Below are 288,358 nucleotides of genomic sequence, written 5' to 3'. Positions count from 1 at the left end.
TTAATGTTACTAGGACTTCACTGTACTTAGTTTCATATCAGTGCTACCATACAGGTGTTTATATCAGCATATTAAGGTGTGGTGTTAGTTAATACTGTTCTACAACATACAAAGAAAACAAGGGCTAGTTATAAGTTCACAGCAGTCCTGACACTTCATGTGGGAACTCCTACTGGTACTTGTGGTTTTTTCCCTCTGATTTTAGTAGTATCTTCAAAGGTTAATGTTTCCATTTAAAACTATTAGTGATTTACAATTTGATCTTGGTGAATGATTAACAAAAAATGAGTTAAGGTTTCAGAACAAATGTGTAGATAAATATTTAACTGCTAAGATTTCAGAATAGGGAATTGAGAAGCCAATGAGATGGACAATTTGTTCTGTAATGGGTCTTAGCAGAATTCTGTAGGTTTTAATTTCTTTACTGAAATGCTTCATAACGATACAGGCTGAAAATGCAGCTTCTGTTAATGACTCCTATTAATTCAAATGTATTTAGGAAGAAAGTAATGAGCACACGAAAGCTTCTGATGGCTGTTTCTAATATTCAAGTGATGTGATATGTGATAGGAGAAACTCACTCTGGACCTTGTGTAGCGTTGAAGTCCTGCCTGAGAAAGTGCAGAACTGTTTCATAGCTGTTAAAGAATTACAACATAGACAAAACCCTGTTGATATCATTGTGTAGCGTTCACACAGGGCCCATTTGAACTTTGCTGCAGCTAGATGAAAGTCCAGTTGTCAAACACAGAACTGGCTTTTCAGAAATGGCGCAGGGATGCGTGTTAAGGGAAAGTGTGTGCTTAAATGTCTGCACTCAAGAAGTTGGCTTATGCATAGGCTAAGAAATGCTGGTTTACATTTGCGTTCACTAAAGTGTATTAACAGCTCAGACTGACTTTAGTTTACTGTATTGTGACATTCAGAGGAAAATGAATAAAATGTATATTGCTTCAGCAGCTGAATCACTAAAGTTCTGCTCATGTTGCTGGTTGCGTTTGAATCCTTGATGTCTTGACAGGTTTACTTGTAAAGATGATGAATGTCCCTGTGCTGTGACTTCTGAGTTCTGGTGCTGTGACAAGCCTTTCTCTTAACTGATTGCTTTGCTTACAGTTTGATTACAAATTACTCACTTGAAAGTAGTTCAGTTTTGCATTCATGACTCTTCTCAGCCATCCCTGTGACCTGGTTTTACTTCTTGTGAGCCTAAAACGTAGCAGAGTATCTAGAAGTAGTTCTCAAACTCTGCTATTGGATTTCTGGCTACGTGGGTAAACGTAGGGCTCTGTAAACTAGATGGCTATTGTAAAACTTGAATTATTTCTAAGGTTTTATAAAGAAAACAAATCAGGAAGTATGGGTGATGCTAAACTAACACTGCCAAAACTTTGGGGTGTTTTACAGAGGTGGTAGCTGCGGAGATAGACTCTATGCAGAGCATTCCTATGGCACAGTGCTGCGTGAATTGCCTGTTGGCAAGTGGGCTGCTTTCCCAAATGCTCAGGAGAACAGAAAGATGGAGTTGGAAGGCAGCACAGTTCTGTCTGATAGCTATTACAGGACTAATAGGAGTTCGATGTGGGTTTGTACCCAAATTCAGAAGTAGTCTGGATTAGATGCTCCGTGGGAAGTGAAGCTTAAAACATCTTTTCCCAGTTGTTTGCTTGTTCTTGAGCAATGTTCTTCATGCTTCTGATATTTCTCTCTTGGCACTAGATACCCGTGTCCACTGTAATGTCTAAATCAAGCTTCATGTTCCCAGTTGTGTGGCCAACTTCCGAAACCACATGAATGCTGCATTAAAACTGTATCATGAAATAATCTGTTAATAGTATCTTTAAGATATGTGGGATATTTAAAGGGAGATGTTTCATAGTCATTTAAGAGTTTAGAATCATCGTGACATGCAAGAAGGTGAAAACTTGTGGTTTAAAATGTTCTTTTATTTGTTTCCCTGTGTAGCTATGTAGGAAACCTCTCCAGAGATGTGACTGAAGTTCTTATACTTCAGTTATTCAGCCAGATTGGACCATGCAAAAGCTGTAAAATGATAACAGAGGTAAGGCCGCTTCCAGGGGGGTAGCAAATATAATGTAACTTATCACAAGTTGTGCAACATAAATGGACTTGGGGGCTTCTTTTGCCATTCCTGGTAGTGGGTTTTTAAGTTTCTTGTGCTTGGCTTTGGGGATTACTTTTTGCAGAAGAGACCTGTTGTTGTGTAGAGTCCTGTATTTTTGCTTTAGCCCTGACATACCCTTCACCAGCTGATGATGAGATTCCACTTTATTTAGAAGGTTGTTACCCCCTCTTTTCAGAACCCCGTTCTGATGATCAGAAATGTTATTGTTTCAAATGTTACTCATGGCTATTTGGTACATTTTTTTACCTTATTTAAACATGAGCCTCAGTAATTCCTTTTCCTCTTGACTTAAATGCTGCTTCACTAGGGATGAAAAGTCCAAAATCCTTCCAAACAAGCTGTGCTCTTCCTGAGTCACTTCTGTGCCAGTGCAAATAGCTCTTGTCTGCATCGCTCTGTTCTTAAATCAATTTTTGCTTGAAACGAAGTGACAGAATTCCCATAGTATCCCAGGCAAGGTCTTTTGTACAAAGTGTTGGTAAGTGTTAATACTTCCTGCTCACCATCGCAAATGCTCTGATACCTTTAGGGTTGGTACAATTTCTTTGATCTTGTTGACACATCCCAAGCAACTTCTTTATCCCTAATATTTTTCCTTCCTTGTGCATTTATAACTGATAAACTTCAGGCAGGGACTAGTCAGAACTTTGGCTGGCTTCAATCTTTGGTTCTTCAGCTCTGGTTTGCTCTCCGCGCTTCCTACTTTTACTACTACTTATGCTTCTTACTAACCTGTAATTACAGATTTCCTGAGTACAGTCACATCACTTTTTTTGGCCAAGATTGTTAATGAAGGTATTAAAAGGCAAGTCTTGCAAGCAGACTTCTTTAAGAACACTACTAGTAACTCCTCTGTGGCCTTCTTTTCCTCTCAATATGACACACTACTTTTTGGGGGTATTTTTAGTGGCTTCTTATCCATCTGATGCTTGTTTAATCACTCTCTTCATCTTCACTCATAATTCGTCACTCATTAAAGTCTTCTAATGAAGATAAGAGCTCTGCCACATATTCTACAGGTTTATTGGAGAAAGATGACTAAACAGAAGGATAACAGAGCACAATCGTTAGTTTTGCTCTGAAGAAACAGTTCAGATTGTCATAGGCTCATCAGAAATAAGGTATTGCTGCTCCAGCCTTCAGCTGATGGAGAGACGTTAGCATCAGTTTGATTTCTTGAGAAGATGATGAGAAGTTCCAGCACTCCTTTTACTTGATTTAGGCTTTGTGGCTTTAGGGTTTTACATAACCATGGGAATAACAAGTGAGGCATCTTTCTGAACTAAGGAGCTAAACAAAAAGCCACTCACAGCTACATTCAGTCATCCGGAGGTGAATGCATTGGGCTGACCTTAGCCCCTGTCACTGAGCAGTCAGCAAGTGCAGCTTGGATTCTAGGCTGCAGCTGGCCTGCAGCTACAGCACTTCCAACTATCTGAGTACCTGTCCCTACTGTCCGTCCTCCCAATCAATGTTGTCACCTTTTCATAGGCACCGAGTTGTGTTTAAGTGGTTCTTACCTCTCTGTTGTTACTGGCACTATCAGTCAAGTTTGTACCAGAATGCTTTGAAAACTTCTGTGATTTTCTTTTTCCTTCCCCTCTTTCACCAGGAGTATCAACTGCTTGATCACACTCTCTTTAATTTGTACAATAGATGACATGAACATGTCAAGTGTTGAGAGATTTGAAGTGGTTATTTTGGGGGTATGTAATACTCGGGGGGTGGTGTAAGTAGCACTTACAGGTATCTCAAACTCCTCAAGGTCTGGGCATCTGCGAAAGTGGATCTTCTCATGTTCAGACAAGTTCTTAGTGCTAGAGAAGACCTCTCCACAGCCTAAAAGTAAATTGTACTTCAGTTGAAGCACAGACTGCACTGATCTGCTGAGTCCTTACCTTGTTTTCATTGTAGCAGGAAAGTAGTATGGGAAGAGGAGTGAATTAAGGCTCACTGTTTTGGGGCATCTGAGGTGAACGTGCTCGTAGAGCACTTTATTGCTGTTGTAACTTAAACTCTCTTTTTTTATGATCTCAGGTGTATTTTCTTTGTCTGTTCATTTGCATCAGTTAAAGACACCGATTACTGACTGTTTAGAAGGATGTCTTCACACTGCTTGATCATTTTAGGTATAAAAAGGCCTTGTGATCAGTTAGCTATGAGATCTAAATAGCTTCCCTTGTTCATGCTTAGACAGAAGTGTGTTAGAAGATGTGCAATCCAGTTTAACAGGGCAGAATTAGAATTTCTTTGTCCATATAAGCATGTATGAATTTCCAGAAGTTAAATAATGGAACTGGCAAAGGCCTGCTCTTAAGTCGAGTTAGGCCATGCTCTACCTGACACTGGGGGATGTTGATACACAAGAATGCTGGTGTCAAAGCAGTTTCTTTACATGCTAGACCCTTCTCTGTCCATGCAAGAAATAATTGGTTTAATTCAATATTAGTGTTTATTATCTCCTACTCTGCATGTACACAGACCAGTTAGTGTAGATATTTTGGTGTAAGGCTCTAGGTTTTGTACTCATTACATCCTTTAGGCAGAATAAATCCAATGGCATTCTAATCATCATTTCCACTTGATCAACTTTTCTATGTTCTTTGCACTGAATAGTTTGGTACATTTAATACTTCAGTGAGTTTTGTTTGTCTATTAGTATTGTTAAAGGTGTTTGTTAGGCCACCTTACAAAACCAGGTTATACCCAAGATTGAAGAGTAAGAATTAATATCTTTTTTTCCCCCAGTCAAACTGTTTGAGTTCTTTTAAAGGGGTATTTCCCAATTGCTGTGTGTAACATTTTTCACTTGAGACTGAGAAAATGCAACCTGTGATTTTTACTCAAATAAAAGGAAAGACTTCTTAAGTAGGAGGAGAGAGAAAATTGGCAATAATGTATCTGGGGAACAAACCTTTTAAGCTTTGAGTATATACGTGAGTCAGAAGACCATTTTTGTTCTTCTCTCCATTCTTCCCCTTTCCCCCCCTCCCTTCCATCCAGTCTGCAGATCACTTTTTCTGGTAGTTGAATTATTTTTGGTGTAGTAAACCTGAAGTACTGAGCCTTCACACAAAGTAAACTGTATTTCAGACATTACTAGACCTTTAATAAAAGTCCATCTTGATAAATCTTGCATTTAAGTGTAATGTCAAAGGCTATTTCATAAATCTAATGCAAATCACTCTTAAAGTTTCTAGCTATAAGTAATATATTTTCCTGGATTTTCTTCTCAGCAACCCGATAGCAGAAGGGTCAACTCTTCTGTTGGATTTTCTGTTTTGCAGCATACAAGCAATGACCCTTATTGCTTTGTGGAATTTTATGAACACAGAGATGCAGCTGCTGCATTAGCTGCTATGAATGGGAGAAAAATTTTGGGGAAGGTAAGTTGCTTACATTGGAATCTTAGATTTAAGGAATCTTAAATCTTAGATTTAAGGTTTGTGTAAAAACTATTAATAAAACTGTGGGATGTTCATTTTCTTGAAGGTGTTTATTGTAATATTTTAGAGTAAGACTTTTAAAATACTGAATGGAAAAGTCCTGTTTAGGAAACATACTGTTTGTGATGTTCTAACTATGACAGTGTTTTATATTGAGTGATGACTTGTAGACATTGACAGTTGTAACCCACCCTTGAATGAACTTATGAAATATAAGGATTTTGTGAATTTATACTAAATCTTATGCTTATTTTCAGGAGGTCAAAGTAAACTGGGCAACAACACCAAGTAGCCAGAAAAAAGATACATCCAGTAAGTAAAGTAATGCCACAGTATCACTTCTACACAAATCCTTCCCAACGTGGTAATAATTTGCCATAAATGCATTTAAACGTAACTTTTCTCCTTCCCATCTTGTGTTTAATAGAAGTTTGCAAACTAATTCTTCTGTTTCTGCTTTACACCTGGGGAAACTGGAGTGGACAGATTAAATTGCTGCTGCTCATCCAATGGAATCCCGGTTCCCTGCGCGGTGTGCAGAGCATCACTTTCTGAGGAGTTGACATTGTAGATAGCAGTTAAATATTTGATTAGTAAATTATTTATTTTCAGATCACTTCCATGTGTTCGTTGGGGATTTAAGTCCAGAAATAACAACAGAAGACATCAAGTCAGCATTTGCTCCCTTTGGTAAAATATCGTAAGTATCATCATAAACATTTCCAATATCGGTTAGAAAATGACAGTGAAAATATGTTGGAGTTTGAAATGTTAGTTCTTGTCTCTTTAGATGATTTTTTTCTGCTGTTGATTTCCTTATGTTGGGTGGGCAGTAAAGAGGGGTTATTGTTTCATCTTGATATCTCTCATGATTGCAAATACAGTAATGTAATTGTGCTCTGGGTTTGCTGAAAGCAATGTGCTTTTAACCTAATTTATATGCTAATGTCCTTCAGCTTCTTATTAAAAGTTAATTACTGTTCCTAAGTGTGACTTTTTGTTGTTTAGAATGTGTAGAAAGTAGTGACTTGATAACTGGTATATGTTGCATCCTTGGTGTATTGTGTATGCATTCATACTGCGTTTCATAGGCAGTAGAGAACACTGGGTAATTAGAATATAACTTTATGAAGCAGCTATTGAATAACTTGTGATGAACGTGTTGCAAAAAGCTAATACTTAATGAGATCTGCTTTTGGGGGATGATAACAGGGGGTGAATTAAGGTTATAGTATTAAGTGAAAACATGGTGGCTTTACAATATGTGCGCATTTCTGCCGGTTAAGAGAAGGTTACTTTAAACTTCTCATAGATAATTCAGGTGATCCTAAATCACCTGGTGTTTTAATGGAACACGTTAAACGTGACAAGCATCCTTGTGAATGCTAAAGTGTGTATGTCCTTAAGAGTACATGAAGTTGCACATGAAGGTTTGCAGGAATATAGCTCTAAGAGCAAAATGCTGAGTTTTCTCTTGTTCTGTACATTTTGAAATGAAATCATAAATCTTATTTCTTACCTCTTGCTATTTTGTTTACTTTGCTTTTTGTCTCTTAAATGTGGTAAGTAAGTACTGTTTTAAAAATGGGGTTTTAAAGAGAATAATTCAGGTTTCTGTTTTCTCAATCTATATTTATACCTGAGACCTGCAGTTTTTCTAAAGTCCAAGTCACAATTAAAAGTAATAGCATTCTGGTTATTTTGCAGAATTGCTCATAAGAATGGACAGGATCTTGAAGGCTAACTGCAAGGAACTGTGCACACTGGAACTCAGTTGTAGATTTTTTCTCATTTCTATTTATTCTTATTATACATTATTTATATATACATATTTTAGTATTTACATTTTAACATTCTATATTCAGTGCAGTTCTATATTTCCAATCATTTTAACTTACTCACTAAAATTTCTGTGTAAATTTGTTGTTTTCGTACTGGTGTGCTTAGCATTGTTGTTAGTTTTATTCTCCTTTTCTTAAATATCTGAAAATGTCAATTTTTCAAAATTTACAGCTCCCCAAACTCCAAAATGATGCTAGAGAATTGACCAAGAAAAATAAAGAAATCTGTTAACAGGCCATGTATGCCTTTTAATTCCTATTTTTTCCTCTTTTTCCATTTTTTTAATATTTCATATATTTGGTATCAGTAGGCAGAAGACATTTAACTATTTAGAGAATGCATGGTAACTTAGCTAGAATTGTTACAGTAATTTCTAGAACAGTAAAACCTTAGAGGACCCTAGCCAATAGAATATTAGCAAAGGAAACGTTGTCTCTCTTTATGCTGCCCAATTTGAGCATTCTAGTTGTAGCCAGCAGAGGTTATGTGCATAGGTTGCATGTTTATTACATGTTATTTTTTTTTGTCCTACTGCTTTTTTCTAACAGGTAAAGAAGCAATAGGGGAGAGTTCAGGAATGACTTGTAGTTGTAGGGCTAACTGAATTGATAAGACAAAATTATGCTCACGATACAGTGTGTGTGGTTCCTTTTAGTTTTTATTTTGCAGGGTATTAATATTGCCCTCATATAGCTGTGCTTCTCTTCACAGGGATGCACGGGTAGTTAAAGATATGGCAACTGGAAAGTCAAAAGGCTATGGTTTTGTATCTTTTTATAACAAACTGGTGAGTAAGCACGATGTCCATTGAAAATCATTGTCTGTTTTCCACTTGTAGCTTTGCCTCTTTGTTTATGTGTTCACTGCATGTCAGGCTTTCCCAAGGGAAATAAATTTGCATGTACGGGACAAATGCACTTCAATCAAAAGTATCTTTCGTTATCTGTGGTTAAGGGTTGAAACCATTTGGATGACAGGAATGCTGTGAGAACATTGTGTAAGAAGATCCCTCAACGTAGAAAGCTTGTTTTCCTGTGTTAGGGTAGTTCAGCTCAGTCTGTGGAACCATCTCCCCTCCGGCGAGCTGGGTGCCCGGTCTGATCAGCAGTGCTTTGGGTTTCTTAGCTGAGGCACCATGCCACGTCCCTGTGTTAAGGTAGGAGCCCCCCTGCAAAATGATGTCCTGGAGCCCTCAGCGGCGCAGTGCCACGCTGCATGGCAGGGTTTGGTCCTGTGAGGGTGCTGAGGCGCTGGCACAGGGTGCCCAGAGAAGCTGTGGCTGCCCCATCCCTGGCAGTGTTCAAGGCCAGGTTGGACACAGGGGCTTGGAGCAAGCTGCTCTAGTGGAAGGTGTCCCTGCCCGTGGCAGGGGGTTGGAACTGGATGAGCTTTCAGGTCCCTTCAACCCAAACCATTCTGTGATTTGCCAGGTTTAGGTTTGTGCCAAAGCTCAGTCTTTCTGGGGACCTAATGCAACCAAGCGTGTCAGACTCTGAAGTATAGCCAGATTTACTTGAGCTCTGCATCTTCATAAAGCTGTTGGTTGGTCCTTTGCTTTAGTTGTTATTTTGAACTCTAAGATGGTTCTTTGTATTCAGTAATTTTCAGCTAAGAGTTGCTTCTGTACTTCTAAAGCATTTTGCTTATGCATATTGTAAAACTGAAGGTTGTTCTTGGCTTTGTGTTGGATGGTCTTACATGATGGATGACTTATACATGCTCAGGAAAAAACGCTTTCAATAAGGGACTAGTATCCCTTTGATGCAGATGTTAAAGGTGTTATTTGTAGAGTTTAATCAGTGTAGTAGTGATAAAAATAGTGCTGTGCCCTATTATCTATAGCAATACAATTGACTCAACAAATAATCCGTAGTAATTTGGAAGTTAAATGTCAAACAGCATGAGAAATTTGTGACAATTGATAGAATTGAGCTGTACATTAGGGCAACATGAGGAAACTGTAAACCGTTTTCCTTAAATATTTAGCTTAGGAAAACCACACATAGCTAAGGATTTGGGGCACATAAGCCTGTTAGTATGGTCAGAAGTCCTATGTGTTAAGACTTCTGTGTTCTGTCACAGTTATCTGGAAATGAATCTTGATCAGAGGAAAAAGTTGGAATTTCTCATCTTCAGATTAGCAAATGCCAGAAGGCGTTACGACTGGATGCCTTGATTTAGTGTATTTTTCCACTTAGGCTTGGTTTATTTTGTGTTGCAGCTGGAATAGACAAGAGGAATCTTGTCTTGTTTTCTTATTCCTCTTCCCTTCTTGTATGGTTGTGTTTGGTTCCTGTGACTGTAGGGAAAATGTTGTAACAGTCATATGGAATGCAAGTTACTGGATTCTTTTAAGACTGAGCCATAAAACCTCCAAATTAAAATCTCTATTCATTCTGCAGAATTAATCATAGAATGGTTTGGGTTGGAAAGGACCTGAAGCTCATCCAGTTCCAACCCCCTGCCATGGGCAGGGACACCTCACTCTAGACCATGTCACCCAAGGCTCTGTCCAGCCTGGCCTTGAACACTGCCAGGGATGGAGCATTTATCTCTTCCTTGGGCAGCCTTTCCAGTGCCTCAGCACCCTCACAGTAAAGAACTTCTTCCTCATATCTCCCCTGAATGGCTAAATTCTAAATGTCATACTAAAAAGTACTTGTAAAACTGATTGCTGTTCGCTCATACCTCAGCCGCACCCCTGCTGTTGTGGCACGGCCACCCTGAGCTGGCAGTTGAAGGCCTATTTTTCAGACCTTATTGTTGTCCCGCTAGGTTTGGGGAAGTGGGATGTGTGCCCAGGTTGCAGGTCTCTAGCCTGAGGTCCTGATGCACACCACACTTGTGAGAAAATTAAAATCCTGCAGTGAACTGGAACAGTTACAGCACGGGCTCGTTCCATTTGTGTCACTGCGGTGATCCTCACGCCTGGCAGCAAGGTTCATTAGAGGTACTTGCCTTTCCTAGTCAGTTTGTAACTTACGTTTTGGGAGCGAGGGTGCTTGGGTGAGGTTTGGTTTTGTTTTATTGTCTGGTGGTTTGTTTAAGTCTTTTCTTATCAGACATCTCATCATTTCTTTACTGTATTTACGTATTGTCTTAAAAATGAGCACCCTGTGTAATTAATACTTAGGAGGATCAAGGGCCTGAGTGATTTAAGAGATGAATGCTATAGCTGGAAGCCTTCAGTGTGAGGCAGGACAGTGCTAGCTGCTCACTGTTACCTTGTCCGTGTGTTCTCTTTGTCCCATGTACTTGGCGTTTTCTTTCTTAAGCTTTGTGCCCTTGGGAGAGCATTTCAAACATCTGTACCATTTGCTCTGCCTCTTCTTTCAAAGCAAATGGAGAAAAAATAGCTACTTGCAGGTGTTAGCAAAGTTACCCCATGCTTACTAGATGTTTCTGCTTACAATGTGAACTTAAAAGATAGTCTTCTAATTCATGCTCGAGATCAAAGTTAAGCCACGTGGGCCCTGGACTCACTTTTACGTGTGTTCCTGCAATGACTTTACTATTCAGAGAATTGACAAAGCAGTCTGTGCTCAGACAAGTCTTGCGTGCCTCCAGAGGGCAGAAGAGAGGATGGGACAGGGGGAGTGTGTGCAAATAATAAATAAAAGCAATGTGCTCAATCTAGTTGTGTCTCAGCATTACAGTTTCTTAGTAACTGCCCTTCAGCCCTCCCAGAATTTGGGATTTTGGGCCTGGTTATGTTGAGTGCATATTAAGACTCTGAAAAACCCCATTCAGATTGTGCTGTACAATGTCTTTTGCAGACACATACTGCAGGGTGTAAACGTTACTTGGGCTCCAGCTGAGAAATTTTTCAGTGAGTGAGGGATTTTGATGGTTTTAAAAGTCTTCCCTGACTTTTCATCAGTAAATATACTTTTGTGTATTGTATTTTTAATAAAGTCATTGGCAAACAATTTGATTTTTCAATAGTTAAAATGACAGTAGTTTTATTTCAGTCATCACTTCTGGCATCTGTATGACCTTTGCACTTTTTGGGGGCAGCCTTCAGATATTCTAATACAGATGCTGGTTGTGTAAAATTAGTGTATGTATGACTGTAGTTGGCTTCTAACCTGGGTGTGGAAAATGGGGCTGGGAGGAAGGTTGGGGACCTTCTCTGTAACTGATGGGCCTCAAGTTACTTCGTTTTTGGCTACTTGTTGTGGTTGCTCAGAATTTCATGTACTTTTTAGTAGTTACTGTTGTCAACAGAATTAACTGTCAACCAAGTCTTTCTTAGAAGTAGAAAGACTTGTATATACTTCTTGTTTGGATGTGTTACAATCTCTATTTTCATCTCTTTAGGATGCAGAAAATGCTATTGTACACATGGGAGGCCAGTGGTTGGGAGGCCGTCAGATCAGAACTAACTGGGCAACACGGAAACCACCAGCCCCCAAAAACACACAAGAAAGTAAGACCTTCATATAATGCTTGGTTGTGTTTGCTCTCTTGCACGGCACTGTTCAGTGGAGGAATGAAACATACTGCTGCCAAAATCATGTCAATTATGTATCTAGTTTGACTTCCAGATCTTAAATGATAGATTTTTTTTTGTATATTAGAGTCATAGCACTGCTGATCTGTCATAAAATGCTGAATGTGTGTGCTAAATGTGTAATTCATCCTTGTGTATGAGGTAAGTATGTGGGACTCTCTGGTTACTGATAGCCTACTGCTTAAAACCAGTCTTCTCTCTTTATAGATAATACAAAACAGTTGAGATTTGAAGACGTAGTAAATCAGTCAAGTCCAAAAAATTGTACTGTGTACTGTGGAGGAATTGCCTCTGGGCTAACAGGTAGGATTTGTTCTGTTGCTTTTGGTATTACTGAAGCTTTTCGGCCAGCAGGATGGTTACTAACTCAAAAATGTTGTATGTTGTAGATCAACTTATGAGACAGACTTTTTCCCCATTTGGACAGATAATGGAAATAAGGGTGTTTCCAGAAAAAGGTTACTCATTTGTCAGGTATGGAGAGAAAAAAAACAAAAGCTGTTGTTTTGTTCATGTGGTAATGTTTCACCTTTGTGTAGTTTCGCTTGGTTGTGCTTCTGCTGGTACATTAAAAGCTGTCATGGAAAAATATGGAACTTAAAAATGTGGCCACCAATCTTGTTACCTGGAAAGATGAATATCTGCGAAAGCAGATCTTTTTCTCTGGATATCCTGGATGTATGGATGGAGTCACTGTTCTTTAACAAGCAGGTGAAGGTACTATGAAGCATAACATAGGTGCTGTGAAGCGTAACATGTGTTTGTTTTTACATCCTTTAGATTTTCAACCCATGAAAGTGCAGCACACGCTATTGTTTCAGTTAATGGAACCACAATTGAAGGACATGTTGTTAAATGTTATTGGGGTAAAGAATCCCCTGATATGACTAAAAACTTCCAACAGGTAACTGCACTTTTACCTTTTCATTGTATTGCAAAAGCAGTTGTGTATATACCTGTCATACCTTCCCAGTTACGATAGCTGAATTTTGTGCTGGAGTTCTTATGAAATCCCATGTTCTGTCTCAGTTATGTTCCAGTTGTTCATCAAATTGGGCTAGTGATTTTGATGGAATATCTGTTACTGTCTTCTGGATATGATTCAAGATAGGGAGAAACTTTGAGGTAATTCTGATTCTTGCTAGTTCCCTAACTGCAGACCAGGTGACTATCCATCCAAATATTCTTTGGTGTTTCAAACGCACACAGACATGCTTTTCAGTCATAGTGATGTCTTATTTGGCTGATCTCTTTATTGCTCCTTTTAGCCCTGTGATTGATAGAGCCCAAAATTTTGCCTTCAGCAGCATAAAAGGAACATAATCCATCTCTAGAACCTGTAATACTGTGATTTATTCTCTCTTTAGGTGGATTACAGTCAGTGGGGGCAATGGAGCCAAGTATATGGAAATCCACAGCAGTATGGGCAAATATATGGGCTAACGGGTGGCAAGTACCATCATATGGAATGTATGGCCAAGCATGGAATCAACAGGGTTTTGGAGTAGAGTGAGTAATTGTATTTAATTCTTTTAGACTCTTCCAAGAACGTTAGAGCTGAGTTTCAGGCTCAGTTGGTTCAAGGATTGAACAAGGTTTCAAGCCTTAGGTGGACTTGTACGTGCTTAAAGCTTATGTTTAATGATTTCCATGGAGCAAATCAAGGGGTGAGTCACTCTGACTTGTGCTCACTCACAGGCTTTATGTGTATGGGTGTTTCGAGACTGAAGGCAACAGAGACCTTCTCCAGTAGTTTCGGATGGTGGTCTTGTCTGGTGCCTAAACATTTACTCTGACTTGAGGTGGTGAATACTGGAGAGTCTGAGACAGGGAGCCCTGGTATTGCCTGAAGGGTTCACGGCCCTGGAGAGCAGCAGCTACCCATGGACATTTGAACTTCTGCAGGTTGAGAATTCGGGTGGGCTTTTAGTACTTGATCTCTTGAAGTCTTCACAGCAACTTTCTGTTTTAACTTACTTTTAAAATAACTTCTTTGTCCACATAGTTCTTCATTACCTCTTGCAAACTAAACCTATTAAGCCCTGATAGACCTATCCCTGATATTCATGCCGGTTAGGTTTGAGAATTCTTTGCATTTCTGCATCACTAATGTTGACTTACAGCCACCTGTGTATGTACATGCCTTTGGAGGCAGTTCTCCTATGCAGCTAGTACCCAAGGTTTGTGGGGCTTTTCCCCCACTCTTTGTTCTTAAAAAGCCTATGACATTTTCAAGACTTGCATGTTGTAGCACTTAACCTGCATTTTTCATTAAAGAGAAGAAGAAATTGGTCTGTTTTGGTATGAATAGTTTGTTCATTCATTCGTTCAATGGTATGAGTGTTCAGCCTGGAGAAGAGAAGGCTCCTGAAGGGGAGACCTTAGAGCAGCTCCAGTGCCTGAAGGGACTGACAAGAAACCTGGAGAGGGGCTTTGGGCAAGGGCCTGTAGGGACAGGACAAGGGGAATGGCTTGAACCTGCCAGAGGGGAGATTGAGATGGGCTCTGAGGCAGAAGCTCTTCCCTGTGAGGGTGCTGAGGCGCTGGCACAGGGTGCCCAGAGAAGCTGTGGCTGCCCCATCCCTGGCAGTGTTCAAGGCCAGGTTGGACACAGGGGCTTGGAGCAACCTGCTCTAGTGGAAGGTGTCCCTGCCCGTGGCAGGGGGTTGGAACTGGATGAGCTTTAAGGTCCCTTCCAACCCAAACCAGTCTGGGATTTGATGAATAGTAGTATAGGAAGTATGTTTTACGTTCCTTTTTTGGGTCTGTTTTCTTGTAAATAATAGCTTGTATGATGATTTTTTTTCTTTCTTCCTTTCCTTTTTTTAACCATCCTGTTTCTTTTTAAGCCAATCTCCATCTGCTGCCTGGATGGGTGGATTTGGTGCTCAGCCTGCCCAGGGACAAGGTGCTCCTGTAATACCTAACCAAGCTGGATATGGTATGGCAAGCTACCAAACACAGTGAGCTGGGACTCTGTTTAAAAGTGTGTATTTCATGATAGGCTGCAGTTTCCAGTGACATTCTGAAGACTGGAATGTAGACAATGAAAAAAAAAAAATGAAAAAAAAAAAAAGAAAATATTTATTTTAAAAATGGAAATGTTTGGAACCTTTAGCACAGCTTTGCTTTGGTGAAGGACACAAATGTCTTCTAGTTCTGCCTTTTAAAGTTTTTGTTCATGATGGAGATGAACATGTTTTTCTTTGTGTACAAAAATGAAAAATAAAGTCAATAAAGACAATTCTGACTACAAATTTTGATATAGTAGGAGAACTGGCTAATGGATTTGATCTTTAGGTTACCATTCCATTCTATTTTTTTTTTTTTCCTTGTGTGTGTTCTGTCTTCAGTGTTTTACATCACTGTGCTTTTAAAGAGAAAGGACGTTGCAAAACACCGAGTTGCTTCTGCTCGAACACGCCTCCTGAACTAAACTGTGGACCGATCATTCCAACCGAGAAGACAGTATTGATTTTCCCAGTCCCTCTGGGCAGAGCTCAGAAAGGATGTGTAGGGCTCGAAGGAATGTTTTTTTTAGAGATATATTTAATTTTTCTACATGCATCAAGAGTCTGATACAAAGAATAGGTCAGCCTCAAGTGAAAACCAGTACTGTCTGAGTAACGCCACATCACTCTTGCTGTCCACGTTCAGGCACACGTGAAACCTTTTCAGAGCTGGTTTGCTTATTAAGACTGTAGGAATTCGCATTTGATTTTGAGAAGTAAAGGGTTTTTGCAAGTATGTGGTTTGTACTCAAAGCAGACACTCATACTTGGGCTTTTCCATCAAGTTTGAAGGCTACACATTGTAAATATTTCATAATGACAGTGTTTCAAAAGCATGCTCAAACATAGAAGTAGCAATGTAATTATTCAAAGTAATACTTAATATACTCTACTGCTTTAAAGGCAGTAGATTGACAAGAATGTGCAAGACTGACATTTCCAAAGTTGGCTATTATGTAAAGTTACATAAAGAACTATAACAAAGAGCCTTAATTTTAATTTCATAAACCTTTAATGCATCACCTTTTTTGTCATTAGAAATACCAAGTTTTTTTTTTTTTTGCTTTACATTATTTGGTATGTAAATACCTTGGTTAACAACCTTGTAAACCTATTTCAAGGTTCTTCTAAGTTGTATAGTATCTTGAGTGTTTTGAAAAAATCTCGATGTTTTTTAAGTCTAGAAATATTTTGCCCAAGAATTTTTTAACAAGATTGTTAAAAACATCTTATTTTAGAGACTATTCAATGTGCCATTTGGTAAATGGAGATGCAGTTGAACCAGTACACTGAGTTGTGACTTATTTTTAATTCCAGTTTTTTGTCTTTCCGGGTGGTTTGCATGTGATGAACCTGTACAGAGGCTGGGTTGTTTGTGTACTGAGTGTGTAAATGGATAAATCATGAAGATGTTTCAATGGTATACTTGGGTTCTTTCTGAATTATTTTATGGATACATTGATATAAACTGCCTCAATAAATTTGAAGTTGAAAATGAACGTAAGTTAGATACAAGTACTGTGTCTTACCTGTGACAGCTAGGGGGTGCAGATGTTCCAGCTGTGTACCAGATGCACTGAGGCAGGCGCAGTTCAAGAAGCAACGGTAGGATTCGCAGTGGTAGTTCAGCGAAGCAAACCTCCATTGTAACAGGAGCAGGATGTGTTGTAAACGAGTGTCTGAGGAGCTGTACATTTGATCTTTTCTGTTTCCTACCATGCAGGTGGTAGAATAGCTTTTTGAAATGGAAACTTTTGCAGTTTTGTTAAACCCAGCCGGGTTGTGCAAATAACTACACTTGATGCTGTAGCATATCACATGAGGTTTGGTTTTTATTCTCTCCTCTTCTACTTGACATGTTAAATAGTACCTTGACTTTTAGTTCAGGTTGGAAGTGAGATATATTGAAAGAGTAATTTAGTTGGCTCCACTGTACCCAGAGATACATGTAACTCTGGGCATCTAATGCATGCAATAATGACTGAAGGTAGTGTGGAACCAGAAGTGCTTGTGATGGCAGAATTGGCCCTTTTTCTCTGTTTCTCCTTTATGGTATCTGTAGTGGTTTTCTGCCTAAGTTAGGAATCTTGCCTACAGGACCTTGGGTTTTCTATGGATTTTTGTATATATGTGTATATCTACGCGAGGATCGGCCTATACATTGTAGTTTGGGGGAAAAAAAAAATCACAAGCAAGTCTGCAGTTCTGTTACATTTATCAGGTTTAAAAAGAAATCACAAGTCAGTAGATCTATGAACTGCAAGTTACTGTAGGGTTTCTTAGGCTTCACTTGAAATCTGAGGTTTCTACATAATTCTAAGTGTTTAACATAACATATGCTGGTATATAAGCAGTGTGTTCTTTAGGCACTACTGAAGATCTAGATGATGCAAGTACCTTGCCATATAAATGCCCATATAAATGGGTGTAAGATTAAGGCAGTGATCTTTCAGGTCTCAATGTGTAGATCACCTTAAATCTGATTATTTAATATGCCTGCTGTAGAGCTGGCCTGTATTTCAGGATGAAAGATAGTATCTACTTTCTCATTGAAGTCTTTTGTCATTGATTTTTATACAGCTTTTCTTTCACGGTGATATTTCTTCGCAGACCACTCAAGATATGGGAGTCTCCAGTGTCCTTTAATGTTTCTCTAGCACTGCAGGGGAGAGTTGTAATTTGGATTGCTTTCTACTCAGTAGCGTTCAGAAATGCATCACTGACAGTGTTTTTTGGCACCAAAGAGCCTCTTGCACCACACTGCTTTTACGAGTGACTGTTACACCACTGTCATTTCTCTAACTACAGATATCAACCACTACCGACCCCTTTGCCACTACAAGGCTTTGGATTTCCAAACGTATTGATTTCTCATGGCTTGAGTCGATGCGTACAACCTGAAGCAAGGTTGGAATCTGCATTTGCAGCAAATGTTCAATAAAAGTGAAACATGATAAAGGGCTTATCCTGTATTGTCATCTGTCAACAAGCATTGTCCCTCCTTGCTGTAAACCTGACAACGGGCCGACAAGGATGAACTTGTAAACTATGCACTTGTGCTCGTGTAAAAGATGTTCAATTTAAAGCTTTTCATACGAAACCAGTTTGTATGTTTCAGAGTTGCAGTAGTAAGGCTGTAAATCGAAGGTTACGTGTAGCATTTCATCAGTCCTGCCTCCTTGTGTATATTTGTTAACAGTTTTCAGACAGACCCTTCCTGCAGAACCTTCCTCCTTCCTAAGATCACTTCATGGCATAGCTATTCACTGTAGCACAACCATTCCCTACATTTCACTCGCCTATAAAGGCTCACAGTGAGTAAGACTTAGTTTTGCAGAAAACTAGTGCTTTGTTTTTCTTGTGTTTGTACACAAGGAAGCAGACTGGAACTGTATGGACATGATTAGTGTCTGATACTACTTACTTGTCTGACTGTTTTTGAACAAGGGCACAAGTCTTTGTTTTTAATCATGTGGAAACTGTTTCCTGGTCAGCAATAAAAGATTTTGTTGCACTGTTCTTAACATTGCAAGATACAGGCAATCTTTTCTTCAGTATACTGCAAAAAAAAAGGGGATGGGGTTTGTAAAGAACTGTCTTGTTCCAGCTGGAATCTTCATATATAGATGTGGTTTGGGATCTGGATTGTTGCTGTAATAGCAAAAGGAAGTTGTTGTTCTTTTGAAACTGAGAATTGATTTGTTCTGATCATATGTTCTGTTCACCATTGGTAGATTTAAAGGTTTCACTGTGTAATAATGTTTCTGTTGATAAAAAGGCAACTGCAAGGCAAGAGCTGCTGGGAAGGTCTTTGTTGTGTTTCATTTCAACCAACTTTTGTGAATCTGGTTGACTTAAAAAATAATTAAAAGAGATTTGTGGGGGTTTTTTCAGTATCACATGGATGAAGTCCCTCCTTCCCCCTTTACCACCACTTCCAAGGAAAATGGTGAAGTGTTTATTGAATATTTTACTTTAAAAAGAAACAGGACATTATGTTGAGGAGAGAACACTGATTCTGTCATCTTTGACATCTTTACACTGACACGTAAAGGGCAATGACTCAAAGTTAATTTGACATCTAATGATTATTTGAATACAAGTTATTTTTGCTTAAATATACTGCCACTCGTTCTTTGATCAAAGCTGATCTGAATCTTACTGGTTAAAGTATTGCTGCTGTGTTGTGGGAAGAAACATTGCTTTACCTTGTGTTGTAGTTATTCAGGCTGTCAGCAAGAGCCAGGATTTGTTTTGTTTAGAAGAAAAAAGCACTTAATGGAGCTGTGCTGGGGAATCCAGGGTAAACTGACTGTGCTGTAGTGATAGGGGATAGCATTTGAGTATTTCCCTTGGAAAGCAAGGGATCAGTCGCTCTTCTTTGCATGAACCCAGGTACTCAGCAGCTGCTTGCAGGGAAGGGAGGAAGAGGAAAGGGAGAAAGAGGGAGACTGAGTGGTACACATGCACCAGCAGCATCAGTGCCAAGTTGTATTGTTAAACACACGTACAAATCACAGCAGGCTTACGCAGGTACCTTGGCAGTAGCCAGAGGATTGTGACTGCTCAGATACAAACTTGCTTTATCTCCTCACTTAAAATAATGTTGCTTTAAAATGACAGAAAACGCACAACCTCTGGCTGCTTTCTTTTTGGTTCCTGGGAAAATAATGCATGTTGAACAGCCAGGCTGGAATACTTAAGTTGACTAACCAAGTAAAGCAAACTTAAAGGAGCAAATTGCTTCAATAATCTGAATTTGTAGACCTCTGTTTAATGTAGACCTCTTAGCGTGGCATTCTCTTGTTTGCCTGTATTGACCCTTTTGTTTGTGTAGCTGAAGTAGTTTGGGATATGCACAGCTGCTTGTTGAATGTCTTCCCAGTCTTTAAATGTATAATTTCTGGAGCAGGGGTGGGCAGGAATTGAATAAGAATCACAAGCCTGCCACATGAAACAGTGAGTAACACGTTTCCTAGATGGGAATTGTCTTACTGGAGCCAGCCCTGTCGAAGTTTAAATACCACAGGTGATGATGGAAAGCTGCTCTCTTCCATTTGAGTAGCTCCTTCTTTGACCTTAAGAAATGGAGAATTACTACTGGGGTGCTGCTACATGAAAAATACTCTGTGTGGTTTCTTTGGTCCTTCCAGTGAAGGAGATCTTTTTACTCCACAGATGGTTTCCTTTAATGTTGGGTTATCACGTGTGATGGGAAAGACCAATTGATATAAGTATTGCTTAGTGCAAATCTTCAACACAAGATACTGACTGCGGGGAAAATAACCCTCTTAGGTATTAAAAAGGCCATTTAGTTTTTCAATATACCTTTGTAAAACCGTTTCTACTCGAGGTTTACTTGCACCTGAAAGCACGAGGAGGCAACACGAATACGCCTTGGACCGAAAGGACAGAAGCTCGAAGCTGCCATTGACACGCTACCGGATCCCTATTGTACAGTCCCAGGCTGGAGACATTAATCCCTCGCTGCCTGCTTTGTGTTCTGTAGAGAATAAATCTGTTCTGTGTGTTAGCAGATACTCGGAGAAGGCTGAGGTCCAACAGTATTTTCTGAACTCTTGATATCTTGCTATGAATTGGGGCTTCTTTCAGTTGCAGGTATATGCTGTGTGTTTGTAGGGGAAATTTCTGTTGTGTTTGTGGCTAATTTCAGACAGACTCGAAGAAAGATAAAATGAGTATTTCTGGAATGCTATTCTTAGATAAATGTTGCCTCCTACTCAGGTTTATGTATTCCATGCAATAAGGAAACAAAAGTCCATGAAACATCTCTCAAATCGCTCTAAAGGGGCATTTTCAGAAGTGAGCATGTGACTCTAAACTTGCAGTTTACAGGTACCAGGACCTTGTTCTAGAAGTATGACAACTGTTCATATGTATTGCTGATGTGTTTTGGAATGGGAAATACCTGAGGTCAGAGAACCAACGTATATTGCTGAGTGTACATTGCATTTTGTAGATTTAAGGCCAGTATAGAAGGTGATGCTGTGTGCTCATTGATTTCTAAGAGCATTCCTTCCAGCATCTTTTTGCTTTATGGCCTTTTAAGAAGCACTATAGAACCTGTTCTCCAAGATGTATATACGGAAAGTTGGCCAGGTGTGTGATATGAGGCTTTAAATACATTTTACAAGGTCACAGCATCTAGCAACAAGTGTCTGACAAGCTCCATAGGTTCGAAACTCATGTCCCATTGGAATGCTTGTAAAAGGTACTGCCGGAGTGTTTTGTGTCTGTGCCACTTCTAAATGAGAGGAAGGCAAGATGCAGCCTCCTCAGTGTCTTAGTACATCCCAATCTTGTTTTACCATGGCTGTAGAGACAAGCATTGCTTCATAACTATTTTCACTGTAGAAAACGGACATGGGGGTTGCAATATACATCAGTTGTGGTTGTGATTCAGTTACAGTCAAGGCTGTACATCTCTCAATTTTGTACCCTATTTGCTGTATTTCTCACTTTAATTATGTGTGTTTCTAGTTAACAGAGTTGTACTTGCTTTTCATGCACAAGAAGCGTTTGCGTCTGGTTCTTAGCAGAAACACACACTGACCTCAGGTATCGTTTTTAATATCCCTCTGTATTGAAAAAAGCCCTTTTGATTTCTGTACTCGAAGCATGTTTGAATATTTACATGTTGATGCATGTTGAAAGCATTTGTTAAGTACCTTTTTTGTTTTGTATCTTCAGGTTCATGCCAGCCTGGACATAATTCCTCAAACCTGAGATTTCTTTACTGCACCCCCCAATCAGTCCTAACTACCTGTGTGGTCCAGAGGGGCTTAGAATGATTTTAAGGTTTTGATGATGATTTCTCAATTCGTTTCTAGTTGAATACATGACTATTGTTTTACCAAGTCAAGTATTTTATTGCTGTGAATTTGGTTACTGAAAACCGTGTTTCTTTATCTCAAGTTTTAATTCATGGTGCTACTTTGTTTTCTGAAAGCTACAGATAATCCTGGTGGGTAAAAAAAAGAGACATTTGCCTTTTTCTTGCAATTTAAAGGCAATAGGAAAGGAAAATAAAAACTCCTTCACCTTAAATCTTTCTTTGTTATAGAACAAAGTTGAAGAAGCTTGAGAAGTAAGATTGCTTTAGCAATAAGGTTTCTATCCGACTTAAATATGCATTTAATAGTAACCTAATGAAACGTTTTTACTTCTTCCCATACGCAAAGAAGAACATAAAATCTTGTTTTAAAGACATTCACCCACTTAAATAGAAGCTTTGAAACACTTGTGTTTTGCTCAGTGAAATTCATGAAGGGGTCTGGGTGTAGCAGAAGGTAGGATCGCTATTGGAATTACTTGGCCTGAAACTCAGTTTCTACATGTTCAAATGTTGCTGCTGGAGTTTTGCAGTCGGTATTTTGGCAAGCGTAAGGCTGCTGGAATTGGAGGTATTGAGGAATGTTCCACAAGATGAGGGATAAAAGTTGACCCTGCGAACCTCCTCGTACTAGAAAGTATTACAAAGGGGTGAGTCAGAGCTTTCTCGGAGTTCAAAGTGAGGGGTGCTGGACAAACTCCCCTGGTTTATTTAGGCAAGCCTGAAATACAATATAGTTTTCTGTCAGAGCTCTCTTCAAAGCTGTTTTATGCTGTGCACCTCAGGGGGAGGGTATGTTTATGTTTTCTCTCTGTGTTATCTTATTCAAAGATTAAACCCGTGTTTTATTATCTGCTCTTGTACTCTGGTGTTTGCGAATCTTCAGATGGTAAATGCATTTAGCTAAGAGTTGCAAAACTGGATTTGAAACTAAAAATGGCTTTGCTGGTTTAAGGTTAATAGAACTCAAAAGCAGCTCTTGGCTTTGAACTGAAAAAACTCAAATAACCAGATCTTAACAACATCAAATCACGTTGCTTTCTCCAGAAGGAGTAGGCTTAACCACACTGAAATGTATTCTAGCAGCGAGCCTGTCACCGATTTCTTTGTGTTTAAACTGTGAAAACATAGAAGCTAAAATATTTAGATTTAAATATAAATACCTGAGTCTTGGTTCATGATACTAGAACCTAGAGCACTGGCTAATGTGGAAGGAAAAGCTTTAAAGCCGTGTTTGCCAACCCATCATGAACGCTAAAATGAATGTTCATGAAGTTTGAAACCTAGTTTTATTCATTGAACCTACGATGCTCTGAACAGTTGATTATTATGCACATATTCTTATGGCTTAACCTGTATTCTGGCTAGAATCCACTTTGCAGTGTGGCATCTAGTCTCACCTATAATGTCACATCAGATGAGGTTAGCTTTGCCCAGCTGCGGAATGTGTGTTAACAGATAACTCACTGTTTAAATCCATGTGAAAATGTATTTGGGCAAAATGCTGACCCATCAGCCATACTCAAAAAGTCCTTTGAAAGCTGTAAAATCATAGTAAGGTTTGGCTTTGCTTTCTGAATCTTACAGAAGTGAGGATGAAGTGGTTAGTCCTTGGATTTAAATGAAAACCAATTTTCCTAGAAATCTATCCAGCCAAAAGCACACTCGTTTACTTTAGAGATTTTTTTTTTGAGGAGACTTAAACATCTTGTTCTCTGTCTTTTCAGCTTGTAAATCCTCACTGCCAGTTAGAAGCCAAGATTGTTAGAAGTCAAAAATAAATAAGGCGTTTCTCACAAGGATGCTCTAGGTTTGGTAGTACAAGCAGTAGAAATCCCAGTGCATGGTCTTTTGCATCACATTGGTCTATTCAAGCTTCTCATGGGAGCTTTGTGTCTTCGTAGCGTCTGTTCTACCACATGCCCTGGCAAAGGAAGTGGTGCTGGGGCCAGCAGTGCTGCGAGTCTGGCACTGAGCTGAGGGAGCCAGGGGGCATGTCCGGGTGGGACAGGAGTGACAGGGTGGCTGCAGAACACACTGAAGCAGCCCCTCTGACTGCTTCAGCTCTGGTACGAGGTGAAGCTGTTCCTGGGGGACTGTCTGAAGGAAACTTGGTGGCAGAAACACCATTTAGTGGTGTGAACGCCACCTCCGGAACAGAGGCTGCAGCGGAACGTAAACCGAGGTGTGTGAATCTCCCTTCAGTGTATATCGTAACTCCTTCGCAGTGCCGTGTTCTTGGAGTACTTCGGAAATGTGCAGTATCACTGGAAAATAAACTTTGCAAGTCTAAAATCACATTCTAAAGGTGTTTCTGTGTAGCAGATGGGAGTTCCCTACTTTGAAGGCCTCTCCTCGCTGTTAACATCTCAGATTTGAAGTTTGTGTGTAAATAAGCAGTACTCTATTGAAATCAGTTGCATCATGTTGGTGTAAATGAAATCAGGGCCTTCAATCCCAAGTGAGGTTTCTCATAGTTTGTTGATTAGCTTTGAGTTCTTAGACTGCAATTTTGCACTGAAATGAACGACACATTTAGGAGTTTTCTGTGATGTTATTCATAGTTCAGTGTGTTCCAGAATAGATTCTTGCATTGGCAGCAGCTAAGCACGACTGCTTCCCTTGCTTTGCAAACCCTCCTGTTTAAATTTAAGTCCACCAGTTACTCTTCAGGATACAAGTAAATGTTTTAAATAGCATCTTTCTTATCCTTGCCTGCAATCACAGATTTAGCAAGTGTGTTCTGCCTTTCTGGGTGTCTTGCACATTCTCATTCCCCACTTGTTCCTTACCACTGTCAGTGGGAAATTTGCTGAACTTTATCGAAATTACTAAACCTACCCTCATTTAGGGTAATGAGCAGTCCAAGGTTTGCTGCCACACAACATGCTAACGAATCATGTATGTACAGAATGGAGCAGGAGATGTGAGGCTCTTTATGTTCAGTTTTAAGTGAACTTTACTATTTGGACATCATCGAGTATTGAAAGCAGAAATAAAAGCTGAACATAAAGTATAACCAGGTGGTGTGATTTCATTGACTCTGTATCTCTAAATTTCGGTACAGTTCAGTTTTAATGGTAGACAATTCATAAGGTGGAAGTGCAATGACTTGGTTAGTACACTGAGTGTATCTTCTGCTGTGTGTTACGGGGCACGGCGTGCCAACAAACTAGTGTTTGGCAGCTGAAGGTTATCAAACTTGTGGGTTATGTTAGCTTAATCATTTCAAGGGAAAGCTTTGCCCTGTGAAATGAAGGAAAAGCTGTTGTGATGCAAGGTCTAAAAATTAATGTAAGAAGGTATATTTGGCATGTGGGCACTGGCACGGTGTGAATTAAGTCATAAGTTGCATATGGCTGTATACAGGTATTATTTGTGGAAGGAGACAATTGAATCCCCAGCAGATGAGCCATGCCTGAGTATCTCCACCAAATTCACCTGGAAGGAAAATTCTTTCATGTCCTGGCTTCTACAGGTCCATCTGTGGCAGAGCTGAAGGTCAGGTTTAGCAGTGTATGAATGGAGCACAAGTGGACAGCTGGGATCCACGGGGATTCTTGGAGACAGCAGCAGAGGAGCATGTGCCGCGGGCAGAGCCCAGTATGCAAAGATCCTCACGTTTCTTATGTACTTCCAACTCTATATCCATGAAGTTAAGCTTTAAAACTACCCCAGTAACCTGTTGTGTCAGTACAGTAGCTTGAAGATCATGTAGCTGTTCTAGGGAGTGCTGGTTCTTAATATTTAAAATCAAAAGCTTTGGGCTTTGTGACACGATTCTTAAAGAACAATAAAACCTGGTGATAAGAACAATAAAACCTGGTGCTATCTGTGCTGCTTCAGTGTAAGCGTACTGCTCTGAACTACCTGACGTCAGTGGATATGGCTGAAACATCTTCTGGAGCTCATGTCCAAGCTGTCTTCTCCCAGACCTGACACCTTGTCCCTTTCCTCTCCCATGGTTTTACCTCCTGCTCTTTGGATGCTTGCACAGAAATGCCACTTGTGGTCCAGATACGTGCCTGTCCCACATATCTGCTCCGAAGTTCCACGTGCAGCTGTTGAGCAGTTCCCTCAGCAGCGTAGCAAACTTCTTTATAAACCCACACCAAGAGCCAAGAAACCTGCACCAGCTCGCGCAGCTTTTGGCCTTGGTACCACAGGCAGGAGTCCAGTGGTGCGCAGGCCAAAGCTCTTCAGCTGGGAGGCATTGTGCTGTTGTTTAGTTTGGAAGCACAGATGCAATTTATTCTTGTGTTCAGCATTCTGGTGTCACCAGTTCCCGGGAATGAAGCCTTGGCCTTGCGCATGTAAGTGGAAAATATCCATACGTGTCAGTGAGACAGGGAGCTCATCCAAGTTCCCTCTGTGAACAGAGCATCAATAAATAAATGCATTACCCTGGGTTCAGGGTGGGATTTGGCTTTAGGTGGAAATAACCATTGACTTGTCTGCTAGCAGCGATTGCTGTGACTTTTTAGGAATCGGCGCCATTTCCAGTGGGATTTAAGCACTCCCATTGCCACCCACCACTGTTCCTGAGATAATTGTCTGTCAATGGCTTACAATTTTGTCAGAATAACACAAATTTCTCACACTGGCTACATGCTGGCTTTTTTTTCTATGAAATATTTTGGTAAAAAAGTTGTTTCTGGAAGTGAAAACACCTTTGTTAAATGGTAATTGTGCTTTTCCTGTTATTTCCTATTGAGAAACAATTGTTCTTCCACCTCTTGGAAGAGCAAAGGAGTCCCTGCAGCACAAGAAAGTTGGTGCCTCTATTTTGGTTAGAAAGCGCACAAATTCATAAAGGCTGTCTCAGGAAGTGGGTTTGTTTCTTGCACCTGCTCAGCAAACACTCTGGTGTCTGAATGCTCAGTGGAGGAAGCTGCCTGGTGAACAGGAGAGTGATAAAAGGAGCAGATGGGGGAGCAGGAGGCTTGAGCCTGGGAAGAGAGAGGAGGAGGGAGAAATCACAGAATGGTTTGTGTTGGAAGGGACCTTAAAGCTCATCCAGTTCCAACCCCCTGCCACGGGCAGGGACACCTTCCACTAGAGCAGGTTGCTCCAAGCCCCTGGGTCCAACCTGGCCTTGAACACTGCCAGGGATGGGGCAGCCACAGCTTCTCTGGGCACCCTGTGCCAGCGCCTCAGCACCCTCACAGGGAAGAGCTTCTGCCTCAGAGCTCATCTCAATCTCCCCTCTGGCAGGTTAAAGCCATTCCCCTTGGCCTGTCCCCACAGGCCCTTGTCCAAAGCCCCTCTCCAGGTTTCTTGGAGCCCCTTTAGGCACTGGAGCTGCTCTAAGGTCTCCCCTTCAGGAGCCTTCTCTTCTCCAGACTGCCCCAGCCCAGCTCTCTCAGCCTGGCTCCAGAGCAGAGATGGACGTGGGTGAACCGAGATAACGGTGCTGTTACGGGCAGGGACGGGGGATGAAGGGCTGGAAGCGGTGCCGCTCCCCACGGGCACTGCAGACACCGAGACCCCACCGCTGCCACGTCCCGCTGGCGGCCCGGTGCCTCACGCTACCGTGTAAACGCCGCTGCTCCGCTCACCCCGGGGCGCGGCGCGGAGGGGCCGGGCCCCACCTCTAAACCCGGTCGCTGCCTTCCCACCAGCCCCCGGCGCTGCTCCCCCTCACGGCGGCGGGGCCCGGGGGGGGCGGGACGGGGCGGTGCGGGACCCGCCCGGCGGGGAGCGGGGAAGGCGCGGCTGCCCCCCTCCGGCTCCGGCCAGCGCGGGGCCGCGCCGAGATGTTCAACCGGGCCGTGAGCCGGCTCAGCAGGAAGCGGCCGCCGTCAGGTAACGGGGGGCGGCCGGCGGCGGCGCCCGCCTGAGGAGGCGCCGGGGCAGGGGTTAGGGCTGGAAAAGCGCGGGCGAGCCCGGTCCCGCCGGCGTGTCTCCCGCCCTTTCTCACTGAGGGGAGCCGGGCGAGCCCAGCCTCTCAGCGCGGCGGGCTCCGGTCCGCTGCCGGGGCCGCGCCGGCTCTCAGGTACCCGGTGGGGCTGGACCCAAACCGCGGAGCGGGTCCCTTCACGGGTCCCGTCGCCTTCTTGCGGTGCCGGGGATCACGGTGTGAGGGGGGACCGGCCGCGCCGGGGAAGGAGGCGCCGTTCTTCCCGCCCCGGCAGCTGCGCGGAAGAGGGAACTGGAGCCTGCTCGGGCTCATTATGCCTCATCAGCCGCGTTTTAATTGCGAGCTGCTGCCTGCCGCTGTTCCTGTTGGCGAGGCAACATCAGAGCGTGGTTGTTGGAGCTCTGGATTGACGTTGGGACAGTTTGCCTTTGGAGGGAGCGTCTTCAGCTGGAGTGGGACTTAGTGAGGAGCGATAAACGCGGGGCTGTACGGTTCACGCTGCTGACAGGCGTTCGAACGCGTTCGTGCTGTTCCAGGGCACCTCTTGGCGCGGTATCTGATGCCGTGTCTATTCAAAACGGTTAATACGTTATTACTAAAACAATCGGGGTAAGTTACAAACTCAGAATCCCGGAAAATAATCTATTTTATAGCGTGCAATAAGAAGTTACAGCCTTCCTAAGAAGAGCCAAATGTGTGTGTCTGGAGTTGGGTTTTTTTTTGGGGGGGGGTGATGTCTGGTGAACACTTCCAGAGGTGCTACAAAAGCGGAACGTCCCTTTGGTTTCCTTCCCTATAGTTAAAAGTGGAATCCAGTAGCCATCTGTTGTCAGAGACAGTCAGAAGAGGATGTTGAGGTTCATGCTTTGAGCAGCCAAAGCATGCTAAGGGCAGCCCTTGTATAGGGCTAAAACTCAGCTGCTCCTAGGAAAGAATTGGTGTGTGAGGATTCATCCAGTGGCGCTCGGATACATGGAAAGTAAGGGAATTTTCCCTTTTCAGCTGCTTACTGATGAAGCTTCCCACTATTTCATAACCTTGGATTTATTAATTCCAGACTGGTGATTGTTGCTGGATGGGCATTGCGGCGACTGTAGGGAAAGACAAGGTATTCAGAGTACTTCTAAAGTAATGATAAAGGTTTGTGGCTCGCAGGTGGCAAGGGGAAAACACAGGCGGTGTGATCAGAAGTTCTTCAGGAAGAAATCGATAAGGCTTCTCTTAACATCATATATTAATGCTTAGATATAGGATAAGGAATATGCTCATTACATGGTGCTTCTGTCATTTCTACTGCTTGTGTGCTGGTTGTGTTTTGTTAAGGAGCTTGTGGAGGCATCAAGGTGAGGGCTGCACTCAGTGGGATGTGGTGAAGGGTGTGAACCTGTGCTGGGTGATACAGAGCCACACAGCCTGTTCTATCAGCAGTTTGGGAATGGCAGCAGCTTGGGAAGCCGTTGTAGTGCACAGCCTTTCTGGAAGGCAGACGATGAGCATGTTGAACTCAATTAGCTGTGCCTCAATCTCTGAATGTCTGATGGGTTTCCACATTTTTGTGCTTGTTGAAAGCAAGAGCCAGAAGTGAGGTTTGACCTGCAAAGTTGTGTGTTTTGGTGGTGGTGTTTTGTGTGGTTTCAGTCCAAGGTCCTCTTTGGAGAATGCAAGTATTTGCCATTTTTGACACCAGACTTCAATTGATAATTACAATGTTCTTAGTGCTGCGCTTACATCGGCCCTGCTGAGGCCGCACCTCGAATCCTGTGTTCAGTTCTGGGCCCCTCACTGCAAGAGAGATGTTGAGGTGCTGTAGCAGGTCTAGAGAAGGGCACCGGAGCTGGTGCAGGGCCTGGAGCACAAGTGTGATGAGGAAAGGCTGAGGGACCTGGGGGGTTTAGTCTGGAGAAGAGAAGGCTCAGGGGGACCTTCTCGCTCTCTACAACGGCTTCAAAAGATGAGCAAAGAGGTGGCTGGTCTCTGCTCCCAACTAACAAGCAATAGGACAAGAAGAAATGGCCTCAAGCTGTGCCGGGGCAGGTTTAGATGGAGCTGAGGAACAATTCCTTCCCCAGAGGGTGCTCAGGCATCGGAACAGGCTGCCCAGGGCCGTGCTGGAGTGACCGTCCCTGCAAGTGTTCACACACCGTGTAGCCGAGGCCTCAGTGCCATGGGTTAGTGGTGGCCTTGGCAGTGCTGGGGAATGGTTGGACTTGATGAGCTTAAAGGTCTTTTCCAACCTGTTTGATTCTATGATCTATTGCTTGCAAAGAGCCTTCATCTCCAGTCTGCTGTGGCAGAACTATTGTGTGATGAGAGAAGGCAGCTTCTATATGATTCGTCTCTAAAACAATGCTCCAACTAATGCAACTACCTATTTGTTGGCTTAGTATAGGCTTCTTCTCTAAAGTAACAGTGCTGGTGAAGTAAGGACTTAATCATTTACTGTGCTTGTAGAAGCATCTGGCCACCACACATCATGTAAGAGCTGTGCTATGGTCGTACACTCAGTGTGAAGTTTGCTTCCAGCAGAGGCTCTGCAGCCGCGCTCTGGTGCTGCACCGTGCTTGCTTTGTTGGCTTTCCCTGCCCCTTGGTTTCTAACCTGCACAAAAGACAGCAGGAAATGGAGTTACAGTATTTATCATCTCTTGAACAGTCTGTGTGTTACTCTCACAGAAATACTGGTGGAAGAACTGCCATTTTGTAATTCCCTTTTTGACGCTCAAAACGATCTCCCAGTTTTCCCTAATAGCACGTGCTGCCTTCCTCGTTTAAATGATCATGCTAATGTGTGCATTTGGGTTGTTAAACATCAGTATTGAGCTAATTTCCAAGTGTGTATTAAGTAACTGTCACTAGATGATTTTAACAGGAGGAAGTTACCTTTATAAATAGCACACAGAGATAAATAGCTTTCAGGAGGGTCATTCATGTAATTACATTTACTGCAGCATTGCCTTCTAAAATAAATTGTTTCAGACTTTCATTAAATTCTGCCTCAGTGGAAGTATCATTTTTAAGGTAATTTAGTACCGTGTTATGGGATCTGGGTTTGGGGATTGGCTTCTGGAGCCATGTGTGGGGAAAGCCTCCTCCCTATCTTCTGAGCTCTTAAAATAGAAATCACACATCCAATCTGCTAAATGATTCCAGCATGTGGAGTGGGAAGTTATGCTCCTAATTGGGGGCCACTTTTGTAACAGAATATTTTTCTCTGATGGTGTATTTAATGGATTGTAATAAAAATACTCAGCAGTTTTAATATCCTCATAAAGTTTCAGGGTGTTTCCTGCTGTCATGTGTCATGTGCAGCCTATTTACATGTGTGCTGAAGTTTTAGGGAGGTTGCAAAGGAACACTGAGCACGGGGATTAATGGCAGGGGGGAGCCTGGGCAGTGCCATGCCCAGCACACAGACCTGAGCCCTCTGGAGCTGTTGGCATGTCCCTGGCATGGCTCTGGTCCATGGTGGTACCAGCCAGGCAATGTCCCCAACAGGCTGTTTGGGGACTGCTCAGGACACGAGCACTACCTCTGGGTCTGCCTCGTATTGCATTGGCTCATTGAAATACATGCTTTTCAAAGTAATCATTAATGTCCACTTCAAATTTGGCTGGAAAAGAAACCCTAGAAGTAAAATCTACATCATATCTAAATCATATATTAAATAGGGGAATGGCCTGGTTCTTCAGGCCATGAGCAGCTCTACACACAGAGCTGCCATTCTGCTTGCAGGTGGATGATCATAACAAGAGATTGAAGCCCCTCAGAGGTAACTGTGTTCTGCTCCAGTGTACTTGGCTATTCCCACTGAAGTCTCACAGGTTTTATGGCGATTTGATGCCCAGACTCAGGTTCCTAAAATAAATTTGCAAGTGATAATGAAGAACCACATCCTGTTGCATGAGGGAAGGGGAAACAGGCACAGTTAACTCGCTGTGCTCTTGTGTTACGTGTGAAGTCTGCAGCAGTGGGTTCAGACAGTCCTCAGGTTCTGACTCGACCTTTACCAGATGGTGTGTTTCTGATACAGAGCTTATACCTGCTTATACTTATCCAGAGCTTATATATATGTACTTATACAGAGCTCATACTTATGCAGAGATTATACTTGCTGCTTTGGAGACCAGTCTGTCACAGCCCTTACTCAAAGCGTATCCTGAAAGGTTTTGTGCAGGGACAGGGTCATGCATTCACAGGGTAAGAAACTTCAGGCTCCTGCTATATCTGCATCACATAGTGAGAGCAGGGCAGGCAGAGGAGGGACAGGATCTACATTTGCTCCATCATTTTAGATGCTTTCTCTTCTTTCACAGCTGTATTTGCTTAGGGCATGTGTAGATCTCTTGGCATTAGGCAGTGGGTATGGAATCCACAGCTCCAGAAAGTTTCTCTCTTTTCCAGCTCTGTAATTTCTCCCGTAATGAAGCCTCAATTCCCATCAAGGGAGAAGAGGAGATGTTAATTCATTTCCAACAGTGGCCATCTCACTGCTGGAAAAACACATAGGCTCTACAGGTCCCTACTAACCAAAACGCAGCAGGCTTTGATGTCGTGCCAGTATGTTGTAGGGCTTTAACCTTAGCATGTATCATTCTAGCTACCAGCTGAAAAGGGCATCTGATAGCTCTGCATAGATAGTTTTTGAGATACTTGCTGAAGTTGAGTTTCATGGTGGAGGAAGGGGTTTTAACAGAGCTTAAGCAGAAGATACTAAGATCCATATTTCCAATAAGTTGATAGGGAGAAATTAGTGTATTGTAGAATCCCAGACTGGTTCGTGTTGAAGGGACCTTAAAGCTCATTCAGTTCCAACCCCCTGCCACAGGCAGGGACACCTTCCACTAGAGCAGGTTGCTCCAAGCCCCTGTGTCCAACCTGGCCTTGAACACTGCCAGGGATGGGGCAGCCACAGCTTCTCTGGGCACCCTGTGCCAGCGCCTCAGCACCCTCACAGGGAAGAGCTTCTGCCTCAGAGCTCATCTCAATCTCCCCTCTGGCAGGTTCAAGCCATTCCCCTTGTCCTGTCCCTACAGGCCCTTGCCCAAAGCCCCTCTCCAGGTTTCCTGGAGCCCCTTTAGGCACTGGAGCTGCTCTAAGGTGTCCCCTTCAGGAGCCTTCTCTTCTCCAGGCTGCCCCAGCCCAGCTCTCTCAGCCTGGCTCCAGAGCAGAGCTGCTCCAGCCCTCGCAGCAGCTCCGGGGCCTCCTCTGGCCTCGCTCCAACAGCTCCACGTCCCTCTCATGCTGCTGCCCCAGAGCTGGATCAGGGCTGCAGGGGGGTATCATGAGAGCAGAGCAAAGTTTTATATTTTATGTTAACAATAAATAGAAGCTGTGTTGATCACAGAAGGAGTTTTGTTCACCTTTCCAGTGAGTAATGACCTGAAGTGGAACTCTTAGCCTGACTGCTCATGGCCTGCACTCCCTGGGCGTTTCATGTGTGAGAGGAAAGCAAGCCAAGTGCCTTATGTCTGTTTTAGAGTTTTATCAGATCAGCAGTAAAATTCCTGGAGTTTTCCCAAGTACCAGGTTTTGTGATGAGTAGCCAGCAAACCATTTTTTTGGCATCACCAGCCTTGGATGCAACATAATTCAACCAAAAACTCAAAGCATCCCCTCTGTCCTGTCAGTGAGAAGCCTGGCTGGCAGGTAAGGTGTGAGCATAGTCCAGTACACCTTATAAAAGCATTTCAGTGGACTTGAAAACAAGGAAACAGAAAACCCACCCAAATACCACTTGCCCAATAACAGGTCAGCTCAGCTGGACTGAGGCTCTCCTGCCATCCTTCCTCCCTTTAGACTGGGTTAACATCCAGGACTTGTTCTCCCACTAAACAAAGCAGTGTTTTTCTTTCTCTCTTTGCCTTTTCCCAACCTGCAGTGATGATCCTTTCCATCAGAATATATTTCATGTATGTGACTGCTCAGGATTTGCTTTATAGAAGCCAATGGCATTGCCAGTGCCAGAATAAAAGAAGCAAATGGTCCTTTCACCACGCAGGCTGCGGTCACTGTGTTCTGCATGCAAAAAAGGGTGCTTGAACTCCTATAAACCAGTGACAGCACCTACTTACGTGCTCATGAGTTATACCACTGCAATGCATTTTTGCCTCCTCACAGGCAAAGCAGGTTCAAGTATGTGTGTGTGTTTAATTTCAGGTTTATGGTGTTTCTTTTAAGGAGAGCAGCTGTAATCCAGGGGTGCAGAGGGCAGTGGGGGAGCCATGGATGTGACACACATCACTTCTAACTAAGATGCCTTTTCTTCCCCCATTTTTTCCAGAGATAAACGACAGCGAGGGGCACCCAAGCAGCAGCCACCAAACCTTGAAGGGAACCTCAAAATGGGCTACATCACTGGAGAGCCTCCTGGAAGATCCAGAAGGAGTGAAACGATTTAGGGTGGCTATATTAACTATGGATATTCATATAAACTGGAATTACGATTTAAAGCTGAATTAAGTCTCAGCATAAATAGTGCCAATGCTGTAAGCACATAGTGTGCATCCTTCCAGATATGTACCCTGAGCAGAGGGGCAGAGTTGGAGCTGTGGCACTTGCTGAGCTTCTGAGGTGGTGCCTTTTGCCCACTGCCACTGCAGCTTGCTCTCCAAAGGCACATGGAAGACTTTTGGTTGCATCTTTCTAATCAGACCTATCAGCTATTACAAGGATTAACAAGTTACTGTTGGATGAGCTACAGCCCTTGAGCCACTTTACAAAAAGATCTCTTTTTGCCAAGCATTATTTATCACTGAGGAGTGACCCTGCACTCTTTATTCTCATACATTGTCCTTACTTAAGCAATGAGTTACCACTGACAGCTCCTGAGCTTGGTAACTGTTTGGCTCTTACTCTGTGTTGCAGCAGCTGTACTGAAGAGAATTCCCTTTAAGTTTACTACAAAGTGTGGGTTTGTGCAACTCTACACACGGGCTTGAGGCTTAGTTGGGTGAGGGTGGTGAGCTGGGTTTTCAGGGCCTTCTTGCCTTGCTTAGATACAGGAATAGGAACTAACTACTTGAGTATGGTTTTGCCACACCGAGCACTGATAAAATGCACTGGGATAAAATGGTTTATTGCCAGACTGCTTTGAAAAGTGATCTAAAATAGAAGTACAAAAAACATTGATTTAGAATTCTGAAGTTAAAAAAAAAAAAGTCATATTGGTGCTATTTAATTCTTGGCTTTACTTATTCTCTATTTTCTAACACTTGAAAGAGAAAACTGATGATCTCAGAGCCATAAATATTTCAATCACGTTTTATAAAGAGATTTAATACAGATTTTTTTTCTCCTCATTTTAAAACATGCTTCACTTCTGGAGAAACGTGCTTTGTTTAAACACTGTCTAGAGAACACAAATACATCTTCTGCTTTAGTTTACTTAAATGAATTGCCACTGATGATTAGAAACACTTCTATTTGTAACGATTTTACTCATTAAAATCAGAAAGGCACTAGATGAGAGTCTCAAGTGATCTGTGACTCATTAAAATAGTTCATTATATTCACCTACTAATGAATTAATATATTTTTGGAGTTCCCTTTGAGTAATGACTGTAAAATCACTCGAGTTATTTAAGAGAGACTGAAGAAACTCTTCTTCTTAGTTACTGATGTGCTCTGAGGTTAAACATAGCTGCTCATTCTCCTGGAATGCACTTTCAGAGTGCTCATTGTATGACAGTTCATTTGTGCCTCGGTAGCGTGCGGATGCGCTAATGCAGTGGTTCTGTTCCACTGTACCATGGAAACTCATCCCCTGGTAAAGCTAAGCCCAGGGTCTAGTTTTAATAGCTGTAGTAGGAAGAGAGAAAAACAATTGAGAAGTTGGATCCTAACTTTTGTTTCTTTGTTTTTTTCTCTTCCCTAGGAGTTTTTAAAGAAGGAATTCAGTGAAGAAAACGTTTTGTTCTGGTTAGCATGTGAAGAGTTTAAGAAAACACAGGGGAAAAAACAGGTATGTTTCCTAAATAAACCATTACTTGTCACCAACTTCCAGAGCAGAGCTGAAGCTGTAACATTTCCGTTGCATAACACGCTTCATGTGAGCGTGAATAAATAGATCCGAAGGAATTGCACTGGGATCGTGGTGGTGGGATTGTTTGGAAACAAAATCAAAACAAAATGCTGCAATTGTCACGTTCCCCATGTTAGGAAAACTCTGAACTTTCTGTTGTTGCTTGGGAATAGCGAAAGGTTTCATTCAGGGATGTTGCATCATCTTGCTTGAAAATATAAAGAGGTTTCATTCAAGACTTTTATTTAAAGCATAGCAGCTACTCCAGGAAAATACACACCATTAGAATGTTTTAGTGGAACACAAAACCAGCAAAGTGTTGCACAATACCAACATGAAAAGTTCTGCTTTATCGAGTTACAAAACAAAAGACATTGAGGGTCCATTTAGGCTTTTTGGTTTAAATATGTATTCAAATTGATACGTATCTGCAGAGCACTTCATTTTCATGAAAGCTGATTTTTTCTAGTAGAAAATATCCTATTGGAATTTCTTCAACCAGCCACCTCCAGTAAGTTTCTTTTCTACTGCTTGGGTCTTGGTCTACATTTAGATCCATCAGGAGCACAGAATTCACTTTCACATTTAAGCTTTGGAGCCTATAGAGTCAGGCCTAAACCATTTGTAAAACGTGTTTGATTTGCTTCTTTCTGAACAGGTTTTTGTGATTTTTATTATTTTTGGAGAAGTTCCAAATTTATTTGACCTTTGAGATGAGGATTCTGTGAGTATGACATGAAGTAGTTTCAAAACTCCAACTGAGCACCATTCTCCCTGAGAGTCAGACTCCTCAATCCCATAAGCACTTTCTTTTGAAATCCCACCTTTATGCTTTCCACATGTGTGCAGCTCTTGTTGCCAAAGGGAGCATTTTACAAGGTTACAGGCACAAATGTACAGCCCCTTTTGCACTCTTCTGGCCAAAGTAAGTAGAGTACCATGAGGAGGTGAGGCTGGGAAGATGCCACTTAAACCTGCTTCAAATGGACCATACATGCTTTGAGTATCATTAGAACTGTCAGGAAGTAGGAATCGGGGGGGAACTGGGCTGCTGGGGGAAGAATTCTTCCCTGTGAGGGTGCTGAGGCGCTGGCACAGGGTGCCCAGAGAAGCTGTGGCTGCCCCATCCCTGGCAGTGTTCAAGGCCAGGTTGGACCCAGGGGCTTGGAGCAACCTGCTCTAGTGGAAGGTGTCCCTGCCCGTGGCAGGGGGTTGGAACTGGATGAGCTTTGAGGTCCCTTCCGACACAAACCAGTCTGGGATTCTATGATTCTAAAGTGCAGGCATAGGAGAGCTGTGTCCAGACTGCAGGATTCCTCTCTTAAGGTCACTCAAATATTGTCAGCTGAAACTGTTTCCCAGCAGATTTTGAACAACAACAAAAAATCCCTGCTTTTCAACAAAACCTGTTTTCGAGAGGGGACTCTACTTTCTGTGAATATTCTCTATTATGCACTGAAAAAGCATTCCCCTCAGAACAATCTGCTGGTTTCAGTTGTGAATATTTTCTTTGGTATTGATAAATACATTTAAAAAATACAAAAATAGTAGTTTTTGCAAGAAGAGGAACACATTCAGTTTGACTGTGTGCTTTGTAATGTTTAGCACTATTTCACCTTTGAGTGCTGCTTCCCTCCCTCATTAAGGTCCATGAATGCAGATAGGAAGAAGGCTTTGCTTTATATAGGGCAGATGGTTTTGCTTTGTAGGTTGTACAGGATCCTTGCCAAGGTCCTTGCCTTTTCTTGATACCCCTTGGACAAGTATGAAACTGCATTTTAAAATGGCAATGGAAGTGGGAATTCCTTCTTTAAGCTTCCCCAATTTGCAAAGGGATAATAATCATATTTTCTCTTACTGAATAATTTCCAACTTTTTAGCTATTTCAGGATTGCACATGCTAATACAGGAAATGGTAAAATGAAATATAGAGATAGTGGCTTAGTGATTCTTGAATGAACTGCCAAAGGAATGGACAGAGACTTAACTAGGTTCCATTTAGCTCAATTATTCAGTATCCATCATTGCACAGCATGGTCAATCTGGAGCCTAGAACTGCCAAAGCTATTGTAGCTGGTTACAATAAATGTGCTTCAGAATGACACAGACTTGCAGTAAGTTTTTACAGCTCCTTTTTGTGGATGGCTTTGTTTAGATACTTTACAAAACAAGAAAAGGCACTAAACCAGAAATCTTTTCAGTGCTTATGATAGCACGAAGCATGAATTTGTATTCTGAAAGTGTCTCTTGCAGAAAGCACATTGTATCTATCTGATGTGAGCAAGATATTCTAAAAACATCTTTTTATTTGTTTTACAACCTGCTTCTCATTAAAACTGGTTTACCACAGAAACTAGCTCAGAGACACTTAGACGTTTGGTCAGATGAGGCTGAGTTCAATTTAACCCAGATTGAATGGCAGTTGTTCCCCCTATTTTTAAAGTATAAAATAAACTTTTCAGTACTTGACATGAAATTGTGAGTGTGGGGTTTTTGTTGGTCAGTTTGAACTTGCACAAAGGTGGCCACCTGGCCAATGGATTAAGTATCCATAGTGTTTAGTAAAGTTATCCTCCCTTCTGTGTCAGCCTGCAGCAGCGTTTGGTTTTGGGTAGGCTGGTGTACCATGAGGGTGGTGGCCTCAGTAAATGTTCTGTCCTTCCCTCATGTCCTTTCTGGTCTTCACAGGTAGGTGCAGGTAGATTCAGGTCTTCACAGAAGCAGATGCTCTGCTCCTGCTTACTGTTGTTTGCAAACTGTGTTAGTGCTAAGAAAATATCCTGGGCCTTTCCTCAAGACTTACTAAATTTGGTTCAGTCCTTACTCTAACCATAGTCATGCAGGCTCTGCCTAGAAGCTGACTTTTATCAAGCCAACACAGGCAGATCTGATACAGATACATCTCTCTGTCCCCTTCCTCTTGAATGTGTATCACTCTGCACCTGGATCTTGGGACCACAGGGAGTGCTGGCAAGAAGAAGCCAGGCTCTTGACTGTTGTGTTGACCGTAGACTAGTGGTGGCAACACTTAGTCAGAAGGAGGGAATGGAGTTCAGACCAGACTGCTCCATGAGTTTGTGTTTGTTCTCCTGTTTGAGTGAGCCAATACAAAACTCATGCTCCTTTCAGGAAGGAGGGCAGGTTTTCAGCATCTGCATCAGGGCAGCAAGCAAACTACATCACTGGTCCAGGTAGGTTTTAGATTTAACCTATCTTCTTGCAGGAGGAAAACACAAACTCCTCCTTTCAGCTCAAGACACATCTCTGTAGTTTAATAAAAAGGATATTCCTTTAAAATTGAAGTTAAAATAGAAATGTTAGTGAAGATTGAGGAAGGAATTAGGTCAAGTCTACTTGTAGCAGTGAGCTCTGCTGCCACCCATATGGTCCTCATCTTGGGACACATTTAATTATTGAAATGGGAGTGGTGGGGCTACGGGAATAAAATTGAGCTTTAAATGTTTTATTGGAGTTAGTCATACGCTGTTGCGTTTGTGACTGTTGGTGAAATAAACAACATGTCCCTTGTGCTGCTTCCCGAGGTTTAAATGTTTCTTCTCTGGCAGCTGAGCTTTAAAAATGAATTATAGATTGTAATAAATGCTTCAAACAACAGGGAATCTTTACAGCTGTTGCTAAAACCCATCAAAGTACCCATGTCAAGAAGCTTTGTAGAGAACAATTTCAGAACAAACTATACCTATTCAAGAGTTTCTTCTGCCCCTTCCCATGTGGAATGTGGCAGTGGTTAAGCAGGCCTGGGTAATGCTGCACAGCTGCTAACTGCTGGAGCCTGTTCTGATGAGCATCTGGGACTTCCATTCACCTCATTTGGGAACGACACATGCTTCAGAGCTGAATTTGACCTTCGGAAAGGAAGTGGGAAAGAAGATTGTATCCACTTGAAATAGCGAGGGGGATTTCTGTAGGCAGAACTTTGTACTCCAAACGGGAATTTGGCACGGATGCTGGGGCGAGCACACAGATGTGAGTGAAAACTGCCAGAAATCCTTTAATAACCACCTGTGAACAAGATCCCAGTTTAAGTGTTGTTTAAATTGCAGAGCAGAGTCCCGTGTGCTGAGGCATTAGTTTCAGGCTGACACAGAACAAAGATTGCCACCCACTGACCGGGACCATTGCTGTCTCCTCTGCCTGAACCTGGCTCTCCCTGAATGTCATTTGGGGGCTGTCTAAACATACTGGTTTATAACATACATAGCTATAACTGTACTTTATTTAAAAACATAAGTAACTATAGTTAAACTGATGCTCTACTACTGAAGCACAGACACAGCAGTTGTTCCATGTGCAGCAGAACCTGTAATGTTTAGTTGTGCATTTCCATATTTCCCCATTACTGTAAGGTCAGGCCCCCTGTGTCTCTCCAACAACCCCCTGTCCCTACCACAGCTCTTTCACTTCCTTTCTTTAGCATTCTTCCCCATCAAATCCAGAGATCCTCCCCATTTCACCAGCCTCCCACACAATTCTCTTGTTCCCCCCATGTTCTTTAAACTTCCTCACAGTACTTCTAGTTTCATGTTTCTCCTCAAGCCTTCCACTACTTTTTCTCTGTAGTGCCCAGGTTGCTTCTCTGTTCCATGGGCAAGCAGCACCTTGTGTTGTGGCTGATGTGTGCACTGATTAGGCAGCAGCTAAGTATATGTTGGCAGTTCAGGTAGAGGAAATAACCTCTGAAGACATACTGCTGCCTTTCCCTTGGCGTATGTGCTGCTTTCCCTCTCCCTTTCCTTTTTCTCACTACTCTTTTCCATTGAACCAGTAGGAGGGTAATTATTTCTCAGTCTTTTGCCTCTCTCTTAAATATGGTTGGAATTGGACAGCAGGCTCAAAAGTTCTTTAGGTAGGACTGACAGTCAGTAGTGTGATAATAGCTAAAGGTACCTTTACTGTGTCTGCATCAAGGTATTAACTTTATCAGTTCAACTCAGTCTTATCGACTGGATTAACTGCCCATTTAGGACAGACATGGCTGACCCAGTCCTCCCTGATCCGTGACACTGGAAAGATTGGAACATCATCTTAAATGCTTCATTGTGACGCAGTGCACCTGGCACATGATCTACCCTTCAGCTGGATAATGTGTTTTAAAAAGGAGTACTCCTGGAAAATGTGTGTTCCCTTCAGCAGGGAGAGAGTTAACTCTTTAGGCCTTGGGAATTGTCAAACACATGTCGCTTTTCTTCTAATTGTCCCCAAATGTTGATTCTCAGCTGTAAAACATGAAAGACATTCTGACTCCTTCATGGACAAGGGTTTAAATGCTTCCTTCTTCAAGCCCACTTCCCATCAAAGACACAGCCCTTTAGTTGGTGCTGGTGTGGCAATGCGGTCGCTTATTAGATGTGCCATGGGGAATGGTGATGAGTACCCATGGCTCAGGATTGTACAGTGCCTTTCAGTGTGCAGCATTCAGATTGCAGCAGGGAGGCTTGGCTTTCTTCTCCCTCACTGCCTTTCTTATCCGACCTTCTGGTCAAGGGGGAGCTTGCACTAAATTTCAGAGGATTGTGACCACTCATTTACTGCTTTGAAGCTTAAAGATGCCAGGTTGGGTCAAAATGTTATCACTGTTACTGATTTATCAAGAGAATGCTGAAATCAGGGTCAACACTGACAAACAGCTTTATGCAAGTCACACCTACCCTTATTTATCAGCTTTCAGAGGCTCTTGAGAGTCTTATCTTTACCATTAACCAAGCTGTTGGGTTTCTTTAATCATGTATTCACTGTTACATGTGAGCTACCCTGAGGTAAAAACGTAGTTATGACAGAGCATATAGTATGACAAGTTATCTAGCAGTAGCTTTGTTTAGTTTTGCCTTGCAGTAAGTTTCCACAGTGTTTCTCCCTCTGGGTTCCTTGAGCATACTATCTGTTAGTAAAAACAGTCTTCTAAATACTGAAGACAAGGCCTGCTCTTTCACCAAAGTGCTGAACACTGGTGGCAGTGCAGGAATTGGCCTGCAGAGATGTTTTGCCTCCAGTACAAATGGATAGACACAACTAAGCTAATCTATGCGTGTTTGTTTTGTTAGTTGTTCTCTTTTGTGATTCAGACTATGTTTTGGTTTTAGGATGTGAAACTCAAGAAGTAAGTGACTTAGAGCAGTCTTCAACAAAAACACTAACAAATACAAAGAATGTTCCCCCAGCAAAGAATTCTTTAAATAAATATGTCCTTTTGCAGATGCAAGAAAAGGCTAAAGAAATTTACATGACTTTCCTGTCCAGTAAAGCTTCCTCCCAAGTCAATGTTGAAGGGCAGTCCCGTCTGAGTGAGACCATTTTGGAGACACCTCATCCTCTCATGTTTCAGAAGCTCCAGGACCAGGTAAAGTTATTTTCTTCAGTTTCATTTGGTTTTGTCTGCTTTTAATGGACTCTGTTCTTTAAGCTTAAGCTAGTGTTGGAAAGTTGGGAGTCTGCCTACTGCTGCCTGTGGCATGGAATGAATAGGTAGGCATGGAGCTGGGTTGCTTCCACGTTGGGGATATTAGTGCAGCTGCTCCAAGGATGGATGCACCATACCCAAGGTTCTTGGCTCCATCTAACCCAGATCAATTAGTTAAGAGTCTTGGCACAACCGTACTAATCCAGTTCAGGACTTTCCTGGAAAACTGGATGAAGTTTTCCCCCAGGTTCCTGTGCCAGTAGCTTGAGAATCACCCAGCTGACTAACTTTGTGCCTGCATTTTCCTGTGTATTCACTTGCGCTGAGTCACTGCTGATGTTTGTTTCCATAGTTGCCACTGGTTTCCTTGAGAGCTCAAGATTCTTCCCTTTGCTTTGTTTTGGTATTTATGTTGATATGAATATAATACAATTTCCTAAAAGCCTCTCATATAACACACAGAACTTAGGAGCTGGTATCTGCTTTGCTTTTTCCTATAGAGCTTGGGAGATCTGGTAGGAATTAGGTGACATTTTGCAGGCGTGTCTTTTGGTGGTAAATTTTCTTGATATTTAGCTTATTTTAATGCCTAAGTTAGGAAGTGAGTCACTCTTATCTGCAGCTTTCCAGCACTTGCAGTCTGTACTGCTTTTAATTTCTGTACCATCCTCAGGACTACCTGTATTTTCCATTTGGCTCTTTTCTTTTATGGAGAAACAGCACGCTGATTTAAATAGTGTTTTCAACCCATTTCCCATCAGGTATTGAATATGTTAGTTGGGCACTGGCTGAGTCAGTTGAAGTGGTCTGAGGAGCAAAGGCTCTGCTGTCTTTCAAGCAGGTTCCAAGTAATTAGCAGTGGAAATGTCTGAAACTCAAGTTCAATGTGAAGAAGCAAAGTTTTTCATGAACGAACTTCTGACTTGGGGGAAGGGAAAGAGAAAGTGCTGGTAGCTCAAAGCACAGCCCTTCAGCGTGGGTGATTATGAAAGTGAAGCTGAAGAAGAATATTGGAGCTCAAATAAATGAGCATGCACATGAACAGTCAGAAATCAGTAATACCTGAACTGGAAGCGTGCTAGACCAGTGGTAGAGGAATCCTACTGGTGTAGGAAGAAGGTTTGTGAACTTCTAAAGCCAAATGCAAAGCATTTATGGGTTGTCGCAGGTTTCCACTCCTTGAAGCTTCTGTTTATTGCTGGTTAGGTAATGATAGTTCAGGAAGAGTTATAGTCTTCCCTAGTTTTCAATCCTTATAAAGTTATGGAGAATGGTATAATTTGTTCTCTAAAGAACAGTGTTAACTACTCTTGGCACTGTGTGTCTGAAGTATAAAGCAGGTCCAGAGACCTGCTGATTAAAATGGGGCTACTTGTTGGGTGTGTTCGTGGGATGTGCTGTGGGATGGCCTCAAACAAATAGCTTGGAGGCAGTTGTTCATCCCGAATGGTGTTAGAATGATTCATAGAAATCTGTAGATTTCAAAATACTTACGAGCTTAAATGTTCCTGCTCCATAGAGGTGATGAGAGGAGAGGAGGGAAAAAGGGAATTCTGCTTTTGCAGGTGATCATGAAATCTGTCTGTTCTGTGCATTTGGTTGACCAGGCTCCTGAAGATTTTGACCTTAGTGCTCTTTCTCTCTGAGAGATGCTATAAATGACACCAGGAAAAAGAGGGGTCTAAATTTAGTAGTTAGCCAATGGCAGGAGGTGTAATTTGACTTTGCTTAACTGCACATTGATTTGGGTTTACATTGAGAGGGGTGTTTGGGGATTTTTAGTCTTCCAGTATGTAGCTTATAAAGCAAGATTTCCACTGTTTTAAACATGAACTTAACTATTTAAATATGTGAACAAATAGTGGTTAGTAAAATGCTTCATGTAATTTATTTGCCAGGAGGATATTTCAGCAAATGCATAGATAAGCACAGTCAAGTTTTGTGTGTTGGCCTTTATCTGCCCAGGTTCCTTGAGGGTGTGAAACGAAAAAGCAGTTGGAGATTATATTACCCTGGCAGTGTTCAAGGCCAGGTTGGACACAGGGGCTTGGAGCAACCTGCTCTAGTGGAAGGTGTCCCTGCCCGTGGCAGGGGCTTGGAACTGGATGAGCTTTAGGGTCTCTTCCAACACAAACCAGTCTGGGATTCTATGATTATCACTTCTTTTCCTCCTGACAGTTGTCTTACCCAGTTGTACTTTCAGTTAGAAATGAGGTCCGTAAAGGTAAAGCTCCAGTTATCCACACATGGATTATCCACTCATGCAGGTCACAATCCAGAAACAAGTCTTGGAAATTTAGTTACTCTGAGTGCCATAAAATGTAATCAGTCACGAAGCATGACTCACAGAGGCCCTGCCACTGAAATAATAGGCAGAGGATGATGTAGGCTTTGGTTTTCCTCAATTATAGTTTTGAGGTTTACTTTTTTCCTTCCCTTCTGTTTCAAGACCAAGCAAAATATAGTCCTGACCTTGACACCTGAACAGATTCCAGGCTTCTCTCCCAAGCCCTTTGTTTTCAGAGGACTCCAAATGAGTTCTAGGTTTTGGGTCTTTTTCTGTCTGAAATGGGTATAAATAGAACAGTAAACAGTTATATTGAGGGATGAGCCTAAACTCAAGAGAGAGAGAGTTTAGCCTGGGAGAGAAAAGCTATACTCAGGGCTGACTTCATGCTTCCGTGCTGGCTGTGCACTGGCTATGAGGAGAAGGGCAGGTCTTGGTACAAATTTAATCCATCATCAATTTTAAGCCACATTTTATCTAGCAAATTCCATCTGTACCAGATCAGCTCTTTGTGGCAGGTACCTGCAGCATTTCTGATCTGGCCTGAGAGCAGTCTTGGCCTTTTGTTGGGTAGCAGTCTAAAAAGGATGGGAAGATTAGCAAAAGCCTAAGAAACATGGGTTAAACCAGTTTCAGTCTAGATTCGGGTTGTAGTGTCAGTATTTGTGTAAATTATTTAGAGGCTGTTCTTAATTATCCAGTGCTGTGCAGGTATAATGAGCTGTTCTTTAATGCTCGAGAGTAACTGCAGTCAGAAGGGTGCCTAAAAGGTACCTCTTGTTCTTCAGCTCTGCTTCATCCCTCTGAATATCTTCCAACTGCCCTGCCAGAGGGACATCCTCGCTGGTTTTTGCTCCTGGTGGCTCTGCAGCCCTAAAGCTGCTGTGGGAGGGGACCAGGTAATGTCCTGGCTTGTCCACATGTGCAGTTACCTGATCATTGGCTGTAAAATCCTACCTGGTGAGCTGGTCTCCCACCTTCACTGTCAGGTTTTCAGAGCTGGCTATTGTAAAAACCATAACCTGGTTCTTACACTAATGTGGATGCTTTTGGCAAAAGAGTGTCTGTGGAACCTACAGTGTTGTTTGCTACATGCAGCCCCTTCTGAGAGATTGAAGTGTATTTTAATATCATGCTTTTGAGTAATGCTTTAGTACTAACACAACAAAAATAAATACAAACAAAAATCGGAATTCATATATTGTCCTCATTTAAGATCTAATGTTACTTAGGTCATTGTTTTTGTGTTTCTCCCCCCTCTTACCAGATATTCAATCTCATGAAATACGACAGCTACAGCCGCTTCTTGAAGTCAGACATATTCCTAAACCATAAGAAGTGTGAGGAGCAAGAGGAGAATTCAGCAGAGGCTCAGACTGCAGCTAAAAGAGCGTCAAGAATTTACAACACATGATACAACGAATCCCTTCAGGAGGAGCAATACAATGACTAAATTACACTCAGGAACAGTCTAGGTTTATAGCAGTTGCATTTAGGGCTTGAAAAGCTCAGAACCTTTTTAGGAGATACTTACCTTCTTAATTGCTTGAACGACTAATTGTTTTTGCATGATAGCTAATAACAAAGTGCTCATGGAAAGACTGTTTCCTAGCTAAAAGGCTGAGGTATTCCTCCATAGCATGAATTGCATTTCATATTTCACAAGCTAAAATGATGCTTTCAGTTTTCGTATTTTCTTTTGTGAGGCGTCATGATGATGAGAAATGGGAAATAGGGTGGCTGGATTTCTATTTTTGCCTTGTAATTTTTATCTGTGACTGGGTTTTACATCCTGAATTGCTGGGAGAAGCTGCTGAGGAGTACATTGCACGTTACTTTGTGGATGAGTCATTCGTAGCAAACTTAATCATGAAGGGACAGCATCTTTCAGGGTTAAGCTCAATAGAATCCAATCCCTTCCTATGTAACTTTGTTCTTTCAAGGTGATACCTGTTTTGCTTTGCCTTTATTTTTGAATCAAACACTTCTCTAGTAATGATTTCCTCAATATTTTTGCTGTAGACAATCACCTTCTTCAGAGGATGGAATAACCTGTATTCCTTTAGGGACAAAAGCACTGATTTGAGCATAGCTTGACCGGGGCACGTCCTGCATGTCAGCAGAACACCAGTGTCAGATGCCTGTATGGCGAAGCATCTGGTCTCTCCTATGTCTCCTGAACAATCCTGCTCTGTACAGCAAGAATACTTTGGCAAAGGACCAACCAACAAAGTCTGGCTTTGTTTTACTAAAATCTTTCTACTAAAATCACCTTGCCTAATTTTGTTTGCCCCAGAGAATTATTTCAGGGTTTCCTAATGGTAACTTTTGAGAGCTGCAATGGGACAGGGATTTGATGTTGTGGTTTAGCCATTCACACCGAGCTTGAGAGGAGGAGGAATTCACTTCTGCTCAGAGCAATGAAATGGTGGTAAAGGAAGACTCTCTCAATGAAGAGTCTCTCTTCCATGCTGTCCTGGGACTGTGTCAGAGCTGCAAAGCACATTTAGGCATACAATTTTTCATGTGTTCATATATTTTTGAGTTAATTCACTGCAGTGTTACTAAATTGCAGTTGAAGTTGGGAAAGCCTATTAGCTACATGCTCTATTTCCAAGCTTCGCAGTGTGTAGTGTAGCTGTTTCACATTCATTATTTACTCGGTCAGTTTTGCACTGCTTTTCTTGAACTTTAGTTGATGTGCCAGCTAATCTAAATGCCCAGTTAGCTTTTGATCATTTTATAGTTCTTTTGTGTCAGAAAGGCCAGATGTTTTGTATATTATTCTTGCTATCAACATTTTAAGTCTAGATTGCAATTTCTGAGGCCACAAACTCACTTGGCAGACTTGATTATTTCTTTTAACTCTTGCAGGTAATGCGTAAAGAAACTTGTTTCCATGGGCTTTTCCCTAGTTAGATGTTAAGAGTGGGATCAGGAGTTCTGATTCTTCCCTCAAAGCTAAATGGCCTGTTTGCTTTAGAAGATCAAAGAAGAGGTCAGTGCTCCGTACACGTGTTAAGGTATTATTCTTATGCACTTAATTTTCCCTTTGTGCTCTCAAAAGATTTAATGGTGAAGTCCTAATCTTGCTTCAGGCACTTTCAGTAGTATTTGACCTCGTGCTTAAGTTGTTTTTCAATGTTTTGGTGTATAGGAACGAGGTAAACCCATGCATGAATCCTTTTGTTGGGATGGGGCCTAGCAAATGGGACCATCCGGTTCTGGACCTGCCAACTACTTGTAATCTCAGGATTACCTCTTGAAAATTCACTGTAATAACAAACTCTTAACGCCTGCCACAGCAGAGGATGGAACTGCTGATACCATTGAAATCCTTGGGAGTAGGTAGCTTAAACACATTTAGGAGTTGGGATTTGTTTCTTCCCAGTAATTGCAGCAGAAGTCTTAGTGATACCGAAAAACACAGGATGGGGACCTTCATGGGGGAAACCACAGAATGAGCTCTTACCACATTCATCACATGGATGCACAGTAGATTCATTTTTAATCATATTGATTTTAAAACTGCATGAGTAAGGGAGAAGAGTCTTTGACTATCGTGTTTTAAAATAATAATAAAAACTAAACTGAGAAGCTGTAGGAACAATGGTGGGGCATTAAAGAGAGGAAATACTCGTAGCTGCTTATAAACACCATTTTCCTTATATGCTCCCTGTCAGGTACTGCCTTATTTGCTTGTAAGAGCAACTGCCCCATAGGAGTAGACACAAAGGTGCTTTACACTACTACCAACCAAAAGTTACTCAAATGAAAATGTATTTTTAGCAGCATCTCAATGCTTATGGTATTTATTTCAATACCTCTGGTGTTTCTAAGACAACATACCTAAATCCACAAAATTCTTAACCTTTGAATTGCTCTTTTGCAAAGTTCACTGCCCCATTGACGTATTTTATTTGTAGTGTCTGGTTTTGGTTTGGTTTTTAGAAGGAAACCAACGACTGGTCTTGTGAGGTGCAGGAATCAAAGGTTTTTTCCTGTCCTTTAGGTTATCTGTATTTTTCCAGTGAAAGAGCAATCAAAGGAAAACCAGGCAAGCAGATGGCTGTAGCTGCAGCATGTATGTATGTGAAGAAGGTTATTTTGCTCCTGTTGATATTCTCACTGATCAAACTTTGTGAAATACGTGGTGTTTTCTCTACGTGGCATAGAACAAATCACACAGGAAAAGAACTGAGTTTCCAGTAGGTAATTCCTGCATTCCAGGAACAACTGCAAACATTACATCGAACCTCAGGCTGTAAGCGCGTACTCAGAGTTGCTTGACGTAGAGATTAAAGGTAGGATCTACTCCTGTTCACAGAACTTACGCGGAAGGTCTGAGCACAGAAAGCAAGCAAGAGAAGTTTCGTGCCTGATTGCATGCCTTAAAATCTACCCTGTTGTGTGTTTCTCAGCTAAAAAATTAAAATATCCTACAAATACACCAAATCTGTGCACTGACAGTTGTTTTATGTTTTGAACACAGTTTGGGACAAGATCGCTTCGTATCCCAGTTATCCCATTTTCTGCTTTCAGTCCCTGTTAACACAGTTGCTTATATTCTGTCATAGCGTGTTTTTCTCTTGGAAGATGGGATGACACACACAGTGGGTTTCACTTCGGAGCGAGCTGTTGTCAGAACAAATTGCAGAAAGTCTCCTGAACAACAGAAGATGCTCCTTGTACCTTCTTCATCTCCTCCCATTTCTTTGTTCCTGTTGCATTTCTTACATTGTGCTTGCTTCAAGTTGATGTGGAGAAGAAGGGTTTGAAAAACCATAGGGAGGAAAAAAAATGGTTTGAATATTCATGTTTGGATAACAGCTTGGAATGTGCTTATGTTTTTACTGAAGACTCAGATTGGTTTTAAGTGGGTACTGTTTGCATCTGGGCTAAAAACTAATTAAGTCAATGATGCAGAGAGACATCCCAAATCGTTCTGTGATGCTATGGCTGTGGTTCAAAGCTGCAAAGGGATATATTCCCCTTTTATAAATTGTTTATAACTCTTTTCATCCTAAACCAGCATAGCAAGTCCTAGAGTCACCCAGTTTTGCCAAATGTCTGTCCCTGACCCACCAGAACGATTGTTTATGTGACTCTCTTCATTTCTCCATCCCAGAGGCAATCCCTCTTGTTGTAAATCCAACACAGCTCATGTCCAAGAGCTCTTTTGGCAGAGCCACCGCTAAAGCAAGCTGCTGGCCATCCTTTATCCAAAGGCTCTGTGTGACTGTACTGCGGTGCCATGCGAGTGACTTCTGATGGCTCCAGTTGAGGAGCTGGGCTATAATGAAGTGAAAGATGCTTTTCATCAGCGCTGTTATATCTTGGCTGATCAGTGTGACAGATCCATTTCAGTCAGGGGTTAAAAAGCAGCCGGCATGAAGGGATTTGGGATGGGGGAGTGGGAGAGACTGGGAAAGGTATTTTGCAGGATGTGGTTGCTCTCCGGATGAAGTGATTGCCAAATTTAACAGCACCCTCTCCTGGTTCTTGGCAGAATAACATGTAGGGATCTTGGAGTAAGGCTGCAAGTACAGGAAGGTCACAGCTGCATGTTTCCTCAAATGCAATGGACTTGGTGAAGTTTCTGTGAGCAATATATGCAGCTAAGTTAAAATACTGTGTTAAAATGCTAAAATGGCTCTGCTTTTCATTAAAGGCACTTGGTGTTGCTTTGATCAAAACTTGAGGGGATCACTGTGCATGAAGAAGCTGATAGAAGTTGCTTGGGAAGCTGGCACTATAGAGCAGGTAATGCTCTCTACCTCCTGAACGTTCTTCATGCTGCAAAACGCCAGAACAGGGCCGGCAGTTATCCCTTCCCCCTCTGCTGCTCCTGCCTTGGGCTCTGCTCCTCGGAATTGCTCAGACAGGACGTTTCCTTAAGGAAGCAGTGCCCAGCATGCTGAGTATCGTAACCCAGGCCTCAGGAACAGATGCTGTTACACTGTGTTTCTACAACAGTGTTCTATTGCTTTAGCTTTTTACCTAAAGTCAAAAGTGTTGCATTCCCGTGTTACTCTAAAGCTTGTTTCACTTCACACACAAATGTGTAAATCAGGAGAAAAAGGGTCTTCATGTCTTGAGCAAACACTGAAGCTACCGTCAGTGGGTGTCCTGAAGTGCATTCTCTTTGCAATGTACATTTCAAACAGAGTCTGGCAGGTTATTTCCTCACTGGAGTGTGGCTGCAACAGCCCCTCAGTGCGTGTTTTCCCAAAGAAATCCAGGTTTGTCGATGAGCTGTTCTGCCTGGGCAGACCCCTCGGCCCAGGAAGAATCATAGTGGTCAGTGGTGCTTCAGCAGATGGAGGTGCCAGTGCGTGGTTCAGCTGGCAGGAGCAAAGCAGCAGCTGTATCAGCGCTAACATGTGGTTTCTGTGTTTATCAGGCCTGTCTCTGCTGCCCCTGGGACATGACTGCTCGTGAGCCTTTGATTAGATAAGTTCCAAGTGTTTTTCCATGTCATTAATAAGAAGAGGTGGGAACTTGAAATATTTAAACAAGTTGCACTAACAATTGCAGCACTAAAGCTCTCTCAGTGTTACAAGCATTATATTAACCTGGAGGTAAGTTAAAACCTTTTGGGTTCTTTTTCAAGAGGAACAGCTTGACATAAATTGCTCTCAGTTCCTGTTCTGTATTTACTGGGTTGATAGTTTTTCCATGGTTTGAATAGTAGGTTTAGACATTCTTTCACTTCTACAGGACACACAACATAAAAATGTCCATTTGAAACCTGAAATGCTGCAGAGATGGATCTGACAGCAAAGAGCATGGAGGACAAGCTTGATGCCCCTCTTTTAGCCTGCAGAGAGGTACAGAATGACATGAAACCCCCAAAATGAAAGGACAAAAGGCAACACTGCTATGGGTATCGCTGACACTGGCTGCTTCAGCACATGACCAAATCAGAGAGACACAGTTTTGGTGTTTCCTGCAGGAGCAAGTCCCTCCCTCAATGAATGGGAGACCCATCCCAGCTGCTTTTCACGGACTGTTATGTTGGCCACTATTAAAAACCAGGATTCTCAACATCCTGGCCAGGCTACTTGGGAAATCCACAGAGAAGACCTCTTGGATTATAAATCACAATCTACCATGTAACGAAGATAATCGGGCTCAGGGAACACCTCCAACTGCTGCTCGCTCTACATCTTTGACACCATGTCTTGTTAAGGAAGTATGAAATTACCATTTCATTAGAGCAGAGCTTTCATCCTGAAGCCAGAGGAGTATGAGCTGCGTGTTTCATCCTTTCATCCCATCTCCCCACCCACTTCCTTTTCTACTGCAGAGGAATAAGTGAACTCTTTGTGATCTCTGCTTTTGGAAGGTTTCATCTCCCGTGCTGCTTAATAGATTACCAGCAGTGTCCCAGCTAACAGATGGCTGGAAGTGACAGCAGTGCTGCAAAGAATTAAGTAAATTGTTCCCATCTCGGGGTTGCTCTGTCATTCACTACGTTATGTAGCTTTAAAGCATTTTCCATCCACTCGGGTGAATATTTGTGTATCATTTACGGAACATGAACAAAATCTCTCTGAACCCAAATTTCCAACCTCAAGGCGACTTGTTATTTTTGGAGTCATCATTAGGCCTTGGGCAAAGGCTGAAGGGAAATCTTATCCTCTGTAGTTGGGCCAATAACACTGTAAACTTAAAGATGAACTGTCTTTTTGTGAGCTCAAGATTAGGCAATGGACCAACCTCTCCCTAAGCCACTTGAAGCAGTCAGAAAAACTACTGAGCGTGGCGATTTCTTGGTAATTGTTTGTGTTTGTGATTTGGACTCTTTGCTCTGGTTTGCTAAAAAAATCCCTTTCATGTGCAAGTGTGGAATGTTCTTCTGCGAGAGGAGAGCTGCCAAAACCTGAATCAGGCTTTTCTTCTTCTTCTTTCATTTCCCCCCATACACACTTCAGATGAGAGGCTACAAGTTAGGAAAACAGAACTTGGAAGTGATGAGGTTTCTTCAGGGCTCAGCATCTTCAAAGAGGGATGCCCAAGGAGATGGTGACCCCAGACAGACCCCAGCGGGGTGGATGGAAAGGGAAAGCTGCAGAGCTGAGTGCTGCCAAGAGGAGCTTGTGCTCAAGGTTACACCACTGAGGTTTAGCTATCCTCATGTATGTAATTGGTGTCACAGCAAAAGTGCTCAAACTGGACAGGAAAGGAGGGGAGGGGGGAGATATATGTACCAGAGGGGAGTCTACATTCCAAAAGGTCTTTATGGTGTGCTAAATAAAACTGAGATAGCCAAAGCAGTGACCAAAGTGACACAAATGAAGAAAAAGGGGTTTAGTCAGCGTTCAGCCTAGTTTCAGTTTTGGTCCCATGTGGAATGACTGTTAGAGCAGGGTTGCTGTAGCTACGCTATGAAAACCATTATTCACCTCACCATCATTTCTTCATTTGCCTGTGGATTTGTTCAGCTGGGAACTAAGGTCTCCAAGAGCATGATGTGGCTATGTCCTGCCAACTTCAATATTACTTATGTAGCAGAAACCTCCTATTAAGCAGCATTTTGCTTCAAGGCACGTCTTGCTTTACCAGGTTGGGAGATTAATGGGCATCTGGACTACAGCACCCACTTCCATGAGGATGTGCAGTCCTCACACCCACTTTGTCTTTGCTTTTCATGGTCTTTGCCCTGCTCCTTCCCCCTTTCAATTTTGCATAGGCATAAACCACTCCAGGATTATTACTTTCTTTCCTCCTTCATATTCGCCTTCAAAGCTCATAAACACAGTAGTGGGTTGTGATGGTTGTGCCTCTGGAGGGCTGATGGATCACAAACCCTCCTACTAGGCATCGGAACAGGCTGCCCAGGGCAGTGGTGGAGTCACTGTCTCTGCAAGTGTTCACACACCGTGTATATGAGGCCCTCAGTGACATGGGTTAGCGGTGGCCTTGGCAACGCTGAGGAACGGTTGGACTTCATGATCTTAAAGGTCTTTTCCAATATGAATGATTCTATGATTCTATATACCCTACAAAAATCACCAATTTTCATCAACAGGAAAAAAATCAGTGATGGGAAAAAGAAGTAATTGTTACTGAGCTTTCCAAAAATAAAGGAAAATCATGGCTCACAGTAGCGTGAGCATCACTGTTTTCACTGTAAAGCATGTTAACCTGTTACAACACGTAACCTATTCCATAACATGTTCCATGATTATTTTTTTCCCTAACAGTTGGATGTATTCCACAGTTCTGGTACGCACAGGCACCTCTGTAGGAGACAACAGTGGGGATTCTGCCAGCCATCCCCAGGCTCACTGAACACTTTGTGTTGGAAGGGACCTTAAAGCTCATCCAGTTCCAACCCCCTGCCACAGGCAGGGACACCTTCCACTAGAGCAGGTTGCTCCAAGCCCCAGAACATGCACATAACAACGTGAAGCATGAACAGGGGAGTGCAGGAGGAAGTTACAATGCCCTTCACCAGAGTATGGCTATTTTTTCTATTTTGCGATATATAGAAACCATATAGAAGAGTTGTTTGTACTAAACAGGCCTTCAGAGATCAATAAGAAGTTAGAACATGGTCACGGCAGGTGGGTCACTGGGCAGAGTGTTGGAACTGGATGACCTTTAAGGTCCCTTTCAACACAAACCATTCTGTGATTCTATGCTCTGAACAGCCAGCCATTTATATATTTTTATATGTATATATATATATCACTCTCTCAAATCATTGCTTATCAGGCTCTTTTAGCTCATCAAAGACATTTGGTTCAAACTGGGCTGTGCTGAACCTCAGTCATCACTGAGAAAAGCCACTGTTGAAGATGGAAGTCCCCAGCAGAGCCTCTCCAACCACAGCACTGTTAACTGGACCCCTGGTTGACCTCCAGCTTCCCATCACTGCACAAGAGGAACATTGTCCCACGAGCGGAAGATACTGGTCAGAGCCCCAACAATGTGTGAGGCTTTGCAGCAAGCGTGTAAATCACTGCTTGTGCTGGTGAGCATTGCAGCGATGAGCATGGGTCAGGCACTTGGGGCTGGCAAAGAGGCTGCTGCTTGAGAGGAGAGCTTTAAAAACAGAAGAGATTTTCCCTATGGGTGTTTTTTGTTTGGTTTTAGTTTATTCTTTGCCAACAAGACGAGAAATGAAGGTTTCAGCCTATCCCTGTTGTAGCTGCGCTGATAAGGATGGAGCAACAGCACAAGTACATTGGGCTGTACCTTGCAGCAAACCCTTTCTGGGAGCCTGGACACGCTGCAGGTTGGCCCTGAAATTTGCTAGGTGTGCTTTCCAAGTGCCTGTCCCACCAAGGCTGCAATCCCATTTAGTTCTACAGATAACAGCACTAATTTAAAGTGATTTAAAGTGGTTTAATCAGTAGACAGCTTCTACATCTGCTGCAGGTTTCATTACATTAACACCATTAATCAATATGATGTTGGGGCCCTGTCTTCAGTGCCTGCTGGAATTGATGGAGGCCAGAAATGCAATCCCCACCATTACATTAATCCTGGGATTTCCAGAGGATTTAACAGTACCTGGAACTGCCGCTGGAGCCAGGGAGGGATTTCAGTAAATGCTCTCCGGGCCCCGCTGCAGGATGGAAGCAGGGATCAGCCGCGTATTAGACATCTTGGAAAGTTAGTAAGAGAACACTGGGATCATGGAAGGAGGGTGACACTTACTGATGGTCAATGGGAAAAAGCAGGAATCCCGGAATCCCTCGCTCCTTCCCCACCTCAGCGCCGCCGGCAGGGGGCGCCCTGGTCCGCATCCTTTCCCTTGCGGGAAGGCAATTTGGGAGGTCGTGGGGAGGGACCAAAGGAGGGGAAATGGGGGGGGGATGTTGGTCACTTTGGGCAGGAACAAGTGTGGGGAAACAGAGGGATAAGGGGATGAAAAGGGGTGGTCTAATCTAACCATGCACTGATGGGGATCCTGTGAGGGTGGTGAGGCCCCAGCACAGGTTTCCCAGAGAAGCTGTGGCTGCCCCATCCCTGGCAGTATTCAAGGCCAGGTTGGACACAGGGGCTTGGAGCAACCTGCTCTAGTGGAAGGTGTCCCTGCCCGTGGCAGGGGGTTGGAACTGGATGAGGTTTAAGGTCCTTTCCAACCCAAACCAGTCTGGGATTCTGTGACCTGTACAGCCAGCCATTTATATATTGTTATACGCATATATGTATCCATATGGTGTATGTGTGTGTTCTGTGTACGTCTGCCCTCTGGGAGTACGTTTTCAGCCTTGCTCCTGGTTGGAGCTCAGGACATGGAGCTGTGGCAGCTCTGCCTGTCCCGGCTGTTGGAAGTGGAGACCAATTCCTCCCAACATGCAAACGCCAAGTGGGGTGCTGCATCCTTGCCTGCCTCTGCATCACAGCACTGCTGGTCAGCCTTGGGAGAATGAGGGGATGTCTTGCTTAGTGCTGGCTGTCAGCAGATGATGTCTGAAGGCGCTTTTAGCCCTGTGAGTTGCAGGCAGAGCTTCACCACAGACTGACCTGGACACCGAAGGATCCACAGAGGCTGCTTGTGCGGGGAAGGGGCTATAGCTCAGGCATGCCCGAGCTCCTCATCCCGCTTGAGATAGGAAACACGTCACCTTCCCTGTGCCCCCGTTACAAGGCTTGTAGCTGGTAGGACCCCACAGTGCCAGCTGAGGTCGCAAGAGACAAGGGAAGGTGATGCAGCAGCACAGGGGACAGCAGGAAGGGAAGCAGTACAGCCAGGCTGGGTGTTGCCTGTGTGCAGGTATTATCTATACAGCCTCACAGGCCTGAAACAGAACAGGATCCGCATGGATTTGAGGAGCTGCCTTATTTTTAACACTCCTTTGCTCACTTTAAATAGCCTTTTTATCGCTCCTTCTTTCCTGGATGATTTAGCACAGGGACCTTCCACTTCCCATGGAAAATTATCTGGAGGGTTTAGGATCTCCTGGGAAATGAAGAGAGGTAACAGCCCTGAGGGTCCTCTCTAAAACTGCCCTCCTGCCCGCTGACACAGAAAGCAGACACAACCTATACCTTCCTTAAAGGTCTTTTCCAACCTAGTTGATTCTATGATTCTATGGTTCTCTAGCAAGTTGCAGCAACATTGTCCCTGCAATGACATTTATTCTGGCCACCACGGGAGCGGTCCTATGGAAAACAACCTGGGCTTTCTAACGGTGCTTTCGGCTCTCCTCCTCTGCCTGTGATAGCTTTGGTAGCACTGATGAAAGCTGACATCATGGCTGAACTTATCATTGACTTGCAAATATCGTCCTAGTACTGGAGCTTGCCCTGTGTTAGCTTCTGTCTGAAAAGAGACGGGTTGCAGACAGAGCTGTTTCCAGAAAGTGCTGGTGATCAGAGCACCAGGCACTCACTGCATGGGGGCAAAGGACAACACTAGTTAGAATATTCAGCTGTTATCACTGATGGAACTTAAGCATCAACACTTATCTCCCTGCTTTCTTCTTCATACAAGCAATTTCCATGGCTGCGGTGGAGAGTTAAAGCTGAGCTCGTGTACTGTCCGCTTCTTTGCCACCATTTCTAGAGGTGCTTTGGCCAACTGTGGCAAAGATGCACTAGGCACAGTGGTTGTGAGAGCAGCACAGACTGAGGTGGGAAGAAGAGCAGTTTGTTTGTCTCTGTGTGAGGAGAGAGGAAATAGGAGGCAAGGTGGGGAGGGAGGATGGAGAAGTCCATGGGAAGAGAGTAGATGGGAGGAAGGAAGGTGATGTGTTCATGTCCGGACTTGTCAGCAAGCACAGCATGCGAGAGTCAGGGAAAATCAGGTAAATACCACTGAGAGAGGGAATCAGAACATCCGTGAGCTGGTAAGACAGAAATCACCCCTGTTTTGGGGGTTATTATGTACTTCCCCAAAAGAGGAGAAGTTACCCCAGCTGAAGACGCAGGATCCCTGGAGGTACAACTTCACCTTCTCCCCTCCTTTGCTCTGTATTGCTGATACCACTCGGTGCAGCTCATAAGCCTGTCAGCTCTTCATTGCTCTCATGCTTTTGCAGCTCATTTTGTCCCCAAGAAGCAAGAACTGGTGAAGGCAGAATGACAGAAATACAGTAGTCCTGAGCCTGTTGGGGTACCCAAATGGATGTGGGTGACAAAGTCACTGACACTGTGCTTCAGCATGGTTCATCACAGAATGGTTAGGGCTGGAAAGGACCTTGAGGTAACCTGCACGCAGTTTGTAGCTCAACACAGGTCTCCAGGTAACACCAACAAAATCAATGTATCTGTTGGGGGAGATCAGACCAGACCTGTATCTGTGACAAGCAGCCACCTTGTTTATGACTTCTAGTATGATTTATGCTCTATTTTCCCTCTACCCTGGGTGTTACTCAGCTGTAGGTTTACTAATGCCTCCTTGTGCTTTAGAAGTTGCCATGGGATGAAGGTGGGTAGATGAGGCACTTTGGGCTTGTGGAATAAGCACATTAGCTTAATGCATCTGAAACACATGGCAGTGTCAGCGCTGTTAAGTGTCTGCCTTTAGCTTCCAGAATTATCCCCTGCTGCTTTTATACCTTTTAGAGCACTTTTCTTGAAGATGTGCAACGTTGTAAATGTGCTACAAAACTGCCATGAGGGTCAACAGGTTCAGGTGAATTTGTTCTTTACACAGAGCAGAGACAAGGACATCCCATGCCCAACACTGCTGTCCCCGTGGGATCAGCGCTTTCCCTCTGCTTTCCCTGCCCGTGGCAGGGGGGTTGGAACTAGATGATCTTAACTAGATGATCCTTTCCAACCCAAACCATTCTATGATGTTATGATTCAGTCGCCCAGCCAGGAAGCTCAGAAACCTGTGTTCAAACACAGGAAAAGAAACAAAGGAAGAAAAGCCCCGAGAGCCTTATTCTGGGGAGCATGGTGTCAAACCTCACAGCCTCAGAGCTGCTTTATTCTGTGGCACAAAGGGTCCCACCTGCCTGCCCCACTTGAGATGCTCGCGTGGGATAGCGGAGGATAAATCAGAGCATTCATCACACACACCCACAGCATCGCTCCCGGGTCAGCTTCACATGTGCTGAGAAGTGGGTCTTCTGCTGTAGCTCTGCTCTGAGGTTGCACTTGCCCTCCTCAGAGTGCAGGAGTTGCATTTATTAAGTCCTTCTTTGCCTGGGAAGGAGGAGGAGGAGGTGATGTTTTTCTGATCCATTGGGAGCCGGGGAAGGAAGCTCTGCCTGCCAGAGTATGGCAAAGCCTTTTCCAGACAGTCCATGGTGATTATCTAACTGCTGGGTGATTTTTTCTTTGTGCGAATGTGATACCTACTGTTTCATGTTTTATGTTCTCTCTTCTAAAAAGACTTCCCCTGTTTTCCTCTATCCCATCCCATCCACTCCCACTGGTCTAACTCCACAACCACACTGGACCATCACAGATAAGACTTCCAAATGAAACTTCCATAAGACTTCCTTCCATAAGGCTGTAGAAATCAGGGTGATTATTTATCTGAGGAATATAATCATGATACAACACCCATACTTCCCAATTTTAAACAATGTCCTACAGATATCCCAGAAGTTTGAAGTGATTGTATCCCTAACGCTGATGGGTTTTAACAGCATCTAGATAAGACATTATCCTGCTCTAGTGGAAGGTGTCCCTGCCCATGGTAGGGGTTTGGAACCAGATGAGCTTTAAGGTCCCCTCCAACACAAACCAGTCTGGAATTCTATGATCCGTACAGCATTTACTTAACATCAACTTCTAACAAACACTCTTCTCCCTGAACTCTAAGCATCCCTAATCCCTTTCCTGTGCTCCAATCTACAGTCAATTTAAAAGAGAATCAGAAGCACTGAGAGATACAGATGTAATTATGGCTCAACCCAGTCAGTGAATGTTTGCTTCAGGCTTAAAGCTTGTGATTACAACAAAAGTATCACTGTCTGGGCCAGGATTCTCTGGTGAAAATCCAATAGCAAACACATTGCATAAGACAAGCATTTGACATCTGCAAATGGGTGCCATCTGCTGCTTCTTTAAGAGTATTAGCCACCTAAGAAAGGAAAAGAGATGCACGGAATTTGGTTTGAGTGAGATCAGGGGTTTGATTGCCAAGTAAAATAGTGTATAGATTCACACACACACACACACACACCACTGCTGCTATTTGCAAGTGGAGGGGAGATACTTGCAACAGACATAAAGTCATCGCATCCAGATTTGGGGGAAGTCTGGATGCAGAGGCAGTGATACAGCACAGGCTCATTTTTATGGCTAGACCAAAGTCGTTTGTAAATGAGGAACCGAGTAACCTCAGAAGCCAACGATTTTGACTCAACCTTTTGCAATTCTACTTCTGCTCCCACCCTGAATCACTCATCTCTGGGCAAGGAACAGCTCATCGCTTCTCTTTTCATGCCATGCTTTGCTCCCATAGTTACTGGGGAAGCCCGTTCATCTCCTTGGTCAGTAGGTAATGGGTTTGGTGTGCTCACCTCTTGTATTTCCCACCTCTTGCCATTGCTTCAGGCTCCTCGGTTGCCACAGGAGCTTCAGCACTGCTTGTTCCCCTGAAATCTCACCCAGCTCTGGCTTACTGAGGGTTTGGGACTACCTTCCCATCTCTGTTCTGAAGTGTTACCAACGAGCACTTTTCATGGTTTATAATTTAAAGGCTTTACTTTAATACCGGAGTATTACATGGAGTAGTACTGGAGTGCTCTTGGTGCAAGGTTGATGGCTTTACATGGCAGCTCAGAGAGGTTTGCTGAGCTGTGGGCTGTCACAGCAGGACTGTTGCTGGTTCTCAGGCAGATCTGGCATGTTTACAGTGCAGGATGGTGTGCTGCAGCAGCGACATCCCTTTAACTGCAAGGAAGAAGGGGTTTGCTGTGCAATTCTCTTTGCTCGGTGAGTTTGCTCATGCTCACAGTCTTACACGAGAGCATCTTCATGGATTCTGGTGCAGGTTGTAGCAGCTTTTAAAGCTGCACCTCCTGGAGTGAAGGAATTAGATGGAAACCTCCAGTTCCAATTAAAAATGAACAACAGCAAATGCCCCTTGACTGTGGTTAGCTCTAAAATAATGAATTAAACAATCACTAAATGCATCTAATCCACCTGGGATTTTTGCCAGACAAAGCAGCCCAAGCAACATTATACTTGTATAATGTTGTTACTACAATATTATACAAGTAAATACAAGGAAAAAGTAGTCTCAACTTAGTGGCAAATGTGCTCACAGATGAGAACGTGCCCGCAGTGACTATGGGGTGATGCAGTTAAGACCCAGAGGAGCCCAGAGTGAGCAGCAGGTTTAAGACTCTGACCATCAAGAGAGGGAAACCTACATTTGAGCAGCCCAAAAGCCTGCTCTGACAAAAGTACTCGTATGTGGATGAAGGACGTAACATACCTTGACTTCACTAAGAGCTCAGCAGATTACAGTCACAGAAATTACCTTGGGGTAGATGATAGTGAAGGAAGTTCTCGTTTGCTGCATAAAGCCTTCAAAGTGCTACAGCTTCATGAAGACAACACTCTGGGAATGAATCCATACTTTTATAGCACAAATTAGCTATCTTTAACTAGGGAAAATACCCACCACATTGATACAAATTATCATTCAATCAGCATAGCTTTCCTTTTTGTTGCAAGGCATTTAACAATTTTACATTAAAGTGTGACACTAACAGTTAGAATAGAAGGTGGGTAACTAATGAAGCCTACATGCTGCTTCTTTTCACTGGAGTATCAAAGGGTAATGTAAAGTTTAATGTTAAACAGGATAGAGAGCTTTGTTGAAGGGAGAATTACCTTGCCCCCACTGTACACAGTAATGATACGGCACAAGAAGGAAAATAGGATTGTAAAAGAACAGACTCCATGAGCTCTGATTTTAGGCTGCAGGAGTAGACTCAGAACCTCCCATCAAAACAGGAATGTGGCATTTTTTCTTAAGGCCCCATGCAAGTCACACCTTGAATGTAGCACTCACATATTCATTAAGCACAACGAGCAATTACAGATTGAAAGCTGCTGGTGTCTCACTTCAACCAGGCAAGTGCTTTCAGGGGAGAAGAGGGAATGGATGTTGGTAAATGAGAGGTTTCCAGGCTGCAAGTTTTAAATGGAAAGAGGGAGCTCTTTACCGTGTCGACAATCACGGTCCATCTGCAGGTGCCCTGCAAAGCCTCTCCACTTACAATAGAGCACATCTCCTAGAGAAACTGTGTCAGTGGTAGCTAATCTGCACCATTCTTATTTCTCTGGATTAGATGGCAGCTGTGGGCAGTACCATGAATACCTTCATCTCTGCAATAATAAATCTCTCTGTCGCCAGTGAAATTAGCTTGACTCCTGCTGTTGCTGTGATTTCTTTCTCCCCCTTTGCAGGGTAAGGGATGTTCTGCCACCTTGTCTCCGCGTGGGTGAAGCAATTTAGATCTGAACGTAGTGACTTGGCCTGAAGACTCACTGGCAAGACCTGCCTCGTGCCTCTCCACAGTGACTTATTGGTCCAAATTTGCCTGGAGCATATCTCCAAAACAGCTGTGGCTCAGAGAGTATCTGAGAGATCTGTGAAGGAGGAGTAGTAAAATTATATATATATGTGTGTATGTATATATATATATTTCTGCTAAATGGGGGCAGGAAAGTCTTTCGGGGGGAAATTTGGTGCCAAGAAGCCCTGTTAATGCTTTGTTAATTTTTCTCAGGTACTTCCAGCAAGGCCACACTGTGCTTATGTGTTAAGGTACCACTATGTATACAACAGCAATGCAAACAATCAGGGCTGCATCAGGGATGACTCACAGTTCTATTTGTCAGCATCGTGACATCTCTGCATGCAAACTGTAACCATCAGCCTCATATCTGAATCTGTGTGTGGTACTCAGAGCTGTGGACACAGACCCTGATCCATGATACGCTGGTGTGTGTGCAGCTGAAATGGTCACTCATACTGAGTGTTGCTATGTGTCTGGGAATTGTTTTGCTCCCAAATAAAGCAATGCCAGAGCCAGAGCTGGTAGAAACTGGTGTTGCACCTTTGCCTTTGGATAGTGTAGGGCTGGATTTAACTGTTTACGTGAGATCTTTACGTATGCCTGACGTGCTTTTGTCCCGTGGCCAGGTGAGTGTTGCTGTTGAGGCTTCTGCCCTGAGCCTGCCAAGCTGCCATCTGCCAGACAGTCTAAAGCACTAACCTGAATCCAGCTGATGGTCTCATGGATAAGATCCAAAGCTCTTTACAGCTCACAGTCATTGCTCTGAATACATGCACGGAGATATTTACAGATACTCTGGATGGATATGGATTTCCAGCTCATCCAGGACAGCCACAAATGTTTGCAAGCACATACTCAGAACGTGCAAATACTTATGGATATCTTGTATAAGCTAGAAGCCCTGGAGGGGGCTGTAAACACCCTCTGTCTACCTTCCATAAGCACCAGTGAGCATAGCAATTACTCCATGGATTAATCCATATGAGGGGGAAGAGGCAGTTCATCCCTCAGTGCCAATGCTCTGCATGCAAACAGGCAACAGTGGGGCAGTGGATGGAGGTGCTGCCCTCCAAATGGTGGGAGATGCCCACTGTCACTGTGGACTATAAGGAGCCCCATGCTGCCAACATTTATGATGTACCAACTATTGCAACATCGTACATTTGTCTGTTGCTATCAGATGATACCACTAATGTATCATCAAATCAAAACCATGGAGCTGTTCCGCTGACTACCCTTCGTCTATGATACGTAGGTTGAAGCTGCTCATGGCAGCTATTGCTTTTTCCTGTGAAGATTTTCACAGCTTTGCCTGAAAGGCCTCTTGCTTTCACCATGGCCTCTTGCCAAATCTGCACTGGTGCCAGGCTGTCTGAAGGCAGTTTGGATCTCCTCACTCTCCAGGGCTGTAGCCCGTATCCAACCACACTGAAGAAGCCTTTTGCCATAGGATTTCTTGGAAGGCTTTTTTATTACAGCTTTCTACACCGTCTTTCTTGACCTGTGGGTTAACTGTGTTGACTTAACCCTTTGCCTCGCTGAGCAACAGCCCTTAATGCTTTGCTTTCAGGGATCTCTAGTCAGGTCTGCTGCTCCGATATAAGCTGAATGACAGCTCCTGCATGAGGGTTCTTGATCTCCTTTAATTGCCACCGCGTCAGCAGCCACATTAAGCTGAGATGACCACACGAGACCTGCAAATTCCCCCCTCACCTGAGCCCTTTGCGTTCATGGTTTGGATTTACTGACTTTCTCTGAAGAGCTTTCAGAGGATAAAAGCAGCATCACTGCTGTGAGGGCTCCAGACCCCAGGGAAGGCACCGCTTGCCCATGATCTCTAAGAAGCCAGTTTAACAAGAGCCATACTGCTGTTGGACTGTCTGCTGTGTCTGCTGCACTACAGGTTGTCAAGGGGCACTCTGGTATGAGATTATGCACTAGAGGAGAACTAGAAGAGAGAATTCTCCTGCAATAAACATTGCTTCCAGACTCTTCTGGGTTGTGTCGAAATGGAGGGACCTGCCTCCAAGATGTGCCTGAGAACTTGCTATATAAAAGACTGTAAACCACTCCGTGTCATTGAAAATCCACCTGAGCGGGGACAATCCCATGTCTCCAGGAGCTGCTCTTGCAGGATGATGAAACAAAGGCGATCAAACAGTATTAGCATGTGTATCTTGCCCATCATCCCCGAATATCCAGGCTTCCAGGACATTAAGGTTTGTATGCAAAAACTCCCTTTGCAGTATATCGTAGCTACTACCTATTCTTCTATTAGAGTGATAATTCCCCAACTCCTGGTAAGTTGATATTTGATATGATAATAAGTTTTGGGCTGTGTTTTGGGATATAAAAGCTTGACATGAAAGACTTTTATTCTGCTACATTGACTGCTAAATTTTAACTTGTTTATATATATGTATTAATATCTGTTTTAAGTTATATATATATAATACTATTAATTTTTAAACCATTTAAAAAGGTTTGGGGTAGGAAGGAGAGACTACTTGTTAGCCAAGCTTTAGCGTTCTTCAATTGCCTACCTTATTCCAACCACTCTAGGCAGGGATATTAGATTTGCTGGGTCCCTTCCAGAATGAAGTGTGATGGAATAGTGAGAGATCAGAAACTTGATTACTTTTTCAGTTTACATGGCATGTTCAAACCCCTGTTTCTCCTTTGGGCTCAATGTTTTTCATTCATTACTAGGAGGCAACATGCCAAATGCTGATGATGGAGTGCCCTACTGAGACATTGCTGGGCTCTCAAACCAGATTTGTGGCTGGACCCTTTGCAAGTATCTAGACTTCATTAGTAATTGTCAAAAACTGCATGAATGATGGCTTTTTATTACACCAAAGGCATTGTCAGGCATAATAAATGATTGCAAAATTTTCCATGATCCCACTGTGGCTGTCATCTACATACAGTGGAGTCTTTCTTTTTATTGATTTGAAACAGCAAGTAATATAAAGCAGTTCTTCACTCAAGCTGAACTGCTAAGGCTTCTCAGAGAGAAAAGCCATGGTCCAGCCTAAGTTGGTGTACAGAAACCAGTGGAATATCTGTGAGAAAGGTGGAAATGGTCGAGCAGTAACTTTGAAAACCCAGGGGACGTTGAACTGTGGACATAGAAAGGCAATCTTTTACATCGTGAATTTCTAGCAATGTTTCCTCTTGCAGTCAATAAAAGGACTCAGAGCATGGACGTTCCCCTGAAATCAACCTGAAGACTCCGCTGATGTCAATGGGGGCTGAATCAGGCCTTTCTTTGACTATTTAAGCAGCTCAAGTATTAATTTGGTGGGTTAGAAAGGAGATAGGCATCATATGATGGGAAAGGAGGAGAAAACTCTATGCACATCTATGATATGCTGTGGGATATAAGGCAGAAGTTGTTCCCTGTGAGGGTGCTGAGGCATTGGCACAGGGTGCCCAGAGAAGCTGTGGCTGCCCCATCCCTGGCAGTGTTCAAGGCCAGGTTGGACACAGGGGCTTGGAGCAACCTGCTCTAGTGGAAGGTGTCCCTGCCCATGGCAGGGGGTTGGAACTGGATGAGCTTTAAGGTCTTTTCCAACACAAACCAGTCTGGGATTCTGTGATGATAATAACAATAAACTTCATAGTTTTAAGATGGAGAAATATATTTCATGTGAAAATTGAAATCCTTGTAATAATACACTGCAGTTCAGTGCAGAGTTACCTGGGAGTAAGGAAAAATCTCTTACAAGTGGGATCTGGCTTTACCATGGGAACAGCAACTCCGGGCTAATGAGATTTGAAAAGGATAAACCTGAAGTTCTGTTAATACAGGCAGGTGAGAGATTCTTTCAGAAAATAGGATTTTCAGAGAGGCCACACAAAACTGTGGCAGTCCATCAGAGCAGGTGGGAGGTAAAAACACTCAGCATTGTTTAAGCTCAACCCAGTAGACTTCTGTTCTGGACACGTATTGGTACCAAATTGCTGAATCTTCATGGAATTTGGATTAAAAACCTAAAACCTTCCTTAACAGCCTTTTACTGTATGGAACCATGAACTTAAAATCCTTATACTACTTTGTCAGCATATTGTAATTTAGATTTCATTCTCTGTTCTACCCCTAATTCTGCTTCTCCCTCCCCACCTATTTTAAATAGTTATCAAGAAATTATTCGGAAACTCCAGCCTTCAACTGGCTTTTCCAGGATTTGGAAAGAGGAAAAAGCTCCTCATCTCAGCTGAATAATATTCCAAACAGAGCTTTGCTAGTCCATTGCTTGGGGAGCTCTCCAAGAGGCTGCTTGAAAGGCCACCTGCCAACCAAAAGTGGCTTCCATGACAAACCATTGCAAGAGTATTTCAACGAGAGGCTAATGGAGCTCAGGAACTATGAAAGCAAGAGGTCTAACAGGAAGACAAAAGCATTTGCTGATGAGAACCAGAACCCCTTCCTCACCTGCAGAGGAAGCCGGCGCAGAAGCAGCTGCAGTGCTGTGGTAATGACAGGGCATGGGAAGGAGAGTGAAGAGTCTTGCAGCTCAGCAAGTCAAGACAACCAAAAAGTGATTGAGTGTAATGACCAAGAGGAAACCCAGAAAGTCCTGGACCTCTACAAGGGTGACTTCCTGGACGTTTTGACAATGCACATCACTGCTCCCCTGGAAGCATTTGTGCAAAAAAAGTGATATTGGTGCTGGTTACAGCTTTTTGTGCTATCTGGAAAGCCAAGAAGAATTGTTCCTGCTCAGAACCACTCTGACTGAAGTAGTTCATGTGTGTCAGTCTGCTCTAGCACAGAAATGTGCTTGTTTGTGCGTGAAAATGTTCTCTCATCTTGTGTTCTTGGTTAACATTGCATGTATTTGTTTTCAGTTATTTTCTGCAAAGAATCAGTATAATTGAGATATAGTTGAGACTTATTAGAGCAGCGTCCTAAATACATGCACACATTACTTGAATCCACAGAATCATAGAACCATAGAATGATTTGTGTTGGAAGGGACCTTAAAGATCATCCAGTTCCAACCCCCCTGCCACAGGCAGGGACACCTTCCACTAGAGCAGGTTGCTCCAAGCCCCTGTGTCCAACCTGGCCTTGAACACTTAAGTGTTCAAGAACTCTTAAATTGCCTTAAGAACCAGGCGATTTGTGTCAGAGTAGCAGCTTAGTTTCCTATTGTGCTGTTTGTATTAGTTAATCTGAAGAAAGACTGTTGTGTTCTGCCTAGTTACTTTGCTTGTTTTAAGCTTCTTGGGTTTTATCATGTCACTTTGACCTGACTCATTTGCACAGATGCAAATCGTTGATGAGAAATGATTGATTTTCAATCATTGCCACATGTAGTCACCAGGTGGATCATTGTAAGTATCTGATACATGACGAAGAAAACACAGACATTAAGTTTTACTTTTCAATATGATCGGCCATTCTGGTTTCATTTGCAGATTCAAAAACCTTTGACTTACATGCCACTATGAGGGCAAGAGCTAAAAATACCATATTTAAGTGAGAATGATGGAATTAAGAAGGCTTCTTCCCTCTTTCCTACTGTAAATATGAGAACAACATAGCAAATGCCTAATGTAATCTAACTTCAAATTGTTTATTATATTTCAGTGTTTATCATGGTCATCTAAGTAAACAATGTCAGCTGCAGCTGAATCTCTTTACTATGTGAAATGTCAATGTTTAATTCCACAGTACACTGACTCTTAGTCCCAAAGCAGGGCAATTGTTTTAAGCTTCCAGAAAGAACTACTACTGCCTGTGGTATCGTCAGCAATAAATTCTTCATTAGTGTTGGCTTGAGTTGCTCTTCTCTCTGTGCTTTCATACTTGTTATAATGAGAGTTAACAAGTAAGCCACCCTCCTGGCTAGACCTCATCCCTTCCAGTGCTCACTTCTCTCCATCACTTTTACCTCCTTGTTCCTCTCATTTCCCCAGCCCTGGTGAAACTTGCCCAAGGTGTGTCTTGTCCCTTCTGCAGTTCCTACTTTCCCTTTTCCCAGTACTTACTTCTTTGCAGAAATATTTCCTCTAGTGCTCCAGGCCTCGTAGTTCTCTCAGAGTGCATGAGTGAATATATGCAGAGGAGAGGGCAGATTGAGGAATCCATCACATCCCTCCTACCAGTCCCCTTAGGAAACAAACAAACAAACATTTCCTCCCAAAAAGGGCAGGAAAACAGTTAGGATTCGTTCCATATCCCTTCCCCAAACCCAGTATCAATGGGATCTAAGGGAACCGAGATGGGATACAGAGAGACCTGAGTCCTTTGTGTGTGAGAGAAAGCATTATATGCTGAAGCTAACTGACTTTTTCAGAACTCACAACTGCCAATGGAGGGAGCAGCCAATTGGGTGAGATTTTCCCTGAAGGGAAATACGTTTTTAGGTTTAAATGAAAGTCTGAAACACATCATGTATTAGCAGATGCCATAGAGGGGATGCATCTGGAGTTCATTGTAAATCTGCCAGAGGTTACTTTCTCCTCTAGGAGTGAATGCATAACATAGTATTATGTGAGGGCATAATACTAACAGTGCAAGGGAACATTATTAATGGAACACAGGCAACCTTCATTCTTTCTTTTCTTACACATGTGGCTTTATGCCCTTCAATGTGTGCTTTTGAAGTTTCGGTTTGCGAGTCCCTTCCTACCTACAAGCTCTGTACAAAAGGCAAATGCCTGTCTTCCTGCTCTTGACATTTTAATCATTATCACACTGCAATGACCCCAGATTACAGGTCTGGAGCATCCTGACCTCTCTGCAGACCCCTGCTTTGTAAGCTAACAGGTAAACGGAACCTTGATCTGTTAGGGTGCTAGTGTTAGTGCAGCAGAGAAACAAACGTTCCCTGGATTAAGAAAAAAATTAACATTGATAAATTGTAATTATAAAAAAAACCAAACAGAAAATCAAGTAAAATTTACCCAATGGGCTAAATGGGTAAATGGGCTATTCAAGCTGCTCAGCCTCTATGGCAGAGTTCCTCTTCTCCACTCCGGACAAGTCAGAGCACCAATTTTAATAGGCCCTATTTTATCTTTTCCTTTTACCGTACACCAAACACTAAACAGACTCACAAAACACATCAAATTAGACTCTGACTTGGCAGAAACTTGTATTGTCTCCTCCCCCAGAAGCACCCCATAGACCTGCAATTGCACAGTCAGGCCCATTTATGGCGTTTTTCATCTGCAAAGCACCCTCAAGGATTCAAAAAGTTTAAGTGTGTTTTTATTAATTGGATTGCCTTCAAAACAGTGTAATGACTTTCTGTGAGAAGCTGCACATCTCATGCCAGAGATAGTGGAAAAGTCTAAGGAAGATTACATCTCCCAGGAGGGAAAGTATCTAGATGTTGCTGTACAGAAAGGACATCAAGTTACAAAACCACCAAGAGCTGGTAGAGAAGGAATAAAATTTCATCTCACATCCTCTCAGATTGTTAAAATATTGTGAAAAATGGCTTGGCTTTGTTTGGAAAGTGATAATACGCATTGACCTGCACTTCTGTAGTCTATTACCTCAGGTTTTACTGAGTTTAGCTGTTGGATGTAGCTGCTGATTTCATGCAGATGATCTGTTTTCACAGTGTTCTTTCATGAAACTCGATGCAAACACTGTTTGCCATTAGCAGCCTCATAAAAATATGCGTTATGCCTCTTTGAAAAAGTATTCTTTCTCCTCTTAAAGAAAAAGCACTGCACCACTTCCCCTCCGGTGATTTTGCAGCTACTCTTTATCTTTGTTTTAGCTCTTTCTGTACGGAATACTCAAGAGTACACTTGGTTGCTGTTGTTGTTTCCTTCTCTAAACACTTTCTCTCTGCCTAATTGGAGCTTAGGTGAAGTCCTCTCTAGGGCCTCATAAATTGGGCTTAAAAACCAGTTCATGTCCTCTGAAGCCTGTGTCTCTACTAGTGATTACATCATTCTTTCCTCAAACTTACTTTTCAGGTCCTAAATGTTGTGTTGGCTGACAGTTTGCAGTGCAGAGGAAGGCTGAGAATGTGGGGATGGGAGGCAGAGGAGGAACATCTCAGGGGAAACACAACCTGCTTTCAGATGAGAACCTGAACCTCCACAAAGTGAGATACAACCTCAGCCTGGTTTTCAGTTCCCTCAATCTCTGCAAAGATGTGATGGGAGAGAACATACAAATGACTGTAATATTAAAAGGCATCTAGCAAGATACGGGCAGCATTCCACCTCACTGTAATCATCTTCAGGATCCCGAAGACTTGAGGAAGCTCTGTTTGGTTACATGCATCATTAAAGCAAAATGTATAGTTTTCATGTATTTAAATTAAGGAATTTATTAAAAAAAAAAAAAAAAGCCAAAAAACCAATCAAAACAGTGGTTTGATCTAGATACAGCAGCACTGTGACATTACTAGGACATTATGTACGAAGAATCCAAGCAGCCATAGAACACAGAAGCCTTTATCTTCAGTAACAATCTCAAAATGAAACTAGCTTCATCAAACAATGTTAAAGATCTCCCTGGAAAGAGAAACAAAACCAAACAGACCCTCCCCACCCCAAACCCTTTGGATACTAGGATGATTTGTTTTTGTACAATACCAACAGCCACTAGCTCTTCTAATTGAGAACACTTGCTTTGATTTATTACAAAAATGATCTGTTGACTCAGTTATGAAAGACGACTTTTAACATTGCTTCTGAAGTGTCTGCTCCTCTTATAGACTACAGTATTAGAAGTGCTTAAAAACATTTAATCCTGGATATTCTCTTGAATTCAATCAGAAGGATATTCCGTGTGTTTATATACCAAATATGATTTTTCCTTTTTAAAGCAGGTGAAAAGACTAACCCTAATATGAAACTGCAGTTTTACAATTCAATTATTAGTCAGATATGGGCAACCACATGATAGTTCATGAAATCTTTAGGTCTATCTACATTTGCTCAGAAACACAAAATAAAGTTTTTACAGCTTTCACCTTCAAAAGGCTAAAATGTTCAGTCTTTTAGAAGAGTGTCCAGTGTTTAAAAGAAACGCAATTGAGGGAGACCGCATTTGATACGCATGAAACATAACTCGTTTGAGCTTGCTATTAAACATATCTAACAGCCGCGTGTGGGGTGATGAGAAAGGAAAACACATTTGTCATCCAGCCACTACCTGAAATGTTTCTTCTCTGGGAGTGAATCTCTACAGGACCACTAATTCTCCACAAAGCCTGGAGTTTCCCTTTGGAGCGCGTTGATTCCAGGCATGTGGCTGCCTCTTTTGTTTCCATAGCTGGGCAGTGAGTTGACCCAAGGTTTGCCATGGATGCATCTTTGTGACTTCACACAGCATTTCACTTAATGAGTACCTAGGGATGTGTTTGCAGGCCTGGCCAAAACAATGTTATTTTGTTCCCTTCCTCATAACTATTGATTTCCAATATAAAGAAAGAGGAGGTGCTTGTGTGAATGCCACGATTACTAGCTAGCTCTTAAGTTAGAAATGAATACTTTAACATTGGCACTGTCACCTCATCTTCCGTTGGAGATGTCATACAGAAGGCAGTGCATTCTGTTTCAGTATCTCTAAGGAACTAAGACAAACCAATAACAAAAAAGAGCCGAATTTACAAGTTATCTCCCTAGCCATGTAAATAAGAGCAGCTATATTAAGCCTATTTCACTCGAATAATAATACAAAGAGTTGATATTGATCTGTTTTATGCACTGACTCCAAAGTGCTTTCTATTGACGGACAGAGAGCATCCCTTCGTGTTTAACAATGGGGAAACAAAATTGCACAGAGGTTTGCCCAGAGCAGTGAAGAAAAACATGGGCAGAATAGGAATACAAACCACCACGTCTGGCTCCAGTACATAAACCAAGGAGAATACATATGTGCCAGCAGTAATACTCATTTTAGTGAATAGGCAGCAATCTGTTTCAAACTGTTTCTTTCATAAGCCCATTTGTCAGTACACTGGCTTAGCTGATCCAACTGCAGCAGCTTGTATTTGTATTATCACAGAGACATTTGGGGGAGGTGAGCGTGTAATACTGTAGCATACTGTTGGCATTTGCCTTCTTTGGTGGTTTCCCCTAAAGAAAATAACTTGCAAAATTCTCTGAGCCAATTTATTTCTCTTTTCGCAGTTAAGGACAGAAAGTTATGACCAGCCAGCACTGAAATACTATTTAGTATAGAAGAGATTGTGTCCTGTCCAGCACACAAAAGAGAAGAATTGTTTTAAACTCATGCAGACTTTCAGCTCAGCATGCGGGTGTTGGTCACTATTATTCTTACTCTAAATAATTAGTACTATTTTAAATTGCAGGTCATATTTGTGAAAGGCTTGAGACAGACAACTCTAGAATCTTCTGTCTACCATGGAGTCATTGAACACACTCGTTCTCCCAAACTTCATTGCCAAATGTACTTCCCAACAGCCTGAGGCAGACTAGGACCATCCTTAGGCAGGAGAGCCTTTAAGTTTGGAGCTTCTGCAGGCTACTTTGTGCTTCATGCTACACAAATGAAGGAAGATGGTCTACATCCCCAGGACCAGACTAAACCAAAGATGTTCTATCAAAGTCCAGTCTTTCCAAAGATGGTATAGAAAATGCCTAGAAATGCCTGATGAATGATCTCCTCTTCACTGAGCGACTGTAAAAGTGAGTATTACAAATACAAGTCAGGAAAAAAAATCACAACTAACTGTGGAGCAGAGGTTAAAACACCCATATCTTGTCCACAATGAAGTCAGGTCCTGCAGGTACCTGTTCCATGGATGTCTGAAAGAAGAAGCAGCTGTGCTATAATGGTGTGCATTTATTGCTCTTCCAGAATAGCCTACATAGGGAATTCTGACTGAGGCTCAGATACATGGGAACAGAGACCTGTGTGATGGATGTTCATGCAGGCTAAGTGGATACCTACTTGCCTTGTCAGACTGTTCCATCTGACCCCCATAGAGACAATGCTGTCTTTGAGCCATGGGCCAGACCCTATGCTTAACAGGACCTTGTGTGTGCAATTTCCAGGTTACTCAAAAAAGCCTGTGAGCAATGTATGATGGACCAAGGAAGAATGTGCATCAATGTGTGATAACAACTGCCACTGGACATGTGCTGCTGACGATACACATATTATGGTAGTTTCACAATGTCCTTCAGAACTCATGGCTTGTCTTCCTTGTCCTGCCCATGGTTTTATTAGTATTACAGATTGGTTTCCTCGTTGTCTTTTTAGCTGAGGCATCTCTACTGAAAAAGATCAACATCAACTGGATTTGAAACATGAGGCTCTGACAGCTGAAGCAAAGAATTCAAGCTGGATCTTGAGGTCTGGTTGAATGACATTAAGAATCAGTATCTTCAAATCAGATGTTTTACTGGGTCAGCCAAGTTTAATTCCTAACTGCTGATGGCACTCTTAGCTGTAGTTTCTGGGGCAGGGGATGACTGCAAATTGAGATGGTATCACACTGTTTTTTACAGATAGCTGGTATTGTCCCTGAACTGCCAGTTACTGTTCAACCCTAATCAGCAGGGCCAGATGAACACTGTGATATTGAATTCTGCAGCTCCCTAACGCTCAGTTTGATCTTCAGTACCGGTTTGATTATCTTCACACCTTTCTGAGCTTCACAAGGAGGGTTTTGTTCAGAAACAACATCTAAGTCACAGCCATTCTTGTAAAAGAAATCTCTTTTTAGATAATCCAGGTCAAAAGTGCGCACCTAAGAGTTTGTTATTTTTTCCCTTCATTATCCCTTTGTTTAAAAAAAGTCTCTCATCCACCCAGAGAGAGGAAAAAATGCTACAAAACTTAAGTGAACCTTGAGACACTGTAGAAAATGAACAGCAAATATCTGAATCATCACAGCCTGTTAACTAATTAGTGTTCATCAGACCACTCAGTAACAATTTAAATAGAAAAACCATGCTTGCACAGTTCAGGATCAGATTGCAGAAGATTTCTGATTCTTAGAAAGAGCGAAGTGTTGCTCATCTGTTTATTTAAAACAAGCAACCAGATCAGAATGTAAGCATTTTTTGGAAAGAATTTGTATTGTAATTGGAAAGGAGATACAGAAAATGAATGAGTCTGGAAAGCTATTAAAGAATTACTCCTTTCTGCTCCTTTGTTATGTGCAAACCCACCTCAGAAACTATTCACTTGGCATCAGAATGCTAGAAATCCCAAATGCTCTCCAAGGTCGTATGATGAAACTATAAGGTGTTTTCTCTCAAAGTCCCTGAACACTCATGGCTCCCAGGGTTTTCTACATTTGGCTCCACAGAGGCAAATGCCAAGTGTCTGTGGAAGCCTGGCTGTGCAGGACTTCAGCCCTGAGTTCTGGGCTCAGATTGTGCCTGGTCACACAGTGGAAGGGAGAGGACTGTGGTCCTACACCAGTCTTGAGGGCAAGGTGAGCTGAATAATAATGAAAAAAAAAGGAGAAAGAAGCAATAAAAAAGAAAATTCTATGGGTTTTGTTGTTGTTGGCAAATTCTGACTAGAAGATTCCTAGGACTGTCCATTATCGCTAGTGATGTATGATATTGATTGAATCTTTCAGGGCTTGGAGACTGAAAGAGTACAACAGTTCTGTTGCCACAGCATCATAATACTGTTTTTCAGACAGGATAGCAACACGTTATGGATGCAGCATGAGATTTCCCTCAACTGGTCTTGTTTTCTGTCTCTCCCCTTACTCTCACTGCTCCCAAGGGCCTGGGATCCAGAGGGACTTCATTCCATGCTTGATGCTTCAGGTGCGCATAAGCATCCTTCTTCCATACCATCTTGAGGATTCAGGATATCTAACCCTAGCATAACGTCCTCCAAGTGTCAGGACTCAATGAATGCAGCTGTCATCATTCAAGGGCTTTGCATCTCCACTGCTAGAGCCCTGGAGGTGCTGAGTGAGGAACTGTCCCAGCTGAAAGGAGAGCAGGAGAAGGCACATACGCTATGATTCACTGTTGTCATAAAAAAGTCATCCACCGCTAGTTAAGGCTGACAGCATCCAAGAGTTATAAGGCCATCTGCAATCGATGTTTGCAATTAGTTCACCAGCTTTCAGTAAAGGGTTTGTTGTTATTAGGATTTTATTTCCCAAGTGGGAGATGGTAAAGAAAATTTTGTCTTCCTACACTAAATTGGTAACATGTAGGTGATTGGGCCAATAGCTGCAGTTTTATCAGATTTATCCAATGAAATATTAATGCCATCCCCCAACCATCTTTCCTTCCTCATGGTGGTAGGCAGATATTTTTAGCCATGGTTTTCTGATGGGGAATATACTTGTCTGTTGCTGCAAAGCAGTAGTGGAAAACAGAGCTTAGTCTTTCACTATACCCCCCATCCAGCACCCTCATCCCTTAGCACCAGTGTAGAGGATGAAATCAACTGAGGGTAAGCGATCATAGTGTATATCATACTGATAGTAGAAGGTGATGTCTTAGAGTGAGAGAAACAGATAGGAGTTGCAACACATTTGCAACTCTAAGAAGAAGTAAGATGTGTGTCTTGTCCCAGGTACACTGATACATGTCAGTTGTCTGGCTAAGATCTGTCACTCCACTTCTCACTTACATTTCTTGAAATCAGGTGAAATCCCACATGTCACTGAAGAAGGCCTGTGAAAACCTCCCAGAGCAAGTATGTCTTCAACCAGGGCGTGCTCAAGTGACTGATCAGATTCCTGTTGACTTAGGTAGCTTTATGTCAGGCCATGAGAACAGAACTGGAAGTATTAGCCCTATCTGTGCATAGTGGCTTTCGCCTCTACAGTATTTCATTCCCTTCCTGTCAAGAATCTGAAATCATTATAGATCTAGTTTATAGCTGATACAGAGAGATAAAATTGCTCCATATTCTCATTTATTACTGTGTCTCTAAAATCTTGCATCTTCCATAAGATCTGCAATGCCATCATCTGGCATGGGAGAGCGACTGAAGCTCTCCCTGAGCACCACCAATATAGGAAAAAGGCATTTCTGGACCACACTGATCTGAAGTAAAAAGAGGAACAACTTCTTGGTGATACTGTGGCACACTTACATAGCTTCACTACATGTTTACTAATGACCAGGAAAACTGGAAGTTTTTGGAATGACATGGACTTGCACCTTAACTTACTTTACTCCTGATAAAGGTACCAAAGCCTCATCTCCCTTTCTCGACTTTTCTCTGTCAGCTGTGTAACATAAATCCTGTCCCTGTTCTGTCTTTCTCCCTCATGACCTCAAGCTGTTTTAGCATGTAATTCCTGTGTCTTTCTCACTCAGAGATTTGCCACTACTAACCTGCATCTTTTTTCCCCTCTCCATTGGCCAGCTAGAACATATACATGATAGTCTAATGACTTTTGGCTATTAAAACTTCCACTGGAACAGTGCTTCCTTGTACCCTGGGATAGCTGCCCTACTAACTAAAAGGATTTTAGACACACCAAGCTGATCTTCGGATGTTCCTGATGACCCAAAGGTGGAGAATCATCAGTATAATCTAGACAACAATGTAAAGAGCACAATGCGCCAACATGTTTTACAGAAGATGTTGGGCTATAGAGATCCTGTCTGCACTTAGGGGGGACAAAGGTTTTCCAATTCCTGTTGAAGGGAAGTAGCCATATTTCTGATCTGGTGTTCTTAATAACTATAGATAGTGACATACTTTAGACGAACATGATTCTGATGCCCGAGGTACTGCTACTGATCCTGCCTGACCCTATTTGTATTACTGGGAACAATGTTTTCATCAATCGTTAAAAGATCCTGGACAAAGAATGATGGACCCAAAAGTGGGAGGTATTATTTCATGACGGACATTTTATTCAATTGAGTTGATAACCTAATTGAGGGGACGAGCCATGGTGTGTTTGGCATGACACGTGGAAGTGCAGATGCAACCTATAGGTTCTGCTACTGCTCAAAAGCAGATCAGATCCCACTCTGAACCTCCACAGCTCTAGAAAGCTGTCATGAACCTCTTGGTCAGAACAAACCAGACTAGCGAATTTCTCTCTTGCTACCTGTGTGATATGAGCAACTTTGGAAAAGCCTTGGACATTTGACTGCAGCATGGGGAACACTTAAGTTTTGCTCTCATTTCAGCAGGTGCAGATTCCAAGTCCTTGAAAAACAAATGGTCATTTGCTTTCCTGGTCACCTCTCACTCAGTTTTCTTCATGCTGTTGTTAGAAACAGCACAACAACTAGCGAAGCAAAAGGGCTTAAAATAGGCTTCCCTTTCTAACGAAACAGTTTCTGACGAGCTAACAACATAAGGAAGTGCAAATCTCAGCTGTGCTGGTCCCATGACATCCCAAACCTCAGGCGTAGCAAGTAGCATTCTTGAATGCATCAAAATCTTGTCTTTTAGCATTTAATGCGAGACGATACAAACTAATGAAGAGGAGAAATGTATGCAGTGTTGCTGTAAACCAAATATACAGATGTAAAATAACTAAGAATAAACTGTTCCATACAAATGCATGTCAATAAACCCCAGTCTGATAAAGTGATTTATGAATAATTCTCTAGAATTACTAAAAAGAATGATTTCTCATTTGAGGCTCTGGAAGTCTCGAGTCACATTGTTGTTTTTTTTTTTTCTCTTAAAAAAATGTCTTAAAACACATGGCTTTACAGCTGCTGCTTGGAAAATATACACCTCCAAAGTCTGACTTTCATTTAAATACAAATGTACAAAATGTAAACTGAGACAATAGAGAAATTTACAAAACTTTCCTTTAAAAATAATAAAGACAAAATTCAGTTCTAGTATGATGCTAGTTAAATACGTGCAAGTAGTCATGTTCATTGAATTTCTATTGCAATGTTCTAAAGAGACAAATTTGATTCACACAGTCTTGAGTGCCACCTCCAAAAACAGACCTGAGTGGAAAATTCTTCTTAAAATGCGAGGCTCCACTGGAAGGAATGGATAGAAAATCTCCTTTTTGGGAGATCCTTTTTATTTTCACTCAATGGTGGAGGCTCTCTCATCCATAGAAGCGCCATAGATTATAGTGGAAGGATGCAACATGTTGTTTCATAGAACTGAATTGGAACTAGCTGCTTCCAGTGGAGTTTGAACTTACGTGATTTGAATTTATGTGGTGATTTAAACTGGCCTTTGAATTTGAAGAACTCTTTGAATTGTTCTGGTGCTGTAGAAAGAGGAAGACAATGACAATTAAATTCCCCAAATATGCCATGCTTTCTTTTAGTCCAACACTGTTCATTTTATGGTGATTGATAACGTACTGACTGGACTGCAAGATTTTTGTTTGAAGATCTTTAGATGTAAAATATTCTTCACTTTCTTACCCATATTCTCTCTAGGTCAGGAGGACCATGGCAGTTCTTGAGGAATCCAGCCAAGAAGACTCACTAGAGCTCCAGGAGTCAAATCAATTCACTGCAAAACATCAGGACCTGCTAAATCTGACTAATGCAGAGGACACCTGCCAATGCTCAGGTATGGTTTTAACCGTACAGAAACAGACTGGTCTGAGAATGTTATTTAGATTTGCTAGTGGTGCCATGGTGCCTCGCGAAAGCTGTACATCATGTGGTATTCGGTCTGCTCTCTCCTCTTGTGTTTGGAGACTACTGCACTCAAAATTTGCCTTTTCTTTAAAAACACAAATCAAGGACTTTCACAAAGAACTTATTAAAACCATATAACCATAAAAGGCATTTCAGCATATGGCTGAAAAATAGGTTGGGTAAGAAGTTTTCAACTGCTGGAAACAAAGCTCATGAACAATAGTGGAACTTCTGCTGGTTAAAAAAACCCCAAGAGCTAGATGGGAAATCTGGGATATGCAGTATAAAGTACCACCAGCACATGGCTGTGAACTTGGCATCTATGGGATTTTCCATGTCTTAGTCATGAAAGATCTCACCTGTCGTTTAAATATTCTCTGTAGCAATCCTTTCTTGGGTGGCTCTGGGGGGTAGCTTTTGTTTAGGTCTGGTGAAATAGTACCATTTGGTCCAAATACATTCAGTTCTTTGAAACACTCTGTTTCTATCATCTAATGGGATACAATAAGAAAGAAAAAAAGAAATTATACATCTGCATTAAATATATTCCAGCAGGGCTGGGTTGTTCAAAGTCAACATCAGGACCACCAGCTTCAGCAGTATGTTAGGAGAGTTAACAGTTGAATTCCTGCTCTTGGCTATAGAAGACAAATAGGATGTATGAAAAAGGGAGGCTGAGTCTGCTTTGCATGTTTGCACATCAGCCTTATTAGAAGCTGCCCCATAAAGATTTCTGTTCTTTTCTTCAGGCCTGTAGAGAATATTGGGTAAAGACAGGCACACTCACAAAATCCCAGCTATTAGCACCCCTCTGCCTAAGTGGATCTGCTGTTTGATCCACAGTTGGATAGTGAAATCAACTGTTGGTTGTGTTTTGTATCAAACAGAAACAAAGACCCTGATCTGGAGCAGTTGAAGGTCCAGAGCCAACTGCTGCAGCTGGGATGTGCTGCAGGTACACGACAAAGGTGAGATCAGGATCGCCAATGGTGGAGCCTTCCATTAGGATTTCCAGCCAGCCCACAGAAGTTCCTGAGAGCTGCTGTTGAAATACCTCTGTAGAAATCCAGGAGAAGGAACTACAGTAGGATCCTTGCCAACTTACACAAATACGCAGAGCCAACAGATGCAGTCACCTGAACCTGCCATCTGTGGTACATTACAGATCTTGAAAGAGGCCATTTGTAACTTATGAAAGCATTAGAGTCTGGCAAGTTATCCAGTAGCTATATATTACTGGAAATATACAGCTCCTCTTAAACCATCTGTGTTCGGGGTTTTACTGGAGTAATTTTACTATGATACATCCTTACCTCATTTTGCCATGGAATAGACACTGATCCTGTGGAAAACTTGGAATAGAAATCATCATCTGTTTGGTCCAGGTTAACTCCTTTCACTGTGGAGAATTGCTCGATGTCTAACACATCCTTGCAGTATACTGCTCTGGGCTATCTCAGCAGAAAGAGAAAACACAGAAAGACAGCAAGAGAAAAGATATTTCTGAGTCTGACCATGTGTTTTCATTCACAGATTCAGCCAAGAGAGAATGCCCAACAACAAGTGACTATCTGTGTCCTGCTCCTCTAGACTCGCTCTGCCTGCATGGTTTCCATCAAAGACTGACTTCGCTTTAAGCATGTTAAGCTTCCCATTTGAAGTCCTTAAAGCACCAGCGCAGCCAAAGTGGGCTTTACTCATCCATGTAGCATATGGTTAAGAGGTGAGGGAAAAGGACAGAAAGAGCAAGAAAACAAAAATCAAATCCTTCTTTTCAAGTAGTAGTAGTCTTTTCTAGTAGTCAGTTCCCTCTCTGTTGAAGAGTAGAGACAGGAAAGCAGTATGTTTGTGAGTGACACTCTGGAGACAGCTCTGAAAAGGGACCTCAAATAGAAGTGCCCCTTCTGCTCAGATAGCTGTGGAATTTGCAGCTTAAAAGTTTAAAGGAATGTATACTAATTGCTAAAGAAAACAGAAGAGGTTTGGCATTTTTCCATTGTTTTCATTAATAGCTCAGCTGCTGGAAGCTGTCCAGAATCACCTCTATTAACTCCTTCAACTTGGCTGCATTTCTTCAAAGAAATACTCAAATGGCTTTGCCTTTTTAAACTACTTAATTATCTGTGATGACAGAGACCGGACTCTTTGCAATGACGCTGCTTTTAGCTCCTATTCCAGCAGTCAGCCACAGAAAGCAGAAATCGTCATCACTGGCTACCTGTCATAGTTAGCGTGGTCATCTGCATGCCTAGAGAGTTCCCATCAACAACACAGTTATCCTTTGATGCGCAGGAGTAATTGAGGGGTGGCTTGTGGGACTAGTTTGACCTGCTGAACTCAAACACGTATTGAATCTGAATCAAACATGTATTCTACTGTCTACATATGGCATTGACTGTGCAGCCCAGGGGTCCAACCGTGCAGTATTTTATCTAGATCTGAGCAGCGTGACCAAAGAAATCAAGCTGATTCCTGACGGAGGTCTTATTTGCTGGAGGCTGCATCCCTCTGCATTCCTGATGGCTGCAATCCACAATGTATTTGTGGAGAAGTAGTCTAGAAGAGGATGGAGATACATGGGTTGGATTACAACCCTTGCCATTGGCTATATAGCTTGGGGTGATTCAGCTGACTTCAGTAAAGACTTGGAAATCTATTGATGAAGTGCCAAATAAATTAAATTAGGAGCAGCTCTTGAGCTCCCAATAAATAGCCATAAAAATTTATGTGCCGCTGCTTTAGCAAATATGTCTATCAGAGGTGCCTCCTGGGCCTTACATGCCACAGTTAAGCTTTTAATACACCCTGGCGGATCCCAAATTCCAGCCCAGAATTTTCTCATTTTCTACATCAGAAAGAAATAGTAGCTTGTCTCCTATTTCTTCCCACTAAAGCAGGTCGTAACACCACGGGCTAATTGGCAGAAATAACTAGGCCGCATAGTAAAATGTAAAGCAAAACCAGAGCAGCTAAAGTAAACTTTTGAAGCATTCAAACCACTTTGGTTTGGTTGAGTTTGCAGCAACGTGAATGAGAGCTGCCAAGATGATACTTTCCTTAATACGTTAAAATGGCAGTGTTTACTTAGAACCATATGGGAACTTTAAGGATAGAAGATCTAGCCAGAAAGAGAGCCCTGCAGGAGGAAAATAATCAGATAACTCTGCACTGGGGTAGAGACCGACACCACAAAAGGGTGGAAAAAGTTTTGTTATTGCCAATGCAACAAAGACTTTCAGTATGCGCAAGAGGGGTGTGAAAACCTGAGTAAGGACCCAGTGTTGGGTTCCATGCCCCATGAACACTAACAAGTTCAAAATGCTGTCTCAAGTCCAAGTTACCTTCTCTGCTTGAGGTGACACTTGATATCCGAACCTGGTTCAGACCCTCTGTAACCAATGCCTGTTTTTATGATGATCCAGTCTATTCCTCAGTTCCATAGAGCTTTGGACTTTGTAATTCCAGCTTCACCTTGGCATATATATCCATCTATTTGTATGCGTACATGTGGCTTTCATTGATGATTGTTCCAAGCACCACCTGGTGCTTGGAATGGATATGGGAATACAAAGGTTCCCAGTTTAAAGTTTGGGAACTGAGGCATGAACCGATCAAGTGGTGTCTCCAGTGTCACACAGGAAGACTGTGGTAAAGTGAGTGGGAATGAATCAAGTCCCAGGTTACCACCCTGTATGTAAGCCCACCCACCCTGCATACGCATGTCTACAAATCAGCTCTCCTCTTCCTCCCAGCCTCCCCACTCCAGTCCTACCACTTATCACATCTTCCCAGGGCAGCTATTCATGCAAATAGTGATGACAGCTCTAAGAGAGAGAAGATATTTTAGAAACAAATCTTTTGAAAGAGGCCATTGGGGGTTCTTCCTATTGTACTTACATCAGGGACAAAGGGAGGATCCAGCATTCCTGCTTCTAACCGCTTGAAATTCATGCTCTTGAAAAAGGGGTGCCTCTTCACTTCTGCTGCACCTTCCCCTTGACACCCTAGCCGCTGCTTCACATCCTTGGTGAGGAGCTGAAACATGCCAAGAGGAATGGAGAGGACGTCAGAAAAGCAAGAGCTTCACAGAGGTATTTTTATCTCCAGTTGGTTTTGAATGTGCCCAGAGGGAAGTCCAGAGGGGAATTGTAATGCTGTTACTTAATGGCCCAAGTGAAATGGATTAGGAGTTCACTGTTCTACATGCTGGTGAAACCCTTTGAAAATTACCTGATGTAAAGTGTTTACAGTCAAAATAGAGACAGTTGCTTCTGCTGACTTTCAGCAAACACTTTCAAGAAGAAGCCTAACATACCCTAATAACATCTATAGATGCATATTCATGAGCCCTGTGCTCTTTCTCAGTTGTGTTTCTGTTCCTGTTACTCTCGTAAGTGTAATTTTCTCATGTTGTTTAGACTGAATGACTTCACCATCAAAACGTATTTCCCTCCACTCATTGCAGTATATTCCACTACACCACATGACACAGCGAACCAAACCATTGTGCTCATGGGCCTATCTCTGCTGAACTCAAGGAGAGTTTTGTCCATGGAGCCAGCACTGGTAACCATCAGCATTGTTTGTTTTCAGAGAAGGGCAATGCACCACCTCTGCCCGCTATAGCAATTCCGGCCTGTTTCCTGGGTACCTGTAATGGAGCAATGGACACTGACTGAACTCAGCATCCTTGGGCTATTAGATAAGCAGGTCCATGAACACAAACACAGAGGTTGTAGGTCCTAGAGGATCTCGTGTGGATGGACTAATTGATCTGCAAGAGAACACCTCAATGGAAGAACAATTCTGGCACAGACAGGTGGACGAGGAAACAGAACATGTAGCCACATCTTCACCAAAATGCCTCTTCTTTTAAATCATACGCGTAGAATCAAGAAGGCTAAAACAGTGTCTTAAGAGATCACATCTCAACAGTTGAAGAGAGGCAGAGCTCAGCATGCAAATGACTGGTACAAAAAGACCAGCACCTGAACAGGGACATTTTAAATGTATCACTGACTTCAGGCAATCTGCTGAAAAGTAAAGGTTCATAAACTTGTTTCTTTTTTTTTTCCCATCCACTCATCCTAGAGGGTTGGACTAGATGACCTTTGAAGGTCCCTTCCAACTCAAACTATTCTATGCTCTTTGAGGAAGCCTGCATGATGCTCTCTTACAGGAGGGAAAATTTAACTCCGAACTCATCATGATGTGCACGGAGATTTCAACTGCTTGTTAAAGTGATGGATGACATGTGCCTTGGTACAACAGAAAACTAAACATGCATTGAAAACAGTCAAGGATAGCTTTGCTGGAGTCTCCACTCTGTGGAGAAAGGCTACATGCTTACACCGCAACATCACGGAGGAAAATAACACCAGCCCTTTTCCATAAGCAGGGTATCCTTCCTGGAGCCGGGCACGCTTCAGGCAGACACCCACAGCCCCACACTACCCACCACGGCCGCTGGGCAGGGGCAGGTAGCGGGGCGGGCAGGGATGCCCGGCTCAGCCCGGCGGAGGGAGCGCGGCTGCGGGGCGCCCGGGGGCCGCCGGGGGGCAGCAGAGGAAAGGGCAGCGCCGCCGGGCAGCGCGGCGAGGCCGGGGCGGCGGCCGGGCGGGCCGGGGCGGTGGCCGGGCACGGCCGGCGGCAATGAGGCGTTCGCTTCCCTCGGGGATGAACCGTGACCGGTAAAGCGGGCTGGGAGCTGTGTGTGGGCTCTTCGCTGGGGCAGGAGGGGAGCGGTGCCCGGCGGAGGGGAAGATTCTCGCCTCACCTCCTCTTCCGTCTGCAGCTTTGCTGCTCCAAAGCGGAGCTGAAAAGCAGCGATCTCCCGTTGCAGCTTCCCCAGGTGGGCTGTGCAGACCAATAGCACTGAAAGGATTAGCAGAACTCCCTGGGAATGCCTTCCCACGCCCATGCAGGACATAGGGTGGTTTGCGTTATAGAATCATAGAATTAGCTGGGTTGGAAAGGACCTTTAAGATCACCAAGTCCAACCTTTACCCCAGCACTACCAAGTCCACTGCTAAACCGTGTCACTCATCTACACGGTTTGTGAACACTTCCAGGGACAGTGACTCCACCACTGCCCTGAGCAGCCTGTTCCAATGGCTGAGCACCCTCTTGGTGAAGAAATTGTTCCTAACATCCAGTCTAAACCTCCCCTGGCGCAGCTTGAGGCTGTTTCCTTTTGTCCGACTGAGCCCATGGGAGCCCCCCTGAATAAATCCCTGGGGATCTTCCTAGTGTTACTTGACAGCCAGGGCAGTCAGCACACAGAGCTGTACTGTGCAGCACCTGGCTGGGGCTCAATTAGGAAAGCAGAAGGCAAATAGCTCTGGGAGGGTGGGAGAGGAAAATAAGTGTTTCAGGTGATCAGGCAGACAATCAGGTGCAGCGCTGCAGGAGGCTGGGAGCGGGGAGCCAGGCACCTTTCCTGCACAGGATGGCTGGAGATGTTGCTTGTAGGCTTTCCAGCTCAGGATATGCCCCAGTACCCTCTGGTTTTGTTGCTGTCTCAGCCACATCATCTCAATGAGGAGGAACCTTGAAAGCATTGTTTGTTGCTAGTGTGAGGTTGGTGATTTTTCCTCTGGTGTCTGGCTAAAGCTGAGGTTTTTTGTCCTTATCATGTTGACGGGGTCACAGCTCTTTAGACTTCTCTGAATGCTCTGCCACCCCCTGGCCATCAGTGGTTTTCTTATCTGGCTTCCACAGCCTCCTCAGTTCTGTATTTTTTTTCTGGGGGCCTCACTTCCAGCCTGAGACAGCAAATGGCATTGTCAATCAGTGTGCCCCATGTATGCATTGATCATTCTCCAGCCAGTCCTGAACAAGCTGCAATGGCAGAGCCCAAGTGGTCAGAAGAGGTAGTGAAGGGATTTGTGGGACATAAGAAAAGAGGCTTCTGCTCAGCTCTTTCTGCCTCGGCAGCAGCAGCAGCAATAGCCAGAAGAAACTGTATGGATCAAGGGATGGGGCAAAAGTGAGTGGTTCTTCCAGTTTCCAGATAGCAACGTCCCTTTCTTCCTCACAGTTTCTTCTGCCTCTGCTGCAGTCTAGGTGGTGACATCTGGTCTGACTGGTCACCATGACTGGCTGGTTCACAGACCGAGAAAGACTTGAAGAAACATCTCTATGCCTTGCTATCCTCCGAGTGCACAGATTCACATGAAACAGCACCATAATGATCCAGTTCATAGGAAAAGACCTTTCTTTGGGCACTTCTCTTGAGCTTGCTTTCCCTGGGTAGAAAGAAAAAGGGATGTTTTCCTTTCAAATCCTTGCATAAGACTTCAAGCTCTCATGGTGTTGATGCAAGATTCTTTGTTGTGGGGTTTTAGGGGGACTGGGTTTGGTTTGAATCCCAACAGGCATATGAATTTAACCTATGTGAAGATCACTTTGGAATTTCCAGTCAAGACCTGGTTTGCTCTATTGTGACTAGGCAGAAAAGATGAAAATTCTTTTGATCTTCTATTCTTATGTTGAGAAGACCTTCCTGACAGGTGAAAAGAAGAATCTGAAGGCAGAAGAACCACTTTTACTACCCATGTCTCTGACTTGGGTAGTAAAACGTATCACTTTTGGAACTGATACCTTGAAGCTTTCAGGAACAGTGCTGTTGAGGAGCAAGTTGTAGTAGGAAGGGGTAGATATAGACTTGCCTGTAGATGATAAAGGAGACCTGTGAGTTTCTGCTCTACAAGTCACCTGTGAAGGGAAGAGGGAGGTGACTTTCCCGTCTGTGCTGCCAGTAATTCTCCAGCCTCTGGAATAAGTGGGAAGATCAAGCTAATCTGGGAATTTACCCTTGCCAGGCTGTGAATGTTAGAAGTTGGTTGGAGTTTGTGGTCAGACGATAGCGTAGTTGAGGATAGAAAAAGACTGACTGGGGATTCCTGGGCTCCTCCATGATAAACAAGGGAATATTCAGTAACCTCAGATGCAAGATAGAAGTCTCTGGAGCATGAATGCAGTTGGTCATGGGTGGCTGAAAGACACAAAAGGAAACAGGCCACTGGGAATTGGCTGGGACTGAAAGATCGCAGAAAGGAGATGGTTGTCCTGCAAAGCCCTGCTGGGGAGCAGTGCCTGCCTCTTGAAGAGAGTCCCGGTGGAGAAAAAAGTAAGAAATTAATGGAATTTGTTAAGCTGTAGCCGCAGGCAGCTCTAGAGATGGCAACAGGTGAAACCAGACACTTCTGGCTTCTGTTATGGATATGAAGAGATAACATGAATTAGAATATTTTTCCAGAAGAAATAGTCCTTCCTTTCTCCAAGCAATAATGAGTCTCGTACCATTTCCTGCAGCACCAGCAGCTTTCTGCAATAGTAAACCTGTGTAATAGCCCGAAATATGCACCCAATTTGGGAATCTGATCAGGAAACGAAAACTGAGATAACATTAGTATGTTTTGAGTCATCTCTACTCTTTTGTTTAATTCCATTTAAAAGGATGTATTTAATATGAAGAAAGAGCAGAACAAAAGCAACTACATCAGGCTGATGACAGGCCCTCTTGGGACAGCAGTGCAAATGACCCAAACAAATGTAAGACCCAGCCAAAGCCTATGGGAATTCACAGGGCTTCAGATCTGAAGATGGCTTATGGCCATCCAACCATGCATGAAGTTGATACCAAGCAGCAGAGCTTTATATTCTGGTAACAAAGGCTCCAGATAACACTGGATGTGTGTAAATGAGGGCAGGATTCAGTCTACAGAGTTACGGGCAAAGTGTGACTAGAATGGGACTTTCAAAGAAAAGCCTTGAGCAGCAGCGGTGAAGTTACATTAAGATCTTTTCTCCTGGTATGAAGAACTCTCTGATACTTTCATGTCACTCATTTGTTCCCCACTGGGGATTCAAACTCTGCAATGTCTGAGACTTTTTTTCCACGACTTTGTTTTGCTTCCTTTACAAACAGAAACAACTGTTGTGAGGATTGCTAAAAACAGACAACAGTCCCCAAAGTGCTGCTTTATTTATCTTCATGTGATCAGTCAGTTCATGTCCAGATCATACCATGTAACAAATAACTCCAAGTCTGAAGATGTTAGTCTTAAAATTATAGAAATAAGAGAAATGTTTTCTAGGGTAAGGGTGCAAAACATTTCTGCTCATGAAAGGAGAGAAGCGCAATGGTAAAACCACTTCCATTGACCCAGATGATCAAATAGCTTAAGGGATCACCAGTTAAATTTCAACCCTTAAAAAGAAGTAAACATACTATTTTTAACGTATTTTAGAGAACAGAAAAGTTCTGTGGTCATCTCTCAATTACTAAATGAGACAAGACAGTGGTGTGGGAACTGAAGATGCCAGAATGACAGAACTGGCTGTATGTTGCACTGCTTATGCATATAGAATCACAGCCCAACCTGGCCAACTGAAAAGTCAAAACTCTCAGGCATGGGTGACAATTGATCTTATTGCAAAGGCTTACTACTGAAGATTATTATTAGCAATAACAATAGCAATGATAAATCATTTGAAGACCACCTTGATGTGTGTGAGGTGCCTCTCAAGGTAGATGAAAGAATAGTTATTCTCAGGCAGTGCTGATAAACTTTAAGGTGTTATAATGTGCGAACAAGCTGGTTTCCAGGGATGAAAGCAGGAGGAGTAGCAGTAGCAGTATGATGACAGAGTTTCTGATTGTGAGGAAGAGAAAAAATTGCTTTTAGGGAAACAATGAATCCATCATCTTTTAGTTGGTTGAGGAGGCACTTTGGGGATGGAATGGAAATCAGAATCACAGAACAGCTGAGGCTGGAAGTTGCCTCTGGAGGTTGTCCAGTCAAATCTCTCTGCTCAAAGCAGAGTCACCAACAGCATGTTGGTCAAGGCCATGTCCAGCTGGGATTTGGATATCTCTAAGTGTGGAGACTCCACAGCCCCTCTGGGCAACCTGGTCCAGCATTTGCCTACCCTCACCATGGAAAAGTGTTTCTGATGTTCAGAGGGACCCTCATGTGTTCCAGTTCATGCCCATGGCCTCCTGTCCTGTCACTGGACACCAAACCAGGAGTTTGGCTCTGTCTTCTTTGCATTCTCCTACCAGAGATCACTTTTGTAGAGTAAAATGTGAGACGCTGGAATAAAAAGCCTCAGGGAAGCTAGTCTGTGGGAAACATAGACAAACAGGACACTCAAAGAGAGGCAGAAGAGCACAGCAATATGGGCCCATCCAATACTGTTGACTTGAATGCGCTTCAAGTCACATCTTTGGATGCAAGACTGCACTTGTCGGGGAAAACACACACGTACATCAATGAAGTAGAAGACATAACAACAACAAACAGGGAGCATTTCCTAGAAAGACTGGATTTTTTTCACAGAAAAAACACACCATGAAGCAGTTATGTTATATGGGAACTATGGGTTGGGGAGCTTCCCAGAAAGCCAGCTGCCCCTGTTCCTAATTATTTATTATTCATCTCTGCTTCAGTCCAAAATGAGGTCTGATTTATGGGAAATTACTTATAAAATGAAACATGGAAATACGGGACGGATGATGATTAATGGGAGCTATGATATGTGCCTGCAAAAATGCAAAGGGCATAACCATCCAGGACAGGAACGTTGACATGGGGTGACACTAGAGGGTTTTCATATGACTAAAAGAATAAAGACAATACATTTCCTGGTGGCGATGCTATTAGGTTATGGAGAAAGCTTTGAAGAGAAGGTTAGGCAATGTGGTGGAAAACATATTGTTCCTTACTCCTGCCCTGAAGAGCTTGCTATGGGAAAGCCTTTTATGCTGGATTTTTGTGAAGGCTGAAGTTAGATTTATGTACCGCAACTTTATGCTTCATTTTGCAAATATAATGGGTACTTTATTATTACTTTTTTGATTCCTTGTTAAGATGCTGATACAAAGGAACAAAGTTCTGTTTTTTTCAATATAAAGAGCAAAGAGAATTTGAGAAAATATACTTGAATCATGGATTTTTAAAGCTAACATTTGATAATTGACTTCTGGATGGAAAACCACAATAAATAAACATGCCACGTGATTGGACAGTGAAACAGTAATGATCAAGTTGTCAGGAATGATTTACACATAGTTCGTGCTTCCTTGAGGCAAGGGAACAAGACAACTTCCTGAGGTCCCTGACTCCCTGAAACCATTGGCTTTATGGCTTGAAGATGAAAATGACCGCTATAGCATAATGACTTTCACTGTCTACTCCTTTCAGAGTGCTGGGTCATCTCCAGCACTATCCCATCAATGTTACATTTAATTCTTCTGAGCTTTAAGTTGGTTATTTTTGAAGTATACTTTCATTCTATTATGTCTCATGGCTGCAACTAATGACAGAACAAGCAACAAGAGTGTAATTTTTGCCTCACATTTTCATTTCACGCTAACAACAGGACACGCACAAACTCTGCCACTCCATCAGATGCTTCTCCTCACCTGGTGGGAGTTGAGATGCTACTAGAACAGCGATAGCAAGCTGTTAGAGCACATGAAATGGTCTGTAAGAGCCTGTGGCTGTCCTAGATCCTCCCACACTGATTTCACTAGGGGCTCTGCAATGCAGATTAAGGGCAGTGAATGGCCTAGAGTATCTATCAAGAGTGATGTCAGTTAATTACTACCCCAGGGATTCATCACTAAGTTGGTGCATTGTGAGTTAATGACTTCCAGGCATGATACTTGGCAATGCTACCATTATTATTTTTCAGTGTCTTTTTGTGAAGCCAGCCAACCAGAAATGTTGTTGATCTGCTGTTTGCTTGCCTGTTGCACAAGATACTGGTGAAACTCTCACTACCTATTTGTTGACCTTTCTTTCCCTTCATTCTCTCTCTAACAGCATACACAGATATGTCATTATCTCCAAAGGAGACTTCACTCTTTAGCAAATAACATCAAGAAAAAGGCCACATCCCTTTCCAAATTACAATTCAGCCTTCTGAAGATGGTTGTTGACAAGACATTGATGATTTCAGACACAGCTTTGAGAGTTCTCAGAGGGTTTGAGGATTTCCATTGTCAGACATGGCTATTGTGCTATGAAAATGACTCCCAGCTGAAAGAGTGAGAAAACATTTTAAAGGACAGCTCAACAGTATTAAAAAAAGCTGGATACCCTGGCACCCCAGGGGAAAAGCTGCCAAAAAGTTGGTGAGATGGGGTGGGACAACATTTGAGTGTCACAATAATTTCATTGCATAATCTTCGTCCTGCTTACCCCCAGCTCTCACCAAAGACAATGGAAGCATGGGGTTTTCAGTTCCTTGCAGGAGACAATCAGAGTCTTGCATCATCAAGTCCTTTTTATTTTTTCTCCAAGATTATAAAAGACAGAAATGCATTCTTGACTGCAAACTAACATTCAAAGTCTCACGAGAATAGATACCGCTCCCTTGACCATAAAACTTTGGAGAGGACTCAAGATGACCGTGCTGAATCTCATGGAGAAGCAAGCCCAAATAAACACAATTTGAATGAACAGAGAATGCAGTCATCCCATCAACAGATGAGCTTCATTAGTCCTTGTCTCTGCAGCCCATCTATGGTACTGTGTTACCACTCAGACCATCAGATACAGCTTGCTAATGAAGCTGCCACACTGGGCCTTCAAGCCCCTTACCATTTTACAGATGGACTTGGCCTCCTCAGAAAACTTATGGGAGTACACCTCTTCTGTCTCCAGCACTCTTCTGTCCACTTCTTCCCTCTTCACCTTCTCTTTCCTTCCACGGAATGGTGATTGCCCAGCAATCATTTCATAAATGAGACAGCCTAGCCCCCAGTAGTCAGGGCTGAGTGTGTATCTCTGGTTGTTCAACACTTCAGGAGCTGTGGAGGAGAAAGATGTGTCTTGTGGAAATGCTTGATATTCGCATAGGCAAAAAACCTTAAGTTTCTAGAAGTTCCATTCTAGAGACTGAATACACATGCACAGAGAGTGGTTGCTGTTGATGGCATTACAGAAAATGCAGTATGGTCCATGCCATGGTTTTTTCTCTACATGCTCCATGCTATGTTCATGCTGTTTTCTGACTTTGCTACAAGTCAGACCAATTAAAATAACAAAAAGAAGTTGAAGCTAACTATTAAGCAGAAGCCTGATCTTAAGAATCTTTCCAGATTTCTCCATTTAGGGAAGGAATGACATGCAAACACACATCCTGTAAACAACAGTGACATTTCTTCAAAAGCTCTGTCTTTTTGGTTAATTTATAACTTATTTTTTCCCCCTTCAAAAAACCAAATCCATTTATTTTGTGTTGCAACCATCCAGTATGCTTTGGCTCTACAGTCACTGTCTTGCAGGCATCCTCACTTCTGTACATGGGTACACACACACATACCCATATGCTCACAAGCACAGAGTCTCAGTGTGCACACGCACTTAAACTGAGATAACAGAAGTTAGAAATGACAACTGATTTGCTTGCTTTCATTCAAGTCTCCATATGATGTAACAGTGGCTCATATCAGCTAGTTTCTATTTAGTCAAATAAGCATAAACAATTTTTATTCCAAGAAATATGGCCACCCACAGAATGCATGCAAATAATTACATTGACTATTAGAAACCAGATCTAGTTAAATCAGGGAGTGTGGTTTTACCAATGTACACATCTCTAATCTTTTGCACAGCCTCCCCTGCACATAGGCGAAGACTCAAGATGACCTTGGTCAAGATGACCATAGGTGCAGACTTACTAATTTTATCATAAACACACAAATACATTTTAACTGTTGTAAAGAAACATTTATTTTAGCACATAACCCTCTTAAAATAAATCATCAGTAAAATCACTATAATCCCAGTTGTTATTGCCCCTTTTCATTTTCTTTGCTGATTTAAGATTATAGACCAGTCTCACTAAGAGCTGCTGTGGTCCATCCTTTTGCCCACTTCTGATTTCCACTAGCATGACTGTTGGTGGGTTGCTGCAGGGACCTAGACCCAGCTGAATGTGAATCTTTTTCTTAACCTTACGTGTGTCCTGGGTTCAGAAAGATCTCGAAAACTCAAGTAATCTCAGCAAATTATCAAAAAGATGAGCTACTAAAGACTTACCCATATACCCTACTGTTCCTACTCTTCCACGGATTGATTCACCCTCAGGGATTTTAACAGCTAGACCCAAATCAGATATTCTAATATGGCCTGGAAGGAAAAAAGAAACAAAACAACATAAAGTAGATATATGACCCAAATTAGGCCAAACCCACAACTGTTATTATTGCTACAATACCGTTGCAATTCACTTTTCAGACATTTTAAGAAAAGAGTGTTCTCAGTTGCTGAATTGGAGCAGTTTCATTGATAAGGACGAGAGGAATGATTCAGGGAATTACAATGCAGTGAAATGAATTTTAACAGTGAGGCTACAGACTAGAGTGGATTGTGTTAGGTATTTTAAAACCAACAACAAAAAAGGCAATGGGAAGCATGCTAGAGAGAAGTATCTTGAACTGATCACAGGGGATGGATGGGCTGACATAATTGTATAGCTCTCTGAAGGGTGAAGGGGCTACATCTGGTCTGTAAGTCATCACCAGATTTGATTATAACTCCCTTCAGCAACAAATGGGTACCTGGGTCTGCATAAACCGAGAGTTGGCTCAGCAAAGGATGAAAGTACTTCTGTAAATGGAGTGGGAAGCACAGATTCAGAAATTACAACTTCCATTGTGTGGTGTCAGCCTTGCAACAGTACGGATGGAACAACAATGAAAGGAGGCAGACACCTCCAGCAAAGCCATGCTCCGAGAACAGACCCTGCTTCCTTCCATCTGTGCGGTGAGCTCCAGCACTCCTCCCACCCAAGACAGGAGTATGAGTGTGTGCTGAGCCTCTTAGTCATTTCAGAGCATTATTTGTCTTTGTGCAATATATATCCTAAAACTAACTTAATCTACTTTAATGTGAAAGCATCTCTGTAAACCTCTGAGACTTACCATAATCATCTAGCAGGATATTTTCTGGCTTCAAATCTCTGAAAATGAAAGAGAGCACTTACTGGTATGAGGCTGGTTTTGATAACATAACCATAAGACAGTGTGTGAGTGCATTTATTACTAGTAATAAACCAATTGAGTGTCAACTCAAACAGCAAGGAACTCATGAAACCAATACAACTTTCTACAACTCACTTCACAGATAGACTGAAACCATGTCTTTTTCTAAACTGGAGTTACATTTTTTCACTAAGCCAAGCTTTTAGTTCCTAATCCACTCTATAATGGACTCATGCATCTAGTCCTGTAAGCCCTGTAAACCAACCCATGCAGTCCTGTGTGTTGTTAAATCTCTGTAACATTTTGTTATAAAATCTTTTCTTAAAATGAAAAAAGTATTAAAATCTTGTATTTGCATGTGAAAATGGAAATAGCAGTATCTTGGGCTCAAATTTTCTATGCCTGGCATCCGACTCAAACCAAATCTGTGACTGTGTGTACATGCACTTGTGCACATGTGTAATGATTTCAGCGAGCTTGGAAAATGAGGGGCAAAGAAGGGAATGCTGTGCCCATATTAAGATTCTTCTTACAAACTCCAGTGAAACTCCAGTGCCTATGTGGTTTGGAGCAACGCCATGAAAATTGGCAAGGTGGTCACTCTGATGTCAAAGATGTGCCTTTTACTGCTCCTGTGAAAAAAATGAATTCTCAAATCTGGCCAAGTTATAAACTTCTGAAAAAGGTAATCTCAGTTTTCATGTATTTTGCAGAGTCTTGGCAGAACCTTCGTTCTTCTGAAAGGTTTGTCTGCACCAAACTCATTCCACCAGTTGCTCCTTCTAGATGCTGCCTGGACCAGCCATGCTCAAGTCCCTCCACTTGACAAAGGTTTGTTTCCATACCTATGGAGGTGAGCACAACATTGCAGCCACTGCTGCCATTCCTGGATGCTGCAGGCTGCTGGGAAGATGCAGCCCATCCTCTCCATGGTGCTAAGCAGGGACAAGGCACAGCCTTCTGTTAACACAGAGTGGGAATGAAGCCAGCCTGGGAGATGGGAGCTGGAGGTGCTGGAAGGAAGACAGGGATGTGCTGGGCAGGGAGCATCCCAGAAGGGACATATGATGGGAGCAAGCTGTGCTGGCTCAGGAGCCTGAATAAGGCACCAGCACTGCTGGGTGAGGCAGGCAAAAATGTATTGCTGCAATTCACAACATCGTGCCCTGACTTTTATCTGGTTGACTCCTACTGAAACACAGCGTTCAGCTTGGTGCAAATCCAAGAAGTGCTTGGCCTCATCTTTTTCTATGGCCTCCTTGCATTTGTGAACCAGCTTGATTCTGTTAGCTTCCCAGCAAGACACATTTCTTTTCAAAGAGCGAAGAAGAGAGAGGGCTGTACAAGAGAAACCCTCGCACCAGGAGATCAGTGCACTGCGCAGAGCCTGTGCAGGAGCCCGCCCTGAGTTTCAAGCTGTTCCACTCTGGTGTCATGAATTTCGCTGTGAATGGAGAGGGATGTTTTATAGTTTTCACAATGCTGAGATTAAAATTTCAAAACTTGCCTCGTTTTTATTTATTATTTCAAGCAAGAACATAAAGCAATGGGAACAATCTCCTCTTCTTGCTCGCTTCAGACCCTCTTGACCTCTCAAGATAAACCTCACCGGGTTCCCAGTGGTACCGAGCCTACTTTTCAAATAAACAATACTGAAACATGTGAAGGGCAGTCGAATGCTGTGATTTAGTTTAACATACCACTGTGGCTTTCCCTGCCTATCAGAAGGTTTCCAGTGCTGGAGCAACACAGCAGAGGGCATTTCCTATTTATTTTTAAGAATTTATTCCAAATCCCTTAAGAACTATTTCCTTGAAGAACTCAGACTTCATTAGTTACTTCATCTTCTGCTCCAGCAGTTATTAGTCCCACTTCAAGCTGTAACTGTGGCCAATTAAAGCAGGCTTGCCTTCCCCCCCAGACATCAGTTGTCATTTCTGTTTGCAGATTTCTGGTTCCTCAGTATCAAGGCTGGCTTCCTTCGCATGGCCAACACCTCCAAGTGCCAAGGAGAAATGTGTTTCTTGTATGAAACGTCTAGGAGAAATAAAACTCCCCGGTGGACACAGTTACATGTAAAGCTACTTCCCAATGGTACAGCTTCCCATACGTGAACTAGCCTTGCCTAAATACACTGAAACACAAGCTGCCAGCACTGTGCCAATGCTAGAAAGGTGATGGTAGATGGTTTGGCTGTACAGGACAGCATAAACAACTCAATCATGGTAGACAAGGCTTTACTGTATATTTGTGTAATGCCCAGGACAATGTGGTCTTGATGCTGACTGGAGCTTCCAGGCACAGCTATAGTACATCTGTGTATATATAATTTATATATAAATATATATATATAATCTTATATATAAACATTGTGTACAACAACATTAATATAATGATATAAAATACATGTATATATTAACCTAATGATATAAAATATATCATTATATATTATATATCATCATATAGCATATATATAATATATCATATTTTATATATAACAATAATTTGAAGAGAACCATCAGCTTTTTATATTTGCATTCCATCAACAATCGACCCGTTGACCTTTACTAACGTGATGCAATTGAGAAATGTAACCAAAGCACCTCATTTGGCAAAGGGAAATCTGCATCAGATAAATCTAACTGTGAGCCTGGCTGTTCTCTCGGGTCACATCCTCAGCGTGCGTCACCGGCCCGTGAGATGGGGATGTGTTTTCCGATGCTGTGCTTTAGTCAGAAGCATTTTGTTCATAGAAAATGAAATTAAGTCTGAGGAATAAGTGTTTTGCAATGAATTATTCACCTTGAGAAAGTGGTAACATTTAGCTGCTATATTTTATTGACCTATATAGCACTTCTCACTGGTCCCAAAACACGCAGCAGTATTATGAATTAGGGGTCTCTGCAGATGCTCCTAAAATACTGCTGGAAAATGCCACCTACAAGGATATAACAATATTCATCACCAAAATGAATGTGGCATCTGAGGTGTATGCCAGCAGTTCTTTCAAGAGTAACATGAAAACAGCTGCTTAAGGAAGTAGGATGCCACTTCCTTCAGAGCTACGTTCCATTTTAGGTGGCCAGATCTGATTTGCTTTATTAGAAAGCGGCATTAATATGGCATTTTACCAGCCATGTTATGAATGTACCAGTCATTTTCATCAATAAAGCATGCTTGTGATCTAGAACTTCTTAAGGAAACGCTATAATACCTCCTAAAACTTTTCTGATGGTAGGGTGGTTTTTAAAGAAGAGGGAAGACAGACAAGTCATTCATTATTTGATTTTTCAACTGACATTAAACAATTCCATTTTATTCCTTGGGAAAAAAAGCTGTCCCTCTTGGGCCAGCACCAACTCAATCAGCATGTTATCTGTCTGCTCTCCTTATGCCAGCTAGCAAGATCCGAGTCACACTGAGGCAACCAAGTAGCAGTTTGCTACAGATCTCCTCCAAGGAACAACAATATTGTAATTCCTATGTATGCAAGCATATGCGTAATGCTTATTACACATGGGCATATCAAATGATTTAAAGTGTGGCTTGGTTCTTAAAAATAACATATCATTGTCTGTTAATCATTGCCCTTGGAAGTTCTTTCATCAATTTACAGGACCTCTTCTGCTGTGAATGCCAGCAGTAATGATTTCACAAGCTGGGATGATGAAGACAAACATTAAATGTTGTTTACAACTCCATTGGTCTTTGATTAGAAAAAAATAAATCCTCATGGAGTCAACAAGAACTCTGTCTGCAACCACCATGCTCATCCAGCAAGTAAACTCTGTGATGCCCTGGAAAAAGGCTTGTAGAGAGCTGGAAGCCAGACTGGAAGCTGAGAAGCTGACATTTGTCCTTCTCAAAGCTGTCACCGCTCCGGGCAGTGCTCTGCCCGCTGGCTGCACCCACAGCGGGTGGGATGCTGCCAGCAGGACATCTCCATTGCATGGCTGTGAGCATGCCTCCTTCCACGGCTGGCATGGTCACGATCCAACCCAGCTAATAAAGCTAGTTCATGTCCTAGAGCATGAATCCCTGCCCTCTGTCTCAAACCCCTCTTGTGCTAATTGTGCTCCCTCTGGGGTAGGAGAGATGGTTTTTCCACATCTGATGTGCTGCAGCTCCTGATGCAATATAATCCGAGTAATTATAATAGAGGCTTGAATAGAATGATCTCCATTTCATCCCAACTAGAAACTAGAATCCTCAATGAAATACCTTTAACGGAACTTTCGTGATTTTCTTATGTCACCCAGTGCATGCTGAGGTAGGGGTTGGGGAGCTTTGTGTTAGTTCTGCAATTTAGACAGCATGTATTTAGTGAAGCAACTGCTTCCTTCCATGACTACTGAATCATACGGAATTTGTACCCTGTGAAATTTCAGCCCCAGGTATCTAAGCTTTATAGCACCACAATGAGTAGGGAAGATGCAAGTAGTTCCTTTCTACCCATAAAAGATACCCTATAAGACTTTAAAGAGTGCTTACCTGTACACAGTATTTTCTCTATGTAGGTCTTCTAAGCCACAAAGAATCTCTGCTGCATAAAACAAAGCTCTTTCCTCCTCAAAGCCTGGGTTTCCCATGTTGTAGATATGAAACTTCAGGTCACCTCCATTCATTATGGTGAGAACTAAACACAATGCATCCTTTGTTTCATAGGCATAGGCTAAATTGACCTAGAAAAACATTTGTAGCACAGTTGTGATAGTTCATTTAGCTGCTGAGAAGAAAGCACTAACTTTTCATTAAAGATACCCTCTAGAAAAGGAAAAAAAAGAAACTGAATTTGAAATGGGCCTTATTACAATAGCAAACATGCGTTTTAGAAGGACAGAAAACTCAGATGTTAGGTTTTTATAGATTAATTTGTTGAATCCAGCCTATTCATCATCAGAAACCCTCACGGTTAATGCTCAGATAGATTCACAAGCTGGACAAGCATACTAACTCCAGGCATACTTTTCCATGTAAGAGAGATCTTGATAACCAAAGGAATCTACACCTCCTGCTGCACTGTTTTGCTGGGTAGCTGTCCAAAAACTATCATCTCAGTAGGTTCCCAGGAAGGCCCAGATAGCCTGGTCCTGTGATGGCCAAATGGACCATCACTCAAGCATGAGGGTCAGCATCATCCTGCTCTGGCAGGTGCCCCTGGAACAAATCAGACAAGCCAAAAGCTACCCATCATGTCTAAGTATGTGCCATCATCTTTGCTTCTGCCACAGGTAAGTAAACATCTTGCATCTGTTGTTTTCACAGTGTTTCCTAAAAGAAGTATAAAGAACATGACAGATGCTGAGATAACAACACCTTTTTTTTTTAATCTAAGGCAAGTTTTTAAAGAGAAACAAGAGCTGGCATGAATCTGGAAAGCCCTACATCAGACAGACCAGCTCCACATCACTGGTTACTAGCCAATCTCTTCTGATCTATTTGGGTTGAATATCCTTCAGTCTCCTCCAAGCTCCTCTCTCCCAGACACTGGGAATTCAGGTAATCACGCTGGATAAAAATAGCTCAGCTGATGCAGCCCTGATGCAAGTCAAGGCTGCAAAATGCATCATTCCCGTGGCAGGAACAGGCACCTTGGTTGCTGCATTTCGCACAGACCAGAGACTAAAATGAGACTTGGCAAAGGTGCATGGAGCAGGGTTAAGGTGCAAAGCAAAGAGAGTCAGCTTCTGGCACCTTCCCTGTTGTAGGAATTGGAGGAGGCATCAGGTTCAACAAGAGCAGCGCTCAGCAGGTGAGGAGGGAGCTGAGCACCGGCGAGTTCAATACTCACTACAAACTGACTATTGACTTTTTCCAAAATCTGCTTTTCATTTAGTGCCATGGATTCGCCTTTCCTCTTCTTTATTCTCTTCTTCTCTAATCTCTTACAGGCATACATCTTCCCTGTCGCTCGCACTTGGCAAGCGCAGACCTGCGAATTAAAGAGAACAATTGCTGGGTAATTCGAAGCAAACGCTGCGTCTGGGTTGCACTTTACTCCCCATGAGCTGATCCCAGCGAGTCCTTTTAAGGTTAGAGACGGCGGCACAGCGAATAAGGCACAGGCGGGGGCAGCTGGGGAACCGACTACTGTTTCCAAACCTGCTGTGTAATATTGGTTTCATTATTCCACTTTCCTCCGCCTGCTTCCTATCCCACCTCCTTTTGTCTATGCAGATTGTAATCTAGGCTAAACCCTGTCCACCCCTCCTATGACTCTGCTGCCCAGCCATCAGTTGAAACACAAATAAGGGCGTGCCTCTTAATTCCACTGTTAGTCAAATATGGAATAATTCTCAAAAGTGTTCTTTTGGGATGACAGTGTCATAGAATCACAGAATAGTTTGGGTTGGAAAGGACCTCAAGATCATCTAGTTCCAACCTCCTGCCATGGGCAGGGACACCTCACACTAGACCATGTCACTCAAGGCTCTGTCCAACCTGTCCTTGAACATTGCCAGGGATGGAGCATTCACCACTTCTCTGGGCAACCTCTGCCAGCGCCTCACCACCCTCACAGTAAAGAACTTCTTCCTCATATCTAACCTGAACTTCCCCTGCTTAAGCTTGAACCCCTTGCCTCTTGTCATGAGAGGTTAAGTAAAACTGTCAGCACTTAATGAAAATCAACCTCTGTTGCATCAGGTTCCTGTGATTTGCAGTGCCTGAGAAGTAAGAAACACTCTTTAACAGAAGCTTTAAGACCTACTCACCTCCCCAAAGCCGCCTTTCCCCAGTACCCTGTACTGCCGAAATGTGTTTTTTGTTACTGGTTGCCTGGAAGGAAAGGAAATAAAGAAAAAAAAGAAGACAACACATTTAATGCACTCTCAGTGATTTATTTATTTCAGAGCATACTTTTGAAAAAGCAAAAAAGATAAATATTAGATAATCACATTGTTTCAAGGTAATCCTATTATAGAATATAATATATAATTATGTAATTCCATTACTTCAATGCTATGTATGGCTTGAACTTTTCAATTCCAACATATTAAGCTGTAATAAAATACAACACATTAGTGAGTCATCAGTATAATTTCTGCAAGCATCTTAGGACCAAGGAAGGTTCTGTATCTTCACGATATAGCTTTGGCCTTTGTTAAGCATAGAGGAGGCCTGAGAGCTTCCAATAATATATATTAATTCTCATGATGCATAGGATAGACTAACACTTTATGACTTCGCTTGGTCTTCAAGGTCATAGAACCCTAGAATGGTTTGGGTTGGAAGGGACTTTAAAACTCATCCAGTTCCAACCGCCTGCCATGGGCAGGGACACCTTCCACTAGAGCAGGTTGCTCCAAGCCCCGTTCAACCTGGCCTTGAACACTGCCAGGGATGGAGAAAAAGAGATTCAGAATTAAATCCACCAGAAAACATTTCAGGTGTCTTGACCTTAAAGAAAACAGGAAAATTATGTGAAACAAGGAAAGAAACAATCCCAGGAAACAGGAAGGTGGGTTCAGGTGCCATTCGCAGGAGGGGAGAGCGGTAAGCCAAGCTCCAAGCCAGTCTGGCCCCACCTGGGGTATCTGCCTCCTGGCAGAGCATTATGGGTGAGAAGGGAGAAAAAGCATCTCTTTCCTTTAAAGGGCCAAATTAAGGGTTAAATAAGTCTTTCTGAGGGCAGAGTGCTCCATAACATTCACTAGACATGAACTACACGACCTAACAAAGTTCCCATAAAATCCTGCCCTACCAAAATGGCCCAGCCCTGCATCTAACTTACACTTTGTTACCATAAAAGCTTAACGACAGAAGAAGAAACCCACCACTCCACCACTGAAGTTTTACAATTACATTAGTGGTTGATATGGATATTCCTACCAGCCCTGTTTCCCTCTGGCAGGCAGCCAGCCAGCAGAGGGAGCACAATAACGTGGCTGTTCCCACAACAGCAGTGATGAGGTTGATGACAATAAGGAATAAATGCTAAAGTGAATCGTTTCATTTATGTTCATTATTGTTTTTAAAAGTAGGGGAAGAAAAATACACAGAAGGCCAAAACTAGAAGAGCGAGAGATGCTATTTTCAGCCTTCTGTGAGGATACTGCAAATGCTATTGGGGTTAAAAGCAACAATTAGCAGTGATAACTACATGCTCAGCAATGTCTCTGGAAGAAATGGACTGTATGACTCCTCCATTGGAGCCAGCAGGCTGTCAGAAGGAGCTGGTGATCACTGTGCTACTAACAGCTCTTTGCTAATCCTAAAAACAGTTCTCCCAGCTTCTTAAGCCAGGCATATCCAATAGCTTGTCACACTTGTTGGGGGAATGGAAAGAGTAATAATCCTCAAAGCATTTCAGAAAATTCCTTATCCCAAATGTGAAAGTAGATAGGAAATAGCCTGGCTAAGGATGAATCATCTGATGCTTTTTTAATTGAAATGGAAGAGTAAATGCTGGATTCAGTAAAGATGGCATGTGGAGCATGTCTTGGCATGAAAACAGCTCTCCCCTCTGCCCACCACTTCCCTTCCCTCTCGTGCAGCAGCTTTGTAGCTTTCCAGGGAGAGGAACTGGCACAGCTCCTTTGATCTCTGAGGCATCACGCTGATACACACCACTCATGGATCTGGCCCTAACTCATCTGCCATAATTAATTCCATTTGTGGAACCCGGGCCTTCTCTCAACTCAAGGTCACTGCTACCCAGCAGCGTACGTCTGCTACAGCCCTTACGACAAGGAGAAGGCAAAGGCCCCTTTCCTTGCAAATTAATACTCACTTAGGCTGCCTGGTTATTAAATGTGCTTAGAAGTGTCTAGCTAATATATATGATGCAAGGGCCTATATGACATATTTTTGTCTGTTTACAGTGATTTGATAATAATGATAACTGATCCAGGCAAAAAAGTCACCATATTCAGAGCACAGCTAAACAGAAAGACAACTGAAGCTGCTGAATGTACTTTAATCCTACCTGATCTGCCTAATGATACCATTAAATGGGCAACCACTTGAACTTTATAAGCCAAAACTGCCTCCCTAGTGTTTTGGGGTAGGTTTCTGGTTTATTCTGTGCTTCCCCAGCAAGCAGCATCTGTTTCAGTCTTGCTTGGGCACAGTGTTTGCAAATGCAAAAGCCAGAGACTGGATCTGTATCTTAAGTTTAGCATTATAGATGCACAAGGGTAGGTTATAAAAAAGTGTAATGTATCCTTCAATCTGTGCCATGAGTACCTCATGGTGACAAGATAGTGAAATTGGCCACAGACATTTCTCAGATCACAGGATTCCTTAAAGAGAGAAGGGAGAGGCTGAAGGGTATTTCTGGGTCTAAACATACTCATACCCCAGGCACCAATCATGCTCATTGGATGGTCACAGCTGGAGACTCAGCTCATGGTTAAATTGAGTCTAACACCAACATAACCATGACTTTCCTATATGGCATCTTCCTGTGGCTAAAGCCATTATCTCTTCTTCAACCTCCTAACAATGAACACTTAAAAACAAATGACAAAATTAGGAAAACCTTCCTGGAACTCTCTGGGAGAGCTTCCCTGGAGTATAGCTCAGGGAAATGGTGAATGAGTCTTGATGGACCTTCCTGAAGGAGAACGGTGAAAAGAGGGAGAGAATTGCTGCACAAAGAGGGCCACAAATGGCAAACATTAGGATGAGGCATTGGTAATGCTGAAGAAAGGCCAAATTGCCTTTATCTTGAAGGCAAAGGGAGCAAACATACTATCTCAGCTGTCAGATTTTGAGCACAGTTTACAGGCTTTGCATGGAAAGTGAAAATAAACCTTTTGTATTCATTTTTTATAGGAAAAAAAACCAAAACAACTTGTGACACTTACCTTTCCAACCACTTCCACTGGAGAAACCTGTCGAAGTACATGCTGTTCAGGTACTCTTGGAATGGTTCCCCACTGAGGTGGTCAAGGACAGATCTATCTCAGATGAAAAGGATATATAAGCATTTTATAATCCTGAACTTGGAGCAAAAGAGAAACAAAACAAGAGGAGAAAAAACAGACTTCTTGTATGGTGGGATCATTTCACTTTGACTTTATTTCGTACTTTATTTTACTCATGGTTTCAACCTAGGAACAAAGTGATATGTTTGATGTATTTCATAACAGAAGGCCTTATACAAGCTGAATAGTAATATGTACTGGTTATGCTTGCTTAAAATTAACAGGACATCTCCCACTGGCTTCGATGGACTTTTACAAAAACTGTTACTCACTTGACAACAAGTTTATTTGCTTCTGTTAGTAAATGAACACAACACCCTCAGGAACTGAGCTCCTAAACTTTATGGGATGTTCACACCTGGATCGAAGATTTCTGGCTAAAGCCTATTTCTGTCAAAGAGGGACCATCAGAGGTGTTATTTTGTGCAAAAAATAATCAATTTCAATTCCTGCTATACAGAAGAAGTAGTAACTGTCATTGAAATCAAAGGGCTTTGCCTAACAGCTATGTGCTTTGTAGAGCAAAACAGAGGAAAGAAAGTCTGAACAAGGATGTGGATTTGCTTCTGGATCAAGAAAAGAATTCTGGGGCTTATGCAGTGGATGCAAAGTCTTTTGCTTAATCAAAGGAAGGAAGGAATAAAAAGGCCAGCCTGCAGATGTGAGAAAGTATGTTGCTTGTGACAGGCAACAAGCAGCCAGAGACCAACAGACATCCCACAAGAAAGGCCAAGGGTTCAGTGCTAAGAAGAGATGGGTTGAACTGAGAGAGCTGTCTGAGATGAAGGTAGTCACATTGATCAACAGGGGGTTGTTCTCCAGCTGGTTTGTGTTCTTGCCTTGCTTACTGGGGCCACTGCTTCCACCTCTGCTGGCAGCATTGGTGGGAACAAAACTTGGGTTTGGGTGAAGAATGCCCACAAGACATGAGTATTTCTGTGTACACAGACACTTTTCTGTCTGTATCTAAGGCTATACAGACACATCTCCAGATTTTGCTGGAGGAGGAAGGAAATCCTCTCTGAAGGACTAGTCTGGTTTGGGAGCGGATGATCTATGTCTTACCCTGGGGCAGTTCTAGACCTCAGCAAACAATTCAACATGAATAACATGTACATGGGAAATTGGAGGAGGGCAGGAGCAGACAGTCAAAATATTAAAGGTCAAAGCAGAAGTTAGAGCTATACATGTGTGTCTCCCGCAGACTAATCTTATCTATGAAGATATGTCTGAAACTCATCCCCATTCCTGCTCCAACAGGATAGCAAGCTTCATATTTGTATGTATGCCTCCCTTTTTTTGGTCTGACTGTGAACTCTTCCAAAATTAACATTATTCAGAACATTTAGTATATACCAACAGCAAGTTTTTAAAACTTCCTTTTGACCCCATTTCAGTCCATGTGAAATGATCAGCATATTTATTAACAAGGTCTCAAACCTGGCTCATTTATCTGTTTGAGCTGAGATGAAGGAATGCCTGTTGGTGAATACGAGCCTGAATTAAGTGGTGTCCAACGCTAGCCTATTCCATTCAGTTAATTAAAAGCTGTGTGCATTTTACAGAACAATAGCTGCCTTTCAGCAGTTGTTTGCTTTTTAGTTCCCCTTTTTGGCAACAACAAAGTGCATTTTAGAGGGAACTGTCAGCTTTCAAACCAATTTGAGAACTGGAAACAGGCATCAGGGGGGTTTGTGTTGAGCACAGCTCTGCCTTTGTCACTGGGACTGGCACACACAACTGGTGCGAGTTACATGAGCATCTCTACATGACACCGGGCCAATGCAAGGAAACTGGTTGTGTTATAAGAGAAGGCCAGAAATAACCCACATCTCCTACCAACGCAAAGAATAACTGGAACCAGAAAAGGTCAATGAAATGAGTCAAAACAATGAATGACAGTGGAGCGAATTTTACAAATCCCCATGACATCATCCAGGGAAAACAAACGGTGCTCAGCCAGAAACCACACGGGCCAGCGTGCGATGATCCCTCCTTTTCATATTTTCATTCGTTTATGATCTACTGGCGTGAACAGACTCGGGTCAGTGTTTGCAAATGCAGGGTGCATACCTGGAGCTTTAGCGCATAGCAGCGCAAATCGCCTCGTCGCTACAAAAACTGATAAGCCTTTTCCCAGACAAAGGATGAAATAATGCACATTCGTTTTGAATGCCACAGGCAGACAGAAAGCATTAAAAAGCGCCCCATTCTCCTCGTGAAGATTTTCTGGAAAAGTCATGCGGAGCAAGTTTGCACATTCCTCTGTCTAAATGGACTGTATAGCCACTTAATTTTTATTCACTTTGAAACAGAGATGTTTTCTTTGGATGCATTATCATTGTAGCTCTTTTCACACAGCATGAAATCCACGGCTGGTTTACTTGGCTAGAACACTCCGTCAAATACCTGAAACACTAAGTGCCTGTGTGTAGTGTATATAATGGCATGGAAATATTTATTACATTTTGCTCAGATGAAATGACTTCACCGCTTGTAGGCTATGCCTCTAGGATTATGAACATAAGCCGAAGATACCTGCTTCAGGTTCAAATTGAAATGTTTGTCTTTTACCTGACACATTCCTTACAAGCTGCTGACTGCAGCTCGATAACTTTGGGTATCGAGTTATACTTACTTTGTACAGTGAGAGAATAGCTCTTTGCAGGGGCTGTTTTCAAGTTTCTCCTCTGTCTGTTGGATAAGATCTTGACTGACTTCAGGAACGCAGGCTGGAGACTAGGGGGGGAGAAGAGAGGGGCGCGTTATCTCTGTGATGAGGTGCAGATTCTCCTCTCTTAATGTGTAAAAGACACATTCATTATTTATGCCCTGAGCTGCTTCCATTCAATTCCAGCGGTTGTGTAAAAGCAAAGAGCTTTACGTCAAACAGCAGTAAAATAGGATACCGTGGTAACTCGCTCCACATTCCACTCTATCCTCACATTGCTTTTCTGCCTTCTCCTGTACCTTCACCTCCTTGCCCAGCCTCATGAATATGCAGGACACACTCCTTGCCAATTCTTTGAACTGCTCCCTTGCATCCCTTGAAAAATATGCTGGCCTGAACTGTGCACAGGCCATTCTCTTAAACAAGAGATTTTGCCCAGTGTTTTCACTTCACTGATGATTCATTGTGCTGTCTGAAAAATCCATCCTTTTTTTTTAACCAGCAAAGAAAAACAAGAGCAGAGCATTGGTATTTATGGATTTATATATAAATAATATAGAAAGATGTTCACAAAAGTGCCTGGACACCTTAATTCATTATTAGAAGGACAAAAAATGATCCAGGAGTTTTAAAATAATCATTTCAAAAAGGAACTCTGCCAACCACGCACATAAACCCTTTTCATCCTCTCTTCCCTTTAGAGAGAATGCACATTCAGCCTCTTCAGAAAGCCCTTACCAAAGAAAGGTCTTTTGCAGCATGCCTTGATGGTTAACCAGTTTAGGGCCTTTGGGACTAATTATCTATAAAGACAGTTTTTAGGCAGTACACTTTCTTATTCATTGACAGTATACTGTAATTATATAAAAAGTGTATACGCGTGTGTGTGTGTACCTATTTATAGGCATTTCTCCCATTGACATGAAAGCCCCTTTATATAACCAATTGGATTTGGGTATTTTCAACGAATCCAGCCTTAGCTGGCAAAATCCTCTTTCCTTGCAGAAGCCTTAACAGTAAGGTTCCCCATCTATGGCCACAACCACCAGATGTGCTGAGGGGGTGGGTCACAGAGCATCATCACTCATTCCCGGCCAGATGTTCTCAGTAACTCACCCTTAGCTGGGGATATCTTGGCAAGCACTGAAATGCATTGCAGGCAGAGTTCAAAAACACTACGAATGAGGACAGAAGAAGGGGCAGAGGTGGAGCCAGAGAAAATCTCCAGCATAGTGAAAGCTGAATTAAGTCTTTTATCATTTCCTTCCCACTGCTGAAATGTGAATATAATCCTGGTTGTGACATGAAAAAGTAAGTTTGTTCCATGGTTTACAGAACTGTCTGTGCGTGCTATGTAATGCAGTCTCACTGTTCAGCCTTCACAGATGATCTGCAGAACATGCTGGGTATCTTTGCCCTTGCTGAAATATTTCGTCATTTCCTCCCTACATTCCTCTATTTCCTCAGCAAAAGATATCAAGGGAACATTCACTCTTAATTACAGAGAGAATATATTGCCAATAAGTAAGAAGTTTCACAGTTTCTTGAGACGCAGATAAGCTCACACATTATCACAGAATCCCAGACTGGCTTGGGTTGGAAGGGACCTTAAAGCTCCTCCAGTTCCAACCCCCTGCCACGGGCAGGGACACCTTCCACTAGAGCAGGTTGCTCCAAGCCCCTGTGTCCAACCTGGTCTTGAACACTGCCAGGGATGGGGCAGCCACAGCTTCTCTGGGCACCCTGTGCCAGGACCTCAGCATCTTCACAGGGCAGAACTTCTCCCTAAAATCTAATCTCAGTCTCCCCTCTGGCAGATTAAAGCCATTTCCCCTTGTCCTGTCCCTATGTGCCCTCATCTAGAAGATGAAGAGAGTGAGACAAAGCCAGATTTCCTCAGCTTGTTTGGCCACTGAGGTTGACATGAACCTCATGTGCTGCATAAAGGGCACCTTTATGATGACATGAACTGTAGAACAAGTCTCAGTAATTTAGACAACTTACAGAAATTCCTAACTGCAGATGCCCATGACTAAGTCCCAGTTTTATTTCAAGAGAGTACACAGAGGCAAGATTGAAGCAGTGAAATAACTAGGGAAAAAAATCAAAAATCCTGTTTTCCAGTCCTACAGCTGCTGCATTGAAACGACTGGGGAACAAAGAGGAAACAGATAAAAAAAGGCTTTTACAGGAATATTCAGATATGAACCAAAGGCTAATGATTAGCAGTATGTCAGCTGATTTAGGCTAGAAACCATCTGAATTAATACCTGTACTTTCTAGTGGGTTGTGTAGACAAGCTCATTGGCAGCCCAAAGCTTGTACGTGGCTGTGTGAGTCCACTGCTCGGAGACCTGGTTATCTTCAACATCTCTCTGATTTACAGGGTACAGAAACACTGCTGAACTCCAGAGTCTTTGTACTGCTGTGAATCTGGAGCGTCTTCTGATGTGAATGGAGTTGCATGAGTAAAATTGATACTCTAATTGATGTTACTACTCATTAAATCTAGAACTTGTTCTACATTTATAGGCCAAAATTGGGATCCAAAAGCTAAGTTCTAAACCCCATAATTAGTCATTTAGACCAAGTGACCTGATTCTTAGTCATGTCAGGCAACTTCATTTCTCATTGGGAATTCATTTCCCAATGGGAGATGAGCTGCCTTGAGGTTAAGCATTGAAGATCATGCTCATGATGCGTTATTAGTAATAATTCCATCAAATTTTGTCTGAGATCAAAGTACATTTTAGAAAAACTTATAAGCATTAGCTAACTTTTTTTCATAAAGAAGAAATTAAATTATTTAAGGGAAAAGGGAGAAGAATGAGTAAAAGAAACTGTAAGACAATGTGGGAAGTATTTAAAAACAGCACGAACTGTGATTCCTTTCTCCAAGTTTGTGGGAGATACAGTCACCACTTGGTTTTTCAAAACCACTCATTGCTGACCTTTGAATCTCTGCTTCCTCTGAACAAACTGAGAGCAAGCTAACAATATCAAGGTAGGTAAAAACATAAATACACTGACATCCTGTACATGGACTAAGGCCTTTAGTCCCTTACATGGACTAAAGTGCAAACACTTTACTAGAGCACTTCATTTTCTAGAACAAAACCCCACTTTTTTCCACAGGCTCATCATTTCCAAAGGTTTTGTAGGCCCTGCAAAATATTTGGTGCCCTTTATGCAGCCCTTTTATAGTGTTCAGGGCAGAGCAGTTGCACCACATGTAATGGAAGAGCATACCCAACACTTTCCAACTCTGCATACAGTACTAGGGAACATTTGTATGATTCTTCCTGAGATTTTCCTTGAGACTTCACAGTTCCCAATGCTCCCAATAAATAACCATGACTGCCATTTTCCCCGCTTCACTCCTGTGCATACCTACAGCCTTCAAACAAAGCCAGGAACAATTACAAGCCAAAACCCAACTTCACCAACCTACGTTTGCTCCCCTGGAGAACAATTAGGTAGCACAAGTTATGAGTGAAAGACAGCATTTGGATCCCAAGAGGGAAAGCTTCCAAAGGTAACACTTTGGCCAGTTACAAAAGAAAAAGTTGCTTCTTCCCTGGAGAGATGCAAAAGATTTCTTCAGCCCTGAAGCAATGGTTATTAACACTGTTCTCCTGCTGCATGATGGGTAATGGCTGTAAAAGCAAATTCAGCTTTTATGGGGGAAGAGAGACACCTTTTCCAACATATTAAATGTCCTGTGGCAGCAGGAGAGCCATACACCATGATTAAGACCATTACATCTGAGCGTGTGACAAAGAATATTCTGCTAACTCTTCAGAAACACCTGCAGAAACCTGTTATGTTTCTTGTATACTTAAATAAGTACAGTCCTGTATTTCCCCTAATGGCTATTCTGTTTCCTGAAGACAAAGAAAGTGATTCTTGAGCTCACTTACAATAATGTAAATCAGAAACAATGCCAGTCAAGTCAACAGGATAACACTAGGGTAAAGCTGATGGAACTGAAACCAGACTCATGTCCCAAGATTCTGGCAGTGAAAAAAGTGTTTAAATTGATCCTAGACAAAATTTATCTCATCACACTATCCTTTTTGACCAGACAGTTTAATAAAAGTCCAAAAGTCCAAATTACTTTCACGAGGTTTTAATCAAAATCTCCTATTTCGTATATCTTCTCATTTATGGCCAGAAACTGAAAACCTTCATATAAATATTTCGCTGACAAAGCAACATCTCAGTTTTATGATGCCCTCTTGTTTAATTTTTAAGAAAAGAATGCAACTAGGACTTTTATTACTGATCATCTGAGAAACAAGAAATGGATATTCAGTTACTTCTGAGTGCCATTGACACACTCAGGAAGAAGTGTACAATTGCAAATTTTGGGGTTTTTTTCTAATTTAAAAGACAAAAGATCCTTCCAACTCCTCTTCCATTTCAGTAAGTGGCGTGAAAATAGCTGAGATGTCACACACTTGATAAAGGTTTGTTATGTTGTGTCCACAAAAATTTGGAGATCATGGTTCCTTCCAAATTAAGCCTCTGGGCCTGCAAGACACTTCCCACATTTTGCTGAGAGGTTGATTGTAGCTTCTCCCTCTTCTTCTCCTGTTCACTAGGATGCAACCACTGATACACAACATGGTGGTTAGGTTTGAAGTGGGATGCAATACCACCCATAAATGCCAGGTTCTTGGTGGGAGCTGAGTACATTGTAAGCCAAATGCAAGCTGGTCATTCCACAGTTGTCCCTGGCAGCCTGAATGCCAGGAGACCCCTGCCTGTCTCTAGCTAGAGACACGTATCCAGTTGGGCTCACCACTGTTTGAGAAAGCTATAGAGAGTTGATGAGACCACTAAGGGTCTGGAGGGTTGAGAAACATGCTTGGGGAAAAAATATGCCAAAGAGAAGCATTGAGGTACTAGATTTGTTTAGTCTGGAAAAGTAGGAATGAAACACGGTAAAGGTCCTTTAATATAGAAGTGTTTTTAATAAAGAGGGCAGGGATCAATTATCCTGCATGTTCTGCTCTGCACTGGGGGAATGATATGAAAGAATCTATTTAATTGGATATGAAAGCTTTTTTTTTCTTAATTTTTCACACATGAAGCTCAAGAACAGGCATATGAATATTGTGGAATCTCTTCTCAGAGGTCTGAAAGGCCTCTGAGGTCAGACAGACATCTGTTGGTGATCTGAGTGTATTTGATCTCTGTTCAGTGTAAGAGGCTTTTGAGCCCTCTCGCAGTCCTTTGTACCACTGATTTCGCAAAACACTGGGCTCTGTAAAACAAAGGCACAAGGCATGGCCCTGAGAATAGATGAGGAAAGGAGTTGGTATGCTAAGTGCTCACCAAAGGAAACCTGGAGCTCTGGACAAAGGAATAAGTATTTTCCTTGCAAATGAACAGTCCTGCGTCAAAGACACTTGTCTCAATCATCGTTTCCTACAAGAAAAGAAATAGCTTGCAGAACCCTGATCTTGAGATCAGAGAAAGGGATAGCACTGACTTCAGTCAGACTCACTTTGCAAGAAACAGAGCAGGTCCGTAGTCTGGAGGTAATTTTTTATCCTTACACTGTGCCTTTCATCTAAGAACCTCGAAATATTAAAGCTTTTTTGCATGATTAAGTCTTCATGAGCTAGGTGGCAATCTCATAATATTTTATAGAACAGTGAACAGGGAGGTTAAGAGTTGTATTTTGCAGAAGAGTTGATCATCATCTGTTACTGAAATCAAAGAAGTCTCACTGAGATAAATGAAAGCTAGAGGTGCCCAGATTCCTCAGATCAGTCTATTTATAGCTTGCAATTAGTGAATAAGGAATGGAAACCTAAGAATGAAGGCTTTCATTTTATACCAACACTTGTCAGTTGATGTAAGTCATCACAGTATCTTAAAACACGATGCTTCATCACTACAAAAATTATCTGAACCACAAGGATATCACACTCTTTAGATGGAATAGACTTCATGCAAACTTTTGTTGTAAACACAACTGCTTTCCTGGCAAGTTTCAGAGCTATTCAAACACAATGAGCTATTTTAAAAGTTACTTGCATGAAACAAATAATGTGCAGCATATGTTATGTCTCAGGTTATGAAAACATTCCACAACAAACTAGCTTAAAACAATTAAAAATGTTTCAGTCAATGGACAAAAGTTCAAGCCGTAACTTTTTTGAGCTGCCTCTGATTCCAAGCACTTCTGTCTTAATGATATGTGTACTTTCGGATATTGACAGCAATCTTCCAGGTATAATCTACTTACAAATCTCCACACAGATCTGCTACCAGTAGAGATCTCAAAACTATGAAAGAAACATGCTAAAATGAGCCTGTTGGTGTGAGATGATGCATGGTGGGATGAGGAGAGTTCATACACAAAAACCTGGGAATACTGGCTTCATCCAGCTGTTATGTTGCTGCATTTGATTTGTACTCACCCGGCCATGACCCAAGACCAGCAACGGAGAGCAATGGTTTGTGTCAAGGATGGGAAGTCTGCCACATGCAATGCCATTTTTGCTGTTGCTTTTGCAGGGTCACATCGTTCTCCAGATGTTTGAGGAAGGCTCAGCAAAGCAGAGGGAGTAGTTACTGGGACAGGTAGCTATGGTATGATCATCAGGGGTGACTGTCCTCAGTATTCTTTGAGGCAAACACTTCTAAGGAGGCATAAGGAGGACTGTAATCAGAGCAGTTACTAGAGAAGACTAGGTAGATAAAGGCAAGTCATGCTAGTAGGTGCAAAATTAGGGAAAGACTAATTTATGTGCACAGGTAATGCCTGTTTTCAAAGGGGAAAGGTAATGGAAGGCAAAATAGAGGTCATGAAATTATGCCTCTTTGTGCCTCCAAGGCTGATCTGCTACTTGTGGCTAGATTCACCCCAAGAACTGGTGTGTGGTATCTCCACTGGGGTCTGCTTGCTGCCCTCAGAGCAGGAACGTGCCAGTGCAGGGCACAGCCTGGGCTCTTCTTGCCCCACCATAGGGAGATGTCTGGAGCCACTCTGGGTAACTCTGATGTCCCTCCACCTCCTCACTTCGGGCAGGGGCAGGCCAATGCCAACTGAGATTCATTCTGAGCTACAGCCTGGGAAGTACTGACCATGAAGCTGGTGACTGATGGAAGGGTTGGAAAAGACCTTTGAGATCATCAAATCCAAAGAGAAGTGCAAAGGAAAGCAATGGAGGAGGAGATAGAGTGTCTTGGTGGTACTTTCGTTCATTGACTGAAATATTTTTAATGGTTTTAAGCTACTTTGTTGTGGAATGTTTTCATAACCTGATTTTGTGAAGCCTGGGTTAGGCATGTGTTTCAACCTAGTGAGGGAAAGGTTCCCAGCACTGTCACAACACATGCAGTCTCCTGACACTTTTTGGTGTCATGCACAAAAATGCTGGAACGTTCTTTTTTCTTGCCCTGTGTCTGATCTTATTTGTCCAGTTTTAGCTGTATACGTAGTAAACAGCCAATTCTACATCAGGAGCAGCTGCAACACTTTAAGTAATCAACTTCTGCATTTTCTTTTCATTTTTTTTCCTACCACAAAGTCTGTATGAGGCAAAACAGTAAAGCAGAAGGCTTTAGAATTCCAGGATATTTGCTTTGAGATGACAGATGTAGGAATTGGCAGTGAGGTGGACAGGGAGCATGGAAAGCAGCTGTGTTATAAGTAGCAATTTATCTATTATGACAGTGTATAGACATTATACCTGAGAATGGGGATCTGTAATGCCAGGCACTACACACAGAGGTCATGAGAGTTAAAGCTTCCAAAGCAAATCAGTCTCACTGGGAATGGGAACAGGGGCCAAAGACATGAAATACCTCACCCAGGATTACAGAGTGGGTTAATGGCAGAGGAAAAAAATGAACCCGATCCTGTTCGCTGATCAAATGGTATTTTCAGTACGGAGGGCAAGATCACTTGCTGGTAGCTAAATGAAGCAAATCAGCACTGCCTACCAACTGTGGGGTTTGTTTTGTAGCTGCAAGCTGATCTGGAGTCACGATGAATCTGTTTTCCCTCATATTTCTACTAAACTATCAAAACGTGTTGACACACAGAAAAATAATTGACTGAAGACAACAGAGCCCTCAGCAAACAACTGAACATGTTCTTGTGCCTGAAGGGGTTGTACTAATCCATTGCAAAAGGCAATGCTAGCCACCTCAGTTCATTAACTCATTTACTGCAGTAGATCTGATGTAGCTTCAGCCTGACTGGCTTGCTCTGGACCCACTGGGCTGCCTCTTGGGCCTCAGCAAGCCCACTGGTAGGAAAAGCACCAGTTCTTCTCTGGGTTTCCAGCATTCTTCCTCTTTGGGGTACAAGTTGTAGTCTTCCTTGGAGAAACGTGGCAATCACCGAGGTTTCCTTTCTGACAAGTGCATAGGAAGTATACGAAGTATTTTTCTTGACTCTCCTGGTAACCAGCAACAGGGTCTGCTATCAAACTATACCTTGGTTTTCCTGTTCTCTTTTGTAGCTGCTCCTTTCTAGAAACCATATTTCTATTCCTGACAGTAGCAAACAAGCAACTGCCATGCAAATGGTGGGAGTCGAAAGGTTTCCTCCATAAAACTCCAATCCAAACTGTGTTTTCTTTGGAATGTTAAATCATTTGATTCAGAGAAATTTTGGGGTGTAACCACAATATGAGTTTCGGAGCAACAAAGGAAGAGAAAATATTGCCTAGATCAAGAAGGAGAAATATCTTCCTGGCTCCTGTAGGTGACCAGAAGAAATCTTAAACAATTAAAACTCCATAGAAAGTAATTTTGAAATAACAAATTGTCCCTTGAGACAAAATCTAGTTGTTTCATCAGCTTCTTTTGCAAGTCCAGTGAATCAGCTGCAGACTTTATACTCTTCAATTAAATAGCAATGCTCACCACAATTCCAACCAGCTATGGGGTTTTTGGTACAGCTTATTTTAATAACCTAAACTGGTCACCATGGAAGATAACGCTTTTAACTTCAATTAGTGAGAAACTGGCCCTCACAAGAAGTGCTTGGCAAGATACTTTTCAGTCTCTTTAAACCCTAGTCCTTCCCCACCCATACTTTTAAAGCAATCTTTGGAAACCTGCTTATAGAGGTGTCTTTAGCAAAGAAACAAGTCTTTCCTCCTCTCTGTAGATGCACAGGTTTATTAGTGTAGGGGTGCTCATAAACTGGCTAGCTGAAATTCTTTTGTATGAACGTGCTTTAAAGCAAGGGAAAGGAAAGTATGCTTTACTTGTTTTTTTTCTGCTTCAAAAGCATTTTGCACACAGATTAAAGGATGAAAACACAGATGAGAGAACCTGTACCAGTAGTTGTCAGCAGGATGAGGAGGGTAGTTTAAGAAACAGAATAGAAGGCTAATACTAATCACGATTTTCTAGCTACCCAAAAGTTAGGCTGCTCGCACAGTCCTTGGAAGTGTCATGTAACCTCTTTTCTTAGCAACCCGACTGAGCCATTGCTACAGTGAATTACTACAAGCAGCCAGATGTTTGATAAAGTGTTTTGGGAAAAGAACAGTATTCTCACCATTAGTAGCAACAAAGATGACAGGACAATGTTGAAAGCTTCTGTTCTCAGATTTTTTTTCTCTCATCACATGTGCTTAATAGGTTTGGATAACATCCAGTGTCCAGCCTTTTATCAGAACCTTTCTACCTTTTAATGTCCTCGTGCACTGATGGATAGCCTAAACATTAGCAAGCAACCTTATGTTGCAATACTCATAGCTTGGCTTCCTCTGGTAAACCAAACGTCATCTGTTCCATTAAAAAAAATCCCTAAATCTATAAACACTCATTTACGACCTCAACGTTATTGAATGGCTTTCCTGCAGGAAAACAAACAGATCCCTCCTTGAATTCACTCCTCTGAGACATCAGCCTGTAAACATGAGTAACCCCTGCAAGCGATCCTTGCACTGAAGCCCATGAGCTATTTGCTTTGCATGAAGGTAGCTCATGCATGAAAGCCAAATCAATGGCTGTGGTGCTATCAGTTGTAAAGGAGATTCTGCAGAATTTGCCTTCATCTTTTTCCATTAGCAAGTCAAAATCCTGAGGAAACACTTGAATGAAGAAATGAAAATCCAAGAAAGATTTCGGGAAGGCCTTGAAAAGGATTAGGAAGTGAATTAAATAAACACCGGGCAGGAACCAGTGGCCCACTCAGAAAGACTGGAAACACCTACAAAAGCAAACAAAATCACTACCAAACACTGCTGGAAACAGGGTATTCCCTAATCACCTGTGTCACACGATCCATTAACGATCATACGGTAATAGCCATCTGAAAAGAATTGAGAGGGAAGACATTTATTGTAGGAGATGACACACTGTTTGCAGTGGCATATTCCGCTCTTCCTCAGTTTTGCTTGCTGGACAAACAGCGTCTGTGCCAGGATAATAAACTTGCTATATGCTGTATTTTTGACTCAGGTCAGAGTCTGGCTTGATTAAAGAAGTAATAAATCAACATACAAGCTGAGGCTTGGCATGCAGGTTAAGTGAGTTTTGTTAAGTGTAGTTGCATTACTGGAAGAAAAAATATTAAACATGGATAGTTTGAAGTGTCACATATCCACAACTTAAATATGCAGATTATTTTTAAACCCATTTGTAATAATACGACTTTGAAAAAAATAATCTTATTTTCTTGTTTTTACACTGATCTAGTGACAGTGATATTTTAGTGAAATGAAATATATTTGTTTTCAGTGAAATTTAACACATTCCTTATGGTAATGCTGCGATTCCTGGTTCCAAGTTAAAATAATACACTCTAAGATTATTAGCTTAGTGATTCTTCTAGTTGCACCATCCCAGCCAAAGGTGTCAGCCTCAGGCATCTCATCTGAATTTGCTTGGCCCATTTTTGTGAGGTTACTCAGGTGCTGAAGTCCATAGATGTTTTTCCAGAATCCTAATTTCCTATTACGAGGGAATCAGATGAGAAATAAGATACGTTTAACTTCCATTTTCATCATGTGCCTCTTCATTCTCTTCTTTGTTGGGATCAAGCATACGGTTGCCTGTTACTGCTTTCAAGTTTAGCACAATGAATCCTGAGCTCAGAGAGACATTTATTGACCCATTACACTTATAGCTTCACAATTCCAAAGCTGAACCAACCAGGGAAGCGGCTGCAAGTTGCAATGGGTGGATAGAAGGGCTGTGGAGGTCTGTTCAAAGGGCTCCCATACCACTGAGGAATCATGCACCTGTGTAGATATGCCATGCAATGTCATTTAACGTACTCTACATCACACCTAGTGTGAAATCTATCTTGCTGCATTTTAATCATCTAAAAATCAGGACACTCAAAGTGCCCCTGGTCTCCCCCGTAGTCAGTGGGCAGAAAGAGACACCTCATGTCTCCTATCCAGATGCCTCCTTGTGTTTGGATGAACAAGGATGCAATACATGTGTTGGGAGTGTAAGAAGCTGGACTCACCAGATGTCTATTTTAATGTCATTCTGTTCAAATGCACAAAAGCCATCTCCTGCAGATTTCTGGATGTTTTGCAAGCCAATGTTTCACACATCTGGAAAAGGCCAATTCCTTTCTTCCCATGTGGGCAAAATTTTTCAGGCAGAAAAGGTTGTTTCTGGGGAAGCTGAATGAACCTTAAAGGTTTAGAATTAACTTCCCTGGCCATTGGATAATCCATATGAACGGAGCAGAAGTAATGAGGGGTATGCAGAGAAGATAGGGAAAAGATGACCCCTGAAAACAAGAGGAGGAAACTATAATGAGCATATTCATTAGCTGAGGGCAGACAACTACATCCTTCCTGTGCTTGGATAATCCTGAGCAGACGGCTCTTTATTTGCACAGTGTCCTCAGCCCTTTCGGGTGCCAGACTAGGCTCGGAGAGCAGCCTGGGGGGCCTGTCCTGCCTCAGCAGACAGATGTGAGCCAGGTTTACATGTGTGGTTAACATCAATTAGCTAAAGCAAGCTTCCATTTTCCAAAGGGTCAAGTGAGAGTAATTCCAGCAAACACAGGGAAGCTAGATGGCTTTTGCCCACTGACCAAGTCATCCCAGTGACTTTCCCAACCACAAATGACAAACAGTTAAGAAGCATGTGAACTTGGGAGTGTAACCTCTCCAAAATAAGGAAGGAAAAGCAGAGCTTAAACTAATAGCACTGCTTAGCATAAAACCAGTGCTGTTAATGACTCCAGCCCAAACCTTGAACCAGCCTGAGCAAATGCATTGCAAATGCAGCCCTCCTTCAGTCTAAAGGACAGGACACAGGACTGCCCAAGGACCTATTCTGGGACAGCATCACCAGGACCGAGCAGACTCCATGTTGTTTCCATAGGCTCTCATGCAGTTTGGCACCACTGCAAGAGACAGGAATCCTCAGTAAGTGTTTAGTTAACTAACATTTGTATTGTAAACAGTGGGTAAAGCATGAGGAAACAGGACTTGAGCAAACCGTGAGAAAATGCCGTTTAGCCTGAGACCACAGCAAAGGGACTCCTAATCAAGGCAACACTGTGATATTTCAGATTCCTCTGCCACACTATGTTACAGCCCAGTCCCAGTGACAGAAGAATGCTTATTAAAATAAATTCTGATTAGAAAGCACTAATTTGAGTAACAGGGTTGCCATTCTGCTGCTTTGTTATTTTCCCAGAATTGAACTTCGGAAAGATGAGCTTATGCAGCAAGTATGCTGAGAAGGTACTTTCCTGGACTAAGACATAGTGATCAGCAAAGATATTGATCGTGGTGTCTCTGGAACAACAACAAGAATTATGTATTGATTTCTCTGGAGACTGGATTATGTATCGATTATGCTAGCTGCAAAGCAGAGGCCTAAGTAATGCTATCATCTCTGGCTAAAATGATGCCTGTAGAGTAGTGAAGTCAATAGAAAGGGGAGATGAGAAATCCATTGAGCCAAAGGGTAAAGTCCCAGGGCAGTTAATTAAATGGCAAAACTCTCCTTAGCTGAAGTAAAGCCAGGATTTCTACTTAAGTATTTAGCATCCTGAAAAGCCTCCTAATAGCAACCCAAAGGACACAGTGAATAACGCTTTGAGCAAGTAAATAATTCTAGCCCATCCTGAATCCATGTAACACGCTGTATTCAGACAGACACCTCATTCATTGCTTACTTCAACTGGGTCATTAATGAAGTGCATAGTGTTTAGAAAAATCTGAAAACTAGCTGTGGAGATAAGTCTTGGACCAAGCCTTAAGGGACCATCCACTATAGCCAGCGAAAAGTGATATTGTGTTGGCCTTTTATCAACAAGATAATAAGCTTACAGGGGGATGGAGATGACTCGCTGGATATGAGTGATACAAGCTGAATTTGTGGGAGAAAGTAGCAATGTAGAAAACAGTCCCTGAAGGCTCACCTTTCAAAACACAAAGCCTCTGTCTTGTATTAAACTCTGAGGATTGCTTTACAGAAGCTTAATATTTCTCTTTCAGAGCTTCCCTTACAGTGACATTCAGCTTTTGTTTTGGCCATTCCAAAACCTAATTATAACATGTTCCCTAGAAGGCATTTAGTAAACAGTTAGAGGAAGAGGCCTCAGTACTTGAATACTGGATTCAGCCAGAGTCATTAAGAAGTGCTACACGAAACTTTCCTTATGGAGGACAGAAGGTTTTAGTGATGAGCAAAGATGACTCACTCCGAGGCACGAGTGCTGAAGTTTGCATTTATTTTGGTGGTGAAAATAGGAAGGGGGAAAGAAATCTCAAGGAGAGAGCAACTGAAGGCAAAGATCCTCAGCATCAAGATTAAAGCAGGGGCATGTGAAAAAAGAAAACGGCTCTTAGAGAATGCATAGAGCTGAGAGAGGGTGTTTGTGAGCAGGAGCCTCCACTCAGCTGCGTGGCTTTGTCCAGCAGAAGGGCTCATATATCATTTTCATTTCATCTCACCCGTATTACATAGATGTTTTCTTCTCCATAACAAACTGATATGAGAGAAGAGCACATTTTAGCCATAGACAAATGGAGGCCAGGCACTGCTGATCCGCCAGTGTCCCTTTCACAGGACTATCCCCTCCCTTCCTTATCCTATAATTGTTCATAAAAACAAAGACATGTTTTCACTTAGCAAAATACCCATTGCTAGCCTTGGACTGGAGTGAGGAGGTTATTGCTGTGTCCAGCTAACCTCTTGCAGCACAGAAAGAAACTGCAAACGTGGCCTTTATTCTGTGCATTTCCTGGAGGAAAGGAGACCAAACAGGAACTCAGATAAGAAAACTAATGCTGTTGCTGTGCTTCATATTCTGTGAAGTATATTAATGGCGATAACAATACACATTAGACATCCTATTCAGTAGCATTTTTAGTACCCTACTGAGTCGAAATATGAACTATAATGGCATATGGAGACTGTCTTAAGAGCCATTTCAAATCAATTTAGTTTTATATAGCATCTCTTGAAGTATCTCAAGGTGATTTACAGTGAAAAAGAAAATAGTGGGCTAGTGATTTAGTAGAGTAATGCATGGCAGCTGTCAGGCAGGAAGGCAAAAATGCTGCATGGAGATGCAATACTCTGATTTAAAAGCAGTACAAAGGTAAACGTATATCTCTGCTCTTCCAGTACAAGAAGCAGCCAGGTAATGAAACCAGGTTGGGATCAGTTTAACTCAACTGTTCAATGAAGCACTGAGAGCTTTTCCATTTACAGACAGAGCTGGAACCTAAACCTGAAACATTCCCACTCAACTGTTGAGATTAGGAAAAGCCAGGAAAGCAATATTTGTGACCAATTCATTTTAGCAGTTTTACCATCATATTTCACAACCTCAGAAATTTTAGACTTCCTGTGGGTTGGACTTTTGCCCTGACAGGCTTATTAAGTCAAGAAGGCAGCTTTAAGTGCCTTTTTCATGGAAACTATTAAAGCCTCTCTTGAAGAAGCAAGACTCTAGTCAAGAAACCTTGACGTTGCCAGTGTGGTAACTATTGTGCTGCTCCTGTTATGCAAAGGCAGCTTGCAAGTGGAGTTCCCTTTAGATCCCAGTACTGAAGCAGCGCATGCCCCATTGGGTCTCTTCCTCCTAATGGAGAAGGCCCTCTCATAAGTGCTTGTCCCCACATAGCCTCTGAGGAGTAGCCAGCTCACAGCTGGACCTCTTTGGAGAAGCAGGTTAATAATTCCTCAGAGTATGTTCCAAGGATGGGGGGTATCTTCAACTACAGGACACCTCTTCCATGGGTTTTCACTCTCCTGCTCACCACTGAAGTGAAGCTGATAAGGAAGCCATGAAAATGCTTGTCTTTCGGTATCCTCAGCATGAAAACCACATGCACTCCTTACATTTCCCTCCCATAAAATAGTTCAGAATGGCCTGTTGGATATGAATGTTTCAAAAAACTTTGGGCAGGAGAGAGGGAATACTAATGTCTTCCTAGGTGAGGACCTGAGGACGTAGAATTATAGAACAGCTCAGGTTGGAAGGGACCTCTAAAGATCCTTTAAAAAACCCTTTAAAGGTCCAACTTTTCATGGGAAAGGGAGCCTAGATTATATTATCTAGCACCCTGTCCAACAGCATCTTGAAAACCTCCAGTGATGAGGACTCTACCACATCCCTAGGCAGGTTGTTCTTATGTGCCACTTCTTCAAGAGGCCTAAACCATCTGTTTTCCCTTCCATGTGCTGGGACACATTCAGAATCTGCCATCGCTGTTGCCTGTAGGCCAGGGGGATGGTGGAAGCCTGACCCACTCATGCCATTCCTGGTGTGAACCACAACAAAAGGCTGCTAGACCTCTTCTTAACTTCCCCAGTGAGCACGGCGGGGCTGTTCAGGGTGTTAAAGCTGTGAAGAGCCTGAATTGTGATTACTTGGAAAAGGGCCTTCCCCTCGACCACCTTGGGAAGTGCTTGTGTAGTGGCCACAGGGCTGATGCTGAATGTTCTCATGCAGAGCTCTCCACGTGGCACTTCATTGCTCCCACAGGTCTGTCTTTGTGATGGACCACCACCTTGCAGATAGTGGCTGCATGAGCCACATGAGGCTGTAAGTACTGACGTGATGTCTATTCATCTGGGAAAATGTTTTCTTTTCCTTTCTGCTGTGCAAGTAGTATATGTTTTATTAAATAAAGTGCTATTCCCTATGCAAATGAACGCATGTTAGAATGATGATATAGTGACACGTTCCATGTTAAATATGTATGACATTTAAAACTCTAAGCAAGAACTAAAAATCATTTATAAATATTAAAAAGCACGAAGTCTACTTTTTGTTTTCATTTTGCTTCTGATCCTGCACTCTGGGAAAAATACTCCTCACATTCTGAGACTGAATTATCTGTCCAAGAACTAAACCTATAATTTTATTCTATCAGTCAAGCTGCATGTCACACTATTTTTATATCAAGACAATCAGGATCTTTGAAGCACAGACACACCTACTTAAAAGGAGCATTTCTCTGAAAGCAGAAGACTTTGGAATCAGCAGTAATTTGTATCTTTCAAGAGACTGATAACTAAATGGGGTAATGCGTCTCCTAATGAAAAGGTTTCTTTGCTGCCCATTAGGACACTTGGATCCAGATTCACCCCTTTTGACTGCAAGCATCTAATCTGGCTTTCAATCACTCAATTCTAATAGCTTAAAATGCATCCTTTGTAGGTTCTTACTTCTCTTTCTTGTCAAGAAAGGACAGTAGGCCATCTGAACTCCTAACCTCAGCACCTTAGTTAGGTATCTAAATATAAACTAAATTAATCCAGGCCTTGCTCTAGTTTTTTTAAATATTTGTTAGGTGGGAGACCTGTTAGAAAAGCTAGTATTCAACCCGTTGCTATGGCACAGTCAACTTCACCACTAGGTTGTATTTTCTGCTACACAGGGCTTAAACATCCCTCTGGGAAGAAGCAGAAGTTTTCCATTAAGAAAAAAATGTGCAGCAAGTGAAGGAGCATATCTTTGTGTTTCCTTCTGTCCAAAGATGTTAAGAACTTGCAAATACCAAAAAAGTTTCAGAACAGAATGTAAATATCCTGTGCCAATTTTACATACTGAGAAACCATAGAATAATGAAATGGTTTGGGTTGGAAGGGACCTTAAAGCTCATCCAGTTCCAACCCTCTGCCACGGGCAGGGACACCTTCCACTAGAGCAGGTTGCTCCAAGCCCCTGTGTCCAACCTGGCCTTGAACACTGCCAGGGATGGGGCAGCCACAGCTTCTCTGGGCACCCTGTGCCAGCGCCTCAGCACCCTCACAGGGAAGAGCTTCTGCCTAAGAGCTCATCTCAATCTCCCCTCTGGCAGGTTAAAGCCATTCCCCTTGGCCTGTCCCTACAGGCCCTTGTCCAAAGCCCCTCTCCAGGTTTCCTGGAGCCCCTTTAGGCACTGGAGCTGCTCTAAGGTCTCCCCTTCAGGAGCCTTCTCTTCTCCAGGCTGCCCCAGCCCAGCTCTCTCAGCCTGGCTCCAGAGCAGAGCTGCTCCAGCCCTCGCAGCATCTCTGTGGCCTCCTCTGGACTCACTCAAGCTGCTCCATGTCCTTCTTATGTTGAGAGCCCCAGAGCTGAACACAGTAAAACCAGGTACACGGGTCAAATATGAAGTGCAGAGCATGGCAGAGAATGGAAACTCCAGCTCTGGAGCCCGAGTGATTTCCCTTCCCATAACACCACCATTATTTCTTGATGAAGAAAAGATTGTTCTTCACTGGTTATTCTATTCCATGTACTTCTGCTGCACTACAGATGGCAGGAGGGCCATGGGCCAGCAGTGAAGGGATTTGGCATCTGGAAACCTGCACCAGGACTGGCTGAAATGAAGGAGTACTATTATCCTCTTACTTCACTAGTTCTGGTATCAGCAAAATGCCTTTCTCCATTTCCAGATGGGAATGGGAACAGTGGGAAATGTTTTCCCTCAGTATTTGTCCCTCATTTCTCTGTTGACAGAAATGACAAACGGTCATCTCAGTGGATTTAAAAAGCAGTGGAACTTCATGCCCCTAATGAATGGGCAGCAGGAACTCATACTGGCAGCGCTTGATGGCTGCACATGAAACTAGCCAGGCTCAGTAAATGAAACCAGATCCTCAAATGCAGTCTGAGATAACTGAAAGTATGCATTGAAATTTATTGTAGGAAAATGACTGACTGGAAAAAGAGTGGTCTGCACCTCCAAAACATATTGTACCATTTAAACTCGCTAGAAAGACATCTGCCAAAAATGCAACTAATTCTCCTGAAGGTCAAATATATTTCTCTTGTAAAACAGTTGAAACAGCAATTGCACTTCTTGATTACTCTTGTGAAAGCAACTTAGAAAAGAATCTTAGGATTGTTCTTGTTGTTTGAAGTTGGACGTTTATTGCTTACTGGCAATGGCTTTTGTTGCAAAGGTTAAACACAGTCAGCAAATTATCATAACCCCCCCACAAAAAGGGTTAGTTCCAGTGCAGCCTGCCCAAAATACCCACAGCAGATGTGTAGTTCTGTTCAGTGCCACTCTGTGGACACAACTGCTGCCATGGGCTCCTCTCCGTCCCACAGCCCAATGGAAACAAGAACGGGCGATGGCACCTCTCAGCTCCAAACCACACTGTCAGTCTTACATGTCCCTGGCTACCCTGGGGCAAATGGTGATGGAGGAGGAGTGCAAATTTCTGTACCAAAATACAGTGTCTGTTACCAAAGACCATTTTTTGCTGGTGCTTTCTACACAGCAGTATAAGAAATGTCCCCACCTCTTTTGAGTTGAACAGGAAATAATTGTGGCATCCGTGATAACAACTGAGGTCATGGGTTTAAGCTGAAAGAGGGTAGTTTATTATATATTAGACTGAAGTTCTTCCCTGTGAGGGTGGTGAGGTGCTGGTACAGGTTGCCCAGAGAAGCTGTAGCTGCCCCATCCCTGGCAGTGTTCAAGGCCAGGTTGGACACAGGGGCTTGGAGCAACCTGCTCTAGCGCAAGGTGTCCCTGCCTGTGGCAGGGGCTTGGAACTGGATGAGCTTTAAGGTCCCTACCAACACAAACCGTTCTATGATTACACCACAGATGTAGAGCTTTGCATACCCAGAAGAGACTAGAGAAGCCCCTGTTCATCCACAGATGACTTACAGCCCTGGTAAACTCAAGTTCATCCTTAGAAGTCAATTTCTGGATTGGATTATAGTTTTTTTTCTCTGACTGTTTGTATAAGACTTGCAGGTTTATTCACTGGAGATTGCCACCATAAATTTTAGGAGTCTGGCTTACAAAGCCTATAACAACCTTGTTTAGCAAAGGTGTGCCTTGCAGCATTCCTGCAGTAATGCCACTTTGGCTGCCCCTTACCTCTGGGGTGAGGTATTTCATCATGATTTCCTTTCCTTTCTCTCCCAGCTTTTCATCTGGAGCAATTTCATATTCTGCCTGGAACAGATATAAAAAAAAAGAAAGTCAATATTTGCACTCATATTTCACCATTATAACTTCATTTTGGATGTGGCCTTAACGGAATGCTCTGTCTGAAAAAGGATAAATACCATTTTCTGATGGAAGTAAAACCCGTACACACAATCCTATTAAAACCTTTCCACTATATTTTGACCAAACCCTAATGGTGCATTTTCTGAGATGATATCTCTTAATTAACACCAATGAAATTTAATTCATTTCTATTTTATAGCCTTGCCAAGCCAGCTTTCAGAAAGCATTCAATGACAAGAGACGGCAACTTTATTTGGGTTTGCTCAAAGAGAAGGTGGACACAAAAGGTAAAATTATTTCTCTGAGTGGTAGAGAAAGTGAGTGATTGTTAATTCTTGCCACAACTGTGGTCTTTCAAGCACCAGGTGAAGTCCTTCAGTAGATTGTCTTTTTGGTCGAGTGTGTCTTTCCTATTTATTTCTTTCCCTTCATCTAACAATACTTGTGCAAAGCAGAGAGACTTGCCCATCACTTTTAGTGATCCTTGACTCAGTCCCTCCAGCAGGCAGATCTAAGAGCCAGTTTCTTGGGATCAAGATATAACAAGAGGCACCGCTTAGAAGAATAGACATTATAGGCAAAATTCTCTTTTACTTCCCTGGTGCATTAAAAAAGAGAGCACCACAGTCCCCCACACAAACTTTATCTACATTTAAAATTCTGATTATTCTATGTACTGCAGCATAACTGACTTTTAATGAGTTTCAGGACAATGTTTACATGAGAAACAAAAGAAGCATTACTCGTGCACCATGAAGGCATTAATCACTTTAGCTGAAGTTCTGGATCCATGGCAGGCATTCAAACGAAACACACATGCCGCATGGGACCCCAGTGGCTAAATGACAACGAAAAGTTCTTAGAGACATTCCCACTTGGCATTGCTCAGGATATGAAGCCCTAGGATCCAATAAAAAAACCCCAAACCCCCAAAATGAAGACTGCCTATCAGCTTTCCTGAATGTACTAAAAGAAAGATCCCAGAAACCCCTGCCAAACCAATTAAGTAACCTGGTCCAATACAAGCTGTCTGCGATGATAAATGAGGAGGAAGTTAAAATAAAAAGAAGGTAAATTAGACTGAACTGGCAAACACTTGGAAGAACAAATATCAGAACTATTGCCCACTGGAAGATGTATGTACTGCTCCAAGCTTGATGCAATAAATCCAAAGGCAGGCTGTAATGGATACCCTAGCTAAGCAGACCCAAGAATGCCATGAAAACCACAGTGTGGTAATAATGCTATTACCCATCCATCTGGCCAGTGCTCATTGAGCTATTGCAGCTTAAGTCTGAAGCTACATATTATACACATACATAGCAGGTTGCTTGAACAATCTAGAATTATGATCTGATTTGGTTTGGGAAATGACAGTGACCGCAAATAACAGAGAAACCTGTATTGCTGATAAAAAATACGCCCAAAAGCTAAAATCCACAAGTGCTGTACTTCTCTTTTAGTGACCATTTTGGGGATGAACTGATTACATTCTCATAAAACCTAATACAAGGGTTTAAAAAAATCTTTCATCCAATTTCCTCTCCTTTTAGATGGTATCTGAGTATGGGTCATTTCAGATCTTAAAGCACAGACACTCTCAAATATTTACAGCATGTTAACAGCATTTTTCTCCATCGTTTCTTGCTAGGGGAGAAAGCAATGGCAATAGTAACAGAAGGAACAATTTCTTCAAAGGTGAAAGTTGCATCTCACTTGGACCTTACAGTTCAGGGTTAGGCTCACAGGAAAACTAGGTGGTTTTCATATAAAATAAACCAGAGAAAATGTATTTCAATAAAAGAAAATAACTGTACTTAAATGTAACTGTCTGTGCAGAAGACTGAAAAGAAAGGAGAACTCCTTGGCATTGCCTCTTCCTGGAAGCACCTAGATCTGAGTCCTCCATTCAATGCTATTTACAGTTTAGCCATTAACGACCATTTTTCTCTCCCTCACTTGCGTTTAGACTCTGGATCATGGTACTATATTGGCTCCCTTGTAACTAAAACTTGATTCAACATCATCATCTGCCACTTGAAGTGCACCAGGAGGATGTCAAAAAAGTTATGTCTTTTTTGCCACAGACATCCTATTATATTTACATCCCATCTGAATCCTAGAAAAGGAAGAAAATCAGGACAGACCACAAGACAGAAGTTTAGCTGGAATTGGATCAGTGTTTGAAATGCAATTCCTGATGGGATCCAAACATATGCAGAGCTAAATGCACACACACATATATACAGAGTACCTAATTCTGTCTCAAGATAGTTGGGAAAGAATAAAAGGAAAGTTTAATTATACTTGCATCTGACATTCTCAGAAAATGCGACTCTGTGGTGGTGAAGGTAGGAAGTGACAGACAAGTGAGGATGTGAGAAAGAACCATAAGCTCCAACTGTGAACAATGTTGATTTCACTGTAGCTTAAGTACTAGAAGCCAGTTTCGTTTTGTTTCTAAGTTCATTATTATTTCTCCCTTCAGTGCCACTTTTGAGATATTCAGCAACAGATTCTGGTACGTTTTCAGCCACGGACTGTTATTACAGGAAGAATTGCCCATGTAGACAGGCAGAGTGACTTCCCCGTGCTCACTCTCCTGCATGCCTGGGAAGTGTACCAAGGCCCTCGACTTTCAGTCTTGTGCTTAAATCACAAGATACATCCCCTTCTTCCACAATACCCAAAAGCATGGCTACAGTTTGCAAATCCCTAATTGCTAGAAATAACATCGTTACTTAAAATCCATGTGGAACAAAATATTTTCCATTATTCCTTTGATGAATCCAGGCATGTGTTTCAAGGCTCCTGCTCTGAAGTCTAATAGCTTCTCCATGCCCTAGTTAGGTCAGACAGGGCCCTATTCATAGCTCATAAATGAGGAGAGGATTTACAATCACCCTGACTGCATGGGACGAGCTGTAGGGAAGGATCCTTCTGTGGGCAGGCGCAGATCCTGCAGTCCAAATAGCAAGAGGATGTGGGCTGGCTGCCGTTTGTTGCTAACTTTCTTTTTGGCTGCTGTTTCAGAGGTAGTAGTTACTTCAGTGTCTCCTGCTTCCCTAGAAGCAAACCTGGCTGAATGGGGGCACAGGGGTGCGAAGCATCCTTTGCTTCAGAGTAGCCATCCTTGGTGGCTAGAGATCAGATGGAAAATGCCCTTCCACTGGGAAAGGGAGCAAGATCCAGTCTGTGGTTGGTTGTGGGCTCAGGAATGGCTCAGCAAGAGGTTTGGGGGCTGGACGGTGCCTATGACCAATGAAGAGCATCACCAGGGAAATGGCACTGGGACGCAGAAGGGGCTTGTACCAGCAACCTTAATCCTGACACATTCTTTTATCTAGTGCTTGATGTTCATGCTAATATTCCTTGAACTCCTGAAACTGTGGCTTAAAAACAAGTGAAAACTGAAAAATGGAGCCAGAGGGATCTCTCTGCAGATCTGGAAGGAGTCTTTGCCCCAGCAGGTAGGTGCTGGTTGCCTGCGGGAGCATGGCATGCCAACAGGAATTGGTCCCTTGTACCTACCAGGAGGTGGAGATGGGAACAGACACTTTGACCAGAGCATTTTGGGCTTGGTATAAATCAGTGCAGTGGAGTCACACTGCATCTGCGCATCTGCAGGAGGCTTCTGGTGTTTTATCCCCATTTTTATTCCTCTACTTTCTCAGCTCTGTTATTCCCAGCATCTCTCTCTGCTCCAGCTCCTGCCTACTCCTTCCTTGGACTCCACACTCTGCCCTGTTACTGCTCTGTGCTCCAGCCACTGCCCTTGCACTTGCCTCCACTGGAGATTTAAAATCTGTGACTGAAGATTGGAAGGCAAAATGCAAACAGCTGGAATTCATAATAACTCACATTTCTAAATGAAAAGTGAACTTGAAACCACATTTTTCATATTTAAACACAGGGCAGAAAGAGCCCTTTTGACTGTTTAAAAACATGTTTTGAGTTAATGAGTTTGTTGATATCAACAAACTGGCATTTCTGATGGAAAAAGCCTTGAACAGCTTTAAGATACACATACACAGATGGTTTATATACCATGTAAGGGACTTTACCAAACGAAATCTCCCTAACGGTGAGACAGGGTTTTTACAAATGGCATTAAATGGATGCTCATTCATCCTTCTACCCCAGATAAGTGCAATGTCTAGTGAAGCATTCAGCTGAAAAGTGCACCCGAGGAGATTGTGGCGCTCACCCCCAGCCCTATGCTGGGATAGCACAAGCTGAAACAACCTGGAGAGGGACTATTTTCCTCCAGAGGATGTATTTTTGTGTGAGTTCAGTGCAAAGAAACAACATCATACAGGTTAGAGACAAAATCATGACAGGTTATTTTCTTCTTAATGAGAAATAGCCACATTCTTCTCCTTCAGTCAGTCTAAATCTGGTCCACCTTAAAATGTTAAAAGCCCTTCACTGGAAAAATATAATAATACAAAATTATGAGTGTGAGTAGATGAAGCAGGAAAGGGAGTCCAGAAGCTAAAGTCTTCGTTATAATGGCACACAAAAATCACAGGAGAGAAGGTGCAAACGTCAGGAGCTGTCACCCCAGGAATGTGCTGCTGAGAAGGGGACAGGGGCGAGAAGGTGCTGAATTGTCGCCTTCTTGTGCTGGAGGCACAGGCTGTGGGGAAGGAAATGTGTCTCGCTATCAGATTCCCTGCTAGCTGATCTGCCTTTCAGCACAGGAAACATATCCCCTAGCACTTTATTTTAAGGGCTGTCTTTCAACGGCTCCAAAGCCATATGATGTCGCCAAAATATTTGTAAGTATGGCAGAGCGTGCTTTAGGGCTGTGTGTGAATTCATAGAATCACAGAATGGTTTAGATTGGAAGGGACCTTACAGATCATCTAGTTCCAACTCGGGAAGAGACACCTTTCACTAGACCAGGTTGCTCCAAGCCCCATCCAACCTGGCCTTGAACACTTCCAGGGACGGGGATTCTTTGTTAACGGCTACAGGAGAGCAGATTTAATCATAAACCATCTCCATTTAATGCTAATAGCTTATGTTCATGTAGTTCCTTCATCTGAATGGCTACCTAAGGGTTTAGTGAATTATTCATGGGAGATCTTTGTGTTCACATGCACACAGGTAAGCACACAATGCATTCAAGTTGCAGTCATTGGTACTTCCTACTAGATGTTTTATCCAGTCAAGTCAGGACCTCTGTCATGAAGTTGTTTGCACAATATCCATACTAAGAGATGGTTCTCTGTGCTTATAGCCTTACCATACCAGCTAGAAGAAGAGGTTGCTGCTGCCCCGTTTTCTGGCCAGTCAGCCACACTGATGGCCACTTACTGGTCCCACAGCAGTGGTGGGAACCAAACACCCAGAGCTCCACCAGTGCTGAACTCCAAAGCTCTGCATCTCTTTGTTCTTATCACTCATGGGGCCTACTGCTTACAAACCACATATCTTTGCAGTCTGTTTTATGATTGCTAGATTGTGGCTAATTACCCAACCAGTGTTGTCAGAAAACACATAGAAACTTCATGCCTCTGAGCTCTTTAATCTCAATTATTGGTTGAAGCTGGCCAAGGTATTCACAGGTTTCAGAAGGAAATGACAGAAACCCAACCACATGCATGCAGAATTTAACGATACAAATCCTTTTCCTTCAGAAAGCAGCTCAACAACTGTTTTACTGCACAGACAAAACCCCCCTCAGATGCTGCTATAATTAGATTTGCAGGAGACTTCATCAGACCTGGTTAGTTATTTCACCCAACAGCTGAAATACATGTTCAGCAAAGAGGGGATTTTTTTAATGTATTTGGGTCTATTCTTCATGTATTCTTTGCAGGCAGCTGAGTACACTGCTTAAAAATTGTATTAAAAACTGGGAGGCATCAATTACTGGCTTCTGCCAGTGTGTGACCTGGTGAAGTCACTTAGCTGTGCTTTGTAAAAGAGAGGTGGTCCTACTTCTGAATGCGTAAAAAGCTCTGTGAGCCTCTCACAAACAGGTAAGTATTTTCCTCTATTATTTTTTCTTTTTATTAGTTATTACACAAAAGCTCAGTTTTGCATCTCACATGAGAAAAATAACTAAGTCAAAAGTAAATGGAAGCTCTTGGCTTTTTCTGCTTGGGGCTTGTTACAGCAGGTGGTCTCCAAAAGGTTTCACATTCCTGGTGGTCTCAGAATAAGGCTGTAAAGTAAAACTTCTGGTCTCATTATAGGACATTTCTTCCTAACTTTCTGCCTAATGCAGGGCTTGGCCTGAATTCCACCACTCACTCAACACAGTGTGACCCTGCTGGGCAAATTTCAGTAGCAATCATACAATTTAATGGCTATGGGCTGTGTTGCTTGACCTTAATATTGCCTAATACAGGGATTTTCATGGGCTTGGGGCAAGCTTGTATAGAATTTGAAATCAATAAACAAAGGAGGCTGCTGTTAATTTGTGTTAAAAAGAAGAGAGAAAGCATAAATATTCAGACCTCCACAGAGCCAGGCATTTTGTAATGAAACCCTCATAGTGCCAGTCTGAGCCTAAGTGGGAAGAGATCACTGGCCCAGTAAAGGTCTTCAGGACAGCTCCAGTCTGCAAAAGCAACCCAGGAGTGGATGCAAAGCATCACCCTCACAAAAAGATTCTGGGATATGAGTCTAGGATTGCTTGTAGAAGGAGCTTTAAAACAAATCCAGTCTCACCACAAGCTTTAGGAGCTCCAGCGTCGCCTATGCTGCACGGTTGTTGGGAAGACCCAGAGCTTCAGTGTTTGGTGCTGCTCCACAGAGCTTTAGGAGAATGAAATGACACAGTGCCCTCAATTCCCACAGTTGGCACTGCTGGGAGAGGCCTCCAGGCAAAGGTTATCACGGGGTGGCACTGGTAGCTGGGACACAGGAGAGACACAAGGGGGACAGTAATGTTTCCCTTAGGCCAGATGTTATTATCACTGCCAGGTGCGTGCAAGGCTCACACAATGGGGGCTTGTTCTCTGCAGTCTCTGGGTGCTGCTGGAACCAAATATGATGCCTGCTGCAAGGAGGCATGAAAAAAGAGCAGAGCCTCGCTGACCCTCTCCAAACTGAGGACGGCTCTGCCTCTTCTGACTGAAATTAAACCCACTTGGAAGCAGCATTTTGTGGCTGTCTCCCAAAGGGTTTCTGTGGCTTCCTAGAGGGATGACCATCACCCAGCTCCTTGGGGCTGTAGGCATCACACCCTGTGTGGCATTTCTGTGGAGACGCCTCCCCTCAGATGGATGCGTGATATTCCATCAGTGGCAGACAACTCACTTGAGGATGATGGTTCGGTGCAGGACCAACACATCCACGGTACCCGAAATGTCCTCCTGCCTGCCAGCATTCAGCATAGCTGCCCAGAGCATTTGTCAGAAGCAGCAATTCCACACACCTTGATGGCTAAAACCTTCATTGGGGAAAATCATGACCAGTGCTAGGAGTATCAGGTAGAAGTTGTGACCAGCTAAAACCGATTTGAACAGGTCTTTAACCAACACTTTCTGTGATGCTGTAGATTTGCTGTAGATACTGCAGTACTAAGAAGCTTTAAAACTTTAAGAGACCACACATCCTCTCCCAGACTCTTACAATTTCAGTGCAATCCTCGCATTGCCCTATACTTCAGAATAGCTTCACCATGGAGAGGTGCTTTGGACAGGGGCCCGCAGAGACAGGACAAGGGGAATGGCTTTAACTTGCCAGAGGGGAGATTGGGATGAGCTCTTAGGCACAAGTTCTTCCCTGTGAGGGTGCTGAGGCGCTGGCACAGGGTGCCCAGAGAAGCTGTGGCTGCCCCATCCCTGGCAGTGTTCAAGGCCAGGTTGGACACAGGGGCTTGGAGCAATGTGCTCTAGTGGAAGGTGTCCCTGCCCGTGGCAGGGGGTTGGCAGTGGATGAGCTTTAAGGTCCCTTCCAACCCAAACCAAGCAATGATTCTATGATTCTGTGACTCTATGATTTTATTCCTGTTGGTATGCATCGTTTTGCTTTTGACTGTCAGTGTCAGCCAGAGAGCAAAGCCTGCCATGGGCACTCACACTCAGCACTGACAAGTTCCTCTTCCTCTTTGGTACAATTTAGCCTTTTGGCTCATCAGCACCCTCCCCTTCGGCAGGCTCCCAGCAAGAAAGCCACTGAGAGGCTTCTTCACTGTGAACAGCTTCTCCTGCTGTCATGACACATGGCCAAGAGCTCCCAGACTGGGAAAGAACATTAGATACCCCTGGGGCTGAGGCTGTTGCTCAGTGGCCAGGTTAACTGACAGCTTTCTGGGGTGGAAAATGGTTTCTTGGTGACCTCACTCAGTCAAGTCACTTCTACGCCTTGTGCCTCTGTTTTCCTATTTGAAAAACAGGGTAACAATCAGGATGTCATCTCTAAATCACCCTGCAGTCTACTGATGAAAAGGCTTGGTAAGAGATGGATATTAGTATTATCATACTCCTCGTCCTCTCTTGTCAATCCATCTTCCATTTCCTCCCAGTGCCTCCCAGCACTGCAGGCTTCACCCACATCAGAAGACATTACTCAGAGCAGCTCAGCTGCTTGGGTGTTGACATGAAGGGAGGCCATGCCAGAACATGCTTCTCCTGCCTCATGAGGTACCTCACGAGGGCTGGTACCAACCCCTCATGCAGCACTGCCCCTCTACCACCAGTGATACTGGGATGCTGCTGGGGTGTGATGCTTGCTCAGGTGTGTTAGGCACAAAGTCCCACGAAACAGCCATTTCTTGGGGTCAGGGGAGTCTCCTTTGCCAGGACAGCATTGCAAAGCACCCCAAAATATCACAGGAATTGACTTACCACCGAGTCAAGGAACCTAATGCAGCACTCGAGCTCGGGTCGAGTTTCACAGAACTGCCTGAAGAGAAGCCTTCCGATCGGCTGCTTTTCACATATGCTGCAGTAATCTCTCTCTAGAGGCAATAAAGAGAAGAAGAGAAGCATGAAAATGAGAAGAGCTTTGCCTTTTGGCTTGGTTAGCACTTTAAAGCATTGCAAGCGAGTGCAAAACTACGTCCCCAAATCAAAACTGCTGCCTTCTCCCCGCCACACCACATTTCAGGTATCCAAATACAAACATAATTAATGGCTTGAAGACTCAGACAAGAGAGGCTCAATTTTGTAGAGCTGATGCTGCTACAAGTCCCGCAAAAAGCCATTCAGCTATTATGAAAAAATAATTCCGCATTTTTCTGTGGTGGAAATATATGCACTCTGCAAAGGTACCGCTCGGCCTGGTGGTGTTTGTGGGAATGTGGGGAGCAAATTACAAGTCCTTGAAATGTGAGTCATACATTAAAGGGTAGGGAAAGCTGGAATTTGTGGAGACCTTCCTGGATGCCTCCTAGATACGCACTAAAGAGCCCTTAATCTCTGGAAATGCTCAGCCCACTCTCTACTAAACTATTATTGCAAACTATAAGTTTTAAAAGGTTTCAAAATGCGTGGCTATTTACTTGCTGAGCATTAATGAATGGATGGAGCATATGGCACCTAGCTGGTTTCAGTTCACGCAGCACTCCTTTACAGAACTGTATTTCCCCTTAAACACCGTGTTTAAATGCCATTCCCCTGTGCTGGTGCATCCAGAAACATCATTCCCAGTAAAGCAGAAGGTTCTTTACCCATAACAGGGACTATCTGCATGAAAACTTGGGGAAGGGCAGGCATCATTAGCTGGCATTGCACCAGTACAAATGCCAAGGTTCTTTCCAAACCTAACCATTCTATGATGCTATGATATTTTTCTGGTGAGAACAGCAAATCCCCAGCCTCTTTGGAGCAGCAGTACTTGCTTGAGACATGTTATTCCTCTAGAAGCACACACATGTCAAACAACATACTGTGTTTCCTTGAGCGTTCCTCTCACCACCCTCCTCGCTGCCATATGGCACTTGCTGTTATTATGGAAACAACCAGCTCCCAAACACATAACATAGCACTGCAAACAGACATGCGAAACCCACACAAGTTGTCAGTGCCTTGGCTACCTCTTTCTCAGGCCTACAGTCGCTCCTCCAATGTCTTTTATTCCCCCTTTGCTTTGTCCCCCTGCACTAAGGAGAAATGTGATGTGATGGAGCCCACCTTTGCCGTGGAGGCACCCAGCCAAAGGACTCATTCGTTACAGGTCAGACCCTGGGGATCATGTTCTGCAATGGACATCAATCCTGAATGGAAAATGCTGCACGACATGTTGGATTTGTTAAGCTGTAGCTGGGTGGCAGATGCCAGGAGCACCCAAGGCTGCCTCTTGCAAGAGGAAAGAGGGTGCTTGCCCAGTGCTGTGCCTGTGTGCAGGTATGGCTGTACTTCAGGAACTGGCCCCTGAAGCACCTCCAAGGTCGTCACTCAAGACATGGGCTGGGACTAGCTGGACTGTGCTTTTAATTCAGTATGGTCCTGCTCTGGCCTGAACTTCTGAAGCAGTCTGGAACAACATATCAACACCATTTTGTGGCTGGCATTGCCAGTCCATTTTGGATCAGGATATCACTCATTCTACCCAGAAGATTTGATACCTTCCAGCAAATAAAACTGGATCTGAATCACTGTGTAAATCCTAACTTGACCTCCAGTTTATCTATCTACCAGCAGCAAGCCCATGGCACTGGTTTGTTTATATGAGCTGGAGCCTCCAGTGTGGAACACCGTGACACAGACATGTACAGGAGAAAGGCAGCAGACTCACTTGGATGCTGAGCAGCCTTGGTGGTGTCCTTGTGGATGGTACAAGCTTGTGCTGCTTGACCAAGTAGCTTTTCTAGTGAGGAGGTAATTGCTGCAGGGATGTGCAGACACGCACAGAGCTAAGGTAAGCAAGGGAGGAAAGAGCCTGAGTGAATCAAAACAGCACCTCACAGTGTCACAGAGGCCAGCACAAAGCCAGAGGCTGAGCAGCTCAGGTGAGCTCTCCTGGGAGGTCTGGAGGCTCAACTACATCTGTCTGATGCTGTTTTCTGCTACCTTGACTAACTCACTCTTCTGAGGGTATGAATAAAATATATACCCTGAATATCGGTAGCACACAGCCTGCCTGATGGCAGGACTCAATCCCTCTAGAAGCCCAAACCCACAGCAAGCTTCCTCATGTTAAACAAGCAGTGCAAAGTATGCAATAGTCTGAATTTGTAACAGGATAAACCACAAAGGAACAAATACATTAATCAGCTACTTTGCCCTATATTTTCTCTATTAGAGTGCTATTTGATGCATGGTGGCAAGGCTTGTTGCATAAAATGTAGTTAATTTACCAAAGTTGTTACGATATGGTGACACTTACTGTAGCAGAGGATGCTTTTCTAACAAAAGGGCTGGTGATATCAGCTAAATAAGCATGCAAATTGCACATCCAATAACTGTACTTCATAGCGTAGCAGGAAAAGGAAACAAGCAGCTAAACGCTATTACATATGTGGCTAAACGAAACATAAAGAAGACACGAGCACAGACTTCCTCCTATGGTGCATAACTTGGCCAACATATGAGAAGGGTGACCTGTTTGTAATGAGGAAAAAGGAAATACCAGAAATAATCTCTGAAAACACAAGAGCAAAAGCAGTTCCCTGGAGCCATCCACTCCTCAGTCGTGTTCATTTAAGTGCTGGATCTACCAATGCAGACAATAAATACATGATGCAACTGCTTTCATTCCTTCTAGGTGACACAGAGTATTTTCTTAGGCCCTGATCTTGCTGTTGGCCTCACTAAGTCAGCTAAAGGAGTCTGCTCCCAATTCATTCTTGGGATGCATGGGCCCTGGAGTTGACTAAGAAAGAAAAACACCTCTCTCAGCTAAAGCAGAGAAAAAGAGCGGATAGTTTTGTTATAGTAAGGGAAAAGCAGAAGTGTTTTAACAGCGTGCTGTGCCCCAGAGACCTGGATAAAGCACCCTGAGCTGTGCTCACGAAGTGCTGCATGAGGGGAGAGGATGGAGAGCCAGGCGGGTACCGCAGCCAGGGGCTCCCTACGGCTGGGGCTGATGGTCGTGTCGCTCTCGGCCTGCCTGCCAGTAAAAATACATCCATCCAGTTTCAAGAGCTTGAAAAATAGAAAGAAAGATTTCCTGAGGAAATGGAAATGTTAAACACTTGGAAGTGAAACCATATGCTCGTGATGATGAAGTGTAACTAAAACAGCTCTGAGAGCCATATCTTCGGTAGTCGGACCCTCCTGCTGCAGCGTGATCCTGTTTAACACCTGCAAAGTCACCCAAACCAGGGGTGAAAAGCTGCGTGGGTCAAAGCGCTCGGAAAGCAGTCACTTCCCATTGCTGCCAAACTCATCATTTAGAAAATACCACTGGCAAATAATGTGCACATGCAAGTGAGTTCTAAATCTTCCTAACAAAATAAAGACACAGATCATTATAGAAAAGACATTATATAAAATGCCATCATAAACACAGCCATAGAATCATAGAATAGTTTGGGTTGGAAGGGACCTTCAAAGCTCATCTAGTCCACTCCCCCTGCAATGAGCAGGGGCAGCTTCAACTAGATCAGGTTGCTCAGAACCACATCCAGTCTGGCCCTGAATGTCCCTAGGGAGAATGTATTCATAAGATAAACAAGGTTCATTCTAAATTTTACTGACTCATTTCTCCCTTTACTTCATAGCTTATGTATTGAAAGACTACTTTAAAGAGCACCAAACACACAAAACATATCAAAACAGTTACACCTGCATACAGACAATGCCATCACCATTCAAAGTCTATGGCCAAATTTGTTCCCCGGCAGATACTCTGGTAACGTTCTGAAAAAGATCTAAGCACATACCCAGGAAAAAAGAGTCCTATTAATAAAATTTCATACTGATCAAAGCATGCCACTGATGAAGTGAAAAACACAGAACAGAGTAATAAAGAAAACTGCTGACAATAAAATCCTTGACTTTCATGTGAAAGGAAAAAAACCATAATATTCTAATTAGCTAAAAAACTCCTTGTGCTTTGTAAAGATTTTTTTGCCTTAATTTCCCATTTAAATACCTAGCAGGTTTTTTTTCTGGATCAAAATATCACCTTATCAATTTTGGAGAGAAACAGTGGTCTGCAGAGAGACCAGGTCCCCCTCCTCTTTCACATTTGCAATACCCCTGTGGGGTCTGGTGGGTTAGTGGTGAGCTCCAAAACAGGGTGATGACTCTTGGCTGAAAGTCTTTTCTGATATGTTTCATACAGTGTAAACTGCAGGTGTATAAGTGAGACTGCTATGGAAAGTTGTACTTCTGTTTCTGGGCAGAAGCCCTTGTTCTGAAGGGCTACTAATCCAACACCTGCACACAGCTGGTGAGGCTTCCTCCTGTAGCTGTCTATGGGGAGGGACAAGCTCAGTTTAAATCTCACTTTTCAAGTCTACAAGAGCCAGGAACATCTTTACAGCTTTTTGGTCACTACTGGTGTGGCCAGTGATTGCATTTATGTACTGACTATTAAATAGCATTTTATTTTCCAACATACTGGAATCCCAAGATATGATATTTCATAGAAATGCATGGAGAATTGCCAAGAAGACATGCACCACGCTGCCGCACAGGAAAATTTGGACTTGTCCTCTGGCTCTCTGCTCTCCTTGGCATTAAATCAGCCTGGATTAAAACTGAGTAAGATCCAAATGCAATGTAATTCTGCTGCCTAAAATACCCCAACCAAAACAACAACAACCAAAAAAACCCCCTTCCTTAACACCTGGAACCCATAAAGTGGGTGTAGGAACATTTAATTGTTCTTTTCCTGCTCATGCTCAATGAGAACTCATCTTCCCTTTTTCCTTCTTTAAGGTGAAACAAAATCCTTCAAATAGACATTGTTCCAAGTCTATTATTTGTCTTCCTTTAGCCTGATTTAGTCCAGAGCAACAAAAAGCACACTAAACTCATGGAAGAAAGCATTTGAATACGAGGGAACTCTCAGTCCCTACTCTCAAGCTGGACAATAGGGAGCAGCAGCAGAGCCAGAAGGGACTGGGAGTCTGTTCATAAGACTGTTGGCACACCAAAAGTAAATCTTTCTTCTTTCCAACGGGCTAAGGCCTCTCAAAGTGGTTCCCACCACCCCTGGGATGGATGGAAACTTCAGCTAGAGGTGTCCCAAAATCACACACCTCCCTCCTCATTCAAACTGTGGGGGGGATGCTGCTAAAAGAGATCCTAACCACCCTGGCCCAAATCTAAAACCACTTGTTTTTTTGCCCATCTCTGCTTTCTACATGTGAGCTCTCTTACAGGGGCACACAAAGAAAAGGAGGACAAAAGCAGGAACTAAAAACAAAATTAAAAAGTATGCAGCATGACTGAACTAAATAGACTCTCACAGCCCATCTTACAGTGTGCACTTGTAGCAATTTCCTTCTTTTTGTCAAAAAAGAAGACTAAAGCCTTTAAAGTTTACAGAATTGTTTTGCGTCCAGGCAGGGTACTAATGGAAAACAAATTGCATCTTTAAACACTGAATAACCCCATTTAGAGCTATATTAATATAAATACATTTTTTCATTTAAAGCCAGCAAGTGTAACACTAGTGCTTATACATATGTCTTACAATTTGCTGTTGCTCTTCTCCAGCCAAAAGTGGCATTACCACTGTCTATGCATAAACTTAATAAACAGTACACACTAAACTGCCTGGTCTGAGGCTGATGAAAGTTCCTTCTTATCAAAGGATCCTTTGTGGATGCTTTAAAAGGATTTAAATTGCTTTGATTGCGTTATTAACAGTGTCTGTGTTGCTCTTATATTTCAGAATCATCTGGAAAGCTGGAACATTAGCTCTTGCATTCTACAAAAAGATGCTTTTCCATCTCTAATATGCTTCAATGCAAAAGATAATCCTTGTGTTCAAAAGCAAGATCCTGAGATTGGCTACGTTAACACTTCTGCAGACCCACTTATTACCTTCTGATTTTTCAATGGCCTTCAGTACTGGAGATGTTATAGTGAAGTCATAAACTGTGCTGGGAACCCATGTACTTGCAGCGAAAAACAAGTTTCTTTCTTTGAGAAATTAAAAATATGGGCCCATTTCTGATGAAGACACATTGGATATTGCTGTTTAACTGTAGAACCCACCCAAGTACCTGTACAGTAAGGTAGTGAGTGATCTCCTTTTCATGGTGACTCCTTGGGAATGTCGCAGGAAAGGGAGGAAGCAACAGAAGAGAAGTTTCTTGTCCTTTTAATCATACTTTTTTCCTGGAGTTTTGGGTTCATTTGGTTTGTTTTTTGATGGTTTTTGGGGGGCTGTACTAATATGGAAACCTGTTGTTGAGATGCTAAGGACTCTCCACTTGCCCTGTCCCCAGCAATGCATTTAAAAAGTAAGGCAAGCCAGATGGCCAGAGAACACAAGACAGGAATAAAAATGTCTCATTTCAGTTCATTCAAAAATTCCCAGGAACTGTGGCAGTAAGTCATGTTATAAAAGCCTAATACAAGCAGCGAGGCTCTCGTGGGAATTCAGTTACCAGTACAACTAACATCCTGCGTCCTGCAGACCTCAGTGGCATGCTGTATTTATAATATGGGGCTAATAGCACTGCCCTACCTCAAAGCAGTGTGGCCAGAGTAAGTATATTAAAGTGTGGGAGCCCAGAGTGCTACTGGATAGCCCTGTGGCTCCTTGCTATTTACTTGCAATGCAAACTCCCGGAGCGGAAATTTAGTCCAAGAGAGCACAGCAGAGTCTTTTTATACATTAACCGCTATACTGCTCCATAACTTCAGCTGGCACTTCACCCAGATGAGAAATGACGATGTCGCCCCTGTCTTGGAGGGTGTTTATCTTGGCAAGGCCAGAGCTGTGCAGGTGCAGGACAGAAACCCTGAAGCCAAGGGCCGTGATGAAGGTCTTTTGCTGGTGGCAAAAGCACACTCCTTATAACAATAAATATTTCATCTGTTTTCCTTATTTTTAATGAAATACAGAAATTGTTACAACTTATGGCTCGGGAGATTCTGTATTTTGAACAGCAGCTTGTCCTGGTCTGCAGTTAAAACCACCACTTTGTCGCTGTAGAAAGGTCTAGACCTTACATATGAAGCCCCGGGGAAGGACATAGGTTTTGGCCTTGGTTGATTTTTTCCCTTTAATTCAGGATTTTCTACAAAAACGCTTGGAGACCTTCATCTATGCTGTTACAGTGAGCATTGCTTTGGCTCTGGCTATCCAAGTTTAATTAACTAAAAATACAAGTGCAATCAAGCTTTCTTGAGACAATGAAAATGGTTTTAAGTCTTGCCAACTTAATCTTCTCAGTTTGTCTCCTGATTTCCTGATAATCAAACCTCTAATGAAATTATTCAGATGAAGACTGTGTTTGTTTTGTATAACTTTCCCTGTTTCCACTCTTTTCATGGTATTAGGCTACAGGGATAAACTCCACACATCACAGCAGCATTATACTGAAGATGGAAACAGTCCAAACCCTTGAGGTGGACAAATAGGGAAAAAAATGTTTGGAGAATACTGTAACAAATTTGCAGTTAAATACACTTTGGTGATATATATGGATCTTCTCATTTGTTTTTTGAAAGCAGCTGTATTGAAGCTTTGCTCATGGAATTTTATTTGAAAGTCAAATCCCACAAACAGTTGCATAAATATGTTTGCACAAGTCCTTCAACCAAAACGCGTATGTGGCTTTGTTGATTTTGGACAAAGATTTTGGCAACAGGGATAACAACCCACCCACCCTTTTTGAAGCAGCAGCAGGAGGATCAAACAAGATCCTGTGAGCTCAATATAGTCATCAGTGGGGTCCAGAGCCTGGGGAGGGAACCTCAGCTTTCTCAGGGGAGGCATTGGGTCACCCAGCCTTGTGCCAGGAGCACAGTCAAATGGCAAAGAGCAAATGCTCTGCCTTGAGACTAGGCTATTCGCCAGCGGAAGATAAATTCACATCCTGGCAAAATCTGAGTTACTCTGCTGAGTTATTCCAGCCCTCCTCCAAAACTTCTGGTATCTCCTAAAAGTTACTCCTTCAGGTAACTGCACCCTTTCCATGTGGGTCAGTGATCAAGCCCTGAGTTCAAAAGCAGACTGCAGATACTGCAGCGTCAAGAGTAGGTTTAGCTTGAGAAGATGGAGCTTGCCATTAATGTTTGAGACCACAGAAGCAGAAATATACATTGTTGTATGAAGTATGTGGTGCAAGGAAAGGCGACAAGTAATTGTTACAAATAACGAAGGTGATCTTTAAGCCTGCTGAAATGGATGGAAAGGTTCCCAGCAACTCCAGTGGGTCTCTGAGCAAGGCCATATTTCCCACCTCTGTCAAGCACAATTCATGTGAATAAAACAGTCTGTCTCTCAGCTTCACAGTCAACATCAGCATGACAGTGGAAATGCATGCACCGTGATAAATCTGGCTTGTGAATGTGAAATGTATTTTAAAATCTTCATTTAACTGAAATTATTAGGTATCATGCTCTTAAACACATCCTTTTTTTCGCATTTGGCTACCAGTTACAATAACAGTGCGCAGAAAGGGAACAAAAAGCCCCAAAAAAGAGCAGGGAGATAGACCAGCAGATGGACAGACATGTTACACGTCTAGTTTAAAAAGCCAAATGACTAGTAGTAAGCTGGTTACCATTCCCATAAATTCCACTTGAAAAGCACATGCCCCTGGATCAATACCTTTGATGAGGTTTCCTGAGCACCATGTTTGAACTATTGTCTCATGACTGGTTACAAAGCTAGTCAGGACATAGCAGTCTTCCAAACTACTTAACATTGAACACAGAAGATGCACCATCACCAAAATTTCCCAGCACTTGAACGTGGCACTTGTTCTGCAGCCTCAGGGGCACACCATGACCATGACCATTACCCCAACTACAAAAGGAGCTCATCTTTATCTTCTTAAATGACTTTCAACAATGTCTCTGCCGCAAGGCCAGAGGAAGGGAAAAAAATCCCTTGAAGAGACATGAAAGCTCATCTCAGAAGCATCCTGGGAAATTCAGGGAACAAACACTTGGTTGTTCTCATTTTGTTCTGCTTTGGATCAGGATGACAGAACTGGATGATTTGTCCTCAAAGAAAGTAGCTACTAAGACTTTTTTATTCGGGACTTTTATGTCCAGCCTTAAAGATTTAAACTGAAATACCGAACTTGCTTTCTGCCTCGTGCTGTTATTTAGAGCCCTGCCTGGTGATGTTTTGAGTAATACGTGCTGAAAGAAGATTTCAGTAAAAGTTGTAATTTGAATGTTTAAGGTTATGAAATCTACAGGACTGTTGCTGTTGTACATAGCACAAAATAAACATCTCGATTCCAGGAAACTAAAGGAGACATCTTGTGAATCGCTTTCTTAAGACGAAAAGACTTCTGCAAAACTACTCTTTGACTTCTAAACCAGCCTGGATAGAAACAAACCGAAGCAGCCATCAACACTAAACTTTTACCAGGTCAATAAAATGGCAGAATGCATATGGCCACCAGCACAGTCACTCTGCAAATGCATATTTAAGCAGTATACGTTGCTTACAGGCACATAATAAAACTATTCAAGGGGATTACTAACTCTGCATGCCATTTGATAGTCACTGCAAAGTCTAAACACCTCAGCTATTTTACTGGTGATTCCTTTAACAAAATGCTAGATGCTATTAGTTGTTACTTCATTGCTAAATTTACCTTTTTTTCCCCTTTCAATTTTTCTCCTGATGATCTGAAACCCCAAACTTGAAGTACAACAATCTTACACTGCCAAAACTAAACAAAACTCCACAATCTTACATTGGCAAGTTAACTTTTCTAAGTGTTTTTCAATCCCACCCTTTAAAAAAAATTGCAAAATAAGCTCAACCATCAACCTAAATAATCAAACAATAATACACTGAAAAAAATACTCAATTCTCAACAATTTTAAGGGGTATCACTGACCTTTGCCAACACTCCTAAATTACCACTTAACTGGATCTTTCGCCCAAGTACAAGCAGTCTACTTGTAATAATACAGATGCTGACTTTGACTTGATTTATGTTCACAAGCTGATTTGACTGGCTGCTGAGTAACAGCCCCTTCTGAGTGGGTGCAAAGGAGCTGAGTAAAATTGATCTGAACAGTGGAAAAGAGATTTTAAAGTCATTTAGAAACCCCAAATACATTAAAAGGAACTTGCGCAAGAAGGGGATTGCCAATGGAAAGTATTTTTTTCTCCTTCTCAACAGAAGTCTGCAGTACCAAGGATCTCTTCATACCAAATTACTGAGATAGATGTAGACAGCGTGGCAGCTGGTGTCCAGACACAAGAACCACGAACAGGCTTACTCAGGTCTACAAAAAAGGAATGCAACTTGAGCGAGAACTTCCTCTTTTTTCTTATGAAAACTGGGTTTTCACAGGGAAACTAAGTGAGAACTTTTATAATCTTAAAGATTATTGTAATATTGGTATTTTTTTCAGTTTACCTCTTTTCATTTTTTCTGTCATTTCTTGGTTTAGTTTCACACTGTAATATGAATAATGTCTTACCCTTATAGAGTGCTTTTTCTCTGTAACATTTTGTTTCCTAAGTTTCAACACACAACCACAAGTATTCAGCAACACAAAATAATGGTGTTCAGATCTGTCACACTATCACCTCCATGCTGAAAACATATCTAGACATTTTACTTCTCACTTGAAAGAATGATATGTCATCTCTTTGCACTACATGATAGATTTGGAGAAATACATCAATAACTGAGATCCTAATGCATGCCTGAAGTGTTCTCCAGCACCCTTCCAGCTAAGTGCTGACCCACTCAGACGTTGCTTCACTTAAGGATATCTACAAGAGGTCTGTACACACTGCCTGGTAACATAAGCAGAGTATTTAAAAACCCCACTGAAACCTAATCTTGTTATCTCATAAATTTCTATACCAGACTGACACATGGCAAGGAACAGCATTGGTGTGGTAAGAGCAGCATCACAACTAGCTGTCATTAGTCCATTGAGCAACTTGTTCCCAAGTTATTCTGGTCAAGAAAATATAGAAAAGTGGGGTGGAGCAGGCTAGAAATAAGCATGAGCTTATTTCCACCTGTGGGAAATCTGCAACAGCTCACAGTGTCTTTTATCAGTGTGAGTGATACTCTCTCTCTGTGTGTGAAGCATCAGCTCTGCGCCTATCAATGTGAAGTGATGCTCAGAGATAAAGTGCTCTTAGGACCCCTTTCCTGGGGAAAAGGATCACTTATGGGGCAGCCACTTAGATTCTGGTTGCCCTTTCAATTTTACCACTGAAAAGAGTAGCCTCTTGTGCTTGCACCTTCATGCTGACCTCCAGAATGGGTATGGTAGATGCTGTATATGGCTTTTGGTACTTGGATGTTTAGAGCAAGCTGTCGCTTCACCAGCAATATTCTGTGGCCCATCTGCACAGCTAGACTGCTCCTGTTACCTCATTAGTGAGTTCAATGGCTTCTGGGAGGAGTTCACAAAATGTGGAAGTCAAGTGTGAAATTATACTATTAGAGATACAAAGATTTTCCTATGACACTGCGATACGGGAACACCAAGCACAGTGAGCTAGCCAGGCGCAGAACCATCAGCTAAGGGTTAACAACAACATCCCCAGGACTGAGGTGCACTGTCTTCTGAGTCCTCAGGTGAGCCCAGGGATTGCACAGAAATCCCAGAAGACAGGGATTTCCTCTTCAGCAGACACATAAAATGTACTTCTATGAAAGGAAAAGGGAAAAGGGGAATGGCAAAGAAGAGCCATATGGCTGATCTGAAAGGAAAGCATGTTTGCAACGACACTGAAACATTAGAGGCATTGTTCAAGTGCAGTTCATCCTTGCAAAAAATATTACCCTCGTCGCAATGCCAAGGTTGGTGAAAGTATGGGCTACTTGCCATGGAAGTGCTGGGTATTTAGGCTAGACCTGTCATGGGGCTTATTTACTCTCTGCGCCCAAGATTTCAGACACACTCAAGCATAGTGTTCATGTCTTGGCAGGGACTTCTCATTCATGCATTTTCTCCTGGTACCCTTTGAGGAGTCTTCCTCCTCCGACATTGCAGCGGTTGAAATTTCATTGCTTGCTGAGAAAACCAACACCGATTAATTTCATCCTACTTGCATGGAAGAGGTAAAGTATGCAGGTCTCTAGCCAGGGACAAGGAAATCCCTGCTGCTTACATGCCACATTGAATAAGCAGCCCATGGTTGAGGCCATTGGACTTCAACAGTCTTCATGCCAACCGCGGGAAAGAAGCAATTAACCGTAGCAGCACGGGAAGCAAACAGGAAGTAATGCAACACATTTGCTTTTGATTAGAGAGTATTTTCTTATAAGACATAATATTCCACAACGAAGAATTCAGCTGTAGTCTTACATTGACACACCCCAAATTATTAAAGGAACGTGATTGAGGTTGCAAAGTTAAGCCTCAAAACCTAGGAAAAAACCTAAATTAAAGTTGCTCGTGTAGCCTGAATGCCATTGCTCACCCTGTGTGCATTCTGGTATGGTCTTTAATTGCATCACTGCAAACTGTTTTTCCCACAGGACATTCACCTCATTCAACGCACAGAACGGACAGTGCTTACTTAATGAGCAGCTATTCAGTGCTTCATTTTCTCCTCAGATTCAATGTGTGGCCCTAGACTTTTTTTTACTGCACACCAGTCAGGCCTGCTCTGAAGACAGAGTGATTCATTTCCCCATGGACCTTTCTGTGGCATTCTTCACTTGTACCCTTTGAATACTTCACACATATTCATGGATCTATTTTCACACCACCTCTGGGAGACAAAGAATCCAATTTTAAAAATGGAGAACTTAAACGTATGAAGATTAAGGTAAAAAGTATCCACTGATTGGTGCAACTTGATTTTCTGTGTATTTAACTTTGTACACTATTCACTCTGTTCAAAGCCAATCTTCCCTTTGCTTCAGCTGCAGATGTTAGTTCTGAGACCCAAAAATCTCAAGGCAGCTAGTCAGAAAATGGAAAATGCACAATAAGAGGCCAACTGTGAAAAACTCATTTTAAGTGACTTGCCTGTCATCATGTAAGACCTATCCCTGTCCAGATCCCTAGTGTGCTATTCAATTGCTTTGGCCATGAGACCATTTCCTTTGATGCTGCAAATCCATATTTAGATTTATCACATGCTTTTTACCTCCTGCAATAAATGAGTCAGTCATTCTATCCTCCTTTATTAGACAACCCGATTTCATCCTTGGACTAACTCAGTCTTTTGAACTGACTGATTTAGGGCTCCTGGGGAAGAGAACTAAGCATGTGATATATAGAGAGATATGGATTGAAGCTGCATAGGCAGCCTTAATTCAAAATCCATCTTAGGTGCTCATACTTTAACGCATACTTTTGCATGTTTAAGTTCCTAAGCTTTTAAGGAGCTGGAAAACTGGAGAAAAAAAGTTGCTGTGGACCAACAGGGAAGCTCTTGCTCATTAGGAAGAGCTCACACAAAAGCTGAGAACTTTCAACTTCGCAACTTGAAGAATGTCCTTTTATCACAGCTTTTTGTGAGCTCTTTCCCAAGTTTTCTTTCAAACAGAACTCCATCATGTTGACACCCATACTGATACCCATATCAGCAGAGCTGAAACAGGGATATCACTGTATCCACTTGTGCTGCTTGGAGCTAGGAAGGGGAACTGTAAACTGTGTTAGTTGATCATTCTCAGTTCCAGGGTCTCACTGGACCATGATTTTCCACTTCTTTTTCTTTCACATTCCATCCCTAACTTCTTGCCATCTTTCCCAGCAGCACTGCTTCTCCGTTCTAGTTCCCCTAAGACGAGTAAGTTCCCTCCACTTCTACATTCAATCTCAATCTTTCTAGATAATGGGTCCCAAATTCCCCATCCATCTGATCCCAGGACTTGTTCTACACTGGCAAGATAGTATGCAGCAGTACAAGTGGGATATAAATTTACTGCATTCCAGCAGCTCTGCAACAGCTCTCCAAAAGGACATCCTTTGGGAAACATCTGCTAAGACTTTGCATCTCAGCCTGAAGTGGCTAGTTTCTTTCACTGGAGGGAAAAGCATTCAGAGATCCTCAAGATGAGAGCCTTCCCTGAAATGCACCCTTGATGGCCTCTTTCCTTTATGACTAAAAGGATGTATAAGTAGATAAGTTGCCACAAAATACAGTTAAGCTCTATGAACTCCCTCAGCAACATCCAATGTAACTAACCCCATCTGAAAGTGGAATAAACTACCTCACACTTAGCTGAATATTTAAGCTATAATAGCTATGGTGGTGTTCATTCACCAGCGCTCATTCCCTCAGTGGACTGATGCTGGTTCTTTGTCTTTCTGATCAATCCTGGCTCTCACTTTCAGCCTGTTGCTTTTGATAGATAGATAGATAGATACATAGACAGACAGATAGATAGATAAAGTTGGGGAAGCTGAGGTTATAGCACAGAAAACATCCAGCATGGAAATTTTCAATCAATGTAACTGGGAAAATCTTAATCTTATAATGTGCAATATTAGGCAACCTTAGTAATGGATGGTGCTCCCTAGCCGACTAGTAACAGCAACCCATAAGGTTTGGCTTTGGGAGGAGCTTCTTTATTATTTATTACGTGTTACAGGGCCAGTTCTGCTGTGCCTGCTGATGTTTTAGGACCTTGACCAGTGAGTAGTCTCACTGAATTCAGAAAGTTTAACTGGAAAATTCAAAGAAGATGCTATCTTTGAGGGTTATATGGGAATCAAAACACAAGCAGCTTCTTTTCCAGCACGTTTTGAGGTTTTTTTCGGCCTAAATAAATAAACATACACAGCAGAATATGAGGAATAAGAAGAAAGACTGCATTAAGATTCATGCAATGGTTTGTATGATTTTATGATCTGTAATAATTAAGCATCTCTATCTGCTTATCAGGGATTAGTATTACCTTACTTTCCTTGAATTCCATTTTGTTCTTACATTATGCATGTTCCACATGAGCGTTCTCTCAATATTTCTGGCACAAATAGGAGCCTCTTTGGTAAGGACTCATAAGGTTATGAATGTCTGGACAGCCTGAGTAATGAAAGGCCATTTGGGGCCGAACCATTGACCACAGCTCTAACTTGCCAGGAAGGATAAAACATAAAATGTAAATTAGGTACTAATAACCCATTTTCCTTCTAAATCCTTGCTACAGAGATGCAGCATGAAGTACAGATTATGTTTTGAAAGAGATTTTGGAATAATTTGCAGTTAAAAATATTGTATGGGACCTTGTGTTGTGGCCTCAGAAGAGACTGAATTGTGAGTTGTCACTGCTCCCTTGAACCCACTTCAGTCAATGGAAAGTTTCATTGGCACCTGGATTTGTTGCTTTGGGTAGCTGCCTAGCTACCAGCAAAACCCAGCACATAATACTGTCATCAGGGAAAGAAGAATGTGCAGTCCAGCAAGCAAGACATGCATGGAAAAGTACATTTCTCCCAGCATGTTTTGCAATCTCCATGCTATTCCCTCCCCATCTTCCTTTCCACTGATCTCATCTGTGGAGATGAAGTAAGAAGAAAATGAAGGAAGTAGAGTTTGCAGGGCAAGATCATTCTACTGCCAGTTGCATGACCAACACCAGCCTTAACATAGCTTTGACCCTCTTAATGGGGCCACCCCCTTGTGAAAAAACAAATGTTCAGCTCATGGGGGACTTCCTAGCAGCCTTCCAGTACCTAAAGGGGCCTACAAGAAACCTGGAGAGGGACTTTTTACCAGAGCAAGTAGTGACAGGACAAGGGAAATGGCTTCAACCTGCCAGAGGGAAGATTGAGATGAGCTCTTAGGCACAAGTTCTTCCCTGCAAGGGTGCTGAGGCGCTGGCACAGGGTGCCCAGAGAAGCTGTGGCTGCCCCATCCCTGGCAGTGTTCAAGGCCAGGTTGGACACAGGGGCTTGGAGCAACCTGCTCTAGTGGAAGGTGTCCCTGCCCGTGGCAGGGGGCTGGAACTGGATGAGCTTTAAGGTCCCTTCCAACCCAAACCAAGCAATGATTCTATGATGCTGTTTGTCAGTCAAGGGATCCGAAGGCAACTTGAGGTTGGTTGGGTGAGTTTAATTTACACAATGAATTTGCTATTAAAGCTCTGACGTTGTGTTCTTTTAGCAACAGTGCACACTGAACTGTGGGGAACAGTTATATGTTATGCAAGTCAGAACACAGTATTTCTGTTGTGTTGTTTTCAGAATACATATAAAGACACATTCTCATGTGGGAACTCCAGCCTCCAATATTACGTAAGAAACCTCGAGTCTTCAGTTGCCCCCTTAGAAACTATTGTTCTTGTTCTGTTCGCTGCAACCCAGCTATGAGGAAATGACGAGTTTTCCTTTTCTCAGCTGGGACCAGGACTGTCTAAAAATACAATTTGTGGAACTTGCTTATTGCATTAATTATGTTCCAGGTGAAAAGAAACATGAAATATAAAATGGTATGCCTTAATGAGATCTATAACTGCTCCTCCACTCCATGGCACCCATCTTTTATGTGAAACCTGGAATCTTGCTACCTTTCAATAGGCCAGTATCTCTGACATGGCTGATTCAAGCTGTTCTACAGCTCAATAATTTCTACTATTCTTTACACTTAGAAAATAAGATAATCGGGAGTTATAAAAATGAAATAAATACCTGGGTTTGGCCTGCAAAAAGGGAAAAGTGTTAGCAAAGCAGACTCTGTGGAAGAACTCTGTAGTTTATCAAGGTATGGTTTGAGTTATCTATCAGACTTAAGTGGGAAACTCCAGTGGGAATACTCAAACACTCCCACATATGCATTTGAATATTTAAAGTATGTGAGCAGTGGGTACAGCATACTGCGTACTCCACTCAGCATCTTTACAAGGGGAAATCAGTGGCTATGTCACTGATACAAAACCCGAAGAGAAGATAGGAGTAGATCTCTGCTCCATCTTTGCAGAATTGCCTTGCTGGAATAGAGATCTGACAGACACATCTCCCAGAGGAGCAAAGCAGGGAAAGTGAAGTCCTGCCTCCTTGTTCACTCTTCCTGTTATTAATTTGTAACATTATTACTAAAAGAGACTATTTTACTGTGCTAATGCCTAATCACGGCACAGGACAAAGATCATATGGAGGGGAGCATGGTGTGAGTAAACATAGAATAACAAGGCAGTCCTGCCCTGGTGAGTGGAAATGTTTAGAGAATACGAATAAATATTCATTGCTCTTGGATGCCTGTTGGAGACACCTTCCAAGACTTCTCAGGTTCAACCGCTACTACTGATGTAGGAAAAGAGAATCATGATTTATTCAGGTAAAGGAGGAGACTTCCCAAAAACACAACGTTCTGGCAAAACAGAAACAGACTAAACAAGCCTCTTGAAGAAATATGCATTTGAGAAACTACCCTGATTTAAAAGATCTGTTTTTTTATCCTCCACCCACTACATGGGCCTGTGGTACAGCAGCATGCAGGAGATACATCATATGATAATTCAGGGACACAAACACTGTAGGAAAATCAAAGGTACTGCAAGAGTAAGCAAATAAACCTTGAGGTTACAAAGAAAAAAGGCAACAAAAAATCCACAAGGTCTGGTCCGGTGCCTGCTATCATTATTACCAGTAATCACGGCTTTGTGGTCCTCAGAGGAGAGCTGATGTGCCTCCCCATAAAGCAGGTCTTAGGGGCATATTCCTTACTATCAAAGGACAAGCACCACAGCTGGCTCTCATATAATATCAAATAGTGGCATTTACGTGAGCAGAATATAAACATCCAGGCTGGAATTCAGCCAGGACACTACATTTAACATCCTGCCCTTGATAAGAAATGCCATATAGGCTGCAATGTCCAAGCAGAGCAGATACAAGCCTAATTAAAGGATCTCATCTGATATTCCCCCACACAACAAACTACATAGACCAGAATTTACAGTCCTGGGCAACATCAAGTATTGAGTCCGTGCTGTCTGCAACTGCCAGATGTGGTATAGCACTTGGAGAACATTTGTTGTGGAGGAAAGCAAGTGTGTTTTGCCTTGGAGGGTCCCAGGTACATCCCATGGGAAAAAAACCACTGTCTGCAAAAGGCTTCTCGTCCTCCCTGTTCTGTTGGCCAGCTTCCCATGTGTGTACCATCGTGCTCTCAAATGAACTCACTCGTAATGTGATGACAGCCTCCCCATTTTCTGGATGCCAGGCTTTAAATGAGCGGAAATTAGGGTGTTTGGAAGGTTGTCACCTCATCCTCTGCCAAAGACCAAGAGAATTTTCTTCTCTTTTTTTGTTTAGGTGTGGCCAAACCACTTTTGAATCACATCATCAACATGGTGAGCATGGCTGACTTGCCTTATTTTCCCCAGAATCATTCTACACTCTTCAATGAAAACAGCTTGTACAAATACAGGCAGCAAGTCAGCAAAGATATGACAGAAGGAAAACACAGAATTTCTAGCACAAATAAGAAACCTGATTTTGGTTACCCTCATCAGTCAGGATGGATTACATCAGTAACGGTGGTAAGACCTGGCTCTAGTATGGAATAATCTGCCCACGTCTCTCACAAATGATATTTTCACTGAACAGACCGAAAACAACATTCACTTTGACTTAGGTGCCTGTGTTGACACAGTCTGATCTCATCCACTTGGTTGCCTGGTCCTACCCTTGGCACAGACTCATGGTAACACTCACATTGCTCTGCTCAGAAAATTCCCCACTGCATACATCATTGTGAGAAGTTTTACAAATATTGTAAGATACTCCAAGAATTCATACAAAGTCCAGTGATTTCACTGGGAACTGTGATCCTGTGGAGCTCTCCAGAACAGACAATGCATTTAATTTAAATGGCTTGCTTCTCTTTTTTTCACATTTCAACATTCCTGTGTGGCATTTTAACTTTCTCAGCTTCTTTTCAGGTTTTCCTTTTCAGGTTTTCTACTCTGCTCTCGTGAGACCTCACTTGGAGTACTGTGCACAGTTTTGGTGTCCTCAACATAAGAAGGACATGGAGCTGTTGGAGCAAGTCCAGAGGAGGCCACAGAGATGATCAGGGGCTGGAGCACCTCCCGCATGGAGACAGGCTGAGAAAGTTGGGGCTGTTCAGCCTCGAGAAGAGAACCTGCGTGGAGATCTCAGCAGCTTCCAGTATCTGAAGGGGCCTACAAGGATGCTGGAGAGGGACTCTTCATCAGGGACTGTAGCAATGGGACAAGGGGTGATAGGTTTAAACTTAAACAGGGGAAGTTCAGGTTAGATATAAGGAAGAAGTTCTTTACTGTGAGGGTGCTGAGGCACTGGAACAGGCTCACCAAGTAAGTAGTAAATGCTCCATTCCTGGCAGTGTTCAAGGCCAGACTGGACAGAGCCTTGGGCAACATGGTCTAGTGTGAGGCGTCCCTGCCCATGGCAGGGGGTTGGAACTGGATGATCTTGAGGTCCTTTCCAACCCAAATTATTCTATGACCCTATGATTCCCTCCAGCCCTCATACAATTTTCTGATTAAATAACTGATATCACCTGAAATAAACTACGTATTTCAGTCCGTGCTTAGAGGGGCCCAAAGACTTCAAAAAGCTCTGGCAAAGGCCTTGCTTACTAAGCTTTACATTTCCCCAAAACAAAATCACTGATCAACAACCTCTGAGTTTGTCACTGCCACAGTTAAGACAGAGACCACCTTTTATTCCTTGTGTCTGGTATCACATCATAGCTGCACAGCTCTCTATCAGTCCAGCTATATTGAAGGCATTGACTCCATTTTTGGATCCCATGATTCTCAGTGTCTATGAGTAGTTGGGCAGCTGAGTTCTGGGTAAGAGAAGCAGTTTCAAAGAGCTACAGTAGGCCATTAATAATAAGAAATTCCTGAAATGAAGCATTAAAATAACCTTTCCCTAAAATTAATAGGGGCATAAGTTCCACTTGCTGCAAATTAAGAGACCAGGTGGTCCAAGTAAGATCTACTTTGCAAGCACTCTAAGTAAAATAGATCAACACCATGAAATGATAGTGCAAGTATATTTTGAGATAGGAAAAGCCTGTTAGGCTGCAACGGGCAACAGCATGACACACCATGGCATGTTCATCTTCAGTTTGGGTGATGCTGTTCAAAAACATTAGTTGCTCCTGCTACTTCTTATTGAGCCCATGCTGCCACTATTTTTAGGCTGTTTCCATGCATGCTGCATTAAACCACCTGCAATTACACCTGTAATTCATGGACTGCTTGGAAAGGGCCCTGGACAGATAGCTTCTGCTATCCCAATGAAGAGATCGTAAGAGCTTCCACAGGTACAAAACCAGAGTGCCTGTGGTGGTGCTGGTTTCATTCCTCTTGATTTGGTTTTGCCTTTTGATGATGTGTTTTAATGGTGGCATTAATGTTTCACCGCTCATCTCAGCCTCATGCTGCCTGGATTACAGCTTTTGTATGCACTTTTCACTGCCTTGAATCAGAGCATGGTCTTTTACCATGACCATAGCTCTGCCATTCTCAGACTCTTTAACCCTGATCTGTTTGATTCTAGGTCTGAACATGACACAGAGGCCACATTCCTGGTGTTGACTGATAACCTCCTCTAGGCCACAGTTTACTATTTGTTCACAGCAATTCTTTCAGATAGGTCAGCTATATTTATTACAGCACATCGACCACATGTCCTTCTCCTTCTTCAGCAACAGAAGGTGTAAAGCAATGCCAAGCACCCTTTCTCTGACCCCAGGGACTTCCATGAGAGATCCACGTCATTCCTAGCTCTATTTCACATTTAGAGCTTTGACAGGATGGAAGGTTCATCACATCTGGTCATGCTCTAGGGCAGCTGAGTGCCAGGCCAATCCAATATGACTCAGGGACATAATTAGAGCGTATAAGCCTGGGGTGAGAAATACAACTGATTTACTTAAACATAATGAAAAAGCCAGCATTTGTAAGAGGCTAAATTGAAGGGGGGTATTTTGTCACTCGGGTTCAGGGCTGGGTTGGATATGCCAAGTGGTTTTCTCCTTATGACTGCTGAGAAAACTGTGGGCTTGACATTTGAATATGGACTTCTCTACAGTGATGTGTGCCTCGCACACTGTCTTACCCTTTCAAACAACATGAAAGCAGCACGATGCTTTTCAATGGATTTTTCTTCCTAGGTGCCCTGCTCAAGACATGCACTGCACAGAGTCCCCGTGACTGTTATTAACTAGTGGTTGAGTTCCAGCTCGAGTGGAAAACACTGAGCCATAACAACCTAAATACCAGACATCTGCTGTCTCCGTGCCCCAGGCCATGTCATTTGCAATCACTTGAAGAGCTCAGAATCAGCTCAGCATTGTGTGGGCTGGAGAGCAAAGGGAGCTGCAAACACTCCTGGTGGAAGGGTTGTCTCCTCTGGAATGTACTTCCCCATTTCAGCACTAACAGCCTGGATTTCATGACCTCCAGGTCATCCTGGAGGGTCCATGTGCTTTCCCAGGCTCTGAAGGGGGAGGAGAACTTTGGGAAATTATAAGGCTACTATAGGAAATGCTTAGTCGTAGCACAGCAGGAAGAGGTTGTGCCTTGAGACATTGACTCAGTGGGTAGAAATTGCACTGATATCAAGTAAATCTGCCCAGAAAGCAGAATGGGGAACTGTTACTGTGCTGAAGAAATGCTTATTGACTTTGTGGGACAGAAGATAAAGGAATTTTATAACCCAATAAGTAAAATTGTTCTGATTACGGTTTTAAAGTCTATAAATAACAAAAGAGAATCAGCAGAAAACATAGATTTTACAATCATAAAAGGGGAGGAAGAGAAAAAGTTCCATTAAGGGATTGTTCCAAGAGCTCACTTAAAATATTTAACACTGATCCCTTTGCCTTCTAGCTCCTTAAAAGAAATCACCTCTTACAACATGCCATTCAAAATGAATTATGCTTTCAATTTTCCTTGTTTCCTGCTATGTTCATATTAAACCATTACACTGTATGCAGGAAAGAATCCAGCAAAAGCAACTCATCTTGCTGTATGCTAGGAATGGTTTTCTTCAGAGGGCTTAATGCTGAAGACAGAGGTCAGCAATTTACCCCAAACAAAGCCCTGGAATTTAATCTTTCCTCTGCCTGTGAGCAGCACACTTCCAGGGCCTTCACAGCATTCTTCTATTACATTCTTATTGGAAAGCAGAGCTTTAAAAAATCCTCTATAAAGGCTGTTCAGCTTTATTCCCAAGAGCCGTGAATACTGTATTAGGGAGCTGCCAAGTGATCTTCAGAGGTCCTCTACCGTTTTACCTCTTCCAGAGGTGCTTGTTTAATTAACACATTCCACAAGCTGTAGGACTCCTCACAGCTGAGGATTTCTTCTGCTTCAATGTGTGACCATGCTGGAGGACGAGGGCATGGACAGTTCATGTCAAACCTTGCAGCCCCCCAACCAGCTTTGCCTTGCATATGGACTGTGTAGCCTGGAAATGCATCTCGGAGCAATATGTGCTTTGAAATTGGGAAGGAAAGGGAAGACAGCTGGAAATGTGCATCATTTAAAATGCTGTAGGATGAGAAACAGATGCTGGCATGGCATTTGTGGAGCTGCAAGTTACACAGCTTATGCTGGCAGTTGGCAAGCTAAACTGGTATCAAGCCCACAGCTACGCAAAACCCACCACCACAACTGGCATCCAGGCTATCAGAGCCAGCCAAGAGTGAGCAATGATGAGCGCTGAAGTATTCTCTCTTGCCATTGTACCTCCAGCCTGGAAGGGACCAGAGCAGAGAGAGGGAAATCAGACTGCACCTGCCTAGGAGATAATCACAACATCTCCCTTTCAAGGGCTATCTGTGCATTACCTGCCACCAGGACTTAAATTCACTTAAATGAAGGGGAAAAAAAAGAAAGATGAAAAGCAAAGGGGGGGTATTTGCTCTCTAATTCAAAGTTTGACAATCCATATCTCACAGGCAGAGCTTCCACTGAACTCCCAGTGCCTTCTCTGCTCCAAGGCAGTTGAAGGAAAGGGTTTCTGATCCCTCTCTGACGTGTGTTGTAAGTGGGTGAGTTGGCAGCAAGATGAGATTCCCTTCCTTAGTGCTGCCTACCAAAAAGGGAAACCCTGGAAAACTGCCAGATCTGGTGACTTGTTAGGGAAACACTAGTTTGCTGATGGGAGGAAAAAAATGGAAGAGGCAGAATTCCACATAATTCCGCCAGCTAAAACACTGTTTTGACTTGTATCAGTAGAATGGGTCTATCAGCTAATTTACACAAAGGATAAAGGCTTTTTGGGAGACATGGTTTAGCATCATCAATCCCCAGCAACTGGTGAGACAGGAGGCTAAAATCACTGGGGTTTAGGGAAAAAACATAATCTCTCCTTGGGAATGGAGAAGAACAAATTTGCAGCTGGTCTCATATCATATGAGAAAAGAGAAATTAAACAAATATCCTACCTACACTAAGAGTTACAGTAAGCACTTACAGAGCTCTTTATAGATTTCAAGCAGTTTGTAGGTGCTTCATAGCAATTCATTGCGGGTGATGGTTACTTTCCATGCAGTTCAACAGTGCTATTGAGAATAAAATCCTATCCCTTTTTTTGGACCAGGATGGCAAGTCTCCACCAGAGCTCCTTTAGGACTTGCAACAGAGGCCAGTGCCAGAAAACTTGCGAAAACCACAGGGCTACAGGGTGGATCCATGTCTTCCCTCTCTCGGTGCTGGCCCTGCTGTAATCCCAGTCTGTATTAATGCACGAAGCCCATTGCAGCACGCAGTGGGAGTAACCACAACCTTGTGTGACCTTTGCGTTGGCAGCTTCTCTGCAGAGTTTGAAACTTCGCATTGCCGCCTTCCACTCCTTAAGATCTTACTTAAATGAGTTGCTTTTTAACTCATAAGAAAGGCTTTGCCCCCCAATACAACTTTGAATAGGTTCTAAAAATGACATTAGTCTTAGTCACAGGACTAGGGGTTGTCCATGGCAAAGAACACGGAGGAAAGGCTGTAATTCTTACTCGCAGCTCTGACCACTGATTCATAGTCACACTGGCACAGACAATACTGGCATAGACAGTATTTTTAATAGGTTTTGGGGTTTTATTTTTCCATTGAAGATAATGAGGTTACGGCGCATATGGGCACCCACAGTCTCGTGGGCAGAGATGAAAGCAGTCTCAGAAAGAAAGAATCTCTACCTTGAAGGAAGAAAGCCTCTGTGGAGCTAAGGACATGACATCCACTCCCAACATGAGGACTGCTTAATAGCTGCTCTTTTCATGTCAGCTTTTTTCCCCTCTCCCAAGCAGTACAAGCCTCAGGAATGCTCCCACTGACTATGCAAAGGGGATGTACCTTATTTACCTACAGTTATCCCCCAAGCCCACATGCTCTCCTGTCTTCCATTCTCCATTGTCTTTGAGCACACAGAGACCTCCAGGAGCCAACAGTGCTGGCATATTCCCACTCCAGGGACAGATTAGCTCCCTCCCATGTGGGATGCCCAACCTGTCACCAGCACAGAGGTCTTTCCCAAAGACATCCCACCTAGTTACTCGTGCTTAGCTTGAGCAGGTTTAGCTTGTTCAGCCAAAGAGTTCTGAAAAGGATCTTGCTTGATGGCTTGATCTTGCATGGCTGCCAACTGGCTTTGGCTGTTGGAGAGCTGATCAGCTGGAATATGTCATACTTTGCTACATGAAATCAAATATTCCGTGCTATTCAGTAAGTTTCTTTTCTCTTTTGTGTTTCAGAGTCAGTGCTGTACCTTTGCAGGGTGTCCTTATTTACTTTTTACTCATTCAGGGTCTAGTTTGTTGAAGTCACCGCTCACGAGACAAACTATACGTATGTCGAAAGGTCAAACATGATGAACGTATTACTCCAGTGCTGAATATTGTTTGTCACAGTATTTCTGAAGTGACTTACATCAAATTCTTCCTGTGCTCGAACCCATTTTTCTTCGTAAGCCATGTTTACAAATGCCAATAGTATTTTGAACCAGAAGTTATGAAAGCCTGAAAGCACTTACAGAGGGCTGTTTCAACACTGCAAATACTTATATGTAGTTGAGCCAGGTCCTGTTGCTCATGAGAACAGCCTTCACCAATCTGTCAACACTGCCTTGTCCTAACTTGGCCAAGCAAGAGCTCAGAAAATCACTGTGATGTGAAGAGACCCTCAAGGTGCCGCTGTGCAAATATAATGCCGCTGCAGGCCAGGAGGATGGTGAATCTGGCAGGTGCAAAGAACTAGTAACTCTTTGCAGAGATTATATGTTTGTGGGTCATTTAATGCCATAAAGAATTCCCATCTTTCGTAATTAATCAATTATTCTTCCGGAAAGGTAAAAAACCTCCACATTTTTCTTAATATACTAAATTTAATTGTGACTTAAATGTCTTGCTCTGCTCCATAACATATTTTTTAAGGATTATAACAGTTCAGACTCTTTGTTGAGCCATTTTTGAACTGAACTTTACAAATTCCAGGACTACAGGGAGTTCTTCAACAAAATCAAATACCAGTTTGCCTTCCTCCCCAAACTCAGGAGAGTTTTCATAGTTTGCACTATACCATCTTGCTCTATAGTTTTGTTTCCCTTCCCTACATTAGACTTTCACTCATCCTTTCCATTATTTCAGCTAAAAGACAGCAGTTGAGGATAGAGAATTTTTTATTTGACTTGTTTTAGAATTCCCTGGCTCTGGTTTAGCATAGTAAAAATGTGATTAATAAGTAAATAAAAATACTGGCATAACCAGGAACTCTGTTCAGAAATGGTCTCATAACTCCTGCTTTGACCCTGCCAAGTGGGGGTTCCATTTTAATATCAATATTTAGCAGAATTCATGGCCGTGCTCCAATTTCGGATCTACACAGAAGAAATTGCACAGGGAAGTATTTTCAATTATCACCTCCAAAGTGTTCTCAAAGCAGCACATGGTCATTACCTGAAAAATAAATGGAATCTCTCAATGACTACAGGGATTCAGCCAAACCACAAAAAAATCCAGCTTTTAATATTCCCCACGTGGATTTCCCTATATTATGTCTTAAAATCATAGAATCATAGAATAGTTTGGGTTGGAAAGGACCTTAAGATCATCTAGTTCCAACCCGCTGCCATAGGCAGGGACACCTCACACTAGACCATGTTGCCCATGGCCCTGTCCAACCTGGCCTTGAACACTGCCAGGGATGGAGCATTTACCACTTCTCTGGGCAGCCTGTTCCAGTGCCTCACCACCCTCACTGTAAAGAACTTCTTCCTTATACCTAACCTGAACTTCCCCTGTTTAAGTTTAAACCCATTGCCCCTTGTCCTATTGCTACAGTCATTAAAAGTTATGTGCGGGATTATCCTAAAAAACCTCTCACCTTCTCTTTTCCTTGAAAGCCATAAATCAGGAGCACTAGGATAATAATCAGCCAGATTTGCACTTTATGTGGGGTCTCATCTCAGATGTGGATTTACAAGGAATATGAATCCCAACCCTGTTAACCCATAAAATAATTTACCTTCTATTATATTTAAAATGGAAATACTGTATTTATATTCATTTTACTGGCCGTTCGCACTGTCAGAAAAACATAACTAAACCAGTGGAACTGAAATGCACAGATCAAAGACCTTCACAATGAAGAAAGTACACCTCATGATGATGAAGCGTACTTTGTGGCAAAGAGTGCCTCAGTAACAGAAATGCTACAAAAACAGAAATAAAATTGAAACAAAGAAGTACAAGATTGCTTTTGTATTTTGCAGCTATTCAAACCAGCCTATATATATGTCTGTGTATATGTATATGTATATGTCTGTGTATATATATGTATATATATATACACAGCCTGGCAGTGTTCAAGGCCAGGTTGGACGGGGTCTTGGGTGACATGGTTTAGTGCGAGGTGTCCCTGCCCATGGCAGGGGGTTGGAACTAGATGATCTTAAGGTCCTTTCCAACCCAAACCATTCTATGATTCTATATAAAATGTGAATTTTGCTTCACTCAGAATATTTTATGGGCTTTGGGTAACTTTAACATAAAATAAGGCTACCACTAATTTTCTGGTTTTAAGTAAAGAATAGGATGTTCCTTTTCCTCCTGCCCCAAAGAAGGACATGGAAGGAGGAAATAAAAGAAAGGAATGTTTGGTTTCAGGTTTTAACCAGAATAACTAATCCATTTTTCTAGTTTACACATTTCATTCAAAAAAAGCTGGGGTTTGTTACAGAATGTTTCAGCCAAGGGCTCAGACTCCCATGTTCATCCTCACTGACCTGCAGCATTTTGGCGTACCACACTTCTAGCATGACTGTTCCCAGCAAAGGAACAGTTCTTCCTAAAATGAAGCCCAGTAACAATCCTAGAGGCCTCTGTAACAACCAGCAGAAACCAAGCCAAAATAATGCTTCCTCTACCAGATACTCCAAATGAGTTATTTTCCTCAAGAAGCATTAACTTAGGTTAATCCCATCCCTTCCTAAAAGCCTGAATGCATCCCCAGACACAAGGATTTCAGGCTGCTTATCCCATTAGCACACTTCACAGCATCCCTATGACGTAGGTCTGGTAGGTCTTTTCTCCCTTTTCCCTCCCTACAGGTCCCTCCTTTCATTATAAGAGGGCTCCTCTACAGTTTAATTTAAGGGAATCTTTCTCACTGACTCCAGCAGAGCTGAACAGAGTCAACCAAACCAGAGCCCCACTTTGCCTTGCCACCTCCTACTCATTATTACCAGTAGCAAAGATACAAGTGAGTTCAGCAGGGAGAAGAGTAAGCTGTTATCATAAGTGTAGCCCTACCTCTCATTCCCCATAACCAGCAAATGCTAAATTGGGTTTAAAATAAATTTTCTTAACAACCAAGTATTACTATTTAACAGGACCCGTGAGCACTTCTATAGCATGTTACGATTTCAAATCACTGCAAAAGTATTAATTAGCCTTAATGACTCATATTACCTAATAAGATAATGAAAAACCCTGCAGCTCACAATATCTATTCTATTTTCAGTGAGAGATGAAATGGATCTTTTAAAAAACTATATTATCTTCTAATTCCTTTTCTGCATATCCCTGTAATAACTTCTGGAAATAACTGAAAGGGTGTTGTGGTGCTTTTTTTTTTTTTTTCCTCTTAATTTGCAAAGACTAATTTATTGCCCTAAATACAGCCCTTGCCACAAAATACAAATACAGGGGTTTAGTGATAATATTTGTTCCTTTGGAGGCTTTCTATTGCACAATGACTGGTGTGGACTCTGTTTGGGAAGGTGATGTGGATTTGCTGCCTGTTCTTTATGTAGAATAGCAACGTCTTTCTTGGGTTCTTTCTGGGTTGCCACTGCCAAGGTAATACTTAATGGATTAAGTCTTGTGAAATAAATTCTGTAAATAGAACGTGGGCTGAGATCATTTCAACTCATTTCCCCTGCGTCCCTTTCCCGTCCTGGAAGCTGTCAAGTACAAGCAGCCTGCAAGCTGCCTGTTCTCCCTGTGTTAGTCTTGAGTCTCACTACATGCATAAACCAGCTTGTTTTTCACATACTTTCAGTGATGGCATTAAAGAAACCAACCCTTCTCAATTCCACCCATTGCTATAAACTGGATACAGCTAATCTTACAAGGGCACCAAACATTGCTCTGTTTGTCCATCATTAGAGCACTAGAAACCTATGTTTATGATAGAATTATAGTTGAATCTGAAGGATTTTAAAGAAAGGAACTGAACCAACTGTGGGTTTGTAAACAAACAATATGGTTTTGACGTCAGCCGTATCATTTCATGTGCTGGAACAGTTTCTATCATGCGGCCAGTTCCTGCCCCTGAAGAGTATATAATTTAATTTTGATGGATTTGATGTGCTGTCCCATATCATGAATACAAGAAACTACAAGGGTACTGCTGAAGGCAAGGTCTATGCTGGAAAGACTGCATAAACTGTACTTCGAAGGAGCAACAGAGACCTTTTGGCTCAAGGAAGAGAGGGGAAAGTTGTGTCTACTGTAGAAGAAAGAAAAATAGAAAGTGAGGGGGAAGGGAAGTGTGTGGAGTGGGGACTGTCAAGGGGAAGGACTTTGTTTCTTCTTCAGAAATAAATCAGTTTGAGGTTTTTTTCTGCATTAATATTATCCAAAAAAATCTGCACAACTTTTTCCAGAGCAATAAATCCTATCCACAGCGCTCAGCAGTTCTTCCAGCTTTGCTTTCAGTCCTTTTTGGGTTCCTCTCTCTCTGCACTCTTTCTGTACTCGCTCCCTGGACAGCCACCGCAGAGGACAGTTCATCTGGGGAGATTTTCTCTTAGGTACCACTCCAGCACCAAAGGGACTACCCACACCGCAGCACCATGACCAGCCCTTCAGTGCTGGTGCAATAAACATGATCCCAATGGACAACGCAGAGCCCCATCAGCACCTAGAAGCCTGAGCTGCTAACAACCGCTGAGGTTAGGAGCTGGTGCAAGAACAGCAGCAACATAGCACTCTGCAATTGCTGCTAGTGACTAAAATATATCTTAAGCTGCAGTTATCTAAGGGCACTGATTTTCATACAGAGCATGATTCTAATTGAGGAAAAAAACCCACCCCATCTGGTGTCAACTGAATTTAAAGGGACTTCCTGTGTGAATAAAAAGTTATTTGTGAGCCTATGTGTTTATCAGCTTGGGCTTTAATTTCTCTGGAAATACATTTCAATGAACAGGAGAACAATGATATATTATGTTGTCTTTTTTTTGCAACTAGATAGTATTTTCTACTCCACCGATTTAGCTCCTCAGGCTTGCAGAACACCTAGTGCTTCCCAGAGGTGTTTTACAGCTCCATGCTGGGTACTCAGCTCTGGCTGTATGCACACGCACCACCAGCATCTTCCCAACACAGCTACCCATACGCCTACTTATTTGGAAAGAAATGAGGAGACAATTCCCTTTGTTATTTCATGTCATGGAATCCTGACTATTTGTTGAAAAACTTACTTCCAATAAAAGTGCAATTTTCTCTCCCAAGGAAAATTGATGCTTACTCCAAAAAAAAAAACCAAAACAAACTCAAAACCTCAAACTCTAGTTTTAGCCAAAAACATGAGACCAGCCTTAGGTGCAGTATTCAGACTTACACCGTAAGACATCACAGAAGTTATAACCACTTGTGCTTGTTTATTTACAGTGGAAGGCAAGCTGCAATTCTTTCCTTTGTCCTATTTGTTGGCTTCAGGATTACACTTCTAAACCTTGCTTCTTCATCACTGTAAACATCAGAGGTGAAGAATTTGATGAAGAGAAAATTGGCTACTTCTCTGTGGTTTTGATCAGACCAGGCTTTTGATGCCTTCTCTATCCTGGTTTCAGCGCCTGAGCTTTATAAGTGATACCACCTCATAGTCTCGGGTTCTGCGATCTGCACATGCCCTGTGTTTCTTTGCTACACCTACATTCCCTGAGCAGATACACATCTGCAATGAACACCAATATGCCATCTTGTCACTTGATCTCTCAGAGGCAGTTTCCCTTGTGAGTAAGCCTGGAAACTCACACTTTTCTTTCCCAAGACCCCTCACCTGTGTGTTTAATATCTGCAGTGCTGGCAAACCTTCAAAGCCACGGAACCCAAGAACTGCTGGTGGGAATTCATGACAGATGCCCCAGCACCATGGAGCAGAACAGGGGTGCCCTCTAAACGAGACAACTGGGGTATAGCAGCAGTCTTCTGCCACAGGATGGAGCTCAGTGCAGGCTGCAAAGCATTTCTAGGAAGCTGGATGAATACTCGAGCATCTCTCTGTCATTCATGTCTATACTCCTGCTTCTTGATTGCTACCAGCACCCAAGCTGGTGGCTCAAAAACCTCATTTAGGTAGGTCTGAATCCCATTGCAGAGCCTGCACCACCAATATGCTTCCAGGTAGATGAAGTCCAAACTGAGTGAAATAAAATCATATAGGTGAAGGTCTTGATCATGTCTGAAGAAGTACAATATGAAAAACAGGAAAGAGGGTCAGCTTTTGTAAAAAGTGAGCATGTGAACTCTGTGGCTTCAGTTCTGTCCTACTTACTCTGTTCCCCATCTCTACAAAGCATTTCTCAAGCAGAAGTGTATTTTTAACAGCACTGAAAAGCATTTGGAAGTTCAAGGTACTTCTATCCTGGATAAATGGGATGAAAATGTCACCTAAGAGGTTAAATGGCACAGGGAGGGGTTTTTCTTTTTCTCTTTTTAAACCAAGCATGGCCAAATTTGTATTAATGGGGCTGATCTTTCTGCCTGTGAAATCTCACTGAATATAAATATTTAACACAAGAAATCATCAGAGTTCTCCTTCTACATGAGCACAATGCACAACCAGAAGCTGCTTTACTGAAGGAGTTAAAGGTTTCTCCAATAATGCAACAAATCACTCTATGCAACAAACAGCAGCCACATTCTGTGGCAGTTTCCCCACAAACTTCAATCTAGGGGGAAAAAAAAGGTCTTGATTTATTATATAGCATTTGGACAGTTGCGAAAGAAAATTTGCCAAAGATCAGAATAATCAACTCTTTCACCCAAGCAAGTTTTTTATGGAAGAAAAAAGCACAGAATGGGTCTGAGCAAAATAAATAAAAATTCCACACTTTTAACCAACAGAACCTTTTGCGTCATTGAGAAATATTTACAGACATCCAGAATCTTTTATCATCAAAAAGACACTCTGCCCTTTAAAATTACAACCTTTTCTTATATGCGTGTTTACTGACGGCCTTTAAACTAGTGGGTATCCCTAACCTGTGGCATCTCTTCATGCTGTGTTTGTCAAATGCAGGAATTTTTAAATCTGTGCCATGCTATTTTTTCCCTTCCCTTGAAACATCTCTCTCTTGCTAAGGTATCATCTGTGAATTTTAAAGATAGCAGAATGCCATCTATTTGCAGCACCCATCACGAGTTATTGTCTTTAGTGTCTCAAACACCAGTTTTCATCAATTGAGAGGGTCACTAATGCCAATATTATCCTGGAAAGGGCTAGCTGGTTTAATACAATCAAATGCAGCCAGTGGGGTTGGAACTAGATAATGTTAAGGTCCTTTCCAACCCAAACCATTCTATGAAATACAGCTGGGAAGAGGGTTGCAAAAAGAAATGTGTACTAGCCTTTCACAATATACAAGTATACATAGAGAAGCTTCTCTCAAAGCCCAGTAAAGGTATTAGTGCAGCATCCCTGTTCCGCTTGCCTATTTAATTAGCACACAATGGCAGCCACTGAACTCCCCTGCAAAAGGTGTTGCATACTTTGGACAAAAAAGAAAGGAGAAAAGAAGTTGCTTTTAAGTGTAATCCAACAAAACAGCTCCTTGGCTAAATGGTGCTTTTAATAAAGATGTTTCCAGAGTTTGTTTATTTATCAAAAAACAGTGTTTCTCTCGGGTGTTTTGATTCTTTTTCATTTCTGTGCACAAGAAGGAGGGGAAAAAAGGGCTTTACTAAGCAAGGCTTTCAGTGAGACACCAGATGATGGATAGTCAAACACAGCGTCTCCTGTAAACACAGAGGGAACCAAAAGGTATGAACTGACTCATAATTGTGTCAACACAGGTCGCAGACCCTTGGTTTATTTCAGCCTTCCTGTTTTTCACAGATTTCCTTTCACACTACACTATTTTTTTTAAGACACAGACTCTTTTCAGTACACCTTCGTGGGGTGTAAAAGCACACACATTTTTACACCAAAATGTGGGCATCTACACACACATGTAGACCGTATTGCCACAATTACAACAGCAGCATTTTCCAGACATAGCTTATGGCTGCGTTAAACTAAGCTGTGCCTTTCTTCACAGCAGTCAAATCAAAAGGTCCATCCCATCCCTGCCTCCAGTTTTTTCCACGGAGGCTCTTGGGAAGCATCCAGAAAAGAGGAGTACAACAAAACCTCAACAGCCTCGTCCTCCAGTTCGTACAACCTCTAAGACTTGGTGTGATTTTTTTTCTTAACCAAAGACTGTGGCAAGACTGTGTCTGACCAAAAGTGCTGGGAGGAGGACACATGGCAAAGAGGTCTGCGATGAGCAGAACCTACTGGTATTTGTCTTGATCTTTAAACATACTGAATTCAGTCTGTAGTATTTTCACTGGATAGTCATTCTTTGTCCAGAGAAGCTGTGGCTGCCCCATCCCTGGCAGTGTTCAAGGCCAGGCTGGATGGGGCTTGGAGCAACCTGGTCTAGTGAAGGTGTCCCTGCCCGTGGCAGGGGGTTGGAACTGGATGAGCTTTAAGGTCCCTTCCAACCAAAATCATTTGATGATTCTGTGATTCTCTGCTGGTTGCCTATTTCCCTAGAGATTGGAGGAAAAAAACCTCTCTGGGGTCTCTATTTCATTATCAAATTTAACTGGCACTGACCAGTGGCTTAAGAATTTTTTAGTGTCAGGACTGATGGGCAGACACACCAAGCAGTTGGATCCCCTGCAAGTCACAGAGCAGTTCAACTCATGGTTCAAGAAAGATGTTTCAGTACATTCCCTCACAAAATCACCTGTGGAGACACCGTATCACCTGAAATCCTGAGATGCTCCTAAAGGACTTGCAGAAAATAACAAATGAAGATGGATTAAAGCCAAGGGAGTTGTTCTTCCTTGACAGAGACAGTAAAAGAAGTGGTTTAAGGCCAGACTGCGACGATCAGTACTTGTCCCTGGATGACCATGAGCCACACAGAGCCCAGTGTACATGTACATGCATGTACAACAGATCCATCCTAAGCACCTTGGATCAACCACACACGTGCAAATGACTTCATGTCATAGACCTAGAGAGTGTGGCTCATCCAAGATGTGTCAAATGAACAAGGAGATGTTTATAAACGCCGACTGTCTGGGATGTTTCAGTCTCAGCTAGATTAACTGAAAAATAGCAGAGCCAGCAAGGACAGATGACCTTACTCAGGCTGAGCGGTGCCTCATTCCTTGTGGAATCACACCCAGCTCAGCAGGAAAGCTACTCAATAAAAATCAGTCACAGAACAAGGATTTGGACCTGATTTCCCATTGTGAGAAAGTCAGTTGCTAAAATTCCCAGTCAACAGGTAATCCTTGCAATGAAGCCAAATCCACCAAGAGCATCAGAAGGGCTCCTGCCCTGTTACTTCATTACTTCACTCACAAAAAGAAATGCAAAACAAATTACATTTAGGACAAAGCTGACACCAGTAAAAAATAAAAAGCCAGAAACAGCATTTCAAAACCAGAAATCATTACTTAATTTTCTAAAGACCACTTATTTAGGATATTACACCCTTGTAAAGAACCAAGCGTTTTATCTGGTGCTGTTTTCCCCTTTAAGAACCAAGGTTGATGGAACAACAGAGAGAATTCTGTATGCAAATTACAATATATTAAGCCAAATTTGCTTCCAGCAGGTTCTGTACCTTCAGAAATTGTGCCAGGGTTTGTGTGTTTGTGGAATGGCAATAAACTGGGAAAACCTCTGCTCTTTTCTTCTGCCTCCCTCTCATTTCTTTACCTTCTTTTAGCTCTACAGCAGAAGATGAGGGAAGAAAAATTTGCTGAAGGAGACCATGAAAAGAGTTTCAAAACATTCTGCATATTTTCTCTGCATAAACACGCCATGAATTTCGAATGTAAATTGTGCCAGGGCACTGTCACTCAGACCCCAGGAGTTCACTCAAGTTAGACAAATTATGCTGCCTGTTATCTCAGTTGTTACAGTTTCTTGCCTTTCATTCATTCATTCATTGCCAGTGGCTGGAGCCTCAATTGCTGAAGTTAACCTCTGGTAATATTGGGTTATCCAGTGGAGGATGCACAAGGAGATAGCTGTTAGCCTTGTTTGCCAAAGCAGCAGTCAACAGAATGCTAAAATTTGGCAGGTATGAGCAGGAGAAATGCTGTGTTATGGAAATGGCCACTGCAAGCTTCCTTCCAAATCTGCAGGGTTTGGCCCACATGGATAAAATAAGTTAATCGATTTTCTTCTATGTCCTATAAAAAACTATATAAAGTAGTGTTGTGGTTTGAATAGAGGATGGCACTGCTGAGCAAACCTGCCTGGCAGAGGGCAGTGGCTGTCGCTTCTAACATATCCAGACTGTAATTAATAATAACCTTCAACTACATCAGCAATCTCTCTGCTTTCATCAAGTCTCAATTCCTCTCTGATAAAGAGTTACTTATCACAAGAGAATGCAGGATGTGATGAGAGGATTTGTTTCTTAATGTCTTTTTACAGCCATATTGGTCCTTGGTAGGTAACCTACTTGGTAGGTACCGAGTCAAAGCACCTGTCCCATAGGCAGGTATTGTCCAACTGGAAAGTCCCTTTGGCTTGTAGAGCCTGTGCATGCAAAGAAAAGGGACAACCCCAAGCCTTGCAAGTGGATTTTACCCATCTCTCCTGCCTGATGCACAGTGCCTTGTTAGGAACCAGAAATACTGAGTTTTCATGGCAGCATCATAGGAGGTACATGCATTGCATGCCTATCTCTCAACTGATTCCATTTAGTGATGAGCATCTTTAATGCCATTCTGCTGAATCAGTTTTGATAACATGTTTTATTTATGCAATACTTCCAAAAAAGGGGAAAGCTCTTACCTATTGTTCTTCGGAGATCTTCACACTGGCTAATGTGAGGGAATTTCAAGATTTCCTTCCACTTTTTGCTTTTGCCTTTGCGTTTCCCTCCACCCCCTGCAGAGAAAGAAACATCAGAATTAGATTGCTTTAGGTGCACAGCCCCATGCAGATTTTACCAGCCCAGTCACAGTTCTTATGGATATCGTTAATAATTAAAGCTGAGACACTGTGGGTAGATATATGGATCACATCTGAGCTTGTCTTAGCTGCAAGAGACTGAGCAGATAGTATTTGGCAGAAGATCAGCTTGCTAGAAATTGGGAGTTCAGGCTTGTGGCCCCACCAGCTCCCATTCAGATGACAGCGCTGAATTGAGCATCACCAACAACATCATCTCTGCCCCAACTGACAGCCATTTCACCCAAGTCAAATCATCTTGTAAAATTACAGCTCACATCTTTCCAATCTGGATCTCCCCTTTCTGGCTTTGGGATGAGCCCTGATTCCATCCCAAAAGAAGTGCTGGAAACTGAGGATCCCAATTCAATTCTCACCAACCTCCCCTCACATTACATAAACTGCCAACATGGCATTACTGCTGATGTTACACACTGGTCACTGCTGTTTCCACAGGACAACAACAGTGGGCTAAAATTAATATAATATCCTTATAAGGACAAGATTTCTCTTTGGTTCTTTTTTCCCCTTCTTGTTTTCCCTGAGATTTCCTGAATTGGACTGTCTTCAAGGGGAATGACCTAGCCGGCTTCCTCCAGCTCTGGCTGGAGGAGGTCCAAGACCCTCAACCTTTCCATGCTGATGAATTTGCCTCATCATCACCTTTCTGCCTGCATCACTGGCATCTCTAGGTGCCACATGTCAGCTTGCAAGGGGGATGCCTGCTGCACTGGGTTCTGACCAGTAGAGTTGGAGTTTCCAGCACACTTCATTTTGCTCGTTGCTGGGATCACTAGATGACACACAGCCTATGGGGTTACGCTCCCTCAGCCCAAGCAAGCCTAATGCAGGCTGACATGCTGTGTGTGCTCTTCCCCAGTGTCTGCTGGATGGGCACTCAGACCTGAAGCAGCTCAGCCCAAGAGGACACTTTTAGACTTTTATTGTCTTTTTTGTTTTATCATCATCAGGCAATTTTTACTCCAGCCTCACCTGGGTTTCTCTTTTATGCTCTCGCATTCTTTACGCTACCACATCAGCATTACCACAGAGGGCAGGAGGTGTGGTGTGGTGCTGGGAGTTCCATTCCCAGCTCCTCCGTGTGCCTGTCCTGCTTGGAGAGGCTGTGCAGCCAACAGAGTATCCCTGTGGACGTGGAAGCCCAGATGCAGACTGAGATTCTCCCACTCGCTGTATTTACTGCAGTTCAGTCCCTGCACACAAAATGTGATTCACTGGAGTCTGTTTTACATGCACTGGCACGTCGAGTGACTAATTCAGAGCTGAGTTAATTCTGTAGAGGGGCTGGTAGAGTCACAACTGCAGATTGAGGGTGTGTTGGGTACTACTTGATATTGCAGGCTAAATTAGGAGAGCACTGACTCAAAAGGTAGCAGACCATTACAGAGAAAACATGAGCCTGGATAAAAAATGTGAAGTGTTTCTCTCTGTAGGGTGTTGCTGCTCACACAGCGTAACCTCTGGTGCAGGAGTGCCCCTTCTGCATCTCATCTTTTATTCCTTTGCTTTTAGTGGCCAATGGTTTTGTCATTGCAGAGCTTGTCTCGAGTTATTTTAAAGTCCTTACCAACAAGATCTTATCATATGTCTACATTATGCAATGTAGAGCAGAGATACTTGCAGTAGCCATAAAGGAACTAGCTTGTTTAGACTACCAGGAGCACAGTTATACTACCTTTTCCAGGAATTGGTCTTCAGCAAAGCACAGAGAGCTGTGAAGCTGTGACTGTCTCCCTGCTAGGCAGCATTATGCAACACAGATGGACTCTTTGGGTCTATATATATAGATATCCTGCTTCAATCTCTCCTCTTCAGTGCATCCCAAACACTGCAGCTAAAGTCATTTCCTCTCCCATCCCTCTAGCCACTGTATCAGAGGGGCTGTCTTAGTATCTTGCAGCATATGATGCTTGGTCTTGCAGGCTGAAGGTCTTAGGTATGCTACAAGGTGCTGAGAAGCATTTTGTGGGCCAGGGTGAGCACTGTAATCATCTGCTCACCAGCTCCCAAAGGATTCAGCAACCCAAAGGGTCCTCACTGGCTTTCACCTCCCTGAAAGCCTGCTTCAGCCATCCTGCACAACTGCTCCTGTCTCCCACCTCTGCTCGCCTCTCTTCTCTTTCAGTGGCACCTTCCCTTGTGCTCCAGCCCTTACACCTCATCACACCATACTGACACTTCTTTACACCCTCCCTTCACAGACTCCTCTGGGGAATGATCCTTCCTCCTGGAATTCTCACTTCCTCTCTTCATCAGTCATTGTCTTCGGCTGCATTTTTCTTCCCTGAACTATTGCTTCATGTTTTTCCTCACACTGATTTATCTTGTAAACTTCGAGGAGTTCTATGCCTTGATGTCAAACCGCCATGGGAGTTAAATGAATTAAGTATGTATTTGTTAGCACTGGGGAAGGGATGGGAAGGAACAGGAGGGCAAGGAGGGAGGGAAACTGCAAGGCAGGTGTCAGAGCAGAATGATCCCCGTTTGACAGCCACAGGGTTTGAATCTGGATTTCCAGATCCCTTCATCAGGCTGCCATCTCCCACCTCCATGTACAAACACTTCCCTCTCTCACTAGAGAGACCCACTCTGCTCTTACCAGGGAGTACACAGAGATTGACCAGGATGCTGTAAGGGGGCAGGCAGGAGCTCTCTGCCTAAGGTAGGAGCAGGCATGGAGGCAGCACATGCAGCTGCTTGGGCAGTGCTAGAACAGCGCTTCCAAACATTTCTGGACACAGGAGGCAGTGTAAGCCAGATGAAAGCATCCTTTAGGGCTCGTCTGCTCAACACTGGTACATCTTCACCTACTGAAGGTCTATCCTCTGGGCCAAAGCACTGGAGATTTCAGAGCACACCCGCTCCTCCAGCCACCTCTACAGAAGTCCTCACAAAATGGTTGATGTCTTCAGCAGCATTAGGCTGTGCAGAGCATTGCAAAATAGCCCTTTGCTCTAAATGGCAGCTCTGAGATTTGTGCAGAGACAAAATGATTCTGCTAAACTGGGCCAGAACATTTGTAAAATCCAGCTGATGTAAAACACATATTGATATATTTACATTGGATGATGTATTTCCGACATTAAATTTCCATCAAAACTGGAGGAGGGCTCTGCGGTGCCCTGTTACAACCATGATCGATACAGCCAGCGTGTTCTCTTCTCTTTTGTGGCCATCCTCCAAAAATAAGCAGCCTTGCCTGATGAATCATTTGCTCTTAGCTGAGCGTGAAGTAGCGTTACTGTTTTGCCTGTGACGTCTTTATGTTAAAGATTCTGATCAAGTGCTTTAATCGACCTGACCTTTCCGCTCTCAGCTTTTCTTGTGGAGCCAGCAGTGTTTGCTGGCTCCAAACGTTAATTCTAGGGGGTTTGAAGGACATAATGCAGCAAGACAGCTGAGACAGGGTAAATTGTCTAGCAGAGCTAAAAGCTAAATGGGGAGGTTTCTCTGAATAGGTCAGTAATTGTGCAGGTTGCAAAGCGAAACTTTTCACACATTGCTTTGATTGCTGCCTTTGCGCTGTCTATTCTGGATGGGAGGATTTGCAATCTTCAAGGCAAGGCTTGACAGACACGCCATGTTTAGATGTGGGTTCCATCAGTGTTGTGTTGGAGAGTCTGACTGTTTTAAAATCTTGGTTTGCTGACGATGGCACAAGGTGAGCTCCCAGCAACAGCATGAAATCTCAGCTCCACTCCCTTACATGCACTTAACTCAGCATTTATAAACCGAGGATTGAAGCTAATTCTCTGACATGTCAAGCAGTCCTACAAGAAACAAAAGCATTTGCTCTACATCCTACCTACTGCAAAATACATGGTGTTTATCATAGTATCTTGTGATGCCGGATGGCAAATCTAGCTCTGATCTCTGCTTGTAAGGAGAGACACATAACCAGAGGCACACATGTAAAACATTTGTGAGCAGGAGCTACACTTAGCCTAAGTGCCTACTTTTTTTGCTTCCATTATTCAGGATATGCTTACTCTCTTAACACCAAGACGAGGTAGAAGAGTACCTGCACATCAATAAGCCAGTGAGATATTAAGTGGCTTGTCCAAACTTACATGAGAAATCAGAGACAGAGCAAGGAGCTGAAGCCAAGGCCTTGAGCCTGTTAATCCTGCTAACAACAGGATCAAGCCATGCTCCAGTTCAGCTGATTAAAGGTATTTCATAGCACAGAGATAACATAATGATGGATGAATTTATTCCAGCATCATGCCTGTAGCATATTCCATTTGTGCCTCATGCTACCATCCAGGATGGCTTTTAAGCATAGCTCAGCTGGCTTCATTCTTTTGCTCTCTTCTTGCCCAAGCTGATAAACCTCCATCACACCCCATGCAGCCAGGCCTGGCTAACCCAAGATGGCCAAACATTTCATTGCTTTCAACTGTATTATCTACAATCTCGTTACTCCACAGTTTAGGTAAACTGTCCACAGATCACTGAAGGATGACTACGGTTTGTATCTTCCATTTCACAACAGTAGTCAGGCTCTTATCCAAGTCCTTCCCAACAAAGCTCTGTACGTTCTGATTGTAAGGCCTTGATTACATGTGAAAGCAGTGAAGCAAACTCCAAAAAAACACCTAGAAGTCAAAAAATCATGATTAATTCCATTCAAAAGAAGCTCATGAATTTCTCATGCCAGCCTTCCTTCACTCATTCTCTCCCATCAAAGTGTAGGCAGCTATATGGTATATATGACATTGCCATATTAAACAAATTATCTGTCTAGCACAGGACAGGCCTCAGGCAGCTTCAAAAGAAGATCTCAGAAAGCTGTTTCTAAAGTATTTGGAAAGCGGGAACTTTCTTCCATACCTTATTAATTAGATATGGTTAACTAAACGTGAAGGTATACTGCTTCCAAAAATTTCTTCCTCTTCTTCAGAAGCTATGCTGCTTAAATCCAGACTGCTCTTATGCTCCTAGTAAATGCTCTGGACTGTCGAATGCCCTTTTGCCTCATGTGGGTGTGAGTCCCAGAGATTAACCGTGTATTTGTGAAGGAAAAGTATACCGCTTTTAAACTGCTTATGTTCCTAATGAGACTGCATGAATAAAACTTATCGGCCCATTATTCTCCCCCAAGGATTTTTCATATCTAACACATCTAGCCTCTACAGCAAACAGTTTCACCCTTCTTAGACCTTCTTCACATAGATGTTCACTCAGGTTCACCATTCTTCTTTCATATTAGTCCCAGCTACCCCCAGCTGTGCTAGCAAACTAAGATGGTTTGTTTTCAAAGAACGAAAGATACTTCTTGCTCTCTGCCCTTCATCCTGCCCTTCTCATCTGAGAAAGCACAAAAAACGCCACAGGAACCCTGTTTTATCCTTACAAGATCTTAGGTGATACTCCTGACTAATTTAAAACAATCACAAGACCATTAGGAACCTCTTTATGAATCCCCTTCTACGTCATTCCAAGGGAAGGGAGGAGTATCAGGCATGGGTTTTCAAAAGCTGGCAGGCGTCCACCATCCACTGGGACACAATGCCTCTGCAAACCAGTCTTTAGAGGCTCTTGTTTTATAAGGTACAACAAAATGCCCAAATGTGCCCTCAAAAGAGAATCATGTTATGTATCTCCTCTTATCGATGTTAATCTGCCTTTATCTCTTGCAGCCTGTTTTGATGAACATAACTCTGAATAGTCACAGACCGTGATAATGGTTTTGTGCCCATCTTCCCTGCTGTCACAGCATGTTTGCACATAAATCATCTCCATGTCTCTACAAATACATAAACTTGACAACCACTGTGTAAAACATCCCATTGCTTTTTGGAAATGAACAGAAGATATATTTCATGTTTAAGCCTTCAGAACCACAGAGATGGGAATTTCATAAGCAAAAATGCAAGCTTCTTCCCAACAGTGCCAGGATGGCTTTGCAATCTGCTTACCAGAGGACCAGAGGGCAAAACATTTTGTGCACAACTGGCATCTAAACTCTTTCTGGTTTACAGAAGTCAATGTTCATAAGCAAATATTTATTGCAGGAATATCTACCTATTTAAAAACGAATTCAAGTAGTACTGTAGATACTGATGGGTTGCTGAAACATGACTTTAATAACACGTTTTATAAGTTGATAATAATGCAATGTTAATAATATGCTTTAATGACATCCATTGCCCTAAAGAGACAGAGGAAGCCAGGGGATCAGCCTTCAAAAATTGATCCTTGGGGCTTGACTATCATATGTCGAGGCCATTTTGGTACTGCTCTAGGAATATAAAGAAGTCTTTACATAAGATACCTTTCTGCCTAGTCAGAACACACTAAAAGGATCTTAACTATGCTGAAAAACCTTTAGTTTTTAATGTTGGTCTTGAACGGACATCCCAAATTGTGGCACTTTCCATACACGTCTGCTTACATCCTCCATTGAGTATTTTAAGGCACATTTGAGACTAGTTCAACAAGTTGTCTTTGGGTTTTCTGGGACAGTTCACATACACTGGGCCTAAGTTTCTGTGTTACCACATACACACGATAACATGGAGCTCTTTGGTGATGTGATTTCCCTGGATACAGTTTAATTTTCCCCTGTGTAAGCACCTTTAGTTTATGTATTATGGCATCTCTCTCTTTAATGCCTTGTATTTTAGCTGTATTGTGTTTATCTGCAGTTGATGAATGAACAAAAGGAGATCATTGGCTTTTATGCCATAAAAAATAATGCAGAAGATATAACATACACTGAAGATTTACCATATTAAAAAACCCCAAACAGTAGATCTTATAAAAATAAAAACACATCGTCTAAAATACTAAATTTAAGCAGAGTCCAAAATTTTAACTTCTTATTCTTGACCTCAAAGTAACCTAGGCTACTTGCACAAATCCAAGCAGTTTAGTTGTGTGGCTTCAAATTGGCAGGTGCCTGGATAGTATTTGACATGGGAGTTGGCAACAAGAGCAGAAGAGACAATGCAACAAGCTCCTTTGGAAGCTGTTTCTCGACCTGTAAGGTCTCTTGCAGAAGCATGCAGAGGCTATCATGTCTGAACCTGAAGAGTATTAAGACATTTTGTCCATCAGTGGTGCAGGCAACAGAAAACATTTGTCTGTAACACTTCATTATTGATGATTACTAGGGGAGATGAACCTTTTGAACAGAGCTGTTGAGAATCAATGTCATCGCCCTGCTACAAATGCTAAATCTCTCTGTAGAGTTTTCCTTCAATCTGGAGCTGAGAGTCAGTATTTCAAAGTTCCAGAAAATTCTGATTTAAAAGACATTAAACCACTTCATTTTGATAACGTTTGAGTCATCTCAGTTCTTTAACGTCAAAACATTATCATAGAACATATCAAATGGAGTATTAAGATACATTATATCATTGGAACAAAATGGGTACAGTAAATTGACATTCTTTGCTTTGTTAAAATGATGTTTCTATATTGTCAAAAAGAAGCTAGAAAAAGCAAATCCTTCTTTCAAGTAGACACTTGCCTGCAAACCCTTTCATTTTTGACAGAACTTCATTCTCAGAAAGGAAGATTCTTTTGTCAGAAATGTTCTCAACCATCACACGTTTGAAGCACACAGGAATTAAACAAGGAACGTGAGCTCCCCATATCTGAATGTTCAAGTAAATATAAATTCCCACATTCCTCACCCGTTCCCTTATGTTAATTTGCACACCTGAGATTTGCATAGACTTTAGGAGACCTGCTTCCCATTCTTCCAAAGAAAGAATGCAAATCCCTGCTCCAGCAATCCTGCTAGAATAGGGATTGATAACATCTTTCCAGGAAGGAACTCCTCTTCATCAATGGCTTTTTAAACTTATGACCTGTTCAATATATTTATTACCCTGGGTTTAGTAACACACACGCAAGCTGCTACAGATGCCTCCAAACCTGCAAATGCAACTCATCACCCACATATAGTCCATGTGTTGCCCATTGCCGATGTAGATTGCCCAGGAGCATCTGTAGTGCTCTTGGATTTGTATGAGAAAAGGCTGAGAGAGCTGGGCTGGTTCAGCCTTGAGAAAGGAAGGCTCAGGGGAGACCTTATCACCATGTTCCAATGTTTAAAGGGTGGCTACAGAGAAGATGGAGATTCTCTTCTTACAAGGAATCACACGGAAAAAATGAGCGGTGATGGGCACAAGTTACTCCTAGGGAGATTCCAACTGGACACAAGAGGAAAATTTCTCACAATGAGAACAATCAGCCATTGGAATAATCTCCCCAGGGAAGTGGTGGATTCCCCAACATTGGACACTATTAAGATTAAGCTGGACAGGGTGCTGGGACATCCAGTCTAGATCATGCTTTGCCAAGAAAGGTTGGACCGGATGATCTTTGAGGTCCCTCCCACCTTGGTATTCTATATTTCTGTGATGATTCAGTGGTGTTCCTCAGGCAACCCAAACGTTTTTAGGGCTTACCCCTAAAGCCAAAATACCTTGAAGAGATTTGTGAGTTCTAGTTAGACACTAAGAGAAATTACTAGAATCCTAAGAAGGCTCTGCCAACTTGCTGCTCCACATTGTTCAGTTCTGATGTTTTGCAACACGACAGTACAATGGGAAGCATGAGACAGGCAGAAGGAACACACAAGGAAACCCAACCCTGGTACAGTCAGCTGCATAAGGCTCAGCTCTTCTGAAAACTCTGGTGCCAGTTCTAACAGGAGAACATGCAAAAACCCAGCCCGGAGCAGGGAACGATGTGGGTTCTGTCTGTCCCTGTCAAAGAGCTGTGTGGGCTTTTTCTCCTGCAAATAGTTCTGCAGTCTCTAAAAAAAGAACTTAGCCTCTGTGTTCCTGACATTTGAGTTTTACAAGGAGTATTTCTGAACTGTGGGGAGGAGATCCAGCTGGATGGGAAGTGAGAATTCAAGTGTGTTCTTATCAACAGTCTGTAGCCAAGCTCTGAGAACTAAGTTCTTTCCTGGTTTTTTTGCCCTCACCTAAATAAACCTACCCACAGGGCCCAAGAAAGGAATTTCAGTGAATGTCATGAAAAAATTCATGATTTGAGACAGGCTGTTTTATTAGGCCTGACTGATTTATTAGCTCCACCTAATTGGTAGAATTGGTAAAGCTTTGAGATGCTCTGATAAGAACCCAGAAATCCAGATGTGTTTTGCTTTCCGTACATAAACAACAGCACGCTCGTTCAGTTTAGATGGTTTTATGTCCGAGTCAGAAAAACCGCCACCAGAAAAGCAAGAAAGGAACAGTGTAGAGTCTCCATGAAGGAGGCAGGAGAGGAAGTCCCTCAAGCATGTAGATAATCCACCTGAGGACTCATTCCTAGTCTCCAGCAGGCAGACTGGCAGAACCCAGATGTTTAGAGATGCAATGCACAGGCCTGAGCTATACAGAACCAGATGCAAAGTGAATCTGCAGCCCCTTTGTGCTGCCTATGCATGCAAGGACTCTACTGAATTACTGCATTACCACAGTATCATCTTCCACATTTAATCCCACCTGAGACACCAGCCCAGCAAAGATGCTGATGTGGACGCTCAAGCAGGAGGGCACTGAGGAAGTGTTATCAGGTGCCCAATATGTTTTTATCCTGTGCTGCTTCTGTATTTTTGTGTGGTCTAGTAGACCATTAAATTAGTCTCAGGGTGGAGGGAGAAAGCCCAACAGCTATAAGAGGTGTCCTTCAATGATGCCTTGCTGGATTCACTCTTCTCACTCAACACTTCTCAGGCAGCTGATGTAAACAAGCTAAAAAATGTGAGAATCAGGCTGGGAACCTCATGAGAACATGTACATGGGCTATACTGCTGCCTTCACAGCTCTCCTTGGACAAACAACACATCAGATTCTCAGCTACAGATATATGCATAAAGCATAAATTAAATCCTAGATGTATGACAAGCCTTCATGCACTCCAAGGAGGAAATGTGGAGAGGGGGGTGAAATCACCCTGAAATGCCTGACTACAATGAGCATTTGCCAGCTGCAGCGACACCCTGACAGAGGGGAAAAGGTGCTGGCACACACTTTGGCTTCGGAGGAAAGAGGTACTACATGCATGGCAGGGCAAGGCTGGAAGGGGATGCACAGGGCTGACGCAAATGAACATGGTCAGCTTTAGGGGAGATTTCCCCCTTGCTTAGCTACAAAGCCTGGCTTTGGCCCCATCACCTTGTCCTGCAACAAGGTGCCAACATCTCCTTTCTGCGGATCACACTGTCACACCCTGCTACATCACCCCTGAAATCATAGAAAACATTGTCCTCAGAAATCATTGACAGCCCAAGACACGATGGCAACACAACTGTATGCGTCAGCTTTTAGGATCATTATTGTAAAAGGTTACAGAAGGGATTCAGGTTAATGGAGGTAATCTGTGATTATCTGATGTAACAGATTGCTCTGCCAGTGACTCATTCCTTCTGCCACAATATATTGTGGGTTGCAGCTGTAAATAGCGAGCAGGATGGAGCTAGCTCCCAAGCTAAGACTGTTCCTGTTGTTTGGAAAAACCCCTATAAGAGAGGGTGCCAAGCCAATGCAGGTGTCTGAAAGCCCAGCAGAGCTTTACTGGGGGGAGTGGGTCGTAGCAGTGTACCACAGTCAGTCATTCAGGAGTGTTACTATAGCTACCAGTTGAAGCAGTCAAGAAGAAAAATCAGAAATAGAGAAAATTAGGAGGTAGAATACAAAAAAGAGGAAACTTGTCATAAAGCAAAGGCAGAGGGTTCCTCTGATCAGCTAATGAAGTGCTTCAAAAGCCACGACTGAAAAATGAGGCTTGAAGGTTGCATGGCGTAAGTGTCAGATGATGCAGGCAGCTGGCCCGCTCTTGTCTCGCCTCTCCCACCCACCCTGAGCGCTGGCGGTGGTGAGCACCATCCTAATAAACACAAAACAGCAGCTAAGTCCCAGAGATGGATTAACTATTTCCTCATTGCTCACAAAGTCCTGCACTTCCACTTGCTCTCCCTGCAGCCCTGGGGGCAGAATTAAAACAAGGTATTGATCTGGGCCAACAGCCACCCAGGAGCAGTGTGGAAACAGGTCATGATGAACAATGATCCCACCACCAGGGACTCCAGGAGAGAGCAAAACCTAGGCACTGTGGTAGCCTGGAAGATGAAGGAAGAATCATAGGATCCTAGAATGGTTTGGGTTGGAAAGGACCTTAAAGCTCATCCAACCCCCTGCCATGGGCAGGGACACCTTCCACTAGAGCAGACTGCTCAAAGCCTCATCCAACTTCAATTAACAAGAAGAAAACATCAGCACGCAGCAATCCCGCACCACCCAGTGTGAAGCCCCTGACTCTGCTTCAGAGTGGTGCCGGGTGCCCAAGCTAGCCCAACACACCAAAAGCAGCTGCAGCCAGGGACGGGCACTTCTAATACGTACATAAATCTAAATAAATGTTTAATTCCCCCTCACATGCTTTCCTGACAGCCAGCTGTTCCATTTGCTCACTGTTATCCTCACTCTGAGACTAATGTCACTGTCTGGGACAGCTTATTAACCATTTTTATTATGAAGCATATACATTTGGCTGGTGGTGGGCAAAAGCTAAGCCTTTGGGTAAATAAAATACTAGGGCAGCTCACGGGGAATGACAGAGAACAGATAACTGCATGGTCTTTACCCTGACTCTGAAAGCCAATAATGGTGGGAGGTCAGAGATCACCGGCTTAATTGTCCAACGAATTAATGGTGACGAACGTCTGTTTCTCCTCTTGTTAAAACTGACACCAGATATTTCAGAAAAAGCAGAAAGGCTCTTTGCCACAAAGGAATGTTTTGATGGCTGAAGCTGAGATTGTTGCCAGCCCTGGCCCGTCAGAGGAGCATGGGTCAAACAGTGTCATTGCAGGAAACTGCTGCTGACTCCAGCACAAAACAGAACCTTCTGGGTCCAGTGGAGCAGCCACGGGTTATCCTGCTTGCTTTGGGAAGAAGGGTTGTTTGCTTATATTTAAAATAGATCAGATCTTTGAATATAGCAAGTGCAAAATAAGTAAATTTAATTGGAGGAGTGTGAGTTGCACCATAAAAATCAGCCTGAGCTTGTTTCTTCCTGCTTCAAAGAAAGATTGAGATTAAGAGAAAAGATAATAGTAATACAAAGCATATTCTAAAAAGCAAATTTTTCTCTACATTTTCCCTCTGCAGAAAATGTTCCTCTCTCGCTGTCCTGTATAACCCTGTTCAGCAATGCATATTTGAGCGCAAAGTGTCATCATGGGAGGAGTAATGAAACTGGGAAATACGAAAGGACCATTTTTATCCTGTTAGTGACATTTTGTGAAGCTGGCTAACGCTCTTCTATTGAAATGATTTCTTCCGCAGCTAAGAATGAGGTTTACGTACTTATTTTCTTCTTGTTGCTCAATCTCATCTCAATTCAGATTTTTGCGTGGAGTTGTAGGAACAAGGATGAAAGCTTCCCTTTGTTTTAAGGTGGTTACGATCATTCTGAGCTGTTGTGAAACAGACTGAAGGGCACATCTTTCCCATTCATCTGAATATACGTGAAACCTTCTGATGTTTAATTTAAGCTATGTAAACAAGGGACAAGCACTTTGAGTTTCAAAAGATATAGTATGAACCTACCAGTCAGTTTCTGAGATCCATAAAGTGACTTCTTATGTCTTAAGTCATTCCCCTCATTATAGAATACTCTGATGCCTTTAATTAATAATGGTAATGTGTAACACTGTCAGTAAGGATATGTAGCCTTGAATGAGGTGACTAAAGTCTACATATTCTTTCAGCAGTGTATTTCCACAGAGGTCATGTCAACCAGGGTACAGACATACTGGTTTTCAAGTAAATCTATGTGCTCAAGTCTCTGACTGAGCTAATTATAATGGTGCCTTTAGCATTGCTGTCTTTAAGTGTCTGCCAGCATGTCCTTAACAAACCACTAGGTTCATGTTTTTCTAGCCCAGATGGAAAAGTCTGATTATCAGCTCAGAGTCAACTCCCGCTCTGAGGCCAGGTACACTTACACCAAGCATGAATCCAGCTTGCTGAGCTTCAATTAACAACAGAGAAGTTAGTGACAAGCTGTCATTGAACTGTACATTTGCTTGCTCCTTGCACTGGCACTCATCAATATCCAAAGGAGGAAGGCTGATGGGTCTATAGGGCTAAACAGTCTTCCCTGAAGACTTAACACGGTCCTAAAGGACTAAGGAAGGCTTTTGGCTCATCAGTTCCAGTTTGCCTGACACGATGCAGAGCAGATGGGGAGAGACTTTTTAGCAGGGCCTGTTGCAATAGGACAAAGGGTGATGGTTTTAAACAAAAAGAGGCAGATTCAAGCTGGATGTGAGAAAGAAATATTTCATAATGAGGATGGCAAAATACAGGCACATGTTGCCCAGAGCAGTGGTGGATGCACCATCACTGGAGACATTCAAGGCCAGGCTGGATGTGGTTCTGGGCAACCTGGTTTAGTGGAAGGTGTTCCTGCTCATTGCAAGGGGGTTGGACTAGATGATCTTTGAAGGTCCCTTCCAACCCAAACTATTCTATGATGCTATGATTCTATGAGCGTGGTGTGACCTGCACATAGGCATGTGCTTCAACTGGACAGACGGCCATCCCTGCAGGCACCAGCATTCACATCCTACCACCAGGGGCTTTTGCAGCCAAAGCTGCTGCATCGGAAAGGGCAGGGGTCAGGATACAGCCCATGCTACCGCGATGGTGCAAGTACAGGGCAATGCACCATAGCAATGAGGGGAGCACAACTGGGTGTAAAGTTGGTGGCACAGAGCGTGATTCTGATAACTGAGGTATATACACTGCTTGTGTGGCACTGAGGGTCACTGTGGAGCTGGACAAACCTACGGGGAAGACAAGCTCTGCTGAAAGAAACAATTTCTGTTGAAATGTTTCATAAAAATCCCTATTTTGTGTTGTTATTACCATTCCTTCCAGGGCCTGAGGGCAGAAAAAAGAAATTCAGCTGATTTTAGATGGTGTTCTGGTTTTTAAAGTCACAAGAGCAAAACCCCAAGCTATTACTCAGAAAATCCAAGCCTCCTTATCTCATTCAACTCCCCCAGTGACGCAGCTTGCTCTGCACCACGCAAAGCAACACAGCAGCAAACACTGATCTTTGTGTCTAAGCATCTAAGCCCAAGTGGCACATATGCTATTTTAGCACCTCTTGGGACCTCTCTGGAAGATAATGTAATTAATATTGTCTTGGTGACGGCTATTTACCACATCCCACTGGGAAACTGCAATCTGTGCTTATGGAACTTGAACCCAATTAATACTCACTTCCTACCAGTTTCAGGTGTCTCCTAATTTAAAGCTATGTTTACAGACAAAACAGGTCAGTAACTCTTCCCAGTGAGCCAAACGGTATCTTAATCACTTGTGTTTAATAGGAAACAAATGACTGAGAACTGATAAAGTTTGCCATTATGCTTTTGAGGAAAAGAAAAGTGACTACAGAACAATCTGATAACGAGAGAATTTGCTTCCTGTGTAACTCGATATTTATAAACTTTCTCAATAAGGGGCAAAAAGGAAATAATTTCAGCTGGCTGAAGTTAACATTCCAAATCACATTTTAAAATGACAACAAAAACAGGACCCCGGCTGAAAACAGTGCTTATGGGAAAGATACGGAGAAACAACACAGGGCAGGAAGCCTCAAGTTCAGCCTGCCCTTTCCTCCTGCAGCTAGGGCTCTCCTGCTGCCTGCAGACATGCACTGCACCTTGCACAGCATGGATCCATGCTCGGCCTCTCCACAACAATATGGGTGTCGGGGTAGAAGGTGGAAGCAGGATTGTCCTGGTTGTGTCTTCCACCTTCTGACTGAATTTCGTAAAGTCCTGGAAGGGTTTGTGTTGGAAGTGACCTTAAAGCTCACCCAGTTCCAACCCCCTGCCACAGGCAGGGACACCTTCCACTAGAGCAGGTTGCTCCAAGCCCCTGTGTCCAACCTGGCCTTGAACACTGCCAGGGATGGGGCAGCCACAGCTTCTCTGGGCACCCTGTGCCAGCGCCTCAGCACCCTCACAGGGAAGAGCTTCTGCCTAAGAGCTCATCTCAATCTCTCCCTCTGGCAGGTTAAAGGCATTCCCCTTGTCCTGTCCCTACAGGCCCTTGTCCAAAGCCCCTCTCCAGGTTTCCTGTAGCCCCTTTAGGCACTGGAGCTGCTCTCAGGTCTCCCCTTAAGGAGCCTTCTCTTCCCCAGGCTGACCCAGCCCAGCTCTCTCAGCCTGGCTCCAGAGCAGAGCTGCCCCAGCCCTTAAAGCATCCCGTGCCCTCCCTCTGTCTCCAGTAAACATAGCAGCTCATATGCATGAAGACATGGGATTTTTTTTTCAAGCTAAAGGCTACATTTTCAGCTTTATCATACTCGGCATTTCAATTATTTTCCCTGCTTTTCTACATTTAATCCTCCTGAAATGCAGGCAATGATTGCCCTACAGCCAGACTAGTGTCTCAACAGCAGAACTACCTCTCAAGCCGTAAGAGCCTCCGGTCCAGCTATGTCAAGTACCTACAACTCCATCTGAGTTCATCAGGATGCCACACACACCAGCAAGCCCTTAAACAAGCTCCTTGAGAGAAGGAGAGATAAGGATCCTAACTGAAGAGTCCCCTCTGCACAAAACTAAATGCAGATTGTTTCTGGAGTAAGTACTGGTTTCTAATGCTTCCAGGTATGGAAGTTTGTCATGGGAGAATAACGTGGGAGATGTGGAAGAGTGCTTACAGTGATAGTAAGAATAAACATAAATTTGTATTTTATGCATAAAAAGGCAGTGTTCCCAATTATATATATATATAAAAAAGAAATGTTTCTCTTCCAGAAGACAAGCAAAGAGAAGGGAAAAAAAAGTAGAAGGTGCATCTTAGTTTCAAGTTTCCCATGTTGGTAAATGACAAACTGGTTTGTACTTTGCTGCTTGGCTTCAGGTATCAAGTAAAATATTTCTGAGTTGCTTTTAAAGTGTATTAATAAAAACAATAAACCCAACACATCCCTTGGCTTTTCATCAGTGCCCTCTACTTATGGACCCAAAAGAAACAAAAACAGCAAAAGGTTTTCCAGCTTAAAGATGAATTTTGCCCTCACATAAATTAGCATGACTTTTACAGCCCTGTTGAGACACTCCACATGTACAACTGGGAAAAGAAATTACCACAGACAGCTTAAATGCACAGCTTTAATTAGAAGAAAACCCCAAAATAAAACCAGACCTATTCTTCTTGCAAAGTTTTTCAGTTGATATTGTCAGAGGACCTAAGAGAACTAGGACGGCTAGACAGTAGAGGAAAAATCATTCTTGGTTTTCTGTTTACTCTGCTGGTTTTAAGCAGCTCAGCTTTGTAGAGCAAAAACCTGGGGCGCTGCTGTGTGCCATGGACACACATGTATGGTGTGGATCCCCTCCACCAAACCCATCCAAACTGTTAGTCACTTATCAAGGGCGTTACACACCATCTTCTACTGCTGGGAGAAGAACAAGCAGCTGGAGAGAGCAAAAAGACCTAATGAGAAAAAGGCTGACACTCACCCTTTACCAGACACCAGGGACTCCAATGGCACCAGTGTTTCATTACTTCCACTGCTCACAGGACAACTTGTTTAACATTTGCTTTTCTGCAGTGCCTGGAGGCCAACAAATTCAGGAATTCTTTGTACAAGGCAACGCATGAATACAGATCCCATCCCCAAAGAGTTTCCAGTTCACAGTACAGCAGCCAAAAGCACTCTCCGTGACATCCTGAACCCTGGGGATGCTGCCTTTGCTTTCACAGCAAGGGCTAGGATTTCATCCCCCGTGGCTCCAGAGGGTCAGAATTTTCCCACTCATCAACACAAGTGCCTTGTGAGGAAGACCTGTTTTTCAAAATGAGCTGGTATTACTGAAAAACCATCAAAAGTTGCCAGGAAAAATCAAACCTATAAATGCACTGTTGTCCAGAGCTGACTGCATTTCAAATAGTCAATAAAAACATGAAGACGGAAAGAACATTGAAGAGTAAAGGCAAGTCAGACCAGTTGTTTTCCTTCACTTTCACCCTGCTATCTCTTGCCTTTGTCTTCCCCAGTTCCGCCCATCTCTATCACATCAAGCATTAACTACTTATTTCTATTTTCCAGGTTTATCCTCTTTTCACCTCAAAACTTCTGTTGACTATCAACATGCACAAGCCTATGATGCCACCTTTTGTCTCTGACTTGCTGCAAGCTGAACTGCTACCCCTCCACATCCTTCTGACCACAATACATAAATATGGAGGTTTTGGAAACAGTATCTGGCCTGTATCAAACAGTACCGGCACTAAGTTGTGCTTAAGCTCTATATGGACCTGGTGTAAGACAAGACTGTGCCAAAAACTGTCCTAACAATAAACAGTGTGGACAACTGTGTGCCAGCGCTCAACCCTCCTGTCACATCTATACTTAGTTCACTAGGATGATGTTCTCCTCTGTGAGACACAGAAGAAATCCTTTGTTGGTTGACTTGATCAAGGCCAAAGTTTCACCGTAAGCTGCCACCAGGGCTTGGCTTTGGCCAGAATCTCCAGCTCACTCCAATGAACCCACTCATTTTTGGATGTCTTTCACCCAGTGCTGACACAGGCATGCATCCACCTCTGAAGAATAAAATACAAGGGATGCAGCCTGCCATTTGAAATCACTGGCCGCAGGCTGGTTCATCCTCTTCAAGAACTGACACATTAAGACAACTGAATAGTAGGAATTCATGGCAATTTGCTCACACAAAAAAGGCCGGGAATAGAACTTTAGTCCTGTCCTGAAATCCAAGAGATACAACAGCAGATGTCTTTCATCTATATGACCTTTTCCACGAAGACAAAAGGGAGACAGGATATTAAATCACAGTTTAAGATTTTTATGACTCTTGGCAAGCATTTCTGTATTATGGGTTTGTTTGGTTTGGGACTTTGTTTTGAGGCAAAAGGAGTGGGTTTTTTTGCACTTTTCGTGGAACTTCAGCTAAAATACCGTAAAAACATCTGAGACTAGTTTCTTTCGGGCGATTTGCACATTTTCAAAGTCACAAGCTGACTCCTCTTCCAACTCACATTGCTCAAACTAGTGTGTTTAAACCAGGACAAGCATGTGACATGAAGGCAGCAACTCATTTTTCACAAAGTCATGGAAAACCTTGATGGCACGTGCAGTTACATTACATTCTGTAAACTGCAGATCTAGATCAGGAAACATGCTTAAAGGCTGCAGCATGTCCGAAGCAAACCCCTCATTGACTACAGTGACAGCAGGACACAGCACAAGGAATGTGGGAGAAAGCAGAGATTAACTGCGTTTGTCTCCTTAATTTGGTTGTACCCTTTGCTAGAGCTTTCCCTAGCATGCTCAGCTTGCCTTACAGACAACTAAACAGATGGGAGGGTAGGGATGCTCCTAAGAAAGATAATCCAGAAGAAAGGACATTGACCTCAGACCCAGGGAGGATTAGTTTTAAGTCCTTCTTCTAGCACAGATTTCTCACATGGTAAAGAGTTAGCCTATATAAATACCTTCTGAAACTAGGGGCTCTGGCTCATGATCACAGATGGACTCAGGTGAGATGGCTGAAGCAGATGGGTGCCTGTTCACCCAGCCTCTCTGCCAAGGGCTATTACTCTTGGGAGCATAAGATTTAATGGGCTGTGCACCTAATTCACAGCTGCTGAAACTCACAGTATCACACCAGGCTATAAAGTGTGACTGCAGGTACACATCCTAGCCAAAGCTATTTATGATCTCAAATCAGAGCCCTTCATCTTGACCTCAATCATCTCCTAGCACATAACATGAACAGAGAGTAATTCCTGAGCCTCCCTTTGATATTGATGGGTGTACATACATTAAAGACTGAGAAACCCTAAAATCAGATGAAAATTGCCAGTGGAACATTTCCCCTCAGAAAATACCAATCAGCCTTAAGTAAACGTTTCATAGATGTGTCAATCTTGATAACATTTTATTTTGAAAAGAAGAAAATTAAAAAGGCTTTGAATAAGGTTAAAGCATTTTAATTTTTGATTGCAAACTACTTTTGCCCCATTTAAAACGCTGCATTATATACTGGATAAAATCAGATTTTGGTTATCATTTATTACCAAAAGAAACACATAGGCTGAGTTCAAACATTTTTCCCTCAGATCTATTTTTCACAGCAAATTAGAACTGTTTGCATTCCCTTTGTCCTAGAATACAAATATGCTTTCTTGAAATTTGGGAATTAAAACAAACAATCAAAACCCCAAAACAGGACAACAGCAAAACTTTTGGCCATCAAAACCTCCCTAAAGCCCTCAGCTCTTGCAATCGAGGGCAGGTGAGGACAGGCTGGAGCTCCTCGTGTGCTTTCTGAGTGACTAAAACACGACATGGGCCAAATGCAACCACATGATACTTCCAAAATGAGAACACATATGGCTGAGCATTTCTGAAAAGTCAAAATCTGCTCACGCTGAAATCAATGGGCGTTCTACTCTTGACTTTTGTGGAAGCAGGGTTAAGTCAACACTGGGTACGATGGGAAAATCCCAATCGGAGATCAAGCGCAGCGTTCCCCCTACAGATTATTCATAAAGTGTGCATAGACGTCACAAGAAAACAGAAGGTGCTACAGAGCTGGTATTTTTAAACCGAGGGTGAGAAAATAGGCAGTGAAGCGTAGAGCATAACTTCTTACGTTGCTTTGTCACCACTCTTGTTAAGGAGCACAGGGAAATTATTTTAAAGAGAGAAAAAAATAGTTAACTCTTTCTTCAGTTCAGAATAGACTCTTTTTTTTTCATTTTAGACGAATTTTTACAGTTTTTTAAATGCTTCTGATTTTTCTGAATCTATTTCTTTCTGAATACTCTTTTCTCAAGACCCACCTAATTTTCAGAACCACCAAACCCACCCAAGAATACTGCTTTAAACCACCTAGAAGACATCAGATGATTTGTTCTCCAGACCCCACCTTATATAGAATTTAAATCAGATCCTAGCTGCCTGCAATGGATACTGTGTCTACCTTCCTAGGCAAAGAGCAATCCATTTGGAAAAGCTCAGGCAGACACTGAAGTGGCTCACAGGGAGCATCTGTGCACAGAGACGGAGACCAGTTCTAATCATCAGCATCACAGGACTGTAATCCTGAAATCCAGGCACGAGCAATTATCAGTGTAAGAGCATTATTTATTCCTCCTAGTCAGACACAAGATGGATATCCCATTGGGCACCAGTTAGATTGTTATACTCATTTTAGAAGGCTTAGCAGGACCACTTATCATGTATGAAACAATACTAATAGCAGGCAGTCTGAGCCATCAGATGAGTTTAATAACGGGCTTCACTAAAGTTAGCAATGTGCCCTCATTATGCAGGAGGTCAAAAATGCTGGCATGAAAGTCAAAGTACAGCAGCTTCTTGGACTTTTGATACTAAAATCTAAATATACTTCAAATCTCTTACCCAACATATATTCCCTCATCCATGCAAACTTTTGAGTATGTCATTTAATTCACCATGGAAAACACAAGCAATAAAAATGTAGGATGTCAACACAAGGACCTTAGGTTGATATTTATTCTAACTGATGGCACCCAGGAGTAGTCCTGTCTCAGTTATTCTTAGCAATTCCCACGACTCACCTGTCTTACAATTAACATGGAAAAAACCCAGAAACATCTGTCTGTATCTCACACTTTGAGTTACAGCCACCATTTCAATCAATGCAGTTTGTAAGCAACAGAGCCTGATCAAAAAGCCAGGACCTTCATTTGCTATCTGCTTGGGGTGATGTTCTCCAAGCACCACTTCTTCCTTCCCTGTTTCTGCTTTTCCCACCCCAGTGCTGACCAGCCTCGGCTGCCCCGTTTGTGAAGCTGGACAAAAGCAGCCACTCAGTGTGGCTTGGCTGAGCTGTGAAATATATCAGAAAGGAATTTGGTTTTGCTTAGCCCAGCAGTGCCAAGCGAAACTGCAAGACCCGCGATTAGGGCTTGCGGAGAACACACGTCGTTACAGCTTCACCCTTGGGCATTCACCAAAAGAGAGATTTGCTTTTCTAATTGGCTCAATATTTTGAGAAGGTAAATGGTGAATAATAACAGCCTCGACAGCAATATGAGACAGGATGAAAGCAATACAAACTACCCATTTACACTCTAGGCTTCATGGCATGAGCCACACGCCAACTGACTTCCAGCCCCAAGAGGAAACCATCCTGCAGAAGAACATCCTCCCTCACAGCACCGCGGGGAGCGCCCAGGGAGACCTCTTTTGGCTTTGGTCACCTCATTTGGCTTTTGGCCTCGGTGAACTATGCTATATTTCTGTACAACTACGAACCTCATTTGCAGAGCGATAAGTTTCCCACAGAGTTAGGTACTCACTTCCTTTATTGAGAAGAAGAAATAAACAGTTCTTTGAGGGAAATGGCAGTATTTCATTTGCTATTCCAAAGTTTATGCTAGGTAAAATGTTAATTTCTGCAAAGCACTTCCTCAACAAAAGCAGCTTCATAAACTGAATTTGCTAATAACAATAAATCTAGTATTTTCTTCAGAGAGTCTACACCTATATACTCTGTTCTCTCAAATACAAAACAAAAAAACCAAAGCAAAATAGCAACATCCATCATAAGGTTAAATACAACTAGTCACACTTAACCTCTGATAATTTAACCATTCAGAGTACCTTTTACTCATAAAAGCTGCAGTAAATGTAATGCAATCTATAAATATCACTGAGGCCACCGATGGCTGAGTTTGACCTCTTGGTTTCTGATTTAAATGGCCTGAGTTATGAGCACAGCAGGCTGCAGCCACTGACTGCTGTTTGGGTTCACTGCTGACAGATGTCCCTTTCCAAATCTAAAGAGGAATGAATGAAAAGCCTCCACACCATTCATGGCTGCCAAACAGCATGTTTTTAAATGCAGCCGAGAGCTGCATCCTTCTACAGCCTGCTGATACAGCTCCAAATTTCTCTCCTGCAAGCAGTCTACCTTTTTATTTTCCTATGCATGCCACTGTGTCAAGTCTTTTCTGCTTTTGTTGCAAAAGCATAGAGCCTTCTCGCCTGAGCACCAGGGATATAATTCTCCTGCTTGCAGGCAAGAATGTGACCTCAGTCTTCTGCACTCCCCGAAAGAGCGTATCTTCCATTGACGTCAAGGGCTCTGCACACGGAGGGAGGGAGATAAGCATATTGGAGGCAAGATCTGCTCTGTGAATGAGAATGAAGAATTCTGCTGTAGGAATTTACAAGCCTCTCGCAGTTCCCTCTCTTGATTAAAGCCAGTGGGATTATTACACAAATTCAAGCTGCCGAGCCCTGGTTATCGGAAAGCTGCCTCATGCAGGGATCTCTGCTGTTAACCCATCACGATTGTTTGGGCAAGACAAAACCCACCATTATGTGAGAAAAGCAGGTCAGATGCAAAAAGGGTTGTGTCGGAGGGGAGTCGCTGACAGCTCTCTGTATGGCATGTCACACCTATGAGCTGTGAAGAGCATTTCAACAAGCTACATCCTGCTTGTGGTGCAGATTTTAAGCAGTATAGACCTGTGGGTTAAAGTAGGGGGAGTTTATATCCAGTTTTATCCATTCATCTCCTGAGAGAAAAACTGGGAGTATCTATGGGGCTCAGCGTTGTGCTGCAGATAAGCTCTTTGCAAGGCAGTAACCTAAACACGAAGTGCAGCATAAGCAGAGCAGGCACACTGCAAGGGCTCCCCAAGAGCTGAGCTGCACTAGTTAAGAGCCCCCTCTAATTAGCTGGGCACGATGCTACCCTGATGTGGCACTGCTGTTTATATGTCTGCAGCAAACCTGGTCCGTGCAGGGTCAGGGATCTCTGCACCATGCTCCACTCCACGCGCAGATGTGCCCAGAGTCAGCAAACGGACAACAGCTTTGCCTGCCAGCCTGTCTCCCGCTGCAGTGGAGTTTCTCAGCCACACTATATCTGCTCCTGGTTCCTCTGGGATCCAAGAACTGGGAGGTAACCTTGAGTTGCCCAGTTTAGACATACCCCAGCACCATCAGAAATGCACCCAGAGAATACAGCACTCTGCAGGAACACCAGGCTGTTGAGAAAAGCTGCTTAGTACAGATACCATTACAGCAACAACAGCCCACTGATCAGACCTGATTACACTATGGTGTACATTTAACCAGGATTATCTAAAGTTAAGCTTTTGTGTAAGCTTTCCTGTACTCACACACAATGATGCTTCACACTTAATTTTGTGCTGCTTTGCAGCGTATTGGTCAGGTATGTTTTATCCTTTGAGGGTGCTGAGGCGCTGGCACAGGGTGCCCAGAGAAGCTGTGGCTGCCCCATCCCTGGCAGTGTTCAAGGCCAGGTTGGACAGGGCTTGGAGCACCCTGCTCTAGTGGAAGGTGTCCCTTCCAACCCAAACTAGTCTATGATTCTATGATCTATGATTCTGTGATCTTCACTTTATCATGCACCACTTTCACAGGCATTGTAGCTGTAAAGTAATAATGGCTGCACATCACTAGCGAATTTTGGCTGCAAGCATGAGACAATATAGGTTTGAGAAGATGCACATGTAATAGCTAAATGCCAGTTTTCTGTAGCAAAATCTGGAGGGAAGGGAATGCTGTGAGGATGCCAGCAAGTACAGGCAGTGATTTTTTTACCTGGTGGAACATTGTACTAGAAACTTCTTTACACGACGTCTAGGTAAGACCCCTGAAGAAAGCGATGCCTGACTGTAGATGGTATATCTATAACACTATGGAATTTAAGAAATAGGGGTGACTGCACACTTAAAGCCTAAGTGAGAAGGCACAGACAAAAAGTGAATCTTCACTCTGAGCTCTCAGACTTTCTGATGCTACATACCAGCACAGCTAACCTCACATGTGCTGTCAATAGCTGTAAGCACTGAGGAGCAGGGCTGGTTTACGTGCTTATAGATGAATCATATACCACAAAGCAAAAACCAAAACAAAGCAAAACCCTGCTTAGACAAAAGGTAAGCATTGTGAATGAAATATGAATGGACAGAAATGTATAAAGGCCCTTAACCAGCTCAGCCTACTTCAAGGTCAAAGCTCATTCATAAATGTTTCAGTGTTGCAAAGGAAGGAACAAGAGACTCATTTACAGCCAAGAGCCTCCTCCTTTCCTGTTTTCCTCTAGCCCAGACAAACCAGGGCAGGTATGTTAGAACAATATAGTAAAGGATCAGCTTTGATATACATAAGACAATGCTGATGTGGTTTTCAGATGATTCACATACCCAGCTGCATGTTATCCGTTAAGGTTTCTCACCCTTGATCACAACGTTTGTTCATTGTTTCTTTGTGATACGTCAAAAAACCATTTGAAAATTCCCACTCAAGTTTTCAATATGAAGCTGGGGAAGAGGCAAGTGATAGATCATATCCTGAAGGACAAGGACTCATTTTCATTTTCCGACTCTTCCTACACAAAACCAGAAACTTTATAAGTCATGGCAGTACCAAGGTTGTTCAAAGTCTTCTATAAAAGTATGACTCCCTACCAAAATCCTGCAGCAATGAGTTCCCCGAGTTCCCCGCATTCAATTCTCTTATATACCATTTTTAGTCATACATACCAAGTATTGCTTTGTTCTTTTCAGCATATTGGAATATGTTTAGAAGGCTGAAACAACAAGGAAAAAAGTGATGCTAAAGCTTCACCCTGATTTTACACAGTATTTTTTTCTATTCTCTAGTTATTTCTTCTTTTAAAAAAAGGCAGATATGAATTTCCAAATATTCTGATCAATTAAATTCAGGCATTTCCTCCAGTTCCGCTTTTTGTCCCCTCCCCTTAGGATTTCACATAAGTTGCTGGTTGTCTAGATGCCATGGGAAATCAAGAATTAAAATACAGAGCCATTCAAAACATCCTTAAGACCATAGCCTGACACTGTGGTTTCTGTCAGCGACCACACTTTCATCTTATTGGGATGCCCTTGGAAAAAAAGCTCCTGCTGTCAGAAGCAAAACCTGTGCCCAATTCATGGAATACATGAATGCAATATAAACCCTCACAGGCCAAGAAATTCCACAGACACCGCACGGATTAACTGCGATAACATCTTTTCCCATAATATTGAATGGCAACAGAAATAAAAGATGAATGTTTTTAACATTTAAAACTTCAGGGCCAGCCCCTGAATTAGAAGCTTCCCAAAAGCTGTCTTGCCTCATACTGGAAAAATCTACCCCAGATATAGAGATCTTAGGAGGGCACAGAGCCTTCACAGCAGCACAGCATCAGCTCTCTGACACTTGCTCTTCTTGCACCTCAGCATTAGAGACCTGTGCTTCAGGCACACCTCAGCAGAGCAGCCCTCAACTTGTTCCATAGGATGGGACCAACACTGCAAATCCAGGGAGGGGAAGCTTTGAATCCACATTGTACCCATCTCCACATTCTTCATTCTGCTTAAGAATGCATCAGCCATAGGTGAGATCCTGCTTCCCAAGGACACGACGGACACAGATAGCAACAGCTGGAGGAACAAAGTGTCAAATAGGTTTCCTGTTGATTTAAAGAAATCCCATAAGTGACTTGATTCACCAGGTTACACAGTTTGTATTCCATTTCTCTTGTCCCTATATTGCAAGCACTGCAACTCTTGGTTCCTCATAGGGCTTCCCCACCTTCTCTCCTGACACACTGGTCAGTGGCATAAGATGGAGAGTGAAGGCCATGTTTGAATAGCTGCTGCAACAAACATACAGTTTCAAAGGGCAGAGCTGCCCACCCCATACTGGTCAGGAGCTAACACCTACTGATCCTCTCTGTAAATCACATGAAATTCACAGGCCTTCGAAACCCAGATGTTTAAATTCAGACTCATTCTCTTCTGTTGCCATAAATCAAAGAGTTAAGTGTAGCATGGTGCAGCCAAGAAATAACTCTCAAAGTGGGAGCTACAGCACCTCAAGATCTACCTGTCTACAAATATGCATGTATATGAGTACTTCCAAACATTCTCTTAACCAACCTTGACCAGGACACCCTGAAAAGCATGACTGCCAAGAAAATGTGACGCAGCCATCGGGATGGCCTCTAAAGCACCCCTCTTCAGCATGTCTCTGAGTGTGACAGTCAAAAAGGCAAACGGAGGTAATATATTTGAGGTGGTGACTTTGCCGGAAAGCAGAGCTCAAAGCAAAAGATGGTTTATCAGCTGCTCCCTGTCCAACAGCTTGCATTCCAGATGGCAGTGCCCCTTCCACATCCTTTGGGCTTGCTTTAGGGGGGCAATGCCTGAAGGACAAGTGCAGAGGTGTACATCCAAAACCCCTCAGCTGTGATACCCTTCCCTAGCCACACAAGTACACTTCTCATTGCATGTTTATGTGAAACCCTGCAGGGCAACACAATTGCACTCCTGTTCCTTTCCATCCATCATTTACTAGCATCTTGTGTCCCATAGGGAGCTCTTCGTATCCCATATGAGGGCATTAGCACAGTGAGGCTGCCACAACCTATCCCTGGTTGAGACTCTCCTGCATGCCCTGATGCAAACCCAAGGAGGGCTATTTCAAGCACTTGTGTGATCTTGTTACTGAATGTGGAGATGACACCATGCATTTTGTTCATCTCTGGTGACGCTCAGGGTGGAATTATCCCCAGCCTGTCCTTGTCTGAGATGTGGGCACCACACATAAACAACAGAGAAGCTGAAAGCTCTTTGGGGCTCTGTTCACACTTTTTGTTAAGCGGCAGTGTCCCACCCCTCACAGCAGCTCTCAGGGGTTTTCCACACCATTGATTTCTTCATAGCCCACTCGGCCAGGCCAGAGCATTTCACTTCAAGCAGATGCAAAGACTTCCCATAGCAAGCTCAAAGAAACTAATGAATAACTTCTGACAGTTCCCCCCTGCAGCCCAGATAAACCAGGATGGAGAAGCAGCAACTTGCAAAGCCACTGCTGGACAGCAGCAAGTTCAGACAGACATGTGATGGGCCACAGCCACAACAGACTGAGAAGGAGAGCTGTGTTTTCTTTCCCCAGAAAACAGATTTCAGGCTCCTTGGTGGTTTTTTGGCAGCCTGCACTGAGCTCCATGGGTGAGAACAGCAAGGTGCTGGTCAGGAGCTGGCTCCAGGCCTGTGCCTGGCCAGGCGTGCCAAGTTGGATGTGACTGCTCATCTCAGGCACAGCACAGTATGGCAATGGCCTTCCTCCACACATATGCACAAAATGTCAAATATATGTCATCCCATGGAAAGGTGCATCTTCAGACCTCCCAGGCTGGGACAGATCTGGCAATAGGTGGTTTTTAAATATGGGATTCAAAAAACACAATAACATCTCCGTTCTGAAATGGCAGGCAGGAGGAATGCATATGGACCTTCTCTGGGGAGGTTTCAGGCTGATTATGAAGAATTGAAGCACATGGTGTAAAGAGGGACCAGCTTAACCTGCAAAAACTGCCCAGGGATTTGTCTCTTTAGGCAGGACAATGAGGGTACCCCACAGAGGTTACAGATTTTGAAGGGATGCCACTGGTATACAATGAATACCAGACATAAGTACAGGCTGTTGGCCTTGTTCCTCAAAAGTCTTCTTGGGGAAGGAACACCACTTCTGCTTAAGGAACAAAGCAGCACTGCCACATGAAAAGTTCAAATGTGACTAGCTGCACCTAATGCCCCAGCCCCCTCCAGGTCTGTTTTCATCCCTGGGCCTGAAGGGAAAATGGGTGCTTTGTGCTGTGTTGAACCAGCTCAACCTCTACTGACATATTCAGCACTCCAAGGAGATTGTTTGGCTGCTGGTCCCCCATTTAGCTGTACGGCAGCAGGAACAGGTCCCAGACAAAGGAAAGGTTTTTCCTATGGTGCTGCCTTCAACACCTGCTGAGATTTCAGCACTGCATTCCTGAACCAAAGGCACCAAGAGGTCCATCAGGCACTGGAATAGGCTGCCCAAGGAAGTGGTGGAGTCACCATCCCTGGAAGTGTTCAAAAACCATGTAGATGAGGCTCTTAGGGACATGGTTTAGTGGTGGCCTTGGCAGTCCTAGGGTAGAGGTTGGACTTCATGATCTTAAAGGTCTTTTCCAACCGAGTTGGTTCTGTGATTCTATAAGACTAGGATCATCTATTGAAACAGGCTAGATGTGGTGCTGCTGGTGTGTCACTTGGCCCTGCTCTGGTCTTGCCAGGACCACCACCACCCTTTATGAGCCCACTCATGAAATAGAAAGGGGAGGAAAGTTTTACCATTAAACATCTAGTGATGACTTACACAGAATGACTGAAATAAACAGAAAACTCACACTCACCAACTGATAAAGCACTAAAAAGCAGTAAACTGTGATGCACCAGTGGTAGGAATTAAGGTTGGCTGAAGAGAAGGAAAACATGTGAAAAGCAGGGAACAGCGCTAAGGGAAGGAGACAGATCCTCTACAAAGACAGTGGCAGGCAAATCAGAGAAAGAACACAGAGGCGGATGTTAGAAAAATATAATGTTCCTGTGGGTGTACCGCTTATCAGCCCTTCTTGCACATAAAACACATTTTCTTCAACATTTAGGAAAGAAGAAGAATGACTGATCTGTAATTAACAAAAATAAAGACCTGGCCAGATCCTGGGCTAGAAGAACATTCTTGCAAAAGTGAATTTTGCTAGAATATCGGCATTAGGAAGGTCAGGGCTGCTGCAGGAAGAGGGAAAATCCAGAATAATTGGAATAGGCTGCCCACTAAGAGCCACCCAGCTGGGGACCACATTTAATAAGCCATTTAAATCCTATTTAACAAGCCATTTAACAACAATATGACCCCACTGAAGGGAAATCCTGGGGGAGCAATTTTCCATATTTGATACGGGCACCTTTTACATATCCTGCTGCCAATGTCTCCCTCTATGTCCTCCTTCCTGGGCTCAACTAAGGAAAGAAATCCCACGGTTTGGAGTTTAAACTGGAACTGCCTGGACAGTCTCTCCTGTGCTCCTCTCTCACTGGCACAAACCCACACTCCAAAGAAGAAATTTAGCTTTATAGTTCCTCTGTCTGTCTCACCAGCCTGCAGCCTCACAGGCCTATTTGTTTCGATGGTCATCAGCTTATATCAAGCCATGAAAGTCTCTTTCCTACTATCAATCTGCCCCAAGTCCACTGATTCTAAATAACAAACTGCAACCCTAAGCACTGATAGCTTTAGATGACACCATAATCAGATCAGCACCTGTTCTACAGCACATCTTTAATTACCAAACCAACTTTACCTCTACTACATGGTCTTCTACCTCCTCTTCCTGCCTCAGGCTCCTGTTTCCATCCGCAACCTGTGCCAGCTGACGAAAAGGCAGGAATGCAAGCAAAGCTACCACCCCCTTAAGTGGGTTGATTCTTTAAAGCAACTAGAACAACAAAGGGCAGCCATTTATCAGGAAAATATCAGCTGTCAAGAAAAGCAAATGCAAATAATTTCTCTGCTGACTGTTCTTTTCACGACTGCTGCGCAATTGTCTTGTTGATTCCCACAGCTGGATGCCATAGCTTTCTCCTTGGCATACGTAATTGAAAGTGATGCTAGAACAACTTGAATAAATTGACATTGATTTCATCAACTGTGTATGTGTGTGTCAATGACACACGTCTCTTTTTTCCTTCCCTCCCATTGTCCACTAGCATGCTCTCCAGCCCAGCAGCTGTTGACATTTTGTTTGATGGCACATTTCCCCACTGGGAAATGAAGCTTCCATTAAACCCAAGTGCTCCATAAGAAGGTACACAATTTGCCAACATTTTCACTAAAAATGATCAAAACAATTCAGACTTGCCTGGTCTGGAATGCTGTAATTTGATAAGGTCAAAATGCATCATCTTAGCTTCATCATTTAGATTTCTATGTTATTATAAAGCCATATAACTGAACACCAGCTGACATAGGTGGAAAGCTAAATATCTCAGCCTCATAAAAATATTTCACTGAGATCCTAACCAATGGTAAAATGTGAGAAAGGAGAGACCTTTTCTAAAAAGAAATTGCACAATTTGTGTCCGTGGGAGATTTCACAGCTCTCAGTGTTTGCTCTAATCAGAATCTCATTTGCTTCAACACTGCTCATGGAACAGGATTTCCATGAGCAGTGGAACTCAGATCACAGCAGCTTGCAGTTCTGAGTATGGGATTACTAACAGGAACATTTGCAAAATGGATTGCTGAAGAAACTTCCCTCTTGTCCTCACATATAGACACAAATCTTCATTTTTTAGAGGATAAAGAACTGGCTAGATGGCCACATGCAAAGAGTTGTGGTAAATGGCTCAATGTCTAGTCGGAAAACAGCAACGAGTGGTGTCCCTCAGGGATCGGTGTTGGGACCGGTCCTGTTCAACATCTTTGTCGGCGACATGGACAGTGGGATTGAGTGCGCCCTCAGCAAGTTTGCCGATGACACCAAGCTGTGTGGTTCGGTTGATACGCTGGAGGGAAGGGATGCCATCCAGAGGGACCTTGACACGCTTGTGAGGTGGGCCGATGCCAACCTTATGAAGTTTAACCAAGCCAAGTGCAAGCTTCTACACCTGGGTCGGGGCAATCCCAGGCACTGCTACAGGCTGGGCAGAGAAGAGATTCAGAGCAGCCCTGCAGAAAAGGACTTGGGGGTGTTGGTTGACGAGAAGCTTAACATGAGCCGGCTTCAGTGTGCGCTTGCAGCCCAGAAAGCCAACCGTATCCTGGGCTGCATCAAAAGAAGCGTGACCAGCAGGTCGAAGGAGGTGATCCTGCCCCTCTGCTCTGCTCTTGTGAGACCCCACTTGGAGTACTGCGTACAGTTCTGGTGTCCTCAACATAAAAAGGACATGGAGCTGTTGGAGGGAGTCCAGAGGAGGGCCACGAGGATGATAAGAGGGCTGGAGCACCTCCCGTGTGAAGACAGGCTGAGAGAGTTGGGGCTGTTCAGCCTGGAGAAGAGAAGCTGCGTGGAGACCTCAGAGCAGCTTCCAGTATTTGAAGGGGGCCTATAAGGATGCTGGGGAGGGACTCTTCCTTAGGGACTGTAGTGGTAGGACAGGGAGTAATGGGTTCAGACTTAAACAGGGGAAGTTTAGATTAGATATAAGGAAGAAGTCCTTTACAGTGAGGGTGGTGAGGCACTGGAATGGGTTGCCCAAGGAAGTTGTGAATGCTCCATCCCTGGTGGTGTTCAAGGCCAGGTTGGACAGAGCCTTGAGCGACATGGTTTAGTGTGAGGTGTCCCTGCCCATGGCAGGGGGGTTGGAACTGGATGATCTTAAGGTCCTCTCCAACCCTAACTATTCTATGATTCTACAGCTTCAAGACCAAAAAAGAATGGATGGACTCTATTGGTGGTTCTGGGCTTTGCTGCAACCAGCTTACCTGGTGCCTTGCTGCTTTCATCCTTCTTTTGCCTCCTCATCCATCTCCTCCTCCATCCTTCCCTTTCCTATCCTAGAAGCCACAGTTTGTACTCAATTGTTTTGCTCTTTTCCAGTTCACAAGTGTGCTGTGGGTCTTGCAACAGGGTTTGTGGTTGTGCTGTGTCTGTCTTAACCCACACAAGGTGAAGACCGGGCAGTGCTGCACAGCCATGGGCTTGGCTTGCCATGCCTCAGGCTCAATGAGTGCCACACATTTAACTGCACTCTTCTTGCGTCAGCTTTCACTTCTGATTTCACCTTTCTGTGTCCAAGTTGCAAATTCCCTACACTCTCTGACCCTTCAGAAGATATTTACAGTTTCTCTAACAGCTTTAAAGAACTTTAAAGAATTTTCATTTCAAAGAGATTTATAGGCACTACCTTCTGCTCCATTAACCTTTAGTGCCTCCACTTTCTTCATCATGTTTTGTGAGTGCATGCACTGGTCTGGCAAACAACAGCTAAGCATCTCTGTAGCTGTGGGCTTCTCATAGGGCTCTGTCAAGAGTCTAAGTACCTAAGGGGGTCCTTCAAGAACTTTATCAGGTGTGGAAATCTGTCTTACAACTGACATTTTAACATGTAATAGCTGTATTTAAAACAACAAGCAAATAAAACACCAGTTGTTTCGGTGCACCTGAGCAAACAGTTGAAGTATAACCTAGATTGAAAGTTTTTAATTACAGTATTAAAAGAGGCATTATCAATTAAATACAGCAACTGGAGAAATCACAGCTCATGAATATGCAAGATACCTGACAAAACCTTTCTGTAAATGCTTCAGTAATTTTCAGAGATGAACCTCAAACAAGCTGCCTCTTCCATTCGCAGTTTCAGTTGCTGATAAATATCCAATGCTCTCTACCTTATTTTTAGGAAGTATTTTTATTACAGTCATCATTTAACAGCACTGCTTGGAGATGAAATGCATTAAATGAACCTGAGGTTTTCCTTCTGCATTAAAGGGCATTTTGAAGTCTGAAGTACAAGAATTTTTATTTCCTTCTAACATCCACCATAGTAAGTGAAGACAAGTCACTTCAGGCCTCAACGTCTAGCAGTCCATGATGTAGCAAAAGTCATAAAACCAAACACAAAATCAAACATCAAAGACTTCAGGGAATTCTAAGAAGCTGCACTGATGTTGCCCCACAGACTACAGCAGGAACTTCACCTTTCTGCTAAACTGAAAGAGCGGGAGAAAGGGAAGACAGGAAACATCCGGTGTCACAGGTCTGCCCAAACACTTTGCTAAGGTGCTTCAGATTGTCCTGAAGAAGAACACCAGGCTGCTCTCAGCAAGGAGGGATGTTTTGAAGATGAGATTAGTGTGTATTTAAGTCAATGAGAATCCTTCAATCACTTTGAAAGGAGACTGGTTCCTATCTGACCTGCTCAACCAGAATCCCAGCACCATGGTCAAGTGCCACATGTCCTATTCTGTTATCTTAGAGGGTGCAGATAGTCTCCTCAAGATCAAATGCATGAGACATCTCCCCTCTCACCCACGACTGTGGTCATGTCCACTATCGATACAAGATCCTTTAGAGAAAGAATGAGAAGAACATGACCAATCCATGTGTGTCTAAAAAGAGATTGCTTTGCAATCACACATCTTCATTTAACCAGATACTGAGCAGCTCCCCAGCTGCCCTCAGCATGGAAACCCAGCGCTGCTGAAGGAGAACCACTTCTTGCCCCCAGCCTGAGGTGCTTTCCTATTAGCTGCAGGAGACTTGGTGGAGAAGCAAGACCAGTCAGAGCCTGACTCATGGCAACAGCCACAGGGAGCAAGTGTGGATCTGATCTCAATTCCACAACATCTATTTTCTATGGCTGTGCATGCTTCCACAGCACCATCAGAGCTCCCTTGCCTCCCATGGGCTGCCTGCCCTTTTGACAGACTAGTCCTTCAGCTGGGCTTTGCTACGTGGGGAATATTTAATCCATCTGGAATGCCAGCACGAGCAGATTGCCTCTCTCTCACTTACCAGATGACTACACTGGGTTTTATTCTGATAAGTATAAGCAGGGAAACCGTAACATATCACCTAGACCTCGCTTAGGGAAAAGAAGCTTTAGAAAAGTTAGTTTGCCCTAGCACAGAAATCCCTAGCATGGCCCCACAGTCAAAATCTTGTTTTATCAGTAAAGAGGAAGCACACCATATATATAAATGTATGTGTATATATTCACATACATACAAAAGGCCAAGTTTTTACTGTTAGAATAACTGAAGTCTTAAGACCCTAACCAGTATTAGTCCAGATCTATTTTTATATTTATGAAACAGAATGAATATTAGCATGGTGAGGAAAGTTACACACACACACTTCATTTCTACTCTGTTTCCTGGTGCTAGTCTCTCCCTTTCCCAGTCTCTCTGGACCCCAAGGCCAAAGATTTCATTCTGGCCTTTGAGGGTGTTTTTCAGTTAATCCCCATCACCTAGAGAACCCCTCCTAGCAGCAATATAATGTTCTTGTTGATGTTTTCTTTTTCCTCATGCTGGGATCCACTTGGGGTTATTTTTATATGTTTGCTAACATGCTTTTACACCTTTACTCATGATTTCATTCCTTCATCCTAGGTTGGACATGGCTTAGAGCAACCTGGTCTAGTGGAAGGTGTCCCTGCCCGTGGCAGAGGATTGGAACTAGATGAGCTTTAAGGTCTTTCCAACACAAACCTTTTTAGGATTCTATTATTCATTGGTCTGTAGCTCCACAATACATCTGCATTTACAGAGATTTTGCACAGAGATTTTCCAGCATTTCCTCTAGCATTCCCTCTCCCCAAGTCCACCTCACCCCATCGCCTCCAACAAATGCATTAGCAAAAGCATCAGTGACACTAGAAAATAACACCAACACCCCACGTAAACCTACAGCTTTCTCAAAAAACTGCTGGGTTAGGCTGTTGGGGAGCTGAGATACATAGGGAAGGATCCTAGATAAATTACCCTGATTTCTGGAAACCTGTCTCTTTCTCGGGTGTATATTTCTATATGGAACTACTGTGCACACCAGAAGCTTCAAATACATTTGTTCAAGCTGCTATTTTACAGCCTGACCACAGCCTTGCCCTTTATGAGAGGAAGCAAAGCTTCAGAAGGAGGCAATTAGCTCTGTGGCCCCAATACACACATGGCTATGGTAATATTGCAGAACCTCTTCATGATCTGGAAATGCCTGTAGCCTGTACTGGGGGGATGCAATTCCCTTCCTCCCTCCCAGTCTGGGGGGATAGGAGGAAACTCTGGTCTAAACCAGGAATGGTAAGGAATGCTTTGGGCTTTGAACAGAAGAGAGGACAGTGTCGCACCTTGCCCTGCCATGGTTTCAAGCCATTGGATGATGAGAACATTAGAAAACACATTAAAAGGAAAAAGACAGTATTTACTATGCATTTGTTCCTTCTCTATGCAAAGAAAGCATGCACATACACACATAATGCAGACATATGGATGCCTGAACAGATCCTATCCCCCTCCTCTACCTGTTATTTCTTTTATTGCCTCAGACTGCAAAATATTTGGTCATAAAGAGTTTACCCTCACATTTTTCCACAGCAGCAGGACAGCAGGGCTCTGTTTAGATCTCTCAGAGTGACAGCTATGATGAACACACTACACAAAATAACACCCTCCATAACTCAGTAACACAGCACTTGTGTAAACACACGTGTGAGAGCCAGAGGAGACTCGGGCAGAGCCTGTGATACTCCTATCACCGGAAACCAAGAATATCCTGGCTATGTGCAGTTCCTCAAGAGAAGAATGTGTGTGCAGTTGTCATGCTGCCCAGTAGACTGATTTGTTCATTTTCCATCTCTGAAGTAGGATGTGCTTTTCCCACCTCACAGAGATGGAAAAAACCCCCAGTGACTTTCTTTTCCTGCTGTGACTGCCAGGCGACTGTCAGATCAAGGGATTAAGATACATTTTCCCCAAGATCCAGCCAATCTCATCTGGCTTTGCACACAGTTATTCATAATTACTTTTCTCTTCCCTGAAAGCCAACATAACTTTCCCCTAGAATTAGAGACAGTTATACTCCTTAATGCAGAATTTCTTAACATAAAGTTCATTCTGCTCTTAAAAATAATGATTTTCAGTACTGAATGGAGAACAAACGGTTTCATATCAGAGCAATAACATAACAAAAAAGGGCTACAGTGCTGAGGCAAAGGTTCTGAGCAACCAATAAAACATTGGAGTTGATTTTATTACATTCAATTTTAACATTTAGCATCTTAAGGCAGCACTTGGTACACATCTTGAGAGATATGCTAAACTTAACAGGACTTAAAGGTCTGGCTGTAATGGTACTGGCATGAAGCAGAATAACCCAAGCACTCCGTGTCTCCCAGGGAAATGACTTTTCAGCTGCCTTTCCAGTAAAGCCATCCCAGCCTGGCCCATGCACGTGACTTTCTGTCAGTGCAATGAGTATGTGGCAGCTGAAACGTAGAGACATTGATAGGCAATTTCATGAGTGCTTCTGCCAACAGATGCTTCTACGATGTATTTGATGGAGGGAGTGCTGAGCAATGCTGACCATCTGCGACGCTCCCTCAATTTACTGGGATGAAAAAGCACTCAGGACCTCTCAGGATGTGTCCTCACTGACGGAATGAAATGCCCTTTTCAGCTGGCTGGGAAGAGACATAATAAAAGGCAAAAGCAACCCCTGGAAGAGGGGAAGGTTCAGAGAATGGCTGCATGACTGTGCAGTTAGAAGTCATAATTAGCAGATGAGTCCTTGGCATCCACGAGCTCTGACTCCCTCTGATTGGAGACACTGTTGTCACTTACTCGTGACTCATTTCCTAATAGGGAAAAGATAAATAACACCGGAATCCCCAAATACCTATTTTCAGCCTCCTGATTAAACTGAGGATGTGGAAGAAGCAATGTCTCCTCTCTTGAAACATGACAACAAAGGAATTAAATGCTCAAATATCTGATACGCAGCAGTTCTTCCAAATAATACATTGAAAGCTGAATATTAAAGTGGTCCAGCTGGCCCTGTCCCAAGCAGTGGGGATGTGCTATGCTCCAGAACAGCCTGAAGATCTAGTTCTGCAAGTAGAGGATTATGTTATTTACAGCTTTCCTAAAATCCTAAAACACTCCTGGATGGAAAGGACACTATAAGTGCTACTGTGCTTGTGGAGATGGAGGGGGAAAGTGTCAGTGAACAGTGAAAATGGGGGTCTCTGCATGCCCAAACGTAAAGGCAGAACTGATACACCAGCCTGTAGAAGGTGTGTCTACCCCATGGTTCCTCCGTAGAGGAACAGAGAACACTGTATCAGCCAAGCTAATGCTGACATGGGAAATGGTAGGTCTCTACCTACGTATACCCACTCTGGTTTTGGGGGGTGGGGAGCAGGGGTGGTGGGAGGAGACAAAAAGGCTTGGCAAATTGGGATTATTCAAGCAAAATTTGGATTCTGATTTTGAATGCTGGATCTCAGCGCTGACCTAACCGAAAGACACCCAAGCCTTTAAATTCAGCTATTACCGAATACAACACTGCCTTCAGGTCTTTTAAAACAAGCTCTACCACAAGGCAGGGAAATGGAAAACCTAAAACAGGAAAAAAAAAAAAAAAATAATAAAAGTCTGCAGATGTTCTAAATTACTCAACACACACAACCCCCACCACTCCATCTGCGGGCACCATAGTTTTCATCCTCCCTCTCCCCCTTGGGGCATATAATGTTTCACATATTTACTCTTGTCGAAGCCTGGTAGCAACAGTATGAACCCTGGGCCAGATGACCTTTGTGTACTGTGGGGATGGTGGTGGCAAAGCCACTTGCACCTAACAGCTTAAAACCCCAGGAGGAACCACGCTGCATCTGGTCCCTCGCAGCCACGCATGTTGCTTGCACAAAGGCATTGAGCTAAACAACGCTTTTCTCTCCTCCACCCTCACATTCTTGTTTTCCAGTGGTAACACAGAAGAAAGCACAAATAAGTGTTTAATGCTGTCAGTTCAGCATCACTCTGAAGAACTTGAATGTCCTCCTCCCACTCTTCTTTTTTTCCAGAGCTGGAAGGGTAAGTTATAGAATCACAGACTGGTTTGTGTTAAGGAAGAGACCTTAACGCTCATCCAGTTCCAGCCCCCTGCCACGGGCAGGGACACCTTCCACTAGAGCAGGTTGCTCCAAGCCCCTGTGTCCAACCTGGCCTTGAACACTGCCAGGGATGGGGCAGCCACAGCTTCTCTGGGCACCCTGTGCCAGCGCCTCAGCACCCTCACAGGGAAGAGCTTCTGCCTCAGAGCTCATCTCAATCTCCCCTCCGGCAGTTTGAACCCATTACCCCTTGTCCTGTCACTACAGTCCCTGATGAAGAGTCTTCGCGTAGCATCCTTACAGGCCCCCTTCAGACACTGGAAGCTGCTCTTAGGTCTCCACGCAGCTTCTCTTCCCCAGGCTGAACAGCCCCAGCTCTCTCAGCCTGTCTCCATACGGGAGGTGCTCCAGCCCCTGATCATGCTTGTGGCCCTCCTCTGGACTTGCTCCAACAGCTCCATGTCCTTATGTTGAGGACACCAGAACTGTATGCAGTAGTGCAGGTAAGGTCTCAAGAGAGCAGAGTTCATGAAGCACTACCAGCAACAGAAGCCAGGCGAGTAGCTCACAAACAGGATCTGGGCATATAACTTTCAATCTGGAGAAAGAATATGAGCCTGGATTGTGAGGTAGCTTAGTGTAAGGGAGTTATGACCTAGGACAGGGACAAGCAGTGGGGTGCACTCAGGTTTTAAAACATACAACTGCATAAAAGCACTCCTGTAGGTACAGCATGAACCCCACCAGCAACAGTGGCCACAGGATAAACATGACGACTAGGACTTGACATCATGCACAAGCAAGTATTTCTAATGCTATAAAGCAGTATCAGAGAGCAGCTGTACCGAGCTCAATCAGCACATACCACAGAGTACATATACACACCGTGCATGCACAGGGTTCAACACAGCCTGTACCTAAAATATGGGCCATGCAGCTGAAAGAAGGTTTTCAAGGGGCTGCAGATAATCAGGGAGAGGAGTTTCATGTGACGGATGCTAGTTTAGGTCCCTGAATAGCTCTAAGTGTGAAGATATCCTCTTGGATGCTAAGCAGAGATCAAACGGAGATCGTGGGGATGGGAGCACAGTTTCATATGAAGGCTCAGGAGGAATCCCTGGTAAAGCATCCCTAGACCATTGATGAGGATGCAGCAAAGGCACTGATCATGGGAAAGCTGAGCTGGCAGGAAGGGGACTTCTGCAAGCAAGGTGAGTCAACAGCTCAGGGCTTTAAAATGCCAAGCCCTCCATTACAAGAGTGGCAAGAAGGAAGGATTTATTGCAGCTGGCACTTCTAGAGGAAAATAATTTACCTTAGCCTTTTAATCTTAAGCAATACATACAGAGCTTGCGAATAAAAAACAACCCACCCCAAAATGACATGAAATACCATGGTATTATCTTTAGGAGAAGATTAGTTGACTGAGCTGTTTTGTTCAGGATGATGCATTAGGAAGCACTCTTCTGAAATCATTTCTTCCCCAGGCACGACATGTAAAGGTATGTCTAGAACGGGTGTCTATGGGTTGTCTGCCACCCTCACATTACCAGCACACTGTACCAAGCTCTGTTTTATCCTTATTTTTACCTTTTTGCTTTTTTCCAGCGGGGATAGTGTCAACAAACTGCAGCACTTGGGTTCAGCATTACAAGATGCACTAACCACGATCCCTCCAGGCTGATCCAGCTTCCTCCCAACAGCCCTCTACAGTTAATACAAATATGAACCTCACAAACACTGAAATCCAGAACATAGAGAGGATCCTAAGCCCAAAATTGAGCTGTGGATCCCCTCCAGACTTCGGAATTTTTTGTGTTTCTTCCAGTTACACAGGCCAGGTCTTCAGCTGCTGCAAATAAGCAGCAGTGGGGTTGCTGTGCCCAAGCTCCCGTTCCCCACCCTCTCCAAGGAAAAGGCATGGAGCCAGGCCCTGCCGCGGGTCAGCTCCGTCCCACAAGCCGCCAGCTGCAGCTCTGTGGTCTCTCCCGACCACAGAGCATTCGCAAGACTCTCTGCCGAGCTTCCTGCCATCCCAGAGGGACCAGCAGAGAGGCAGCGGGGCTGCCCGGGAGCCGCGGCTCTGAGGAGGTGCAGCTAAGGGGGAGCACAAACTCCAGGTACTCTGTGCACTGAGTTGAGGACAGACAGGCTGATGGAGATGCTCTCAAGCAGGGAGAAGGGGGAGTCAGGAGCAGACCCAGGCAGGAGAAGGCAAAATCAACTCCATGTTTTTTTGCCTGTGCCAGCCTCGTGCACCCATGACTTGTAATCACATACCACCTCCCACTCGAGCAGATCTGGTCGCTGAGGTCCTCAAAGGACTCAAACATCAACTTCCCAGGGAGGTCCCCTTAATCTGTGTTTATAAAGGGGGTAAACAGAAAGCTTAAGAGAAATGCCTGTGATCTGACTTCTCAGAAAGGCAGAAACTGGTGGCTGCAGAGCGGGGCTGAAAATGCTCCCACTCCTCTCAAAAATAGACAGTCAGGAAAATTACGCTATTATCTGTCAAGTAACACACTAGTATTCAACCCAGGGCCATTGAGTCCTTCTCTAGCTATCTGGTAGCATTTAACACTTTCCCTAAACACCAGACATACACCAGGGATTTCTCTATAACATGGCATGCAGTGGACCTTGTGTATCAAAGACTCAAGAGCACACAAGCCACCAAAGGGAAAGCATTATAGATGGACACAGGGAAAGCATTAAATGGGCACTTAAGATGTTTAGCTTCAGATGTCAGACCAATTTAAAATTAAAACCATATCACCAGTGTTTTCTTCCAGGAATGGCACATAAAAGTATGCATCCATCTACACAGCACGAAAAAGCTTGAAGCCTATAAACATCAAGTCTACAACTGCCTTAATTCTTCCTCTCACTACAGAGGTGAAAACCTAACCAAAAATCAAAGGGGAAAATATCAGCTTCCTCTGTATTAGAAGTCTATGAAAATAATCCATATATATAAAAGGATCTGGGGGGAAAAAAAACCTGTAGAGAAACTTGGCTTGCATTTGCAAAGTCCTAAGAAGCATTGCAAACAATGGGGATTAAAAAAAGTGAATTCAAAAGACAGTAAAGCTTCTGATTCTAAAGGAGTTTTAATCTTCTGCACGTTCAGTTTCATTTCATTCAGAGTTTGAGCCAAGCCACAAAATTTGGGTCTGACCATTTCCCAAAGTTCAGAGCATTTTGAATCCAAAGATCTTAGCATTGGTTCCAAACCAGTGCTGTTATTGTATGGGTCAAATATCTTATTATGAGGATAGTAAACAGCAAGAGAAAGCTCTCAAGACTGGCCAGGGCTCCCTCTGCCAGCTAATCGCAGAAAATATTCACAACAGTGGAATGAAGAATGATGCTGTGGATACCAAAACTGGCCACAAATACTGTAGCACTTACACAGCACATCAGTGAAGTAGTATCTGCACCCTAGGTTAAGCAAATTCAAAGGCTGAAGCAAAAATGTCTGTTAACTCGTGTTATTGAGGTGTCAAAAGGAACCTTCAAGCTACTGTATTCAAGCCTATTCCTGATCCCATCACTTTTGGCCACCTTCTTTCAGAAGTTTCCATTCACGTGTCTATGCAGACAAAGACATCTTCCATTCATCTCTCACCACTTACCAATACTGAGTGGAAGGGAGCTAAGTCCACACACATGTGAACTGAACTAGAATTAAACTGCATATAAACTTTAGGGTGAAGGGAATGACTGTTAAATGCGGAAGAGCCTTGTTTTCTGCAAGGACATAAACAGGAGAAACAGCTATGAGCAGGGACTGCTGTAAAAAGCGTAAGAGATGTACACAAAGCCGAAAAACATATCACAGCAACAACCACATAGAGAAGTAAACACCTTTTATTCTTCTGTAGAAGCATAAGCTTTCCTATGAAGGCCTTAAAGCACTTCTAAAATGTCTTATGATCATAGAATCACAGTCCGGTTTGGGTCAGAAACGACCTTAAAGCTCATCCAGTTCCAACCCCCTGTCACGGGCAGGGACACCTTCCACTAGAGCAGGTTGCTCCAAGCCCCTGTGTCCAACCTGGCCTTGAACACTGTCAGGGATGGGAGACTGGGTTCATTGTCATTTTATTGACAGGGAAACAAAGGCAAAGGTGACAAGATGCCTTGCTACAGGCTCAAGCAGGGCACTGGTGAAGTTTAGGCATGAAACATAACCGAACCTCTCCCCAGTCCCTTCAATACATAATACTAATACTTCCCTAGATGAGACCTAGCTATAATACACAAAAATATTAGTTGCCTGAAAACTTCTCATCAGTAAGCCCAAACATGACTTCTTAAAGTCTCATCACTTGGCTCTTAATTTCATTTTCATGCATTAGCAGGAGCGCAGCTTTTAAGTCTTGCTTTAACTTGTGAAGATCCCCCTGCAATAAGCTGATTCACTGGAGGGTCTCTGCCTGCATGAGAATGAAGAGCTTGACCTGGTGAGTACAAATGAGCTCTGGGCTTTTTTGCAGGAACAAGTTGTTATGATTCAATTTAAAACCCTGAAGGAGGCACAGGATGTCTAAGGAAAACACACTGTAGGGCTGAATGAATGGGGCATCAATTTCCTTGACAGAGATGTCCTGGTTGCTTTACTCTTCTTGTACTTTTGATACACAGTTTGGTGCTTTCATTCTGTGATAGTGGGACCCCTGCCAGATGTTGCTACAGACCTGCATAGTGAATGGCTTCAAGTGTGAAATCAACCCAGTTTTCTCTTTTTACAGAGTAGGGAACTCTCTTTGTGATCCAAATAAACCTTGAAGAAGGCTCCAAGCCAACTTCATCACTGTTTGTTCTTACGTAACTGGAATAGGAACACTCAGTACCCAGAAGAAACAACAATTCTCTTATATACCTAAAAAACTACATTTACTTTGAACTTATCAGCAGCAAAAGCCTGTCATCTTTGGACATCATCCACTAGAACTGCCCAAGACAACTTATCCAGTATTTTTGGGTGCCAACAACAATGGACTTGACATTGTCCACATTTATCAGAACGGATTTGTTACCCAAGGTGCAGATAATAAAAAACAATTCCTTGCCTAGTGGGTCCAAATATTTTTCAGCTGCACTAAAATGACTTTTTATGTTATATCCACACATGAAATCCATGGCTTTAGGAATCCAAAACAATAATCCTCTGCATTCATTCTTCAGCGCACAGAAGAGCACAGCCAAAACTCATCCATGGGGATCAGCTTCCATCTTTGCTTACAGTCAGAGCAAATAATGCAGAAGCCACAGCCAACTCTTGTCTCCACACTGATGGTCTTTCAGATGGCACCACATCCTGAAGAACTGTGTTACCCTCAGCATCAGAATAACACCCAGTTTGCAGCAGGAGCACCTGAAGATTCAAGCTTGAGTACTACAGGACTGAGGTCCTCCAGGAGGAGCTCCAGAGTGGTGGATCCTGGTAGCATCAGCCCCAGCCCACACAGTGCTGCCACTGAGGGACTCCCAGAGCCATATCCTCTCCCATGCCCACCAGGGTCATTCTGACCACTACAGGATACCTAAATCCTGGCTAGCATCCACTGATTAAAGATATAGGAGAGAAAGGAAAACATTCCCACCTATGTTGTGGAGTTATCATTGGAGAGTTATCTCCCCAGGGAAGGAGGGGAGCAGAGAAGCCAGGTCTCCGTGCCCTGACAGCAGAGCTCCTCCACACCCAGCCAAAACCACAGGGAGGTGGGCAGAAATGGGCTGAGGCAGCTCAGAGGAGGCTTCACACCACCCAGTTTGAGCATCTGACTATGGGGGCATTGGAAACACATGAGGGAACGAGCTGTTTTTCCAGTTGGGAAGTTCTGGTACAGAGTGGTTGCCTGCAACTGGGTGCTTCAAAGGAGCTCACTGGCAGAGCCTACAGCAGGCTGAATGAACGCCCTGCAGCAAAGCAGCCTGATTTCAGCCTGTAAGAGAGAGCAGCTGTTTGCCAGGTATTGCAATTGCTCTTAAACTGCTGGTTTTTAACTTAGATGAACATCTGTAAGCAGCTGCCACCCTGAGCCAGCAAAGGCACTGCAGGGTGACCCTCGAGCATCGGGCAAGCTGTGAAGCCAGGCTCTCCTCCTGAAGCTGTTCCCAAGCTTCTAACTGCTCCAGACCAGGCACAGAGGGAGAACTGTAACACATACCGCGGGGTTACACACACGCAGCCGAAGCTGCTGGGTGACAGTCAAGCACAAGCCCCAGAATGTTTAACCTGCATAAAGGGCTTTAAGTTTAAAGTGAAATGAAATAAAACCAGCATTGAACTGCACATACAGCTTGCTACCACCTCTGGTGGCCAAGCCAAAAGTCTTAGGTAGAGTTAACTTTGGCTGACACTGTAGGATTTACTGTTTCATTTCCTGATACTTAAAAAATAATTTTCTAAAAGTATCTGTATCTTGGATATATCTGGGAACAGCTCCTGATTTCTGTAACAAATCAAGATTTGTGTTTCTGAATTAGTGTTTCACAGATCTATCTCTTTCTAAACTCAACTCCATACAGCAGCACCCACAGCATCTCGGCAAAACCATCCCTCTCTTGGGCAAATATGTCACCAGGCATTCCTGGCAGGCTGTCCCCTCACAGATAACTTAGCATGCCAAGCTAAGAATAGGATTAGCTGCTTCTCGAGCTGCTTTGTCCAGGTGCCTGCAGGAGATCACTCAAGTTCAGCTTCTCACAGGACTGAGCTGTATCTCTAGCAAGTTATTCGGAAGCATGTGGAAGGATGTGTGGGTGTCTGGGTCAAACCCATCAAGAATCAGTGCTGAGTATCAGACTTCAGCTGTCCGGTGAACCCTGGCTAATGCGACAATAAAAACCTTCCCAAATACTTCATTACGGGGCCGTCAAAGCATTTCGCCTTCCTTACTCATCTGGCTCTAGGTATTGTCACAAAAAGAATATCCAGATCAGAGAGATCAGTTATATGGTCCAAGACATCTTCTGAGGCACAACAGCCTCCAATTCTTATGCATCTAATACAATACACAGTCCAAATTTTATATATATACATATATACATAATTAAAGAGCAAACCACTTCAGGCAAACAAGCTAAGCCTTCACTGGAGAGCTAGATGTAGTGCAGGTGTGCTCGAAAGATTCCTGAGCAGTATTTATCATAAAGCATTTACAAGAGGTCCTAAAGCTTCATGGTCTTTTGTAGCATTCTGCAAAACCTCACTTTATTTTTACTTTTTTAATTGTGAACATATCAAGTGGCAGGAAATAAAATGCCATACGCCTTAGAGAGATGAGGGGCTTTGTGCAGGAATCAAAGTGTTACCAAAGGCACAAAGCAAAGAAGGTTACATCCATGTCAGACTGTACTGTGAAGCAAACGAGAGGTGATGGCACTGGGAGAAGAACTTGTGGACCTTGAGATAAAGTAGTGAAAACCAGATTTTACTGCGGTAAGGCCAGGTTAGAGCCACGAGAACGGCTGCAGCAAAGGAACAGGAATCACAGCTATGAATCATAGCTATTGGTGTCTCCCCCAGGAATTCCAAGTGGTTTCAAGCCATTAGTGCTGGACAATTCCATGCAACTATCTGTTGCATAGATGACTGTATATTTCTCTGTATGTAATGCACATGTGTCAGACAATATGGAAATACAGTTATTCAGTAATTAGTCATTTTGATTCTTCTCTTTAACTTCACTTCCTCTGGCTACTTTTAAAGAGAACTGCAGCCTCTTTGCCAATAGGCAGAAGAAAATAACTACATTCAAAAATATCCACTTTGTCAAGTGGAGGCTTCCTCCTTCTGTGTGCGTACAAGTACGTAATTCCCTTCCCATTGTGTCCCGGGGACATCGATTGTCCCCTAGAACAGCCGACTGGCCAGCCTCTGATTAGGCTCCAGGCACCTTATCAGCTTGCCAAGCATGCACAATTAAGATCTCAACACCAGCCTACGACCTTGTCTTATCCCCGACCCAACACTTCCCTGATGGCTTTTCTCTTACGTGATTGCCTGCTGCACTTTAGGTCCAAACTTTGGTGGGGACACAAGCCCGCTGAAGAGAGGAAACACAGCAAAGAGCTCCCTGCAGCCTGGCCCAGCTCCCAGCAAGATAAGGCTCCCCGAGCCATAAGGGGACTGACTCACCCATGGATTGCCCATAGGGTCCCACTATCTGTGGTGGCCAGTGAGGCTTTCCTTGCTGCTGGGCTGCACACTGTGGCTGCTCATGACTTCATGATAAATGTGTAGCAACAGCTGTTTCCAGATACACAAAGGAACCGAGGGCTGCGATAACAGACTGAAATTCTCCACACCAAAAGGGAGATGCAGACAGAAAAGCTTAAGGGGGCACGACTTTGGATGGCCAAACACACAGAGTTCAACAAGCGGCTGCAGCAGGTAGGAGGAAGGGATTGAAAAGTGACCTTTCCCATTAAGAATTACATGTTTGTTTTCTTTCCCCGCAAGTTAGTTTTTCTGGCATCGTGACATATAAAACATTTTGGATTTTCTGAGGAAACTGTTACTAAAGCACTGGACATTACTGCAAGGGTGTGTTTGGAAAACAGAACAATTAGGCATTTCAGAGTTTATCTAATAGTCACCATTACATGCAAACAGTTTGGGGACCAGTTTAATGAGTCCTGTATACGACACCCCTGCCTAGAGGAAGAAGAGCCCTCTTGAAAATGTACCCTGGTCCATAAGCTGCCCTCCACCTCCCTGCTGCAGTCCACTAGTGCACATCCTGCAAAAGGAAGGCTTTCCGAGACAAGAGAGTTTTGTTTAAGCCTCAAGAGCCCAAACCTTTAGGGACTGAGAGCAGCTCTGCAGAGCTGGGGGTCCAGCAGCCCCAGGTACTTGCACAGAGCCACAATGCTGGCAGAGCATCAGCAGAAACTGAGTCTCATGGGGAATGATGTGAAGTTATATTCTTTACTTTCATTATAATTCACCATTTCAGCTCAATTTCTACCAAGCTCCCCAGAAAAATTTTGCAGAGCCACTGCCAATGTTTGAGGCTCTCCAAAAATTCAGCCAGACAGAAGAGGAAATTCCATGCAGTGTGCAGAAAGTCTGAAGGAGGGGTTTCTGCTAGATAACGGGAAAAAGGTGGTTGAGCTTAGGCTAGCACTGCCCTAACCACTCGTGTGAACTTCCCAAAGGTATTCAAATAGGAGGTTTCCCCACTGATGCCAAGGGACTGCCTGAACAGAAAGGTAATTGTTAAGAAAGCACAGAAGAATTAGGAAGGAAACTTGTTTCACTAATTGAGAAAACTGTTTTCTCCTGAGCCGCTCTACAAGAACAATAATGGGGAATTCATTAGCTTGTTCCTACTGGGAGGGTATTGAAGGGTAGGATTCTGTCACATTGCATGCAGTCTGTGTAAGCCAATCCATCCTGTCTTATCTGAAGCCAAATGGCCTTTCCCTCCTTTTAAAACAAAGTGCAGAAACTCTATTTGAATTTTATTTGAGGTCTTGAAGAGTATAGGGCATCATGGTGAAGATCCTGCTATGCCTGGAACGCGAGGCATCTCTGACCAGAAACGCTATGGAGGCACAGAGATAAATGCCATGACTTCATTGCATTGCTTGCTGGTTTCCCAACACAATAAACTTGAGAGTAACTGTAGATGAAGAAAGGACTGAGGACGTGATGGCATTTCTCACAGACAAGCAGGAGAGAACAGAATAGATGTGGCTGCCAATGGCTGAGACCTGGTGTACAGCCAGGTCTGGAAGCGAGTGGCTATTTCGGTTTGGGAAAGGGGTGCAGGTGCCATGGAGGAGAGCACAGGCGATGGCACAGTGCTGAAAGGCACTGCTCAGAGCCTGCCAAGCCTCTTGTTCAATGCTGTTTTTAGGAACCGAGGCGAGAAGTTAAAAGGGGGAGGAGATAACAGCAAAAGAAGCTGGGACCTGGCTTTGTTCTTAGGTGTGGAAAGTCACGATTCATGGATAGAGGCTCCATGGCAGGAGGAAAAGGAGCTTTGATTCCAGAATAAGGGGTGGTTGCTGGAAGCAGAGCTCACCAGAGATGCAACCTGAAATCCATGGGAAAAGAAAGAGGTTTGACACATGAAGCTGCCTGTTAGAGCATCTGTGCAAAGAAAAGTTTCTCCTGGAGTTTTTGGGTGGAAAAAAGTCATTTCACTCCCAGGGTACAGTGCTTTCAGAAAGAAAATAAAATTCACTTCGTATTTGGCAGCCAGTTGACCCACAGCACTTCTTCAGCCCAGGCTGGGCTGTTTCACTCCTTACGAGGCAGCAAAGCTCAGCTGGCTTCACCTCAGCCCTGCTCAAGGTCTGGTTAGATGCTCCCATCACAGGGTGGGTAGGGCACCTCTTCACCCAGTCCAGTGGTGGTCCAGCCTCACAAGCAGCCAGCATTATCGTTGCAGGCTCTTTCAACCACTATTTGCAGGTACAAGAATGAAGTATCTCCTGAAGTGTCCCAGAGGCAATTGGCTCATCTCAGAACAATGACTTTAGAGTTTGCAGAACAACATCAAGCGAGCACCAGATCAGATGCCTCTGACTGAGGTTTGAGCAGGCTCAGGTTATGGTTTTATAACCATAGCTGCCTAAAAACAGGATCTTTAGCACAAGCTTAGATTTTTGCAACAAATGACATGGCTACAGAAACGCAGAAATGGGATCCCACCTCGCAACAGGTTTAAAGAAACATATAAAGCAAAAAGAAACCAAGAAACCCATAGAGACATCACCCCATGTATGGAACCACAAAGGGCTTTAGAGCCCAAAATCCAAACTGGGAACCCAAATAACTAGAGTTTCCAAAGACTTTCATTCCCATTCAGTGCTAAAAGTCTTTTCCACACAGGAGAAAAGGATCTATTTATGTTTCATTAGTGCCAGTTTTGTATATACCAATAGACTGTGTGTATATAGGAGAGAGGGGAGTATGCTATGCAGCTGTGAGCTTTCTTGGCTAATTACTTGTTTTCTCTTTCGGAGCAAAATAAATACAACAACAAAATTCAACAGGGCATAACAGCACATCTATTAAGGCTGTACATTTTCCATCAGACTCCACTGGTATTTGTCTTAGCCACGCTTAGACTGAGAAACCCGGTCTATGGTATCATTCATAAACAGGAGGTGCAATGACCTGCACGAACACATATACTAAACCAAATAAAATAATACCCTGACTTGACATGGAGCAATGTAAGTTGGGATGCCAGAATGCCAGTTAACCAGATGTTAAAGTATTTAAGAAAGAACTGCCTCTTCAGCATCAAAACATTTTGTCCTAAGTCTAGAAGCATGTTACATGCCCTTAATTTGAAAGGTTTTATAGAAAACCATAGTCTGAGCTGGCTTACTTTATAAAATAAAGAAAAACACGCTTTATTTCAGCATCAGTTTTGGTAATGAGAAATGTTCCATGTCCTGAGAAGGCTTTTGGAGTTCAGAACATCTAAAAAGACATTAAAACAGTGATTTTCAAACAAAACCGTTGCAGCACTTCATACCCTCAAGCTTAACAACACTCCGGGCAGCAGCTGAATTACAAAGTTTTACAAGATGAAACAAAAGAAAGTTTTCATAAATGCCTTGCAAACACTAAACTTCTAAATCACAGACCGCAGCATGCTGTACTTGCACTAAGCAACAGATATTTCGGGTCCCAGGCTGCCAACTGGCAAAACCTGCTGGTGTTCATGTACTTTGGAAACAGGTCCCAGACTAGCTCTTAGAGCAGACTGTCTTGTGGATGATTGCCTCATGGAACAATTTAAGATGAATTCTTGAAACTCTTACCAATTTTGCTTGCAAGTCACCTTTCAGAGGTAGACTCTGAAGTCACCTATGTTCTACTTTGAAGCCAGATGCACCATTCATATGTAAACATTTCCCCATGCATAAGGGTTTGGGGAAAAACAAATCATACTCATAGATGAAAACCAAGTATCTTTCATTACTTCTCCACACACAAGTTGCTTCCCTTTGCAGTAAACATTGTCCCTAAATGATTAAAATATATTATAAATCAAAAAACAGAAAAGGAAATATTTTGCATATGCTTAATTTTACACCATAATTATTTATTAACAAAGCCTACAGATACACATTGTTACCCTTATGGGGGTTCAAACAACATTCCTACTATTTAAGATATGTTCTTTAATTTGCCCATAACTAGAGACCTTTATTAGTTCCATATTTCACTAGCAGTAATTATTGCTGGGAGCCATACATTCGTGATCTGTTCAGATTGCAGGGAGGCACCTGTGTGGATTTAAAGCTTTAAAGACATTATTGAACTGTCTGAAAACATTCGGTCCATTTAAAAGAGCAGGTTGCAAATAAAAACTTACTATCACCACTTACTTTTTCCAACACATGCTAGTATTTGATACAGCCACACAGAAGCCAATGGGGTAATGAGCTATAACTAATAACAAGTTGTAGCTGTACTTAGCTAGAGGGGAACCCACTCACTGCTCTGAGCACTGCCACAATCCACCAAATACTGTGACTCTATGAAACCTCCCAGGCCAGGAACAAATGGAGCGTTGAGTTTTCTAATTTGAGAACAAAGGTCCCAAAGCTTTCTCTCTTCCTTCTTTCTACTCCTTCACCCAACCTGGCCAATCTGACCTTCCTGGGGAGCTGTGACCTGTCCCTAAAGGGACTTTACTGCACAACAGATGCTGCAGCGCATGAGATACTGGGACACTAGGACACTAGGTTAGCTTCCTCAAACCCCACGGGATGGGACATCCTACCCAATACTGGACTTTCCTTCACTTACTCCTCTCCTGGGTGCCACAAAGGCCATCACTGATCCCATGGCTCTGCTTTGCTCCAGCACTCTGGTAGGGAGCAAAGGAGAAACCACAGCTCTCTGCACTCAATGCTGGCACTGTCCAGGCTCACAGGCTGGGACATAGCATGGGGAGAGAGAGGAAGGGGGAGGCTTAGTGCAGCTGCTTTGTCCCATACATCCTACTGCAAGAGGATGCATCACGGATCAGGAGATAGCCTGGCCACAATTGTCATGTTTAGTTGGTGTCGTGCTGTGCCAGAAGTATACTGCCCATCACCAGGCTTTACATGTCCCATAAGCGCGTGACCATGACCATGTGGTTAATGCTCTGTGGACCCTGGAAAACACCATAATGCCTGAGGGAAGTGAAGAACTCGTTACCACAGTCAGCTATGGCAGAGGTGTTCTTTGTCCAAAACCTTTCCCTCCGGATTTAGAGAGTCCTGGCTTTGTCCATATCCCCCAAAACCCTCTGTGAGAGGACAGGCTATTAATGAAGCCAACCTGTTCTTTGTTTCCTTCTTTATTTTCCATGTCTGATGTGAGGGGTCACCACCGAATTCAGTGCAAGGAGTTTGAGCAGTCGGTCATGTGCTGTGACATGGAGAAACACCAGCACAAGTGGAAAACCATGTCATAACTCTGATTCACTTCTGCATTATTAATCTTCAGCTTATTAATTTTGCCTCCAAGTATTTTGATTGCAATTTCAAAATGCATCTGAAAAGCCAATTTATGCAGCATGAACCCAACTTAAGATGCAGAAACTCTAAATCAGCTAACAGCAAAAGCCTACGTTTCTATTTCAGTGCGAGACTTGTGTTGCCAGAACACATTCAGATTGTCAAATTATTAAGTTTAGCTTTGAAACTATTTGTTTTAAATAGTTTTAAACAAGGTCCACACTGACTTTTTTGGCTGGAGTTATGATATTTCAGCTTGCAACAGTATCTCAACACACTTGAGATCCAATATCTCAATACTCATTTCTGCTACTCTTTATAAAGTTGAGATAACATTTACCTGTATGTTTCCTACAGAGGCAAAATACTTCATCTTATTTCAACGGGAGGAAGGAGCTTTATTGTTTGGAGCATATTATCATTGATGAATGATATATGATAAATTTTTTAGGTATGGATGAGGGAAATGAATAATAATAATAATAATGTCATGAAAAGCTGTGGGTTCCCACACAACAGTTACTTCTTCAGTGCTTTCAAGAGAATCTCTTTTGGTTTTTAATGTAAATGAGTTTGATGACAAAACCCAAGCATTTGAATCCTACTGCTTTCATGTGGCGTGGTCAGTGTATTCCACCTCAATTCAGTTGAGCTCAATAGGTAGCTACAGTACCAGGAACCCTTGTTTTCCACTGTATTTTATACTTGTATTTTTGGAAAGTCTCAGATCTTAATCTGCTTGGGTAAACTGTCTGTAGGAAACAAACTGCTCTCTACAACCAACGTACACTTTTTTCCTACACCATCACGGCAACTGTGGCGAAATGCTTTCACAGTTGCAGAAGTATTTGCAAGAATTCGAACAAGCGGAAGATTACTGCATGAGAGGGCAACTTTTGCTGCAGGTTATGGTCAAGAGGTGAGGTGAAATAACACAGAATCATAGGAAGGTTAGGGTTGGAAGGGGCCTTAAAGCTCACCAAGTTCCAACCCCCTCACAGGGAAGACCTTTTTCCTAATGTCTCATCTCAATCTCCCCTCTGGCAGGTTAAAGCCATTCCCCTTGTCCTGTCTCTACAGGTCCTTGTCCAAAGCCCCTCTCCAGGTTTCTTGTAGCCCCTTTAGGCACTGGGAGCTGCTCTAAGGTCTCCCTTTAAGGAGCCTTCTGTCCTCCAGGCTGCACAAGCCCAGTTCTCTCAGCCTTAACATGAATTAAGCTTATGGGCTGCAAATGTCTGCTACAAATGGGAGCCGAGATTAATGAGTGCAATGCTCAGCAGGTCTCAAGGGACCTGCAATCTACTGCTGTTTCTGTCCCAGACCCACCGTATGACCACAGGCAAGGTTCTTCTCCTTTCCCTGGCACTCTGCCTACATGGGTCTGTAGACATTAGTTAAGCTTTGTTGCTCAGAGAAAAGACTGCATCATCTCTCGCTGCGCTTGCCAATACTGAGTAGCACTAAAGGGTTCTGCATCTGCACTACTACTATCATCAGGAGTAAACAATGAATATTTCTGAAGTTCATAAAGAGGACAGGAAACACTAACAGCTACTCCTGTGAAACTACTGAGCTGTCGACACAGCCGCTAGCAGCTAACTTTGCACGAGAAGGTTGAGTGCCTGCATAAGGCTTTTCATACCTATATGCTGTTAACTACTGCTCAATGCAAAGTCTATGAGTTTACTATAAGGTTATAAGCTGCAGGATGATACTATCAACTTTAAGGTGTGCAGATATTCCCTTTCACACGTAAGCACAGAGCAGCACAAAACCTAGAAGGCAAAACAGGATTTCCAAAAGCTTTCTGAAAACTTTCAAGAATTTAATTAGGCCATTCCTACAAAGAAATAAATACTGATTTTAGTGATCAAATAAGGATAGTTAAGAAAGTGCTTGCTTTCAGTGTCTTGGAAAGAACATGATATGCTACAGCAAAGAAAGTGTTCATCTTAAAAAGTATCAGGAAGAAGCAGAAGAAATATCACCTGGATTACCTAATTCTGAGAAGAAAGAAAGATCTGGACATAGTCCTGAGGTTTCCAATCAGCCAGAGTCTACAGTGACTTCAAAAGGAAATTTGCCTGGGTGTCAGCTATAGGAATGTTCCTTGAGCTGCTTGGACATTAATCATGATTCCTCCATAAGATAATTAACGATGACACAGATTACTTTACTTCCTGACACGGCACAGCTAATTGAGGAACCAGGCTGCAAAATTAGTCATAACAATTAAATAGGGGATGATTCCTGAGTAAGTGGGGTAAGTTACTGCAGACTACACTGATCTGTGTATTACAAATTACTACAAAGCAAATAAAACACTCCAATTTTTACACAGAAAAACCACATGCAGCTCTACAGCAGAAGGGGACATCATTGCATACTCTATGTTTTCCATGTTACAGAAACACTTGCATTAATACACCTTATATTAGATCCTTAAGCTCAGCTGCTTTACAGAATATAGGTCTGCTACTAAAGAGATTTTGGCCATGAAGGATTAAACAGTCGACTCTGAAGTCTTGGGTGACACGGTCTAGTGTGAGGCATCCCAACCCAAACCATTCTATGATTCTATGATGAGCAAAGCTAACTGGTGGTAGAGACCATTCTCCTGCTCTCTAGCCTCATCTATCATGACTTACAAGATGAAGAAGATCAAGTCTTGTGTGCCAGTGCTGGGACACACAACTAAGAACAGTGCTTGGCAGCCTGCTCCCACTCTGGTTTCAGTCTCCTGAATCCTTTCCTCTTTCCAGGTGCAGGATTTACTCATGGTTAGAAAATTGCTCACCTTCCAACTGCTCTCAGTCCCCTCTTAAACAGCCACATGTACCCTGCTATGTCTCCCAAGCTTGAGAGTTCCTTGTTCTCCAGGGGCAGCACAAAGGACCCTGGAGGACATTGAGCCCTCTCACCTTGCCCCTTCCCAGTCTGGCAGTGCCTTGGCTGCCAGGGAATTGTGTTGAGCCTATGCCAGAGGGTACCAAGCACTGTACAATAGCAGTGATGCAGCAAAGGGAAAGCAGTTCCCACCTTTCATCTTGCTCAAAGCCCACTTACAGCATCCTTTCAAGGATCTTTCCTCAAAATTATAGCAGACTGCAAGCATTCAAACAAGTCAAGGAACTGGACAATCCATGCAGCTCAGTTTGTTTGCCTTGCAAGCAAAGCCAGGATGAAGAAACAGGTGTTAGATCCACCAAAGATTGGATTACAGCTTTAATATTCAGCTGAAGGAATGGGCAGGGGCTGTACAGCTGCTCAGGGGAGGACAAGCCCCACATCACGGCCTGGTCCTTGCTAACTCCTACCACAGTGAGAAGGAATTTCAGGTCCCCTGAAACTATTTTCTCTGCCTTGTCGACAAGGGTAGAAAGTTGCCTGTATTTGGCCTGTTTGTATGCAAGGGACTGCAGAGGAGAGGAGTCCACAGCACTCAGGAACACCTTATAGCCCCTGCATGGCAAAATGTGATTAATGTTCCAATTCTGATTAAAGTTACTAGAGAAAAGACCATTTCCAAATAATTTCTAGACCACAACCAGGCAAAAGAATAAGCTTCTACAATACTAGAAGATACACAGTATTATTATGTCTTCATGAAAAATATGTAGAATAAGGCAGATTTAGATAGCTACATACAGGAACATTTATAAATGACAGCACGTTCACAGTCACAGGTCACATCCATCACTACTCACTACATTGTGATGGTTGGTATGTGGAAAACCCCTGGCCAGAAAGGGAGCTGCTCAAATAACACTGCTTCATCTTTTGAAGCAAGGTAGAATCAGAGCACGAATTACCATAAGGTCTGTGCCAGTTGTTAGAGATTTTGTCATGGAAATCTAGGCATTTGATTACATTGTAAATATTCAGATACCAGTCTGGTCAACCAGACTGATCCTTCCTGTTGGCAGGTTAGGGATAAGTTAATGGATTCTTGTCTTTAGTCTAAAAATAGAGGTTCAGGACCCTGCAAGAATGGTAAAACCACTAAATTGAAAAGTTGAGGAGAAAACTCAAAAAAAACAACAGACTTCACACAGTTCTACAGCTCTGGTTGTATCTGTCCACTTCCCACGGGAACACAAAAAGGTATATTTACTGTTTTGAAGAACATTAGGTATACAGGGCAAATAAGACAGGGCTTCATAGAGAGTCCAGAGGTTGAGAGGAGTCAAAGCTCACATCTGTGCCAGTGTGCATCATCAGCTGCAGCCCAGGATGGAAAATCTGGAATGATCTCCATGTTGTTCACAACTCTTAGCTTTCCACAAACTCCTTTTGGGAGAGTCTCTATGTCCCCTCTGCCACACTGCCCGCTCGCTCCAGCCTGGTAAGATCACCAACACAGACAGACCGCAGCAAACTGTATTAGGGATCTCTGTGCTCAGCCCATTGACACAAAGTGATTACTAATACACATGCATAAGTAGTAAGATGGGCCTTTGGCTTATTTGTCAAAAGTGAAAGGAGATGGAACCCGAATATGGTTTTTTGTGCCTTCAGCTTAAAAAAAAAAACCAAAAAAAACCCAACAAAAAACCCAATAAAATGTTGATGATTTTGCTGTGTTCCATTAAATAAAATATAATTGAGCTTGAATTGAGCCTTTGGCTCCTGCCCAAATTTTGAGGCTTCCTTCATTTGAAAGAAAACAAATACACGCTTCATGCAGAAGATCGAGACAGTGGAATAAGACAGGAGCTGTTGGGAAGATCACCACAGAGCTGCGTTGAGCCAAAGAAAGCTTCTGATACTGAAAAGAATGAATAAAAACTACAAGGTTATGGCACAGAAGAGGAAAGTCATTCCCTTTCCTTCAAATCAAGAGTCAAGTGCAGCATCAGATGAGCCTTAAGCACAATCAAAACTGGGAAAAAAAAACAAAAAGAGGGAAAAAATAATCAGAAGATCTTTTCCATGACTCACACCAAGGAGTACTTTCTAGACTGCAAAACCCCAAGGAAAGTAGGTAGAAAAGGAGGGGCACATCGGCTGTGGCTCCTTTGCGATTGTTATTACTGACTGCAGCAAACATATCAAGCAGGATTTGTGGTCTAGAGGATGCCTTAAATGGAAGAGATTAATATTTTATACAGTAAAAGTATCAAAGATATTTCAAAGGACGGACAAAACATGCAAAGATGCAACTGTGGCCACTTCTAAAATCTATTTTAAATATCTATTTAAGAGCTGAATTTGCACCCATTGAATAGCGTCGTGGAGTGCAGTGGCATTATTCTCCAACTACGACAAAGAGTATAAGATTCTAGTCCTAAAATTAATAGCTGTGTTTACAAGGTCTTTAAGATGCTGCTTATTTTTATTCAGTGAATCATTGCCCTTCTTTACAAAGTATATTTCATTAATCTTAGCGATGCACACAAATCTCAGTGGAGTTGCTCTGCTTACATACCAAATCTGAAGTTCTAAGTCTAAACTATTTGTCATAGTATTCAACTCCAATAAAATCTGTATTTATTGGAAGATGCCATTTCCTCACATTCTCTTTAATAAAAACAACTGATTCCTGTCAAGCTGTTCCTCTCCCTCGTCCCCCTTCCCAGAGGAAAACAAAAAGCAAAATTCACTCCTGTGCAAAAATTGTGCAATCCTAGAAATTAGCTTTATCCTCCAGCTGAACTTCATCTACTAAGATCAAATGAAACTTCATCTGCAATGAGATACTAGAGAAGTTAATACATCACTTCTTGTGGGTTTTAACACATCATTCGTGATTTGCAATCAACCTGGATCAAAAGGTCCAGTGGTGATAGTGCAGATCTGTGTTAGCAAAGTGTCTGCAAATCTCATCATGTTTTTAAACAAGCAAAACCTCCTTAAAGAAGGAGTTTTCCCATAATTATCTGCTGGAATTTGGTGTCAGGCCCTCTAACTACTCATACAAAATGTAACTTTACACAAGGGATGTGAAGCATTTACATCCACTGATGAGCAATTGCTCACCTTCTGGGACTATTCACATCTGAAATTTATTAACCTGCTTTAGTGTTTGTAGGATGGCATCTTCAGCTGGCACCTGCACTAGCAGATTCACACAGGCAGCACTGCAGCCTTCTACACTCCCTCTTTACAGATGCAATACTGCATCTGAGTGATAACCTCTAGCACAGAGCTTAACAAAGGGCAGAGATCAAAGCTTCGCTGTCTGCCCTCCTGGGTATCCAGCCCTAGAAACATGCCAGACCTCTCACATTTGGTTCTTCCCTGCTCAGAATATGCCTTTTAACAGAGCTTAATATCCAGTATTTCATTCCCAATTTTAATTCTTTCTCCACTCACTGTATCTAAAAACTGAAATAAAAATCACTAACTATTTTTGAAAACTTAGGCCAGAGACTCTGAACACAAACATGTTCTGTCCTCACCTTATAAAATATTTCTGGGCTTCTAAATAAGCTTCATGCCTTCTCACAGCTGGTAAACATTTGCTTAAAGATACATTCAAACAATCCCTTTGCAAAGGATTTGTAACATATAGACTTGAACGTCACTTTGGAAGGGTCATTTACACAGCACATCCATAAGGTTTAAAAAGCTGCCTTCTGTTTATTCTAAACTTTCCAATTACCAGTTTGTTTATACCAACCACCATAAGGAGGTCTTAGGGAGGTCACTCAAGAAATAATATATTCCTCCATCTCCTTTCCCAGCTATGTTCACAAAGCCAGAGTTTACTTCCTTCACTTGACTCCATAAATAATCCCAGTGTCACAGAATTATTACCTGTAAACTGCTAATAAGCAAGAATAAACTACTAGCAAATTGAAATCATGGCAAGATCAGACATTTAAGTGTTGTGCAGTCATATTATGCCATTCCTTTTAGGCAATCTGCAGTGCCACAAAAGAGTTTCAAGCAGAACATAGCTCATACCTGCACTACACACACCAGCAGTCCTTCGAGACATCTAGTATTTACGATACACAGAGACAGAGATGTGCTCCCCACGAGAGCTGGAGGAAAACAGCATCCCAAAAGAGGAAAACAATATGCTGAATCCATCAAAGTTTGTTACTTCATAGACTTTTCACAGCCAAACAAACATTTTGCAGCTGGAGGTTTGCATGAGCCAGAACAACAAACGTCCCAAGATCCACTAGAGGTTTCAGATAGGCTGCCTGATGGGAGAGGTTGATCCTGTGCATGTATGCATGGACAGAGGTATTTAGTGTACAGGTCCTGAAGAATAATTACCTGAAACCACCTATTTTCTTTTAGTTCCTTTTTTCCCCCCAGGGTTGGCAGGGTTTGGGAGCCGGGTAGAAGATTTGGGTTGGGTTTATTTTTATAAGCACATTGCAGCCAGTGGCCTACTGGCATGTATCATGCTCCTCTGTGGCATTAGAAGTGATTGCTGACCTTACAACAGCTTCAGATGGTCAGAGATTTGATGAGTAAATTCAAACAGTGCTCGTTTCAAGTGTTCACCTGGGATTTGTCTTTCAGTCCTTGGTGCAACCCTGATGTTGTTTTCCCAATCCTCAGATGACACAGGGATGGCTCCTTCGAATACTGCCATCAGCTGGCAAATTCCAACATTTCTCATTCAGAGGTTTCTGCTTTTCTCCTCCACCTCTGGAACAAGTTGGCTGCAGTCAAAGCTGCTTGGGCAGGCGGCTTTTGATGCTTCTGAACAGTGGGTTTTTGGCAATGACCTTCAACAATTCTTAAGGAACTAAACTGTTTCTGGAGAGGAGACCCTGCTGCGAGTCAGTAGCAGCTGGCAAGATGGGAAATCAAGGATAAGACTTAGTGGAGCGAGGCTGCTGGTGGGGTGCACAGAGATCTGCAATAGAACTCAGACTGTTCAGACTTCACATTATTAATGGTCTGGAAAAGAGATGTACAGCAAGATGACATTTGCCACCAAGCTGAATTTCTTCAGGACAGTTGTAACAAAGAAGCCTGTGAAGAGCTGCAGCAGCATGCTGCAGTATTGAATCACTTAGGAGTTAGGGGAATAAAAAGAGATTAAATTCTGTGTCAGACAGCACTATATTGCACATGAAGGAAGAAAACTCTTGCTACATACACAAACAACGGGCTTTCAATTAAGCACTGCAGCTCAGGAGACATTTCTGAGGTTACTGTCAGTAGGCCTAGTAATGAATACTTGTGACACTGGGGAAAAAAGCAAACATCAGGTTAAGACTGTGACAAGAAGAAAGTACAAACTGATCAGCATCACTGTGCCACTGACCACAGCACACACAGGGCATGTGCTGTGTAGTTTTGATCACCCATTTCAAAAGGATACAGAATTAGAAGGTGTGACGGGCCAGAGGTGATAGACATGGACCTTCCTGCCTGGAGAAAGACTACTAAGGGGATGTGATAACAGGTTACAAAATCATGAATGATCTAATAAAGATTAGGGCAGAAGCAATGAAATCAACATGTTAAAAGAGAAAATATTTGATCTGTGGACAATTCCCTTTCTTTCCTAGCCAAGACACTTCCACATCTTCACAATGAGTGCTTTCTGAGGTTGCCAAAACATAAGTCATACATCAACTGAGAGTCCCTCACGAAGTACACATGTGGGGAAGCTTGCATGCTTTTGTTACATGATGGAACTCATTGCCACAGGAAGCTGCTCAGGCCAAAATTACAAATGTGGTCAAAAAACGGATTAAACAAATACATAAAGGGTAGGTCCCTCTATTAAAGACCATAGGGAAAAGCCACCTTCTCCTCAGGAAGTCCTTAGAGTGTGAGGCTGAAAAGATAGGCTTGGGGAAGGATTGTTCTATCCATGCCTTCCCTCGGGCACCTGCCAATGACACGTGTCAAGAAGGAATTTTACTCCAAATGCTTTCCTGTTCTATGACAAGCTTTCCAAACCAGAGAGCTAAAGTTTGTGGTTTGGGTTTTTTTTAAGTCCTAAACCACTCCTACGTATCACATTGAGGAGATGCACACTAAATGCACAAGGCTTCCAGGAAAGGTGTACTGTAACCTTGAGAGAAGCTTACATCATACGTAAGTCATCTGGATAGCTCTTCCCAAAACTTGGCGGCTGGTGAAATTAAGCAAGCACAAACTTTCCCAGATGTGTGCTTCATGAGGAATTCTCAGTCAACGTATGATTTATAACTTGGCATCCTCAGAAAACACAGAATCATGATTCAGAGATCAAATGTAGATGTGGAATTGCTATGGAGGGAGACAAAAAAGGGTTCATTCATAGATTAATCCAAACTCCTGTATTTCCACTTCCAAATGTTGCACTGGACAACTATTCTTCCTTTAAGAGTAAGAAGGTTAAGGCTGAGTCTTCAGAATCTCTTAATTTTCCATAAATGTTAGCCAAACAAAATTTCCTGTGCAAAACCTTGCACGGTGAGCAATTGCATTTTTGCACCATGCTTCACACAGAGAAGGTGGTTGTTCCATTGGATTCCTGCTAGAGAAAGGTTTGCCATGGAGGTAGCAAGATCACCCCTACAGAAAGCAACCCTACTGATTTCTAGTGTGCTTACTACTAGAATCTCTGCTGCTGGACCAAAGCAGCCAACCTCATAGAGACCAAGAGCACTGGAAGAGAAATAAATAAGAAGAATCTATAACAACCAACACTAAAGAAAACTGAAGAAAGCATGTTGACTGAAAGGAATTCCCAAGTTAAACTTTGTCCCCAGTAAGAAATAAAACCAAACCTATGAGAGAGCAGGAAGAAAAGCAATGGGAAGAAACCCCAGACAAAATTGAATGACAAGCATTGAACAGCACCACTATGAAACACATACATATATCTTCCACAGATATTTTGGGAGCTTTGGATAAACTATGATTTAGTCTAGCATCCATTCTTTCCAACTCATCTGCTTGTTAAAGATGTCAGTTCCCTTGCACTGCCTACAGGAGTATTTTGACAGAAGCATGACTGAGGACACATTAGTGTTGTTTTCACTTGGCATCATTGAAACCTTTTGTTTCTAAATCTCCTCCTCGTCCACCTGCATTTCTCTTTACTTTTTTCCACAAGATGAGATTCTCCATCAGTGCCTTCTGCAGGTGCTGCCATGTGAACACAACTATAATGCCACAGAGTTTCCCCATTCTCCTTGCAGGTAATCCCTTTCCTGTGACACACTAGATGGCTAGATAGAATTGAGGGAACACTCTCAGTCAGGCAGAGTCTAAAGCTTTCATTGTATTAAACCTTTCCTATAGAATCATGAAGGTCTCCTATAACACAGGCACAGGGGGAGGACAATTTAAATTGTTTTAGATAGGAGCCTTGTCACACAGACTAAACTCTGCCCAAAGAACAACCAAGGATAATACAAGAGAGAAAACACATAAAGCCTCAGATGTGTCCAGTAAACTAACATTTAATCCAGTGCAATTATATATACTTTAAACAGTACGTCAAAGGCTTCTCAAATTCAGAGGTGGTGTCAGAAACAGGGACAGGGTCCCTTCCAAGCCAAACTATTCTATGATTCTATCACAGGGAAAATAAACTAGAAAGATTAGAAAGCGGGAAGAATAAAATATGGGAAATGCAGTCTAGCGAAGTTTAGGCTACTGTAACAGAGAGAGGAAGCAAAATCATCCAGATTTATTCACTGGGAGAATGACGCTAGGAAAAGGGGAATGGTTCAGGAGCATTGGGAGCTAGTAAACAGCATCCCAGAAGTCACCGTGCTACATGCCCACACAAGATAGAGAATGGTGCTTTGAGTAGTTAAGCAAAAGAAGTATTGTCCCCAAAATAGGGTAACTTCTAGAATTGTAACATAACCTCAGCCTACCAGGAAAAGCCAAGCTCATGGTGAAATCATGCATTCAATGGGCCCCAAGAGAATACTCAACCAACGCAAAAAATAGCTGCTATGCTTATTAACTGCCTCTTCAGCATCCTCAGGACAACAGGGAACTCCGTAAGCAACCACACTGATGGAAACTACTCAAATATCCTCGTGTACCCTCTTCCCCAGGGCTCCTCCCCATTTGACCAGTTATATCAGCTGATTTTGAGGTGGGACTGAGCAAGGACCAGATTCGGATCATCTACACAGCCAACTCCGTCCCTAGGGACACCTCCTAGGAACCCACTGCTGGGACTGGAATTGTCCTGTTAAACTTGATGGGAGGATGAGAAACAGTATCTGGAGAATGAAAACTCTACAAAAGGGATTAGATGAGTACAAGATAAGAGCAAGGAAAATCTAACCAGAAAAAATCATGAATTCTTGGACTGCAAAAAACCTTCAAGAAATAGACTCATGAACAGTCATTTTTATACCAAACCTGCTTCAAACCTTAAGAAGTGTGTGGAGGACAAGGGACAAAAATGACATAGTAGGCATTTCCCCATGGATGCCAGTAGTTTGTTTCACTTCAGCTATATCAGTGCAATTTTACTGACTGGAACAGCACTGCAGCAGTGAGGACTGACTGATCCCTGAGCACAAACCAGCTGCTTTCCCAACCACCAAGAAGCCCCTTCATGAAGTCCATGGAACTACTCATGTAGAGCAAACGCACCTCTAGGTGCTGGAAATGATGAATAGACAAATTGTTCAGCCTTCACTGTGCCACTGAGAAGTTAGCAGTGAATATTTTCATCCCAGAGCACAGACAGCCACCCTTTCCTTCATTAGTATTATTTGCATTATTCACTCCCAGGTCTGAATTGAGTCTTGAGTAGTTGTGTGTATTTCTAGTCCTTTTAGCCTGCCCTTCTTCCCCAAATAAATGCTTGTGTCAGTTTCTTCAACTATATCTGAAGAGACATTATATGAACTAGAAGCAGCTGAGCTGCTTCTACAGTTCACAGCCTCATCCATCTTCTCCCTCACCTCTGCTTTGTTCCATCCTTTCATTTTAACAGGCAACTCTACGGATTGATTTCCCCCCACCCAAAATTAAGCAAGATACCCATCAAAATTAAAATACCCATCATCTTAGCAATATTTTCTTTAGAATGTTGACTTGAATTTTGGTTTCCCTGCCTGATCTTTCTCACAGAGCAGTATGCATTTTTAAACCATCCAAGCAAAATAATTACAAAGATAATCCAGCTGAGTGTAATCAAACTGCAGGGTTCTTTATTTTCCTGGCCTTTTCATTTAATTTCACATCCTGTGGTCTTAAAGAAATATTAGGATTATATCATCTTGTTATTGTTGAGATTATGCGCCTGTAAAAATACAGAGCAATCGATTCTCTTCTTGCCAACTGCCACACAGAAAACTCAGAGTATACAGAATAGATCCAAGGGAAGATCTCATAGATGAGCACGAGTAAGATCTTTAGCTCCTGTTTTCATTAACAGGAAAAAAAAGGATGGAAGGGTAGTAGTTCCTACCCAGAACCCTTGTTTGTTTGTTGGATTTGACTACTATTTTCTGAAGGCAGTAGCTGCTTTGATAAAATAATTTGCTTTTAAACTTTTTCAATGCACTGATGTGGATCCTGATGTGATTTTGTTTTAGCCATGGAAATAATCCCATTGACTTTAGCATCACTCCTTGCACATAAATTAGAGCTTCAGAAGGTTTCTTTGGATCAATACAAGCCAGAAGTCATTCACAGAGTAACTCTGACGTAAAAAGAGGATAGGAGAAGAATCAGCTACATGCCTAAATAAATAAGGTCAGCCAAGCAATAAAAAATACTACTTCTGGCTCTACACATGCAGAAAGACCCTTCCTACATCTTAGCAGTCAGCTCTGGGATTTACGAGGACCAGAGCACATCTGCATTAGTAAGTCTGAATACACAACTGGCGCTTCAGACCCTCCACTGCAACAGAGTTCTCAGCACGCAGATGTTCATCTTCTGAGTTGGAGAAAGAGAAATCATTAGCAGATCTTAGCTAGCAAAGCATACCTCAAAAGGGAGCTCATCTTCCAAGAAGACCGAAATGATGCAGGGGTAAGGGGTTGGCTTGGTTTTTGGAGTTTTTTGTTTGGGTTTAGTAGTAACCCATTGTGCTGCCCACAGGTATAACGGAAAACAGAAGCAAGGTCAGGCACCAAAGAGGTATAACATATCTCCAGGGCTTAGAGAAAACAAAGTCAGACCTGTTGCATTCCTCTTTAGCTGTTTCTTCTTCATTGCCTTCAAAAGGGGGCAACACAAACACATCCACCAACCCCCTGGTGACAAAGGCATGGACGCTTGTGGCAGGGCCCATCTCAGGGCTAGGCTGTGATGGAGGCTTTCATTCTGGAGCTGTACAAAGACACATGTTAGTTTGGTCCAAGTGCTGCTGGCCTGGTAATGCTTAGTAGAGCATCCCTAAAACCACCTTTTTCACACATTTTTGCCTAAGAATATTTTTAGAATATTTTAGAATTAGAATATTTTTACTTGATACAAAAAGCTACAGAGAGTCACAAAATTATGTCTATGCCTTAAGTACTGAAATATCTTCTCTGAAGGGACAATTTCAGCAACTAATTCAAACCTTCTCAGGAAAGGAGCATAGTGATAACAAAGACAGGAGTCTCTTCCTAGATTTACTATTTTGCACTTGAGGAAAGCAATCACAAGATTAATGGAGCAGATATAAGCAGCTCGATTCAAACCTCCATGGTTAATATCTGTTCTAGAAGTTTCACTAGCTAATGGCTTCTATGTGTTAATAACCTGAGAGGCCACCACAGCTCAGCACTAAGTATGTTTTTTATAAATGCCTACAAATTCAACAAACTAGATAGTAATTAGGCCATAACATCACAGGTCATAGAATCAGAGTCACAGAATGGTTTGGGTTGGAAGGGAGCTTAAAGCTCATCCAGTTCCAACCCCTTGCTGTGGGCAGGGACACCTTCCACTAGCACAGGTTGCTCCAAGTCCCATCCAAATTCTACAGCAACAACACCCATGAAGAGACATAGTCCTCTCTTCAGTAGCGAGGTTTGGGTGGAAGAAGTCTTCGGTTCTCCAGCATTACCCCACCCCATGACTGCAAACTGGTGCAGTTGACCACAGGGAGAACCCTAAAGAACAGAGTGCCCACCAAAGACATGGCTATAACAGCGGCAGCTCTAACTTACTCTGCATCGACCCTGCTATTAAAAAATATCATGGAAAAGGATTTCAAGCCAGTTCTACACACACATAGACACACACACTTGCTTTAAGCCAGGTATGGCTGCAGAAATAAGTCCTTGTGTAAAAGGAGATCTTAAAGTCATTCAGACTTACATACCCCTTTCACAAAGGCCTGAAGAATCCTGTTCTCTGAATTTCCTTGATTAAAATATAATGAAATATTCTGGATCTTCTGGATATCTTTTTCCCCGAAAAAAGAAATGGCTACAGGCTTGGCAATCTCTTTTTTAAACTACTGCTTAAAAGCACCCTGTTGCATCTGGAGTAATGGCTGATCCCATTCTTGAAATACTTTTACGCTATTGCAGCCGTGACAGCTTTACTTGACCTCCAAAAAGAAAACTAAACTGAGTCACTACATGCAAGTTTCCTCTGCTTAGAGGGGTGTTTTCCTTACAAAGTACTTGTTTTTTAAATGAAGGGATTGAGGACAGGACCTTAGATTCTGCATTTAACACACTGGTTAATGAAGTTGCTAAAGTCAAGTTGCAATAACCATATTCCCTGTGGGGTTTTGGCTGTCACTACAGTCACCTTCTCTCCTTCAAAATATGCTTTTCATTGTTCTACTGCCTTTTTTCCAGTTGCTCTGCAGCCAAGTTCTTGGAAAGCAATCACGCTTCTTGTTGAGGATTTATTGCTAGTCTTCTGCCAATAAGGACACACACAAATCTCTCCTGTGATCATCCCGCAAAAGCAAGCTAAAAATACAGCAATTTATGAACAGGCACATTTCACATATTATATGGCAGCAGTGTGCACTCATCAAAAAGCACTGAGATAGATAAAAGAAGGGCACTCCCTTTGGCTAGGCCAATCAACGGCTCTGTGTGGGTGCCATAAATAAGCTTATTTGAGAATTCCAGTCTACCTAAAAAGGGGAGAAAAATGCATCTGTGTTGTGGTCTAGTGGTTGAAGAACTATTTTTCTTATTTTTACCAGGTTTACATGGTAAACTTTGTACTTTAGAAACCCCAGTTCTGAGTAAAACAGTATCTTCCAAACTGGCTGTTTTAAAGCTAATAACTGTGATGACTAACTTATTTATCACTATAACTTTAAAGTGGTGGGAATTGTCAGTCTGTTTGTACAAAGGACATTGCAGTTTCAAAGTGAAGCTGTATTTGGGTTTAGAAACATGTTTCAGGTTGTCTAAGAAAGCTCATGCACACAGAAGCCGCAGGTAACACAAGGGAAGACTGATCTTACGGCTGGGAAGGAATGGATCATGAGGAAGAGTATCTAGGTAATCACCATGTTTATCTGACCATATAGTTTGGTTTTCATACAAACATCATGGCTTAGTCATCAGCCTCTTTGAAAGACTTATCTTTTATCTTATTGCTTTTGACAGGCAGGGCCAGATTCATGAGTCTGTGGATGTGTTTTAAAGCTTCCCTGGGTTAGGGCTATTAAAGTTCCTCTGAAACAGCAGGGGACTCAGTCCCTGGTCTCTCCTGAACCCCTTGATTCTCATTATGTCCTCTGTCCAACACCTTAAATTGGGAAAACAAACTGGGATTCATTCACCAACATGGATTCACTGCCAACAGGACAGTGTATATCTCCATCACTAATGGCTACACAATTCTGTGGTTCAGATGTGATGGCTGAGGCTCAGAAACAAGGCAGCTAATGAAAAGATCCAGATAAATGTTTCACCACTTTATAATCTGAGGTTCTTACTAAACCCAAAATGACTGATATTGTTATTATTCTGCTTTTCTTATGATTCTTATCTTTCTTGTCTTCCTTTCTCTGCTTATTCTTTTCCCCAGGCAACACGAGATAGCCTCAAATACCTGTTTGGTTCCTTTAATTACCCCAGATGTATTTTCTATTCACTCCTAAAAGGGACTAGTGAGTTGTGAAATGGGATTTTGCATCCAAGAAATGAGAAATGATAACTGAGGACTCCGTACAAACTTATTCCTAATAAATCATAAATGAACTTTCAAATGCAACAAAACTCCAATTTCTATGTGTTCAGACTGGCAGACCCCTGAGTATAACAAGTAACTTATGTGTAATTTTGTGTCGAAAACGTTGTAGTCTGCAAAAAGTTGAAGATCGCCTGAAATTTATTCCCTGCTCGAAACTATTGAGTGAAATACATTTTTGTATGTGAACGGCATTTTGTTGCTCCAAGAAGATTACTCATGTATCACGTGGCATCAGTTAATTCTGGGTGTGCTTCTCATTGTAATCATCAGGATTCAAGTGCAAGTATTTGTATAACAGTTATAAAACTTGCTTCTTGGTATTTCAGCTAAAAAAGTTCACTTTGCATCAGGGGTTGCTTCAGTACAACTCAGTCACAAAAGAACTTACACAACGGACCACAGAAAAAATGCTACTGAGGCCAAAGCAAATGGGTTGCAAAATTTAAACCAATATTTGCTAGAAAATGTTTGTGGTGGTCACTGAACCCTGCTTCTGAATCCCTCACAGAAGCCCTCACCGCTGGACTGAACATTGCAGGCCTACCTATACCTGCCTTTGAAACCAACCTGAAAATTGCCTTTTGCTGCTGACATTGGGTTTGTGTTCTCCTTGACATTGTGACAAGGAAAAAACCTGCGTTACCTAAAGTCTGGAGAGTGCATTCCATAATTTTCCTTCTTCTCACAGTATTATAAAATCAAGACTGGTTTGGGTTGGAAGGGACCTTAAAGCTCATCCAGCTCCAACCCCCTGCCATGGGCAGGGACACCTTCCACTAGAGCAGGTTGCTCCAAGCCCCTGTGTCCAACCTGGCCTTGAACACTGCCAGGGATGGGGCAGCCACAGCTTCTCTGGGCACCCTGTGCCAGCACCTCAGCACCCTCACAGGGAAGAACTTCTGCCTCAGAGCTCATCTCAATCCCCCCTCTGGCAGGTTAAAGCCATTCCCCTTGGCCTGTCCCTACAGGCCCTTGTCCAAAGCCCCTGTCCAGGGGCCCCTTTAGGCTCTGCTCTAAGGTGTCCCCTTCAGGAGCCTTCTCTTCTCCAGGCACATGTGCAAGTACCACATTGTAGGCACCAACCCCCATGTAACGGAGCTAATACAGCTCTTACTTCTGACTTCACAAGCGGAAACACACACTCATGTACTTGGCTTCGGCTACACGATCACCCAGCTAAATCTATTGATGGAGTCAGCAGGACCTGGAACAAACTTATTTTTAGATACCATAATCCTCAATATATTAATTTGCTTTTACTCTTGGTCTTCCATATGCTGTCTGTCTTCTTCATTTGCAATGAAAGGACATCCACCTACATTACTCTCTGCAAATCTTAAAAACACTTTACTCACAGTAGCTTGCAATAGCTAAAAAATAAGGAAACACAAGCGATACAGGCAGAATAATCATGGCCCTGATGTCAGGTACACAAGTTGGCCTTTGTTCTTCATTACAAAAGATTCCACACTCCATCCAAAAGAGGTTTAAAAATAAATAAGCACCAGACCTCAAAAATAAAAGTTGTTGGAGCTTCGTGTATGGTTAAAAGAAAAGTTGGAATATAGTTTGGAGTAAACTTGATAAAGTTCTGCCATTTGGATTATAGCTAACAGCTTCTTGAATGAGACTTTAACACAATAAACCACCATTACTGTTACCATCTTGCTGAGGAGGGTAGAAAAGGACCATAAAACTAAGTGGCACATTTAAAATTACTTGCAAAATATTGGCTCTTGGAAAACACCACACGATGACTGTAATTAATACCAGCCCTTTAAAGTATTCCTAAAGCCTACTGAAATCCAAGCGAGTGTTGCATTGCTGGTAGGAACAACTACATCCTAAGCAGTATTTAAAAATGACAACAGAAAATACAAGTTCTCCATCAGAAGTGGGTTATAATTCACCAGTCTGCCAAATGGAATCACACCTTTGCCCTCATTATTTATAGAGCTTTTTTGGGGAGGACCTCAGGACTTTACTCTTTGGCTAAAGCCTCGCAAGTTCAACAGCCCGGGAGTTATATAAACAGTATTTTACAATTTGAACTATTTTCCCAGCAAAAGGATCACTCCAGGGGAGGACTATTGGAATGATCTCTTTTACTAAACTAATATTGCTTTACTCGTACTTCCATAGCTTCAGAAGGACCCAGGCTGAAGTCCACTGAGTGATCCCCAGCCTCACTAGCAGGCAGTGCCCAGCATTCCAGGGGGCAGGGGAGCAAGGGCTGCAGGTTATACAGCACCTAAAAGCGCAGCAACTGTTTTCAGGGAATAGAAGCCTGAATAAAGATTGAGGGAAACAGCTTAGTTTAAGCAGTGAACAAGGCAATAAAGGCACAGATTTAAACAGGTTGCAGCCAACAGATCACAGAATCCCAGGCTGGTTTGGGTGGGAAGGGACCTTAAAGCTCATCCAGTTCCAACCCCCTGCCATGGGCAGGGACACCTTCCACTAGAGCAGGTTGCTCCAAGCCCCTGGGTCCAGCCTGGCCTTGAACACTGCCAGGGATGGGGCAGCCACAGCTTCTCTGGGCACCCTGTGCCAGCGCCTCAGCACCCTCACAGGGAAGAGCTTCTGCCTCAGAGCTCATCTCAATCTCCCCTCTGGCAGGTTAAAGCCATTCCCCCTTGTCCTGTCCCTACAGGCCCTTGTCCAAAGCCCCTCTCCAGGTTTCTCGTAGCTCCTTTAGGCACTGGGGCTGCTCTAAGGTCTCCCCTTAAGGAGCCTTCCCTTCCCCAGGCTGAACCAGCCGCGCTCTCAGCCTGTCGGACCGCCTGTCTCAGATCGCACCTCGGCAGCGATGCTGCAGCCGTAGGACGTGTTGCTGGTGTGTGGCGCTGCTCCTCCCGCCGAGGGATGCTCCCGGGAGCTCCGCGGGGAGAGCCCCAAGCCTCGGACCCCCTCCGCCGGCAGCGCCCGGCTCCGCGCCCGCGGTGCGCCCGGAGCATCGCCTCCCTCCGCACTGCGCGGAGTGGAAACCACATTGTCCGGCGAGCCCGGTGCGCCGGGGGCTATCGCGGCTCGGATTCGGGGGTTCGGGAGAGGCGATGGACAAGAGAGCCCCACTGCATTCTGAACGCGGCGGCACCGGCATCGCCCGGAGCATCCCGCCGCCGGTCCGGGGCGGGCGGCAGCCCCCATTCAGCGAGCCCCGGGGCTCTCCGGGGCACGGACCGAGCCCCAGTCCCTCCGGCCGGGGACAAACATCCCCCCCATCCACAACAGGCATGTTTGCAGCAACATGATATCACCTAATAACGCCGAATAAGGCAATGACTGTAGGTTGGAGCGATACGATCCTGCCGGTCTCACCCCACGGCGCGGAAAGCTATTTGCAGATTTGCTAAGCCCTTTTGAATGAATGCATCTGCAGCTGACCTTTAACAATAGGCGCTGAAATAGCACAATCTGTGGGACCAGATTTGAGGGGGGGGAAAGGAAGAAATGGGTGAATATTGTAATCACTGCAATCTCATTCACTTCCTTTCCCAAACCCCCGCACACTGTTGGGGAAAGCGGTATTTTCCTTTTCACCGGGCTTCTATCACGAAAAAGCCGTTTCCAACGCCGGCTCAACCACATGGTCCCCCGAAAGCGAGCAGCCCCACCGGTGTGTCCCCCCCCCGCTCTTCCCACAGGCATCGCTCCGCGGAGGGGCGACTGCAACAGGGATGCTCCGGTCCCCACTCCCCTCCCGCCGCTCTCTCACCTTCCCTGGCTTTCAACAAGACGGTGTTGGCAACGATGTTTTCCAGCTCCATTGACGAGCTCGGGCAGCGTAGGCAGGCGGCGGCACTGCAGCAGGACGTCACTCCCGAGGTGCGGAGTCTCCGGGCGACCACCCGCCGCCAGCCCTTAGCCCGCTATGCCCCGGTGCATGGCCCCGGCCGCTCCGCTCCCCGCGCTGTGTGCTCCCGCAGCGCCCGCTCCCGCTTACTCCATCCCCCGCCCCGCCGGCTCCCCGCCGGTTTGAGGGCTCGGGCGCTCCTGCCGCCCTCCCCCGGGGGTGTGGCACCGCGGAGCGGCCCCGCAGCCCCGCGCAGGCGCCAGCCCCGCCGCCGGCTCCGCGGGGCCGGGCACGCCGGGACCTGTAGTCCTTGGGGCGGACCCACCGCACCTGGCGCCGGCACCGCGGCCGCGCAAAGGCACCGCGGAGGGGGGCGGCGAGCGCCCGCCCTAGGGGAGGGCGAGGGGATGGGCGCGGGTGGACGGACGAAGCTAGGGTTGGGGGGGGGGGGGGCTCCTCGGTTCCGTTCAGTTCGGTTCGATTCGGTGGGGAAGAGCGGAGGGAGCCCGCGGGGCGATGCGCGCAGTGATGCGCGGTACCCGGCGGTGCGGCGCAGCGCAGTCCTGGTACCGGGCGCCACCCCGCGGCGGCGGCCCCGGCCCTGCCCGGCGCCCCCGGGGCTCCTCTCGCTTCCCCTTCGCGCTCAACACCGCCTCTGAGGGGCTCGTACCCGAGAGAAAGAGCCCCCGACCTCTTCTTCATCATGAAGATGCTTCATCCCACACCCTTCTCCCACGGGCTTCCCATCTTTCTGGAGGTCTTAAAAGTCCCCGTAGGATGTACCCGAGGGATTCCCGTCTTTTCTGCCGCACTGTATTCTTTAATCCTGGTAAGCAGTTGTGTGAGACATCAGCCACTTGTGGAAAGTTTGTGAATTTTAAGCACTAGGTTACAACATCAATTCTCCTCTGTCTATATAGGACAGATGCTGGTGTCAGCATGATCCTGATTTTCCTGGCAACGGGGTAGATCGATTCAGCAGGTCAAGCAAAGGAAGGGGAATAAAACCAACCCATTACTCTCACTAACACTCTTCCCCCATCTGTATGTGCATTGATTAAATCCACATGAAGCAAATCAAATTAAAACATGCACCTTCTTGTAAGTGGGGCACAGACACTGCTTTTCCTTTTTTTCTTCTTCTTTTTATTGTACTGATCATATTTCTTCCTCCAGCCAGGCAGAAATGAACAGCGGAACTCACAGGCTGCCCAGAACACGTTTTCTGAACTTAGGAAATAAAAGAGAAATGCATTTAGTGAACAGGCATTAGGGTACAATGGCTGTAACAAATGTCTTTTGTACCCAATTCAGTGTCAAAGGTTAGAACTTAGCATGTTATTGTGCAGAGTAGGTTGCACTGCTATGTACAATCTCCTATATCCTCTCTCCTATGGCTCCAGAGAACACTCAGAGCAGTGCCATGTTGTGGTTGCTTTCTCTGTAGCACCGAGTTCAACAGCAGCAGTTGTGTCTATAAGTACAGGAAGATTTTTCTCTGATTAATTCTTCAGGGAAAAAGTGCTTCCTGGAAACCAGAGCCTTTGCATAGAGATGAGGTGCCCAAGGAGCGCCTGCCCTGCTTGTTGTTTGACCACTTCTGTGCCAGGACTGATGCTCGCTTGTAAACACAGCAAATCTGCTCGGGTTGGAAGTGAGGAGAAGCTTCCCATGACCAAGCTTCGGTGAGCCCAGAACCACCCTGTGTGCTGGGCTGCATCCCCAGAGCGTGAGCAGCAGGTCTAGGGAGGGAATTCTGCCCCTCTGCTGCGCTCTGGGGAGATCCAGAGCACCTGACAGTTCCACTGCTTCTCTTTTATCTCATATCAATATGTATCTCTATGTACAGAGTCACCTGCAGCGTTGCTCTGTAGGACAGAAGTATGACTGCAGAATGCTGATGTCCTGTACGCTTTATGAACATTTATTTAATTCCTGAAAGGGTAAATAGATTTACCAAAAGAGTTACAACAGTTCCATATGGTGTTCCTAAGCCCCATGGACCTACCTGATGTCCATGAACAGTGCAGCCCTGAACGTGCTTCATATTCCTGGGAACCAAAGGCCCAGTTGCTCAATCCCTTCCGAAACAGGGACAGCAACTGAACAGTGTTGTGTTGCTGCCAGAGCAGTTATTTCAACTAAGCAGGATGACTTTGCATCAGAGTGGATGAGAAGCAATCACATAACTTAAACGTGGCTGAGTGCAGCGTGTGGAAAGCTCAGCTCATCTACAGGACTGCCGAGATTATGCAATAAGGTGTTTGGTTTACTTACACATCTACATGGAGAGCATCAACTCTGACTTCACATTTATTGGTGAGAACAATGGAGTGGGTTTTCTTAATCATTCTTTAACAAAATAAAACTTGTTTCCAATAAATCTGAGTCAATGTGGTTCACTAACACCCTGCTTTGAAAACCAGAATCAGGCAATCAGTCCTCACCACATCTCTCTTTCCTACTATAGTTTTTTAAGCCCAAATATAGACCAGGGTCTGCTTCAGGCAGATGGATGGCCCCTTTCATGGCCCCACAGGTCCCCAGGGCAAGTGCCACTGCACAGACCTACCTGCACTGAAGCCCATCAGCTGGTCTTTGTGAAACCCATGGCAGCATTTGGAATCTTACCTCATGGCTTCTTCAGAGCTGTCAGTATCTTCATTTCTGCGTTAACTGGAATGCCTGGCTCACAAAACCAGCAAAAGTAAAAAATATTAGGAAGCATTACTTTATTTATATCCATTTTTCTCTTCTGTCAACACAGCCCTTGAATTTCAAGGTATGTTCACATTTGATTTAATGGACCACTCAGGTTCTCTGTGAGGGAGAAAGAAACAGGAGACCTATGAGGCTGTTCCACTGCTTATCTTATTCTACTCTTATCTTATTCTACTGTTGTAAAGGCTGATGCTGGAATACTCAAGCATGGGCAAGGTAGCAGGGAAGGAATACAGGTCTTTTTTGCCGGCCTGAAGATCCTGATTCAGTGTTTCCTGGGAGAAAAGGGAAAATTTAGTCTGACTCCTTTATTTTGGAAGGAGAGAAAAAAGAGAGCCTACCAAATCCCAGTTAAACTCTGTAAAAAGGCACTTTCTAAGGTGCTTAATGTGTTTGGTTGTTCTGCTTTTAAATACAACATCTTCAGCTGAAGTCACTGGGGAAAGGCCTAGGAAAAAAGCCCTTTTTGGGTGCTGAAGATGAGGACAGAGCAGGGCTGGCAGCCATCTTTCCTTCATGGGAGAAGAGAGGTTTGTAGATGAGGCAGCAGCACGGTGCGAGACCCAAACGCACCGGTGTAATGAGAAGAGGAGGCAGCACGGCAGAGTGTGACGGTGTGAGCGGCTGGAGGATGACTCATGGCAGGGTGGGCTCTGCAGCTCAGCCAGCAGCACAGCAGCAACACACCAGCGTTATCCTGCACCAGGGAGGAACAGCCTGCTGGGAGCGGCAGGATAACACAGACCCCCCAGCGAGCCACAGGTCAAAAAGGCTTTTGCCTAACACTTATCGATGCCAAACATACCCTAACAGCAGCTATCTCCTAAATCCACGGTATAACACACCATTAATGCAGTGAAGCCTGTTCATGATTAGCTCGAAGCTGGATTGTGTTTGGAATTGCTCCTGAAACTTATTTCTACAAGCGGGGAAATTCTTCTGCCTCCAGCTGAGATGCGGCATCAGCAGGTGGGAGCACACACAGGCCGGCGAGAAAGCGTTTGCAGGCGCTGCAACCTTTAACAGAGCGCCTCTGTGTAAGGACAGAGGCTGCCATCTACCAACAGCCGTGCGGTGATGCATCACGTTGTCTCAAATAGAATCCCAGACTGGTTTCTGTTGGAAGGGACCTTAAAGCTCATCCAGTTCCACCCTCCTGCCACGGGCAGGGACACCTTCCACTAGAGCAGGTTGCTTTGCTTTGGTTTAGGTAAAAAAGTTTATGCCTTTTGTTTCTTCCCATTTCCAAACTTTCTTTTTTTTCAGTTATCCGTTTCCTCAAGGCAGAGAACAACAGATTGTTACAGCATTTGAGCACATGGAGTAAAATAACCTTCGAGAAGATAAGGAGATTCTATTTTTTAAACAAGCAGATGTACACAGCCCATACTCTGCACTGAACCTGCCATTCAATGACCCCCTGGAGTAGATCTGATTTGGGATTTGCTCACCCCCTTCGTTAAGTTTAGAGAGAAGCAGCTACTTTTTCATTAATATATTATGGTGTTAGTGATGTGATTCAAAGAGCTCTTTAAAACCAACTCTCATGTAACAACACGTGAGGATTTTTTATCAACAGATCTCAAAGTTTCTCATCAGAAAGACATATTTAATTATTCCCAGATAGGAAAAAGAGGCACAAAGGAAGAGCAGGCAGATAAGTATCCTAACCAAAAATCAAATTTACATCTCCTATTATCCCTTCAAGTGCCTCATCTCCTGCTTTGCACTGTGTAACAATACAAACTTCTCCCCAAAGCCTGCTGCAATCCCTGGAGAGCCTTTCACCAACTTCAGATGTCTCGCTTTGAATCAGGCTTAAATACTCTAATCCCTCACATGCAAACACGTCCGTGCAGTGCTGAGCTCATGCTGCACCAGTATGAACCAGCGCTCCCTCACTGCAAGATGAGATACAAAACTGGGGCCTGTCCAGCCAGGCAGAAGCCCGTGGGAATAGAGCAGAGCAGACAACCAAGATTTGGAACAGGATGAACATATGGTATTGCTCGATAGATTTATTTTGAACTTCAGATGGCAAGAACAAGGTTTAGCAGCTGCTCGAGCCTCTGCCAGAGCTGATTTCAAAGGAGCAACTCTCTTGCCAGGTGAGCTTTGGCAGTGACAAGGTCCGTCTTCAAATTGTAGGGATGTCCAGTAAATAGGAAAATGGAAAATACCCCCCCGTTAAATGGCAGTAGTTCAAGCTCTTGCCCAGAAGCCTGAGAAGCTGAATTATGCTGCCTTCATAACAAAGCATGAGCAATATTTCCCCACCTGCAAGCCAAGTGTTTAAACAAAGAGTTTTAAACAAATACAACTTTCCGGGGAGGGGGGAAGGACATCGGTTTAGAATACATCAGCTTACAAGTTGTGAATAATCATCTGTGGGTCAGACAACCATTCTCAGGAAATCCGAGCAATAGCCCTTTTCTTGCTGCCACAATACAGCTCCCACAGCTGAGGGAAAGGAACCACTGTGGCCCAGCCGTGCCCTCGCACACTATTTGCTGCTCAGTGAGCACGTCTCTCCATGGGGAGATGTGCCAGTCGGGCAGACGTGACCACAGCCATAAAATCACAGAATGATAGAATCATAGAATAGTTTGGGTTGGAAATGGACCTTAAGATCATCTAGGTCCAACCCCCTCCCATGGGCAGGGATGCCTCACACTAAAGCATGTCACCCAAGGCTCTGTCCAACCTGGCCTTGAACACCACCAGGGATGGAGCATTTACCACTTCAGTTGTGCCATTCTGCACTGCTGCTCAGACAATACACCCAGGTAGTGGTTGATGTTTCTTTGCTACTCCCCACTGCCCTGGGCTCAGCTCTGCTGCTCACTGCTCCACTGGCAGCCCTAAACAGTGGCACAAAACCATCCCAAACCTCTACTGTGGGCACGTCTCTCAACAACTGCTCCTTCTCTGTCCATCTCCAGGGCTGCAGGCCACAGCACGGCTCACACACGCTGTATCTGGCATGTTTTCTAACAAAGAAATAGTCATTTCCACTTTTAGGCTTTGAGGGGGTTTTAAGCAAGAATGCCCCTAACTTTCAGGCAACAGACATGCAAATAAGCTGAGTGGCTCAGTCAGCCCCATAGCTCAGCAGTGGCCTTCCCAAGAGAGTCCCCATCCAGCTGGCACTTTCAAGCAGCCATGGGTCATAGCACAAGTGTAAACTGAACTTCTCTCTCACACACCTTCAGGTTTCCCTTAACATTTCTTCCCCCTCATCTCCCCATGGCTATAGGAAGAGTTCATCTCTTGCACCCTTATGCAGAACACCTTCATCTTCATCATCTCGTCACAGGCACCTTCATTGTCATCACAAGCCCAGCTGGCTGTGCTGTATCTCTGTGCATGTACAAGTAGATAACACTGTTCTGGCTGCTCTGCTGGGAACTACAGGTTTTGAGAAGATCACCAGAGTCATGTTTCCAGCTGTCATTGGCTACATCTGGGTTAATAAATTTAGGAGTGCCAAAGAAAGGTACCAGTGACTGCAACTGGTGATGATGTTACATGCTTAGAAAGGTCTCAGCATGCTTTTGGACAACGCTGACTAGAATGACCACAAACAGTTCCTGGGCATAGCGGGTCATTAATACTGGCTATTGAACAAACCTAACAGGCAGGTTGTGCACGAAATCCTTCTTTTGAAGGCTCAGAGGTGACCTGACCATGCCAGCCGGATCAGTACCAGGAGTAAGACTGCCAATCTATTCACAAGCATAGATTCAGCACCCATTGGGTTCATCCCAAGGGCCTGAGGTGTAGCTGACATCATTCTGGCTGCCTTTGGCTTTGGCCCCACATGGCTGAGCTTATCCTGCCTGTGGAGCCAGACTTGTCTCTAGTTCACATGGTGGGATCTCCCCTTTGTAAAAGGCTGTGGATATTTATAAATATGAATATTAAACTAGAAATTACCAGACCCAAAAGTGAAACTGGTTTCAACTCAATTTGACTATTTAAATGAAAAAAAACCGCACAAAAAGAAGATAAGAAAATAAAAATGGACTTTTAGAAAGTGATTTTCAGTCCTCTGGGTTGTCCATGCTGCTCGTGCTGCTCCAAAGCATGTGCTACAACAGGGCAGGCAACTGGAACTTCTTGGTGGTCGCTGTTGCTGCCACCATCAGGTATTCCATAAAAACAGCGTTAGAAACCATTGTGCTGCTCGACTGACTGTTCAAGCATCTCCTTTAGCTTGAGCTGTGATGGTTCACTCAGCCAGCAGACCTGGGACAAACCTGCAAAGCAGGTGGAAGCCACATATAAGCTGATTAGCAGCGGTAAGTACCTGTGTGGGAAATTAGGCAATGACTTTGGTTTGCATCAGCTCACAGGTGAGAAGGAGCTAAGCAGTCACACAGCTATCCCACCATAATTGCTTAATTATGATTAAACAACTATAACCCGAGTTCAATAAAGCCAGAGCCAACTGCACCCCCAGAGTGTGAGCAGCAGGTCAAGGGAGGGGATTCTCCCCCTCTGCTCTGCGGAGACCCCCCCCTGCAGTCCTGATCCAGTTCTGGGGCAACAGCACAAGAGGGACGTGGAGCTGCTGGAGCGAGGCCAGAGGAGGCCACGGAGCTGCTGCGAGGGCTGGAGCAGCTCTGCTCTGGAGCCAGGCTGAGAGAGCTGGGCTGGGGCAGCCTGGAGAAGAGAAGGCTCCTGAAGGGGAGACCTTAGAGCAGCTCCAGTGCCTAAAGGGGCTACAGGAAACCTGGAGAGGGGCTTTGGACAAGGGCCTGTAGGGACAGGACAAGGGGAATGGCTTTAACCTGCCAGAGGGGAGATTGAGATGAGCTCTTAGGCAGAAGTTCTTCCCTGTGAGGGTGCTGAGGCGCTGGCACAGGGTGCCCAGAGAAGCTGTGGCTGCCCCATCCCTGGCAGTGTTCAAGGCCAGGTTGGACACAGGGGCTTGGAGCAACCTGCTCTAGTGGAAGGTGTCCCTGCCTGTGGCAGGGGGCTGGAATAAGTTTTAAGGACCCTTCCAACACAAACCAGTCTGAGAGTGTTGGTTGACGAGAAGCTTAACATGAGCCGGCAGTGTGCGCTTGAGCCCAGAAAGCCATCTGTATCCTGGGCTGCATCAAGAGAAGTGTGACCAGCAGGTCGAAGGAGGTGATCCTCTCGCTCTAGTCTGCTCTCGTGAGACCTCACTTGGAGTACTGCGTACAGTCCTGGTGTCCTCAACATAAAAAGGACATGGAGCTGTTGGAGCGAGTCCAGAGGAGGGCCACGAGGATGATCAGGGGCTGGAGCACCTCCCATATGAAGACAGGCTGAGAAAGTTGGGGCTGTTCAGCCTGGAGAAGAGAAGCTGCGTGGAGACCTCAGAGCAGCTTCCAGTATCTGAAGTGGGCTACAAGGATGCTGGGGAGGGACTCTTCATTAGGGACTGTAGTGACAGGACAAGGGGTGATGGGTTCAAACTTAAACAGGGGAAGTTTAGATTAGATATAAGGAAGAAGTTCTTTACAGTGAGGGTGGTGAGGCACTGGAATGGGCTGCCCAAGGAAGTTGTGGATGCTCCATCCCTGGCAGTGTTCAAGGCCAGGTTGGACAGAGCCTTGGGTGACATGGCCTAGTGTGAGGTGTCCCTGCTCATAGCAGGGGGGTTGGAACTAGATGATCTTAAGGTCCTTTCCAACCCCAGCTATTCTATGATTTCATGATCGTTCTATGAACTGCGTTTGAAAAGTTCGTACCAGGCTGTTTGCCCCGTTTCGGTCTGTATCAGCACACACCAAAGCTATGTCCTAAGCACAGCCCCACCGCCTGCCCCAGCACCCAGCGCTGCGACGGGCACCCACGGCCCTTCGCACCGACCCGCCCGCCCCGGGCAGCCGCCTCTCACCCCCCGCTCCCCGTCACTCCCCGCGGCCGCTCCGCCCCGCTCCGCCGCTTCCCGCCGCGCTCAACATGGCCGCCGCGCTGGGGAGGCTGCTGCGGACCGCGGTGAGTGCCCGCCCGCCCCTCCGCGGCCGCCCCAGCCGCGGCCGCTCTGACCCTCCCTGTCCCCCCGCAGGTCCCCGCCGCCGGGAGGACGCTGACGGCGCGGCCGCTGCCCTGCGCCCGCCGCCACTTCAGCCTCGGTGAGTGCGGGGAGGGCGGCGGGGACGCCGCAGGGCTCGCCTTGGGGCGGGAGCGGCTCTTGCGGCGGTGCCCGGAGGGGGAGCCCCGGCCCTGGCCGCGTTTCGTGGCCCGCAGCAGCGTTCTCTCGCCCGCAGGCTCGTCGCGGTTCGCTCCAGCGGTTACACAGCACGCCCCGTTCTTCAAGGGGACGGCGGTTGTTAACGGAGAGTTTAAGGAGCTGAGCCTGGATGATTTCAAAGGGAAATACCTGGTTCTCTTCTTCTACCCCCTGGACTTGTGAGTGCGGGTTTCTCTCCTTCCACGCGGGCCTGCTGCCCTGCTGAAGGTCATCAGAAGCACTGCATAGCCATGCTGTCTCAAGTGGCTGGTTTGGCGTTGTCTGGGCGAATCTCGCAAAGCAGATGTGTGTGTTTCTAGAGCGTGAGTGATAAGATTTGGGGGCACACGGCCCCTGTGTGTTAAAGCAATGGATGGGGTGGGTGCAGAGCATCTTCTAGCTGCCAGGACTGCTTTGGGAGGTAGATACGGCCTTACAAAGTGTGCTTCCTCTTACATTGTCTTGCATCCCAGGATTGCCTTCATTGAAATGTACCAAATAAATGGTTTATTTCCTAATAATAAATACATAATAAAGTGGCTGCCCCATCCCTGGCAGTGTTCAAGGCCAGGTTGGACACAGGGGTTTGGAGCAACCTGCTCTAGTGGAAGGTGTCCCTGCCCGTGACAGGGGGTTGGGACTGGATGAGCTTTAAGGTCCCTTCCAACCCAAACCAGTCTGGGATTCTGTGATATGATTTTTAAGCAGCGGGGCCAGCAGAACTGCAGCTAGGCAGCTCCAGAGCAAAAGGTGAACAGATGGGGTTGATTGTGTTCACAAGACTTGAATCACATCCTGATGTGCTTGGGCACATGGGGAGGATTTAACCTGCAGTGCTTTCTGCTGTAGTTCCCAAAACCTTTCTGTCTAGAGGGTGATTGGCAAAGACAGTTCCTCCATCTCTGCAAAAAACCTGTCTAGAACTGAGAGCTGAAAACTGGTGTGGGAGCTCAGTGGCTGTGGCTTCGAGACTGAAATGAATCCTGAAGAGGAAACATGGTTAAAACTGCCGTGCTGAAAGAAACCCTCTGCTGCGTTAGTGCCTAGAAACAGACCTGAGAGTCTTTTAAGTAAAACATTGGAAAGATTGCAGGATCATTACAGCCTGTTCTCTCTTCCCACCCAGCACCTTTGTCTGCCCCACAGAAATTGTGGCTTTCAGCGACAAAGCAAAGGAGTTTCGTGATGTGAACTGCGAAGTGGTGGCAGTGTCTGTGGATTCTCATTTTTGTCATCTGGCCTGGATAAATACACCACGAAAGGTATGAATTGAGCAGCTGTTTGGGGCTCTCTCTGTTGGTTTGCTATCTTTTCACAAGAGCTCCTGAGAAGAAGAGTGGAATAAAATACTGTGCTAACACTGATTTCAGTAGACTGCCTAAAGTGATAGGTGATTAACTTCTACTTTTGATGACATAATTCTGTCCTCAATGTTTGTTTTCTTGCTCTTTTCCCTAATAATTTGGGGAGGGGAGGTACCTTTGTTTTGCTGTCTTTATAGTCTTGTAGGTTACATCATATCCTTCTATGTTTATCTCAGAAGACAAATACTCAGTATCCATGTCACTGTCCCAAGCTGCTTGTTGCAGCTGATGGTTCGTATGTGTCATTGCAGAAAGTGAACAGCAGCTGTTTAGTCATTATTAACCAGTGCCTAACAGTGGTGGCTTCAGATGGAAGCAGAACAAGCAGTTTATTGGAGCACTTATCATAGAATCCTAGTATCGTTTGGGCTGGAATGGATCTTAAAGATTATCTGGTTCCAACCCCCTGCCATGGGCAGGGACACCTTCCACTAGAGCAGGTTGCTCCAAGCCCCTGTGTCCAACCTGGCCTTGAACACTGCCAGGGATGGGGCAGCCACAGCTTCTCTGGGCACCCTGTGCCAGCGCCTCAGCACCCTCACAGGGAAGAGCTTCTGCCTCAGAGCTCATCTCAATCTCCCGTCTGGCAGGTTAAAGCCATTTCCCCTCGTCCTGTCCCTACAGGCCCTTGCCCAAAGCCCCTCTCCAGGTTTCTTGCAGCCCCTTTAGGCACTGGAGCTGCTCTAAGGTCTCCCCTTCAGGAGCCTTCTCTTCTCCAGGCTGAACAAGCCCCACTCTCTAAGCCTTGTATTATTATCTCACTTGCTGAAGTGCTTCCACTTTTGTTGTACAGAGGCTCTCAGCTTTCTTTGGGGAAGGAAGGTGACAGAGATGGCCTTTCACTGGAGAGGAGCCTATTTCAGATATATAGAAAAATACGTACTTTTGGTCACATAAAGCATCTCAGTACTTTGGTCAGCTTTAGAGAGTCAGGAGTGTCATGGGAAGGTGCACAAGCGCCTGTGCCATCAGTCATTGCCTGTGTGGACAGTGGTTTGGAGTAGTGCTCACAGACTGGGCTGCCTTCATGTGCACAGTTCTGCCATTGCCACGCCAGAGGAGGGAAGAGAGCTTGCTGGATTTAATGTGGTAGCAAGAGCATTCAGTTCCTGCATGCTTTGTTCAAAGCTCTAAAGTGTGACCGTGGGCTGACTTCACTGCTTCATGCAGAAGCTGTTCAGTCAGGCACTGCTCCGTGCACATGTAGCAAAATGCCCTGCAAAGGGTGGAAAGAATTCCATGGTGGCACAGGCAGGAAACTGACACCAGAGAAGCCAAGGCCTTGGTTTCTGCAAGAGATATCTGTGTGCAGAGCTCTGTGTAAGAGAACTCCGTTGCAGACAAGGCTTTGGAGGATCAGGGTCCGAGTGACTGCGGTTACACAATGATTCACTGATGATGCCAGGAACAGAAAAGCTAACAAATGCCCTGCTTGTTTCAAGGATAGAGATCTTATCTCCCTTGCAGTTCCAGTATGTTGCAAAACTGAAAGAAGTCTCGGGTGACTCTCCAAATAGTATTTAAATTGATTTGGGGGAGGTAAAAATAGTATGAGCACTGAACAGAGAGCAGCAGAACTCTTGACATACTTAGTGTGGCTGTTGGAAGCCTTGTGCTGTCTCTGTTCATAGGATGCAGATTTGTTTTCCCTTCCTTCCCCACCATGTTCATCTTGTCTAATTTTGAGCACTTCAATATGCAGTAGATGTTTTTGTATTCAAAGCTCCTAAATAGGGCACAAGGGAAATCTTGCTGAAAATTGGACTTGTGATAGGAAGCCTTTTACCATCAAAATAAGCAGTTCCAAAATGCTCAGCGCAAAAGAAGTTTTCGTATTCCAAAGAAACCAAATATTCCTGTCTACATAAAAACAACAAAACAAATCAAAACCAGCCAACAATCCCACACCCTTATGTGTTTCCTTCCATGGAGCTAATGGCACGGATGGGTTTTGTTGTATATCCTCAAGAGCACTGAATCCAACAGCTCAGGAAGGATAATCCTAAAAAGTGTTTTATACCAAAATGAATCTTCCTCTGTTCTCTAGAGTGGTGGTTTGGGCAAAATGAATATTCCAGTTCTGTCAGACCTCTCAAAACAAATCTCCCGGGATTACGGTGTGCTGCTGGAAGGACCTGGCATAGCACTGAGGTAAGGTGTGACTGCTGATAACCCAGCCTCAACCACCGTGAGCCATGCTGTCTCCTCCTGCAGGGGAGACTGCACAAGGATCAAGCAAGGACTGTGGGATGTTACTTTGCCAGCAGAGGTTCTGCTGGATCCCACCCCAGGAAAAGGCCACGTGGCTGTTTTGGCCATTGAGTTGAGATGGTTCCAGGCCTCTCCCAGAATGAGTGCAGGGGGAGGCAGCTGCTCTGCTGTGAGCGAGGGGGAGAACTTCATGTCACTGAGGAAACCACGAGTAGGACAGAAGAGCATTTATGATTTTCTTTCATTTTTTCACAGTTTAGCTCTGTCCCTTCTTCCTTTGTTTTTGTTTTCTTTCTTCTGAAGGGAGAAGAGACTGCGTTAACTTCTGTGTGAGAAGCTTCTAAAGCAGTTGTCCCAGAGGCCCCTACAGTCAATCCCATAATTATCTAGAGAAGGAAATGCCAATTTTATTTTATTCCACCATGAGAATACTTATTAAAAGCAAACAGTGGCCCCTGAGAAACAATGGACTGGGTGGGAGTCTTCTGGAGACCTTTAGTTCCTCATCTCTTTGGATGAGGACTTCTGTTATTTGTGTGTTGACAAATTAACTAGTATGATAAGAGTGGGCTTTGGTTTTTACAGATGTTTATATGCAACAGGATTTAATGTAGTTGCTTCATGTGTAAGCAGCTCTTTACTCAGTACCTTCAGATTTTCACATCAGAAAGACATGGGAAGGATGCCAGGATGTCAGCTATCAACTTTGAAATACAGGTGGAATGAAAAGTTCCACCTTTGTTATACATCTTTCTTGATTTAATAGTCCTTATGCATACTTTGTAAGCTCACAGTAGCATACCAGTTGACTGGTTCTTGCCTTTTGATCACTAACAAACACTAAGGCAGACTTTGTACTGCTACTCCTAACTCTGATACCTGCATCTAAGAATGATTACCTTGCTGAAATAGCTGATCTAGCTTCTTGTGTTTGGTCTTGGAGCATGATTCACATTCCCTAAATCCTTGCTCACTTACAGAGGTCTCTTCATCATTGATCCAAATGGGATCGTCAAGCATCTGAGTATCAATGATCTCCCCGTTGGCCGTAGTGTGGAAGAGACTCTTCGCTTGGTGAAAGCATTCCAGTTCGTGGAAACACATGGGGAGGTTTGCCCGGCAAACTGGACTCCAGACTCCCCTACGGTAAGTGTCTGCTAAATAGGGCTCCTCTAAATATAGCCACTGGCTTATTTTGGCATGTCTGGAGGGCTGAGAACTACTGCAACGTGAGGTGCTGGATTCAAGCTGTGCCTGTTGTCTAAATCTGAGGCTGTTACCAGTTGGACCAGTTCAGTCTATTTGTATGATACTAAATGTGTGATTTCTGTGGAAAAAAGTCACTGATTTTCTTTTAAATGACACAAATTATATTGAAAACTCTAAATTTGACTTGGACTCGCCACCAGTTGTGTTCAGATTTTTTGCTTATTTAATGCCCTGCTTGATATTTGGCAGGAAAACTGTGTGTTATACTTAAAGTTTGCAAGTAGGAGCTTGTACATCATTTAGGCTTTCATCTTGCAACCATGTGCAGAAACAGAAATAACATCTTTGTTAACCATGCATGGATTTTCTTGGATCAAATGTGAAATCTGATAAATTCCCTTATTTATAGTGTGTAATAACTAAACTTCCTTTTCTTGACAGATCAAACCAACCCCAGAAGCTTCTAAAGAGTATTTTGAGAAAGTGCACAAATAAAATACCCAAATATGTGGACAAAACTCTTGGTTACCATAAACAGAAGACATTAGGAAAGCAGCTGTGATTACAATTGATAATAATAAAATCAAAGTTCTCATTTTCTCATGTTGAAGAAGAAATTAAATGCTGAAATAGTTACTGGCTCCCTTGTCGTGCTTTAAAAAGAAGAGTCAAAACTGAGGCTTTCCCCCTCTCCCTTTTTGCAGCTTCAGTTTCGTGAGTTTCTGTGACATAGTCTTTGTCCTGAATACAAGCACATGAAGTACAATTGTCTTCCACTGGGTTTTCCCTCATTCCTTAACTAGTTTTGGACCAGAAAGTGTCCCACGTTTTCCTTCTCACAGGAAAAGCTGAATTCTGGAACAAGAGTTTCAAACCATGGGGACAATACAGAAAATAAAACATTGATCTGTGGCTTATGTTTAATGAATTCATGAAGACATGAATGTAACAAAACTGTGTAAATGCACTATAGCTTGAAATGAATGTAAATACATGCCATTTTACTCCTGCATGTAGTGAAAGATGCAGGGCAGCTACAGGGGAGGGTTAACAAGCACGAAGGACTTAGACTCTGCTCGGGATGGTAAAAACGTAAACCCCAGTAGTGTACTTGAGCTTAACAACAAGTCTTCTGTCATTTACAGCATTGCTTGCTTGAATCTGTTAGTTGTAAACAATGAAATTGAAAGCAATGCAGCATCTCTAGAAATAATAATAAACCTTAAGGTTGGCGAACAGTAGGTGTGTTGCTTTGCTTTTCTTTCACTTTTTTTCTAGATTCCTATTTCTGTTTTGAAGAGGTTGGGTAAGTCATGTTGCCTTAGAGGGTATCTTCTGTACCTTTGTTCACAGCAAGTAGTTAACAACTGCCACTGCCTTTGTGTACCCTGGTGAGCAGCCCATAGCAAGTAGTGGGTGTGCTACTGGAGGGCTGCATCCCCAGAGCGTGAGCAGCAGGTTAAGGGAGGGGATTCTCCCCCTCTGCTGCGCTCTGGGGAGACCCCCCCTGCAGTCCTGATCCAGCTCTGGGGCAGCAGCACAAGAGGGACGTGGAGCTGCTGGAGCGAGGCCAGAGGAGGCCACGGAGCTGCTGCGAGGGCTGGAGCAGCTCTGCTCTGGAGCCAGGCTGAGAGAGCTGGGCTGGGGCAGCCTGGAGAAGAGAAGGCTCCTTAAGGGGACACCTTAGAGCAGCTCCAGTGCTTAAAGGGGCTCCAGGAAACCTGGAGAGGGGCTTTGGACAAGGGCCTGGAGGGACAGGACAAGGGGAATGGCTTTAACCTGCCAGAGGGGAGATTGAGATGAGCTCTGAGGTAGAAGCTCTTCCCTGTGAGGGTGCTGAGGCGCTGGCACAGGGTGCCCAGAGAAGCTGTGGCTGCCCCATCCCTGGCAGTGTTCAAGGCCAGGTTGGACACAGGGGCTTGGAGCAACCTGCTCTAGTGGAAGGTGTCCCTGCCCGTGGCAGGGGGTTGGAACTGGATGAGCTTTAAGGTCCCTTCCAACACAAACCAGCCTGGGATTTTTTTTAAATCAACACAGTAACGCAACACCAAATGGGTTTGTACTTTTCCTCTTCTGCCCTTATGATCAGGGGAAAGGACTTAAGATAAAGTATGAGGTAACCACCTTGGCAAAGTGGCTATTGTGTCCTAAGTGAGCTTTAGGTACCAACAGTGCAATGTAAGTTCAAGGATATAAAAAAGAGCCCGACATGCGATGCCCGGTGACGCTTTGTGTTTCAATACCTGCAAATCTTCTCAGTCCCAGTGTTTTCGTTCACTTTTGTGCAAATCCACTATTATCTATGCACTTCTCCCAATAAACCTGATCTCCTGGACCTACAATACACGGAAAGTTAAACCCCTGCACAGCTCAGCAATGTAAAACAACACACTAGTGGTGTTGGGGGCAGCAGTTTGTACGCGTGAAACAAGGCACAACCGCAGGTCAGTGTCACACTGATCTGTACCTGGCTGTATCCTTCTCTTGGTCACTGTAAGTCACTGTGGAGGACGCGGGGGGAGGTTTCTGTGCGGTCCCGCTCCTTGGCTCTGCTGGAAGGGGAAAAGCCGATCGGACCTTTCCAACCACCGCTCCCCGCCGCTCCGGGACCTGCCCCAGGGTTCCCCGGGGGCTGCACGGCCGCGGCCCCCCCCTGCCCGCTCCGCCGTGGTCCCAGCCGGGACCCGCCTCACACCGCACCCCCACCAGGCCCGGCCTCAGGCGGGGGGGAAGGCGGCCCGGGCTCCAGGTCTACCCGCGGGGGGGTCCGAGGCGCGGCGGCTCCGTGCCCGGGCGGAGCGTGCAGCAGCCGGACCGCTCCCCGGCGGCGCCTTTCCGGTGCCGCGGCTCCATGGACGCCAACCTGCGGTTCTGGAGGGCGGAGGGGCAGGTCGGCGGCGGGGGGAGCCGGGGCGGCGCGGCCCGGGCGGGGTGTCCCGGGGGTAACCCCCTGTCTGACCGAAACGTGTCTCCGACAGACTGTTTTCCAGAGGTTTCTGCTATGGGCGGACGTGTTGGATCCGCTGCTGCTGCTCAAGTCCTCCGTGAGTATCGTTACAAGGCCTCTGAGGAAACATAAAATGCATCTATCTATACATCTATATCTATCTATCTATCTATCTCTATATATATCTGTATTTTAACTTATGGTACCTAAAAATAAGTTTGTTCTAGGTCGTTCAGACTCCATCAATACATTTAACTGGGTGAATGTGCAGTCAAATACGTGCGTGTGTGTTTCCTCTTGTGAAGTCAAATGTATATCAGTGGTACTTGCACATGTGCCTGGAGAAGAGAAGGCTCCTGAAGGGGAGACCTTAGAGCAGCTCCAGAGCCTAAAGGGGCTCCAGGAAACCTGGAGAGGGGCTTTGGACAAGGGCCTGTAGGGACAGGCCGAGGGGAATGGCTTTAACCTGCCAGAGGGGAGATTGAGATGAGCTCTTGGGCAGAAGCTCTTCCCTGTGAGGGTGCTGAGGCGCTGGCACAGGGTGCCCAGAGAAGCTGTGGCTGCCCCATCCCTGGCAGTGTTCAAGGCCAGGTTGGACACAGGGGCTTGGAGCAACCTGCTCTAGTGGAAGGGGCTTGGAACTGGATGAGCTTTAAGGTCCCTTCCAACACAAACCAGTCTGGGATTCTATGATAAGAAATAGAATTACACCTGTGTGCATTTCTCTGTGTAATTAAATAAAACAAAGGGCATTTCCAGACACCACCACTTCAGCAGTCCTGCTTAGACCGTGGCTGCTGTGCCAGCAGTTAAATTAGTCCAATTAAGAACCAGGAAACCCCCAAAGACAAGAGATGTGGAACAAGCAGCTGGGCGTGCTCTTCTTAAATAGTCAGCTGTAGGAGGAGTGTGATGTGGAGCTGTCGCAGCTTTGGAGAGGACAGGTTTGCTGAGCTGCACCACAGGCACCCCAAATCTCTGCTGCCTAATCCACACACCCATCCTTATGGTGAGACTTAATCTGAAACTCATGAAGCTCTTTGATTCTCCTCCGAGTGGCTGTGCTGACATGAATCCTCCCCTAAGAGGGAGCACAACTGATGCATAGGCCCTTTTCATACTAGAGAATGATTATTACAGTTTTAACATTAATTATTGAAAGTGTGACACTAAACATGTTGTTGGTCATAAAGTGTAGCTTCTAAACTTCAGGAACTGTTCTGACAAGAAAATTCTGGGGAAAATGTGCTTTTCTGTCAATCCATTTCTGTATAGTTTTGTCAGGGGTGACAGGAAAAAGCACATTATATGAGTGTCGGCTGGTTGGTCAGTATGGCCAAGGGATTTTTGTAGATTGATATTATTATTATTTTTTAAGGGAAAACTCCATTAAAGCAATAAAACACTGTCAAAATGTGTGTACTTGAGATATTTCCTTGTCACTTGCAGAACTAGTGTTGTGTCTTATCTATTCATCTATATCATAGAATCATAGAATGGTTTGGGCTGGAAGGGAATTTAAGCTCATCCAGGTCCAACCCTCTGCCATGGGCAGGAACACCTCACACTAGACCATGTCACCCAAGGCTCTGTCCAACCTGGAGCATTCACCACTTCTTTGGGCAACCTGTGCCAGTGACTCACCACCCTCACAGTAAAGAACTTCTTCCTTATATATATGGTATGAATGCATATCTCTGTATGTTTACACGTAAAAATAATATAATTTAGTAAATGTACATTATATATATGTAAATGTCAACAATAAAATTTCATAGCCCATTCAGGGATTTGGAGACCTGGGATTAGTTCACACCTCCTGGAATTAAAATAGACTGTCACAAACAGAGATGTGCCTGTTGAGAAAAAGTCAAATCATCTCAGCAATTCTCCCAAGAGGAGCAGGGTTTTATGTAGAGTGTGGATAACTACGTGACGTTACAGTTTTATTCCCTTTGTTTAAGTGTACCTGTGTTCCATAATTAAAAGCTTAAGCCAAGTTTAAAGGAAGAGCGTATGGTCCAAAATTTGAACACATATTTGTGAACATGCTGGAGCATCTCGTGATGTTGTGACTTGTTTCTGGTCATTTTTAAAAGTCTGGTTTGGAATTGAGTTTTAAACTAGTCATTGGGGTGCCTGTGGGGATATTGGGTGGTGCTTTGGCAGCAAATCTTTGAGTTTGCCAGCACACATGGATAACTTTAAGTACAAGATTAACTCTTGATTTCGGTGAGGTTTTTCATATGCTTCAATTTCCAAAGCAGTTGTGTAGCAGGTTGAGGGATTGATTCTTGCTTTTACTACTCTGGTGAGGGACAAGTGCATTATTAGCTTGACATTCTAGGTTTGTATTTAGAGTGTCTTGTAAGGGATCTATTGCACTTCAGAATATTGAAATCTGGGTTGTTTTATCTGTTTGTTTTGTTTTTTCTCAAATATAGGACGAAATAAGAAGAACCAGGTTATCCATACAAAACACCGGGAAGACCCTAAATGAACCCATACAGAATGATCAGGTATTTGGGGGTGCAGTTTATAGAAAATAGAGGTGTCCTTTTTTTCATAGCCAAAGTAGTCGATATTAGTATAAGATCTAGCAGACAGAATGCTGAGATTCAGGTACAAGGGATAACACAAGAAGAACTCATTGCTACAGAGATTTTTTGAATCTATGAATGTAGTAGGATTCCTTTGGATTACTACTGATTTTAATGGCAAATTGCAGTATTATCCTGAAGATTGCTAGGTTGTGTATCATATAGCTGAGTTAAAAGATGCTCTCAGCTCATTGTAGGAATCATTGCTCTAAGCTTGTCCGTCCTTACTTGGGATGATACAGGTAGGTGATAAATATGCAAAAAGCTTAATAAGCTCACTTGAATCTTCGATGTTGTAACACCATACAGAGGGCAGGTTGGCTTGGGTTCACATCTCATAAAATGAGCAGTAGCAGTATCTGGATGGGAAACCTACTCACAGAGTGTGCTGGGAAGTAGTGCTGAACCCTTGCTTCGTTAGGAGTCATCTTTCTTTTGACTCAGTGTGGTCTCAGCTCTTCCCATGTGGCATTCCGTACCTTGTGTGTCAAGGTCTGAAAGGAGAAATAAAAACTTCTGTGATTCCAGGAAAGCTAAAGTCTTAACATAAGTGTTCAGGCTTTCAGCCATATGTAAATTGTTGCTTTCTGTTTTGAAATTAACTTTCTGTTCTGCCTTAGTGTGTGCTTTGGTGCTGTTCCACAGCACGTAGGATGTAAGTTATATTCAACAAGGAGGACGTGGAGAGAAATTTTAGGGACAAAAATAATTACAGGGGTGTATACATATATAGTGCTCCATATAAAAGTAAGTTATTGGGGGGAAAAAAAGAAGGTATAATAAATTTAGAGAGAAGATTTTACCCAGTCTCTTCTGAAACTTGGTTACTAACCTCATTTTCAAATTGTTTAGACAAAACGAGCCTTCCTGCTAAGCCTGGTAAGTTCACCAATTATTTAGGTTGGTTTTTTTCTTTCTTATTCACATATGGCAAAGGTGTCTAATTTTCCTTTTTCCCTTTTGTATTTAAGTCCAGTGTACATCCTGATACAGACAAGATAATTCCTATTTTGTTTAGACCTCCAGGTAAGTTCCCTTAAGAGAAGTTTTGGGTATGTGACTGAAGCATCACAGGGGACTAGCTCATAGTAAATAGCTGCAGTGATACTGCAGTGCTATTCTTCTCCACATACAAAAAGCAAGTAGATTCTTACTTCTGTTAGTTGCATTGTCATATCTGCTGAAGATTTATTTATTCCCACAGTTCTCTTGAGGAATTTTTTCCCACAGTTTATCTGCTCATCTAGGTGGAATTAGTCTGGCCGGCCTCTGATCTCACTGCAGAATGGATTCCCAAATCCCTCCACATGTAAAACAGTCTACTATAAGTTTTCCCTTGGTGGATGTGGCTGTTGTATGAATTTACTTGCTGTGGTGGCAGACAAAGTCTGCTTGGGGTGATGCCAGGACAGCAGAGGTTATAAATCAGATACAACCATACTGAGGCTATTCACTCATTATCTGGTATAACCGCTCATAGCTGTGGCAGCCTTTGTTGCCACCTATCTCTTTTTGAACAGAGAGTTGATTTCAAAACTCAGTTATACAGTTGAGTGGAGCTCACAAGGACTCCTTTTGGTTACAGGCTGTGATCAGGTATTCTGGTTTGCTAAATGTGGAATGAGAGACAAAGGTTAGAATTGAAGTTTGTGGTGATGGTATGGTTTTTGTGGGCAGTGTTTTATGTAGAGCTGAAACTAGAGGGGGGAAGTTAGGGGAATTTTCAACTCAAAACCATCCATCTAGATGGATGTTATTTTTACTGAAATAAAGTTTTCTTTCTTTTTAGCCTTCCTGCCTGTATCACTTCCATTGGTGAGTAATCATGAAAGATGCTAGTGTACCACATGGCTTATATTTTTCCAAAGCCAAGGTTTAGAGGGGGGGAATAGAAGATTTTAGGCTTCTTGTATGTTCAGCACAAGTTTTTTAAGACATCTGTTTTATGGGAATGCTGAGCAACCTAGAAATCAAGCCCTTAAGGAATGTCATTGGAAGTCCAAACCTGTTAGCTACCTTCCTGCAGCAGTATTCAAAGAGGTTGTTGCTGTGTGAAGGTCAGCTTTCTGATGCAAGGTGAAATTCACTCAGCATTGAGAGCAAGACCTGGGTTTGGTCTGTTTAACCTCAAAAAGCAGTAGGAAGGAGTCAGAGCCTTGTGTTCTGTGTTTCAGACCCAATATATGGATTTTTTTCTTATGTAAATGGTGCATTTGCGAGGAAGAAATGGTGTTGTCAAGAAATTACAGAAGATGTAGCAATAAATTCTTATCACAGTGCTCAAAACTGGCACCATTTTGTTTCATAGTATTTGTAGCTGTAATTTTATGTATGTTTATTCATTTAGATGTGTTTGGGTTTGCACTATGAGTATACATACTGAGATGTCATTCCATATAGAAAGTACAGCATGGATTTACATGGCACTGCTAGAAAGTGTAATGAAAGTCTCAATGGCTGTTAAATTCATTAAGAACAGTAGTAAAATTAAGAGAAATACTTCTCTTTGGTATTTACAGCTTAATGCTCTTTCATAGATGTGGTTAGATTCAGTGTTGGCATTAATAGTAAAGGTAGTTGATCCACTAATATTAAATGAATTACTGTCCTCCTCAAGGCTTTGGACATTCCCTGCCCTCCTCTTATTCAATATTTGCCTTATCTTGATTGACTCTGTCCTTTGAGAGTGCTCCACAGCTTGAGCATGGTAGGTCAGGCCTCAAGAAAGGCTTTATTAAAACTGAAGTTCTTGTTCACTGTCTGAATTTGAGAAGGAATTGGGAAGTAACTCCTAAAATCTCTGATCTTAGATCAGTAAGACCTAGTATTTATATCCCCACTAGACAAAACAATTGGACCCTTTCTCATTCACTCGTTTAATTTCATTTTTATTGCCTTAATTATTATATTTGCATCTGTTTAAGCTTCACAGGTACAAATGCAATTTTATTTGGGGTAAGAAAGCATCTTGCTCAAATATTTTGGCACTTAGTGTTTTAATTACTGCGTGTCTGTGGTTTATATTGGATAGAAAAGGTGAGTATTTCACATCTGTAGCAGGAAAGTGTTACCCTGGAGTCAAGGCAAATGGTATTTGGCACTGCTGCAGATAGTAACATAGCCAACATGCTGTAGCCAACTACTGCTCACCAAAAACTTCTAGACTCACCAAACCTACTTTTCTTGTGGGGTTTTCCTCATAGGTTGTTGCTTCATCTGTTCACCACCAAGCAAGGCGAAGCTTTTTTTGTCAGGTAATTGCCTCCTTCTTTCTACATTTAGAAGTCTTCCAGTCTCAATCCCAAATTCACTTTTTCTTATAATCTCTTGTTTCTGCAGTGGCTGTTTCACATGTACACCACGGGATTCACCCTCTTTAATGGAAATGGGACCCCAAAGGCTGAAGTATGTGTTGATCATTATTTCGTATATCATCTTAGTTGTACAAGGCCATTTTGAACATGATTTACAAGGGGTTACAAACGTACTTACATAGTGTGTTTCTTCTGTCCTCCTTAGGAGTACTCGATTGTAGAAAAGCAGATCTTCCTCAGCCTGGGAGCTGTTTCCTATGCAGCGTGTATTGGTGTATGTATTTGCTCAATGGTTGCTTTCCTAATAAGCTCTCTAGAGAAGGAGTAGGCACTGAGATAATCACGCTGCCAGATCATCCTTCAGCATTGTGCTCTGATGTTCTACACTGGTGTCTTGTCCCAGAACTGTTCAGGATAAGAACTTTCCAGATCATCTGCCAGCCAGTACCTTGCTTGTCTTCCTCTGATGTTTCATCTTCTGTCCTTTTTGTTTGCAAGCTTAGAAAATGGGTAGTGAGAGGAAATGCCCAAGGTTTACAAACACAGAGTAACCCACTGGGTTGGAGTTGATTTTTTTATGCAGTACTGTGGAAGAGATCTGTCTGGCTCTAAACAAGTGGTGAAATCTGCAGGCATCTGTACTGGATAGAGAGAGCTCAGATCCCACAGACAGCATAACCATGAAAATACTGCACTGAATGCAGGTAAATTAGCCTCCCTGAGGGCTACAGAGCTAGTTCTGTGCTATGCTGGAATAGGTATTTGGTTTCTGGAGTTTGCTATGTCAGAATGAATTCTGGTATCCTCATGACACTCACTGCAAGTGTAGAAGCCCCTATAATTCATTTCCTCACTCTCCACACTAAACTGATTTTTATAAGCCTTCTGGCCGAAAAATATGACTATTCCTGCTTTTGTTAGAGGGATTTTCACCTCTGTCCACTAGGCAAAACAGTCTGGCCAGCAGTGCTCAGGACCTACAGAGGTCTGGGGAGGCAGCTGTGCCCGTGGGTGAATGTGGGATTTCTTCCCTTTTGTCCTCCAAGGGAGGCTGAGCACTAGCTGGTATCCTGGCCATTTATTCCTAAAGAAGACTTCCCTGTATTAAGGGAATATAGAATTGGGCTGAAACTATGGAGAATCAGTAACAAATACACAAGTAAACCAGGTTTCCTGTTTGGGGGAGAGAGTGGTATGGAACGCAAGGCAGCTGGATGGATGCCCAAGGAATATTAGTCAGAGGTAATTGTTTTCTCTTTATATTCACACTGCTGCTGTCCTCTACATAATCATGTTTAATGCTTTTTTAATTGTGGTATTTTGTACTCTTATCTAAAAGAGTGATTACAAACACCATCAGAGCACATCTGCATTTTGCTGGAACATTAAACCAAGGCATTTATTATTACAGATGGTAACTATGTACTAAGTCACAGATGTATTTTCCTGACCTGTTGCACACACTGGAATGCTGCACATTTCCTTTAATAAAAGGTGCCTGTTTCCTCCCCATGCATTAGGCTCTTCCTCTTGTCTTCATGAATCGTTACACACTGAAGAGCCTGTTTATGCATCTAGTCATCAAAAAACTCCTACCTGCTCCTCTGCTTGGTGAGTAAAGAGGAACTGTGCATCATGCAGCTGGGCTGAGGGCCACTTTCTGTCCTGTCTCACTGTAGAACTTTCTTGGTCTTGCTGTTTCCCAGCCTCCTTCTGTCATTGCCTTTGCTGGGTACCATCCTTTCAGTGTGAGAGTTAATGCTCGCTGATCAGTGGAACTGACTTCCTGATTCTTGCTGGTTTTCAGCTGTAGAGCTGCAGAGCACTCTTCTGGCCTTTGTGTATGCGTGACATGCAAGTATTTTTCCAAAGATATCCAGGGATGCATTTTGCCTTGGCTTGCACATCATATTTGAAACCATCAAGACTGCCAGGACTGTAATTGGTACGACCTGGTGTATTACATACCTAGAGTGTACGTACCACACTAGAGTGCAACATAGCTCTAGGTGTGCGCTCCATGGTTCCTTACTCAGGCTGCTGCTGGCTATGAAACTGCTGACAGCATAGAAAGGGAAGAGTTGTTACACAGAGTATCACTAACCTTGCAAGGCAGCAGTGCTGAAAGTGCTCTGCTGACATGGTGAAGTTGCACCAGGACAAGTTTCACTATTTGATGTCATTAACTGTTTTTCTAATGCCACTAAAGACATTTTTGGCCTTTCCTGGGGGAAACTGGTAAAATTAAAACACGTCATCTCCTCTGTTCCAAGTTATGTGAGATGGCTCCCCAGATCTTTCTGAGGATCTGCATTAGAGCTTTCTGACATGTTTCCCTTGGATTAGGTGTTAAAGTGTGCTTCCATTTCTTTAAATGCAGAAAGAATCCTGAGGGTAATTGTTTAATATTAGTTCAGCATTTCAAAAGTATTATCTGTTACACTGGTGCCTTTATTGAACAGCACTGCCCAAAAGTAATAAAAAGAGAAACCTACTGTTTCAAGCAAGGTCGGTTTGCCAGGCTGACCAAGGTCTAGAAAAGAAAAGGAGCAAACCAGCTAGATTACTAACTCCCATTTGATATGATCTTTGTAAGTGCCAAGGTTTGTGTTTGCAGTGACTGCCGGTGGGATGGATGTTTTCAGGCACCTTGTCAAGCTGGGTCTGGAACAGACTGAAATGTTCTCATCTAGGATGAAGCTGAAGCACTGCCACTTCTCTGCCCAGCTGTGTCCATCACAAGTCCCATAATGGAACATGTTAGAGCCAATGTTCCCCTGACACCCTCCCTTTCAAATCAGGGATGCAGCCTTTAAGTAAAGTCTGTTCCCTTCTTTCTGGGTCTTTTCTTCTGTGCTGATCAGTACAAAACCTATCTACAACACAAATCCATCCACAAAGTACTTATGGTTTGAGCTGGATGGCAGCGATTGAAAGCTCCGAGTCCATAATGATAAAGCACCTTTTGGGATTGGGGCCTTGGAATCTCACTCAAGCTTCTGAAACAAAGATTAAAATCCCAAGCAAGTTTTTATAGGGCAGCCTCTTAAGCTGCCAGGTTATTCAGTTGTGAACTGCTGAAGTGTGAAATGCACGTAAATATGAATGTTGCTATTGAGATAGTTCTTCTGCATCTTTTAAAGCAAAATCCTCTCTAACTCTGCAGGCTTGATGAGTGCATTTACTGTGGTGGTGGCGAGAAGCCCAGAATTTGACAATGGAATTGAAGTGATGGACAGGAATGGCAAGGTTGTAGGAGTGTCACGGAAGGCTGGTGAGAAGGTAGGTGACAGGTTGGAGGCCTCTCTTGACTTGTCTTTTGGTTCCTGCTAAGAGCTGAATGTACTGCTGAGAGTAGATACAGTTGGATATATTGACATGAAGAACTCCAGGTCAGGTGCTGAACCTTTGGGTAGGCTTTGGGCTAGGTTTCTGGAACCAGGTACTACAATCCGTGTGTCTTCAAGGGTTGGCAGCCTCCCCAGAGCAATATACTGATTGTCAAGTTGAGCCACAGAGACCCTAGCACAGGCATTTCTGCTTTCCCTTGTCATCTTGGGAGGAGACAAGACTTTTGGACCTTCTTCTGAAGGGGTACCTTAAAGAGAAGCCCTGTATTGTACATATCACATGCACCTTCTCCAGTGGGAATGTTATTTATCTGCTGTGCCTCCCACAGAGTAATGCCCTGATCTACAGCATGCTGGTGCATTTTAGCCTTGGGATTTTACTCTGGATTTGCTCCTTGCTTTGCTCATCAACATCCACTATAGGGCCTGGCACAAGAGCTAGGACAAGGAGTCATATTTTATGTGCTATCAGTGACCCTTCTTTTCTGTGCTGCTGTCCAGAGGGGAGGAAGCAGCTAGATGAGCATAAAGATATATGGACAGCTGGAGGGAGAACTTTGGAGTTGGCACAGGATAGTTAGGATGCCCAGAAGGTACAAGCATTTGGAAGAAGTTCAGCACAACTTAAAGCAACCCTCAGCAAAATTACTGTCATGGTAGGAAAACTCGATATGGCATCAGTAGTTTCACTTCCACTTTAAGGTATTTCTTAGTCACGAGTAGAATATTTGCTACTTGTAGGAGTTTAGTTTCCATTTAAGAAGGAATTCCTCTAAGAAATGTTCTTATTCCTCATTATCCTGTTGCTTGAAACTCCAGAGCATTACAGAGAGAAGTCCTCAGGTAAGCACACAGTATTAGAAGCTGCACAGAGCACTGCTTTAACATTTCTTTTCCTCTCTCCTTGGAGGCCGTTAAAGAAACAGCATTGTCACGAGCAGCCTTGTTTGGGACAACGTTCTTCCTGCCACCTGTGGTTATGCACTTTGTGGAAAGGTAGGAGGTGCTGCCAAAGGGCTGGGGATGTCTGGTCAGGGTGTTCAGTCTGGTTGCTACCACTTGCCAACTCTTTCTTGGGTTTGCAGTGTTGCCTTGCTACAAGTGATGATCTGGGAAGTTTCTGTTCAGCTACTGTGATTCATTTAGATAAGGGAATCTGGTTATGTCCACATCCATGCTGTGAGGGTTTGCAGGAGGTTGTGTAAAGCTATGAGGGTTTCCTCTCTGCTCCCATACAGGAAACATGTCTGTGCCCTCCTGACAGGCTGTTTTCCAGCACCTAGGAATTTGAGTCCCAGTGGCTGGTGTACAGGTCATTCACAGCATTTAGCTTAGATCTCTTACTGCTGAAGAGGTAATACAGCACTTGAATTTGCAACAAAAACCAGATCCCAACTTGGAAACACTTTTTCAGATATTGTAAAACGTGTTCTTGCAACATTTAGAAACTCTGTATCATAAGAAGAATTCATTGTGTGCTTTATGAGAGAATTCTTAGCCTGCCCTGAGCTCTTGGTAGGGATTGTCCCTGTCCTGTAAGTAATACAAGTAGGGATGTTCAGTGTCATGTCAGTTGGTATTGCCTAAATCAATTCCTTCTCCCCTTTTTTAGCTTAAGGGACTCCTGTTACCAGAAGACGTAAATGCAGCTGTAAGATTAGATTTTAAATACATGTGGAGTAATACATCTTTGCACAAGGCAAAGTAGGACTCGCCAAGAAGAGCTAAATCTGAGGGGAAAGAGAATAACGCAAGAAAACTCTTAGGCACAGAACCGAGATGCTTCAAAGTGCTAATGCACTTTCTCTTGTCACTTTGATCTTGCTGCTTATTTTCTTAATCGTTTATTGACGATCTAGGCTTGGAAAATGCTGCAGCTAAATACAAAAGGAAAGAACAGAAGTTAGGACTAAGAGCACAGGAAATCAAGTAAGGAAGTATCTTTAGGATTCGTAAGCCTCAATTATTACTAATTTCAGTGCTATTTAAAACCACTAAAATAAGAGCTAATGCTTGTTGTCTCACTGTCAGGTTACTTTTGAAGCCCAAACTGACATATTTACTTTCTCAATGTCTTGGACAGAGCGAAAATGGTAAAGAATCCGCGTGCTTCGGCTTTAATGTCAATATTTATGATTACATCGGTACTAACAGGGATGCTGCCGCTCTCACTCAGTATGTTCCCGCAGTGTGGGGAGGTAAGTCCTGTCACAGGAATTGATTTAGGATTACTGTTACGTTAAACAGTCATTCCAGAACTATACCCAGCAGTCTTGAGGCCAAGTAGAAAACAAACAATAAGATTAATGTGGTTGTGAATCCAAAATGGGGCAGCAGAGAGGCTGCTTGTGAAGGCCCATGTACTAGGCAGAGGCTTACAGGACTTTCTAGGTCTAAGTTGCATAGAGTGTTACAAATCTGCATTGAAAAGTATAATATAAATCAGATTTTCACAACAGTTTGGAACAAGCAAGGTCAGGAGAGCTGACTTCTTAAAGATTAAAACCAAGGCTCTTCCAGCACTGTTTTCAGTCCTGCTGGAGAAAGGGAGGATGTAGATGCAACGGTTACCTCTGACAGCATGAGCTTGCCAGAGGTAAACCACCTCACATGCAACATCTTTTCACCTGCCCGATTGAACTGTGAAGTGTAATCTCTTCCTTTGGAAAGGCAGCTTTCCTGACAGGCATTAAATGGACAGGCTGAGAGAGCTGGGCTGGGTCAGCCTGGAGAAGAGAAGGCTCCTGAAGGGGAGACCTTAGAGCAGCTCCAGTGCCTAAAGGGGCTCCAGGAAACCTGGAGAGGGGCTTTGGACAAGGGCCTGTAGGGACAGGACAAGGGGAATGGCTTTAACCTGCCAGAGGGGAGATTGAGATGAGCTCTGAGGCAGAAGCTCTTCCCTGTGAGGGTGCTGAGGTGCTGGCACAGGGTGCCCAGGGAAGCTGTGGCTGCCCCATCCCTGGCAGTGTTCAAGGCCAGGTTGGACACAGGGGCTTGGAGCAACCTGCTCTAGTGGAAGGTGTCCCTGCCCCTGGCAAGGGGCTGGGGCTGGATGAGCTTTAAGGTCCCTTCCAACACAAACCTGTCTGGGGTTCTGTGTAGCCCTTGAACCTTGGGGTTTGGAGAAGGCCAAGATGGAGTGGAGCCTGGGGTTCCTTTCTGCATTTATTTCCTCTCCCTTACCAGCATGGTGTGAATATGCTCGGAAAATCAGTCTGGGCTCTTGCAATTGCCAGTGGTTTCTTTTATTTGCCCAAACTTTCTAGCATTATAATCTCTATTTTTTTTTACTTTTCTTAATCTCTTATGGCAACCAGGGTAAACTGAACATAAATGAGGGGACTTGTTAGAAACTATGTACTGAGAGTTTGGGGGGGTTTGTTCCCTTTGAACTTCCCAACTGCCCAGCCCACAGCACAAGTTCTCCTGGGTGGCTCACCCAGGTTGGACTTGATGATCTTGAAGGTCTTTTCCAACCTAACTGGTTCTATAGTGAATGGGGATAATGTCACTAATGCTCTGTTTAGATCTCAGGAGTACCTCTGATTTTAAATAAAGCATATTTCTTCCCTTAGAAGGAAAAGAAAGGCCCCAAACCAAACCAAAAATCCCTTGAACCCCCAAATAAAGAACCCCAAATCCCATCCAGCCTCGCTTCTGAACACAGTACTACAATTCCTGCAAAGTTCAATGCAGTAAAGAGGAATTATCATGTACTTCCCAGGAATGGTGGTGTTGATTCCTTTTCTCTGTACGTTGCAGATAAAGCGAGCAGACCTTGAGCCAGAAATTCTCTCGTCTACAGAAGAAACGGAGTTCTTCTACAACAGGGGAATTTAGAGATTGGCTTTAACATAAAAACATGTGCTCTGGTGGAAGTGAATTCTGAATGTATCAACAAATTCAGTCGGCCTGTGTGACTGTATCATGAATATATGGTGGCATACACACACACAGGATTTGGTGTACAATGCAGTGGTCTATGAAGAGGCAGACTTTGCAAAATGATATTGCAAGCCCCAGCCCGCAGGCAGGTCCATACACATGACTTAATGCTCTGAATGATGTTTGTACCAGGAAGCAGCAAAACACAGCATTTGTCACAAACTGTGTCTGGATGCTCCCTCCTGTGATTGATTTCTTAATTAAAAGACTATTTAATACAGAAGTTTGTGTGGCTGCTGCTATAGCTGCAGCTTTTGACATGCTGCTTGGCACAGCTGGTAAGGACGTTTGCAGCAGTAATCCTGTGGGTGAAGGTGAGCTGGTTCTTGGAATACTTACTCTGTAGTCTTCATTGTATTTAGGAATGCTCATGTCAAGGATGAGGCATGAGTGAGATAGCCAGTAAAATACTAGAGAAAGCAACCCTGATGGCAGTAAAATATTGGTTAAATATTCAAGAAAGGGGTGTCAAACTTGGCTACAAAGTGATTCCTGGCTTTCTCAACATCCTTGAAGGAGTTGTGAGGCCTGATCCCCTTGAGCTTTAGAACTTGTATTTTTACACTGAAGCCACTGGGAAATCCTGTGGCTTTCTGACCTCACAGTGGACCATGAGGAATCCCACCTTTGCAGGTTGATGGTGCTTATCCAAACAGAAAAGCTACCTTTTGAGATGTGGCATAAGGGTTATCCTGGGGATCAGTGCAGCGATCATACAAAATCATTGAGGGGACCAGGGCTGTCTGTGAAGAGCTGCAGAAAGCAGAATGAGCTTATAATACCAGATGTAAAACCACATGAAACACCAAATGGATAAGTGAAAAGTAATTAGCTTTTGAGAACTCGAGGGGATAATCCAGCTTCACATCTGGGCTGTGAGCCACTAGGAGCGGAAGATAAAGAACTTCTTCCTAATACCTGTGAGGGTGCTGAGGTGCTGGCACAGGGTGCCCAGAGAAGCTGTGGCTGCCCCATCCCTGGCAGTGTTCAAGGCCAGGTTGGACACAGGGGCTTGGAGCAACCTGCTCTAGTGGAAGGTGTCCCTGCCCATGGCAGGGGGTTGGAACTGGGTGAGCTTTAAGGTCCCTTCCAACACAAAACATTCTAGGATTTTATGGATTAGGGGTAGCAACAGTCAGCTCGAAACGTAGTTGAACTTTGAAGTTCTTACCGAAGGGCATTATGGATACTAAAAGCTGACATGAATTTAAGAGGAGAATGGGCATTTCCATCCAAGGGAATCCATTGAAGGATACTAAATTCATGGAAACTACACCAGCAAAAGAAGGTTATAAGCTCCACGCTGCTGGTGAGTGGAAGGGAGAAATAACTTATTTGCTCTCTTTTTGTGTCTTCTTTTGGTGGCCACCAGGATATGACATTTGGCCAAATAGATCTTTGGTCTGGCCCAGTACAGCTGCTTTCATGTGGTTTTCCTGACCTGCCACAGACTCTCAAGATCAAACCTTCTCCTGGGGGAACAAAGTAGAGAGAAGTTCCACAAGTGTGGTAGGAGAGCCTGTGGTTGTGGTCTCTATAGGCATAGGTATGTGCTCTACCGTAACTGAAGATGTTCAGATGTGAGGTGCTGCTAAGGCTGTGTGTGACAAGGATAAATATGCACTAAATAACACAATAATCACTTTCACAGCAATAATTTTACACTTACAGCCTCCAAAGTCTGCCATAATTTAACTTCCTTTAGCACAACACACAGGTCACTGCTCTCCTATTGCTGGAGGATTAGATTTCTTCTCATGATGTGAGAGAATCAATGTTTCCCAATCTACTCCATCCCTAGAGGAAGACAACAGCCTAGAGCAAAGTAAGGAAAACCAGCAGGTCTCTTGGAGGAAAACAGTTCCTGCTGTGTTTTTGGCACTGAACAAAAGCAGGAAGTAGGGGGTTGAGTTTAGATTCTTTTTGGGAGTTCTGCCTTTTCTGAGCCTTCCTCTAACAACATACTGCCAGACGAGGGAAGAGGACAAGGAAGTAGCAGCACATCCTAAGGACCTGTAACCTGAGGGGAGCATGCTGTGAAGCTGTTCCAGGAAGACAGTATGGATACACACATCTCCAACAGCAGCCGATGGAGACACAAGGAGGGAAGATCACATCGGCCTCTGCTCTCCTGAGCTGGGAGGACACGAGGGGAGAGGAGGAGGCTTGCGCTGCTCTTTTTCCTTGGATAGCTCAGGGTCAGCTGGAACAGGGTTACAGCCTCAACCTGCTGCTCTCAATGAGGTGTTTGTCTCCTTCCAAATCTTTAGTAACATCCTACAGTTAAATTCCCTAACCCCCCATTTCTCTATTAGTCCCATTCCAACAACATACCAGAGGAACCTCAGTTGAGCTCTGATTCCACTCTCAGCAGACATTAAATGGCAGCACAATGAAGACCTGCACCTCTCCCACTCCTTTTTAATCATAATTTAAGAATAGCTGAAGTAAACACCAGTTACGTGAGCCACAGCGGGAGCAAGGAAAAGCAAACAACAAAACAACCCACAACCCACCAGTAGAACAAAGCCAACAAATTGGAGATAACACATCCATGAACTTTGAGTTGTCCTGGTAACCAGACAAGCTATAAATCCTCTGGCACCACACTTGGATGTTTTAAGCAAATTGATGTCATTACAGCTCTGTGAGTAAGGCTGATGGAGCAGGGCTGATGGAGCAGGGCTGGTAACAGTGGCTGTTATTACAGCTGCCCATTAGCAAACTCTGCTGGCTTCTTACTGAACACCCCAGTTGAAAGTTGCCACATTAAACACAGCTCCCTCCGGGTTATTAAATCCCTCTTTGCTTTCCCCCACTCCCTATTGCCCTAACCAGAATTTTCCAGAAGAGAAGGGCAGGCACCTGCCACTTAAATGGTCAGCCTGGGTGATTCAGCTGCTTCCTTAAATCAGGGCAGGGAAAATACATTACTAAAAAGGGCCTGACATCCTCAATCTGGAAATAAAGCCACTGGGAGACTACAACTGCCCAGATTTCATGCAGTAAGTGAGGAGAACAAGACTGGGACAAGCAGCAGAGCATCATGTTTGAAAGACCTGAGAGTCAGCACCTACAGGAAAACCTTTGTAGCATGGAATAGGTGAACAGCATACCTGCCCGAGGCAGGGCTGTCTCCTGCCTTTAGCACCATGGCTGTGTTAAGTGACAGTGCACCAGTGGTGGAACTAGTTTAAGGTGTGGTAAACTGCAACAGATGGAAGATTTCAGCTTCAAGGAAAACATGTCTCAGAACAGCACAATATGCTAACACTTTCCTACCTGCTCAGCTTGTCATCTTGAAATTGAGGAATGCACCATGAGGCTTCCATGTCTCTTTAATGGAGCTTTAAAAAAACATCGTAAGATCAGCTACTCCCATGTTAGGAAATACCCAGATCAAAGCATTTCCCCAGCTGGAGCTGGTGTCCCTGTGTTAGCCCCAAGCCTCTAACACAGCCATGCTGTTCTTCCCTGCAGGCCACAGGGGTGGAGGGAGGAAGGAGGGAGGCAGGGAGGCAGTCCTGCACTGCAGATCCTTCCCCATCAGACAGGGATCAACACGCCACATGCTGCACAGCATGGCTCAGGAAGCAGCTGTTGCCCAGGCTTTGGAATCTCCTTGGAGTCTTGCATCATTTGGCAGCTACAAGGAATGACCTCACCTGACCAAAGATCCCTCTGCCTAACTCCAGCTGCTGCCAAGGCAGAGGTGTAAGGCAGTGTGAGGCAGCTGTGGACTTCCCACATGGAGCTTTACAGCTTGGTTTTTATCTAGAAATGAAGCTGCTTCAAATATCTAGTAACAAATCCCCATCAGCCCTTTTGGCAGCAGTCAGAGGCTGAAAACAGAATGAGCTTTCAGTAGGTCTATGACTATGACTATTTTTGCTGCTCCCCTTGGCAAGCCTTTGCTCTGTTCACCATCTACCTTCCAGTGTCTGCAAACACAGTGGAGATGTTAAGCTCCAGCTACCACATGAGCTGGTCCACGTGGGCAGAGAGTGAGGCAGTGCTCAGGGAGCATGTTTTGCCTCAGCTGAGGAAGGAGCAGTGCTACAATTTGCACTTGAATTCAAGGCTTTCAATTATTCTATACCCTTTTTGGAGGCATGTCTCTCAGTCGGTCAACAGGAACCATCATTCACTCTTTTGTATTTATCAAGAACAGGAAGGCAGTAGAACATGAAGGTATGAATGAAAACTTCATTTCACACAGTCTTTGCTTCTAGGAGGAAGAAAAAAGGATGTCATCTGTGTCATCTGACTGCAAAACCAGCAACTGCACACACAGTCTGCTTGTACACATCCTGGGGAAAGGGAAGTGAGAAATAAGCAGAAATCTTTCCCTGTCCTGACCTTCCGGATTTTTCTATTTTACTCTAAACCCTTTTGAGAGGAAACAAGTGTCAAAAGTCATTAAGGAAACACAAGAACATTTGGACAACCCTCTGAAAGCACTGAAGCTGAGGGGGGCAATACATTTTTCATAGGGCTGACAGAAGAAATCAGCACAGATGACAAAACTGGTTGAACATGTAGTATTCCATTTCCAACCTCAACATCAAGCTGTAGCTTGACCCCAGTATTGCCAAACTAAGAGCTTATAAGGCCTGTGCCCCAGTGGTCACAGCTATTCAAGAATAAACTTACATAAAGGATAGACTGTTCAGGGTTTTTTAATAGGCATGAGCATGCTCTGAGTCCAGTTCCTTAAGTGCAAAATCATATTTAATTTGTTTCACACACAACAGATCTACCATAAACCAGAGATTTTCAACTTGAACGTTTCCAACCCAGAAAGCAAACCAGGCATTCAACATTTAGACTGTAACCAAGCTTCCCTGCTTTTTGTGGTTGTCTCTAACACCCAAACTACCTTAATGATACACCTTAAAGACTTCTTGTTAAGAAGAAACTGAATTTCTCCACAGTTACAAGGTGGTGGTAAGCCTGAAAGTGTACTCAGCTTGCTCTTGGTGACAGACTTCAGTTTCAATGGACTTCAAAATAAGCCCTGAATGGGATTTTCAGCATAATTTTGCAGTTATGCTCTTCCAACTGTTGTAAAAAGTCTCAAAACAGAAGCAGCAATATTAGAGGAACCATTAAGAAAAAGCATTAATGGGCAAATGGGGGAAGAAAAGCTGCAGAGCACATACAGGTAACCAAAGGTGATTGCAGGATTTTTCTCAGAAGTTAAAAGAAAAAGGCACATGCTTCTGTGTTCAGGATTTAAACTGCAGAGGGAATGTTTAAAGTAGGATTTTACACCCCTGAAAATAGGGGGTTATTCTGAAGCACTTTCATTTACTCTGCAATAACTAGTCATTTTCTACACAGATGCCACGTTCCTTAATCACATTCTAAAATAGATTTTCTTCAGGTATCACACATAGCAAACGACACCCCTTGTTTCAAACCAGTTGCACATAGTTAGTGAGGAGCTCTACCACTTCCAGAATAGCAAACATCCAACTATTTAACAATATAAATATTGGTTACTAAAGTTTTAATCCTAAGTATAAAAATCTCTATGTAAAACCACATGCTAGCTGTACAAAGGCCAGGAAAAGGGTTCTTAAAACAAAGTGCTACTGCAGAATTGACTCATCCGTTGTGGCCATTCCTGAAGGAATACAGATTGTTTGGCTCAGGATTTCCCTACAAAGACTCTTAAGTTCTTCTCAGAAGATTACAAAACAGTTAGTTTCAGGCTGCTCAATGAAAGAACAATAAAAATCTCTGGAGTTATGGCTATGCAACCAACCAAGTAGGCAAATTTTAATTCCCTCTAAACTATTTTCCAGTTTTCACTATTACTTCCAAAGTTTCCATCTAGATTTAGTCTACACAGAGCACCAGCAGATAGTACCTGTGTTACAGCTCAAGCAGTTTAAGAGGCTGATGTTCTACTCGTGGTACCTGGCCATTTGAACATCACTAGTCCATTAGGCTTTAATTCATCTGGCTTTCTGTCATATGGATCAGGGATGAGTGGCCAGGTATCTTCTCAGCTGAGAACACCAACTTCTTACATGAGTCCAGCTGTAAAGCTGTGCTTGTCTGTGACCCCCCCGAGGAAGCCCCATGTTAAATAGTGTCATGCTGTCCTCTTTTTCCCCTCCATTAGAGGCATGGGACGGAGTGAAAGGGGGGAAAAACTCTAAGGCAAGAGTTCAAAAGAGGTGCTCAACTCGCACCTGAGCTTTAAAATACCTCTTCCTTTATATACTAAGGCGACCAGCTCAGATTTTCCCAGGCATCCTTTTTTACACCTAGACACTTTCAAGTAGAAAGAAGAGAACTCATCCATTTATTTGGGATTTCCAGGTTACCAGGCAGTCCAGAGCAAGAGCAGAATCTGACAGGCTCACATACCTGGAAGCCCAGAATGAACCCTCAGCCCAACTGCACGTTCAGTGTATCTCTGTGCAGAGACCAGCACACCCAAACTGCACTAGTTTTACACCTGCAGCCTGTGTTGCAGACCCCAGGAAGATGCATCAGAGCTGTCTGACATCTGAAACCTGCAGGACAAACAGCCACTATAATCACGTCTGGCACAGCCTGGACACACAGGCCCATGTATATACACTCATGTTCTGCTATGAAATACAGGAGCCATATATACAAAATTATACTTGGGAAAGATAACGACACCAGGAATATGCCTCCATGTGTTCCCAGTCAAGCTCCAATATTCTGCATTATCATGGTAAATTTGACTTCACTCTGACACCTTTAATTTTTCCATATAAAATATCAGGTATACCTATCTGTACGGCAAAGACAGTATTTTGGAATTGGTCCATAAGACTGCAGTGCAGCACAAATCAGATTTTGAGCATTTGTTCAGCAGCTGCTAAATGAAAAAGGAAGTTTTCTGTAGCTGGTGGAAACCGCTTTTGTTTCAGAGCCTCAGAGTTCAGGGTTGGTTTTTCACTGCCATCAGAAGCTTCAGTAAGTGAGGCTAAAGTAGCCAGGATTTCTTTTGTCTTCAGAGAAATATCCTTGAAAAACAGAAAAACAAGCAATGGTGTTAGGAATTCTAATGTTATAACATACACTTATTAAAAAAAACAAAAAATAAAATCAATACACATTAAAAATAAAATAATGATACATAAATAAATAGTAGATTTTAAATACAGACCCCATTTATTTTAAGGCAAGCTTGCAACAGCTCTGTGTGTGATGCTGAATAAAGGGAGCACAGCCTTTCCACAGGCTCAGCCTCTCCACAGACTCCTCTCTCTGGCCTAACTGAGCTCTTTTGATTAAGCTACTCAGTTGTGAATGTCTAATAATCTATTTTAGATATTTGATATACCATAAAAATCAGGCTTTACAGCTGAGAAGCTGTATCTCAGTAGGGCTTTTTCAAAGGTATTGACAATGCTATTGGCAAGGTATTGAGCAAAATATCCTGGGCTTTGTAGGATAAACCTGGGAATCTAATTTTACTGGAAGTCTTATAATCAATACAATTGCTGAAGTTTCTTCAGCAATGTAGTTATCCAAGAGATAATATAAAGCAAGTCATCCTTAAAAACTTGCATGAAGCATAAAAATGCTCATTTGTACAAAGGCAGAGGGTAGGAGAGATTGATTCTCAGGGACAATCTGCCTCCTTCTCCCCCCCTTTCACTAAAATTTAGCAATAGCAGTAATTTAACTAGATTTAAAAATCAAATATTAACCTTAATGACTTGGCTGTCTGACTTCTCTGGGTCTTCTGCAGACTGAACGATTAGTTGTCCAATTTCTTTGTGAAGTTTTCCCATCGTCATTGCCTCTGAGTAAGGAAAACAACAAAGCACACATTTACACAAAATCACCATTTCTGTGATATCTAGAAATGCATATGAATAACAAGCCAAAATAAGGAGTCCTCTTCATGACTGATGTTTGAAATCTATCAGTAAAGGCAGTAACCTGATGTATCAACAGCTATGCCAGCACAGGCAAGTTGTCTACATCTAAAGTGGCCCTAAGCAGAAGATAAGGACCAGTGGGAGGACAAGCAACATACAAGTTTTGCTTTCAAATCATCCCCAATCTCCAAGTATTTAATACAATGTTATTCTAAAGACTCAGGTTATATCTCTGTATTCAGCTGAATGTCTCTTCCATGGAACTGTTTACCATGGATGTTTTGAAATCTCAACTGTACATTTGTTGGAAGACAAAGAATGTCTTTCCAAATTCCAACCTTCGCCAGTCTTCCAGGGTGTCAATAAAACTGAAAGACAGAACTTACATATTGACTTTTTGGAACCTGGATGGAAGAAGGACCAAGATTGCTTGTCCTGCAGTGAGGTTAAGCAATTAATATCAACTCTGGAATAAAAGGCCTCTAAATCCAAACTATAAAAAGCCACCAACCTTTTACTACAGGGGAAATGGTGATCTCACTGTCTGCCAAATTCACATACACATCGTAGAGGTCCTGTCTGCTGTTCACTTCAGAATCTGTGAATCCAGCAATGTAACCTAGAGAGCAGAATTTTGGCAAGATTAGCATCTTCACAAACAAACCCAAACCCAAGACACTGCAGAAAACCGCAGCCCTAAAGTCTGTTCTGAGAGTATTTGACACAACACTCTTTGAACCCAGGAGGTTGCTCTCTTCTAATTATCAGTCATTTAACAAGCACATCCAGCAGAAGCTTAAAAATCAGCTTCTAAAATTGCCTTGAACTAACGCTATGTGCAATATAAAAAAGATTATTGATTTGACATTTTAAACTCTCTTCCTACCCTGCTACTAAAATGACTCATTTGCAAATGAAAAAGCCACTGAAGTTCCTCTTTAAGAGAAAGCTCCACTCCGGAGCTTCTTGTCGCTAAGTCAGTACTAGATTGGAAGGAACAAACCCAGCAGATTTTCTTATTTATAGCACGCCAGGGGAGCAAACCTAGAGCAGCTTTTCTCTGTGGAAGATGTTTCAAGAGCTGAAAACAAGCACTGTTGGTAATGCAGCAGAAATACTGCAGATGAGTAGTCTTCTTGCCCATTATTCTGTGTAGAGAAGCCTCTTAATTGTCACATTATGTGTCATGCTTTGTATATACCAAGGGTCTCTTCCTGGATGATGTGTTAAGTACTATGCACACACAGCAATGTGTCACACAGATCAAACTCCTACAGAGCTGGTCAAGTCTACCTGTGACTAGGAGCCAGACACTTCACTGGCAGCAGTCAGAGTGAAAATTGGAACTTCAGAGCTAGGAAATGGGGGGGAAAAAAGGTAGAAAAATCCTAACATTCAGTTACTGGCTCTGTGTAGAAGTTGGGTAGAAAAGTAGCTTATCTAAAGTGAGCTGCTTCTGTACAGCAGTGAGGCGTTCAATCCCTCTGATCACAACCTCAGAAAGTCTCAAAGCTGCTTTGCACCTGTGATTAGGAGTGGACTGATGCGGATCCAACAAGAAACACCAGATTAACTACTCATCTTCTAACATACCTGCTTAGTCCATTTGCCTTTTCTAACGAAAATGATGATGTTTAACTTGGAACAATTGCATTAATAGCAAAGTAACTATATTTCTCTACCCAAAGAGCACTGGTGCAAGAACTTGCAGAAACAGAAACTGAATTACGTTTTATTTTTTGCTAAATAAATTCTCCCCACCTGTGCAGGCTTTTAAGGCTTCCACTTCCTCCTCATTTAGATGTACATATGAATGAAGAATTGACCAGTCTTGCCGATGCCACACTAAAGCTGGCAAAGTCCTGGGGAAATTAGATTGGCACTTGACACACAGTAGATACATGAATTAAAGTTTCACAGTATTAATGCATGTCATAAGAAAAGACTAGTCTGGTTAAGTCTCATTTGGCATGCAGATAATGAACTACAAAGACTTCTACTATCAGTGCAAGCAGAGCTTATTGCTCATTCTACAGTTAAACTTCTCTGAGTTGACAAACACATGGCTAAATCCTTAAGAAGGATTTATCAGGATTCCAATAAACAGGTTTAAGAAAGCTTTTCTCCCTAAAATACAGGCATTTCTCTCAAGGAAGGTTCAGCTTTGCTGGACTTTTGGGGGTGGGTAGGGATTGATAAAGTACCTGGTAAACTCCTGAATAGCTTCTATTCTAGGATGGTACACTACAATTCTCTTCTTTAACATCAGTGCTGTATACAAGATAACTGTTTCCATTCCAAACTGAGCTACTATATCTAGAAAAGAGGGAAAAATATTTTATAGAACATACACATGCTGATATTATCATTTGGTTTTTTTAAGCAGCTTAATAACAGCACAGATAATACTGTTAAGACTATTTACTTGAAATGCACACAAAAACTGGATTGTATTTTATATTGTACAAAAGAAATCAGAAGAAAGACTTTGGGTATTAATTAACCTTTGATGGAACCAGCAAGATAAGCCTTCCGAGCATCAAAATCCTTGCTGAGGAAAGAGCCATTTTCCTCGCTTTGGCAGATGCCCTTTGTAAGGACTGCAATGTAACTCTCCATCATCTTAACTGGACTCCCGTGCTTCAAGTAGATTCTGTGTGAAAAGAGGAGAGTCTGCTGTTCTGACTGCAGTCAGTACCAGCAGATATATGAATATAAAAATCAAACCACAGTATCACAAGTAACAGTGTTATTGCCAAGAATTCTTATTCTGAATGCCTGTTGAGGTTTTAAATACTAAACTAGAAGTCTTACAACATGCACCCAAAACCACATCTGTGATTTAGGACAAAAAACTTCCCTGTGTTTTAATTTGAGTTTCTGTTTGGTAAAAGAACCAACATTTACCAACATAGAAACAGGATAAAGGAGTAAGCAGGTGTCCAGACTAAGGATTCTTTGCAGACTTGGAATGCTTCTGCTTCATGAAAAAGCAACTACTATTCTAACTCCTGTTACTACATGCACACCATATGACCAGTTAAGTTTTATATTCTTCACCCATTTTCATCATTAGACATTCTTCTGTGCTCTTTGTTAAATGATGAGAGAAAAATATAAACATGTCCTTGATACCAATTTAAAACAAAACAAAACCAAACCAACACAAAACAACCACACACCAACAAGCCTCATGTGCCTTTAGCTGTCTTACAGACAGCAGAGAGACACCATAACCTAATTTACAAGCTAAGGCATTTCAGGAATAGCACTGAAGCTCTCAACTATGTGTTTTCCTTATTAGCTATAACACAAAGCTATGTCACATTTGAAATTCACTTATCATATTTAGAGGAATCCATCCTGGATTCGAAAAGAAGTATTAGCTGATAAATCAGCATTAATGTGATCCACAACGAATCTGAGTATTTCATGTATCAGTGAAAACCAACAATCTCAGTTTTACAGTACCCTACAGAGCTGGTAAGCCTGACAGCATGCCCAATACATACAATAACCTCACAACTGTATCCAATTAGTTGCAAAATCCTAGGGAACAATCTTAGTATCATGAGCCAGGACCCAACTAGTTTGGGAACTGAAGGAAAAGCAAAGATGCAGGGAGAGATCAGGAGAATGGGGATGTGGAGGAAAGTAAATAAAGTAGTCAAGGGAAGAAGAGGGAAGTCTGGTTGGAAGAAGGGAGAAGACAGAGTCACAGACCTTGAGAGGCAGAGGGCTCTCATTTTCCTAGAGGAAAAGCAAAAACATCTCTGGGCGCAGCCTGACCTCTGGGAGATCAGAGGAGCTACAAGAAACACCTTTAGTACAGATGCTGTGGAAGGATGCAAGCTGCCCACCATATACATGGTGACCTTTAACTACATAGTGACCTCTTCCCAATAGTTTATACTTTGTAAAAGTATGTTCTTAGAGAAAACTAGTGGGTGGGTGGTGGTGTGTGGCTGTAGAAGACACATTAAAGCCTATTGGGAATCTGACAGTCACCCAACACTTACTGCATGAACCCAAGATAAGCTCAGATCAAGGACTTATATAGTTAGATTCAGGACTTAGTTTCCAGCAGATTGTTAGACCAAATGCAAACCCAACACAATGCAATTTAATGTTTTGCTCTGGCAAGACCTCAACATGCACACAGCAGTATCCCACCACAGCTTTTATACAGACCTACACAGTATCCTAGTGAAGGCTGCATACTTCTCTGGGTTGAAGTCTTTGGCCATCAGAACAATGGAGAAGTGGGTCACCTGGGTAAAAAACACACACAGAAACCCACAGAGCTTATTTAATGACCCCATATGAACAGTCTTTCTCACATTCTTGAGCTTACTGCAGTACTCTGCCAAGGTGTTTCAATTAAAACCCAAAAGCGAGCGGTAGCAGCAGATCCAAGTCACTAACTGCAGAAAAGGCCTGGTTAATGGATTTCTGATGTGACTCATCTCCACTGAGTCAGCTCTAGTACATACTATCTTTTGCTCAATCTACTCTCTAAGAGTTGCTTTCCTTTAATCTCGTAAGATTATTTTGAAGAGAGAAAGACATTTCTCTTCCCCACAGCAAATAGGAAACTTCCTGAATTTGTTGCCAAAGGAGGCTGTGGAGGCAGACAGCAGCAACACATTTAGAAAGAGGCTGGAAAAAAGAAATCATGGATAGCAGGCCCACAAACAGAAATACTCTTGAACTTCCTTAATCCACTGATTGTGGGCTGGGACAGTGTGAGGCTAAAAGCCCGCAGACACTGCAGACAGTGACCAGGCTCATGTGTCTTCCTTAAATAGCATCTCCCACTGTTGGAGACAGCACTGGGACACATTGTTTTACTGATTTTTTTGACATCTTTAAGGTTCATAGGAGATGTAAGCTTGGAGTGAGGAAAGGCAAGCAACATTGTGCTGTGGGCAAGCAAAATTACCACGTTATTCTTCTACTTAACAATATAGCACAAAATATGAATACTGAATAAACTTGGACAATTTAATGATCCTTCCTAACAGGGAAAGTATAGAACATAAAAGCATATCTGTAGTCTTCCAGTTATCAATGCAGTGGCAAAGAAAGTACCTGCATAACTCAACCTTTTGAATAAAAAACCCCATCAAGTTCTATACAAACAAGATGTTTGGACAGTATGAAAAACCCTTTGTAGAAGATTTTTGTTTGAGTTTTTCTTCTGAAAAAAGAAAATTGCTGAACTTGAATCACAAAGTAACTAAAAAGAATGGCATGAAACAGCATTACCATTTTAATACAAAGAATCTATACCGGGTAATGAGTATCTCAATCCCTCTGCAATTCCACCCAATATACGTCTGGGTGAAAACTGAAACATGTGGACTAGTTAGCCGGGTAAAAGCTGCATTTGTGAGTGCACAAAACCTCAAATACCTTCCCTTCCTCATAGCATACGTCAGGAAACACTATTTAAACTGCCAGAGGAAGCGCTGCAGAAGCCTTCCCTGCACTCTACTGAAAAACCCAGTGGTCAAGTCCTACCTTTTTCAAGGCTGGAGAATCTTGAACTTCCACAGTTGTGATGTAGAACCATGACCTTTTATACTGGCCAAATACAAAGGTATGAAGCAATTTGTTTTCATCTGTAAGGCAGCACTTTCGCAGCAAGAGACTCCTCAGTTCAGCTGTTACAGACGGATAACACCAAACCCACAAAGCATCTCCGTTGGTGTCTTTTTCTATGGTGGAAAGATGTTCACTGTGAGAATGCCAAACAGCAGCAAGGAAGTAAATCGATGGGTTAATCAGGTTTGTTTCCTGGAATCAGATTAAAATTCCACCTTACCCTGACCCTAAATATCCAGTTCTGCCACTACGGTTTAAACTGCAGAGCAGCACTTGTGCTACGAGTTTTAAGTGTTAACAAATATCCCCTCTTGACCTGCTTAATGAGGTCAAGTAAGCACCAGGAGTGTGAATAGGCATTCCTATGAGCAAGGTATTGACCAACAAGCACCCAGACCAGCTTATTTATGATTTCTCCCCTTTTTCCTATTTCTGATTTCAGACAGAAACCCCAGAAGCTGTGAATTTAAGGCACTTTGCCCGAGTTGTGCACGGTTTCGCCGAGCCCGCACCCCTTGGCACAACCACAGGCTGGCAGCGCCCGGCCGGGACAGGCCCTGCGGCCGCAGCTCGGCGGGGCACCACTAACCGGCACCCTCCGCCGACCCCTGGCCCCGGGCCGGCCCTCCCGGCAGCCTCCCGCGCCCCAAACGCATCCCCAGGCCGGGCGGGCCCTCACCGATCAGCCCCACGGCCAGCAGCAGCTGCGGCTCCGGCTCTGCCATCTTCCCACCCCGGCCCCGCCGCCTTCCGCCCGCCGCAGGCCCGGCCCCGCCCCGCCCCGCCCCGCCCCGCCCGACGCGAGTCCCCTCAGCGCCCGCCGCCATTTCTGAGCGCCCCCTAAGCGGCGGCTCTGACACTGCCGATAGGGAATGTGACCCGACAGGAGGGGTCTGGTGGCAATTTTCTCCCGAATTGAGGGCCTGAAGATGTATTTACCCCTGAACAATGGCCAAAATCACACAACCATAGAATCATTGAATGGTTTGGGTTGGAAGGGACCTTAAAGCTCATCCAGTCCCAACCCCCCAAAGCTCTCCAGGTTTCCTGTAGCCCCTTTAGGCACTGGAGCTGCTCTAAGGTCTCCCCTTCAGGAGCCTTCTCTTCTCCAGGCTGCCCCAGCCCAGCTCTCTCAGCCTGGCTCCAGAGCAGAGCTGCTCCAGCCCTCGCAGCAGCTCCGGGGCCTCCTCTGGACTCGCTCCAGCAGCTCCACGTCCCTCTTGTGCTGTTGCCCCAGAGCTGGACCAGGACTGCAGGGGGGGTCTCCCCAGAGTGCAGCAGAGGGGCAGGATCCCCTCCCTCGACCTGCTGCTCACGCTCTGGGGGTGCAGCCCAGCACACGGGGGGTTCTGGGCTCAAGCATGCACTGAAGCCGGGTCATGGGGAGCTTCTCCTCACCCAACACCCCCAAGCCCTCCTCAGGGCTGCTCTCAATCCAGTCTCCACCCAAATACAGGTGTAATATGCATAAAAGCTGGTTTATGCCTGAAAGGCGGCCTGAGTAAGCTGAGGAACGTCCATAGAGCACAATGGCTCTTCCTGTGTAACCATACATCAAGTTTATTTGCAAATTAAAAGATCTCATTTTCAAGTTTGGATGAACCTGAATACCACACGCAGAAGACAGAGGACACAAACTCCATTAATAGCCCAGAGCAGCCACTGATGAGGAAGAAGAAACTTCCGAATTAACTGAGATAACTACGGGAGCATCAGAAATGGCCAAAGAAAATCTGTAGTCCTGGGAGAGAGGCCAGGCTTGTCAAGGATCACACCTGGCTAGGGAACACACTGAAGGGTGGCCTATCATGCGATTTTCATAGAGTTGTCATAAAACACACATATTCAATATACTTAGCTGCCATGTAGAAAGAGACATGAGGAGTCTGACCATAAAAGCTGCTTCTGACAGAAAATCATCTTGATTCAAGCCTGGTAGGCTTTCAGGAACTTGAGAGAGATTCAAAAGTGGAGCGGGCTCCCAAATAGCAAATGCTGCTGTAAACCAGCAATAAATACTGGGCAGCAAACCTGTGGTTCCCTGCCAGGGCCTGGGTGACCCCAGCGAAGACTGCAGAGCCCTGGGACAGGCACTGGCTCTGGTGACACAGGCACGGGCAGCCTGCGGATGCTGGGAAGCAGTGTCTCTGCTACTCAAATTAATTTCATAAAGACAAGGACTTGTTCAGCACTATAAATAGCTTAATGAAGACTCTACTGAATGTACAGCTGTGGTTTGAAACAGAAACAACAAGGCTGCCAGCGACAGTTCAGAGTGTAGACTGTACTAAAAATACCGTCGTATAAATCAATATGTGGCCTGATGGAGAACACTGTGTGCAGAACTGGTCACTGGGCCCCAAAGAGGTACCAAGGACACAAGGACATGCAGAAACTCCCAAGTGAAGAGAGCCTGAAAAAGCGAAGTTGCTTTCCCTCCCTTTTTTTTTACTCTAGAATGGAGGCTCATGCAGTAGAGTGGAAAAGGATCAGTTACATGGGTACACTCATGGTGCTAAAGCTTCCATACAGTGACTGTCTTTGTTATTCTTAGTTTTAACTATTTTTTTGCCTAGCAATAAACTGTGAATCATGGAATACCAAGTTGGAAGGGACCTCAAGGATCATCTGGTCCAACCTTTCCAGGAAAAGCATGACCTAGACTGGATGTCCCAGCACCATGTCCAGCTGAATCTTAAAAGTGTCCAACACTGGGGAATCCATCACTTCCCTGGAGAGCTTATTCCAACGGCTGATTGTTCTCATTGTGAGAAACTTTCCTATTGTGTCCAGTTGGCATCTTCCCAGGAGTAACTTGTGCCCATTACCCCAGACGTAGATATCTGAGTTTTGGTTGACCTGAGTCTGTGGAGTAATGATCATCTGTATTCTTGATTGGGTGGCTCAAGCTGCAGATTACCCAAGTCACTTGGCCAATCTTAATTACGTGGTCCTGTGATTACAAGCCAGCATTAAAAGTAAAGTTTTACATGCACTGTATAATGGTTACAAAGCTTTCTGGTGGCCATGCAAGATGGTTGATGTGAACTGGATGCAAAAAGAAACCAAGTTACAAGAATAAAGAAAGAAACGTACCAAAACAAAAACTCAAAGACAGCAGCAGGCTGTCTTTAGTAACCATGAACTCATCCTCTCCATCCACCTCCGTATTTAAAACTCATACTTCGATATACTTAAGGAACCAGCATGAGACAGCCGGGTCTGCAGAGGGTTGCAGCTACAGTCACAACATCACTGATGATGCAGCTGCAGAGGTGCACATTCCTGCCCCACACAGCGCGCTGTGCTGGTGTTTACTCATCCAAAATATCCCATTAGTCACACAAGTCACTTGCTGCTGTTCTACTGCTCTTGTTGCTGCCATTACAGGAATTTGTGTGTAATTCACACACCTTTATGCACCTTCCATTATCTCTCCATATGCCAATAAATTTCTACATCAGTGGTTTTGAAAAGTACACACTGGCACTGTTAGCTATCACATGTACACTCACACGGATATGCTGTTACTATTGCTCTTAAGAGGAATGGCTGAGTTCCTGTAAAAGTTTCCCTAAAAAGAAGTTAATTGCCTCACAGAACAACTTCTGAACCAGCTCAACAAGTTGTGACGAGCAAAGGCTCAGCCTACATAATGACTACTTGCCAAAATCCCAGACTGGTTTGTGTTAGAAGGGACCTTAAAGCTCATCCAGTTCCAAGCCCCTGCCACGGGCAGGGACACCTTCCACTGGAGCAGGTTGCTCCAAGCCCCTGTGTCCAACCTGGCCTTGAACACTGCCAGGGATGGGGCAGCCACAGCTTCTCTGGGCACCCTGTGCCAGCGCCTCAGCACCCTCACAGGGAAGAACTTCTGCCTCAGAGCTCATCTCAATCTCCCCTCTGGCAGGTTAAAGCCATTCCCCTTGGCCTGTCCCTACGGGCCCTTGCCCAAAGCCCCTCTCCAGGTTTCTTGTAGCCCCTTTAGGCACTGGAGCTGCTCTAAGATCTCCCTCGACCCGCTGGTCACGGTTCTTCTGACACAGC

At 43.4% G+C, this 288,358-nt stretch overlaps 6 protein-coding genes and 1 long non-coding RNA gene across 14 annotated transcripts in view; 5 read left to right on the top strand and 2 right to left on the bottom strand.

Moving 5' to 3' along the window:
• The window catches only part of TIAL1 (TIA1 cytotoxic granule associated RNA binding protein like 1), a 22,958-nt gene extending 5,040 nt beyond the window's left edge, over positions 1-17,918 (top strand). The window contains 12 exon segments of the mRNA XM_030485770.1: positions 1,966-2,062; positions 5,434-5,532; positions 5,850-5,904; positions 6,205-6,292; positions 8,146-8,221; positions 11,755-11,863; positions 12,155-12,250; positions 12,337-12,421; positions 12,728-12,851; positions 13,315-13,377; positions 13,380-13,456; positions 14,797-17,918. Of these exon segments, the coding sequence (XP_030341630.1) occupies positions 1,966-2,062; positions 5,434-5,532; positions 5,850-5,904; positions 6,205-6,292; positions 8,146-8,221; positions 11,755-11,863; positions 12,155-12,250; positions 12,337-12,421; positions 12,728-12,851; positions 13,315-13,377; positions 13,380-13,456; positions 14,797-14,914 (1,087 nt within the window). The 3' untranslated portion in view covers positions 14,915-17,918.
• Positions 17,919-27,444: 9,526 nt separating this feature from the next.
• RGS10 (regulator of G protein signaling 10) lies at positions 27,445-48,850 on the top strand. Of its 4 annotated transcripts, none has more exons than XR_003991675.1 (6): positions 27,497-27,616; positions 33,951-34,069; positions 35,544-35,630; positions 41,905-42,048; positions 45,663-47,393; positions 48,408-48,850. XR_003991675.1 is itself a non-coding variant. In XM_030488339.1 (5 exons), exons 1-5 carry the CDS (start codon positions 27,568-27,570, stop codon positions 45,807-45,809), a joined length of 546 nt encoding a protein of 181 aa, XP_030344199.1. In that variant the 5' UTR covers positions 27,445-27,567; the 3' UTR covers positions 45,810-48,850. The 4 variants fall into 4 exon arrangements, 1 of the variants encoding a protein (XP_030344199.1); XR_003991674.1 differs by having other exon boundaries at positions 45,663-47,418; XM_030488339.1 differs by having other exon boundaries at positions 27,445-27,616; positions 45,663-48,850.
• Positions 48,851-70,137: 21,287 nt separating this feature from the next.
• GRK5 (G protein-coupled receptor kinase 5) lies at positions 70,138-244,297 on the bottom strand. Of its 4 annotated transcripts, none has more exons than XM_030488748.1 (16): positions 242,054-244,297; positions 169,946-170,041; positions 134,223-134,335; positions 125,281-125,358; positions 105,947-106,047; positions 103,189-103,281; positions 100,093-100,156; positions 99,171-99,311; positions 97,871-98,061; positions 93,320-93,357; positions 92,436-92,525; positions 90,993-91,201; positions 82,276-82,413; positions 79,692-79,829; positions 78,738-78,869; positions 70,138-77,996 (listed from the first exon to the last, which is right to left on the bottom strand). In XM_030488748.1, exons 1-16 carry the CDS (start codon positions 242,118-242,120, stop codon positions 77,898-77,900), a joined length of 1,788 nt encoding a protein of 595 aa, XP_030344608.1. In that variant the 5' UTR covers positions 242,121-244,297; the 3' UTR covers positions 70,138-77,897. The 4 variants fall into 4 exon arrangements, with proteins under 4 accessions (XP_030344608.1, XP_030344609.1, XP_030344612.1 ...); XM_030488749.1 differs by lacking the exon at positions 242,054-244,297 and adding an exon at positions 240,881-241,437; XM_030488752.1 differs by lacking the exon at positions 242,054-244,297 and adding an exon at positions 240,881-241,165 and having other exon boundaries at positions 103,189-103,285.
• Positions 238,588-255,910, top strand: LOC115609061. The gene is made up of 3 exons (XR_003991721.1): positions 238,588-238,597; positions 239,055-239,056; positions 255,433-255,910. It is a non-coding gene; the product is annotated as an uncharacterized LOC115609061 (long non-coding RNA).
• On the top strand, positions 249,562-255,907 carry PRDX3 (peroxiredoxin 3). The gene is made up of 7 exons (XM_030488753.1): positions 249,562-249,652; positions 249,723-249,789; positions 249,925-250,066; positions 251,014-251,149; positions 253,299-253,402; positions 254,443-254,608; positions 255,113-255,907. Exons 1-7 carry the CDS (start codon positions 249,617-249,619, stop codon positions 255,164-255,166), a joined length of 705 nt encoding a protein of 234 aa, XP_030344613.1. The 5' UTR covers positions 249,562-249,616; the 3' UTR covers positions 255,167-255,907.
• A 1,476-nt stretch (positions 255,911-257,386) lies between the features above and the next one.
• Positions 257,387-271,050, top strand: SFXN4 (sideroflexin 4). Its single transcript, XM_030485794.2, has 14 exons — positions 257,387-257,561; positions 257,650-257,715; positions 260,063-260,137; positions 261,071-261,097; positions 261,190-261,244; positions 262,008-262,033; positions 263,422-263,472; positions 263,558-263,623; positions 263,738-263,806; positions 265,053-265,143; positions 266,699-266,814; positions 267,793-267,878; positions 268,966-269,080; positions 270,645-271,050. The coding sequence occupies exons 1-14, from the start codon at positions 257,523-257,525 to the stop codon at positions 270,720-270,722; spliced, it is 960 nt and encodes a 319-aa protein (XP_030341654.1). The 5' UTR covers positions 257,387-257,522; the 3' UTR covers positions 270,723-271,050.
• A 4,440-nt stretch (positions 271,051-275,490) lies between these two features.
• DENND10 (DENN domain containing 10) lies at positions 275,491-285,066 on the bottom strand. 2 transcript variants are annotated; one of them, XM_030485792.1, is made up of 9 exons: positions 284,991-285,066; positions 284,228-284,424; positions 282,896-282,975; positions 281,209-281,357; positions 280,909-281,020; positions 280,466-280,566; positions 279,216-279,323; positions 278,531-278,625; positions 275,491-277,840 (listed from the first exon to the last, which is right to left on the bottom strand). In XM_030485792.1, the coding sequence occupies exons 1-9, from the start codon at positions 285,034-285,036 to the stop codon at positions 277,664-277,666; spliced, it is 1,065 nt and encodes a 354-aa protein (XP_030341652.1). In that variant the 5' UTR covers positions 285,037-285,066; the 3' UTR covers positions 275,491-277,663. The 2 variants fall into 2 exon arrangements, with proteins under 2 accessions (XP_030341652.1, XP_030341653.1); XM_030485793.1 differs by having other exon boundaries at positions 284,228-284,444; positions 284,991-285,064.
• Positions 285,067-288,358: the final 3,292 nt, after the last annotated feature.

This window comes from Strigops habroptila, chromosome 5, assembly GCF_004027225.2.
Source record: "Strigops habroptila isolate Jane chromosome 5, bStrHab1.2.pri, whole genome shotgun sequence".
Lineage (NCBI taxonomy): Eukaryota > Metazoa > Chordata > Aves > Psittaciformes > Psittacidae > Strigops > Strigops habroptila.
Note: the sequence above shows the minus strand (reverse complement) of the source record. Positions and strands in the feature narration are given on the sequence as shown.

Coding starts and splice junctions, on each gene's coding strand:
- GRK5 (XM_030488748.1), bottom strand. CDS start 242,120: ATGATCAGTACAATAAAAAGAAGAAGAAAAAAAGGAAAAGCAGTGTCT. Junction 125,359..134,222: donor TTAGGTTCCTTGACTCGGTG/GTAAGTCAATTC, acceptor TATCTGTTCCAG/GCAGAATATGAAATTGCTCC. Junction 106,048..125,280: donor TGAAATACCTCACCCCAGAG/GTAAGGGGCAGC, acceptor CTCCCCCCCTAG/TCTCCAGCCTGCGTTCCTGA.
- DENND10 (XM_030485792.1), bottom strand. CDS start 285,036: ATGGCAGAGCCGGAGCCGCAGCTGCTGCTGGCCGTGGGGCTGATCG. Junction 282,976..284,227: donor ATTCTCCAGCCTTGAAAAAG/GTAGGACTTGAC, acceptor TTTTTTACCCAG/GTGACCCACTTCTCCATTGT. Junction 281,358..282,895: donor TTCACTAGGATACTGTGTAG/GTCTGTATAAAA, acceptor CTTTTCACACAG/AATCTACTTGAAGCACGGGA.
- PRDX3 (XM_030488753.1), top strand. CDS start 249,617: ATGGCCGCCGCGCTGGGGAGGCTGCTGCGGACCGCG. Junction 251,150..253,298: donor GGATAAATACACCACGAAAG/GTATGAATTGAG, acceptor TCTGTTCTCTAG/AGTGGTGGTTTGGGCAAAAT. Junction 254,609..255,112: donor GGACTCCAGACTCCCCTACG/GTAAGTGTCTGC, acceptor TTTTCTTGACAG/ATCAAACCAACCCCAGAAGC.
- SFXN4 (XM_030485794.2), top strand. CDS start 257,523: ATGGACGCCAACCTGCGGTTCTGGAGGGCGGAGGGGCAG. Junction 257,562..257,649: donor TCTGGAGGGCGGAGGGGCAG/GTCGGCGGCGGG, acceptor TGTCTCCGACAG/ACTGTTTTCCAGAGGTTTCT. Junction 266,815..267,792: donor CACGGAAGGCTGGTGAGAAG/GTAGGTGACAGG, acceptor CTCTCCTTGGAG/GCCGTTAAAGAAACAGCATT.
- RGS10 (XM_030488339.1), top strand. CDS start 27,568: ATGTTCAACCGGGCCGTGAGCCGGCTCAGCAGGAAGCGGCCGCCGTCA. Junction 27,617..33,950: donor CAGGAAGCGGCCGCCGTCAG/GTAACGGGGGGC, acceptor CATTTTTTCCAG/AGATAAACGACAGCGAGGGG. Junction 42,049..45,662: donor TTCAGAAGCTCCAGGACCAG/GTAAAGTTATTT, acceptor CCCTCTTACCAG/ATATTCAATCTCATGAAATA.